This window comes from Pongo pygmaeus, chromosome 20, assembly GCF_028885625.2.
Source record: "Pongo pygmaeus isolate AG05252 chromosome 20, NHGRI_mPonPyg2-v2.0_pri, whole genome shotgun sequence".
Taxonomy (NCBI): Eukaryota; Metazoa; Chordata; class Mammalia; order Primates; family Hominidae; genus Pongo; species Pongo pygmaeus.
In genome coordinates, this window is record NC_072393.2 from 47,796,796 (window position 1) to 48,079,154 (window position 282,359).

Here is a 282,359-nt window from a genome sequence, read left to right on the forward strand (position 1 = left end):
CCAGCTCTTGTCTTCCAAGATCTACAGCAGTTTAGGGTTTGTGCTTTGAGGCCTGCTGGAAGGTGTTCCCAGGAGGTGGGACGAAGATGGCCCTGTCCAAGGGGCTGGTGGTGCAATAGGCAGGGAAGCCCTTTGCAAGGGCCCCACACTGAAGATAGAAGAGTTACACTTTGAAGATCAGATTGGCTAGTTACTGTTTATTTCCTCTTTGTCACCCCCAGGCTTTTAGTGGAATCAGGTTTTCTTTTTTTTTCTTTTTTTTTTTTTTTTGAGATGAAGTTTCACTCTGTTGCTCAGGCTGGAGTACAGTGGCACAATGTCTGCTCACTGCAACCTCTGCCTCCCGGGTTCAAGCAATTCTCCTGCCTCAGCCTCCTGAGTAGCTGGGATTACAGGTGTGCACCACCATGCCCAGCTAATTTTTGTATTTCTAGTAGAGATGGGGTTTCACCATGTTGGTCAGGCTGGTCTCACACTCTGACCTCCTGATCTGCCCACCTCAGCCTCCCAAAGTGCTGGGATTACAGGCGTGACCCATCGCACCTGGCCTGGAATCAGGTTTTCTAAATAGGATTCAAACTTGAAAATCAAAGGAGGACTGCAGGGCTGGGCGTGGTGGCTCACGCCTGTAATCCCAGCACTTATGGGAGGCCCAGGAGGGTGGATCACTTGAGGTCAGGAGTTCAACACCAGCCTGGCCAACATGGCAAAAGCCCATCTCTACTAAAAAAAAATACACATGCCTGTAATCCCAGCTACTCGGGAGGCTGAGGCAGGAGAATCGCTTGAACCCAGGAGGCGGAGGTTGCAGTGAGCCAAGAGCATGCTATCGCACTCCAGCCTGGGTGACAGAACGAGACCCTGTCTCAGAAAAAAACGAAACAAAACAAAAAAAAACACCAAAGGAGGAGTGCAATAGCACAATTAGCCCCGAGCAGGAATAGGGGAGCAGCATCTGAATTCAAAGGGCCCGAGCAGCAGAGGTAGCCCTTGGAAGAACCTCCACCGAAAGACAGAGCTTGGGGAATAGAATTGGGACAGAGCTCCAGCTGCCTCTTCCATGGCGGGCCATAGGAGATTCAGGATGGACTTTTGTTATGAGAGCTGTTGGGTTTCCTTATAGGAACTGAATGAAAGCAGTTTCATTCCAAAACCCACTGGTCTTTGTTCTGAGCAGAGGACATAGAGGCAGAGGCCTGGAGGTGTCCAACAGCGCAGGCCATGGCAAGAGACGGGGAGGGGGACAGTGGAGTCTGAGGGGCAAGGACATTGCAGGAGGGGTCCTAGGAGTGGGAGTGTGGGGGGAACTTTGAATAAGGGAATTTCAGGAGATGGGGCCTGGACACAGGGGTAATGTGAGAGAGGAGGGCCTGAGGCAGAGACATCATGAAATGGTTAGACATGGGGTCCCTGAGAGAACGGGCCTTTGGCAGATGGGCCCTGAATTAGGGGGGTAGGGTGTTGGTGTGCTGGGAGATGAGGGGGCACTTGAGAAGATTGTGAGTCCCAGGCCAGGTGTGGCTCATGCCTGTAATCTCAGCACTTTGGGAGGCTAAGGTGGGCAGATCACTTAAGGCCAGGAGTTCGAGACCAGCCTGCCCAACATGGTGAAACCCCATCTTTACTAAACATACAAAAAAAAAATTAGCTCAGTGTGATGGTGCACGTCTGTAATCCCAGCTACTCGGGAGGCTGAGCAAGAGAATCGCTTGAACTCAGGAGGCAGAGGTTGCAGTGAGCTGAGACTATGCCACTGTACTCCAGCCTGGGCGACAGAACGAGACCCTATCTCAAAAAAAAAAAAAAAAAGATGAGTCCCTCCAGCCTGAGCCCTCCTCCCTCCCTCCTGGGATCTCCAAGGAAGTGGTGCTGGGAAAGCAGGAAGACCTTAGCACATTCAGCCAGAAATGTGGGTCACTGTCCCTGCTGTGTGACCTCAAGGAAGGCCCTGCCGTCTCTGGGCCTCAGTCTCCCCACCTATCTATGGGAGTGTCTCTTCCCCTGCACCAGAAAAATAAAGTAGTATGTGTGGGTTTCCTAGGAGAGGTCTGGGCTCATGTAGCCCCTACCAGGACCAGGCTGTACCCTGGGGTCACCAGGGGTGTCCAGCGCACATGGCCCCTTACCTCCAACTGCCTTTCCCCCTCAGATTCGGGAGTTTCTCCCTCAGCCATTGTCTTGTGCAGTGGGTGTGTACATGCACTTGCACACTCACCCACTCACACTCACTCTCAGCATCCTGGCCACAGACACTGGCATTGGGAGGCAGGCAGGCCCAGGCCTGGCCCCAGCCCCTCCTCTGACTTGCCTCCCTGAGCTGTGTTAGGAAGGCTGCCTCGAGGGAAATGGATTCACTGCCCCACCAAGGTGGCAAAAATGAAAAGGACTGACAACTCCCAGTGGAGGGGGGATGTGGAGCAGCTGCTGCTTCCTTACACTGTTGGATGCAGAATGGCACTCGAACTTTGGAAAGGGTCTGGCAACGTCCATGAAAGCTAAACACAGTCTATCCCATGAACCAGCAATTCCACTCCCAGGCACGCGCGTACCCAACAGAGTGCACATCTGTCATTAAAAGACACAACTAGAGGGCTGGGCGTGGTGGCTCAGGCCTGTAATCCCAGCACTTTGGGAGGCCGAGGCGGGCAGATCACGAGGTCAAGAGTTCGAGACCAGCCTGACCAACATGGTGAAACCCCGTCTCTACTAAAAACACAAAAATTAGCTGGGCGTGGTGGTGCACACCTGTAGTCCCAGCTACTCGGGAGGCTGAGGCAGGGGAATCACTTGAACCCGGGAGGCGGAGATTGCAGTGAGCCAAGATCGTGCCACTGCACTCCAGCCTGGTGACAAAGCGAGACTCCGTCTTAAAAAAAAAAAAAAAAAAAAAAAAAAGGCCGGGCGCGGTGGCTTACGCCTGGAATCCCAGCACTTTGGGAGGCCTAGGCGGGTGGATCACGAGGTCAGGAGATCGAGACCATCCTGGCTAACACGGTGAAACCCCGTCTCTACTAAACATACAAAAAATTAGCCGGGCGTAATGGCAGGCGCCTGTAATCCCAGCTACTCGGGAGGCTGAGGCAGGAGAATGGCGTCAACCCGGGAGGCAGAGCTTGCAGTGAGCCAAGATCGCGCCACTGCACTCTAGCCTGGGTGACAGAGCGAGACTCCGTCTCAAAAAAAGAAAAAAAAAAAAAAGTCATAACTAGAGGGCCGGGCGCAGTGGCTCGTGCCTGTAATCTCAGCACTTTAGGAGGCTGAGGTGGGTGGATCACTTTTTTTTTTTTTTTTTTTTTTTGAGACAGAGTTTCACTCTTGCTGCCCAGGCTGGAGTGCAATGGCGCGATCTCAGCTCACTGGAACCTCCGCCTCCCAGGTTCAAGCAATTCTTCTGCCCCAGCCTCCCAAGTAGCTGGGATTAGAGGAGTGTGCCACCACGCCCGGCTAATTTTGTATTTTTAGTAGAGACGGGGTTTCTCCATGTTGGTCAGGCTGGTCTCGAACTACCGACCTCAGGTGATCTGCCTGCTTCAGCCTCCCAAAGTGCTGGGATTATAGGCGTGAGCCACCGTGCCTGCCTGTTTTTTGTTTTTCTTTTTAGATGGGGTCTCACTCAGTCACCCAGGCTGAATGAAGTGCAGTGGCGTGACCTCGGCTCACTGCAACCTCCACCTCCCAGGTTCCGGTGATTCTCCTGCCTCAGCCCTGTGAGTAGCTGGGACTACAAGCACGTGCCACCACGCCCAGCTAGTTTTTGTATTTTTAGTAGAGACGGTGTTTCACCATGTCGGTGGGCAGATCACTTGAGGTCAGGAGTTCGAGACCAGCCTGGCCAGCATGGCAAAACCCAGTCTTTAATAAAAATACAAAAACTAGCCGGGCGTGGTGGCAGGTGCCTGTAATCCCAGCTACTTAAGAGGCTGAGGCAGGAGAATCGCTTGAACCCGGGAGGTGAAGGTTGCAGTGAGCTAAGATGGTGCCACTGCACTCTAGCCTGGGCGACAAAGCAAGACTCCATTTCAAAAACAAACAAACAAAAGACATGACTAGAATGTTTCTGTCCCTAGCAGCACCAATTGTAATAGCCCCAAACTGGAAACCCCTAAGTCCCCTAACAGGAGAATAGACAAATTGTGTTATAGTCCCACAATGGAATGAAAAGGAAGGGGCCACAGATACAGGTGACAATATGGATGACTCCTATAGACATAATGCTGAGAACAAGGAGCCAGACACGGAGATCACATGCTGTAAGATTTCATTTGTATGAAGCTCAAGAACAGGCACAACTGATGTGTGGTAACAGAAACCAGATCAGCTCTTGCCTCTGGAGGGGAGGTGACTGGAGGGGCTCCAGTGAACTTTCTGGGCAGAGGGAAAGGTTCTATGCCTTGATGTGGGTGGTAGCTTTGCAGATGCAACTTTTTTTTTTTTTTTTTTTTGAGATGGAGTCTCGCTGTCGCCCAGGCTGGAGTGCAGTGGCGTGATCTCGGATCACTGCAACCTTTGCCTCCCGGGTTCAAGCAATTCTCCTGCTTCAGCCTCCCGAGTAGCTGGGATGACAGGCATGCACCATCATGCCCAGCTAATTTTTTTTTGTTTTTGTGTTTTGTTTTTTTTTTTGAGCGGGAGCCACCGCGCTTGGCCTGCAGATGCAATTTTTAAAATCATTGAGCTGTACCCTTAAGATGTGTGCACTTCACTGTATGAAATTTTATCTCAATAAAAAGAGAGAATAGCGTAGTGACCTAGAACTTTGGACAGCCTTAGTTCAAATCCCAGATTTGTCTCTTCTTAGCTGTGTGCAAATCACTTCTCCTCTCTGTGCACATTTAATGCACACCTTGTGCAGAGTGCTTAGAAGTGGGCAGAGCACATAGCGGGCACTCAGTGAATCACTGTCATCACCATCATCGTCATTGTGTCCCCTGGGTCCTACTCCTATAGGAGAGGCTCCCAGTCACCATCCCACGTCTGCTTCCCTCCCTCTCCCCTGTTCTGATTCCACAATGCCATCGCCTGGTGAATTCAAGCCGCTCTGACTATCGTGGAGTTGAAAACTCTGTGATTAGACGGCTCTGAGATTCCGTGACTTCCAAGCCAGTGCCAGGCTAAGTTCCTGTGGTTTTGAGAATCGCCTGGCAGCGCACCCCAGCAGAGGGGACGCTGTCCCAGCTGCAGTCCCCGTCCAGAAAGCAGGCACGACACACACACCGCTTCTCTCTCCTCACTGATATATTTGATAATTGTCCAGAACCAGAGATGGCATCAGCCGGGGGGCTGAAGGGGAGTAAAAAAGAGCCCAGGGAGGTGGCTGGGGCCGGAGAAATGGATAGAGGGGTGAGGAGAGGGAGAGAAACTGACACAGAAAAGAGAGAGGAGAGAGGCTTGGGGCAGGGGAGAGAAGCCGGCCAGAGTGGGGGCGGCAGGAGATAGTGGAGGGGGTGGGGGCCAAGGTGGGGCCACGGGGAGAGAGGGCTCCTCCCCTCAGAATACAAAATTGGGGGGACTGGCAGGGGCGGTCCTGGGTCTAGGGGACGGGGAAGAGATGGGCGATGTGGTGGGGCTGAGGTCAATAGTAGGTTTCCTTCTCCACCCAACCTGGAGAGACAAAGAAGGAAAGAAAGAGACAGAGTAAGAGATGGAGAGAGACAGGCAAAGCGAGGCGCCCAGCAGAGAGAGGGACAGAGAGGGAGAGAGACAAGGAAACCACACAGACAGAGACCTGTGAGAAGACAGAGTGGGGGCCCGGAGAGATGGGAAGAGAGAGAAGAGTGGGAACCAGGTGGCAGAGCCATCCAGCAGGGTGAGGGGAGCCTGGGACCAGCTGCCTGAGACCCTGCTGCCCCCCGCCCCCCTCGGCTGCCTTGCCGAGCCCCCTCACCCCCTGGGTTCCTGCGCAGGATGAGTTTGCGGATTTCGTCGTAGACGAAGATGAGGAAACTGTAGGGGAAGGCACAGAACCACCAGCTGGGCCTGCGGAGGGGAGAGCAGGAGGGCTTGAGCGTGGGGCCCTAACGAGAGGCGGAGCTTCAGGGGACAGGAGGCGACACAGCGGGGCAGTCTCCCAGGATCCTTCGTGCTCACAGGTGGAGGGTGCCCTGGGCAGGGCTGGGGCCTGGGGTCTGCGGAGTAACCTGTGGTGGGAGCAGCCCATGGGGGAGGCTCGGGGGCATCAGAATGGGGACCGCATTGGGGACACCAGGGGAGGTGGGGCCTGAGGTTCAGGCTGAGTCTAAAGGAAGGCTCCGTGGCAGGCACTGGCGTGGGCAGGGCTGGGGGCAGCGGGGCACTCACTTGAGAGGGTACATGCGCAGGGCCACGTCCATGCCGGGGCAGTAGGACAGGAAGGCAGCCAGGGCCGTCTCCTCAAACAGCCCGAAGATCAGGATCTTGTTCCTGGAGGCACAGAAGGGCAGGGCTGGGCCCAGAGAGCACCCACCCTGCACCTGCCACCCCGCAGAGACAGGGGGAGGCACAGTGCAGACACCCAGAGACAGCAGCACAGACACAGAGACAGAGAGGCAGAGACATAGGGAGAGACAGAGATGGGGAGACATGCCCCGACAGAGAGAGACAAAGATAGAGGCAGAGTGATGGTGACACAGAAAGAGACAAAAGACAGGGACAGACACAGAGACAGGGACAGACACAAAGACAGACACAGAGACAGAGACAGACACAGAGAGAGACAGACACAGAGACAGGGACAGACACAGAGACAGACACAGAGAGGGACAGACACAGAGACAGGGACAGAAACAGACACAGAGACAGGGACAGACACAGAGAGGCACTGGTATAAAAAGAAAAGGCCAGGGGCACCTCCACCACACAGCTGAGAGAGAATCTAGGACACACAGGACCCCTTGAGAGAAAATCAGTGCAGTGGCAAAACCCAAAATGGGCTGGGCATGGTGGCTCACACCTGTAATCCTAGCACTGTGGGAGGCTGAGGCAGGAGGACTGCCTGAGCTCAGGAGTTTGAGACCAGCCTGGGCAACATGGCGAAACTCTACTAAAAATACAAAAAATTAGCCGAGCCTGGTGGTGCACACCTGTAATCCCAGCTACTTGGGAGGCTGAGGCACGAGAATCACTTGACCCGGGAGGCGGAGGTTGCAGTGAGCCGAGATTGTGCCACTGCACTCCAGCCTGGGCAACAGAGCAAGACTCTGTCTCTAAATAAATAAATAAAAATTAGCCATATATGATGGTGCACGCCTCTAGTCTCAGCTACTCAGGAGGCTGAGGTGGGAGGGTCACTTGAGCCCAGGAGTTCGAGGCTGCAGTGAGCTATGATTACACCACTGAACTCCAGTCTGGGTGACAGAGTGAGACCCTGCCTCAACAAAACAACAAAAAACCAAAGCAAGGACACAAGAAGAAGCACACAGACAGACAGACACTCGGACAGGACAGATGGCTGTACAGTCACCGTGTGCCCCCAGCCCTCACTTCATGCCCTGCTGGAAGACCGAGTTCCTCCGGGTCTTGCAGATGATCAGATCAGCCCACTGGACGACTACGATGCTCACAAAGAAGGCCGTGTGGCAGGTGAACTCCACCACCTTCCTCTGCTCATATGTCTGCAGGAGCGGTGACCAGGGCACGGGATGTCAGTTGGTGGCACTGCAGCCTAGCCACCACCCCAACATTCCGGTGCTCTTTGCCCCACCCCATCCTGCATGGGATCCCCAGGGCCTCAGGTGTGTCTTCCTTCTGCTGGCTCATAGTCCCGAGGGAGGAGTCAGGAGATGTACAAGGAAGAAGAAAGGTTAATGGTGATCACCGTCCACCAGGGGCCAGGGAGGAGGATAAGGACCCTGTGGGCCTCCCAAGGAGGACAGACAGCAGCTGGGCTTTGAAGGGACAGACAGAGGTGGGGAAGAAGGCCTGGCAGGGCAGAGAGCTCGGGCAGTGGGACACAAGGCTCCAGATGGGCTGGGCCAAGGGCATCCAGGAAGCCCCAGGTGCCCAGCAAAGGCCTTGACGCTGCCACAGGAGACTGAGGGGCCATCGTAGGAAGTGGCCGTGCATGGCTGGAACAGCTCTCCCTGGGGATCTTATGGTGGGCAGGTACACAGCACCCTGCCCCACTCACCCACTGCTGCCCGTAACTGTCCTCCAGGTCATTGACGGTGCGGTCATCCCAGTTCAGCCGGATGCCCACCAGGTTGCCGGGCAAGAAGCCATTTTCTGCCAGGATCACAAAGTAAGAGAAGAAGCCACCGAGAGCCTGGATCATTCCTGGAAGGAGGAGAGAGGAAGCAGAGGAGAGGCTCAGATTGGGGCCAGCAGCCAGCCCAGGGCACCTCAGAGGGCCCGGAGGCCCCCTTGGAGAGGGGAGTATGCCCTCCTGGCCCTGTTATCTGGACACTGGTTCCCAGAGGGTGACCTGAGGTCTCACTTGGTGGTGAGGCCCTGAGATGGGTGGGCCACCTGGGACAGGCGCTTTGGAGAGGGGGCTCTCCCAGAGGGATAACCCGGAGCCCCTCTCCCACCTGACCTAGGCCACCTAAACATCATGAATTCTTGGGGGATCCCCAGCTTGAGCTCCCTATGCAGAAATGACCTCCCTGGGCCTGGGACCACCGCCATGAAGTCTCTGCTTGCTGGGACAGCCTCCAAGGATGGCTGCTCCACTCCTCTGGGGATCTGCACACATCAGCAGCAGAGAGGAGGAGGTCTAGAAGGATGGGGTGCAGACCCCGCCCTCAGATAGCTCACTGGTTGGTCCTGTCCACGTCTGCTCCCCTGAGTCAACACCAGGGTCCCAAGCACCCACGGTGGGCCAGGCACCGCTCTAGGCCCGGCATTGGGCCGTAAGGAGGTGGAGTCCCCGGTGCCTCACCGATCTGCCCATAGGCCATGCTGATGAGTCTCTCATTGACCAACTTGTCCGTCCGCGGGTTCCTGGGCTGTCTCTTCATGATGTCGCTTTCGGCAGCCTCGTACGCCAGTGAGATGGCAGGGACCTGGGCGGAGGAGGCCAGGTGAGCCGAGGAGGGGAGGACTCCACCCTCCTGGGCCCCAAGGGTGGCTGCCAGGGCTCACCATGTCGGTGCCCAGATCGATGCAGAGGATGGTGATGGTGCCCAGGGGCAGCGGGATGTTGGCCATGATGAACAGCAGGAAGGGCGTGATCTCCGGGATGTTGCTGGTCAGGGTGTAGGCGATGGACTTCTTTAGGTTGTCAAAGATCAGGCGGCCTGTGGCACGGGCAGGCTCAGAGCAGGCGCCCATGCCAGGGAGCCCACTCCCTCTGCCCCTCCTCCGCCCCCATCCAACGTCTTTTTTTTTTTTTTTGAGACAGAGTCTGGCTCTGTCTCCCAGGCTGGAGTGCAGTGGTGCGATCTTGGCTCACTGCAAGCTCCGCCTCCCGGGTTCACACCATTCTCCTGCCTCAGCCTCCCAAGTAGCTGGGACTACAGGCGCCCGCCACCACGCCCGGCTAATTTTTTTTGTATTTTTAGTAGAGACGGGGTTTCACTGTGTTAGCCAGCATGGTCTCAATCTCCTGACCTCGTGATCTGCCCTCCTTGGCCTCCCGAAGTGCTGGGATTACAGGCGTGAGCCACTGCGCCCGGCCTGTCCAGCATCCTTTTCTACCCCCAAGCCCACCCACCATTTTTTTTTTCTTTTTGGGACAGGGTCTCACTCTGTTGCCCAGGCTGCAGTGCAGTGGCACGATCACGGCTGACTGCAACCTCGGCTCCCAGGCTCAAGTGATCCTCCTGACTCAGCCTCCCATGTAGCTGAGACTACAGGCATGCGCCACCACATCCAGCTAATTTTTGTATTTTTAGTAGAGACAGAGTCTCACCACTTTTCCTAGGCTTGTCTCTAATTTCTGGGTTGTGATTCCACCTCGGCCTCCCGAAGTGCTGGGATTACAGGCGTGAGTCTCCACACCTGGCCCCTCACCCACCTGCCTTTCCACATAAACATCCAACCACATCGCCTTTGTCGAAACATTCTTGAAATAAACACTTTGGAAGATGGTTTCGGAGTTTCTATCAAACATCCCCCACCCCACCGACCGAGTAATCCGACTCCTACGTTTTATACCCAAAAGAGAGGAGGACTGTTTATGCCCAGCAAAAAGCAAGTACGAGAATGTTCACCGTAGCACCACTCATCAGAGCCAAAAGCCAGAGTCAACCCCATGTCCATCAACAGGTGAGGGATGAATAAACCACGGTACATCCACGCAGTCAAATACTGCACAGCAAGAAGGGGTGAGCTACAGACACAACTCCGCAGCTGGATCTTGGATCCCGTGCTGATTGACACGAGCCAGACACAAAAGCATTCTTAGCATCCGACTCCAGCTGGAGCAGGCTCAGCACCCATCTCTGGGCTAAAAGTCAGGATAATGGTTATGTCTAGGAGGAGGGATATAGACTGGAAGGGGAGCAGACAAAACCTAAATGGTGGGCTGGAATGGTTCTCTATCTTGACTGGGATCTGGTGGTTGCATGGCTGTGTACATGTGTAAAAATTTATACACCCTGTCTGGTTGAATATTTTATTGATATATAATATGCCCAACTCACTGTATGCATGCCATATCTCAATAAATATTCAACCAGTACAGGGTGTCTAAAGTAAACAAAATAAAGATTAACCTAGGCCAGGCGCTGTGGCTCGCGCCTGTAATCCCAACACTTTGGGAGGCCGAAGCGGGAGGATTGCCTGAGATCAAGAGTTCAAGACCAACCTGGCCAACATGGTGAAACCCCGTCTCTACTAAAAATACAAAAATTAGCTGGGCGTGGTGGTGGTCACCTGTAACCCCAGCTACTTGGGAGGCTGAGGCAGGAGAATCATTTGAACCTGGGAGGCGGAGGTTGCAGTGAGCCGAGATTGTGCCATTGCACTCCAGCCTGGGCAACAGAGCAAGACTCCGTCTCAAAAAAATAAAATAAAATAAAATAAAATAAACATTAGCCGGGCACGGTGGCTTGAGCCTGTGGTTGCAGCTACTTGGGAGGCTGAGGTGGGAGGATCACTTGAGGAGGTCGAGGTTGCAGTGACTGATGATTGCAGCACTGAGCTCCAGCCTGGGCAACAGAGTGAGACCTTGTCTCTAAATAAATAAATAAGTAAAAAGATTAGCTCATGAACAATGAGGTCAATCATTAAGAAAGAACAGGCCGGGCACGGTGGCTCAACACCTGTAATCCCAGCACTTTGGGAGGCCAAGGCAGGTGGATCACGAGGTCAGGAGATCGAGACCATCCTGGCCAACATGGTGAAACCCCGTCTCTACTAAAACACAAAAAATTAGCTGGGCGTGGTGGTGCGTGCCTGTAGTTCCAGCTATGTGGGAGGCTGAGGCAGAAGAATCACTTGAAGCTGGGAGGTGGAGGTTGCAGTGAGCCAACATCACGCCACTGCACTCCAGCCTGGCAACAGAGCAAGACTCATCAAAAAAAGGGAAGGGAGGGGAGGGGGAAGGAAGGAAGGGGAAGGAAGGAAGGAAGGGGAAGGAAGGAAGGAAGGGGAAGGAAGGAAGGGAGGGGAAGGAAGGGAGGGAGGAAGGAAGGGAGGGAGGGAGGGAAGGGAAGGAGAAGCAGGCTGCTTGTGGTGTGGCTGCTTTGATTGCTTTGATGTCTTTTGCATAGCAATAAGAGCCTGGGCCGCTCCCACCTGATATTCTCGTTCCCTGCATTGTGCTCTTCTCCATAAACTAGGGGTTTCTCATCCTAAAGTATTTATGGATGAAATGATGACTTAAATATGCATCAGCATAATCCAGTGTGTGTTCCAGGGGGTGGGGAAGAAACAAGATGTGCCGTGCGCTGACTGCTGCTACAGCTGGGATGGAGGCGCAGGGGCTCACTGTGCCTTTGCTCTACTTTTGGGTGTATCTGGAATGCCCCCGATGGAAGTTATTTTGTTTGTTTGTTTGTTTGTTTGAGACAGGGTCTCGGATCTCACTCTGTCTCCCAGGCTGGAGTGCAGTGGCACCATCATGGTTCACAGCAGCCTCGACCACCCAGGCTCAAGTGATCCTCCTGCCTCAGCCCCCCAAGTCGCTGAGACTACGGGTGTGCGCCACCACGCCCTGCTAATTTTTAAAATTTTTTGATCTTTGAGGTCTTAATTTGTTGTACAGGCGGGTCTTGAACTCCTGGGCTCAAGCGATCCTCCCGCCTTGGTCTCCCAAATCGCTGGGATTGCAGGCGTGAGCCCCCGTGCCCAGTCCCTGACGGAAGTTAGATATTTCTTCCCTCACTTCAGAGAGGCCTTCCCTGTCCACCCCATCTGGGCAGGACCCTCACTATTATCTATCACAGCGGCCTGCTTTCCTGCTTTCTTCGGGGCATATATCACAATTTGTGATTACATATCTGTTAACTTGTTTAAGGCTGTCTCTCCAGCCCCGTGAGAACAGGGATGGTGTCTGCTCTGCTCACAGCTGCCTCCCAAGCTTCCAGCATAATGCACAAGATTTGGAAGGAGCAGATGGCTGTATCTGAGACAGTGTGTGTACTGTGTATGCATAGATGTCTTGGGGAGGCCAGGCATGGTGGCTCATGCCTGTAATCCCAGCAAATTGGGAGGCCAAGGTGGGAGGATTGCCTGAGCCCAGGAGTTGAAGACCTGGCTGGGCGGGTGGCTCATCCTTGCAATCCCAGCACTTTGGGAGGCCGAGGTGCGGGGATCACTTCAGGTCAGGAGATCAAGACCAGCCTGGCTAACATGGTGAAACCCCATCTCTACTAAAAATACAAAAATTAGCCTGGTGTGGTGGTATGCACCTGTAATTCTAGCTACTCAGGAGGCTGAAGCAGGAGAATTGCTTGAACCCAGGAGGTGGGGGTTACAGTAAGCCGAGATTGCATGCCTGTACTCCAGCCTGGGTGACAGAGCAAGACTCTGTCTCAAAAAAAAAAAAAAAAAAAAAAAGACTAGCCTGGGCAACATGGTGAAACCCCATCTCTACAAAATCTTAAAAATCAGCCAGGTGTGATGGTGCATACCTGTAGTCTCAGCTACTTAGGGGCCTGAGGCAGGAGGATTGATTAAGTCCCAGAGGTGGAGGCTGCAGTGAGCCATGATTGTGCCACTGCACTCCATCCTGGGTGACAGATTGAGACCCTATCCCCACCCCCAGCCCCCAAAAAAAGATGTATCTTGGGGGGATAAGAAGGTGTTAACCATGGTTTCCTCCGGGATATAGGAGACAAGGGCTGAGGACATTTAATCTGTTACTCTGGGCTCGGCTTTGCTGTTTGAATTCTCTTTTACCATGAACTACTTTTTACACCAGAGACATTTCAAATAGGAGAGAGAAATTGGAAGAAAATCCACGAAGGCATGAACCGTGATTATTTCTGGATGGCAAGGTTATGGGTGATTCCACTTTTTTCCTGAATGCTTTTCTGCATTTGTCTATAATTATCATGAATTAATTTGATGATCAGAATAAATCTGAATGTGAACCAGCCCTTCTGTGGCCTTGAATAAATCTGAATGTGAACCAGCCCTTCTGTGGCCTTGAATAAATCTGAATGTGAACCAGCCCTTCTGTGGCCTCGTCCGGGCCTGTCAGGAGGTGGTGCCTGACGGCTCTGCAGCCCCCACCTCAGCAGCACCAGCCTCAGACCCAGCCCCTCACACCACCTTGCCTGTGTACCGGTTCCTCTGCCTGTGACTCCCTGGCACTAGTCTATGTGGACGTCACAGCATGGCCCCTGACTTGGCTCAGCCATCCCTGTCCACTCTGGGAAGCTCCCTTGACCCCCAGCCCAGGCTGGCAGAGGGGGTCTCCCCCAGGGTCCCTGGCTTCCCCCTGGTTGGGCTTGAGAATTTTTTTTTTTTTTTGAGACGGAGTCTCGCTCTCTCCCCCAGGCTGGAGTGCAGTGGCGCGATCTCAGCTCACTGCAACCTCCACCTCCTGGGTTCAAGCAATTCTCCTGCCTCAGCCTCCCAAGTAGCTGGGACTACAGGCACGTACCACCACGCCTGGCTAATTTTTTGTATTTTTAGTAGAGACGGGGTTTCACCATGTTAGCCAGGATGGTCTCGATCTCCTGACCTCGTGATCCACCCGCCTCGGCCTCCCAAAGTGCTGGGATTACAGGTGTGAGTCACCACACCTGGCTGAGAGTATCTTTAAAAAGCCTCCAAGTCAGCTTCACCCACCAGATGGGGCCTGGGCTGAATGATGCGTGGACCCTGAAGTGTGTCAGCTCAGTCCTGCTCAGGGGAGCTCCCGACCCCATGGGGGAGGAAGACAGAAAAGGACAGGCTCAAGCTCCTCCAGGGCCAGGGGGGCTGTGGTCTCCGCCACACATCCCCCTGCAGCCCTGGCCAGTTCCCCTTGCTGGTCTCAGGCCTCCGGCAGTGACCCTGGTCTCCAGGGCCACCCCTGGCCAACTCACCCTCCTCCACCCCAGTGACAATGGAGGCAAAGTTGTCATCCAGCAGGATCATGTCGGCTGCCTGCTTGGAGACGTCAGAGCCAGCGATGCCCATGGCCACCCCAATGTCGGCCTTCTTCAGAGCGGGGGAGTCGTTCACACCATCCCCAGTCACAGCCACAATTGCACCCTGGAGGGAGAGAGGGTAAGGATGACACGCAGAGGCCAGGCCCCAGAGTCTCCTCCTTCAGATCCAGAAGCCCAAGACCCCAGCCCCCTCCTCCTTCAGACCTAGAAGTTCAGGTCCCCAACCTCCTCTTCCCCTCAGACCTAGGAGTTCAGGCCCCCAGTCCTTCCTCCCTCAGACCCAGGGGTCCAGGCCCCCAGCCTCTTTCTCCCTCAGACCCAGGAGCCCCAGCCCCCAGTCCCTCCTCCCTCAGACCCAGGAGCCCAAGCCCCCAGTCCCTCCTCCCTCAGACCCAGGAGCCCAAGCCCCCAGCCCCTCCTCCCTGAGACCCAAGGGTCCAGGCCCCCAGCCCCTCTTCCCTCAGAGCCAGGAGTCCAGGCCCCCAGCCCCTCCTCCCTCAGACCCAGGAGTCCAGGCCCCCAGCCCCTCCTCTCTCAGACCCATGGGTCCAGGCTCCCAGCCCCTCCTCCCTCAGACACATGGGTCCAGGACCCCAGACCCTCCTCTCTCAGACCCATGGGTCCAGGCCCCCAGCCCCTCCTCTCTCAGACCCAGGGGTCCAGATCCCCAGCACCCCCTCCCTCAGACCCAGGAATCCAAGCCCCGGCCTCAGTGAGGACCCAGGAATCAAGGCCCCGTCCCCTCCTCTGCGGGAGCGCAGCCCACCTGTCTCTGACAGCCCTCCACAATGATGAGCTTCTGCTGGGGGGACGTGCGGGCGAAGACGATCTCAGTGTGATTCTGCAGGATCTCGTCGATTTGCTCGGTGGTGAAGTCCTTGAGGTCGGTGCCGTGGATCACGCAGGCCTTGGCATCCCTGGGAAGAGCAGAGAGGACGATGGCTGAGGTCAGCGTGTGTGATGAGTGGCAAAGTGATCCCTGAAGGACAGAGAAACAGAGGAGCCAGCCCCACAACCAGGAAAGCCAGAGGACCAGGGGCTGGGGGAGGAGGCCTCTGGGGGAAGCAGGGGAGAAGGAGGCTACTGCAGCAGGGCATGCGGGCAGACCTGAGGAAGGACTTCGGAGCAGTGGATTTATTTATTTATTTATTTTTGAGATGGAGTCTTGCTCTGTCCACCCAGGCTGGAGTGCAGTGGCGCGATCTTGGCTTACTGCAACCTCTGTTTCCTGGGTTCAAGCGATTCTCCTGTCTCAGCCTCCCTAGTAGCTAGGATTACAGGTACCCACCACCATGCCTGTGTAATTGTTTTAAATTTTTAGTGGAGATGGGGTTTTGCCATGTTGGCCAGGCTGCTTTCCAACTCCTGACCTCAAGTGACCCACCCGCCTCGGCCTCCCAAAGCGCTGGGATTACAAGCGTGAGCCACTGCGCCCGGCCAAAGGGCAGTGGATTCAGAGGAACGGAGATATATGGACAAGCAGAAGGGAGGCAGAGTCAGAGACAGGCATGAGGATGGGAATGTCAAAGAAGTCAGAAAAACAGAACAGAAAAGAGACAAAGACAGACAGACAGGAAAAAAGAGAGACAGACACAGAAAGAATGGATTCTACTGAATCCTCTGAGATAGGAATTATTAGTAGCCCATTTTAGAGATGGGCGAACTGAAGTTCATGGATGCTAAAGGACTTGCCCAATGTCACACAGCTTGTGAGCAGTAAAAGCTGGGATGCAGGCCGGGCGCGGTGGCTCACGCCTGTAATCCCAGCACTTTGGGAGGCCGAGGCGGGTGGATCACCTGAGGTCAGGAGTTTGAGACCAGCCTGGCCAACATAGTGAAAACCCGTCTCTACTAAAAATACAAAAAAAAAAAAAAAAAAAAAAATTAGCGGGGCATAGTGGAGGGCCCCTGTAATCCCAGCTACTCAGGAGGCTGAGGCAGATAATTGCTTGAACCCGGGAGGCAGAGGCTGCAGTGAGCTGAGATCGCCCCACTGCACTCCAGCCTGGGTAACAAAGCAAGACTCCATCTCAAAAACATAAATAAATAAATAAAATAAAATAAAGGCTGGGATGCAAACCTATGCCTGGCTACCTCTGTGGCTGCAATGTCCCCACATCGGAGGGAGGGCCAGACTCAGGGCCTGGTCCATGGAGGAGTCCCAGAAAGAACGGGACGGGCAGTGCAGAGGGAGGCTGGGGGGAAGCGGTCCCCCTGTGTCAACACCCTAGAGGGATGTCCAGGGCCCTGGCTGGGATGGGTGGCTCACCGGGGGTTAACCTGGCTGACGGGAATGTTGAGCCGGGCGGCGATGTCCTCCACAGTCTCGTTGCCCTCAGAGATGATGCCCACGCCCTTGGCAATGGCCTTGGCCGTGATGGGGTGATCGCCGGTGACCATGATGACCTGCAGGCATTGTTTTTTAGGGGTTGCCTCTCCCGCCCCACACCTGGCCTTGCCTCCCCCAGCCACCCCAAGCCACACCTTGATGCCTGCGCTGCGACACTTGCCCACCGCGTCAGGGACGGCTGCCCGGGGTGGGTCAATCATGGACATGAGGCCCACAAAGCAGAGGTTGTCCGTGGTGAAGTTCACGTCATCACAGTCGAAGGCAAAGCCCTTGGGGAACTGCTCCTCGGGCAGGTAATAATGGCAGAAACCTGGTGGCAGGGAAGGGTTGGGGTGTGAGGGTCCCAGCCTCGGAACCTCTGCCCCATGCCCCTAGATGCCTGCATCGCCTGCATTCCAACTCCCCATCAGCAAGACGGCCGGTCAGCATTCATTTCCTAGGATGCCTTCCCCTCTCATCCATCCATTCATTCATTCATTCATTCATTCATTCATTCATTTACAGTACATTCTGGGAGGCCCTGGGCTGAGCCAGGCTTTGGGCAGCATCACAACCCTCCTTGCCCTCCAGGGACCCCAGAGCCCGCCTGGCAGCCTCGCACCAAGCACGCGCTCGCCCAGGCCGCCGAGCTCGAGGTAGGCATTCTGGAAGGCCTCCTTCATCTCCTCGTCCAGAGGCTGCTCCTTGCCCTGTAGCAGGATGGTGGAGCAGCGGTCCAGGATGCGCTCGGGGGCACCCTTCATCACCAGCAGGTATCGGTTGTCATTGGGGTCCTCGGTCTCATGGATGGAGAGCTGGGGACCGAGCAGAGGGTGGCATGCCTGAGCCACGCAGACACCAGGAAGCTCCCTGCCCCATCCTGTCTCCTGTCCAGAGCCACGGGTGCCAGGATAGACCCACACCAGGGCTCCTCGACACTCTCTTACAGAGACCTCTGCTCATTCCTGTCCACTCTGTCTATCTCATGGATATATATTTCTTTTTCTTTTTTTTTTTTTTTTTTTTTGAGATGGAGTCTCGCTCTGTTGCCCAGGCTGGAGTGCAGTGGCGTGATCTCAGCTCACTGCAACCTCCACCTCCTGGGTTCAAGCAATTCTCCTGCCTCAGCCTCCCGACTAGCTTGGGATTACAGGCACCACCACCACACCCAGCTAACTTTTGTATTTTTAGTAGAGACGGGATTTTGCCATGTTGGCCAGGCTGGTCTTGAACTCCTGGCCTCAAGTGATCTGCCCTCCTCGGCCTCTCAAAGTGCTGGGATAACAGGCATAAGCCACCAAGCCCGCGCTCCCCTCCTCCCACCCTGTTTTTTTTTTTTTTTAAAGACAGGGTCTCACTCTGTCACCCAGGCTGGAGAACAGTGGCGAGATCACAGCTCACTGCAGGCTTGACCTCCCAGGCTCATGCGATCCTCCCACTTCAGTATCCCACGTAGCTGGGACCACAGGTCCATACCACCATGCCTGGCTAATTTTTTATAGAGACGTGCTCTCCCTATGTCGCTCACGCTGGTCTTAATCTCCTGAGTTCAGGCGATCCTCCTGCCTCGGTCTCCCAAAGTGCTGGGATTACAGGCGTGAGCCACCACGCCCAGCTGTATGCTTCCATTTTTATGAAATGTCCAGAATAGGCAAATCCATACGGACGGAAAGTAGGTTAGTGGTTGCTTAGGGCTGGGAGTGTGGGGGAGGAGGGGGCGGGTGACAGCTGAGAGATGTGGGGTTTCTTTTTGGAGGTGATGAAAATGCTCTAAAATTGACTATGTGGATGGCTGCCTATATCTGCGAGTATACTAAAACTATTAAATTATACACTTAGAGGGACGAGCTATGGTATGTTAATTATATCTTAATAAAGTTATTTTAAAAGCTCTGAGTCAAGTCCTGTCTCTCTTTGGCTCAGAGCCCCCTGAAGGCTTGTGTGCTCCTCAGAGTCACAGCCAAATCCTCTCCATGCCCGTGGGGCCTGACAGGATCTGGCCAGCACCCACCACTCCCACCACACTCCCTGGCTCCCAGCCCCTCCGCACTGGCTGGCTGGCTAGTGTTCAGATGCGTCAGCACACTCCCGCCTCTGGGCCTTTGCACAGGCTGCGCCTGCTACCGGAGCACTCTTCCCCCAGACACCTGCAGGGCTCCCTCCCTCAGCACCACAACCACTACGATTACCTCCTCATGCCTTTGTTATTGTCTGTCTTCTAGAACCAGAGCGTAAGTCTCAGAGAGAGGGTACTTCACCATGTCACTCACTACTATGTGTACACCCAGCACCCAAAACAGGGCTTAACTTGTGGTGGCTGCTCAAAAAATGTATACTGAATGGGCCGGGCATGATGGCTTATGCCTGTAATCCCAGCACTTTGGGAGGCCGAGGTGGGTGGATCACTTGAGGTCAGGAATTCAAGATCAGCCCGGCCAACATGATGAAACCCCATCAATACTAAAAATACAAAAACTAGCTGGGCGTGGTGGTGCATGCCTCTAATTCCAGCTACTCGGGAGGCTGAGATATGAGAATCACTTGAACCCAGAGGCAGAGGTTGCAGTGAGCCAAGATCACACCACTGCCTTCCAGCCTGGGTGACACAGCGAGACTCCATCTCAAAAAAAATTTACTGAGGCCGGGCGCAGTGACTCATGCCTGTAATCCCAGCACTTTGGGAGGCTGAGGCAGGCAGATCACGAGGTCAGGAGATCGAGACCATCCTGGCTAACACGGTGAAACCCCGTCTCTACTAAAAATACAAAAAATTAGCTGGGCATGGTGGCAGGCGCCTGTAGTCCCAGCTACTCTGGAGGCTGAGGCAGGAGAATGGTGTGAACCCGGGAGGTGGAGCTTGCAGTGAGCTGAGATCGTGCCACTGCACTCCAGCCTGAGTAACAGAGCGAAACTCTGTCTCAAAAAAAAAAAGTTTGCTGAATAATTTAAAGTTGCTGCTCTGCCCTAAGAGGTCTCCTGCTTGTTCCCACTCTCTGCTGTAGGAAAACTTTCTTTTTTTTTTTTTGAGTCAGGGTCTTGCTCTGTTACCCAGGCTGGAGTGCAGTGCGTGATGTAGGCTCTCTGCAGCCCCAACCTCCCCGGCTCAGGCAATCCTCCTGCCTCAGACTCCCAAATCACTGAGATCACAGGCATATACCACCACACCTGGCTAATTAAAAAAAAAAATTCGTACAGATAGAGTTTTGCCATCTTGCCCAGGCTGGTCTCGAACTCCTGCCTCAAGTGATCCTCCCACCTCAGCCTCCCAAAGTTCTGGTGTTAGAGGCATGAGCCACCGCGCCTGGCCTGCAGGAAGATCTTTACTCCTCAGTGTCTCACTCCAACAGAGATCTGGCTCCCACTCTCAAGCTCTCCCTGTTCCTCTCCCCACCAGGCGGGTATTATCATTCCCATTTTACAAATGGGAAAATCAAGGCTCTATGACACCTCTTTACAGGCATCATAAGGAACCTGAGGTCCAGGCTGGCTCTCCCGGAAAGCCCAGAGTACCTGGTATTTGTTGGTGGAATTGAAGGGAATCTCAGCCACTTTCTTGTTGCGTTCACGCATCAGCTTCACGGAGCCAGAGGACAGCTCGATGCACTTGAGCAGGGCAGACTCAGAGGCATCCCCGGCCACATCCCTCTGCAGGGAGAAAGAGTTGTCAGAGCAGGGGCAGCTGAGGGGAGGACACCGGCAGGGCCGAGGTGAAGCCAGCAGCTGAACCCACCTTGAGCACAGGGATGTTGTCCTGACCGCCCTTGAAGACAGCGCGATTGCAGAGCCCGGCGATGTGAGACAGGGCCACCCAGGTGTGTGAACTCTTGTCAAATGAGGTCCCTGGGGGAGGCACGTGTGAGGACCAGGGACTCCTGGAGCCAGGCCCCCATGGTCCTCACCCGGGGCCTGCACTCACCTGACTGGTCCTCAGTGGTGTCAGCCTCGTGGATCTGGTTGTCAAACCACATGTGGGCGACTGTCATGCGGTTCTGAGTGAGGGTCCCTGTCTTGTCCGAGCAGATGGTGGACGTGGAGCCCAGGGTCTCTACAGCCTCCAGGTTCTTCACCAGGCAGTTCTTCCGGGCCATGCGCTTGGCGGTCAGCGTCAGACACACCTGGAGGACGAGCAAGGGCAGGCAAGTTACAGGGACAAGCCCGGTGGCAGGGTTGGATGAGTGACACAAGGGCCACAGCCCAGCTGCCCAGCCCCCAGAGAATCCTGAGGGCCTGGAAAAGAATGAGGCAGCACCCAGCAATGCCACCCCCAAGTTCAGACCAACAGAAACAGGGCAGAGACACCCGAAGACAGGGACTAGAATGCTCATAGCAGCCACATGTATAATAGCGCAAAACGGCCAGGCATGGCAGCTCACGCCTGTAATCCCAGCACTTTGGGAGGCCGAGGTAGGCACATCACTTGAGATCAGGAGTTCGAGACCAGCCTGGCTAACATGGTGAAACCCCATCCCTACTAAAAATACAAAAATTAGCAGGGCATGGTGGTACATGCCTGTAATCCCAGCTACTTGGGAAGCTGAGGCACGAGAATCCCTTGAACCCAGGAGGAGGAGGTTGCAGTGATCTGAAATCGTGACACTGCACTCCAGCCTGGGCAACAGAGTGAGACTCCGACTCAAAAAAAAAAAAAAAAAATTGTCCAAAACTGCAAACTACTCAGATGTCCACTAACAGCAGAAAAGCTAAATTGTGGACAATGGAATACTAACATTGATAAAAACAAATACATTACTGCTGCCTGCACCTGCATGGGTGAACGTCAAAAACATGTTCAGCCAAAAAGAGCCAGAAATGAGTTCGTACTGAATTATTCCATTAATACGAAGTTTGAACACAGGCAAAGTTAATCTATGCTGTTAGCAGCCAGATCAGGGGTTACCCCTGGGTTGGGTGGCAGGGGCTAAATAAGGTCTTGAGGGGGCTTCAGGGAGACGCAATCTCAATGCAGCTGACGTGATTGTGTTCAGTTTGCCCCAAATCATCAGACTATATGCTCACAATATGCTTAATCCTTTGCGTATAAAAATCCATTTGACATAGGGTAGCATTCAACATTGCTAATACGGAAAGCAGTAAACTTTTTTTTTTTGTTTTTGAGACACTGTCTTGCTCTGTCGTCCAGGCTGGAGTGCAGTGGCTCAATCTCAGCTCACTGCAACCTCCACCTCCCAGGTTCAAGCAATTCTTGTGCCTCAGCCTCCCGAGTAGCTGGGATTACAGGCACCCACCATCACGCCTGGCTAATTTTTGTATTTTTAGTAGAGATGGGGTTTTGCCATGTTGGCCAGGCTGGTCTTGAACTCCTGACCTCAAGTGATCCACCCACCTCGGATTCCCAAAGTGCTGGGATTACAGGCGTGAGCCACCCTACCCAGCCCTAATATGGAAAACTTCGCATAAAACATTAAGTCAAAGAATGAAAGAGGAGAATGGTATTTCTAAGATAGTTTCTGCCATGCACCTTGAAGACAGCATTTAGTCAATATGCTCATAGCTGTCAGGGGGAACCTCACAGAGAATGGACTTCTGGGGTGAAGCTGGCAGCAAAGCAGCCAGAGGAAAACTTAAAAAATAATAATAATAATAATTATTATTATTATTATTATATTCTTGAGATGGAGTCTCCCTCTGTCACACAGGCTAGGGTGCAGTGGTTCAATCACGGCTCACTACAGCCTCAACCTCCCAGGTCAGCCTCCCGAATAGCTGGAACTACAGACATGTACCACCACGCCTGGCTAATTTTTTAATTTTTTTTTTTTTTTTTTTTTTGAGACAGAATCTCACTCTTGTTGCCCAGGCTGGAGTGCAGTGGCACGATCTCAGCTCACTGCAAGCTCTGCCTCCTAGGTTCAAGCTATTCTCCTGTTTTAGCCTCCTGAATAGCTGGGATTACAGGCACCCGCCACCATGCCTGGCTAATTTTTGTACTTTTAGTAGAGACGGGGTTTTGCCATGTTGGCCAGTCTGGTCTCAAACTCCTGACCTCAGGTGATCCACCCACCTCAGCCTCCCAAAGTCTTGGGACTACAGGCGTGAGCCACTGTGCCCGGCCTTTACATTTTTTGGTAGAGATGGGGTCTTACTATGTTGTCCAGGTTTGTCTCAAACTCCTGACCTCAAGCAGTCCTCCTGCCTCAGCCTCCCAAACTGTTGGGATTAAAGGCGTGAGCCACTGCGCCAGGCCTATTATTTTATTTATTTATTATTTATTTATTTATTTATTTTTGAGATGGAGTTTCACTCTTGTCACCCAGGCTGGAGTGCAATGGCGCGATCTTGGCTCACTGCAACCTCCGCCTCCCAGGTTCAAGCGATTCTCCTGCCTCAGCCTCCTGAGTAGCTGGGATTACAGGCATGCGCCACCACGCCCCACTAATTTTGTATTTTCAGTAGAGACAGGGTTTCACCATGTTGGCCAGGCTGGTCTTGAACTCCTGACCTCAGGTGATCTGCCCGCCTTGGCCTTCCAAAGTGCTGGGATTACAGCATGAGCCACTGCGCCCAGCCTCATTATTTTATTTTTTAACTTGATGTACTCTTCGACTTTTCATCATGAGCGTGCACTTCTTAATTTTGTAAGTAAACTTAACAAGCAGTAGGATTGTTGGCTCTTTACAGCTTGCCAGTGTTTCTCAAGATTTTTGTTTGTTTCTTTCTTTGATTGTTTGCTTTGTTAATGAGGCCCTCTGAGTCAGGCCCAAGTTGTCTTTCACAAGAACACTGTGATCCAGGCCCCCAGTCCCTTCTCCGGCCCCAGGGGTCCAGACCCCAGCCCCTCCTCCCCCAGACACACGGGTCCAGGCCTCCAGCCCCTCCTCCCTCAGACTCAGGGGTCCAGGACCCCAGCCCCTCCTCCCTCAGACTCAGGAGCCCAGACCCCCAGGCCCTCCCCGCCCAGACCCAGGAGCCTGGCCTTACAGTGACAGTGGCCAGCAGACCTTCTGGGACATTGGCCACGATGATGCCGATGAGGAAGATGACAGCCTCAAGCCAGGTGTATCCGAGAATGAGGGAGAGGATGAAGAAGGAGACGCCCAGGAAGACAGCCACGCCAGTGATGAGCTGGATGAAGTGCTCAATCTCGATGGCGATGGGCGTCTTGCCCACCTCCAGCCCTGATGCCAGGGTGGCGATGCGGCCCATGACAGTGCGGTCACCCGTGGCCACCACCACGCCCCGAGCCGTGCCTGCAGGCCAGAGGGGTTAGGCTGAGGTGGAGTGGCTCAGGGAGGTTCTGGAGGCCTGACCCCCTGGGACACATCCCTGTGTCTGCCCCAGCTGTGTGTCTTCTCTGCACCCGCCTCACCTTCCACACAGTTGGTGGAAAAGAAGGTGATGTTCCGAGTCTCCAAGGGGTTGTCGTGCGTGCAGTCGGGAGAGCGAGTCTGGGGCTCGGATTCGCCAGTCAGGGAGGAGTTGTCCACCTGGGGGTAGGTGCAGCAGAGAGAGGGTTCAGTCCAGGGCCTGGGACAGGAGGGTATTTGTGCAGAGGGCTTGGGGCTGAAGCCTGTGTGCCTGGAGATCACAGCTAGAAGCCTGGGTGCCCAGTGGGTGAGTGGTGTGTGGGAGCCCAGAGGCTGGGATCTTGAAGGTGGGGAAGGCACAGGGCTGCTGGCCAAGGTCTAGGGTCTCTAAGGATCTCCGAAAGGTGAGGGCTGGGCCTGGACTCCTGACTGTTAGGTGAGGAGGGGGCCCAGGGTCTAAACTCCTGGGTCTGAGGGAGGAGGGCCTGGGGGCCTGGACTCCTGGGTCTGAGGGAGGAGGTGTTGGGGCCCGGACTCTTGGGTCTGAGGGAGGAGGGTCTGGGACCTGGACTCCTGAGTCTGAGGGAGGAGGGGCTGGGCCTGAGCTCCTGGGCAGCCTGAGGGAGGGTAAAGCTGGGCCCCTGGCCCAGGCCCACCTTGCAGCCGTGGGCTGAGATGATCCGCAGGTCAGCTGGCACTCGGTCTCCGCCCTTGATCTCTACCAGGTCCCCGACCACCACCTCCTCAGCGTTCACCTGCATCTTCTCACCTTCCCGGATCACCAGGGCTTGCTGAGGTGGGATGGAGTAATGTCACCTCCCAGACTCCCTCTGCCTGGGGGTCAGTGGGCCCGGCCCCCAGCCCATACACTAACACCCCCGTCTGGCCCCTTGCTGGGCACCCTTCACCTGGGGCACCATGTTCTTGAAGGACTCCATGATCTTGGAGCTCTTGGCCTCCTGGTAGTAGGAGAAGCAGCCAGTGATGATCACCACAGCCGCCAGCACGATGCCCAGGTACAGCTGTGGGGAGATGTGGGGATGGTGATCAGGGGCCGCCCGAGCCACTCTCCACCAGTCCCTGCTCGCCTGGAGTCTGGGAAGGGAGCTTTGTGTCAGTGGGGTCTGTATTTGTGTGTCTGACCCCAGGTTGGTTATGAGGGTTGGTGTGTCTGAGTCTCCCCTGTTTGTGCTTGAGTCCCTCTTTCTGTAATGGTTGTGTTTGAATCTAAGGGTCTGTCGATTTTTTTTTTTTTGAGACAGAGTCTCACTCTGTCGCCCAGGCTGGAGTGCAATGGCATGATCTCGGCTCACTGCAATCTCCGCCTCCTGGTTCAAGCGATCCTCCTGCCTCAGCCTCCTGAGTAGCTGGCACTACAGGCGTGTGCCACCACACCCAACTAATTTTGTGTATTTTTAGTAGAGATGGGGTTTCACCATGTTGGCTAGGATGGTCTTGATCTCCTGACCTTGTGATCCGCCATCTTGGCCTCCCAAAGTGCTGGGATTACAGGCATGAGCCACGGTTCCTAGCCTTTTTTTTTTTTTTTTTTGAGACAGGGTCTCGCTCTGCTGCCTAGGCTGGAGTACAGTGGCACAATCTCAGCTCACTGTAGCCTCAACCTCCCAGATTCAAGCAATCCTCCCACCTCAGCCTCCGGAGTAGCTAGGACTACAGGTGTGTGCCACCAGGCCCGGCTATTTTTTGTATTTTTTTAGAGACTGGATCTGTCTGGGTATGTTACTCAGGCTTCTGGAACTCCTGGTCTCAAGTTACCCTCCTGCCTTGGCCTCCCAAGGTGCTGGGATGACAGGCATTAGCCACCACGCCCGACTTGTCCATCTATTTTGTGTGTGTGTCTGTCCTCCTGCACGTGTTGAGTCTGGGATGCGGCTGTCTGTCCGTGTGTCTGTCTGACTGGCTGCATGCCTGACTTTACATTCGACAAGGCAGCTTCTTTGGTTCTCTGTGTGTGGATCTCTGTCTCTGTGTCTCCAGCTCTGCCTCTGAGGGCTTATGTCTGAGACTGTTTAGATTTGAATATCTGAGGACACTCTCTGTGCCTCTCATGTCTCTCTGTCACCAGGTTATGCCTGCATTGCTGTGTGTGTGCGTGTGTGCGTGTGTGCACGCGTGTCAGTGTGTGTGTGTTTCTCTGTCAGTGTACATCTGAGTCTGTGTCTGTGTTTTTGAATTAGGTGGCCATGTTTGAATCCACATCCTGGTGTGGCTTCTGCGTTGACCCTCCATGCACATGCGTGTGTGTGCACACACGCCTACCCAGGTGAGCATCTCTGTGTGGCCGATGTGTGGGTTTGTGTTACGTGCCTGGGATCTGAGGCTGCATCTCGAATGTGTCCCTGTGTTATGGGGATGGGCCCTGATGTATCAGCAGTGGGATGTGCCTGGGTCTCTATGTGACACTCACTCTGGGTATCTGTCAAGCCATGACCACGTGCTGGTGTCTGTTCTCAAGGCCGCTGAGGTCACACAGCCTTGGGACAGAGCCCTGGCTCACACGTCCTGCTGTGGGGCCTCGGACAAGTTACCTGGCTTTTCTGAGCCTCAGTTTGCCTTGTATCTGATCTGGTTCTCTTGCTGGGTGATTGTGAGTTAGTTGGGAAAAAGGGGGAGAGTGGGCTGTGAAAAGCCTAGAGGGATGGGAAGAAGTTGCGGTGCAGTGTCCGTAAATAAATGTGCAGGGCCTTGCGCAGGGCAGGGTCCAGGCACTCACGTTGTCACCAGAGGGGTCATCCTCGGTGCCCGCCTGGATACCATAGGCCAGGAAGCAGAGGATGGCCCCGATCCACAGCAGGATGGAGAAGCCCCCGAAGAGCTGCCGGCAAAACTTGACCCACTCTGGGGTGGTAGGCGGTGGCGTGAGTGCGTTAGGCCCATCCCGGGCCAGGATCTCCTGGGCTTTGCTGTGGGTCAAACCCTGAGGGACAGAGGACTCACACAGAACCTTCCCTGGGCAACCCTGGCACCCCAGGCCTTCACCAGACCCCCAGAACTTAAGACACCAGCCACAGCCCCTCCTCCCTCAGGCCCAGGAGTCCAGGCCCCCAGCTCCCCCTCCCTCAGACCCAGGGATCCTAGCCCCCAGCTCCTCCTCCCTAATTCCCAGGGTCCCAGCCCACAGCCCGGCCGCACCTGCACACAGTCTGTGTTGTATTTCCGGCAGACCTCTTCCACTGACATCTTGTGCTCTGTCTGAGGAACAGGAGTTTGGGGGAGACGGTGAGTGCCTAGGCCAGCCAGGAACTGGCGAGGTTCTCTGGGAGGGTGTGCGGGCAGAGGGCGGGGCTTACCATAGCCACCTCCTTCTTGAGGTCATCCAGGTCCCGGCGCTCCTTGCCCTTGTTCTTCTTGGGCGAGTCCTTGTCATCTTTCTTGTCCTGCGAGGTGGCGATACGATAGCTGTCAGAGCCACCAGACTGCGGGCGAGAAGGGGTTCCAGGGGGACACCGGCCCTCCGTGCCCCGGCTATCCTCCTGGCTGGTGCCCCTGCATCTCTGGGTGGGGGTCTCTGTCTGCCTCTCGGGGTCTCCCTGTGTCTCCCGGCGCCTCTGGGTGACTTCACCTCCCTTCTGCCTCTGGTGACTCTCAGGCCTCGTGAGTCTCATCTGCTCCAATTGGCTTCCCTGTCTCTGGTTCTGTGTGTCTCTGAGACTCTGTCCCTGAAGGTCCCTGTCTGCCTCCTGCCTGTGTTTCTGTCTCTCTCTGTTTCTGTGGCCATCTTTGTGGGTCTCTCCCCTTCTGTGTTCTGTGTCTATGTGACTTTGTTTTTGTTTTTTGAAACAATGTCTTGCTCTGATGCCCAGGCTGGAGTGCGGCAATCACAGCTCACTGCAGCCTCGACTTCTGAGGCTCAGGTGATCCTCCCACCTCCGCCTCCTGTGTAGCTGGGACTACAGGTGTGTGCCACCACGCCCGGCTAATTTTTAATTTTTTTCTAGAGATGGTGTCTCACTATGCTGCCCAGGCTGGTCTCTAACTCCTGGACTCAAGTGATCCTCCTGCTTTAGCCTCTCAAAGTGTTGGGATTATAGGAATGAGCCACTGTGCCCCACCTCTATGTGACATTTTAACTCTGCTTCTGTCTCTTCTTCCCTCTCCCTGGCCCTGTCCAATCTTCCTACGTATCTGTCTTTTTTTTTTTTTTTTTGAGACAGAGTCTCGCTTAGTTGCCCAGGCTGGAGTGCAGTGGCATCATCTCAGCTCACTGCAAGCTCCGCCTCCTGGGTTCACGCCATTCTCCTGCCTCAGCCTCCCAAGTAGCTGGGACTACAGGCGCCCGCCACCACGCCCGGCTAATTTTTTTGTATTTTTAGTAGAGACAGGGTTTCACTGTGTTAGCCAGGATGGTTGCGATCTCCTGACCTCGTGATCTGACCGTCTCGGCCTCCCAAAGTGCTGGGATTACAGGCGTGAGCCACCACGCCCGGCCTCGTATCTGTCTTTTCTATGTCTCCATCTGTATCTCTTATCTCTTTCTCCTCTGTCTGTCACCCTTGATGTGTATCTCCAGGTCTGTTTGTGGCTCTTGGTCTTATTGCTTTGTTTCATCATCTCTCTGTCTCCTGTCTCTTTATCTCTCCATCTCTGTATCTCTGTGTTTGCAAGGCTGTTTCTCTCTCTTGATAGCTCTCTCTCTCTCTCTATCGCTCTGATCTCTTTATGTTGTCTCTGTCATTCTCTATCCTGATCCCAGTCTCTGGGTCTCTCTGCATGTGTCTTTCTATGATTTTGTCTCTCTCAGATCTCTGGTTCTTTCTGTCTCTCTGTCTTGCATGATGTCTGTCTCCATCTCTTGGCTGTGTCTCCCCAGGTCTGGCTGAGTTTCTCTCTCTGGGTTCTTATTTCCCACTGAGTTGGCGTCTCAAGGATCAGTACTTTCTGTCTCTGTCTTTTTCCATCTTTTGGTCTGTCTCTCTCTGTCGTTGTGTCTCTATCTTCATCTCTCAAGCTGTCTCCTCTGGGATGCTCACATCTCTCCCTGCCTGTCTCTTTTCCTGTTTCAACCTCTCTCTGTCTCTCTAATATCTCTCTCTGGGATCTGCCTATCTCTATCTCTCTCCCACTCTCTCTCTCTGGGATCTCCTATCTCTGAATCTCTCTTTCTCTCTCACTATCACTAAGATCTCCTCTCTCTCTCTTTCTCTCTCTCTCTCTCCCTCTCTCTGTCTCTCTCGAATCTTCCATCCCCCTCCTTCCCCATATATCTCTCATTCTCTTTCTCTCTCTCACTGCCTCATCCTGGAATTTTCCTCTCTATCTCTGTCTCCTTCTCCCACTGTCTGTCTTGGGGCTCTCCTCAATCTCTCTCTCTCTCTCTCTCTCTCTTTCTCTATATATATATATACACACATATATACACATATATATACACACACATATATACACACACATATATATACACACGTATATATACACACACATATATATACACACATATATATACACACATATATATACACACACACACATATATATATGTATCTGTCTCTGGGATCTTCCTCTCTCTCTCTGTCTCTTTCTCTCACTTTCTCTCTGAGATCTTATTCTCTATTTCTGTCTCTCTGAGATCTCCTCTCTCTGTCTCTGGAATCTGCCTCTCTATCTCTGTCTATGTCTCTCTGTCTCTGTCTCTCTCACTGTCTCCCTCTGGTACCTTCCTCTATCTCTGTCTCTGTCTCCCTGTCTCTGTCTCTCTCTGGGATCTTCCATGTGTGGGGCCCATGGCGTGTCCTTAACAGAGGCTGAGCATGGCCAGGTTCCTGGAGGACAGAGCAGGACAGCGAGAGGCAGAAGCCCTAGTCCTGGCTTGAACTGCGCATGGTGTGAGTGCCTGAAGTTCCAGTTTGGGAGCCTGGGCGGATGGGGAGGGCGGTTCCGAGGCTGGTGGGAGGGGTGGGGAGAGGCTGGGTGCTGCAAGGGCCGCTGACAGGTCCTGCAGGCCCAGGGCCAAGCTGGGATCGGAGGCTCAGCGCGGCTCAGCGCTAATCTCCTCGTGACCTTGTAGAGGGCCTGAGCTGCCTGCTGTCTGCCCCCAGACCCAGAGGCTGAGTTGGAGGGTGGGGGTGTGCAGGGAAGGGCAGCAGCCTGGAGATCTGGGAGCCTCAAGAAGGGGTGCAGGGGGTGGGAGGGAGGCTTGGCCCCACGCCAGCCCTGCAGCAGCACTGCGTCTCAGATGCGGAGGAACAGAGGCTTGGGGGACAGGGAGACCATCTTTCATACTCCCCTACAGTGCCAGGGGTGGTCTCAGCTTTGTCCGATGGGGTAGACCCAGGGCGGAGAGACATGGAGAGATGGAGAGATGTGGAGCTACAAAGGCCTGGGGTCAAGTCCTGTGCGGGAAGCCAGGAGAGGGGTAAGATGGGGGTCAGGAGAGAGAGAGGGAGAAAATCAGCTGCCCACCCAGAAACCTTAGTTGAAGGCTGGGAGCTGATGCTCGGGGCCCCATAAAAGCTAAGGGCTGGGCCGGACTTTCAGGTCCTGAGAGAGGCTGGGGTCCTGGACCCCTGGGTCTGAGGGAGGAGGGGCAGGGGTCTGGACCCCTGGGTCTGAGGGAGGAAGGGCTGGGGGCCTGGAATCCTGGGTCTGAGGGAGGAGGGGCCAGGGCCTGGACTCTTGGGTCTGAGGGAGGAGGGGCTGGGCCTGGACCCTTGGGTCTGAGGGAGGAGGGGCTGGGGCCTGGACTCCTGGTCTGAGGGAGGAGGGACCGGGAGCCTGGGACTCCTGGCTCACCCTGGCCCTGGCCCTGGCCTTGGCTCCTGCTTGCCCTTGCCATAACCAGACCCCCTTGGGGAGCGGGCTCCCATCTGTTGGAGTGCAGAGCTGAGGCTTTCCCAGTCAAGGCAGGAGGCCCAGATGGGCGCACTGCGGGGCGGGAGCACCTCCAAGGGTGGGGGCCATGCCTGTCTCGCTGTGGCCGCCTCTGCAGCTCCTTGCCATTTTCCATGCTGTCCGCCTCTCCCTGATCTGGCGCCAGCTCCCGCAGCCTCTGCGCCTGGGCCGGCCTCCCCTCCCCCTTGCAGGGGACCTGGCCCACATCTCTGGCCGTCCCTCCCTTGACCTCCCCCTTTGCCCTCTGCCTCCTCTTCCTGTCCCTCAGGCTGACTGTGGTTGCCGCTAGATAGGAAATATCTGTCCTTGTGTCTCTTCCTCTGAGCCTCAGTTTCTCATTTTCTCTCTCAATGTCTCTCCATGTGTCTCAGCCATGTCTCTCTGCTTGTCTCTGTCTCTTTGTCTCTATGTCCGTGTCTCTTTCTCTGTCTCTTTCAGAGCATCTCTGTCTTTCCAGGTGTCTCTGTCTTTCCTTCCCATGTCTAAGCTGCCTTCATTTCTCCTCTCATCCCCCACTCCTTTTCCTAAGACCACCTCCCTCTAACTTCCTTCTCTAGGGCTTTTAGCATCAGTCTTCTCCCAATCCATCCACAGCTTCCCTCCCTCCATCCTACTTACCTGACAGCCATCACTGACTACCCCTTTCTCCCTTCTGTACCCTAATCCTGCCCCAACCCAATCCTCCTTCCCAGCCCCCCTGGCCCACCCTGCCCCACCCCACAGAGCTGCAGCCCCATCCCCCACCTCCATCCCTGGGCCCATCAGCCTTTATCCGCCATCTTTCTCCCCAGCCCTCCTATTCTCCCTCCACTGGCCTCTCCCGCCCTCTTCAACCCACCTACCCCCACCCACCCCCTCCTCTCCTGATTCCCCCTCCCTTCAGCCCCACCCCAGACACACAGGGAGGAATCCAGGGCTGCAGCAAGGGTCAGGTGGTCAGCCAGGGAGGGAGGCGGCATCTGCTGGAGAGACTCACAGATAGACAAGGACACACGGACACAGAGGCAAGGACACAGCCAGGCATGCACGCTCCCCACTACACAGTTGCACACGCACACCCTCAGCTGTGCACTCAGTCTCCCCACCGTGGCTCTCCTGTTCCTCTCCTCCTCCCAGCCTCCCATGCCTGCTCCCCTACATGAGGGGCTGCACACACACACTGCAGCCCCAGGCTGCGACACTGCAGAGCCTGCACACACACACACACACACACACACACACACACACACACACACTGCGGAGCCCCCCATCCAGGCCTGGAAGGAGAAAGAGAGGTCATCTGGTGTCCATCCCATAGCCTGGACCTATCCGCACCCTGCTAGGGAAGCAGGGGGGCCTCAATAACCCCAGACGCACTAACACGAGCTCTCACAGACACACCCAGACGCGATCGCAGACTTTCAGACACCACGGGGCCCACACACTCGCTGCCAGGGCCTGACAGAGCCAGCAGCTCTCATACGCACATGCAGCCGTGCACATGCAACCGCACAAGGTCAGGCGGAGATGCGGAGGGCTGGCCCACAACCTCGCGGATCCCCGCACACAAAGCCATGCCAACGTGCACCACAGATCCCCCGCCGCCCCCTGCGGCCCCACGACCACATGGATTGGCCGGGTCAGCCGGCTCCCCGGGTCTCGCAGGCTTGGCCCCGGAGCGCAGGGGTCCCGGTGCCCCCGCCCCCCGCGCACACCCAATGTCACCGGCCCCACAATGTCACACGGAAGCGGCGCCCAGCCGGCCCAGCACCTACCCCCATCTTGGCGGCTCCGCGGGGAGAGAGCCGGGCGGGCGGGGCGGGGACCTCGGGGCGGGCTCAGGCGCAGGCTTGGGCTGGGGGCCTCTGCAGCGCCCGCGCCTCGGTCGGTGCTCGTGTCCGTCCGTCCGTCCTTCCTCTGGTCCCACAGCACAGAGGCTGCGGCGGCCGCCGCCTCCGCCTCCTCATATGCCCGCGTCCGCGGGAGGGGGGCGGCGCTGGCCAATCAGGGGCGTCGCCGTGCTGATGGACGGCCCGCGGCCCCGCCCCTGGTACTGCAGCTGTCCTCCCCTTGGGCTCCGCAAAGTGGCTGCGCGGCCGCGAAGGGGGAGCGCTGCGGGGGTGGGGGGATTCCCAGAGACCCCCGCAATAGGGGACTTGGAGACCTCCTCAATATGGAGTAGGGCCTCCAAGAAGGGGCGCTCAGGGAAAGAGAACCCCGGAAATCCTCTTATTGTGGGGGTGTGCCACCACCGAGAAGGGTACGCTGGGGGTTGGGGGGCGAGTAGTGACACGGGGTGGGAGGAAAGCCCGGTGAATCACTGCAGTGTGGCACCAGGGCCCCTGGAGACGGTGAGGGGTAGTGCTGTTAAGGGAGAGGGCCCTGCAAGAGGGGAAGTTGGAGGGGAACACAAGAGAGCAAGCAAGGCCCTGCAATTGAGGAGGGGTGCTGGAGGGAGGAGCCCTGAGATTCCCTCACTGTGGGTGCCCCCCCACTACGCCTGAGCTATCCAATGAGCCACAACCGCACAGGGTACACGGGAGACACAACACGGTGGAGGATGGCCCCAGGAGGCCCAGAAAATGCCCAGCGTCACAGTTACACAGGACCATCACACTGACAGCCCAGATGCTGGGGACACGCACACACCACAGGGTTGCACTCATATCCCACCACATGCCAGCATGTACCCTCACACACATACCACTACCCCATCACACACAGAGTCTCAAACATATAGGAGTGAAACACACATAGGGCACACATTTTACACACCCATCACACCACAAGAGAATCACAATCACAGCCACAAAGTGCTGTGCAGACTAACACGGACACTCAGAAAATCACAGACTCACACATCACACACTCTACCACACCTGACCTCCCACCATCTCATATAGAAACCCACATTGTGCAACCCATAAACCAACACACACCTGCACTCAGCACCATCACACATGCACAGGCCTCACACTGCCTCCAGACACACTACATCAGCCTTTGTGGACATCGTGGCATGATCCCATAATGTCGCACACATCCTCACACACACTGCTCCCCAGTATGTCTGGGCATGAGCAACGGCCCACAGTGCAAAGTTGCCAATGCTAACTGTGAATGACAGACAAAAAGGTGCACACACTTACACATAGCACAATAATTCAAACAGAAGTCACGCGACACCCACACACCTCCCACACATACACACATCACGTTATTGCAGCACTATCGCAGACATCTTTGTTGCACCTCTAAACACACCCCAACGCCGTCACCCACATGACACACGTACCTCGTCACAGTATATGTACACACACAGACACACAGCCGGCACCCACACCCCAGGCCTGCCGCCGACACACAACACTCCATCAGCCACCCCACTAGAGCCAAGAAGTTGAGGCCTCCCCACTCATTCCAACACCACTTTGTTCTATGAAGCACACCCCAGACTCTCCCTGGGGATGGTAGAAGGGGAAGAGAGAGAGACAGACAGAGAGCATTTGACCTTGTAGCTTTCTCAGAATGTGGGTATCCTTTCCACCTATGGGATAGGAGATGTGGGGGACACAGGCAAGGGACAGGGAGTGAGCTTGGTGTATGAGGGTGGGTGGGTGAAGGTCGAGGACCTGGTGCAGGGAAATGTGTGAAAGGCTGAAGGCCAGAGAGAGGCACAGAAACACAGAGATTCAGAGCCACAGCATACGGACAGAGACAGGGCCAGAGAGTGAATGGGGGCTTTCCCCAGTGCCCAGAGTCCCATCCCAATCCTGTCCTCTGACCCATCCCCATCTTTCTCGCTGTCCTTTGTTGCCATGGTAACAGGGAGGCTGCTTCTGCAGCAAAGGAGGTTGGGCCTGCAGACTGGGCTGTTGCCATGGAGACTGGGAAAGGGGGAGGAGCCACATCTTTTAACCCAGATGCCTCGCCCCCAGATGCCCCCTCCCCAACTCTGCCCTCTTCCTGGGGGAGGGAGAGCCTATCAACATATCCACCTTTCCTTCTCTTAACAGCTTGGCCTAGAGGCATGGGCCTGGGCCATCAAGAATGGGATTGGGGAGACAGAGAAGCCTGGGGAGGTGGGGGAGGCCTGGATTCCAGGAGTTTCTAGGCTCTGTCTGCTCTTGCTCTCCAGCTGGGCCGGGGGAGGCCTCGAGGCCTTCCCATCCCACCTCAGACACAAGCTCACGTCCCCCCTCATGCACTCTCTCCTCAGGCACAAGCCTGATGAGACTGATGACTGTGCATCGTGCTCCCGGTGAGGCTCTGCAGAAGTAGGGGGGGCGGTGAGAAGGGAAGACCTGGGAAGGTCACAGGGATAAAGGGGGATAGGGGAGCTAGATGTGAGAGGCGGAAGGAGAGACACAGGGGGAGAAACAGACAGGCAGCCCAGAACCAGAGAGAGGCAGATACTGACAGATTGAAAAAGACAGAGAGAGAGATTGGCAGACGCAGAGATGAGAACACGGAGACAGAGCAACAGAAGAGTTCAGTGAAGGTGACAGAGACAGAGGGACGTAGACAGTCAGGCAGAGACAGGCTTGGTAAACTAGGGAGACTCAGAGATAAAGGCCAGGGGGAGACCCTGAGCAGAAACCTGGTAGAGGACCGGGGACTCAGAAATTGGGGAGACCCCAGAGGGAATTGGCCTAGAGGCACTGGGACAGAGAAGGGGGAGAAACCAGAAATGTCTGTAATCATGTTCTAGTCACCTCGACAGAGAGTCCGGCCCAACGGCAGAGACATTGATTGGAGTGTGTAAGAGACGTGGAGACAGATGCGAGACAACAGAGAGAGGCTGGTGCCCGCCCCCACACCTGTCCGAGGGGCACGCAACTAGGGTCTGAGACGCAGAAGGGGACGGGTGGCGACGGGGGGCGCTGTGTGCGGGGAGGGGTCTCCCAGGGTGTGGCCGGCCTGCCAGGACTGCGCAGGGCAGGCGGGCCCTGGAGGGAAGTCGGGCGCGCTGGGCTCAGGCTGGCCAACTGGGTGCTGAACGGACAGCTCCCAAGCCCCGGGCCGCCGCCCAGGGACGGGCCCAGCCTCGCTCTCTCTGGGACCCTTCCAGTCAGGCTTTCCTCTCCGTTCCAGCCCCCTCCAGGCTCCATTTAGTTTTTTATGGCTTCCTGTCTCTCACCCCAACTCCGGGTGTCTCTTACCCTCCCGCTTCACCTCTAGTCTCAGCCCTCTATTCTTTCTCCAGTCTTCTCTCACCTCACCCAGCCTCTCTCCCTGTCTCGCCGGCTCTGTGTCCTCTAGCTCTCTCTCCCCATCCCCCTCCCGCCCACTCTGCCCCCTTCGTTGTCTCTCCCCATCTCTGTCTCTCGCCATCCCTCCATCTCTCCCTTTCTGCTCGGCCTCGTTTTGGCTCTTGCTGTGTGACCTTCACTCGTCCTTCCTCAGCTGCAGTTTCCACAGAAACCTCCGGCGGGGCGAGGGAGGGCGGGGACAGAAGGCGGACCCACCTTTCTCCTGCGCCATCAGCCCTTCAGCCTCTCCCACCCCTGCCCGCCCGCCCACCCCCCAGTCTACTGGGATTCCTCACTTCCTCTCTTGGGGCTGGGGAGGTACATTTTCAACAGAAACACGGGGTCACAGTCACAGACAGTTGAAGATGGCCTCGCGGATGCGTGCACACACGATCACAACGTCACTGAATCACCCCGGCCCAGGCACACACTCGCCACCCCAGGCAGGGCCACACTCAACAGCTCACTGGCCCTCCCCTCCCCCAGCCCCATCTGCTCTCTTTCTGTGTCTCCGCTTCCGGTGTCTCCGCGTCTCCAGATCCCTGCATCTCTCCATCTGTCTCAGGGTCTCTGTCGCAGCCTCCCTCTGTCCTGAGAGAAGGTCAGTGGAGAGGGGCCAGCTGCTGGGACCCGGGCTGGCCTGCAGCCTGTGGGCACGGCTGAGGGTGGAGAGAGCATGGAAGTAACCATCGAGGCTCACTCTGGTTCTCAGCAGGTGCCCCGGGGACCCAAGCCTCCAAAGCCCTCACACCCCCAGGAAATGAGAGACGGTATCCCCAGTTCTGGGGTTTTGTTCTTTTTTTTATTCCAACAGGGGCTGAGATGTGGCAAGGGGAGGGATGGGGGCCCAATTGACCCCCTCCCTGGGGGAGGTCTCATAGAAATTCCGAGGTTTCTCCCCCCAAAAAAGAGAGGAAGAGAAGAGTGGAGGGGCACCAGGGGACACCCATCTGTCCAGAGGCCCTCCCCACCTCCAGAAGCGTGGGGGGCTGCGTCAAGTCTTGGGGAGCCTGAGCAGTCCCAGAATGGGGTCCTCTCCGCTGACTGCTTTCCGCTTCCCAGAGCGGCCCCCGAAGTCGCCAGCCCCTGGAGTCCTCGGTTCCTGCGCCCTTCTCGCCCGCGGCACCCTCTCGCGAGTCCACTGGGGGGCGCAGGCGGGCTCCAGAGCCGGGCCTGGGACTTCACCGGGAACCAAAGGCAAAATCGCGGCGTCCGGGGCGCCGGCGCACAAGTCCTGTCCCGCGCCCGCTGCGGGAGCGGAGACTGTTGGGGCCTGGGGCGGGCCCCGTCCCTGCTGTCAGTCCGGGCGCCCGCACAGCCCCGCCCGTGGTCACTCGTGCTCCGCCAGCTCCCGGGGGCCGGCGGGGCCAGGCCGCGGCCGGGGCGGGCTGGTGGCTTCGGCGGGGGCGCCCAGGCCACGCGGAGGCGCGCCGGCCCCCGAGGCCCGCAGCGCCTGGATGCGCCGGCACTCCTGGCAGACGCGCACGTGGGTGCAGGGGGTGGGGACGGCGGGTCGGGCTCCGCTGGGGGGCCCCGGGTCGTCCAGGAGGCGCTGCGGGCCCCCGTGCGCGCCGCCCGCATCCCCGCCCGCGCCGGCCGAGTAGAGCTTGCCGTTGCTGAGGCGCATCTCGCGGACCGCGCGCAGTGACAGCAGGGCCCGGCTCGGGCCACCCGGGCGTCGGCGCCGGCGGGAACGCGACGTCTTGCGGCAAGAAACGGCGTGGCGCAGCTCCTGCAGCATCTCCTGGCACACCGACACCTGGGGGCGGCGCGGGCGGTCACCGTCCCGGCGCAGTCCGCCTCCCGCCTCCCCCAACCCCTCTCCACATCCCACTCCTCCTCCTCCTTTCCTCGCCCCGGTCTTTCTTCCTTCTGCCCTCGCTTCCCTTCCCACTTCTCTTCCCTTTATCTCCCCCGTGTTTTCTGCCTCCCCTCTCCACCTGTCCTCACTTATCTTCAATGTCTCCATTCTTCTCTGCGTTTGTTCCTGAATCTGCCCTTCACCTTCCAACTTCCCTCTGGTCTTTTCACTGTCTCTAAATTTTCTCCAGTTCTTCCCTCCTGATTTCCCATCCTCTGCCCCTCATCCATGCGTTCATTATTGCAAGGCATATTTACCTGTGGCCTGCTGTGTGCCCGGCACTGTTCTGGGCACTGGGGATATGGCAGAGAAGGAAACAGACAGAAGTCCCAGCCCTCGTGGAGGTTATGCTCAAGTGTGCAGAGACAGAAGATAACAGACATGTATGTAGTGTGTTAGGCGTGGTGAGTGCTTTGGAAAGAAAGAAAATCGGGAAGAGGCCTAAAGTGTATGGGTAGGGAGTGATGATGAATTCTGAGACAGGACAGTCAAGGAAGACCTCACTGAGAGAAGGATCCTTAAATAAAGACAGGGTTAGCCACGTGGAGACCTGGGAGGCCAGCGTGCTGGACAGATAACCGGGCAGGGCCAAAGCGCCCAGGTGGGAGTGACTTGGCACGTCTGAGGCACTGCAAGCAGGTCAGCGTGGCTGGAGGGGAGCGTGCACAGGGAAGACAGGGAAATGAGGTCAAAGGAGCAGTGGCGGCCAGCTCTGGTAAGGCCCATAAACCACTGGAAGGACTTTTGGCTTTCATTCTCAAAATCAGAATGGAAGAGTCAGACGGGAATCATTGGAGAGCTTTAGGTAGAGGAGTGCTGTGTTTTCATAGGATCACTCTGTGTTGAGAACAGATTGTAGGGACGCCAAGGCAAGAGCAGGAAGCCCATGGAGGAAGCTATGACAATAACCTGGGCAGGAGATAGGGGTGGCTGGACCAGAGCGATCTGAGAAGGGGCTGGATTCTGGACATATTCTGAAGGTGGAGCCAATAGGATCTGCTAAGAGATCAGATACGGGGCATGGAAGAGAGAGAATAGTGAAAGAAAGCTCCAATATTTTGGCCCGAGCAAGTGGAAGGACCAAATTGCCTCACAGGTGGGCAGAAGCCCAATGTTGGACACATCGCGTCACGTGCACACCTATCAGATATCCAAGTGGAGATACCAAGTGTGGAGCTGAAGTTGCAGACCTTGGCTTCAGGGGAGACACATATTTGTGGGTTAAGGCAGGCAGCTTTCAAGATCCCACCTCCCACATCCACGCCCCTGTGTAATCCCCTCTGACACTGTATCAGAGCTGGTCTGTGTGACCAACAGAATAAGGTTCGGCCATTGCACATTCTGCTTCCGCCTTGCTCTCTCTGATCACTCGCCCTGGGGGATCTCAGCTGCCATGGTGTGAGGACACTCAAGCAGTCCTTGGAGAGGTCCTTGTTTGAGGAACTGAGGCCTCCTGCCAACTGCCATGTGAGTGTATTCATCATGTTTTTTATTTTCTGTGTCTCAGGATGTTTTGACACTTTAAACATCTTGCAGGCTGGGGAGAGACTACCCCTCCCAGAACTAGCCAAGCCTTAGAGATAGCAGAGGGCTCAGCTGCCTTTCATGTGCAAACCAACCAATCCCGAGTCTATACCTCCAACCTCCCCCTTTACCTAACTCTCACATACCAAGTCAATATTCTTCCTGACCTAAATCAACCCGGGGCCAGGTACCAGATAAGTAGGGACAGCCCCTGTAGCCCAGAGTCCACTGACATTATCCAAACTGGTCAATCGTAAGCTGTTTCCCCTTCTCCTGGGAAATGTTAAGGAATAAAAATAATTTTTCTTTCTGTTTCTTTTTGAGATAGTCTCACTCTGTCACCCAGGCTGGAGGGCAGTGGTGCAATCTCGGCTCACTGCAACCTCCACCTCCCGGATTCAAGTAATTCTCCTGTCTCAGCCTCCTGAGTAGTTGGGACTACAGGTGTGCACCACCACGCCTGGCTAATTTTTGTGTTTTCAGTAGAGACAGGGTTTCACCATGTTGGCCATGCTGGTCTTGAACTCCTGGCCTCACGTGATCTGCCCTCCTCAGCCTCCCAAAGTGCTTGGATTACAGGCGTGAGCCACCACACCTGGGCAAAAATCATCTTTCAATGAAATTGGTCTCTCCATGTTGTCACTTGGCCACCTCCAGAAACTAAAATCCCATGGGGACATTTGGGACAGTGAGCCATCTTAGAACGGAACCCTCCACCCTTTGTTGAGCCTTCAGACCACAGCAGTCTGGCCCAAAAAACATGACTATGACCTCATCAGAGACCCATGGCAGCCAGAAACATCCAGCTAAGCTGCTCCCAGGCTCTGGACCCACAGAAACTGTGAACCAATGGAAGCTGGCTTTTTAAAAGCTGTTAAGGTCATTTGTTATGATAGCAACAGATAACTAACATAAGAGTCACCAGCACATAGGGGGTCTTAAGAGCCATTTGGCTGGTGGGATCACTGAAGAAGTGGAGAAAGACTGAGAAGAGAAGCAGTCTAAGGACTGAGCCCTGGAGCCCCACAACAAACAGAGCCTGGGGAGAAAGAGGAACTCAACGAGGGATCCTGGGACGGAGTGACCGGAGAGGTGGGAGAAGGGGAAGAAGGGGCTTTGAGGATTGAGAGTGACTGGCTGTGCCGAAGCCCATTGCTACCTCATATACATGAGGCCTGAGACCTGGGATTTCAGACATGGAAGTTGCTGGTGACAAGAGTGGCTTCGGTGGAGTGGCAGGGACAGATGCCAGACTGGAGTGGGGGCAAGAGGAAATGGGAGGAAAGAAGAAACTGGAAGCAGCAGGGAGACCCCCCCACCACTGCCAAGGCTGTAAAGAGAAGGGGAGAAAGTGGGCAGTGGCTGGGAGGGAAAGTGAGGTCAGGAGAGGGTTTCTTTAAGAATGGAGAAATGACAGCATATTTGTATGTTGGTGGCCTGAATCCAATAAAGAGAGAACAACTGATGCTGCAGGAGGAAAGGACAGACTTGCTGGAGGGATGTCCTTGGGAAGGCAACCTGGACACGGGTGGAGGGCACCTTTACTAGCAGCATGGACGGCTCCTTCAGAGCAGTCCTCGGGCCAAGTGCAGAACACTGGCAGGCACCTGGATGCAGAGCCGGGGTCTGGGGAGTAGATGTAAGGTCAGCTGCTGGATGTGAGGAGGGGGAGGAAGGGCTGGAGGCTGACAGAGAGAGGGGAAGCAGGGAACCAGCAGTCCAGGGGTGCAAGAGCACGAATGGGTCTGGAAATGCAGGGGTGTTGCTGGGCGGCCCCCAGGGACACGGAAGCAGCCCTCCTGAACACAGTGTGGGACCAGTCCAGGGCTGTGTCCTCTTCCGGTTCCCTCTGTCACCCAGGCTGGAGTGCAGTGGTGCAATCTCAGCTTACTGCAATCTCCACCTCCCGGGTTCAAGTGATCCTCCCATCTCAGCCTCCCGAGTAGCTGGCATTACAGGTGTGCACCACCACCGGCTAATTTTTGTATTTTTAGTAGAAATGGGGTTTCACCATGTTGGCCAGGCTGATCTTGAACTCCTGACCTCAAGTGATCCGCCCGCCTAGGCCTCCCAAAGTGCTGGGACTACAGGTGTGAGCCACCGCACTTGGCCCTGTTTCTCTTCTTATTTCTTCTTGCTTTTCTGCCTCTGTGGCTCCCCACATCCTGTCCCTCACCTCCTCTCCCTGCATCGTCATCGCTCCCTGTGCCTACTTTCCCTCCTGTTCTTCCTCACGCGCTGATTCTCTGGCCCCATCAGCTCTCTTACTTCCCCACCTCCTGCATTCCTCTGCCCCCTTCTCGCGATCCCCACCACCCTCCAGGTATGGCTCCCAATGCCACACTCTTCACACACCTCAGCCCCCGGGGGTCCCTGTTCCTGCCCACCCCCACCCCCAGCCTCCTCACCTCCTCGGACTCAGCTGACCTCCGTGTGGACCATATGAATTCCATGACTGCCACGAAGACAGCAATGATGAGGCCACAGATGAGCACGACAAAAATGCCGCCAATGTTCTCCATGCCCAAACCTGGGGGGCAAAGGGAGTTGGGGGGGCGAAGGGAGTTGGGGAGCCATGGAGTTGGGGCTGTGTGGGAAGGGGGCTGGGAGGGGGCTGTGGGAAGGGGACACCACACGCGGGAGCTGACCTTTAGCTCGATGGTCCTCCTCCTTGGGGCACCGGCCCCCCTCCCACCACTTGCGCTTCAGGATCTCCAGCCGGTTGTTCTCCTGAAGCTGCAGGATGGCCAGTGTGATCTCATCCCGGAATGGGGAGCCTGGGCGGGCACACAAGGGGCTGGACCAGCCATCGGGGCCCCGCAGCCCTGCCCGCCCCAAACCCCAAACTATGCCCTCACCACGGCCTTCCCCCGCCTCTACCGCATGCCCGGGGTCTTCCCTGCGGCCTCTCCTCACCCCCCGCCCAGTCTCCTCTCAACACAGCAGCCAGAAAGACAGTGTTAGGAAGAGTCAGAAGCCATGCCTTTCCTGTGCTCAGGACTCTCCATGGCTGCCTGTTGCAAGCTCCTCCCCTCGGCCACTCTCAGACACCCTCACCCCCACGGCTCTCAGCTCCAGCCTCATCAGCCTCCTGGCTGCTCCCCGAATCCATCACACACAGTCCTGTCTTAGGACCTTTGCCTCTGCCTGGAATGTCCCTCTCTGCACTTCATCCAGGTCTCTGCCCACATGCTGGCTCCCCAGGGAGTCTATTCTGACGACTTTATTTAAAATGGCACCAAGCCCCCCACTCCATCAGTGTCTTCCCTTTAATTTACTTTGGAGCAGCTGTCACCACCTAACACTGTATTATATGGCTATGTGTTTATCATCTGTCGTCTGCAGCCCCGCCAGGGTATCCTAGCATCCAGTGCAGGACTTGGCATGCAGTAGGACACCAGACGAATCCCCATCCACACCTCTCCCTGGACCACCTCTCCTCCCCACCCTCAGGTCCTGCCCTTAAGCCATCCTTGGGCTTCAACACCCCACACACCCTATTCTATACTTATTTCTTCATTGACCAAGATACTTCCTGACCAACTACCACAGAACCAGAGACATGGGCAGGTGAAAGTGATTAATATCTACCAGGCACCAACTGTGTGCCAGACCCTGGGTTTATTCAGGTATTATGATGATCCTGTGGGGCAGGTATCCCACCTGAGGCAAGTGTTTCTGAATGACGAAAGTGATACACTTGCTTAAGGCTGTGCACTGAGTCAGGGAGGAAACTGAGATTTCTTTCTTTCTTTTTTTTTGACAGAATTTCACTTGGTTACCCAGGCTGGCATACGGTGGCACGATCATTGTTCACTGCCACCTCCACTTCCTGGGCTCAAGCGATCCTCCTACTTCAGCCTGTAGCTGAGACTACAGGTGCATACCATACCTGGCTAATTTTTTAATTTTTTGTAGAGACAGGGCCTTGCTATATTGCCCAAGCTGGTCTCAAACGCTTAGGTTCAAGTGATCCTTCTGACTTGGCCTCCCAAAGCACTGGGATTATAGGCATAAACCACAGTGGCCAGCCGGAACTGGGATTTGAATCCAGGTTGGTGTGACTCCTGAGCCTGTCCTCCAAGCACCAAGCTACACTGCTTCCCTGGCACCGACTCACCTACAAAGCTGCTAAGATCTGGGGCAATTTGCTGTGCAGTAATAGATAACTGATACAGGCATCATCAGTACATAGATGATTTTAAAAGCCAAAATGCCAATATTTGGTGACAATTTGGTCGTGAGTTCCAGCACTGAGTCCTGGAAAAACATGTCCTGGGCCACACGAGGTGGCTCATACCTGTAATCCCTACACTTTGGGAGGCCAAGGCGGGCGACAGAGCAAGACTCTGTCTCAAAAAAAAAAAAAAAAAAAAAAACACCAAACGTGTTCTGAAATATAAATAGGCACATACAAGTCTCCCTACCAGATCCTTCCATCCTTCCCATCCATCTTACAAGCATTTTTCAAGCACCTGCTCTGAGCCAGGCTATAGGTTTTATGCAAGAAATAGGAAACAAATAAGACCAGGTCCTCACCCCCACAGGGCCCTTGGGGGAAGACAGCAAGCCCCATCACCCACATATACTGAATTGTACACACAGTCTCACTGAATTCTCCCAACAGCTCTGGGAGAGCTGGATTGCTGCTAGGCCTGGTTTTGCAGGTTGAGGGCGCAGAGGCTCAGGATGGTGATGTCGCCTGCCCAAGACCATACAGCCAGGAGGCCACATGCAACACACCCAGCCTGCCTCGGGGGTGCCTGACCCGGTCCTGGGCCAGCTCACAGGTGGTTTTGGATGCCCATGGCCCTGCTGTGTTCCACACCGCGCTGTGCCGTACCCAGCGGCATGCCGATGCCGTAGCCCTTGGTGTCAAGGAGTCCCCCGATCTGGGTGAGGTTGCAGTTGAGGCGCCGGTGGTACTCGTTCATGGTGGACTCAAGCAGGAAGGCGTAGCGGGAGTTGAGGACGCGGGCAATGCCCTCTTCTGTGCTCTTGACAAACACGCTGGGCTGCTTCGACTGCATGTAGTTCCACATGCGCTGGTACGTTTGGTACCGTGAATTCTGGGCAGGGGGAGCACAAGGGGAAGATGGGAGGGTCTTTCCAGCCACTTCCTTTCCCCGAGCCCTTCCCATCCTCCAGGAAGTCTCCTTCAACCCAGGAGAATGCAAGGTGATCAAAGGAAGACAGAAAGAGCCAAAGGCAGAGGAGAGAGATGAGACAGACAAACTATCCAGGCCAGGTCCAAGTCATCCCCACAGCCGCTGGGCCCACCACCCACCTGGGGGCCCGGTGAGTGCACCTCCACCTCCTCCCCCTTAACCCTCCAGCCAGTGGCCCCTGCCCAACTCAGGCCTCCTTTAGACCACTAGGACCTCCCTGCCAAGCTTGCTTTCCTTTTCTTTCTTTCCCACCACCCCAAAATACAAAGGATCAAGCACTTTTCACCTTGAAGGGCCTTCCTTTCTCTCTGTCAGCCCATATTCCTGGTCCCGACCCTTCCAGCAGCCTCCTTGATCCCATTTGGCCCATATGACATTGACACTTGATACCACATATGCCTCCCTGCCCCCATTCCCCAGTTCCCTAGCCAGCCAGCTAAGAGCCCCATGACAGCACAAGTGTGTTTTCTGCTCCCCAGCCTCCAGGCTGTCACTGACAATCAGTCCCTCTGACCCAGGAGACCCTACCCAGACCCATCCTGAGCTGCTTTATATGGCAGGGATCCCAACACCACGACTGAGAGGTTCTGGTGGCCCCACCTGGAAGAAGGTCATGGTGGAGCCAGCGTGGATGGTGCCATACTCGATGTTGGTCTGATCTGCCAGGTCATCGGCCGACTCCACAGGCACCTCCATGCGCTGCACGGTGAGGAAGGCGGCCAGGTTGGCCGTGTAGGAGGAGATGATGATCAAGGTGAAGGCCCACCTGAAGGGAAGGAGGGGTTAGCCACAGGCTGGAGTCACCCCTGCCGACCTGTCCCCGTGGCCATGCCCCCCATTGGTGGTGCCCCTCCCAAGTGACCCCAGCATCTGGAAGGCTCAGTGACTGCTGGGTGCAGAAGTGGGGAGTGTGGATTCTGAAGCCAGACTTCCTGGTTGTAAATATTGCATCCGGAGACTTCTACTTCCAGATATAAAAGAGTAATATGGTCTGGAAATACCCTCCCACCATAAACAGCTAAAGAGCTGGATAGAATACAGGAAATTTTTTTCTTTTTTTTTTTTTGTGACAGATCTTGCTCTGTCGGCCAGGATGGAGTGCAGTGGCACGATCTCAGCTCACTGCAACCTCTACCTTTGGGGCTCAAGTGATTCTCCTGCCTCAGCCTCCCAAGTAGCTGAGATGACAGGTGCCCGCCATCACGTCCAGCTAATTTTTGTATTTTTAGCAGAGACGGGGTTTCACCATGTTGGCCAGGCTGGTCTCGAACTCCTGACCTCAGGTGATCCACCTGCCTCAGCCTCCCAAAGTGCTGGGATTACAGGTGTGAGCAACCACACCCGGCCAGGAAACTATTTAAAGACATAGGACAACAGGCATCATAGAACTGTGATCCCTGAGAAGAGAAACAAAATGAGTCTTATCATTGTCTAGGCTGCTTGGCTGGATTTAATTTATAGGAAGGGAAGCCCAAACAGCTCAGCAATCCTGCTGAGTTGCAGAGACGGAGACTGGTGATCAGGCAGGCCAAGATGGCTGGAATTTGGGGGATAGAGTGCCTGAGAGGAGGGAGCTGCAAAGAGAGAGAGGGTTCAGAAACTGGTGGTCCCCTTGAGTCTTTGGCTGAATATCAATCTGTGCATGCATGGGGTGAAACTCTGTGGGGCTGGATAAGAGCAACTTTCAAGGAGAGAACAATTCTTAGAGTTGACACAGGGCTGAGAGTCTTTTGAGCTCCCTGCAGCCAGAATAGAAAGATTTCATTGAATACATGAGACATTCAGTAGAGATCCAAAAGTGTAACATACTAGAAACAGGTTAAATTAGCCCTAGAATAAAGGCAATGCTAAAGCTGCACTAAAAGAGCTTAAAAACAGGCCTAGAAGTATCAAAGTAATTCACAAGTAACTTGATTCCAGAAAAAGTCTCTAATACTCTTTAAAGAAATATATTCAGCAATGTAAACAATGTCTGTTATGTATTTTTTTTTTTTTTAGACAGAGTCTCACTCTGTCACCCAGGCTGGAGTGCAGTGGTGTGATCTTGGCCACTCCCGGGTTCAAGTGATTCTCCCACCTCAGCTTCCTGAGTAGTAGGGATTACAGGCACCTGCCAGCACGCCTGACTAATGTTTGTATTTTTAGTAGAGATGGGGTTTCACCATGTTAGCAGGTTGGCCTTGAACTCCTGACCTCAGGTGATCTGCCCATCTCACCCACCCAAGGTGCTGGGATTACAGGCATGAACCACTGTGCCCAGCCTATTACGTAATTTTTTTTAAAAAAGACCAGCTTGGGCACGGTGGCTCACACCTGTAATCCCAGCATTTTAGGAGGCTGAGGTGGGCAGATTGCTTGAGGCCAGGAGTTCAAGGACAACCTGGCCAACATGGCAATACCCCGTCTCTACTAAAAATACAAAAATTAGCTGGGTGTGATAGCACACGCCTGTGATCCCAGCTACTTGGGAGGCTGAGGCACGAGAATCGCTGGAATCCAGGAGGTGGAGGTCGCAGTGAACCGAGATCACCACTGCACTCTGGCCTGGGCAACAAAGCAAGACTATTGTCTCAAAAAAAAAAAAAGGACCAGGTAAACAAAGGTGCAGGAAAGTGTGACCTATAACTGAGAGAAAAATCACTCAATCGAAACAGACCCAGAATTGACATAGATGATGATGGAATTAACAGATAAGGACATGGAAACAGCTATTATAAATATATTCAGAATGCTCAAGAGTATAAAGAAAAACATGAACGTAACGAAAGGAACAGAAGACATAAAAAAGAAGTGAACAGAACTTTTAGAGAATGATATACACATATCTGAAAGAAAAATTTTACTGAAAGGGATTACACAGATTAGACACTGGCAGCAGAAAAGATGAGGGAATTTGGGCCAGGCACAGTAGCTCATGCCTGTAATCCTAGCACACTGGGAGGCCGACGTGGGAGGATCACTTGAGGCTGGGACTTTGAGATAAGCCTGGTCAACATAGCCAGACCCTGTCTCTACAGAAAAATAAAAAAATTAGACGGGTGTGGTGGTGCCTGCCTATAGTTCCAGCAACTTGAGAGGCTGAGGTGGGAGGATCACTTGAGGCCAGGAGTTTAAGGCTACAGTGAGCCTGGTCGTCACTGCACTCTAGTCTGAACGACTAAGTGAGACCTTATCTTTATTTTTTTATTTTATTTATTTATTTTTTGAGATGGAGTCTCGCTCTGTCCCAAGCTGAAGGTGGAGTGCAATGGTGCGATCTCGGCTCACTGCAACCTCTGCCTCCCGGGTTCAAGTGATTCTCCTGCCTCAGCCTCCTGAATAGCTGGGATTACAGGCACCCGCCACCATGCCCAGCTAATTTTTGTATTTTTCATAGAGACAGGGTTTGCCATGTTGGCCAGGCTGAGACCTTATCTTTAAAAAAAAAAAAAAAAATGCTGGGCGTGGTGGCTCACGCCTGTAATCCCAGCACTTTGGGAGGCCAAGGAGGGAGGATAACCTGAGTTCAGGAGTTTGTGACCAGCCTGACTAACATGGCGAAAACCCGTCTCTACTAGAAATACAAAAATTAGCCAAGTGTGGTGGTGCATGCCTGTAATCCCAGTTACTCAGTAGGCTGAGGCAGGAGAATTGCCTGAACCTGGGAGGCAGAGGTTGCAGTGAGCTCAGATTGTGCCACCGCACTCCAGCCTGGGCAACAGAGTAAGACTTTGTCTCAAAAAAAAAAAAAAAAAGCCAGGCATGGTGGCTCACACCTGTAATTCTAGCACTTTGGGAGGCCGACATGGGCGGACTGCCTGAGCTCAGGGGTTCTACACCAGCCTGATCAACATGGAGAAACCCCGTCTCTACTAAAAACACAAAATTGGCTGAGCGTGGTGGCGCATGCCTGTAATCCCAGCTACTTGGGAGGCTGAGGCAGGAGAACTGCTTGAACCCAGGAGGTGGAGGTTGCTGTGAGCTGAGATCACACCACTGCACTCCAGCCTGGGCAACAAGAGTGGAACTCCATCTCAAAAAAAATAAAAAGATTAGAGAATTTGAAGACTGCAATAGAATCTATCCAAAATAAAGCACAGAAAGGAAAAAGTGATGAAAATGAGCACAGAGCCTCAATGGCTTGAGAAATAAGTGGCTTTACCTATGTGACTGGAGTTCCAGAAAGAGAGGAGAGAAAGGGATAACCAAAAAAAGTCTGATGAAGTAATGGCCTACAACTTTTCAAATTTGATGAAAACCATAAACTTGCAGATGTAAACTCCATAAACCCCAGGTAGGCTAAACACACATATTTATAAAACGCACCAAGACACATTATAATCAATTGCTGAAAACCAGCAATAAAGAGAAACATCTTAAAAGCAGCTAGAAGGGGAGAAATATATTACATTCAGAGAATCAAAGATAACAGTGCCAGTTGACTTCTTGTCAGAGAGTGTGCAAGCCCAAAGACGATGCAACATGCTGAAAGAAAAATCAAAACAAACTGTCAACCTAGAATTCCACAGCAGGCAAAAATATCCCTCAAAGAAGACACACTAACACATTTTTCATACAAAACCAAAGCTGGGAGAATTAATTGCCAGCAGACCCGCACAGCAAGAAACATTAAAGGAAGTTCTGCAGGTAAAAGAAACACAACACCAGATAGAAACGTGGATGTACCAGAAGGGGTGAAGGGCACCCTCTTCAAATGGTAGATTTGTGGCTAAATATAAAAAATATATTCCCACTTTCAAATTTCCTTACGAAGCATTTAGTGGTTTGGTTTTGTTTTTGAGACAGGGTCTTGCTCTGGGGTGGAGAGGCATGAACACAGCTCACTGCAGCCTCAACCTCCCGGACCCAAGCAATTCTCCCACATCAGCCTCCCACGTAGCTGGGACCACAGGCGTGCATCACCATGCCTGGCTAATGTTTCTTAGTTTTTGTAGAGATGAGGTCTCGCTATGTTGCCCAGGCTGGTGTTAGACTCCTGGGTTCAAGGAATCCTCCTACCTCGGCCTCCCAAAGTGTTGGGATTACAGGCGTGAGCCACCACACCCAGCTGCATTTACTAACATACACACACACACACCCCTAATGTATTGTGGGGTTCATAAGATATGCAGAGCTCAAAGGACAGGAGGGTGAGAGGAACATATCATGTTGTCAAGGTCTTATATCTTATGTGCATTGGTATAACGTTACTTGAAAGTATTTTGTGGCTGGGCGCGGTGGCTCACGCCTGTAATCCCAGCACTTTGGGAGGCCGAGGTGGGCGGATCACGAGGTCAGGAGATCGAGACCATCCTGGCTAACATGGTGAAACCCCGTCTCTACTAAAAATACAAAAAAATTAGCCAGGCGTGGTGGCGAGTGCCTGTAGTCCCAGCTATTCCGGAGGCTGAAGCAGAAGAATGGCATGAACCCTGGAGGCGGAGCTTGCAGTGAGCCGAGATCGCGCCACCGCACTCCAGCCTGGGCAACAGAGCCAGACTCCATCTCAAAAAAAAAAAAAGTATTTTGTAATAAATTAAAGATCCATATTGTAAACCCAGAAAACCACTAAGAAAAATAAAACAAAGTAGTATAGTTAACAAGTCAAGAGTAGAGATAAGCAGAATCTTAAAAATCCCAACAGGCCAGGCACAGTGGCTCATGCCGTAATTCCATCACTTTGGGAGGCCAAGGTGGGCAAATTGCTTGAGCTCAGGAGTTTGAGACCAGCCTGGGCAATGAAGTGAGATCCTGTCTCTACAAAAAATTTAAAAAATTAGCTGGGCATGGTAGAGTGCACCTATGGTCCTAGCTACACAGGAGGCTGAGGCAGGAGGATGGCTTGAGCCCAGAAGTCGTGTTCGTGCCACTGCACTCCAGCGTGGGTGAGAGTGAGACCCTGTCTCAAAAAGAAAAGAAAAGGAAAGAAAAGTCCCAGTAAACCCCCTAAATGTAGAAAAAGAGGAAAAGGGGAACAAAGAACAGATGGGACAAACAGCAGGTTGGTAGATTTAAACCTAACCATATCAGTAATTACATTAAGGGTAAGTGGTTTGAACCAGTGGCTGGCTAACTATGGCCCACAGGCCATATCTGGCCTGCTGTCTATTTTTGTACAGCCCCATAAGCTAAGAATGGTTTTTACATATACATATATGTATATATGTATATACACATGTATGTGTGTGTGTATTTATTTATTTATTTATTTATTTATTTATTTATTTATTTGGAGACATCGAGTCTCTCTCTGTTGCCCAGGCTGGAGTGCAGTGGCATGATCTCAGCTCACTGTAACCTCTGCCTCCCAGGTTCAAGCAATTCTCCTGCCTCAGCCTCCCGAGTAGCTGGGACTACAGGTGCACACCGCCACGCCTGGCTAATTTTTTGTATTTTAGTAGAGACGGGGTTTCACCTTGTTGCCCAGGCAGGTCTAGAACCCCTGAGCTCAGGCAATCTGCCCACATCGGCCTCGCAAAGTGCTAGGATTACAGGCGTGAGCCACCAAGCCCGGCCGGTTTTCACATTTTTAAATGGTTAAAATGAAATCAGAAGAACAGGCTGGGCGCAGTGGCTCACTCCTATAATCCGAGCACTTTGGGAAGCCAAGGTGGGTGGATCACTTGGGCCCAGGAATTGAGACCAGCCTGGGCAACATGGCGAAACCCTATCTCTACAAAAAGTTAGCCAGACTTGGTGACAGGTGCCTGTGGTTCCAGCTACTCAAGAGGCTGAGGTGGGAGGATTCCTTAAGCCTGGGAGGTTGAGGCTGCAGTGAGCCAAGATTGTACCACTGTACTCCAGCCTGGGCAAGAGTGAGATATTGCCTCAAAAAAAAAAAAAAAGGAATATTTTATGACACATGATTTATATAAAATTCAAATTTCAGTGTCAGTATCCATAAATAAATTTTATTGGAACACAGCCACACTCATTCATTTAATGTATCATCTACAACAGCTTCTATACTACAATGGAAGATTGAGTAGCTGGAACAAAGACCATGTGACCAACAAAGTCCAAAATATTTACTTAGGGCCAGAGCAGTGGCTCATGCCTGTAATCCCAGCACTTTGGGAGGCTGAGGCAGGAAGATCGCTTGAGGCCAGGAGTTCAAGACCAGCCTGGGCAACAAAGTAAGAACTCTCTACAAAAAAAAAAAAGAAAATAAAAAAAAATTAGCCAGGCATGTAGTCCTAGCTACTCAGTAGGCTGAGGCAGGAAGATCCCTTGAGCCCAGGAGTTTGAGGCTGTAGGGAGCTATAAACACATAGCACTCCAGCCTAGAGACAGAGCAAGACCCTGTCTCTAAAAAAATAAGAATAAAGATAAAGATTTAAAAACATCTTTACTTAGAGAAAATATAAATGTTTGAGGTGATGGATTTCCCAATTACCCTGATCCCAGCATTTCAGGATGCTGAGGTGGGAGGACTGCTTGAGCCCAAAAGTTTGAGACCAGCCTGGGCAACACAGTGAGACTTCGTCTCTACCAAAAATAAAAAAATTTAGCCGGGTGTGGTGGTGCACACCTGTGATCCCAGATACACAGGAGGCTAAAGTGGGAGGATCACTTGAGCCTGGGAGGTTGAGGCTGCAGTGACCCGTGATCACACTACTGCACTCCAGTCTGAGTGACAGAGCAAGACTCCATCTCAAAAAAAAAAAAAAAAAAAATCACCTGTACTCCCAAAAATATGTACAACTATTACATATATATAAAATTTTAAAGAAAATACTGGCCAGACACGGTGGCTCATGCCTGTAATCCCAGCACTTTGGGAGGCTGAGGCGGGTGGATTGCCTGAGCTCCAGAGTTCAAGACCAGCCTGGGCAACACGGTGAAACCCCGTCTCTACTAAAATACAAAAAATTAGCCAGGCGTGCTGGCGTGCGCTTGTAGTCCCAGCTACTTGGGAGGCTGAGGCAGGAGAATTGCTTGAACCCAGGAGGCAGAGGTTGCAGTGAGCCGAGATTGTGCCATTGCACCACTGCACTCCAGCCTAGGCAACAGGTCAAAACTCCATCTCAAAAAAAAAAAAAAAAATTTACTATCTGGCCCAATGCAGAAAAAGTTGGCCAAACCTTGCTCCAAGGCCTAAGTATACACTGTTTATAAGAAACACACTTGGGGCTGGGCATGGCTCATGCCTGTAATCCCAGCACTTTGGAAGGCAGAGGCGGGTGGATCACTTGAGGTCAGGAGTTCGAGACCAGCCTCGCCATCATGGTGAAACCCTGCCTCTACTAAAAATATAAAATTAGCTGGGTGTGGTGGCATGAACCTGTAGTCCCAGCTACTTGGGAGGCTGAGGCAGGAGAACCACCTGAACCCAGGAGGTGGAAGTTGCAGTGAGCTGAGATCACACCATTGCACTCCCCAGTACTCACCACACACTTGGTCAGGTGTGGTGGCTCATAGCTGTAATCCCAGCACTTTGGGAGGCCAAGATGGGAGGATCACTTGAGCCTAGGAGTTCCAGACCTGCCTGGGCAACAAAGTGAGACCCTATCTCTATTTAAAAGAAAAGAAAAGGAATGCTCTTTAAATATAATAATCTAGATGGGTTGAGAGTAAAAGAATGGGGAAAAGATATGCTATGCAAACATTAAGCATCAGAAAGCCAGAGTGCCTATATTAGTATCAAATAAAGTTAACTTCAGAACAAGGAATGTTACCAGGAATAAGGAGAGACATTATATAATGACACGGGTCAATTCACCTAGAGGACATAACAGTCCTCTAAACATTTGTGCGCCTAATTACAAAGCTTCAACATGCATGAGGCAAAAATGGATAGAATTGAAGAGAAAAGGATAAATTTCCTGCAATTACAGGGTGAGGTTTCAAAACTCCTCTCAATAATTGATGGAACAAGTAGAAAATCAGTAAGGATAGAGAAGACTTGAATAACATGATCAACCTACTGGCCCCAATTGACCCTTATAGAACACTGCACCCTGGACCAACAGCAGAAACACATTCAATGCAACTCCACATAGAACATTTACCAGGACAGACCATATGCTGAGCTCTAAAGCAAGTCTCAATAAATTTAAAAGGATTAAAGTCCTCTAGAGAATGTTCTCTGACCACGATGGAGCTAAATTAGAAATCAATCATAGAAAGATCTCTGGAAAATCCCCAAATCCTGTCTTCTCCATCACTGCCTTGCTGGGTGACCTTGGAATTGTGCTGCAGTTTCCTCACCTGTGAAGTTAGTACAATTGTAGGCCCTTCCTCACTGGGTTTTGTGAAGAGTGACTGAGTTCATCTGGCACCCAGCAAGTGCTATGCAAGTGTTTGCTCTCATTGTCTTGGTGACACAGGACCGACCCGGGAGAATAGGCTCCCACCAGCCTGGCTGCAGGACCCCAGAGCAACCGCTTGTCTTACCGTGGCCTCCTCTGTCCTCCCTCCGAGGGCAAGTAAGAATGGCCAGGGTCCCTGTAGACCATACAGATCTGAGGGGCCTGAAGGCAGAGGAGATGCTGAAAAGGGCCTCCCAGACCTCCTACCCTCACATTCCCAGCACGTAATAATGAAAACAGCAGCTGTCCTCTGCAGAACACATGTGCAAAGCTATGCTAGGCACTGGGATGGGGATGGAGTGAGGGCTTGATAGAGAGAGATAAATTAAACAGCCTCCTGCAAAATAAAATCAGACACAAAGACCCAGGGTCTGACTCAACCTCTCCAGAAACTAAGTCTCTCCAAACCCATCTTACAGGTCAATGCTGCCATTCATGCAAACCAAAATTATTTGGCCAGGCACAGTGGCTCACGCCTGTATCCCAGCACTTTGGAAGGCCAAGGTGGGTGGATCATCTGAGGTCAGGAGTTCGAGACCAGCCTGGCCAACATGATGAAACCCTGTCTCTACTAAAAATACAAAAAATTAGCCAGACATGGTGGCTGGCACCTGTAATCCCAGCTACTCAGGAGGCTGAGCCACGAGAATCACTTGAACCCGGAAGGTGGAGGTTGCAGTGAGCCGAGAGCGTGCCACTGCACTCTAGCCTGGGCAACAAGAGCAAAACTCCGTCTCAAAAATAAAAAAATAAAAACAAAACAACAACAACAAAAATTACTCAGTGCCTGGTACACCGGGCACCCTCCAGCCCCTGAGGACACAGTGTGGATGACTGGTGGTGGTGATGGGGCCACTCACTAAGGCAGCGGAGGGAACACAGACTGGGAGTCAGATTTCGGAGTAAAGACATGAGCTCTGTTTTGCACAAGGTCAGTATGGAGATGCCTGTTGGGCTCCCAAGAGGAGCAATCCCAGGGGGCTGGACACATGGAGGGGTCTAGAGATGACTTCAGAAGTGTTAGTATGAGCATAGCATGGGAAGTCCAGCAGCCGGTGAGATGGCCCCTGACAAGGTGTATGGAACAGTGGTCTCTGGTGGGGACGGCACCCTGGGAGGTGTTTGGTAAAGTGTGGGCCACTGGTGGTCAGAGTAGGACAGCCGGATAATTCGAGGCCTGGTCTGAACAACAGGGAATACCTGTTCTGTGATTATCTGAGCCTAACTCCTTGGTACATTAAAAACCCAAGTATTTTTTTTACATGATTATAATATAAACCAAAATTTCCAGAAATGCACCTCTTGTTTTAGTTGAGGGATGACTGGATGTTGTTTTGTTTGGGACTTTGCTGAGAGCTGCTCACCGTTGGGGGAAATCATCTGTCTCTGACAGCAGCTCCACTCGAACTCAAGACCCAAGTCAAGACCCTTGCACCAGCTGCATTAGCAAATCATCATGCTCACAGTGACTTGTATTTGCACAAACATACTCATTTGTCAACTATTTCGATGTGTCAGATATCAAGTGGCAACATAATTCTGTTAAATGATCTTACTTCTCATCATGCCACTTACTCATTCTAAGCAGGCGCCGACTGTCGCATTCTGTCTTCTGGTGTAGCCACACCCAGGCATTTGTGTATTGCCATAATATTATTTTATTAGAAGTCACTTCCCTGCTTTTTCTCCTTCATATTGCAATTAGGGCGTTATATTGATTTTTTACAAATTATGTGTGTAGGAAGATATATTACCCTTGAATTTCAGCTTAGTGTGGAAAAGGACGTATTAAAAAATATTTGTTATAAAAAGAGGGTGTTGGGTCTGCAAGCACTGAAAACTCACTGGTGTGAGCGAGAAGCCCCATTTGAGGGGTGGCAAAGGCAAAAGGAACCCACAGCCAATGAAACAGGACCAGAGAGGTTGGAGGAAACCAGGAGGACACAGAGCCTAGAAGCAAGAAGAGAGTTTCTAGAAGGGTGGCTAACCAGGTGAATGCTGCCTGGAGGTAAGACAAGAGACTGGAGGCATGGATAAGGGGTCGCATGTGCCCCTGGTGCAGCTGGGGTTGGGGGAAGGCAGGCAAAGCCAAGCTACTGGCTAGATCTGAGGTTTTGTGGTTTTCTGGCCAGGAGGGCGTGAGGAAAGGAGGACCTGGGGAAAAGTTGAGGACAATGGCTGCAGAGACAGCCTAGGAGCCACCTGGAGATGGACAAGTGAAAGCAGGAAGGGCTCAGAGAATGGGAAGAAGGAGGTCGGAGGACTCATCGCACCAAGTGACCAAGGGAGAGTCGGGAGGGATGGGGGCCATGGTCAGAGTGAAACCTTAGAAATATTGACTCCCGGCCGGGCGTGGTGGCTCACGCCTGTAATCCCTGCACTTTGGGAGGCCAAGGCGGGTGGATCACGAAGTCAGGAGATCGAGACCACCCTGGCTAACATGGTGAAACCCCATCTCTACTAAAAATACAAAAAAAAAAAAAAAAAGAATTAGCCGGGCATGGTGGTGGGCACCTGTAGTCCTAGCTACTCGGGAGGCTGAGGCAGGAGAATGGCGTGGACCTGGGAGGTGGAGCTTGCAGTGAGCCGAGATCGCACCACCACACTCCACGCTGGGCCGACACAGGGAGACTCTGTCTCAAAAAAAAAAAAAAAAAAGAAAAGAAAAGAAATAAAGAAATGTTGATTCTCAGCCTGTAATCCCAGCACTTTGGGAGGCTGACCCAGGTGAGTGGATCACTTGAGGTCAGGAGTTAGAGATCATCCTGGCCAACATGGCAACACCCCATCTTTACTAAAAATACAAAAATTAGTGAAGCAAGGTGGTGCACGCCTGTAATCCCAGCTACTTGGGAGGCTGTGGCAGGAGAATCACTTGAACCCGGGAGGCGGAGGTTGCAGGGAGCCGAGATCGTGCCACAGCACTCCAGCCTGAGCGACAGAGCAAGACTGTCTCAAAAAAAGGGGGGAAAAAAAAGAAATGTTAATTCCTGAGGCAGAATTGTCCTGAATAGTGACAAGCCCTCAGGTGTGGCTGCAGGAGGCTGTGGGCTGAGGGGGCCCTGGAGAGGAGGGGCCCAGGTAGTGGGCTCTGGCTGCAGGTCAGGTACCAGCCAAGTCCTCGAGGGTGATGGCACCAAATCCCACCCCCTACACTGGACCCTGAGTCCCACGAGGGCGGGGACTGGCCTGCTGAGTCATGGTGCTACGTCACATCTGAAGATTCTCAAACATCTGCTGAATGAGTGAATGTGTGGGAGGACTTTGGGTGCAGAAGAGAGTGGGCCCCAGGGCCAAAGGCTCCGATGAGGGAGGGAACATGAGTGGGGGCTGTCCGGGTGACAGCAATGGGAAGGGGCAGAAAACAGCTGGCTAGAGAGTGTGACCCTCAGGAAGAGGGCCCCTGGCCAGGCGGCAGAAGCAGTGGCCGGCAGAGACGAGGCCACTGGTCTCCCCCAGCCCTCCTGTGAGGACGCCACTAGATTTGTCACGGCAGGTCTCCTGGGTGCCCTCTCAGCACCTCACACACCTAGCCCTCTCCCTCTGTCTAAAATGCTCCTCCCTCTCCTTGGCATGGACGACTCTGTTTCTGCCTTTAGGACTCAGCCCAGTTCACCTCCTCAGGGGACCCTTCTCTGACTGCCCCCATGCTCTACTGTTCTGTTACTGTATCCTGTTTGGTCCCTCAATAGCATATTTTATATGCATCTGCAACATCATTATATGGAAAATATTAGTACATTTCACTTGGACTGTGTGGCCGGCAGAATAGGCCCCGCCCACCAGCACCAAAGAAGTCTCTATCCTAATCCCCAGAACACGTGAAGATGTGACCTTACTCAGCAAAAGGGACTTTGCAGCTGTGATTAAGTTAAGGATCTGGATATGGGGGGATTACTCTGGATTATCACAAGGGTCCTTATGAGTGGAAGAAGGAAGTTAGAGAGAGAGATTTATGGATCCTATGCTGCTGGTTCTGAAGATGGAGGAAGGGGCCACAAACCAAGGAATGCAAGTGGCTTCTAAATGCTGGAAAAGATAAGGAAACAGATTCTCCCCCTGGAGCCTCCAGAAGGAACCAGCCCTGCCAGGAACTTGATTTTACCCCATTGAGATCTATTTCAGACTTCTGACCTCCAGAACTATAGGAGAATAAATGTGTATTGTTTTAAGCCACCAAATTTGTGGTAATTTTTTGCAGTAGCAATAGGAAACAAATAGGGCTTTCATTGGGTTTTTTTGGGTTTTGTTCTTTTTTTTTTTTTTCATTTGAGACGGTCTCGCTCTGTCATCCAGGCTGGAGTGCCATGGCGCGATCACAGCTCACTGTAGCCTCAACATCCCGGGCTCAAGCAATCCTCTACAGGGGTATCATTTGAAATGATGCCCATCCAAAACTGTTTAAAAAAACCATCAAGACTCGCAAGTGTCCAAGCCAGCGAACCAAGTGAATTGCTAATGCCTGCCATACCGCAGTTCATTCCACTTAGTTAGGAGAAGGGAAAAACCTGCCACCTATTAAGGTTAGTCATGAATTGAAAAAGGCACAAATTAAATAATATCTTTGGGACCTATTCTTTGAATAAAATAGGATGTCCAGTGTTGATTTATCTGTTTACTTGTTTATTCTCAGCTCCCTCTGCCTCTCCAGGGCAGGGATGGGGCTGATTCCTCACCTGAGTGCCTGGCACATGGACAGGCTCAACAGGCATCTGTGAAATTGTTAGAGGCGTGTGAACCAGAGCAACTCCATCTTGAACAGGAGCTGGGTAAAATGAGGCTGAAACCTACTGGGCTGCATTCCCAGACAGTTAAGGCATTCTAAGTCACAGGATGAGATAGGAGGTTGGCACAAGATACAGGTCATAAAGACCTTGCTGATAAAAGGGGTTGCAGTAAAGAAGCCAGCTAAAACCCACCAAAACTAAGATGGCCACGAGAGTGACTTCCAGTCATCCTCACTGCTACAATCCCACCAGCGTCATGACAGTTTACAAATGCCATGGCAACATCAGGAAGTTACCCTATACGGTCTAAAAGGGGGAGGCATGAATAATCCACCCCTTGTTTAGCATGTCATCAAGAAATAACCATAAAAATGGGCAACCAGCAGCCCTCAGGGCTGCTCTGTCTATGGAGTAGTCATTTATTTATTTATTTATTTATTTATTTGTTTATTTATTTATTGAGACAGAGTCTTGCTCTGTCGCCCAGGCTGGAGTGCAGTGGGGAGATCTCAGCTCACTACAGCCTCCGCCTCCTGAGTTCAAGCAATTGGAGTAGCCATTCTTTTATTCCTTTACTTTTTTAATAAACATGCTTTCACTTTATGGACTCGCCCTGAATTTTTGCTTGTGGGAGATCCAAGACCCCTCTTCTGGGGTCTGGATTGAGACCCTTTTCCTGTAAAAGAATGACCACGGGTGAGTGAATCCTGTGGTGGGGAGGTGAGGAAGAAGTGTTCCTCAAGAAGGCCAGATACCTGGGGTTGCCCTGGAGAGGCTCCCAAGGGCCTTGAGGGCTAGGCTGAGCTTGGACAGTGCTGAGGGCCCACTGGCATGGGGGAAGAAACCTGGTCCTGGCCCCAGTCCGGCCCTGACTCTGACTACACAGTCTTTAGCAAGCTACTCCTTCTCTCTGGGTCTCAGTCTCCTAATCCATAAACAGGGAGCATATTCCCTGTTGCAAGCATTCTCCTTGGCTCTCCGTGGTTCTCGTGAGGAACAGGAGGTGAGAAGAACTGCAGGAACAGCAACCAAGTCCAGCTGCTATTTAAAGCCCAGGGTAGCAAACGTGGATGCTTAAGGAGGCCAGGCCAGCAGGCAACTGCAGTGGGCAGTGGGAACGGGGGTGGACGGGAGCAGACTGTGACACCAGGCAGGAATGCCAGCCAAGCACTGCCAGATCTCTCAGAGTTTCAAGGAAAGCAAGAAATCTAAATTTGTGAGTGAATTTGCTCCAAGTGTTGGTATCCAATTCCCAGTTTCTTAAACCTGTGGGCCAAGGCTGGGCACGGTAGCTCACATCTGTGATCCCAGCACTTTGGGAGGCCGAGGCAGGTGGATCGCGAGGTCAGGAGTTTGAGACCATCCTGGCCAACATGGTGAAATCCTGTCTCTACTAAAATACAAAAAGCTAGCTGGGTGTGGTAGTGCGTGCCTGTAGTCCCAGCTACTCAGAAGGCTGAGGCAGGGGAATCGCTTGAACCCGGGAGGCAGAGGTTGCAGCGAGCCAAGATCGCGCCACTGCACTCCAACCTGGCAACAGAGAGAGACTCTGTCTCAAAAAAAAAAAAAAAAAAAAAAAAAAAAAAAAAAAAAAAGGCAGGAGAATCGCTTGAGCCTGGGAAGTGGAAGCTGCAATGAGCTGAGATCGTGCCACTGCACTCCAGCCTGGATGACAGAGGGAGACTCTCTCAAAATAACAACAACAGCAACAACAATAACAAACCTGTGGGCCAGACACCACAAGCTGTGGGTGTCTGCCGTCTGACGTAGTTTCTTGGGGCTTGGGACAGGGGCAAAGCAGTTCTGTCTGAGATACTGGGTCCCTGTGGGACTTTGAGAAAACATCTAGGCAGTGAAGGCTGTCCTGGCATGGAGATTCTACGTCCCTGTGATGACCAGGGCAATGTCCAAAACAGCGACACTGATCCTGTTACGATTGTACCCCTCCTGCCCACATAAGGCTGTCAGGCTCACAGAGCGCTCTTCCATAGCAGCCTCACTGAATCCTCACAACCCTGAGACATGGGCATCTTTCTCCTCATCTTTCAGGGAAGGTCACTGAGGCAAAGGGAGGGGTGCGGCCTGGCCAAGCTCACACAGCCAGTGAGCGGCAGAGCTGGAGCTCAGCTCTCCCCACCCCATTCCTCGTCACACAGCTCTGCAAGGGAAAACGGGGAATCAAATCTGCCAGGAGATGCCACAGCCCCAACCCCATCCAGGCCTCAGATGGGTCCCTCCCCCGCCCCAGGCAGAGGCAGATAGAAAGCTTCTCACCAGACTCCGCTGACACAGCGCGTGGACAGCGCCCGGGGCATGATCTCCGAGCCCTGCTGCATGAAGCCCCCCACGGGAAACCACAGGCTGTTGCCCAGCGTATACTGGTTCTCCAGGATGTGGGGGCGTGCCCGCAGGCACGGGTGCGGGTTATACCACTCGTAGGGGCTCAGCCTGTGGAGAGACGTGCAGCGTGTGGATGGGGCCCAGAGCCCAGGTGGGGAGGAAAAGGAAAGAAGCAAAGGAAAAAGGTGAAGTCACGGTGATCAGAAGAAAGGGGGAGAGATGGAAAAAGGAGCAAGATGGACAGAAGCACACAGAGAAAAGGCAGAGATGCACAGAGATGGAGACAGAAGAAGCAGAGAGAGACACAGAGATGCACAGAGAGAAATAGAGAAGGGAGGAGGCAAAAAAGGGAGAGGCGGGAAGGGGAGAGACCCGAACAGAGAACCACAGAGCACAGTCAAAGCCACAAGGGGAAGAAGAGACTCAGACACAGGATACAAAATTGAGAAAGGAGGGCGCAGGGAATCCGAGGCCCCAAAGGGGAGGCCAAGGACAGTTCCGAGAGAGAAGAGGCAGGTCGGTCCCAGAGGCCTCGGCTTGTGCCTCCTCCAGCCCCTTCCTTCCCAGTAGGCAGTGGACTCACCTGGCAGCCAGAAACAGGACGCAGCTGACAGCCAGGTAGGCAAGAAGCATGAAGAGCCACACAGCAGGGGAGAAGGGGTCCAGGAAGGAGAAGTAGCCAGGCTTGCGGCCCTGTGGGGAGAGGGAGTGAGACCCGGAGCCACCCCTGGCCTGAGCCTCACACCCAGCCCCTGCCCTACCAGGGACCTGGGAGCCTGACTGGCCCATCTGAGGTCCTGGGGGATTCTGGCTCCCACTCGCAGCCCCTGAGCCTCCATGCCAGGCAAGCAGCCCATGGTCTCCAGGGGAACCATACCATGTGCACTCGGTAGAGGATGCTGATCCCCAGGGTCATAAAGGGCTTGGAAAAGTCGATGACCTTCTCCCGCTCAGCTGTGATGGTGAAGGCGGCCACAGCCAGGTCTGCCTTCTGCTGGAGGGGAAGCGGGGCGGGGGCAGAGGGGGACAGAGGGGAAGACAGAAGTGGATAGTCAGAGAGAAATGCACGGAGAGTGAGCAACTGAGGGAGGCGAGAGAGAGAGAGAGGTAGGGAGGGGGAGGGGCCAGGAGCATGGACTGACTCCAGGAGCCCACCTTGGGCCTGAAATCGGACCCTCATCGCATGTCCATCCTCATCATCTCACGTCTCCAGGCACACTGACTCCGTCCCCTAGGCCTCAACTGCGCCCCAGCATCAAGGGCTGGGGATGGAGGGGTTCCCCAAACTCCAATTCAAGCAGCAACTTCTCCCTAGGGCCATAAAAGAGCCAAGGTCCTGAAGGGGCTGAGACTGACAGCACTCAAGATAATACAGGCCCGGACAGAACACAGAGCAGGGAGAGAGGATGCAGGGCCCAGAAATGACCCCAGGTGCGGAGGAAGGGTGCAGGTCAGCATGTGCCCACAGCTAGTGGAGACATAACCCAGGCCCCAGCCCAGTGTATAGTCAGGGAGATAGGGCACAAGCCCCAAACAGCATCCTGGTGAGGAGACGACACCGGTACCAAAGCACAACCCTGGATGAAGGAGGGATGGCCCAGGCCCAAAACTTCAGCTGGAGTCAGAAATAGATGGCACAGGACCCAGATACAAACCCAAGGTTGGTTAGAGATGGCACAGGCACGAATGATAACCACGAGGTAGAGAAAGGTGGCACAGGCTGAAAACAAAATCCACGGTCAAAGAGAGAGCAGACAGGCCCACCGTGAAATCCAGGGTCGGGGAGAAAGGACACAGACCCCAAAGATGACCCCAAGCAGAGAGGGAGATGGCACAGGCTAAGCAGCTAAAGCCAGGTACGGGAGAGATGTCACCAGCCTCGATAAAACCGAGGAGCAGAGTGAGACAGCACAGCCCTGAAGCATCATCCAGAGGCGGCAGTGTGGCAGGGGCCCAGAATGTGGATTCGGAGAATCTCTCTGGGAATTCCTGGGTGTTGAGCATAGGGAGCTTCTATCCCCTTTGTTGTACACTTGCCACTTTTATGACTAATACGTGAATTGTCGTGGGAATCATCACAGCTAATACAGGACTCCAATTATTTTAAGCACCCACTGGGGGTCTGTCCTAGCAAGGCCCTGCATGGTGGCCACATCCTCATTTCAGAGAGGAGGAAGCAATGGCCTTTCAGGTGGGCTCCGGTCCTGGGGCCAGGCGCTCAAGACCCCACTTCCTCCTGAAAGCCTAAGGGCCCCCATCCTTAGGCCATCCTTAGGCTTAGTGTTCCCACACTGGCCTTCTCCTCACTCATTCCTGGGGCCATGCCTGGGGCCAGACACCTGCCTCTTGCTGGGCCGGGCAAGGACAGCGGCTCTGCTCCCAAAACACTCCTCAGATCTGTCCATTTCTCTACAACTCCACCACCCGGGCCTGGGCAACTGGTATCTCACTCCTGACTACAGCACTGGCCGCCTCATCGGCGCCCCCTGCCGCCACTCATAACCTCCCAGTCCATTCCTCACATATAAGCCAAGAGGACAGTCTCCTGTTTAAAATCTGCCATGGCTTCCTCCAGCACCTAAGACAAAACCTTCTGATGGCCAAAAGGCCCTGGCGACCTAGGGCTCACCTGCCCTTCCAGCCTCCCTTCATATCTTCTGTCTTGCCAGCTCTGCTCCAGCCATGATGACCTGTTCTTTCCTCAATGCAGCAGGCTCATGCCCACCTCAGGGCCTTTGCACATGCTCTCCCCCAAGCTCTTCTTCCCCATTCCAGGCTCCCATCACACCCACCCCTTCAGCCCTCCCCAAAGCAGCCTCTGGACCCCACCTCACTCCCACCCTAGGGTCCTCTCTCACATTCCCCATGGCCCATTTTTTTTTTTTTTTTCGAGATGGAGTCTCACTCTGTCACCCAGGCTGGAGTGCAATGGTGCAATCTCAGGTCATTGCAACTTCTGCCTCCTGGGTTCAAGCAATTCTCCTGCCTCAGCCTCCCGAGTAGCTGGGATTACAGGGGCGTGCCACCATGCCCGGCTAATTTTTGTATTTTTTGTAGAGACGGGGTTTCACCATATTGGTTAGACTGGTCTCAAACTCCTGACCTCAGGTGACCTGCCCACCTCAGCCTCCCAGAGTGTTGGGATTACAGGCGTGAGCCACTGCGCCTGGCCCCATCACCCTGTTCTTAGTACGACTGGAGATGGCCTTGCTCAGGTGCCTGGTAATAGGCTGTCTTCACTCCATACAGGTTCCTTGCCTGTCTGGCTCAGTGAGGCAGCCCAGAGCCCACAGAGAGCAGGTTCCCAACAGATCCTGCTCGGGTTTGACTGAGTACAGCCTCTCTGACTGGCATTCCAGGCAGTCGACGGCTCCCCCACCACATTCCTGGGCCACTCGCCACCCCTCTCTCTCATGCCAGCTTCTTTCTGGCTACGCCTGAGGCGCCTGTCCACTATGTAGAGCTGGATCCCATCCATCCCTCCAGGGCTCCTCACACCTTCACTCCTCTGGGAAGCCATTCATGGACCCCCACTCCCTGGACACCACTTGATCTCAACAACTCGCTCAATTTGGAAAATATCTATCTCTTCTCTGCCTCTGCTGCTAAACCACAGGCATTTCAGAAGCAAGGCCAGCTGGACATGTCATGTGTTTCTGGCACTGCTCAGGGGCCAGCTTAGAGCAGGATCTGCTATGTCTCATGCCCCATCCTCCTCCGCTGAAACCCAGGAATGTTGCTGCTTCCTCTGGGGCCCTCCCAGATGCAGAGACCTCTTCTTCCCTGGTGCCACAATGAAACCTCATGCAGTCAGATGCTTGCATGCACACAGCACTTACCCCATGCAGCCACTGTCCCAGGGTTTTCCCCAGAGTAGCCTGTTTGGTCCCCAGAGCAACCCAATGCAGAGGGACCTCCATTTCTACCATTCTACGCATGAGGAAACTGAGGCACAGAGACTAAGCCTCTTGCCACAGTTGACCCCTGGATTCGGAACCACTCCCCTCCTAGGGGCTTTATCTGCCTGCTACCCTGGTCCCTCCATGGCTGGGAGTGTCTGAGGTCAGGCCCAGGTGAGTGACTCCTCCCTGGATCCCAGGGAGTTCAAGAAATGAGGGCTGACTGATGGGAGGTGTCAGTGAGTCCTTGAACCTCTGGCCAATATGGCGGCGGCAGCAGCCTCCACCTCTCCCTGACACTGCTCCACATCCAATCTTCCATCCAGCACCATCCCAGGCAGAAGCATGGGGGTTGTCCTGTACACAGCCTCTCCCTCACTCCTCACTGCATCCATCCTCAAGCCCCCTGATTTTGACCCCTAAACACCTCTGGAATGGAGTCACTGCCCTCTGCCTCCACTGCCCACACCCGCCCAGGCCACCATCTCTGACTGAATAGCTGGTCTCTGCCTCCCAGGACACACAGCCTGCAGCCCCAGAGATACCAACATATGACAGTCTGGTCACAGTATTCCCCTGCTTAGATTCTGCAATGGGCTGGGCACAGTGGCTCATGCCTGTTAACCCAGCACTTTGGCAGGCCGTCAGGAGGATTGCTTGAGCCAAGAGTTCAAGATCAGCCAGGGTAATGTAGCAAGACCCCATCTCTACTAAAACTAAAAATAAATAAATTCTGCAATGACTCTGCTTGTTTGTATTTTTATTTTTAGAGACAGTGTCTTGCTTTGTTAACTAGGCTGGAACGTAGTGGTGCAATCATAAGTCACTGCAGCCTTGAACTCCTCAAGTGATCCTCCCACCTCAGCCTCCTGAGTAGCTGGGACCACGGGTGCGAAGCACTATGCCTGACTAATTTTGTTTATTTCTTAGAAAGACCAGGGTCTGGCTATGTTCCCCAGGCTGGTCTCGAACTGCTGGGCTCAAGTGATCCTCCTGCCTCGGCCTCCCAAAGTGCTTGGATTACAGGCATGAGACATGGCGCCTTGTTCTTTTTATTATTATTATTTTTTTTTTTTGAGACCAAGTCTTGCTCTGTAGCCCAACCTCTGCCTCCCGGGTTTCAGCGATTCTCCTGCCTCAGTCTCCCGAGTAGCTGGGACTACAGGCAGATGCCACCACACCCGGCTAATATTTTATTTTTAGTAGAGATGGGGTTTCACCACGTTGGCCAGGTTGGTCTCGAACTCCTGACTTCAGGTAATCCGCCTGCTTCAGCCTCCCAAAGTGCTGGGATTACAGGCATGACCCACTGCACCCGGCCCTATTTATTATTATTATTATTATTATTATTATTATTATTATTGTTATTATCATTATTTTTGGAGACGGAGTCTTACTTGTCACCCAGGCTGGAGTACAGTGGTACAATCATGGCTCAGTGCAACCTCCACCTCCCGGGCTCAAGCAATTATCCTGCCTCAGCCTCCCGAGTAGCTGGGATTACAGATGAATGCCACCATGCCTGGCTAATTTTTGTATTTTAGTAGAAACGGGGTTTCGCCATGTTGCCCAGGCTGGTCTTGAACTCCTGACCTCAAGTGATCCACCTGCCTCAGCCTCCCAAAGTGCTGGGATTACAGGCATGAGCCACTGCACCCGGCCACCTTGTTCTTAAACTGTCATCCAAACGCCTCACCCGGCCCGATGAGGCCCTGACCACACCTATCACCCCAATAAGACTATGTGCCACACCTGTTCCCCTTATGAGACCCTGTCTTACACCTGGCCCCAAAACGTCCCACACCATCCAACCCCCACAGCCTCACCCCCTACCATCTTGCCCTGTGTCCCACATTGCAGCCACACTGCCCTTTCCATTTGTTTATTCTTTTGTTTATTTACCTGCCTGACAAATATTTGCATAGCACCCTCCACTAGCCCAGCACAATTCTAGCTTTGGGGATACGGTGGTGAATAGAAACGTACAATGTCAGGTAGTGACAAGTGCTGTGATGAAAAATCAAGAAGGCAGCAAGAGAGAGATTGGAGGGAGATGCTGTTTTGGATCTGCTCCCTACTGTTGCAAGGGGGGTTTTCTTTGAATAGCAACATGAAGGAAGTACAGAAAAGGCAGGGGAAGACCTGGGGGAAGGTTCCAGGCTGAGGGATCAGCGGGTTCAGTCCCTGAGGTGGGAAGAGACTTGCAGCATCCAGCAAAGCTGGAGCAGAATAGGAGGGGCAGGGAAGGCAGCAGAGTGGGGCCCAGAGCCGGGCAGGGCCTTGCGGGCCACAGTAAGGTAACTGGATTCTGCATCTTGGGCGATGGAGGACATTGCATGAGGATGTCATATAGGAAGGTGTGAACAGAGGGTGACATTATCAGACCACAGGTGCAAGAGTGGATGTGGGAACCAGGGAGCCAACTGCAGATGCCCATCACGGTGCTGGGGGCAGGACTGAGTGGCAGCACTGGTGGTAGAGAGAGACAGTGAGATTTGGGTCTCATCTGAAGGTGGGATGGAAGGATCCTAAATGCTGCAAGTTCCTCCTAGGCTCCTCCCAGAGCCCTTGGAGCCCCTTCCCTCCTCCTACTCACTTTTCATTTCTAGAAGAATGGCTTATTTATTTGTTTTTGTTTTTGAGACAGGGTTTTGCTCTGTCACCCAGGCTGGAGTGCAGTGGTGTGAAAATGGCTCACTGCAGCCTCAAACTCTTGGGCTCAAGCGATTCTCCTATACCTCAACCTCCTGAGTAGCTGGGACTACAGGTGTGTGCCACCTCGCCTGGCTAATTTTTTCATTTTTTGTAGAGATGGGTGTCTCACTATGTTGCCCAGGCTGGTCTTGAACTCCTTGGCTCAAGCAATCCTCCCACCTCAGCTTCCCAAAGTGCTAGGATTACAGGCGTGAGCCACCATGTATGGTAAAAGACCTATTTCTTAGAGATGACTTCCCCACCCTGACATATACCCTCTAGCCCCTACCCTGATGGGCCCCCTCACAGTTATTTAATATCTGAAATGAAATCAGGAAGAATTTGAATGACAAGTCACCTGTAATGATGGGGGGGAGTGTCATCTAAATGCCCAAAGCCAATCAAAGCACTTGTGATAGTCCCTCAGCTCCCAACCCATCCTGTATACCCTGTTCTGTGCAAACCATATTCCTGCTTTGTCTGCTGCGCCCTGCCAGGCTCTGCCAATAGGGGGTGCTAGAGGGAGGCTGCCAGACTGAGGAGGGAGGAGGGATTGCTCCTTCCTGTCTCCTCTCCCAGCCCAGCCACATTCCGCACCCGCTGGCAGCATCGTTTCTTCTCCTGGCAGTAGATGAATCCGGTGTGCAGCTTCCCAACATCTACAAACCCATCTCATCCAACCTCTCTCCAGAACCCAGCGCCAGCTGCAAGCACCTCTCCCCAGGGTCTGACTTTCAGCTCCACAGAGCCCTTCCTCTAAGTTTCCAAGAGTTTCAGCTCTTCCCTTTCTTCCTTCAGAACTAGGGATGTGGCCACTTCCTGCCATGATACCTCCATGACACCTGAGAGTGAGAGGTGGGAAAGCTATGGCCCTTGGGCCAAGTCCAGCCCATCTGCCTGCCTTTGTACACAAAGTTTTATTGGAACACAGCCACGCCCACTGTATTGTCCATGACTACTTTCCATACAACAGAAGACCTAAGGAGTTGTGACAGTAAGGCCTTAAAGCTGAAAATACTTACACTCTGGCCAGAAAAAGCTGGCTAGGTCAGTGCAGTGGCCCATGCCTATAATCTCAGCACTTTGAGAAGCCAAAGAAGGAGGATTGCTTAAGCCCAGGAATTCGAGACTAGCCTGGGCAACACAGTGAGACCCCAACTCTACAAAAAAAAAATTTTTTTTTTTTTTGAGACAGAGTCTTGCTCTGTAGCCGGGCTAGAGTGCAGTGGCGCAATCTCAGCTCACTGCAACCTCCGCCTCCTGGGTTCAAGCAATTCTGCCTCAGCCTTCCAAGTAGCTGGGACTACAGGCGTGTGCCACCATGCCCAGCTAATTTTTGTATTTTTAGTAGAGACGGCGTTTCACCATGTTGGCCAGGATGGTCTCGATCTCCTGACCTTGTGATCCGCCCTTCTCAGCCTCCCACGGTGCTGGGATTACAGGCGTGAGCCACCGAGCCTGGCTGCTACAAAAACTTTTAAGAATTAACTGAGCATAGGTGTTTGAGACCAGCCTAGCCAACATGGTGAAACCCAGTCTCTACTAAAAATACACAAATTCGCCAGGCCTGGTGGCAGGCACCTGTGTAATCCCAGCTACTTGGGAGGCTGAGGTTGCAGTGAGCCGAGATCGCGCTACTGCACTCCAGCCTGGGGGACAAGAGTGAGACTTCGTCTCAAAACAAACAAAAAAAACCCTAGAGGTCTACACCATGAGCTAGCCACTGGTGCTTGCTCAAGGCTCCACACAGCATTCCTATTTGCCATCAATACTTTGCGAATGAATCTCCCGATCTGCTGGTTACATCTGGCCCAGGTGGCAGATCAGCTCGCACGGAGCCTGGACTGGCTGCAGAGTCTTTGATGCTCTGGACCTCACTCCAAATGAAAAGCCTTACAGGCTGTATCGAAAGTAAATGGATTGAAGTAGCACATCCCAATGTGGTATGAGTTGCCACCAAAATCCAAAAAGTCCACCAAATGTCACAGCATCAACCAAACAGCACCCCCTCCTCAGCAGTCTAAGTCTCAGCTCTGTGGGGCCCCTCCTCTAAGCTTCTAAGTTTTCATCTTTCAAACTCTTCTCCTTGTTCCTTAAGGACTAAGGGTGGTAGCTGCTTTCTGCCGTTGCTACTGCCATGACCTCTTAGTTTTCTTTTTACCCCTTAAGTTAGCTGGTTAACAACTTTACATTTAGTCAACAATTCTTTATACTAAATACTCTGTTCAAATAACTGATATGATTCTATTCAAGTAAATGGAGCTGGGTTTTGTTTTGTTTTTGTTTTTGTTTTTGTTTTTGTTTGAGACAGAGTCTCACTGTCGCCCAGGCTGGAGTGCAGTGGCACGATCTTGGCTCACTGCAACCTCTGCCTCCTGGGTTCAAGCGATTCTTGTGCCTCAGCTTCCTGAGTAGCTGGGATTACAGGTGCGTGCCGCTGCGTCTGGCTAATTTTTGTATTTTTAGTAGAGACGGGGTTTCACTGTGTTGGCCAGGTGGTCCACCCACCTCAGCCTCCCAAAGTGCTGGTATTACAGGCGCAAGCCACCGCGCCCAGCCCGGGTTTTGTTTTTGTTTTTGAGACAGGGTCTTGCCCTGTCGCCCAGGCTGGAGTCCAGCAGCGTGATCATAGCTCACTGTAGTCTCGAACTCCCAGGCTCAAGTGATCCTCCCACCTCGCCCTTCCGAGTAACTGTGACTATAGGCATGCGCCATGCCCAGCTAAATTTTTTTTTTTTTTTAATGTTTAGTAGAGACGAGGTCCTGTTATGTTGCCGAGGCTGGTCTTGAACTCCTGAGCTCAAGCAATCCTCCTGCCTCAGCCTTCCAAAGTGCTGGGATTACAGGCATGAGCCACCGCGTCTGGCAACCAGTGCTGTTTTGTATCCAGACTGGACCTTGCCAGACTGGACCCTGCCAGACTGCCCTCCGCCAGGTTTAATGCCAACCGCACTTACTCAACTACTTCCTGCTCATCAGATCTGATCAGCATAATGTTGTCAATGTAGGGGACCAGTGTGAGGCTATGTGGACTATAGAGTTCAAGTTCTTTGCAGCCTAAATCAGGACAGAAAGTGGGAAAGTTGATGTCACACTGAGAAAGACTGTGAAGATGTGAACCTTGCCTTCTGGTAGCCCTTGGAAATTGGTATGGAGAAAAAAGCATCTGCCAGGTTAGTAGCTCACACCAGCTGCCAAGGGCTGTGCTGACTTGCTCCAATAGAGAAACTTCATTTGGGACAGCAACTGCAATTGGAGTCACCCCTGATCACGTTGACAATAATCCAAAGTCATTCTTCCAAAATCCATCTGCCTTCTGTATAGGCCAAACAGGCCAGCTGAATGTAGATGGGATCACTACCCCTGCTTCTTCCAAGCTGTTAATGGTGACACTAATCTCCACAATTTCCACAGAGGATAGAGAATTGCTTTTGAATTACTATTCTGGGAAAGACAGGGAGTTCTAGGAGCTTCCATGTGGCTCTTTCTACCATAATGGCCCTGACTCCATGGGTCAATGCGCCAATGTGGGATTCTGCCAGCTACCATGTGTGTCTATTCCAGTTATACAACCAGGAACCGGGAAAACACAGGGTGGGACCATGGCCCCATCAGGCCCCTTCTGAGTTAACCTGGGCTCAGATTCCATCAATCACTTGACCACATAAGTCCCACTGTGTGGTCTACCAGTCAAAGCAGGAAAAATCAAAATGATGTTCCATCCATGAAAATGACAGGGAGTTGTCTAAATAGCTAAAAGCTGATAAAAACACTCAATGCTGAGAAGGAGCCTATATAGAAACTGTTGTAGTCTTTCTGGAAAATAATTCAACAAAATATCACAAAAGCCACAAAAAGGGTCTTCTTCTTCCACCCAGTTATTCTGTTCAGAGAACCAATCCTAAGAAAATAGGCTGCAATGCAGGCAAAGCTTTTGTGCATAAAGATGCTTGTTGGCCGGGTGCAACGACCCATGCCTGTAATCCTAACACTTTGGGAGGCCAAAATGGGTGAACCACTTGAGCCCAGGAACTCAAGATCAGCCTGGGCAACAAAATACAAAACAATTAGCCAGGCATGGTGGTGCACACCTGTAGTCCCAGCTACTCAGGAGGCTGAGGTGGAAGGAGCACCTGAGCCTGGGGAGGTTGAGGCTGCAGTGAGCTGTGATGGCATCACAGCATTCCAGCCTGGGCAACTGAGTGAGATGCCAATCTCAAAAATAAAAAAAAGATGTTTGTTAATGGTTATTTATAAGAGCACAAACAATAATAAAAACACTTGGAAACAACTAGTTATGAAAAATGGCTAAATGAATTATGGTACATCCACATGGAATTACCAGTATGCGGCCAAGTAACATTCTGTTTAGGTTGAAACAATGATATTATATTTGGCCTTTGAGATGGGCAAAGATTTTATTTTAAAGACTGGTAACAGTGACTGTTGGCAAGAGTATGGGAAATTTCACATTCTCATGCACTTTTGGTAGGAATATAAATTGGCGAAGCCTTTTTGAACAGCCATTTGGCAGTATACACTTAGAAAAAATTCATACCCTTTGACCCAGCACTTTCACTTCTTGGAATGTATCCCTCAGGAACACTCCCACAAATCCACAGGCCAAGTTTATCGTGACACTGGCTATGCTAGCAAAGCTGGAAGCCATCCAAATAGCCATCAATAGGGGATATGGTAAATAATTCATGCTGAGCCACACAATGGAATCCTTATATCCTCACTTGAATTTTAAGCAGGCATCTCAAATGATCTGTGCCCAGAGAAAACTCTTGTTTCCCAGCCCCAGCAAACTGCTCCTCCCACATCCTCCTTATAGTGGAAACCGGCCTCACCATTCGCCAGCTGCCCTGGCCAAACCCCATAGTCACCCTGATTCCTCTCTTCCTCTTATGCACATCCAAGCTGGCTGCACACCTGACACAGCTGCCACTCAAACCAAGGCAACACTTCTCTCATCCACATCCTCCAACAGCCTCCTAAATGGACCATTCAGTTTCTACTCTTGTCCCACTAAGGTGTTCCTCAAGACAGCAGCCAGTGCAATCATTTTTAAATGATTTAAAAATTAGATCCTGCTGGTCTATGCATACAATGGAATATTATTCAGCCATAAAAAGGAATGCAGGCCAGGCGCAGTGGCTTACGCCTGTAATCCCAGCACTCTGGGAGACTGAGGTGGGTGGATCACACGGTCAGGAGATTGAGACCATCCTGGCCAACATGGTGAAAGCCTGTCTCTACTAAAAACACAAAAATTAGCCGGGTATGGTGGCGTGTGACCGTAGTCCCAGTTACTCAGAAGGCTGAGGCAGGAGAACTGCTTGAACTCAGGAGGTGGAGGCTGCAGTGAACCGAGATCATGCCACTGTACTCCAGCCTGGGCAAGAAAGCGAGACTCCGTCTCAAAAAAAAAAAAAAAAAAGGGAATGCAGTACTGATATATGCCATGATGTGGATGAACTTTGAAAAGCTGGAAACATCATGCCAAGTGAAAGAAGCCATACACAAAGACCACATATTGGATGATTCCATTTATGTGAAATATTTGCAATAGGTAAACCCATGGAGACAGAAAGATGGGTGGTTGCCAGGGGTTGGGGTAGCGGGGAGAGAATGGGGAGCAACTGCTTAATGGGTATGAGTTTTCTGGGAGGTTATGAAAATGTTTTGGAGCTAGATAGCAGTAGTGATTATCAACACTGTGAATGTACTAAATGCCACTGAATTGCACTCCTTAAAGTGGTTATTTTTATGTGACATAAATTTCACCTCGAGAAAAAGGAGAAAAAAAATTGATCAGGCTGGGCACAGTGGCTAATGCTTGTAATCCCAGCACTTTGGGGGGGGGCCAAGGGAGATGGATCATTTGAGGCAAGGAGTTCAAGACCAGTATGGAAACAAGGCAAAATGCCGTCTCTATTAAAAATATAAAAATTAGCCAGGCATGGTGGTGTGCGCCTGCAATCCCAGCTACTTGGGTGGCTGAGGCACAGGAATTGTTTGAACCCAGGAGGTGGAGGTTGCAGTGAGCCATGGTCATGCCACTGCACTCCAGTCTGGGCTACACAGTGAGACTCTGTCTCAAAATAAAACAAAATATCATGGTACATTCCTTGCTTAAAACTTTCCAGTGGCTCTGCTGCACAATAAAAATAACAGCCAAGGCCAGGCATGGTGGCTTACACCTATAATCTCAGCACTTTGGGAGGTCGAGGAAGGTAGATTGCTTGAGCCGAGGAGTTCAAGACCAGCCTGGCCAACATGGCAAAACCCTGCCTCTACAAAAACACAAAAATTAGCCAGGTGTGGTGGAGCGTGCCTGTAATCCCAGCTACTGGGAAAGCTGAGGTGGGAGGATTGCTTGAGCCTGGGAGGTTGAGGTTGCAGTGAGCCAAGATGGCACCACTGCATTGCACCACTGCACTCCAGCCTGGGTGACAGAGCAAGACCGTGTTTCAAAAACTAAAAAAAAAAAAAAAAAAAAAAAAAAAACAGTCACACTCCTTAGCAGTGACTGTGAGGCCCTGTGATGTGGGACCTGCTCTCAGATCTCTCTGCCCCTCACTTTTCCCCTCAACCACACTTTTCCCCTCAAGTCTTTATACATATGGGCTCTCTACTTGGAAAACACTCTTCCCCAGATCCATCCTTTCACTCGGCAATTATTTACTGCGCACCAGCTGGGTATCAGATGGTTCTAGGCGCTGGGGATGCAGAAGTGAGGAAAATAGTCAAACTTCTGCCCTCATGAAACCCTCCCTGGTGGCTCCTCTCAGGACTGTATTCCCCATCCCTTTTAGGTCTCTTCTCAAACGTTATCCAACCAGCTTGTCTAAAACAGCATCCACGCACCAGACACTTTTATCTCCTTACCTTGCTTCACCCAACACGATATTAATATATCATACGCTGTCAGTTTCCCCCACTAGAACATCAGCAGTGGGGACGGGAGGCGGGAAGGAGGGGGACAAGGAGCACATCTGCTCATTACATTGCTGCCCCCTAGTGGCCAGGATGGAGTGGGCGCAGAATAGTTGCTCAGTAGTTATTCAGTAAGTGAATGACTAAATGTAGCTGGTTTGTTTTTGTTTTTGTTTCGCTCTTGTTGCCCAGGCTGGAGTGCAATGGCACCATCTCGGCTCACCGCAACCTCTGCCTCCCAGGTTCAAGCAATTCTCCTGCCTCAGCCACCTGAGTACCTGGGATTACAGGCATGTGCCACCACATCCAGCTAATTTTTTTGTATTTTCAGTAGAGATGGAGTTTCTCCATGCTGGTCAGGCTGGTCTCAAATTCCCAACCTCAGGTGATCTGCCCGCCTCGGCCTCCCAAAGTGCTGGGATTATAGGCGTGAGTCACTGCGCCTGGCCTAAACGTAGCTGTTTTTAAAGATGAGGCAGATCTATGTGTACTAACATGGGAAGATGGCCAAGTTATAAGTAAAAAAAGCAAACTACACAGCAGTAAGTATAGTAGGATATCATTTTTGCAAAAATAAAAATTTAAGAAATTTAGGCCGGGCATGGTGGCTCACACCTTTAATCCCAGCACCTTGGGAGGCCAAGGCAAGCAGATCACCTGAGGTCAGGAGTCAAGACCAGCCTGGTCAACATGGTGAAATCCCCGTCTCTACTAAACAATACAAAAAAATTAGCCGGGCATGGTGGTGGGCACCTGTAATCCCAGCTACTTGGGAGGCTGAGGCAGAAGAATTGCTTGAACTTGGGAGGTGGAGGTTGCAGTGAGCCAAGATCGTGCCACTGCACTCCAGCCTGGGCAACAGAGCCAGACTCTGTCTCAAAAAAATTAAGAAATTTAAAGATGTATCTGTATTAATGAATTTGTAGAAAATGAGTTGGAGGAATATGGTCTCTGAGGTGTGAGATCATCATGTATATCCAGTGTTTCTGCTATTTGTACCATTTGATATTTTATCATTTAGTATTACATATATAAACAGAAAATAAAGGAGTTCCTTCTCAAATAATTGCTTATGAAAATTTCTGATGGTATGCAAAAATGCTTTTTTAATGCATATATACTTGCTATTGTTGTGCAAAATAGGATTATACTTAATACAAATATGTTTTATAACCGGAAACACAGTATAATGTAAAATTTTTTTAATGAAATGGACTTTATTTATTTATTTATTTTTATTTTTGAGACAGAGTCTCACTCTTGTCACCCAGGCTGGAATGCAGTGGCGCAATCTCGGCTCACTGTAATCTCCGCCTCCCAGGTTCAAGCGATTCTCCTGCCTCAGCTCCTGAGTAGCTGGGATTACAGGTGCACACCACTACACCTGGCTAATTTTTTTGTACTTTTAGTAGAGATGGGGTTTCACCATGTTAGCCAGGCTGGTCTTGAACTCCTGACCTCAGGTGATCTGCTCGCCTTGGCCTCCCAAAGTGCTGGGATTACAGATGTGAACCACCGTGCTCAGCCTATTTTTTAAAAACAGGGTCTCACTCTGTCACCCAGGCTGCGGTGCAGTGATGCAATCATGGCTCACTGCAGCCTCAACCTCCTAGACTCAGGTGATCCTCCCACCTCCCAGCCTCCTGAGTAGCTGGGACTACAGGCACATGCCACCACACTTGGCTAATTTTTTTCAATTTTTGTAGAGATACGGTTTCATCATGTTGCCAAGGTTGGTCTTTAACTCCTGGGCTCAAGCGATCCTTCCACTTTGGCCTCCCAAAGTGCTGGGATTACAGGCATGAGCCACTGCATCTGACCTGTTTATAATTTTTTGATGCACATATACCCACTATTTTTGTGCAAAATGGGATTATACTTAGTATAAATAGTGTTTTATAACCTGAAACACAACATATATAAAATTTCCAAATAACAAATAAGCATAAAAACAGGTATTCTGCAGTATCTTCCTTCTCTGTACCAACCTATGTTTTGTTTTGTTCCGTGTTGTTTTGTTTTGTTTTAGAAATGGGGTCTCACTCTGTTACCCAGGTTGGAATGCAGTGGCACAATCATAGCTCACTGCAACCTTGAACTCCTGGGCTCAAGCAATCCTCTCATCTCAAGCCTCCTCCCAAGTAGCTGGGAATACAGGTGTGTGCCACTATGCTAATTTTTAAAATTTTCTGTAGAGACAGGGTTTCACCATGTTGCCCAGGCTGGTCTCAAATTCCTGGCCTCAAGTGACCCTCCTGCCTCAGCTTCCCAAAGCACCAGAACTACAGGTGTGAGCCACCATGCCTGGATGTGTGTTTTTCACAATGAGTAAACATTTTAGAATTCGAAGACAAATACTACATGTCACTTTAAAATGCAATCTAAAAGACTTGATGCAAACCCCCAGGAGACAGGGTTGGGTTAGAAATGTAAGCAGGAAAGTTGAAATCCACCACTATGTGCTCAGCTGAAGAAAAACTGCTGGGTGTATGTGTGTGTGTGTGTGTGTGCTGGGTGTGTGTGTGTGTGTGCGCGCGCGCATCTTCTAATCTTCTTTCTTTAATTCTTTTTTCTTTTTTTTCTTTTTTTGAGACTGAGTCTTGCTCTGTCGCCCAGGCTGAAGTGCAGTAGCATGATCTCGGCTCACTGCAACCTCCGCCTCCCGGGTTCAAGCAATTCTCCTGCCTCAGCCTCCTGAGTAGCTGGGATTACAGGCACGTGCCACCACGCCTGGCTGATTTTGGTATTTTTAGTAGAGATGGGGTGTCACCATGTTGGCCAGGCTGGCCTCGAACTCCTGACCTCAAGTGATCCGCCCACCTCAGTCTCCCAAAGTACTGGGATTACAGGCATGAGCCACCATGCCCAGCGTGTGTGCATCTTCTATCAGATGAAGAGAACTGGGGACAACATTTCTAAAGACTCCTTGATAGAATCAGTCAATTGCCCATTCAACATTAATTTACTGGAAACCTGCCGTGTGTCAGGCCCTGAGCTGGGGACATAACTAAGCAGACAAGGCTCCCATCCCCAGGGTGTGGAGGCCACAGGTGAGGTGGGTGGGTATCGTCTTGGTCATGACAGCATCTATGACCTGTGCTGATCTCATCCGTCCCCCGTGATACCCCTCCAAGTTAGGGGGTCACCACTCCCCATTTGAGGGAACACTGAGGCTTAGAGGGGGCAGCCACCTGCCTGCAGGTCACAAAGCCAGTAAGGAGTAAGTCCAGATTTGAACCCAGGGTTAGCCGACTCCAAAGCCCATGCTTCTAACCACACTCACATACAGACTGCCTCAAGAAAGGTATCTAGCAGTAGTGACCACATGTGAGCCAGGCATGTGCCAGGCTCTGTGCAAATGCGCTCTCATTTAATTGCCTCAGAACTCACTGGCTAGGTGCAGTGGCTCATGCCTGTAATCCTAGCACTTTAGGAGGCCAAGACGGACAGATCACTTGAGGTCAGGAGTTCGAGACCAGCCTGGCCAACAGGGCAAAACCCCGTCTCCACTAAAAATACAAAAACAGCTGGGCATTGGGGTGCATGCCTATAATTCCAGCTACTTAGGAGGCTGAGGTGGGAAAATCACTTGAACCCTGGAGGCAGAGGTTGCAGTGAGCCGAGATCATGCCACTGCACTCCAGCCTGGGCGACAGAGTGAGACTCTGCCTCAAAAAGAAAAAGAAAAACAAAAACAAACCCTCTGTGAGGGAGGTAACACTAACCCCTTTTCAAGAGGAGTGACTAACCCTCAGAGATAAGTGGCTTTCCAGGGATCATGTGGGAGCACTGGGGACCTGAAGCTGGCTCCTTCTGGCTCCTAACCAGTGCACTGCTATAGTGGACTCCATGGCGGCTATCCAGACTCTTTTTCAGGAGTGGGGCACTCATTGCCTTAGCTGCCAGGGTGTAGGTGGCTGATGGCTCTCAGCTCTGTCAGTGGAAGAGCGTCTCCTCGCCCAAAGTCCTGACTCTCCCCAAGAGCAGCCCACATCCAGTGACATATCAGTGGGTGCTTAAAGGCCTGGCACCCTTACCACAGGGGGAGGTCCTTGACGGCCAACTCAGCTCCAGAGCTGCCTGTGGGAGGGCTAAGGCCCAGTTGTGACTGCAGCGCAGCTCAACTCCTCTGCCCAAGCCTGCTTCCTTCCCTCCCGCACAGGGCAGGTTTCCAGGGGCATGCCATCACACCTCCTGCCTCTACATCTCCATCTCAGAGTCAGCTTCCTGGGACCCTGACCTAAGATCTTCTTTGCCTTGAAGGCTAAGCTTTATCCTGAGGGCCTCAGGGGCTTCAGTTAAAGCATACAAGTGACAGATCAGACTCACACTGTAGAAAGGTTCTACTGGAGGACAAGCTGGGGAGTGGAGAGACTCGAAGCCAGGAGGCCAGTAAGGAGGCTGATGAGAGGGGTGGGACCTGAATTCACACCATGGCAGTGATGGCACGGAGAAGGCCAATGTCAGCCATGGCCACTGGGTGGAAAAAATGGGTCCTAATTCAAGACTGGCCAAGGAGCCCTGTGCCTGGCCCAGGGGTGACTGGCAGGATGCTGGTGCCCCAGGCTGTCTTCCATCTGGAAGTCACTCACCAGCTCTGGGCCACCCTGATGGGGTGCCCACCTTGGCTCTCCCAGTCACTAGCCATGTGGCCTGGACATGAAACCTTGGTGCCTCACTGTACATTTGAGAAAACGGGGCTAATACCAGTCCCTCCCTTATTAGGTGGCCGTGAGGAGTCAAGGATGGAGACAAGTCAGAAAGCTCAGACAAGGGCCTGGCACAGTGTGCCACTCCATCAGTGTACTCCGAGCTTCCCAAGTTCCCGGCTGGAGGGCTGGAAAGGGCACGGGCCTTAAGTCAGACACACCTGGCTGCAGCCCTGTGCATTGGGGACTCCAGATCTCACACTGGGCAGTGATCCTCAGGCCATGAAGGACTGCTATGAGAATTATGTTAAGTAACACTTGAAAAGTTCCTCGCACATGGTGTGAAATCAACAAATGACAGCTGCTGCTGTTGTGATGATGGTGGTGACTATTCCTGTGCAGCTCGGCACACTCAGCTATCCCACAGCAGGGCAAGGCCAAACCCCGCCTATCCTTCATGCTCCAGCTCCTCCTCCAGTGTTCTCCCTGTAAATGTCATTGCCATCACCCAGATGCCCAAGCCAGACACAGGAGGAACGCTCTCCCTCCTGTCCTCTCCTGCATCCCCCACCCTAGGCAGTCACCAAGCCCTGGTGCTCTTTAGCCCTTCCCCTAGTCTCTAGCTCTGATGTTCTCCCGCCTGAGGCCCACCAGCTCATTCTTTATCTCCTCACTGGTCTTCCTGTTACCACTGTTTCCCCCAACCCCGGGGCCAATTCACTTGAGCCAGATTAAAACCCTTCAAGGGTGGCCCAGCATGGTGGCTCACGCCTGTAATCCCAGCACTCTGGGAGGCTGAGGCAGGTGGATCACCTGAGTTCAGGAGTTTGAGACCAGCCTGGCCAACATGGCGAAACCCATCTCAACTAAAAATACAAAAATTAGCCAGGTGTGGTGGCATGTGCCTGTAGTCCCAGCTACTCAGGAGGCTGAGGCAGGAGAATCATTTGAACCCAGGAGGCAGAAGTTGCAGTAAGCCAAGATCACCCCATGGCACTCCAGCCTGCCTGGGCAGCAGAGCGAGAGTCCATCTCAAAACAAAAACAAAACAAATAAAACTCTTCAAGGGCATCCCATGTGCTTTCTGCTGAGGCCCAAACCCTTTACCCCACTCAGTAAGAGCACATCGGGCTTGTTCACCATGGTATCCCCAGGGTATAGCACAGGGCTTGGTATATAGTAGGCACTCAACAAATACTGGCTGAATGGAAAATGGATGAACACACAAATCTATGTATGTGTTGGCCATGCTGGTACGAATAATAACAATAATAAAAATAGTATAATCCCACCACTTTGGAAGGCTGAGGTGGGAGGATTGCTTAAGCCCAGGAGTTCAAGACCAGCCTAGGCAACAGGGCCAGACCCCATCTCTACAAAAAACACAAAAATTACCTAGGCATTGTGGCATATGCCTATAGCCCCAGCAACTTGGGAGGCTGAAGTGGGAGGATCGCTGGAGCCCAGGAGGTTGAGGCTGCAGTGAGCTGTGATTGCACTACTGCGCTCCAGCCTGGGCGACAGAGACCCAGTCTCAAAGGAAAAAAAAAAGGACACACGCATACAGCACCCACTATGCACCAGGCCCTGTTCTAAGTTCTTCATTGCATGTTGTTCTTCAAAACAACCCTATGTGCTAAAGGGCTGTTATTCCTCAATTTTACAGTTGAACAAACTACAACCTAAAGAAATGTTAAGCACTTGCCCAAAGCCACACAACCAGTGCACAGCAGAGCTAAGCTTCAAACAGCCAACCACAGACACTCTCAGCTGCCACACTTTGCTGGCCCCAGGCCCCAAATCCTCTCACCCCACCCTACTGAGTAGGCCCTGAGACACAAAGGTCAGACAGCTGTAAATAAGGACTGTTCCAGACTTCTCTGTTGGTGAAAAAAGGGCATCCAGTTTAGAGTGACTTCAGGTGCAGGGCTACTCCCTTGGAGCCTGCTTATTTCTGGGATACCAGATGAAAGAATATTTCTGAGCCTACGTGACTAAAGACCAGGCTGTGGAAACAGGTCACGAGGAAGCCTGCGCCCTCAGGTGGGCATAGAGCTGTCAGCTCTGGGGCTTCTCATCTCCTGTCTCACCCGGGGTCTCTTTGGGCTTCAGGCTTTAAAATTCACCCTGGGCTGGGTGCGGTGTCTCATACTTGTAATCCTAGCACTTTGGGAGGTGAGGTGGGTGGATCACTTGAGGCCAGGAGTTCAAGACCAGCCTGGCCAACATGACAAAACCCTGTTGCTCTAAAAAATACAAAAATCAGCCAGGCATGGTGGCGCACCTGTAATCCCAGCTACTCAGGAGGCCGAAGCAGGAGAATCGCTTGAACTCGGGAGGTGGAGGTTGCAGGGAGGCAGACGTTGCTGTGAGCAGAGATCGTGCCATTGCACTCCAGCCTGGGCAACAGAGGAGACTCTGTCTCCAAAATAAATAAATAAATAAATAAATAAATAAATAAAATAATAATAATAATAAAATTCACCCTGACCTTAAAACTCACCCTGGGGCAGAAGTTTTCAAACCAGCTGGCAGCTTTATGGGGCAGCGCCTCGGGGCCTGCCTGTGGGGTGGGGTGGGAGGCCCCCCCATCTCTGCCTTCACCAGAGCAGCTCTGCTCTTGCCCAGGGTTCTGAGGGAGTTTGCAATTGGAAAAAAAGTTCTGCTGTCAAAATAACTTTTGAAAGTCAGTGCCCTAAGGGATAAACATCCTTGTCAAGCAAAGTGGCCCTCTCATGTCTTCCCTGGTGATGTTCAGGGGGTTGGATGCTGTAAATTCTGGCATGAGAGAGAGGAGGGTGAGAATCTCTGATGAGCTCTGTCAAGTCTAACATCAAGGCCGCCCTGACCATCTCTGGCCACAGCCCCTTGGTCTGCACACCAGCTCTGGGAGTGTCCTAACCAGGGGCCTACTTATCTCCCAGGGCACAGTCCTACCTCTGGGCAGTTGCACCCATAGTTTCTCCCACCTGGAATAAAAAGAGGAACTACATTTCAGTCCCCCAGTATCTGCCAAGCGATGTGTGAGGTACTTGTCCCCATGTCCCGTAACCCTCACTATAGACCTACAAGGTATTATTATCCCCATCTTAGGGAGGGGAAAACTGAGGTTCAGAGGAGAGAAATGACACTTAAGGATTCAAATCTAGGATTGTCTGACACCCAAAGATCCTTTCCACTGCACCCTTGTCTGCCACCTCCCATGGCCCTGCCTTCCATCCCTCCTCAGCTGCAACCAAATTCTGCCCACGCTCAGGCCCCGCTGGTTCCTCCAGTGCACCCCACTCCCTAGTATCACCCCATCTTTGTAGATACTATTTCCCCTGCTCCAAATATGCTCCCTTTCTCCCACACCCCCTTCACCTTGCTAACTCCTTCACGACCTTTGGGAATCAGTTTGGGTATCGTCTCTTCCGGGAAGCCCTCCTGGGATGCCTGACTGGGTCAGGAACCTCCTCTGGGCCCCTCCTCTGAGCTCCCCCATCACAGCCCAGATGGCTCTGTGCTGTGGTCATTCACTGTCTTGCACCCCAAAGAGACTCTAAGCTCTTGGGGGCAGGGTCCAGATCCACTGTGCTCACAGTGGGATCCCATGCCCAGCAAGAGGCAAGGCACATAGTAGGTGCTCAATAAACAGCCACTGAATGGGTGAATGTATGAGTTCTACATGCAGCCCTCCAGGTCCATGATGTGCCAGGCCCTCCCTAGCAGGTGCTGGGCATAGCACACAGGTGAGGTGTCCTCCCTGCTCTCAGCCCTGCCTCCTGCAGGAAGCCTTTGACCTCCTCAAACCTTTTCCTGCTCCCCACTCCATGTCTCTTTCATTCACTTAACAAATCTTTGCACACCGACTAATCCAAGGTGGCATGAAAGGGGCATTTGGCAAAGCAGGACACAGGTGGTGATGCATGTACCACCTCTCCTCCTCTGTCCCATCTCACGGCACCCGCCAGGCACAGGCATACAGCGCAACATCAGTGAGGTGGTGTGAGGCGCCCTTCATGGCTCCTTCCTCTTCTGCCACCGGCCAGGCTGCTTCTAAGATTCGACTGGCTGCCCAGCTGCCTGCCCTCCCACACTCGCCGGGTCCATGCCTCTTCCCCAGCCCCAGCCCAGCCGTACCCGGTTGATGAGCTCGCCAACCATGCCCGTCCAGGAGCCGTTGGGCTCGGGCGCCCCGTACAGCCCATCCTCCACCAACCGCAGGCGGTAGCGGAAGCGCAGCAGCTCGGCCAGCTCCCGCAGCATGTCCACGCAGAAGCCCTCGAAGCGTTCATTCCCCGACAGGGCCTGGAAGTTGGGCCGGCGCATGACGTATGGGTTCTCCTGGGTGGGCAGAAGAAAGCAGGGGTCAGAGGCTGGGTGTCTAGTGGCTGGGTTGCGGATCCTGTAGCCCGGACCAGGCAGGTAGAGCAAGAACCTGCTTGCTGAGCAGGGATGATTTATTCATAGTACACATTTCTCACTTACAAATGCTCAGAGTGGGGAATAGACCTGAAAGCCAGGGAAAAACACATGGGTACTGCCAGTCCCTAGCAGATTGCAGGGAGCCATTTTAATCTCCAGCAGCCAACCTGACGCTCATTGGTCCCAAGCTCAAATGCGTACGAGGGAGGAGGTAACTTTAGAGTGAGTCAGACTGGATAGAGCTCGTGCCAAAGTGGATCAGGGGCTTTCAGACTTCTTATTACAATTCACAGTAAAAGATACATTTTACCCTGCAACCCAAGTCACCCACACATCAACACATGTAACTAGACTTAATTCCACAGAACAGTCCTTGCCCTAGTAACTATGGGCAATACACTGATATTTTCTATTCTGCTATACTTCATCTTTCCACATGGCCGGTAATGACTCACCAAACCAACTTCATGAGCCACTAATGGGTTAAAGAGGGTATTCTCTCACCAGGGTTTAGCTCCAGTCCAATTCCCCATGAGGGAGGCAGGCTGAAGATGACAGATGGTGCAATTTTTTTTTTTTTTTTTTTTTGAGACAGAGTCTCACTCTGTCACCCAGGCTGGAGTGCAGTGGCGCAATCTCAACTCACTGCAACCTCCACCTCCTGGGTTTAAGCGATTCTCCTGCCTCACCCTTGCCAAGTAGCTTGGATTACAGGTGCCTGCCACCACGCCCACCCAATTTTGTTTTTGTATTTTTAGTAGAGACGGGGTTTCACCATGTTGACCAGTCTGGTCTTAAACTCCTGACCTCAAGTGATCCGCCCACCTCGGCCTCCCGAAGTGCTGGGATTACAGGTATGAGCCACCACACCTAGCCCAGATGGTGCAATTTTAAGAGAATTTGGAAACCTAAGATTGTTTTGTAAAATCTCCTGGTTATAAATGTTAGCAACTCTCATGCCTGAAATCCCACTGCTTTGGAAGGCTGAGGTGGGAGGATTGCTTGAGCCCGAGTTTGAGGCTGCAGTGAGCTATGACTGTACCACTGCACTTCAGCCTGGGCAACTGAGCAACTCTGTCTCTAAAATAAAATAAAATGTTAGCAACTGATATGGTTAGGCTTTGTGTCCGCACCAAAATCTCACCTTGAATTGTAATCCCCATAATCCCTATGTGTCAAGGGAGAGACCAGGTGAAGGTAACTGAATCAGGGGGGCGGTTTCCCTCATGCTCTTCTAGTGATAGTGAGTTCTCATGAGATCTGATGGTTTTATAACAGGCTCTTCCCCCTTCACTTGGCACATCTCTCTTCTGCTGCCTTGTGAAGAAGGTGCCTTGCTTCCCCTTCGCCTTCCACTATGATTGTAAATTTCCCAAGGCCTCCCCAGCCATGCTGAACCTGTGAGTCAATTAAACCTCTTTCCGTCATAAATTACCGAGTCTCAGGCAGTTCTTTACAGCAGTATGAAAATGAACTAATACAGCAACCAATTCAAATTCTAATACCAATTATTATTAAATGTTCTGCAGGCCAAAACAAACAGTTTCTAGTTTGCAATCTCTGACCTACAGTCAGTTTGCCACATTGACACTTATTTCTGAGGGGTTTGAGCAAACTTTACTGACCCCATTGTGCCAAAGAAACACAAAAGCAGAAAGAATGGTCCAAGTGCTAGGAAAACAAGGCATGTGATGATGGTAACAAATGGGAAACTTATCTGGACACAGTTATTGTCTAAATGGCTGTTTGTACAATGTTACTTTGGAATAATGAACAAAAGGACTTAGGACTTAGGGAAGAGCCAGGAAAGAGCTTTGGTTAAAATATACACAATGAGCCAGGTGTAGTACCTCAAGCCTGTAATTCTAACACTTTGGGAGGCCAAGGCAGGTGGATGGCTTGAGCCCAGGAGCTCAAGACCAGCCTAGGCAACATGGCAAAACCCCGTCTCTATAAAAAACACAAAAATTAGCCGGGCGTGCTGGTGTGCACCTGTAGTCTCCGCTACTTGGGAGGCTGAGGTAGAGTCCAGAGGCTTAGGTTGCGGTGAGCCGAGATTGCGCCACTGCAGGCCAGCCTGGGAGATGGAGCGAGACTCTCTCAAAAATAAAATAAAATAAAATATCCACAATGGTTATTGTGTATTGAGAACCTGTGCTGTGCATTCTCTCGATGACATCATTTTAATTCCTTATGGTGACCTTACATTGAAATGGGCATAAGTAGATTCCTTTTACACATGTGGACACGGAGGCTCAAAGTGGTCAAGTGACCTCTGTCACCTCTCATTCATTCAACACACAATTACTGAGCTCCATGATAGATGTGGCCACAATATTGTGCTGCTTCTTCCAGCAACAGATGGGGTCCATTTCTCCCTGGGTTCAGACTTCTTGGTCTGAGCTGGACTTATGACTTGTTTTGGCCAACTGGATGTGGCAGAAGTGATGCTGTGTGAATTCCAGGGTCTCAGCCTTCAGAGCAGCCCCCATTTAAGGAAGCCCAGGCTGGCCTGCTGGAGTGTGAGTGAACCAAGGCATGCCAGCCAACAGCCAGCATCCACAGCCATTCTGCACTTTCCAGTCCAGTCTGGACACCAGCTGAATGCTGCCACAGTGTGCCCAAGTGAGACCAGCCAAAGAACCACTAAGTTGACCCACGGAATCATGCAAAATAATCAACTGCTATTGTTTCAGTTTCTGGGTTCTGGGTGGTTTGTCACACAGTAATAGAATCTCCTACTATGTGGCCAGGTCATAAGCTCTGGACTCCAGGACCTCACAGAGCCCTACAACTACAGGGTGATGGAATGGAGGGCAGTCAGTGATTCTCTATTAAGCTGCCTTTCCAGAACCAAAATTGTGGAACGGGGAACAAGAATGTGAGAAAATACTAATAATAGCGGCAGCAGCCAGCATTTCTTGTGGGCTTGCTGTGTGACAGCAACTCTGTCAGCTTGGGATGGTGGTATTATTACGTCTCTTTTAGAGATGAGGACGCTGAGGTCCAGAGAAGTGAAGTAGTAAGTGGCTGAGAAGGACAAGTTGGTCTGATTCCAAAGCTCCGCTCTTAAGCCCTGTGCTAGACTGAGCTCAAGTGGACAGAATCAGACAGTGGATATGGGAGAAGCCAGAGAGAGACGAGGGACCCAGGTTGGGTATCAAAGCTGGAGAATCAGAAATTGAGAATCCTAGAGACAAGGGCCTGGCTCCCATACAGCCCCCTTGACATATAGAGGATAGAACCAAGGCTCAGAGAGGTAAAGCATCTAGCCCAAGGCCACCCAGCTGAAGCAGGGCAGTGGGAAGGGAGACGGGGCAGAGCTGGGCTTCACAACCCAGTCACTGTGCACTCTGAACTCTGTTCCTTCCACTATGCCAAGCTGATGTCTAAATTCAAGACTGAGGAACTTAGGTTCAGGGTCTCAGGATTGGGGTCTGAGCTTAGAGAGACAAAAAGAGACTGGGACCTGTGAATAGAACTCAAAATTAGACAACCGTAATCTAGGACTCAACTTAGAGCCACAGACTATCAGAACAGAAGGGTCCTCAAGGAGCCTCAAATCCAGGGTCTTCAGACTTCAAAAAGAAGCTTATGCAGAAGCCCAGCATTGCAGCCAGACAATGAGATACTGCTAAGTCCAGTTCTAAGAATTTACCCTACAAATGGCTGTGCATCAAAAACGCAGGTCCAAGAAAGTCAGTGCAGCATTGCTTGTAGTGAGAACAAAGACTGAAACAACCTAATTTGGGCCAAGTTAAAAAGATTATCGATGTCATAAAAGAATCCCAGGCAACCACTAAAATAGCAAGGTCTACAAGATATATTAGGAGGAAAAAAACAAGCTACAGAACAACGTGTACAATATGCTACTCTTTGTTAAAGAAAGAGCAAGGATGTGCTTGTATATGCACAGACATTTCTGGGAGGATGGTGGCCTCTGAAGAAAGAAAATGAGAGACCCAGGGAAGGAAGGAAACTGATTTTTCACTCCTCACCTGCCTTGTACTCTTTGAATTCTATTTTACGTAGGTTTGTATTAACTTCTGTGCCTTCTCCACTTTTATTTATTTATTTTTGAGACAGAGTCTTGCTCTGTCACCCAGGCTGGAGTGTAGTGGTGCGATCTCGGCTCACTAGAACCTCCGCCTCCTGGGCTCAAGTGATTCTCCTACCTCAGCCTCCGGAGTAGCTGGGACCACAGGTGCAAGCCACTAAGCCTGGCTAATTTTTGTATTTTTTGTAGAGACAGGGTTTCATCATGTTGCCCAGGCTGGTCTCGAACTCCTGAGCTCAAGTGATCTGCCCACCCTGGCCTCCCAAAGTGCTGGGATTACAGGCATGAGCCACCATGCTCAGCCCCCTTCCCCAGTGTAACAATTTTTTTTAAATTGAAGTATGATATTTAAGTGTGTATGAACATGCATGGTTGGCTGGGCTTGGTGGTTCACGCCTGTAGTCCCAGCACTTTGAGAGGCCAAGGAGGGAGGATTACTTAAGCCCAGGAGTTCAAGACCAGCCTGGGCAACATAGGAAGGCCCCATCTCAATAAAAATAACTTATAAAAAATAAAAAGAAATGCAAAGAGTCAAGAAGAACCAAAGTAATCCTAAAGAAGAAAAGCAAAACTGGGGGTTTACCCTGTCAAATATTAACACTTAATTTAAAGCTACGGTATTTAAGACACTGCAGTACTAGAACAAAGATAGACAAATAGACAATAGAATGGAGTGTTTGGAAACCCACATATAAATGGATATTGATTTGTGACAAAGGTGAAACTGTCCTGAAGGGGGAAGAATTATTGTTATAATAAATGGTGCGCTGAATTAAATATCCATATGGAAAAAAATGTATTCTGGCCAAGTGCGGTGGCTCATGCCTGTAATCCTAGCACTTTGGGAGGCTGAGGCAGGTGGATTACTTGAGGTCAGGAGTTCAAGACCAGCCTGGCCAATATGGTGAAACCCCTATCTCTACTAAAAATACAAAAATCAGCCAGGCGTGGTGGTGGGCGCCTGTAATCCCAGCTACTTGGGAGGCTGAAACAGGAGAATCACTTGAACCCAGGAGGCGGAGGTTGCAGTTAGCCAAGATCGCATGCTACTACATTCCAGCCTGGGCAACACAGTGAGACTCTGTCTCAAAAAAAAAAAAAAAAAGAAAGAAATGTATTTTGACTCCCCTACCTCATATGCTACATAAAAATCAATTTCAGGATGATGGCAGACCCAAATGTAAAAGGCAAAATTATTAAGTTTTTAGAACACAAATAGTAGAATATCTTCATGATATAGGGGTATACACGGAATTCTTAAATTCTAAAATCATTAACCATAAAGGAAAAAAGCTGATGAAGAGAACTTTGGTAAAATTAAAAATCAAATCCTTTTATCCAGAATATACTACTGAGAATGAAAAGGTAAGCCACAAAGGGGGACAAGACATTTGCAATACATACATCAGACAAATGACTTGTACCCAAGAATGTATAAATAACTCACAATCAGGCCGGGCGCAGTGGCTCACGCCTGTAATCCCAGCACTTTGGGAGGCCGAGGTAGGCAGATCACGAGGTCAGGAGATCGAGACCTTCCTGGCTAATCGATGAAACCCCGTCTCTACTAAAAATACAAAAAATTAGCCGGGCGTGGTGGCGGGCGCCTGTAGTCCCAGCTACTCGGGAGGCTGAGGCAGGAGAATGAATGGCATGAACCAGGGAGGCAGAGCTTGCAGTGAGCCAAGATTGTGCCACTGCATTCCAGCCTAGGTGACAGAGCGAGACTCTGTCTCAAAATAAAAAAATAAAAAAATAAAAAATAACTCACAAATCAATAAAAAGTCATATATCTCAATTTTTTTAAAATAGAAAAATACATGAATAGGAACCTCGCAAATGAGGATTTCCAAATAGCCAATAAAGGGCCAAGTGGTGGCTCATGCCTGTAATCCCAGCACTTTAGGAGGCCAAGGTGGGTGGATCCCTTGAGCCCAGGAGTCCAAGACCAGGCTGGGCAACATGGTAAAACCCTGTCAATTAAAAAAAATTGTTTTTAATTAGCTGGGTGTGGTGGTGCACGACTGTGGTCCCAGCTACTCAGGAGGCTGAGATAGGAGAAGCGCTTGAGCCTGGAGGTTGAAGCTGCAGTGAGCTACGATTGGGCCACTGCACTCCAGCCTGGGTAACAGAGCAAGACCCTCTCTCAAAAAACAAAAACAAAGAAAAATCAAATAGCCAATAAACACAAAAGGTGTTCTCCCTCCCTGATCATCAGGGAAATGCAAATGAAAACCACCATATATGGTTGGTACCTTTATACACTCACCACTGACAAAATGAGGAGCAAGTGGAATTTTCATTCATTTGCTGCCACTGGGAATGAAAGTGAAAGTGGTTCAACCACTTTGGAAGACACTTTTACAATACCTGCTAAAGCTAGGACAAACACCCTGCGACCTAGCAACTGGAACACACCCAGCAGAAACACCAGTACATGTTCACCAAAAGATATGGAAGAGAACCTTCCTAGTAGTACTATTCCTAACAGCAAAAAGCCAGGAACAAACATCCATCTAGATTTGATGAATCAGGAAATTGCAGTACATTCAGCATACAACAATGAGACTACACTACTTGCAATGACACAGATGAAATTCATAATGTTGCCAGAAGAAGCCAGTCTCAAGAAAGAACACACAGTACGATGCCATTTATATGAGGTTCAAGGGCGGGCAAAGCTGATCTGTGGTGACGGAAGCTGAGATGGGGGTTAGCCTTGGAGGGTTAGTGATTGGAAGGGCATGGGGAGGCTTTGGGTTGGGGACAGCTGGTTGGTTACACAGGTGTGTTCAGTTTTTGAAACTTCAGTGAGAAGTAACACGATTTATGAACGTTTCTGTATGTGTGTTACGCTTCAGTGAAAATCTCTGGAAAGTAAAAACAAAAAATTAAAGTAGGGGAGGTTCTAGAACATTCCTTACAAGCTGATTGCTTGGACCCTTTCATGAACCTGGGATCCAAATCCTCCTCCAGGATTTCCTGGAGTGTAGTTTAAACAACACTGATCTAGTCCAACCTCCTCACTCTGCTATGAATATTTTATTTATGTATTTATTTATTATTATTATTTTTAGACAGGGCCTCACTCTGTTGCCCTGGCAGTGGTATGATCTGGGCTCACCGCAGCCTCAACCTCCGAGTTCTGGGATTAAAGGTGCACACCACCACGCCCCACTAATTTCTGTATTTTTAGTAGAGATGGGGTTTCGCCATGTTGCTCAGGCTGGTCTCGAACTCATGGGCCCAAGTGATCCTCCCGCCTCGGTCTCCCAAAGTGCTGGGGTTACAGGTGTGAACCACCATGCCCAGACTGCTAGGAATACTTTAATCCCCTCACTTTAAAGGAGGAAACTGAGGCTAGAGAGACCTGCTAGGGGCACACAGTGTGTGGATGGTAGTGCCAGGCTCAGGACACAGCCCTGAGGGCTCAGAAAGAAGTAGAAATAATAGAGGCAATATGGCCGGGCATGGTGGCTCACGCCTGTAATCCCAGCACTTTGGGAGGCCGAGACGGGCGGATCACGAGGTCAGCAGATCAAGACCATCCTGGCTAACATGGTGAAACCCCATCTCTACTAAAAATACAAAAAAATAGCCGGGCGTGGTGACGGGCGCCTGTAGTCCCAGCTACTCGGGACGCTGAGGCAGGAGAATGGTGTGAACCCAGGAGGCGGAGCTTGCAGTGAGCCAAGATCGCGCCACTGCACTCCAGCCTGGGTGACAGAGCAAGACTCTGTCTCAAAAAAAAATAATAATTATTAAAAAATAATAGAGGCAACGTGGTGCAAAAGACAGGCATGTGGGCTCTGCTGCCTTCTAGCTGGGCGACCTCGAGCACGTCATTTAACCCTCCTATGCCTGAGTTTCTTCATCTGAAAATCAGGGCTTCTGTGAAGATTGAGTCACATGAGCACAGGGCTTGGCACAACGCTCAAAGCCATGAACCACAAGCTCAGGAGAGGGAGGGAGGGAGGGAGGTGCTCTCACACGTACCTTGGGCACTGCAAGGGCCTTCTTAGCTCATGTGATCCTCCCACTGCCCCTCAAGGCGAGACGCAGACCCGTTTTATAGATAAAGCAATGGACACTGGAGTTAAGTGACTTGAACTAATAAGAGCGGAGGAATGGGACTGAGGTCCCTCTGTCCGCGGCAGAGAGACGACTCTTAACTGCCACACTAGTCACCAAAGGGCAGAGTAAGGCATCTCAGCTCAATGAAGGGAATCCTCAGGACCACCTGGGTGCCCTGACAAATTCTCCAAGACTGGGGCGAGACCAGCGGCTGAGGAGGGTGGGCCTATGCACAGCCTCAACTCTGTGGGACTTCTGCACCCCCAGCTTCCCCATGGGGCCTCTCTCTATCTCAGCGCCAGCCAATCCTGTCTCAGCACGAGACCCCTGAGCCTGCCCTAGGGGCAGCGCCAGCCTGCACCCCATCACCAGAGGCCCTCGCTCCCACACCTGGACCACCTCTAATCCCTAGCAGCATCCCTCATGGGCCAACAAGGAGCCTTCCTGACTCCAGATCTGGCCCCGCCCCTTCCTGCTCAACACTCTCTCTTCAAGGTAAAGCACAGGACAACTGAGTCCTTCAGAGCCCCTTCCCCACCTGCTGCCCCGCAGCCCCTAGGCTGCCTCTGTCCCATCACTCACCACAACCCTCTGTACTTGCTAGGTATCAGTCACAGCTCTAGGCCCTGGGATAGAGCAGCGAATGAGACAAGTTCTAACCCACATCTTGCCCTAGGCACCCAGTTTGAGTCACATCTGAATCTCCAAGTGCCTGACACAGGTCTTGCCCAGAAACCCTTGTCAGGCAATACCAGCGAATGAACGGGGCTTGTCTGGCTGTGTACACAGAGGCTGTTGCCTCCCTGTTCAATCTGACAAACACCTCCCAAAACCCCAGCTCCTGCCCCTCCTGCCGCTCCTGCTGCCTGGGATATTTTCTGGGCACCCAACTCCTGTGCAACCCCATCTAATGCCACCTCTGCCAGAAAGCCTTCCTCCAGCCTCCTAAAGCTGACTCAGTCCCCCCTTTCTTTGGGAGTCCCTCATTGTGGGAATGACTGTGTCCAGGTCTATCTCCTCCATCAGACTGGGACTGCCTCCCAGTGCCACCCAAGAGCACCTGACTCATATCTGTGCTTCTAGAATGTAAGGGCCAGCACCATACAGCTTTGGTAAATATTTATGGAATGAATAAGTGAATCAACCCATCAAGATATGGGTGAACATCAGGAAGGGAAGAAAAATACAGGCTCCCAGGCCTTGAGGAGAAGCAGGGAGGAGAGTGAAGACACTTGAAGTTCCCAGGGTCACGGCTCAGCTCTCCTGACCTCCCCTCCCTGACCTCTGCACCCTGTTCCCCATCAAGGCCCCCAACTCTTCTGCCTCCAAGAGGCTTCAGGGATTGACCGCACACCACAGCAAAGAGGGTCTGACTGCTCCTAGCCAAGCCTCCAGGGCCCCCTGGGGAGGCTGTTAAGAGGTGTCTGGTTTCCCGTCTGCAGGCCATCTGTCCCTCCACAACAGGATCACTGGCCCTGCTCCAGAGGGACTCGAGGTCCATTTTAGATCAGGAGTTCCCTAGGGACCGAGGGAACCGCTCTGCGACTCACTGCTTTAGGTGGCCCTCTAACATCCTGCAAAACCCTCTTGTAACCCTCTCTGAATGTCAGCATCCACAGCTAATAGCTGCCACAGCTCAGAGTTACTGAGCGGCTCCTTCAGTAACAACGAGTGCTGACAGGCCACAGACTTGGCCACTGTGAAGAGCATGGCTGCCTGGCATGTCCAGCCTCCAGGCCAGCTGCTTGGGGAAGCCTCCTGCTCGCCAGGCCCTGTGCTTCACCCCCTCCCTGACCTCCTAAGGCACTGGAAGCCCATTGTGCCTGGCAGGAGGCAGCATGGTGCAGCAGAGAGGGCACCAGCTCTGAGCCTGACACTCAGCTCTGCCGGGGACTCACTGTGTGACCTGCTTCCTTACCCTCAAAAGGGGGAAATAAGACGAAGCTCACAAGGGTAGCCGTGAGGTCTAAAGAATGACGCTTGGAAAGGGCCTAGCACGGTGCCCGGTGCAGAACAGGTGCTCAATAAATACTTGACATACAAAGGCCCCTCTGCCTCTGATTTGGTGAAATGCAGGAGTGGCACCCCCAGGGCTACAGGACAACGCCCCTGTCTGGTGCTTGGGTACTGAGAGGTCTGGAGCTTCAGAACACAGAGGTCCAGACTCAGGCTCTGAAGGATTAGAGACATAGCTTCCAGTCCTGGCTGTGCCGGGTACTTGCTGTGTGACCCTGGGCAAGTCGCCTCTCCTCTCTGAGCCTCAGTTTCCACAACTTCAAGATGGACACTGAGTTGGCATTGTTGATATATGTTGTTGGCAAGGGTGGCAAAACAACTGTTCTGGCAATCATGATTCATCAGGATTGACCAGGGCCAGATACTGTGCAAAGAGCTGGGTTAAATCTGGCCCTGAGGGCAGTCTGCTCCCTCCCTGCTCTGGCAGCGTTTAGGATGGTAGCGCCTTGTTCACAACCTGGAGTTGCTGCGTGCAGGAATCCCAGCCCCCACTGGCCTATGTGCTGTGCCAGCCAATGCATCCCTCCACCTCACGGTGGGAGCTAGGACTGGGCTCAGGGTAGCGCCAGGGAAGGCCCAGCGTTCAGGCCCCTTCACTTACCACTCCCAGGCCCCCGTCTAGGGCCACTCACCAGGATGGTTGTGACCACCAGTGTCTTGTTGGCCAGTGTCTGCGACAGGTTGATGTCCAGGGTGGTGGCATTCATGGCCAGGGTGCGGTTAGAGTACCACACCCCAATCTAGGGGGCAGAGAGGGTGCTGTCAGCTGAGGCCCTGCCTGAGGTCATGGCAGCCTCTTGGCCCGCCCCCACCCTCACCCCAGCAGGGCTCTGGCGTCACCCTGGGTCTGCTCACCTCACGGTGGCCCTGCCGGGACTTTTCTAGGATGCGCAGGGTGTAGTTGGTTCTCTGCCCTTTGCTGTTGAACTCGACCCGCCCGGTCAGCCCATCATACTCTACCTGGCAGGGTGGGGAGGTGGGGCAGAGGGAGAGTGCAGGGGCCCAGAGATGGGCAGGGAAGGCCCAGCGTGGTGAGACATCCACAGAGAAAGGCACAGACAGACCGGGGTGGAGGGGACAAGAGAGAGAAGAGGAAGATCACAGTCAAAAGAGCAAGATAACATGCAAGGAAGCAAGGGGAGATGGGACAAAAGGCATGAAGAGGGCAAGACTCAGAAAGAGAGAGGGAGAGTAACCCAGATAGGCAGCAACAGCCGGGAATGGACAGGGGAGGCAGTGGGTATGGTGGGAAGAGCGGGGAGGGCAGAGGGCCACAGGGTGGACACAGCAAGCGCTCCCACCTGAGGTGGCCGTGCCCTGCCTCCTCCACCCACCCCCGCTCGGACTCACCATGCGCAGGTAGTTCATGAGGCTGGTCCCGTGGGGCCAAATGTTGGCCGATGTACAGGCCAGCGGCTTCACACCGATCTCCTGGCTGCGGTTCAGCTCTCGGACAGCGCTCACCACCACGTGCACGGCGTCAAACATCAGGGCAGCTGACAGCTGCGGTGGGACAGAGGCGAGGGTGGGATGGATAAGAGGCTGCTTAGCCAGGGGAGCCCCAAAGGCCCCTGAGCTGCCACCCTCAAGCCCTCAAATAACTTCCCTCTCCCCAGGAATGGGAAACTGGGTGGGTCAGGAGTGAGGAAGTGGCTCTGGTGTCTTTTTTGGGAAGTGGAATTGACAGCGGGGAAGGTGTGTGTGCTTCCCATGTCTTGGTGGGAGTAGGTCTCCCAGACTGTATGTGGCCATGTGTCTCTCAGAGGGTGCCTGGATAGCTAGCTGTGTCACCTGCATGGGCAGGTATGTCTGGGAATCTGGGTGATGCAGGCCAGGGAAGATGGCCATAGTCCCTGTCTGAGTGTGTCTGGGGCATGTTTACATGAGTGGGGCTGGATGACCATGCCCATTCATCTATACGCAGCGTGGGTGTGGTGCCAGAGAGGCAGGAGCATATAATGGTTGGTCGCGGGCCTGGGAAGCAGGTGGCTCAGAGCTAGAGGCCTGGCTCTGCTATTTTCTCATTCTGTGACAGGACTAAGTCCTCATTCCTCCCTGAACCTCAGTTTCCTTCTCTGTAAAATGAGGATAATAGCAATCTCTATCTTCATGTGCTGTTATGGGGATCTGGTGACATAACGCCTGTAAAGCACTCAGAACAGTGCCTGGCACACAGTTAGCATCCCATACACTCTGGCCCCCAATCTGTGACACAACCACGGTGTCTGTGTGTGCTTGTTAGGGTGTGCCCCAGCTGTGTTAGTGTGAAGGTCTGAGTATCTGTGTTGTGTAGATGTGCACAGGAGTACACACAAATGTGCCTCTGTGTTGGGGTGTGTGATGTCCCTGTGTGGACACATCTGACTGGACAGGTTGGTGTCCATGTGCGCTCTGCGCGTAGAAGTGTCTTGGTGTCTTGGTATCTGAGTAGATGTCTGTGAACAAATACAGATAAATATGCATCTTTTGTATTCTGGTATTTATTCAACATCTATTATCAGACACCTGTTATGAGCTACGCTGTTTTAAGTGCTGGCGATACAATGGTGAACAAAATAAACAGAACCCCCTGCCCTCATGGAACTTACAGTCCTCAAATCCATATCTCTATGTAAGTCTAATATACAGTAAGCCACATCGTGATGAAATAAGCAAATATAAGTGCTATGGAAAAAGACAAGGCAGGGAGGGGTGAAAAAGTAGGTAGTTTACCTTTTTTTTTTTCTTTTGGGACAGAGTCTTGCTCTGTCACCCAGGCTGGAGTGCAGTGGCACAATCTTGGCTCACTGCAACCTCTTCTACCTCCCAGGTTCAAGCGACTTTTGTGCCTCAGCCACCCAAGTAGCTGGGATTACAGGCACACGCCACCACACCCAGCTAATGTTTGTATTTTTAGTAGAGACAGGATTTCGCCATGTTGGCCAGGCTGATCTCGAACTCCTGGACTAAAGTGATCCTCCTACCTCAGCCTCCCAAAGTGCTGGGATTACAAGTATAAGCCACCATGCCTGGCCAATTTACCTTTTTTTTTTTTTTTTGAGACGGAGTCTCGCCCTCTCGCCTAGGCTGGAGTGCAATGGCACGATCTCAGCTCACTGCAAACTCCGCCTCCCAGGTTCGAGTGATTCTTCCACCTCAGCCTCCCAAGTAGCTGGATTACAGGCACCCGCCATCATGCCCAGCTAATTTTTGTACTTTTGTAGAGATGGGGTTTCACCATGTTGGCCAGGCTGGTCTTGAACTGCTGACCTCAGGTGATTCACCTGCCTCGGCCTCCCAAAGTGCTGGGATTACAGGTATGAGCCACCACACCGGGCCAAGTTTACCATTTTTTAAACAGGAGGAGGAAGGAAAAATCTTATACCTGAGGGGACACTGGAGCAATGTCCTAGTGATGGGCAGCAAGCCACTGCTTCTCTTGGAAAGTGCACAGGAAGCAGGGGGAAGAGGGTGTGCAGAGGCCCTGAGGTGCACCCGCTTGGGGCATCAGAGGCACCTTGAGGAGCTGGCATGGCCAGAGTGGTGTGGGAGGTAGAGAGAGAGGAGGACATGGGTCCAATGCATCACAAGGCCACACCACGAGGCCTCAGGGAGGGTGAGAGGGTTCTGAGCATGATCTGAGCAAGGTCTGAAAGGGGGCCCCAGAAGTATCTGTGCACAGAGTGTTTCTGGGTGTGACTGGGTATCTGTGTGCTCACCGCAGGGCCCGGGTAGGTGCTGGCTTCACAGTTCTCCCTCCAGGACATGTTGAGGCTGCGGACAAACTCAGGGTAGAAGGGGTGGGACGTGTTGAACATGGAGAAGCCCAGGATGTTGGAGGAGTCCTCCACAATACCGTCCAGATGCAGGATGGGGAAGTCCTGGGACCAGGAAGAGGTGGTGAGGCCTGGGGCCAAGCCCTAAGTGGGATAGCTGTGATGGGAAGGAAGTGGGAGATGGGCCAGAGGGCATACGCACCATGGTGGTGAGGATGTACTTGTAAAACGCTGAGGTCATTCCCAGTTCCGAGGCCTGGAAAACACAGGAGGCAAAGAGGCAGAGTGAGAGACAGAGACCCACAGGCAGAGACAGGGAGGACTCAAGAGAAGAAGTGAGATTTAGAGACAGGCCTGGTGAGAAGACACCCCATGGGAAACACAGTAAAGTAAGAAATGCTCAGAGATAGACAGAGAGGAGGAGACAAGTGGGGGCAGAGGGAGGCCTTAGTCCCTGGTGTCCCGCCATGCTGACTGCTGTCCCAGGTGGGACAGAGATTTTGCTAGAGGAGAGAATAGGACTCCCAAATGCCCCCTGCCTCTCATGAAGGCACTTAGAAGATTTCCTTCTGGAGACAGGCAAGAAGAAGCTCAGAAATAGGAAAGGAAGGGGAATTATCTTTTTTTTTTTTTTTTTTAAGACAGGATCTTGCTCTGTCACTCAGGCTGGAGTGCAGTGGTGGGATCATAGCTCACTGAAGCCTTGACCTCTCAGGCTCAAGTGAGCCTCCCACCTCAGCTCCTGAGTACCTGGAATCATAGGCATGCACCACAATGCCCAGCTAATTTTTTAAAAATTGTTTTTTTGTAGAGATGGGGTCTTGCTATGGTCCCAAGCTCCTGGCCTCAAGCAATCCTCCTGCCTTGGCCTCCCATGGTGCTGGGATTATAGGTGTGAGCCACCAGGCCCAGCAGAGAGGAGAGCCTTAATTTTAAGCCCTACACTCTCCAAAAGCCAAGGTTGGGCTGCAAATGTGTAGGACTCAGCCTAGGCATAAGGTCAGAAAATCGATTCCCTGCAATCTTTAAAAGTGCTTTGCAATAATAGCAGCCAGTTTGAATGTCAAGATTCATTCTTGAGACCCTTTTCTCATAGTCCTCGAGGAAAACAAAGGTGGAAAAATTCTTCCTGCCAGAAGCACCCAAGTCTGTCCCCCCATGAGAATTATAACATTAAAGGGCACCAGCTTGCATTTCCTGGGTGGCAGGAGTTGGGCTCTCAACACGTGGGTGTCGGGGAAGGGCAGGCTTGGAGAGGGAAGAGACAACTGTTCACATGGCTGGCATGGGAGGGGCCGGGATCCCAGCCCAGGCCTGCCTGGCTCCCAAACCTGAAACCTCCTCCTTAAGCCATCCTGTCTCAAGAACCCAGTGTATTCTGTTCACACTTCCTGTGGGCTACAGTCAGCAGTGATATATGGGTTTGTTTGTTTGTTTTTTGTTTTTTGAGATGGAGTCTTGCTCTGTCACTCAGGCTGGAGTCCAGTGGTGCAATCTCAGCTCACTGCAAGCTCCACCTCCTGGGCTCAAGTGATTCTCCTGCCTCAGACTCCCGAGTAGCTGGGACTACAGGCGCCCACCACCACGCCTGGCTAATTCTTTTGTATTTTTAGTACAGATAGGGTTTCACCGTGTTACCCAGGATGGTCTTGATCTGACCTCGTGATCCGCCCGCCTCGGCCTCCCAAAGTGCTGGGATTACAGGCATGAGCCACTGCACCTGGCTGACATATGGTTTTAATTAAAAAAAAAAAAAGTAGAGAAAAATAAATAATACAAATTTGGTTATTGGCCGGGCGCGGTGGCTCACGCCTGTAATTCCAGCACTTTGGGAGGCTGAGGCAGGCAGATCACGAGGATAGGAGTTCAAGACCATCCTGGCCAATATGGTGAAACCCCGTCTCTACTAAAAATACAAAAAATAGCCGAGTGTGGTGGCAGGTACCTATAGTCCCAGCTACTTGGGAGGCTGACACAGGAGAATCGCTGGAACCCAGGAGACTGAGGTTGCAGTGAGCTGAGATTGCACCACTGCTCTCCAGCCTGGGCAACAGAGCAAGACTCCGTCTCAAAAAAAAAAAAAAGAAAAAAGAAAAAAATACATGCAAAAACACCTTAACACAGAGCTCAATAAAAAATGTTTAAAAATCCTTCAGAGCTACGATGTAGCCACATCTGACTCTGGGCCAGGCACTGCCCTGCGTACTTTACCTGCCCCTGCCCACAGCCCCTCCTCTCCCCATCACTCACTGTCTGGGCTTGAGCCACACCGCCTCCTTGCTGTTCTGTACACACCACAGTCTTGCTCCTGTCCTGCAGCCTTAACGCTGGCTGTTCCCTTGGCCTCACTCATTAAACCTCACAACCCACCGAGCAGGGACTATTCACAGGGAGATGGGGTGACTGCCCAGGACCACACAACCAGGAAGCAGGCAGGCTGAGAGACAAACTTTACAATTATCATCTTCATGGAAGAAGAAGGTCTTGAAGCCCCCTTTTGTCTCCTGAGGCCCATGGGCATTGGGTGACTTGCTCAGTCACCCCAAGTTTCTGGCCCCAGTCCTTTGGGAAATCAGAGGTAGGGGCCTCACCTTATGGAGGATGAGGTGGGAGATGGAGGCGTTGGCGTCGATGATGATGGTGGACACCTTGTCATCACGGATCTCCTTGAGCAGTGGCGTGGGGTCCCGGCTGTCGTCCAACATCCTCACTGACAGCGTCTCCTTGGAGATGAGGAAGCCACGCACCAGTTCCTCCAATCGCAGCAGGCCTGAGGGAGGGGTGGGGCCTTGGGTTGGAGTCCTTCCGGGTACCCAGGCATGGCGTAGACACTCCCTCCTCCTCAACATGGGGCAGCTGGGCAGAGGACTGGAGGGTGTGCAAGGACATGGGGCAGCTGGGTCCCATGGGGTAATGGGCTTGGGGACCCGAAGCCTGGGCCCTCCCCAATTAAAATCCCAACCTAGACCTCTTCCTAGAACTCCAGATTCCTGTCTCTGCCACCTTCCTGACCCCTCATTGGGTGTCTGACAGGTATCTCTGCTTAATCTCCTTGCTCAACCACCACGGCTTCCCCATGTTGGTGAACAGCATCTCTAGTGTGCTAGTTGCTCAGGCCAAAACTCTGGCTTCCTCTCTTTCACACCCAACCCATCAAGGCCCTCCCTTCCAAACACATCAGATCCCCTCACTCCATGCCACTGTCACCACCCTGTCCTGAGCCACCACCAACTCCTGCCTGCTGCAATCCCCAAGCCTGCCCCTGAGTCTGTTCCCTACACAGCAGCCAGAATGATGCAGGTCAGATGTGCTCCTCCTCTGCCCCAAACTCACAAATGGCTTCCCAGTTCAGTCTGAGTCCTAGAGGCCAAAGTCCTCACAGCCTCCAAAGCCACACAATCTGCCCACCTCACCCCCTTGTTACTGCCCAGACTGCGGGAGTTCAAGACCAGCCTGGCCAATATAGTGAGAAACCATCTCTTAAAAAAAAAAAGGTACTTGTTGAGCATGTGCTCTGTGCCAGGCTCTGCTCTTGGTATTGGGGGTCAGCCGTGAGTGAAGTAGACCAGGTACAGGATGAGGAGATGAGTTGGGCAACAAACACCGCAAATAAGTGCATTACATGGTTAGAAGTAATGAGTTCCATGTTAAAGCAGAAATGAGTTATGAAGACTGGGAGTCTAGTGTGGGTGTGGGGTGCAACTTTAAATGAAATAGTGGGCGGGGGCCTCATTGAGACACTAGAGTAGAGACTGATCCCTAATAGCCTAATATCAAGAGCCGGGCCTGGCACATAGCAGCTGCTCAATAAATACCTTTTTTTTTTTTTAACCACCCAGCCCACAGCTCCTCCTCTCCCCATCACTCACTCTCTGGGCTTGAGCCACACCACCTCGTTGCTGTTCTGCACACACCATAGTCTTGTTCCTGTTCTGCGGCCTTCATGCTGGCTGTTCCCTTGGCCTGGAACCGTCTTCTCTCACATCCTTACACAGCTCCCTCCTTCCCCTCCTCCAGGTCTGTATTCCAACGTCACCTTCTCAATGAGGCCCTCGCCCACCATTTCATTTAAAGTTGCACCCCACGCCCACACCATTCTTCATAAGTCATTTCTACTTTTCCATAGAACTCACTACTTCTAACCACGTAATGCACTTATTTGTGGTGTTTTTTGCCCAAGTCCTCTCATCAGAATGTACTTGGACTACTTCACCCACGGCTGACCCCTAATACCAAGAGCAGAGCCTGGCACAGAGCAGGTGCTTAATAAATACCTTTATTTATTTATTTTTTTTTTTTGAGACGGAGTCTCACTCTGTCGCCCAGGCTGGAGTGCAGTGGCGTGATCTCGGCTCACTGCAAGCTCCGCCTCCCGGGTTCATGCCATTCTCCTGCCTCAGCCTCCTGAGTAGCTGGGACTACAGGTGCCCGCCACCACACCCGGCTGATTTTTTGTATTTTTAGTAGAGACGGGGTTTCACCATTCACAGGATGGTCTCGATCTCCTGACCTCGTGATTCGCCTGCCTCTGCCTCCCAAAGTGCTGGGATTACAGGCGTGAGCCATCACGCCTGGCCATGAATACCTTTTTTTTTAAGAGATGGGGTCTTGCCATGTTGCCCAGGCTGGTCTTGAACTCCTGGCCTCAAGCCATCCTCCCACCTTGGCCTCCCAAACTGCTGGGATTACATGCATGAGCCACCACACCTGGCCCAATAAATACTTCTTGAAGGAGGAATTCCTTCTAGAGGATATGGAGCACAGTCCCTCCTTGCCTCAAGCTCCATACCCACAAATCCACCAGCCTACCAGACATCTCACATGAAAGTCTCAAAGACACACCACACCCGACGTGTACCCCTGATGAATCGTGTTCCTCCTTGGCAGAGGCCTCGCACCATCCCTAGCCCCACCCTCTTCTTTCCCTCACGCCTCTCACATCACCCTGGCCCCCTCATTCCAGCTGCCACCACCTGGGCCCAGACCAGTATCACCTCTCCCCTGCCTTTCGCTTGTCTCCTTGCCACCCCTCTTGTCACTCTCCAGCCTGTTCTCTACACTGCAGCCAAAGGGCTCTTCCTAGAACACGAATCTGACCCTTTCCCCTCGCCCTGCCCGGCGTGGGGACTTCCCATGGCTCCCATCATGCTTCGTTGTTCCCACATTTCAGCCACTGGGAGTATCCGCAAGCCTCTTGAAGGGCTGTGCTCCCTGGGCCCTCTACCTCTGCCCCTGCCACACTCTCTACTTGGAACCTGTTCCCTCTTTCTTCCCACACCCGTCAGGTTCAGCTTGGATGTCTCTTTCTCATAGACACAGGCTCTGAACCTCCCAGATGGATTAGGATCCCTCCTATGGGATACCAGAGTCTCCACGTGCCTCCTGGCAGCACACATACCACTCTGTATCACAACAGCTCAATGACCAACAACCTCCACTAGAACCGGAGTTCCAAGCACCCAGGGACCACGCCCAGGGCCTAGCAGAGGGCCTTGACATGGCAGGTGCTTAGTCACCATCTGGGGACTAAATGGATCTCTTTGGGGAGAGAAGGGGTCTGTGGAACCAGAGGCCTCGGTTTCTGAAGATGGGAGAAGAGCCTGGTGCCTGGGTGCCCCAGGGTTCTAACCAGGGAGCAGTGAACCACTGTGTGGGACACCAGATCTCTTGGGAAGGGGTGTCTGGGGGAACAGAAAACAAAACATTCAGTTCTCCCTCACACTCAGCCTTGGCGCAGATGAGACTGGCCGAGGGGTAGTTGAAGGACTTGAGGATTCGGGAGACTGCCAAGCTGACGTCCTCGTTACTGGGGTACAGGCTGACAGACGCGAAGCGAAGGTACTGAAGGCGGGGTGTCTCCTCGGGACCCACCTTGATGTGGGGGATCTGGACAAAGAGGAAACTTTGGCCTCCATCCTGCTTCTCCGCCCAGCCCTCGCCTCCCAGGGACCCGCTCCCCACAAAGCCCCGGCCCACGCTCCCCACCTCACCTCCTTCTCTCCACAGATATGGCTCACGGTGGAGGCAGATGCTGGGCTGGAGGAGGGCCCAAGGACAGACACAACCCCTTTGGGTAAGATCTGACACACTGCGTGGGAAGGGGAAGAGACCACAGAGTCAGGGACCCCCTGCCTCCTCTCCTTCCCCATCCCTCAGGGAGCCGCCATGGCCCAGGAGATGATCAGACACTGGCAACTGCCTGATCCTCTTCTGCCATCCGGGACCCAGAAGGCCAGTCTCTGACCCCACCCAACAAGTGAACATGAGGGGGCATGAGACGGAGAGAGATGAGGACACAGCAACAGAGGGACAGGTCAGGCCAAGGGAGATCAAAGGAAGGGATGAAGAGAAAGAGACACCAGGGGCCTCCTCTGCCTACAAAGCCTGTGCCTAGTCCCTCAGCCGCTGTTGTTCTCAACCTTTTCAGCCATGCCACAACCCACGGTGCACTCACCATCTCCTCCCCTGACCCCACAGCCCAGGTCCCCTGGAGCCTTCCCATACTCCAAACACCACTCTCCCGCTGCACTTACTTCCTCCTCTTTCTTCTGCTCTCTTCCTCCTTATACATATGTGTGTCTCAAGACCGGGAGGTGGAAAGCTGTTGTTTTTGCTTGTCCAGTGCCTGTTCTCATGGCAGAACCCTAACTTCTCCTGGGGGAACTATCCCCACCCTTCAGTCCAGGGTTCCCAGGATTGACTGGCACCTGATGCAGGCCTTGGGGAGTCACAGAACTCCATTTTTCTAGCCATGGCAACTGGTTCAGAAATACATATGGGTGCAAATCAGACCATGGGGCACCTTCCCCAGGTCTTTTGCTACAATTATCACTCGGTTTGCTAAACTGGTGAGATGTAAGCTTGGTGCTGCTGGGGCCATCTCACCACCAGTTGAGAGAGCATTTCTGAAAATGAAGCCATCTCAGAGGAAAGCAGGCCTCAGAGGTAAAGACACAGAGAGATTCCCAGGATGTCATCTGAATGCCTGAATCCAGCCATGCCTGAAACAATCCTAGGCCATCTTTTGAACACCTGGATTCAGCCATGCCTGAAATTTGTCCTTAGGTCTTTTAGTGACATGAGCTAATAAGTTCTCTTTTTTCCTTAAACCAGGCTGAGTTTGGTTTCTGCCACCTCTAACTAAAGGCATCATAACTGAACACCTCATTTCCTCCAAACTGGCTCCTTCTGGACCTTCCACACTGGTGAGGGCCCCACCATTCACACAGACCAGATGCCTGGAAATGGTCCTTGCCTTCACTCTCTCTCCTGACAGTCAGTTAGTCACCATGTTCTGTCTCTTCTTTGTCCTCAAATTTCTCACATCTATCCCCTTCTCTTCAACCCCTTGGCCCCTGCCCTAGTTTAGGACTCTCAACTCAGACATATATCAGAGTACACACTCATCACCCAAATCCAGTTTCCAGATTCTCTTTCTAGAAGCCTCACTCCCTGGTATAGACCTATCAATGGCTTCCCAGTGCCTGTCGGTGAAGGTGGCATCTTTCACCCTGGCACTGTAGCCTCCTTGAGCTGGCCTGACAATCTGCACAGCCTTGCTTCCTACTGCCCTGTCACACTTAGCTCTGAAGTCTCTCACAATCTCTCCAAATATGTCCTGAATCCAGATGGATTCAGGATGGGCTCAACCCCACACCCCCCCCATTTCTTGGCTCCAAATACTTCCCTCTGCCCCCACCCCGATCCCCACCCCATCTCCAGACTCTAGGCACATGCCTGGAAAGCCGTCTGCCTCCTCACCCTCCATCCCAGCTTCTCCCAAGTTGTACTCTGTGCCACATCAGCCAAAAAAGCCTGTGAAACGCCATACCCCATTCTTCCTCTTAGTGATCTGAAACATACACAAACACCATAAAGCCTCTGATAAGGCCTGCAGGAAAGAAACCTGTCTAAAACATGTTTTAAGGCAGCATCTCCCAAAGGTCTAACTCCAGCACATCTGTTCAAGTGACACCTTCGAACATTCAGCCCATCAGTATTCCATAGACACTTCCACACCCCTGTGATGTGGCCGGCCGTGCTTGGAGCCACGCCACTCTTTCTACATCCTGTTCACCTTTCAGAGCCCAGCTTCAGACTAGTCTTCTCCAGAATGCCTTTGCTGACCCTCGCCCAAGCCTCCTGCCCTCCATGCCTGGGGCTTGTTATTAAGCTCTGGGGGCTTTATTAAGCTCTGGGGGCTAACAAGCATCCCCAGTCAGCTGGGATGATAGGGCTTATCTTTTCAACGCCGCCCCGCGCTCCTCCAGAGCAGAACTGGGGCTTATGCTCTCCCTCCTCTCCAACCCCCAGGCCCAGTAGCAGCCATGTCTGGGAAGAAGGCAGAGACAAACACAAAAGAAGGGGGAGGATGGAGCTAGAAGAGGACAAGGCCAGGCCAGAGGCCAGGGGCAGACGGATGGACTGAGGACCACCAACCTGCCCTGCCTCACCCCACGCCCCCATGGCCCCGCTCACTGGTGTCCGTGGTCTCGTATTGGCTATCCCGCTGCAGCTCAAAGATGTCTACTTCCACTCGGGCCTTGGCTGGGACCTCGATGATCCCGTTGATCTGCTCCCGGGCCAGGGCCAAGGCCAGACGCTCACCGCGGCCACACACTGTCTGATCATCCAGGATTGCAGCTGAGGGGACACAGGGGTTGGGGACCAGACTCCTGAGTCCTGAGGAAGGAGGGGGCTGTGGTCTTGGACTCCAGGGCTCTAGGGTGAGGTGGGTATAGGGACCAGGGATCTAGACACCTGGATCTGAGGTTGGTGGGAGCTAGGGGTCTGGACTCCTGGGGGAAGGAGGAACTGGAGGCTGGGACTCCTTGCTGCTGAAGAGAGCTGAGACCTGGGTCCTGAGGGACTGGCATGCCTGGGTCCCCAGAGGAGCCCCAGGGCCTGAGGATGCAGGGGCAGGGTGCGGGAGGGCCTCACCCATGCGCAGTGATGAGAGCACCTGGCAGCTGGGGCTGGCGAAGGCAACAATCAGCAGCAGCAGCAGCTCAGCCGGCATCTTCCTCCCCTCCTCATGGGGACGCAGCTGCCGCGGCCCCCACTCGCCACCTGCAGGGAGACCCCCCCCAGCCCAAGGGGAGATTACTATGTGGTGGGATGGAACCCCTTGGAGGCCTGCTGGATGGGGTGGTCACAGAAGCCTTGGGGACATTGTTGGCAAGCAGTTCACAGCTCTGCAGAGCCCTGCTCCGTTTAGAAGCTGGCAATACTGAGGGCATTGCGAGAAGGGAAGCTCAGCTCAGAGGGGCACTACCAGAGCGGAGGTCACAGTGCTCAGGCGCTGAGTAGGACAGGCTGCAAGAGAGAGGATGGGCACAGCTACCAAAACAGGACGGAGGCGTGCGAGGTTCTCAGGTAGGAGTGAATTCCTGGGACCAGCCCCACCCTAATAGGAAACCAGGAAGTGCCACCCCCCCACCCAGTCCCGCCCCTGTCTCTGGGCAGGCAGCCGTTACCAGGCAACAGAAACCGGCTGGAGAGGATGCGGTGGTTGCTAGGCAACCCCATCCCAGGCCTCACTTGCCACTTTCCTAACGTCCCCGGTTCCCACAATCCCATGGGGAGAGAGGCCTGGACATCCGAGGTCTGGAGGGGAGAGTATCTGGGAGTTAGGAAACTTCGGGAGAGATGGAGAGATGGAGAAAAAGAGAGACAGGCACACACAGAACCCCACAGATGAATGGACCCAGAGCAGCAAAAGAGAAAAAAAAAAAAAAAAGCAAAGAGAGAGAAGGGAGGAAACAGAGAAAGTGAAAGAGAGGCTTAGAGAAGAGAAAGACAGAGAGACTCAGAAAGGAAGAAAGGACAAAATAGATAGAAATACAAGGGAAGAGAAAGACAAGACAATAGGAAAATGGGGGTAGAAACGGAGAGAAAAGAGGAGAGTTACAGGGAGGCAGGGAGAGGACTAGGAGGGAGAAAGAGGGAAGAGACAGGAGGATGAGGAGGCAAGATAAAGAAAGGACAGAGCAGGGAGCGGAGGAAAGAGGGGCAAGCTGGAGTGGGGGAAACCAAGGCACAGGCGAGACACAGGAAGAGGGAGACAGAGGATGGAGAAAAGATAGGAACCGACTCGGATACAAGCAGGAAGAGCTGGAAGGGAGGAGTTAGTAAGGCAGGGAGTGAGCTGCCTGCCAGAAGTGGGTGCCATACCGCTGCCCCCCACCCTACTGGGGAGCAGAAGTAAAGGAGGAGATGGTGCATCTTTGCTCTTCACTACTCTCCACCCCTAAGGAGTCAGGGATTCCTCTAGGCACCCCGGCTTTCTGCAGGGCAACCACTGGGCAAGGAGTTTGGCCAGATGCACAGCTCCGCTCCCCCGGGCTGAGGGCTGTGCCCCAAGGGAAGGGATGCTTGGGTTTCCATGGAATAGGGTTACTGTGGGGGGCCCAGAATGCTGTGAAGCGGGCCTGGACACCGGACCCCACTCAGTCCCCATGGAAGGACAGCTTGAGCTGGTGAAACTGTGGAATGAGAACTTCGAGGGAAGGATAGAGGCACAAGTCCTTCTCACCATCTCAAGTGGCCTGGAAAACCTAGGCTGGGGATCAGTCCCAGCTCTGCCCCCGACTCACTGCGTGATCTTGAGCAAGTCACTGCCCTCTAGGCCTCTGACAAGAAGAGAGTGCTGGGTGGGAGAGTATACTGGACAGGCTGGGGACTGCAAACTATAATGTGGATTAAGGTGAAGGCTTGTCAAGGATGGAGGTGCAAGGGATGCTGGGAGACCCAGAAGGAGCGCTCACAGTGGGAGGAGTGTGAAGGGCGGAGCTAGGAGAGAGGCAGGAGTGGAGTGGGTCATCCTGAGACACCAGGGACTCCTGGGGCAAATCAGGGAGCAGAGGACAAAGGACAGAAAGACGGAGGGAGAGATGGGGCAGAAGGACACGGACCCACAGGTGGCAGCCAAAGGTGGGAGCAGACAGAGAAAGACAGGGTTGAGGGGCAGCAGGTGGACACAGAGATACACACAGAAAGACAGCCCAAGAGGTAGAAACTGAGGCTAAGTGAGAAAGCAAGAGACAAACACAGCCTAGAGGCGAGACACCAAAGGAGATAGAGACAGGGCAGGTAGGGTGTCAGGCAGGTCCAGGACTCAGCCCCAGAGACTGGGCAAAGCCAGATAAAAGTCAAAACCCAGCAGAAAGCTGAGCAACAGCGGGCACAGGAGAGACATCAGCAAAGATGAGAGTCAAGGAGGGCCAGCGAAGGCACACAGGGTGAGGCAGAAGGCAAAGGGAGATAAAGAAACAGCAGCAGGTACAAGACTTGGGAGAAGGAAAGAAATGGCCAAACTCTATAAAGAGAGAGGGCCAGTCGGAAAGAGAGACAGTATGTCGGAGCTGCACGACAGGCCCATAGAAGAGGAAGGGGCAAGGGGGAAAAGCACCTGAGAGAGAGAAAGGGGGAGTCAGGGAGGGAAACTGAGGTGGGGAGATGGAGTGAGTGCACTAGAGGGGCACAGGCAGGAACAGGGCAAGCTCCCGCAGGAGAGGCCAGACCCACACAGAGGCATAGCCACCCCAAGACACTCAGGAATGCCGTGCGGGAGAGCAGGAGATCCCGGGGCCTGAAAGCCCCCAGACATGGAGAGGAATGGGAGCAGAAAGGCCACACAAGGTAACACAGAAGTGGGGAGAGAGAATGAGAGTGGAAAGAGCCAGAACAGCCAGGAAAAGTCAGCATGGACCATGAAGCGGTGCGGCAGCAGCTGAGGAGGGAGGGACGGAGGAGCCGGGCACCCAGAGTGGATCTGGGGGAAAGAGGTGGAAAAGTGACAGAGGGAAGACAGCCTCCAAGCTCAGAGGCAGAGAGAGGGAGGAGGACAGGTGAGCGGAGGCACAGAATGGAAAGAGAAGTGGAAAGAGACCTGCCGGGGGAGACTTGGAAAGAGGGAAGCCAGGGTGGAGGAGTTCTGACAGAGAGAGGGATCTAAACAGAGACATGCCGAGAGTAACCTGGGCTAACAGCAAGGAGAGAAGTTGGGCAGAGTCAGAGACGGGCCCAAGAGACACAGGAAATGGGGGCTCAAAAGCGGAAAGACATATCCAGGAGATAGAGACTGGATGGGGTGGGGACAGGGCCAAGGCCCACCGCAGGCAGAGGATGAGGCTCAGAGGAACAGAAAGAGCCAGTCTGGGACCAGGACGGAGGCTTGGAGACAGCAGGGGCACGGACATGCCAGGTGCCCGGGGTAAGTAAAGCCCAAGTAAGAGCAGTCAGCCCCGTAGGACCCCAGAAAGCTGGAGGGCCGGGGGTGGCAGTGAGCTATGTGCCCAGAAGAAGGGGTGAGAAGAGGTCGAGGTGAATGGACGCTGAGGAGATGGAGGGCGCAGAGCAGGCCCCTAGTGGGGGAGGGTATTTGCCAGTCCGGAGAACGGGGAGAATGTGGTGCCCCCCTGCCAGGTGGCACCAAGCCCAGCCTTCCAGGACCCAGAACCCAGCCCAATCCCCGCCCTGCAGACACTCACGGATCCTGGTGGGACGGAGGGCTGGGCTCCCTCGAGGCCCGAGGACCGACAGCGGGAGGTGCTCTGGCGCTGGGTGGCGGTGGGGCTGGGCGGGGGGAGAGGGCAGTCCACAGGGCCCCCTCCCCCGCCGCCAGCGGTGGCCCCCAACTAATCCAAAACGGTGGCTCCACAGGAGCAGGGAGGAAGGACAGGTGGAAGAGGAGAGGGCGGGCCGGGGAGGGGAGGAAGGGGAAAGGAGAAAATGGAGGAGAGAAGGGGATAGAGGAGAGGGGGAAGGAGCAAATGGAGGGGAAGGAGGGAGGAAAGGAGGAGAGGAAGGTGAAAGCGGAAGGGGGGGCACAGGCAAAGCCGGGGGAGGGGGAAGCTGGCCCAGGAAAGGGCCCCCGCCCCCTCCCCTAGCCGGGCCGGCCTGGGGGGGCCACAGGGGGCGAGGACTGGGTGGAGAAAAGGAAGCCGGCCATCAGGAGAAGTGGGGGAGGGGAGGGCCTGCTGGGGGAGGGGGCCGCCCCCTTTCCCCCTCCCCCCTGGAGCCTGGGCCCTGCCCTGGTTGAGGCAAGGGCCCGGAGTCCTCAAGCCCTCAGCCCCCACGGGAAAAGCATGCTGGGGGCGGGGAGAGCCCGGGAGTGGAGGGCTGGGGAGGATGGAGAGCTGGGAGACCCGGAGAGGCCAAGAAGGGGGCAAATGAGGTGGAGAGATAGGGAGGAGGGAGAGGAGAATGGAGAGAAGCAGGTGGGAGAGAAAGGCGGAGGAGGGTGGGGTGTCCCAGGGGCTCCCGGTGCTGGGCCTCAGTGGGAGGGCTTGGCCACAGACTCCTGGTCCCCTGTGAGGAGAAGCTGCTGCCGGCTCCAGTCCCCGGCTGGGCCTGCCTCCCCGCCGCTGGCTGCCGCCACCGCTGCCGCCACCGCTCAGTCTCCCCTCCGAGGCCGCCGCCTGCCGCCTGCGCTGGGTCCTGGAGCGCGGGGGGGGGGTGGTTGGTGGGAGAGAGATGAGGGAGGGAGGGAGGGAGGCAGGGAGGAGGGCGGGCAGGAGGAAGGGAGGGAGGCAGGCAGAGAGCGAGTAGGGAGGGGAGTCAGGGGAGGGGGAGCCTGTATTGGTTGGGGCTGGGGGCCCCCCGCGAGGAGAATGCTGATGAGAAGAAGGAGCTGCATTGGATGGAGGGCCCACCCCCGAGCCACCCCCTCTACCACACCATGCCACCGCCCTGCCCAGGCAGCCCTGGGCACAGGAGCCCACAGAGAGGAGAGGCAAGGAGACCCAGGGAGAAGGCCACTGAGATGAGGGGAGAGGGCTACAGAGATGAAGAGAAATGAAGAGAAGAGAGACAGCTGTCAAGACTGTCCAGAGAAGTGGGCCGAGACCCACAAACCCCACAAGGACAAGGACAGGAAAAGCCCAGGGATAAGAAAGAAAGGCCCATGGAGGCAAGGGAGCAGCCTACAGAGACAAGCAAAAGGACCTCGGAGACAAGGGGCGGTAATGTGGACATAGAGACCTCCCGCGAAGGAAAACAGGAGAGAAGCCAAAGACACAAGAGAGAGGCCCCTGGAAACAGAAAGCACTCCTCAGATATGGGGAGCGGTCCACAGTGCAGGGAGAGAGCCAAGGAGAGCTGAAGAAGGTCACAGAAACAAGGGAGGCCTACAGACACCAGGGGACCAAAAAGACAAGGATGTGGCTCATAGACACAAGCGAGCCACTAAGGCAGGAGCTGCCCGCCTGGAGATGCAGGGCAAGCCTCCCCCAATATAAATAGCTCCTATAGAAGTGAGGGGATGGGTGGTGAGTATGAGAATTCCCTGTAGTGCACAGAGAAATCCTTGGGACCCACAGAGATGAGTGGGTGGAGAGAAGGGGCCCTCATTCTCTAGTCGCAGGAGCAGAGAGGCAGTGGGAAAGGTGGATGGGACAAGGAGAGGGAGCTGGAGGGCAGAGCCAGAAGTGGGAGACTCCTTCCCAGGGAACACTCTGCAGCCTCTCAGAAGAAGCTGAGCAGGGCAGGGGGATGGAAAAGAGAAGCGACACAGATCTTGGAGTGGGGGTGGGTGGTGCATGGCTGGGTGGGGGGTGAAATTTGGGGGGAAGAAACATGACAGTTCGCACCGAAGGCTGAGCCCGTGACTCACCACCACCCCCGATGCTCGTGATGGGGAGGAGACACTGACACACTCACGTGCGGCCCACAGCACATGTGACCACATGCCTCGAACACACAGCTGGCACATGGCAACTCCTGGACCACATGCCAGCCTAGCACAGGAAGCCCTCTGTAAGCTGGCATGTGGGGCATCCTGGACACACATCTGACACATATATCTGACGCTGAAGGACCACCAACTTTGCACACACCTCCTTACCCCACTTGGTCAACATCTACACCCGCCCCTCAAACACCCACACTCAACTCCAGCCAGGCCTAAAAGCCCAGATTCACACCTGCCTCTGGGACTTTGCTTATGAAGGACCTCAACACAGAACACCATCCTTTCGACCAGGGCAGTGGCTCATTCCTGTAATCCCAGCACTTTGGAAGGCCGGGGCAGGTGGACCACCTGAGGTTGGGAATTCAAGACCAGCCTGGCCAACATGGCAAAACCCCGTCACTACTAAAAATACAAAAATTAGCCAGGCCCGGTGGCACACTCCTTTAGTCCCAGCTACTTGGGAGGCTGAGGCACAAGAATTGCTTGAACCTAGGAGGCAGAGGTTGCTGTGAGCCATGATCATGCCACTGCACTCCAGCATGGGAGACAGAGCAAGACTCCATCTCCAAAAAAAAAAAAAAAAAAACAACAAAAAACAAACCACCATCCCCTCTAAATTCAACCTGTCCCGGAAATCCTAGCCAGTCCTGCGCTACCACCTTCAGAAAGACCGGTCCAGGCCTCAGCTTATTCCTATATGATCTGGAGAAAAGAGACCTGCACAACCCAAATCAAGTTGAGAAGTCCAAGCAAAAGGCCTGAGAAGTTACCCAGATCCTCAGATTTTCTTTTTTTTTTTTTTTTTTTTTTGAGATGGAGTCTCGCTCTGTTGTCCAGACTGGAGTGCAGTGGCATGATCTCAGCTCACTTCAAGTTCCGCCTCCCGGGTTCACGCCATTCTCCTGCCTCAGTCTCCTGAGTAGCTGGTACTACAGGCGCCCGCCACCATACCAGGCTAAATTTTTTTGTATTTTTAGTAGAGACAGGGTTTCACCATGTTAGCCAGGATGGTCTCGATCTCCTGACTTCGTGATCTGCCTGCCTCGGCCTCCCAAAGGGCTGGGATTACAGGCGTGAGCCACCGTGCCCGGCCAGATTTTATTTTCTTTTCTTTTTTCTTTCTTTCTTTTTTTTTTTTCTTGAGATGGAGTTTCGCTCTTGTTGCCCAGGTTGGAGTGCAATGGCGTGATCTTGGCTCACTGCAACCTCCGCCTCCGGGGTTCAAGTGATTCTCCTGCCTCAGCCTCCTGAGTAGCTGGGATTACAGGCATGCACCACCATGCCCGACTAATTTTGTATTTTTAGTAGAGACGGCGTTTTTCAAGTGGGGAAAAGGAGGTTTCAGCAGAAGCAAGAATCTGCCCAAGGTCACACAGCCTGTCAAAAACTGAGCATGGCTTCCACTTCTCTGGCACCTACCCCAGGTGATTTTGCCCTAAGGGCAAACCCAGACTGCTTCAGAGCAGGCCAAGCCTAGCTTTAGCTCACCAATTTCCACCAACTCTCTCCTCCACTTCTTGCATTCATCCCTTCAACATGCAACCACTTGAACTTCCCGCCTGCCAGGCAGGTGAGCCTGGGGGCCAAGAATATAGACTTTAAGGTCAACTCCTGGGTTGGAATCCTGACTCTTCCTAACTATGGGAACTACGACTAGTTACTTCTCTGGGCCTCGATGTTTTGTAGAGTCAGCATGACAGTTTCTCTCTCATAGGGTTGTTGAGAGGATTAAACCGAGTAATGCATGTAAGCATTGAGCATAATACTTAGCACATCATAATACACTCAAGAGATATTAGTTATTATTATTAGGCTCCCGGAGATACTAATAAAAATAACAACTGGCCAGACACAGTGGCTCACACATGTAATCCCACCATTTTGGGAGGCCAAGGCAGGAGGATAGCTTGAGCCCAGGAGTTCTGAGACCAGCCTGGGCAACATAGTGAGACCCTATCTCTATAAAAAAAAAAAAAAAAAAAAAAAACCCGGGCATGGTGGCTCATGCCTGTAATCCCAGCACTTTGGGAGGTTGAGGTAGATGGATCAACTTGAGGCCAGGAGCTCGAGACCAGCCCGGCGAATGTGGCAAAAACCCATCTCTACCAAAAACTATGAAAAATTAGCAGGGCATGGCGGTGTATGCCTGTAATCCCAGCTACTCAGGAGGCTGAAAATTGCTTGAGCCTGGGAGGCAGAGGTTGCAGTTAGCTGAGATCACACCACTGCACTCCAGCCTGGGTGACAGAGCTAGACTGTCTCAATAAAAAAAAAAAAAAAAAAAAAAAAAATTAGCGGCTGGGCACAGTGGCTCACGCCTGTAATCCCAACACTTTGAGAGGCTGATGGGGGAGGGGGCGGGGTGGATCACCTGAGGTCAGGAGTTCGAGACCAGCCTGGCCAACATGGCAAAACCCCGTCTCTACTAAAAATACAAAAATTAGCCGAGCGTGGTGGTGTCTGCCTGTAGTCCCAGCTACTCAGGAGGCTTAGGCAGGAGAATCACTTGAACCCAGGAGGCGGAGGTTGCAGTGAGCTGAGATCGTGCCACTGTACTCCAGCCCAGGCGGTGGGCGAAAGTGAGACTCCCTCTCAAAAAAAAAAAAAATTTAATTTAATTTAAAAAATAGGCCAGGTGCAGTGGCTCACGCCTATAATTTCAGCACTTTGGGAAGCCAAGGCGGGTGGATCACGAGGTCAGGAGATTGAGACCATCCTGGCCAACACGGTGAAACCCCGTCTCTACTAAAAATACAAAAATTAAGCCGGGCGCGGTGGCTCAAGCCTGTAACCCCAGCACTTTGGGAGGCCAAGGCAGGCGGATCACGAGGTCAAGAGATTGAGACCATCCCGACTAACACGGTGAAACCCTGCCTCTACTAAAAATACAAAAAAATTAGCCGGGCCTGGCGGCGAACGCCTGTAGTCCCAGCTACTCAGGAGGCTGAGGCAGAATAGCGTGAACCCGGGAGGCGGAGCTTGCAGTGAGCCGAGATCGCGCCACTGCACTCCAGCCTGGGTGACAGAGCAAGACTCCGTCTCAAACAAACAACAACAAAAAATTAGCCAGGCGTGGTGGCGAGCACCTGTAGTCACAGGTACTCAGGAGGCTGAAGCAGGAGAATCGCTTGAACCTGGGAGGCGGAGGTTGCAGTGAGCCGAGATCGCGCCACTGCACTCCAGCCTGGGCGGCAGAGCAAGACTCTGTCTCATAAATAAATAAATAAATAAATAAATAAAATTAAATAAAATGAGTAACTCCTAGATGTCTTTTACTCTGTGCCTCACATGAGATGGGCTATTAGCCCCATTTCACAGATTAGAAACTTAGGCTCAGGACAGTTGACTTGCCCTAGAACCAGGATTCCAATCCGGGAATCTGTTTTAACTATACATGCCTGGTGTTACGGAATTTAATCCATGAGAAGGTTAGGACATCTAGTGACCAAATGGCCATAGAATTGGCCCCGGGTCTCACTGTGAGACGCATCCCATAGTGGCTTCAGGCAAGTAAATAAATAACACAATTCTGAGAGTCAGTTCCCTCATCCGAGAAGTTGAAATTCCTCTGTGTTTGGGTTCAAGGAGTAGGTCTGGAAACGTTTCTTTTTTTCTTTTAGATGGAGTCTCGCTCTGTCGCCCAGGCTGGAGTGCAGTGGCGTGATCTCGGCTCACTGCGACCTCGGCCTCCTGGGTGCAATCAAATCTCGTGCCTCAGCCTCCCGAGTTGCTGGGGTTACAGGTACGAGCTACCACGCCCAGCTAATTTTCTGTATTTTTAGTAAAGATGGTAGTTTCACCAGGTTGGCCAGGTGGGTCTCGAATGCCTGTCTTCAAGTGATGAACCCGCCTCAGCGTCCCAAAATGTTGGGATTACAGGCGTGAGCCACCACGTCCAGCCTGGAAACGTTTCTAACAGTACTGGGGCAACTCCCTCCCAAGGCCCTGAGGGGCGCAGGAACGAGGTGAGTAGGAATGGCCAGAGCCCCTTGGACACATGGGACCCCACTCTCGAGGTGTAAGGGTTAGAGTCACCCCGGAAGGAGGTGGAGTGGTGTCCGCCCGCTACCGGCTCACTTCCTTCAGGCTCTCACCCCGATTGTCCTTCAGGTCCTCTACCCACCACATTCCCTGTTTCTTCCAATGAAATTGTCCCTGCTTCTTCTTTTTCTCCATATCCTCGCTCTCCTTGCTTCCCCTCTGACATTTCTCCTCTCTCCACCTCCCAAAAGTCCCCTCGGTCTTTTCTCTGTTTCTTTCTGTTGCCTTCATTCCCCTCCTTTTAATAAAATGAGTCTGGAACCTTGGTTTCCCTTTTCTCTCTCCATGTGACTGGTACTGCATGCAGTTTGCCCTCTCCCCATCGCGCTAAGTGGTTTCACTTTTTCCCTCTGACCCTCGGGGAAACCACAAAGGTTCCCGTGCCTCCAATCCCCCGCTCCAGCCCTCAAGGTGCCGCGTGCCTCAATTTCCCAGGCTCTTTCCTCCCTCTCCCTGTCCCCAACTCTGACTCCCTCACGGCGTCCCCAAGATGGCGCCCGCGGCCGCGCTCCGCCGCCTGACGTCATCGCGCCGCCCTCCGCTCAGAGTTCCCCTCGGGAGCCGTCGGAGGCGGAGTCGAGAAGGAGGAGGAGCATCCTCTAGGGAGGATTAAAGGGGCGGGCACTATCCACCCGAGGGCTGACCGGTGAGGGAACGTCGCTAAAAGATTGGTTGGGCGCTGCGGGGAATCTCGACGCTCCTCACTATTGGCCCAAGCCTCAGAGACATGAACGTCGATTGGCCGAACGGCAGGGCCCGAGCGGGCGATGATTGGTTGCGTCCGGCCGTCCGTGCGGCGGCCGAGGAGGAAGGTGGGAGGGGCATTGCTGAGGGTAGCTGGGGGCGAGAGCGAGGCTACGGAGCAGGCGAGAGGCGACGGGGAGAGCTAGAGCGGGCGCAGCGTTAGGGTGGCCGTGCAAGAGGAGCCGTGGCCCGGGCCCGGGCCCGGGGCGTGCGAGACGGCGGAAGCAGGTGAGCGCGAGCGGGCGCGCGGAGGCCGGCCGGACTGCCCTCCCTGCCGCGGCGGCCTCTTCTCGCCAGGTCGCCTGCGCACTGAGGGCCTGAGGGGGTGCGCGCCGGGCAGTTAGGGCGGAGCGGCACCAACGGCCGACCGGGCGCGCGGGCAGCCAGGCGGGGGCCGGGCAGGAGCGGCGGGTGGGGAAGGGGCCTGGAGTCGCGTGCGGGGCTGAGTGAGGAGGGGCGGGGCTCGGGCTGGGGCTTTGGCGGGGCACCTGGGCGGGAATGGGAGGCCTCAGAGCTGTCCCAGCAGGGCTCCGCGCCTCCCCAGGGTTTGGGGTAAAGGACTTGGTGGTGTGGCAAGTCCAGGACGAAGGGGCTGGGCCGGTTAGACGGCACGTGGGTGCCCAGTTAGGGGCTTAGGGCGTGAGAAAGATAATTAACTTAATGGAGGGGGAAAATATCTAGTTCTTCCTGGAAAAAATTGGGGCGGTGAGAGGGGTTTTGGTGTGAAAAGATATTAGGAAATCGATATCCCCAAGGGAGCAGTTTAGAGCTAAGGAGGGGTCCAGTTGTAATGGATGGGGTTAAATTAATGTGAAGAGGCCTTAAACCAATGTGTCAGGAAATTGGGTACCCTTGGAATGCGTGGAGAGGGGTCTTTGTACAAAGAAGGATTAGGTGTATTTTAAAAGGGTGTCTGGGTGTCCCTAGAATGAGCTGGGGAAGGTAGTCTTTTTTAAGTACAGGTAATTAGGCCAAGGTGAAGATGGGATTTGGTTATTGGAAGGGGGAGGAAGTAAGGTGGGAGAGATCTGTGTGCTAAAGTGAGGGGTGCCTGGGAATTCCTGGAATGAGACTGAGAGGTTGCTAAGACGTTGAGGGGTCTGAGTACCCCCAAAGTAGGAGGCCGGTGAGAGGGGCTTGAGTGTGAGGAAGAGGGATCTGTGCTGGATTAAGGTGGTGATGGGGGTTCTGTATGAGAATAGGAGGTCCGGGTATCCCTAAAGGGGGTTTGGGCAGCAGGAGGGGTGTGTGTAAAAGTAGCTTAAGCCATTGTGAAAGATGGTCTGGATATCCCTGGAATGGGTTAGAGTGTGTGTGGATCTTTACACAAAGAAGAGGAGTTATGTTGCTACGAAGAGGAGGGTCTGAGCATCCCTAGAATGGGTTAGGGTGGGTTGGGTGTTTCATCAAATTAAAAAAGATTAGGTTAATAATCTGGAGGAGGATCTGGATATTCCTGAGATGGATTTGAGGGGGGGGTCTGTTTGCAAGAGAGGCATAGGTTGATATGAAATGAGGGTATGGGCATCCCTGAATGAGTGGCTGTGTATGAACAGGAAGGGTTTAAATCAATGGGAAGAGGGGATCTGGGTATCTCAGAGGGGATTAGAATTGTCGATTTGGTCTTGGTACAAAGAAGAGGTGATGAATGTAAAGAGTGGATAGATACCCTGGAGACAGGAGTTAGGGTGGTGGAAGGGCCTAGGTCTGAAGCGGGGAGGAGTAGGCTTTTGTGAAAATGGGTCTGGGTATTCTGGATAGGGGGTTAGGGTTGTAGGAGAGGGCCTTGATTTGTAGAGGAGGTTAAGTAATTATCATGAAGTGGTTAAGGTGGGCAACGTGTGGGTGTGGAGATGGGTTAGGCCAGTGTGAGCAAATTTGACTGGGGGGAAGGGATATAGTTTGACGTGAGGAATCTGGGCGCCCGAGGAAGAGTTGGTGGGTAGCAGGGGTTGCGTGTAAAGGGGAGGGGTGGCACCGTGTACAGTGCTGAAAGTGGAGTGGTGGAGCATTGGGCAGTTTGAGTGGTCTGGGTGTAAAAAGAAGTCTGAGAACCTGGGAGAAGGAGCAGAGGCCATGGGAGGGGTGTGGCTGGGAGAAACAGGTGGGGAAGGCCTATATGGGGTTTCAGTTGGGTACCTTGGAGAGGAATGGGGTGAGGTGAGTTGGTAAGAAAAGGAGTCAGTGGAAGGAGGTCTGAGTGGAGGTTCCCATGTGCTGGACGGAACTGTGGGGCCTGCTGTGAGGTGTGGGAGATGAGGGGACTGGACAGGTTACAAGGATCTGGTGGGTGGAGTTTGATGCAAGTTGATACAGAGGTGAGACTGGGGAAATTCCTGGGGAAGGGACTGCCTGGGAGATTTGTGTTTGGTGTTTGTTATGCTGAGGGGAGGAAGGATTATTGGGAAGGAGGCAGAATTTTAAAAATCGAAGGAAGAACCTAAGGGGGTGTAGATCTAAGGTATTAGGAGTGGAGAGTGATTAAAGGGAAGAGCTGAGGAATCGGTGACCTAACTGGTTTGTCCCCACTGTCTTCTCTTCCAGCCCAGGGCCTTGCTGCCGCCATGACTGAGGAATCGGAGGAGACAGTCCTGTACATTGAGCACCGCTATGTCTGCTCTGAGTGCAACCAGCTGTATGGATCCCTGGAAGAGGTGCTCATGCACCAAAACTCCCACGTGCCCCAGCAACACTTTGAGCTGGTGGGCGTGGCTGACCCCGGAGTCACTGTGGCCACAGACACAGCTTCAGGCACGGGCCTCTATCAGACCCTTGTGCAGGAGAGCCAGTACCAGTGCCTGGAGTGCGGTCAACTGCTGATGTCACCCAGCCAGCTCCTGGAGCACCAGGAGCTGCACCTGAAGATGATGGCACCCCAGGAGGCAGTGCCAGCTGAGCCACCACCTAAGGCACCACCCCTGAGCTCCAGCACCATCCACTACGAGTGTGTGGATTGCAAGGCTCTCTTTGCCAGCCAGGAGCTCTGGCTGAACCACCGGCAGACGCACCTCCGGGCCACACCCACCAAGGCTCCTGCTCCTGTTGTCCTGGGGTCCCCAGTTGTTCTAGGGCCTCCCGTGGGCCAGGCCCGAGTGGCTGTGGAGCACTCATACCGAAAGGCAGAAGAGGGTGGGGAAGGGGCGACTGTCCCATCTGCCGCTGCCACCACCACTGAGGTAGTGACTGAGGTGGAGCTGCTCCTCTACAAGTGCTCTGAGTGCTCCCAGCTCTTCCAGCTGCCGGCGGATTTCCTGGAGCATCAGGCTACTCACTTCCCTGCTCCTGTCCCCGAGTCTCAGGAGCCTGCCTTACAGCAGGAGGTGCAGGCCTCGTCACCTGCAGAGGTGCCTGTGTCTCAGCCTGACCCCTTGCCAGCTTCTGACCACAGTTATGAGCTGCGCAATGGTGAAGCCATTGGGCGGGATCGCCGGGGGCGCAGGGCCCGGAGGAACAACAGTGGAGAAGCAGGCGGGGCAGCCACACAGGAGCTCTTCTGCTCAGCCTGTGACCAGCTCTTTCTCTCACCCCACCAGCTACAGCAGCACCTACGGAGTCACCGGGAGGGCGTCTTTAAGTGCCCCCTGTGCAGTCGTGTCTTCCCCAGCCCTTCCAGTCTGGACCAGCACCTTGGAGACCACAGCAGCGAGTCACATTTCCTGTGTGTAGACTGTGGCCTGGCCTTCGGCACAGAGGCCCTCCTCCTGGCCCACCGGCGAGCCCACACCCCGAATCCTCTGCATTCATGTCCATGTGGAAAGACCTTTGTCAACCTTACCAAGTTCCTTTATCACCGGCGTACTCATGGGGTAGGGGGTGTCCCTCTGCCCACAACACCAGTCCCACCAGAGGAACCTGTCATTGGTTTCCCTGAGCCAGCCCCAGCAGAGACTGGAGAGCCAGAGGCCCCTGAGCCCCCTGTGTCTGAGGAGACTTCAGCAGGGCCCGCTGCCCCAGGCACCTACCGCTGCCTCCTATGCAGCCGTGAATTTGGAAAGGCCTTGCAGCTGACCCGGCACCAACGTTTTGTGCACCGGCTGGAGCGGCGCCATAAATGCAGCATTTGTGGCAAGATGTTCAAGAAGAAGTCCCACGTGCGTAACCACCTGCGCACGCACACAGGGGAGCGGCCCTTCCCCTGCCCTGACTGCTCCAAGCCCTTCAACTCACCTGCCAACCTGGCCCGCCACCGGCTCACACACACAGGAGAGCGGCCCTACCGGTGTGGGGACTGTGGCAAAGCTTTCACGCAAAGCTCCACGCTGAGGCAGCACCGGTTGGTGCATGCCCAGCACTTCCCCTACCGCTGCCAGGAATGTGGGGTGCGTTTTCACCGTCCTTACCGCCTGCTAATGCACCGCTACCATCACACAGGTGAATACCCCTACAAGTGTCGCGAGTGCCCCCGCTCCTTCTTGCTGCGCCGGCTGCTGGAGGTGCACCAGCTCGTGGTCCATGCCGGGCGCCAGCCCCACCGCTGCCCATCCTGTGGGGCTGCCTTCCCCTCCTCACTGCGGCTCCGGGAGCACCGCTGTGCAGCCGCTGCTGCCCAGGCCCCACGGCGCTTTGAGTGTGGCACCTGTGGCAAGAAAGTGGGCTCAGCTGCTCGACTGCAGGCACACGAGGCGGCCCATGCAGCTGCTGGGCCTGGAGAGGTCCTGGCTAAGGAGCCCCCTGCCCCTCGAGCCCCACGGGCCACTCGTGCACCAGTTGCCTCTCCAGCAGCCCTTGGAGGCACTGCTACAGCATCCCCTGCCCCTGCCCGCCGCCGGGGTCTAGAGTGCAGCGAGTGCAAGAAGCTGTTCAGCACAGAGACGTCACTGCAGGTGCACCGGCGCATCCACACAGGTGAGCGGCCGTACCCATGTCCAGACTGTGGCAAAGCTTTCCGTCAGAGTACCCACCTGAAAGACCACCGGCGCCTGCACACAGGTGAGCGGCCCTTTGCCTGTGAAGTGTGTGGCAAGGCCTTTGCCATCTCCATGCGCCTGGCAGAACATCGCCGCATCCACACAGGCGAACGACCCTACTCCTGCCCTGACTGTGGCAAGAGCTACCGCTCCTTCTCCAATCTCTGGAAGCACCGCAAGACCCATCAGCAGCAGCATCAGGCAGCTGTGCGGCAGCAGCTGGCAGAGGCGGAGGCTGCCGTTGGCCTGGCCGTGATGGAGACTGCTGTGGAGGCACTACCCCTGGTGGAAGCTATTGAGATCTACCCTCTGGCCGAGGCTGAGGGGGTCCAGATCAGTGGCTGACTCTGTCTGACTCTTCGGCACCTCCATGCCCTGTTGCTGAAGGCCCTCCAGCATCCCCTTAAGCATCTGTACATACTGTGTCCCTTCCTCTTCCCATCCCCACCACCTTGTAAGTTCTAAATTGGATTTATTCTTTCGTGAGGGGGGTGCTCTGGGGTCCTTGACACACATAAAGGTGCCCCCCAACCTTCCACCTCTTAGCACTGGTGACCCCAAAAATGAAACCATCAATAAAGACTGAGTTGCCAGCAGTGTGTAGAGTGGAATTTGGGAGTCATGGGTCTTACCTCTCATGGCTGCGTCACCAACACCCAGAAGTGGGCCTGGCAGGTAGTAGGGGTAGCAGGAGCTCAGTAAACATTTGCTGGGCTGAAGAGAATGTCCTGGTGTTCATGGGCATGGCTTTCGGAGCAGGGCCTTCACTTTACTGCTAGATGGAGGTAGCTTGGCTCTCTTGCCACTAGAGGTCCCATGGCTCTGTGGAATAGCTCAAGAGTGTTTGTACTGGTGGCAGGAACTTTCAAAGAAATCAGATTCTTACACCCCTGTCCCTGACTCCTGGCCTGATGTGGACCTTGTCTCCCAAGGCCATCTGATTTTCTCATTGATCCCCAAGAGCAAATGCAGGTAGGCATGATCTCTAGAGCTGTGGAATTAAAGGAGATTCTGAATAATATGTCTGGATGTAGGAAGATTCATGAGAGGTGGTGACTTGAATTCCCCTGGAGTTGGACTTTGGCTCAGCCAACAGATTTTTATTGTGAGAGATGGGTTGTTGGGATGGCTGGCCAATGTTTGAACATCTAGTTAGTCTCAAGTACTATATAACTGAATAATATTCACACTGATTACGTGAGAACATTTTGCAGGGAAGGAATCTCCAGTCAAAAGCATTGAGATGACTTGCCCAAGGTCAGATTCAGTCCAGGCAGGGCAGAGCTTGAATTTAAGCCTGATTTCATTTCATTTGGTTTAATCACCCATATGCTTTTCTCTCCACTCTGTTGCCTTCTGCATACTTTGGGGAGGGTGGTGGAGACAAGATGGGAGTATGTGACTGGTGGGATGCTAGGCTGCTGTGCTAGCCTTGTTTCTGAGACCCCCATCTCCCCAAAGATTATTCCAGATCTTTCTGTTGAACTCTTTTTCTTTTTCTTTTTGAGACGGAGTCTTTGCCGCCCAGGCTGGAGTGCAGTGGTGTGATCTCGGCTCACTGCAACCTCCACCTCCCAGGTTCAAGCGTTTCTCCTGCCTCAGCCTCCCGAGTAGCTGGGATTACAGGCACGTGCCACCACCCCCGGCTAAATTTTTGTGTTTTCAGTAGAGACGGGGTTTTACCATGTTGGCCAGGCTGGTCTCAAACTCCTGACCTCAGGTGATCCACCCACCTCAGCCTCCCAAAGTGCTGGGATTACAGGCATGAGCCACTGTGCCCGGCCTGAAAGAACCCTTTTTTTAAGACAGGGTCTCACTCTATCGCCCAGGCTGGAGTGCAATGGCATGATCTTGGCTCACTGCAACCTCCGCCTCCTGGGTTCAAGCAATTCTGCCTCACCCTCCCAGGTAGCTGGGATTAGAGGTGCGCACCACCATGCCAGGCTAGTTTTTTGTATTTTTAGTAGAGACGGGGTTTCACCATGTTGGTCGGGCTGGTCTTGAACTCCTGACCTCAGGTGATCCACCCGCCTCAGCCTCCCAAAAGTGCTGGGATTACAGGCATGAGCCACCGTGTCTGGCCTAAAACAAATTCTAATAATAATTATTGTAATAATTGTAAAAATTCTAATAATAATTGTTGTTGTAAAATAAATGACATAACATTTGAAAAGTTAATGTATTAAGGTTCTGTTTATACAAAAAAATACGTAATCAGGTTATGTGCATGTGTGTGTGTATGTGTGTATCCTACCTGTTATATGTATATAAATTACACAATAGATACAGTAAATAATATACATATATGTATATATAAACTTTTTTTATAGTTTTACTCTATAGCCATATAAACATACATTTTAATGTTTATATACATATATATAGTTCCAAATCCTAGGATTTGGAGTATTCTTTTTTTTTTTTAAATGAAGTTCTGGGGTACATGTGCAGAACATGCAGGTTTGTTACATAGGTATACACATGCCATGGTAGTTTGCTGTACCCATCAACCTGTCATCTGCATTAGGTATTTCTCCTAATGCTATCCCTCCCTAGCCCCCCACCCTCTGACAGGCCCTGGTGTGTGATGCTCCCCTCCCTGTGTCCACATGTTCTCATTGTTCAGCTTCCACTTAAGAGTGAGAACATGTGGTGTTTGGTTTTCTGTTCCTGTGTTAGGTTTTATTTTATCTTTTTATTAAAAATGGGGTCTTGCTGTGTTGGCCAGGCTGGTCTCAAACTCCTGGCCTCTAGGGATCATCCCATTTTGGCCTCCCAAAGTGCTGGGATTAGAGGCATGAGGCACCACACCTGGCCTGTTTTTTTCTATTTTTCAGAGTCTCGCTCTGTCACCCAGGCTGGAATGCAGTTGCACAGTCACCGCTCACTGCAGCCCCAACCTCCTAGGCTCAAGTGATCCTCCTGCCTCAGCCTCCCAAGTAGCTGGAACGACAGGCGAGCACCACCACATCTGGCTAATTTATTTTGTAGAGATGGGGTCTTGGGTTCTGTTTGGTTCTGACTGTGCCACCTTGAAGATGGGCCTGAACCAAATGATCTTCCTCCATGTACTATTTTTATGCCCCATCCCTGCTGACTTGTTTTGACAGTTGAGGAGCTTTGCTTTCTTTGTCTTGCCAAAACACTGCAGTGCTGACACTTTTTGTCTTACTAAATATGAAACCTATCTTTCACTCTATTCCTTTTTCCTGTGCCTGGATTCCCACAACCCTCATTATCGACTTTGCAGGATCCCAGCACCTGTGTGCCAAGCATACATTAGAGGATGGAACAGTGCTGAGGAAATGCAACAGCTTTTTTTTTTCCCTGAGATGGAGTCTTGCTCTGTCACCCAGGCTGGAGTGCAGTGGCATGATCTCAGCTCACTGCAACCTCTACCTCCCAGCTTCAAGTGATTCTTGTGCCTCAGCTGCCCGAGTAGCTGGGATTACAGGTGTGCACTACCATGCCCGGCTAATTTTTGTATTTTTAGTAGAATGGGGCTTCACCATGTTGGCCAGGCTAGTCTTGAACTCCTGGCCTCAAGTGATTCGCCGGCCTGGGCCTCCCAAAGTGCTGGGATTATAGGCATGAGCCACCACGCCCAGCCTTCCAGTGCATTTTCATTAATACCACTTCTGCTTTTCAGTGGTAAAGTCTTAGGGATCAGTCCATGGCCTGACGGCCTGCGGAAGCTGTTGCTACTGCCGAATAACAGATGGGCACAATAATTTGAGTAAGAGTTAATGTTGCTCTAAAAAGGAAGGAGGTTGGTGTGTACATTGTACCACCAGAAAACTTCAAAATCAACTCTGGTTGGTTGGTTTGAGACAGGGTCTCGCTCTGTCACCACCCAGGCTGGAGTGCAGTGGTGCTATCATAGCTCACTGCAGCCTTGGCCTCCTGGGCTCAAGAGATCCACCTCAGCCTCCTGAGTAGCTGGGACCACAGATGCACACCATCATGCCTAGTTAATTGTGTTCTTTTTTTTTTTTTTTTTTTTGAGACGGAGTCTTGCTCTGTCACCCAGGCTGGAGTGCAGTGGCACAATCTTGGCTCACAGCAACCTCCACCTCCCAGGTTCAAGTGATTCTTCTGCCTCAGCCTCCCAAGTAGCTGGGACTACAGGCGCACACCACCACGCCCGGCTAATTTTTGTATTTTTAGTACAGACGGGGTTTCACCATACTGGCCAGGCTGGTCTCGAAGTCCTGACCTAATGATCCGCCCGCCTCGGCCTCCCAAAGTGCTGGGATTCCAGGCGTGAGCCACCACACTCAGCCCAATTTTGTTCAATTTTTGTAGAGATGGGGTCTCACTGTGTTGCCCAGGCTGGTGTCGAACTCCTGGGCTTAAGGGTTCTTCCTGCCTTGGCCTCCTAAATTCTAGGGTTACAGGCATGAGCCACCACACATAGCCTAGTTTTTTTTTGTTTATTTTTGAGACGGAGTCTCGCTCTGTTGCCCAGGCTGGAGTGTGGTGGCGCAATCTCAGCTCACTGCAAGCTCTGACTCCAGGTTCACGCCATCCTCCTGCCTCAGCCTCCGGAGTAGCTGGGACCACAGGCGCCTGCCACCACGCCCGGCTAATTTTTTGTATTTTTAGTAGAGATGGAGTTTCACTGTGTTAGCCAGGATGGGCTCAATCTCCTGACCCCGTGATCCACCCGCCTCGGCCTCCCAAAGTGCTGGGATTACAGGTGTGAGCCACTGCACCCGGCCTTTTTTTTTTTTTTTTTGAGATGGAGTCTCGCTCTGTCGCCTGGTCTGGAGTGCAGTGACGCGACCTCGGCTCACTGCAACTTCCACCTCCTGGATTCAAGCTATTCTCCAGCCTCAGCCTCCCGAATAGCTGGGATTACAGGCGTGCGCCACCGCGTCTGGCTAATTTTTGTATTTTTAGTAGAGACGGGGTTTCACCATGTTGGCCAGGTTGATCTTGAACTCCTGACCTCAGGTGATCCGCCCGCCTCGGCCTCCCAAAGTGTTGGGATTACAGGCATGAGCCACCACGCCCGGCGTTTTTTTTTTTGTTTTTGGTGGGGTTTTTTTGCGTTTTTTTGGTGATGTGAAAAAATGACATATAACTCTTCTGTTAATTTATTTGACTATTTGTGAGGTTGAAACTTTTTAATGTGTTAATTGAAACTCTGGTTTTAAAGAGTCTCTTTAGTCCTCTGGGGAAGCATCCAGGGATGGAAATGAAGAGGTATTTGCTGGTTTCCTGGCTTTCTCATAGTTCTCATTTATTGAAGACAGTGTGCTGGAGCTCAGTCCTAAGCACTTTACTTAGACCATCATCCTACAACCTCGTGAGGTAGGTATTGTCCCTTATTTACAGATGAGGACACAGAAGCTCACATATTGAAGGTCATATATTTATAAAATGGCAGAACTGAGATTTGAATTCAGAAATATGAATTCATCCTAAATTCAAAGACTTGGTTCTTTGGCAAGAACATTTGTGCAGGTTTTACTTCCAAACATTCACTATTTTTTAAAATTTAATTTTTTTGTTTTTGTTTTTTAGACAAGGTCTCTCTCTGTTACCCAGACTGGAGTGCAGTGGCACGATCATGGTTCATTGCGGCCTCGACATCCCGGGCTCAAGCAATCCTCCCACCTCAGTCTCCCAAGTAGCTAGGACTAGACAGCAGGCACATGCCACCATGCCCAGTTGAGTTTTTGGGGCTTTTTTAGAGAAGAGTTCTATGTTGCCGAAACTGTGAACATTCACTATTGGAACAGAAGTAAAACCCTCCCTTCCCCAGCATACAGATCTCCAACCCCACACCCTGATTTCTTTACGACTGTTCCCAGGACACAGAGGAGACCAAGGGAGAGCAGGCATCATTTCTCTCTGTACAGTTTTTAATTTTTTATTTTTTGATGTTTGTTGTTCAGATGAATGACACACTCAAGTTACAAAAATGGGGCTTTAAAAGAAGCACATTGTACAATGAACAAGCAGATTGGAGTTAAGAACACTGAAACGCTAACCCGCTACCACGAGAAGAGACAGGGAGGGGGTACAGGAAGGGAAGGAAGGGGCTAACAACACAGGGGTCAGACGGAACTGAAAGGGAGGCTAACTTGGTGAGGATGGAGGAAAGGCAGGTCTACTCCAGGGCTGATTTCTGGATGCTGGTTCTTGGGCACCCTTGCCTTGTACTTGCCACCCCCTCCAACTTCACCCACACCCATTCCAACCTGGTCATTCTGGGTGGTGAAAGACACCCACACCAGAACGGGCTGCGCCAATCAGGTCTTTACGAAGTAGGGTGGTCACCTTGCCCTAGTGGAGCCCTGGATTTGGAAGGTGATGGTGGCAGCAGTGGGACAAGAGGCCAGAAAGGGGTTGAAAGTTCAGGCCCCTGCTCTTCCTAAAGATTCCTCGCCCTTTCCCCACCCTGCCATTATCCAAAGGCCCTCTACGAGTTGCCGAGAGAGGCCCCCAGTCACCCTGCAATTATATAAATAAATAAATACTGAGCCCCTGGGTTTGGGGGACATATTGGGGGAGGGGCAGCAAGGATAGAGGACAGGAAAGAGAGGAAGGGGAGGGAGGCAGAAGGGAGGGGTCACAGACATAGTAAATAGTTGTCTCCGTCTCAGCAACACTTCTCTCTGGATTTTTCTCTCCTTTTGTTTGTTTAACAAGGAGCTAACAATTCAAGGACAAATACTTAAAAATATACATTATTTTTTCTTTGTTTCCGCCTTTGTCATCGTCGTCTTGCTTTGGAGACTGCTGAGGTCAAAGTTTAAACCGCATGAAGGACCTGCGGCTTGGAGTTTTTGTGTATTTTTTTTTTTAATTTTTATTTTTAAATTTTTTTCACTTTTTTTTCCAACATATAAAAAGGTAGCGGAGTTGTCTGTGGGTTTTTTTTTTTTTTTAATGGTTAAATCTTTGGTTTGTTTCTTTTTTCTCTTGGAGGCCTTTATCTCTCGCACTTGCCTTTCCCACTCAGAGACCAGTGGGGGCCCGCGTGTCTCAATCTTGCTGTCTGTCTCACTCTCTCTCTCACTCAGGTCCCCCTACCCTGGGCTAGAGGAAGAGAGAGGCACCCTGGTATTCGGGTGGGTTAGAAAAACTAGTCAGGTCAAGAGGTCACCCTGACTTGGCTAGTCCCTCGCCAGATCTCCCCAGGGCTTGGAGAGCCCCTTGTGGCCTTCTCCAGGGAGATGGATGGAAAACTCATATCCTTCCCCTCCTCCTGATCTCAGCCCCAACTCCTACTGGGGCTTGGGTTCCCCATCCCTACCCACCCCCACACACACACCCACCCCACCCCCCAGAAGAGAACAGAGAGAGGTGGTTTAGTTACTGGCATCAATTTTTTTTTTTTTTTGGCACAATGAAAAGGCCCACCATTAGGGTAGACCCAGTCTCTGTCCCTCCCTTAAGTAGGAGGTCAGGGTTGGGGAGAAGAGAAATTCAGAGGGCTCCCCACTGCTCCAATCCACTCATCTCTCCTCTCTTTCTAGCCCAGGCCCTTGGCCCCCAACCTCGGACATCTAACCTAGCCCATAACCTAGCCTGGGGTTTCCCTCCCCATCCCCCACATAAAGCTCCCCAGCCCTCCAACTCTCTCGCTCACACACAGACACACGGACACAGGCTCTGTACAGACCACAAAATAAAAACGATGAGATAGTTTTGTTTCCCGGAGTCGAGACGGGGGACCAGAGTGTAAGGGGCAGATGGGGGTGGGGGGCATGAATTCCCCCATCACCTTCCCAACCCTGGCTCCCTCCAGCCCCCCAGCCCCTTGCCCTGGCTGGCCCCCAGCCAACGATATTTGGTTTCCTTTTTTTAACATTAAAGTTCTATGAGGTATTTGGTGCCTTATCTCGAGTCCTCGGGGGAGGGGGGCCCAGGGGGGAGACCTGGGGCTCACCTGCCCCTCCCTCCCTCCTACCCCCTTCCCAATATTTGGTTTCACAGCTGTAGTTAAAGCTTGGGATTTGGTTATTTTTCCCCCTCCCAGGAATTTTCTTTTTTCTTGTTTTTCTTTTCCTAGGTGTGAGGGTTGGATGGGGAGGGTCCCCAGCACCCCCAGCTGCACAGGGGTCCCTCCACCAACATCAGGGCATCTGCCCCATCCCTGCCCCCTGCTCCTCCTCTCCTCTTTACCCCACTCCCACATACTGGGGTGGGGAGAGGTCCCAGGTGGTGGGACTTGATGGGGAGGAAGCAGGATGAAGTGGGTGGTGGTGAGTCCTGGATTTTCTTTCCTTTTTTTTTTTTCTCCTTTTTGGTCTAGAATCAGTTTTTGTTTGAGTCATCTCCACCATGCCTTCCATGCTGCCTGTCTTCTTGGAGGGGGTTTTTGGTTGTAATTCCTTTCATTTTGCTCTGCTCAAATGTCCTTCCTATTTGGTCAGGAGCCCTTGGCCCCCTCTCCACCCTTGGGCTGGGGCCCAAGCCCTCTTGCCAGTCCCTTCTCTCTTCAGGAAATAAACATGGACAAACTCAGAGGTAGGGTAAGGGCAGGGAGTCGTTCAGCGGAGATGCTTACATTCCGGCGAGGATGGGTAGACGAGGTGCCAGGCCCCATCGTGCCAGGGGTGGGAGGGGCGGCTACTTCACCACTGCCCAGACAAGGCACCCAGAGGCCCCTGCAATGGCCGAGTCTCTGCTGCCTCCGTTGCCCAGCCCAACAGTTTCATTTCCCGGGTGGGAGAAGGGAGACAAGGAAAAAAGAGAACGCTGAGGCCTGGAGCTCCATCTGCCTCTCCTCAGAGTGTCCGGCAGAAAGTGGAAGCTGCCCAGGCCAAAGCCCTGCGGTCTCAGGGCTCTCCCATCTCTCTGCTCCTGCCCAACGAGGGGCGGGGGCCACACTACGGCTGTCAGGCCCCACCCTGATTTCAATGGCTCGTGTCCTTCACTGCAACACTTTGGTTTGAGGAGAGACACAGAAAGAACAAGATTGAGAGAGGAGAGAGGAGAGCAAAGGGAGAGAGAGGAGATAGGAAGGAGGAGAGAAGAGAGGAAGGAGGGGAGGAGAGAGGTCAGACAAAAGAGAACCGAAAAAGAAATCAAAGGAGGAATCAAACCACCCGAAAGTTGTTAAGTTTTCCTTCATCTGTTCTTTTTGCTTTCTTACTCCTTTTTTTCCTGTCTTTTTTTAAAGCTTTTTCAGTTGATTTGGGAGGGGAGTTTGGGGCTCTTCACCCCTGTCCCTGACACCCTCTCTCAGCCCCGCCCACCCGCTTCCATCTGCCCTGGCCGAGAGACAGGCCCTGCCTCAGCCGCCCCCTCCAGCTTTCCCAAAGACGACGTCCATGAGGTATTTGTGAAGAGAAAGAAGCATCCGTCCTTCCGTCCGCCTTGGGGAACAAGGGCCTGGACCACCGGTGCAGGGGCTTGGCTCCGCCTCGCGGTTCCGTCTTATTCTTGAAGAGTCCTCATCTTCTTTCCCTTATATATATATATATATATATATATATATATATATATATATATATATACACACACACACATATATATGTATGTGTATATATATATATATATAAATTCTTTTTTTCTAGTTTAAATTTATTGTTTGTTTCTGTTTTTTTGGTTTTTGGTTCAAAACTTTGTTGGCCTCCACAATAGCAGGAGGGCAGGGTAGCTCCCAGTGGCGTCTCTCCTCTGTCCGTCGTCAGTGGAGACGTGTCCGGGGCTGGTCAAACACAGGGTCCAGCCAAGACTTGTGGAGGTCTCGTGGGAGTGGTAGCCACCACCGCGCCCTCTCAGATGGGGACCACAGGCTGTGGCACTGTCCCCACCCCATGGACCCTGATGGGGATGCCATCTCGAGGAACCCCACCACTGGGGTGTGTGTGTGTGTGCATGTGGGGGGAGGGAGAGGCATTCGCCAGTACCAGAGGGGCACAGGGTGGGAAAAGCGAGGTGAGTTCTCTTTTTGGTTTCTGGTTAATGTCAAAGAACGTGAAGGATCCCACGGATAGGCACTGGAATATGAATTTTTTTTTTTTTTTCAGGGAAACAGACAGGATGGAAAAAGACAACTGAATGCCCTCAACTGAATGTCTTCATCCCCTCTTGCCTGAAACTTCCACCTTCCCATAGGCTGGGGAGGGAGTCGATTCCAGAGCAGAGGAGGGTGACAGGGTTGAGGAGGGACTTGTGAGAGCTAGAACTTGGCAAAATGGCCTAGCCCACCCTTCAAAGGGGAAAAGAGGGAGGAACAGGGGATGAAAAGTTGTCCACAGGCCTTCCCTTGAACTCTCCCCTGGCTGGGGGGAGGGAGGAGGTTAAAGCAAGACCCCCTGCCCAGGTGGGGAGAGCTGGGGGCCAGGGGAGAAGGGGACACATGGTAGGGACACATTCTGTTGAGCACAATGCTAAAAATTCTGTACATCCTTTGGATGAAGCTACTGAATATTTGGTGTAAGGTTGTTCAGGCCCTTTCTCTTTCACTTTCTGGAAAAGAACATTTGGTGGGTGGTGCTAAGCCCCAGCCCATCTGCCCAGGCTGTGCCCTGTCTTCGCTGGCCCAGGGCTGGGGGCCGGGACTAGGAAGCTGGCATCTTCTCTTTTTCCTTCTGTAGCCCCCACGGGGGAGGCAGGGTCGGGGGTTGGTCCCACAGCCAGGGCTCGGTGGCATGAGGTCTGACCTGCTGGAGGCTTCTCCGCCCCTGGCCGGGGTTTTTATTTGGCGTCGTAGCAGTGAGGGTGAGCACGCTGAGGTCTGGCTCGCGACTGGTTTTTTGGTTTGTTTGATTTTGTGGGGGTTTTTTTTTTGGTTTGTTTTTGGTTTTTTTGTTTGTTTTTCACCTCTGGTTCCTTTGGGGCAGCTGGTTTCTGTTGTGATTATTTTTGGTTTTCTCTTTTGTTGGTTAGTTTCTTTCCTTTTTTTTTTTTTTTTTTTTTTGGTTGGTTGGTTTTTTTGGTCTTTCCTCCCTTGTCACTCCTGCTCCGAGGACCCTCTGTGTCCCCACCACTGGCCTCCTCGCCCTCTTCCCAGGCAAGGGACCAAGGCAGGGATCAGAGGAATGTGAGGGGAGGCATGGTTGGCCCTCACTCAGGTTTGGACCCTGCCTCAGGCCCCCCTGGACCTCCAGGGGTCTGTGCTGCCGTCTCGCTGCAAGTGGAGGAGGAGGAGGAGGAGGATGAAGAGGATGAGGAGAGGCCAGGAGACTTGCTGGAGATGGAGGCTGCCACGGCCGCAGCCGCTGCTGAGACCAGGCCCACACCAGGTGGGGTGCTGAGCAGGGGCAGCCCAGCATGGTTCAAGAAGAGCGGCGAGGTCACCAGGCCGGGGCTCCCCGGGGCTGCGCCGGCTGCCCCCAGCACCAGATTCCCGCTGCCATCAAGGCTGGTAAGGGGCAGGGTTCCACCAGAGGCCAGGGCTGGCGGGGAGAGAGAGAGGCTGGGCTGGGGGCACGCCGGGCCAGGGGAGACCTTTGCCTTCCAGCATCCTGCCCAGAGTGCCCCCCATCTCCCCATCAATCCCACTGACCCCCATCAGCACCCCTCACACCTTCCCCAAAGGTGAGATGGGTATGAAGAGGCGAGCAATGCAGTGAGCAGGGGCGGGATGGCATGGCTGGAGCAGCAATGGCAGGGCTCGAGGCCCCAGAGGATAGGGCTAGTGACGATGGGTGTGACATGAGGCAGCACGCACCTTGGATAGTGGCCAAAGGGTTGTTGCTCATGAGGGCTGGACTCAGCCCGGAGCTCAACCCCACCATTGTGCTTCTGCAAGAGGCAAAGCAGAGGCATTAGCAGGGGCAGGGACCTGCCAACATAACTGGGGTGCAGCTCCCCACCCTAGAAGCAGCAGCAACCCTGCTTCTCCCCACAGGTTCCCACCTGCACCCACTTACCCCGTGCTGGGGTTCAGGCCTGACAAGCCGATAGCCGAGTGGCTGCCTTGAGGGCTGGGGTTTGTGCTGTTGGTGGTGGCCGGGGGTGGGGGAGTGACAGAGGGGATGGAATTGAGGGGGGGCGCAGCCCCGCCCCCGCCCCCACCCCCTCCAGCTGTCCGGCTGGGGTGGAGCGTCCCCACAGCTGAGGATAAGGTAGTAACTGCCAGAGAGAGACAGAAAGATGGGGTCTTCAGCTTCCACTCGTCCCCCACTGAGGAACCTGGAGTCAACTCCTACTTGTCCTCCCGCCCAGCTCACGCAGCATCTCCTCAGTCAGAACAGCCTTAGACCTCCCTGCCCAGAGTCATTTCCCTGTGCCTCTGCCATGGAGACCCCTGTCATAACAATGGAAGTCAGAGCAGCTGCTTCCTGCTGAGCCCTGGCACTCTACACTCCCTGCCCTGAACCACTTTTTTACCAACTAGAAATGGGGGCGCCCAGGAGACAAAGCCCTATGGCTCCCTCTAGGGGCTGGGGAGGGGCAAAGGGTGCCAGGCACACTGCCACAGCTGAGGGATGGGCAACCTGGCAGGGGCTGAGGGCCCAGACTCAGCCAGACTGCTGGGGTAGAAACTCCTGGCTCTGTTTCATCCCAGCGGTGCCCTTGGGTGAGTGCCTTAACCTCTCTGACCTTCAGATCCCTTGTCTGGAAAATGGGGATAATAATAGAACCTATCTCATAAAATGAGTTTGAGAATTAAGTCAGTCAGTGCAGTTTAGAAAGAGCTTAGTACAGTGCCAAGCAAGCACTTACTACTTTATAAATCTCCACTTACTATTTTCTAGCCTGGGAAGGGGCAATATGTTGTTTTATGTGTATATATATTATGTGTATATATATTATGTGTGTGTGTATATATATATAAATATATATATATATATTTTTTTTTTTTGAGATGGAATCTCACTCTGTCACCAGGCTAGAGTGCAGTGGTGTGATCTCAGTTCACTGCAACCTCCTCCTCCTGGATTCAAGTGATTCTCCTGCCTCAGCCTCCCGAGTAGCTGGGATTACAGACACATACCACCACGCCCAGCTAATTTTTGTATTTTTAGTAGAGACAGGGCTTCCCATGTTGGCCAGGCTAGTCTTGAACTCCTGACCTCAGGTGATCCGCCTGCCTTGGCCTCCCAAAGAGCTGGGATTATAGGCATGAGCTACCACACCCAGCCAATTTTATATTATTATTATATATACAGTGTATAACTATACATATAAACCTGCCGTGTCCCAGGAAGAGGGAGGGGAACTCTGGGTACAAGACTATGTATGTATGCATGTATGTGTGTATATGTACATACACATACACTCTTACATACGTGTATTTATATCTTTTTATGTATTACACATTCATAATAATTTTATAAAAACTAAGGCTTAGAAGGATAAAGTAAGCGCTTGAATTCACACAGCTTAAAAATGACAGAGGCCAGGCACAAAACTCAAGTGCCTCACCTTTTACCAGGCCCATGCTTTTCTCATATGAAATCGTGAAGCAGATTAAAGCTGAGTTGCTCCTGCAGAGGAGGGGTGAGTCCTGTCCTCTTCCCACTGTCTCTCCCATTCCCCCACCCACACTCCCTGGGTCCAGTCTTGAGGCCCATGGACACCCAGAGCCACTTGGGAACCTCAGGCTCCAGCCTGTGCCACATCCTCCCAGTCCCCCCTCACCATTTTCTGCCCTCCCTGACCTGTTGTGCTCAGACTGCTGGAAGCTTGGGACAACGGTAAGGTCCCCGCGCCCCCTTGGGGTGTGACCTGAGGAGAGAAGAAAGGAGGTATGGTTAGCCACTGTCTGCCAGCAGCTCCCGTGATGCTCCCTGCAGGACCCCACTCCTCTGTCCCAGGATGGGGGCAGGGGGCTTTGGCACAATGATGCATTTGTATTATTCCACATGCTTTCTTCACACTTGCCCTAGCTGATCCTGAGCCACAAGCAGAAAGGGCTAATTCTCCACTGAGAACACTCCCCACCTCTCTTCTGACACCGCCCCATCTGGCTAGTCTCTGCAGGGTTGCGTCCTGTCTGAAGTGACTGCACCGGAAGAGTGGCTGCTCTACATGCTCCTGCTATTGTTGGTTCTGCAAAACTAAAACTTTTTCCCTGGACAAGCAAACACCACCCTTTTACCAGTGGGGTTGGCAAGCAATGAATGAGAGACTGTTCAAAGTGACCCAGGCAGGGAAAGAGCAGATCTAAAGTGCGAGGCTAAATGGATGCATATCTTTGCATTAGGGTGTTGAGATGTCATATTACTTGATTTTCTGGGACCATCTACCAGCTTCCTTCTTGGCCACCCCACCTCCAGTCTCACCTTTGCATCAGCCCCAGAAACCTCACTAAATGTAACTCTCTCCTTCCCCAGCTCAAAACCACGCCTTACCTCCTCACTGCCCATGGTTCAAGTTCCAGCTCTTCACTGTAAAACTTGGGGTACATGCCCCCACTCCTTCCCCAACCTCATTCATATAAACTGCAGCACCAACCACACTAAATTGCACTGGAGTTTCTCAAATTGGGCTGGGCACACCCTGGCTTCTAGGCCTTAGTACACACTGGTCCAGGAAGGCTCTTTGCCTTCTTGTGGCTGGCTAACTCTCCCTTGTCCTTTAGAACTCAGTTCAGACAGTGCCTCCTTCACACTGATGGGGGCGGGGGCTCCTCTCTGGAGCATCACAGCTCTTTCCAGAAATGGAAATAAAGGGATGGGATAAAGGATGTACCAGCTGTGTCTGATATCAAGTGGGCCTGTGTATAGCTATGGACCTGAGAGTACACCCATGGGTGTGACAATTTCCCTGAACGGCAAATAAGTGCCTTTCCCTGCCTCCGTGTGGTTGTGAGCCTGTGTGTTCTAACCTGGACCATGTCCCTGGACATATATCCCTTCCTGTGTGGCTATGGCACTGTGATAACTCTGTGTCTGGCTATGTCGGTGTGTATCTAGGGGTGCTTGTATCCCCCACGTAAGACCACAGCTCCCTGGAAACTGTCCTGGTGTGACTGTGCCCATCTACGTGATGGCCTGTCTCCAAGAGTGACTCTTCTTGCCTCTGTTCTAGGCTCTGTGGACAACCAGGTAGGGTGGGCTTCACACAGGTGCCTGCGGAGCTCTGTGGTCTCCCACCCCCCAGGCGGGCTCTTGGTACCATATGCGGGCTGTAGCTGGCCGGCTTCCCCGGGCTGGGCAGCATGGGGGCCGCACTGCAGGGGTTGATGCGTTTCTCCTTCTGGCGCCGGTTGCAGAACCAGACGCGGATCACTTCCTTCTCCATGTGCAGCTGCTCGGCGATCAGCAGGATCTCCTCTGAGGTAGGCTTCTGGTTCTGCAGGCAGAGGGCTCGTTAGCCCGGGGCCCACCGCCCGCCACCCCTCAGGTGCGGGCCACCCAGGAGAGGGGGGCCTCACCGCTAGAAAACTCTTTTCTAAGGCGAAGCGGACGTTTGTCTCGATGCTGGTCCTCTTCTTGCGTCTCCGGCCGGGCAGCCCGTCGAAACCCAGGCTGGGGCTGCTCAGCTGGTTGGGGCTGGGCAGGCTTGAGTCCACAGACATAGTCTCTGTGCGCCGGGGGAGACGTGAGCATGAGAAGGCGCCTCCCGCGGCCACCGGCCACTGCCCGCCCCCTAAGCGGGAACCCCAGCCTAGTCCCACCTGCGTCGTTGAGCCACTTCTCCAGGAGGGGCTTGAGTTTGCACATGTTCTTGAAGCTCAGGTTGAGGGCCTCGAAGCGGGAAATGGTCGTCTGGCTGAAGTCGTTGCCGTAGAGCTTGCCCATGGCCAGGCCCACATCACCCTGGGCCAGTGGGGCCGGGAAGGGGCGGAGGTCAGGATGCGGCCTTCAGGCACTGGGCCCGCTCCGCACACCCACTGGCCACGCCCCTCGCGGCATCTATCAACTGGCCACGCCCCCACGCCCACCGCCCAGCCTGCAAGGTGCCTCCAGACCTGCGTGAAGCCCAGCTTGATGCGGCGTTGCTTGAAGGTGCGAGCGAATTGCTCCAGCTCCTCCAGATCACTGGGCTCCTCGGGGTGGGATGGTGGCTCCAAGCATTTAGGGGGCTGCGGGTGCGAGAGGTGCGGGTCGGGCAGCGTAGGGCGGGTCACGGCCTGGTGGGGTGGGCAGGTGGGTGGGATGCAGGGCGGAGGACCAGGATGGGGCTCAGCGATGGGTGCACAGTCCCCCTCCCGCCCTCTTCGCCCCTGCGCTCCATCCGCCGCCTGCACTCATCCCGCCTTCCTCCACAAGCACTGTCAATCCCTTTAAAGGTCCCTCCACATGCACTGTTAATCCCTTTAAAGGTCCCACTCTGCTGCCCTACATGGGTTTCCTCGTTGCCTGGGACTCTCTGCACTGTCCCTTCACGCCTGCAAACTCCCAGAAGGAGCAGCCAGCTTTTTGTGCCAGGGCTCTTTCCCTGGAGCCTGAGGCAGTGGTTCATCCTCATCTCAACCTGGGAATCAAGGACTGGCCCTGCCACCAAATCACTGCTTAGCCCAGGCCTCACTTTCCCACTCTGCAGGATGGGAACAATCACTGCTGTTCTGTCTACCCAATGGGGCTGTTGAGAGAATCGGGTTAAAAATGAGTAGGTCGTGCAGACCCATGGACTGTACAAGGCCAAGAGTGAACCCTAATGTCAACTATGAACTTTAGGTAATAGTGATGTGTCAGTGTAGGTTCATCACCTGTTACACTTGTACCACTCTGGTTGGGGATGTAGATATTGCGGGAAGCTGTGCATGCATGCGTAGGGGCAGAGATAGATGGGATATCTCTATATCTTCCACTCAGTTTTGCTGTGAATCTAAAACAGCTCTTAAGAAATTAAGTCCTAAGCAATGAGTAGATTGCAAATAAAGTAAAATTAAAAAAAAAAAAGGAATGGGAGGGCAATTAGGGAGATTTACAAAAAAGCAACAGCTCTATCTGGGATTCTTCATTGCCCTAAAAATAAAGGATATGAAGCAGGTGGTGGGTACAGGGATGTTTGTCACTCAGGTCCTTTATCCATTATTCTCCAAAGTGCTGGGGCAGATGTTTAGGAATTTTTCAGTTTTTTTTTTTTGAAATGGAGTTTCACCCTTGTTGCCTACGCTGGAATGCAATGATGTGATCTTGGCTCGCCATAACCTCTGCCTCCTGGGTTCAAGTGATTCTCCTGCCTCAGCCTCCCAAGTAGCTGGGATTATAGGCATACGCCACCACACCCGGCTAATTTTGTATTTTTAGTAGAGATGGGGTTTCTTCATGTTGGTCAGGCTGGTCTTGAACTCCCGACCTCAGGTGATCCACCCGCTTTGGCCTCCCAAAGTGCTGGGATTACAGGAGTGACCACTGCGCCCTGCCTTTTTTTTTTTTATAAATTTAAGGACAGCCGGGTGCAATGGCTCACACCTGTAATCCCAATACTTTAGGAAGCCAAAGTGGGAGGATCGTTTGAGCACAGGAATTTGAGACTAGCCTGGGCAACATGGTGAAACCCTATCTCTACAAAAATTTTAAAAATTAACCAAGCATGTGGGGCGTGACTGTAGTACCAGCAACTCAGGAGGGCTGGGGACTGCTTCACTTGAGCCCAGGAGGCTGAGGCTGCAGTAAGCTGTGATCACACCATTGCACTCCAGCCTGGGTGACAGAGTAAGACCCTGTCTCAAACAAAAAACAAAATGTTAAGGGGTACAAGTGTAATTTTGTTACACAAATGTATTGTGTAGTGATGAAGCGTAGGCTTTTAGTGTATCCATCACCCAAACAGTGTACATTGTACCCATTAAGTAATTTCTCATCATCCACCCACTCTCACCCCTCTCAGGTTTTGTTGTTGTTGTTGTTTTAGAGACCAGTCTCGCTATGTTGCCCAGGCTGGCCTCAAACTCCTGGGCTCAAGTGATCCTCTTGCCTCAGGCTCACAAGTAGCTGAGACTATAGGCATGCACCACTGTGCCTGTTTCAGTTTTCAGAAAACCTACATAGGCAGCCAGGCACAGTGGCTCATGCCTGTAATCCCAGCACTTTAGGAGGCCGAGGTAGGTGGATCACCTGAAGTCAGGAGTTCGAGACCAGCCTGGCCAACATGGTGAAACCCCATCTCTACTAAAAATACAAAAATTAGCTGGGTGTGGTGGCACATGCCTGTAATCCCAGCCACTTGGGAGGCTGAGGCAGGAGAATCGCTTGAACCCGGGAGGCAGAGGGTGCAGTGAACTGATATTGAGCCACTGCACTCCAGCCTGGGCAACAGAGCGAGACTCCATCTCAAAAAAAAAAAAAAAAAAACCAAAAAGAAAGAAAGCAAGCCTACATAGGATGTATATCATAGATAATGTGGCCGCCACCCCCACCAGGGTCAAGGATATTACTCCATAATCAGATACAGTAACAGTTTTGCAGCAGCAAAAATGCCATACCAAGAGGGACAAAGAAAAGTCATATACTGGCTTATATCATGGCAGGGCAGGTTTTGCAGTCAAATGAGTTCTCATGCCAATGGTGCAAGAACAACTTGACTTTCTGAGCATTTGGGATTTCAGAACTGCAGTTAAGACCTGTATTAGTCTCTATTCTCTTCAGTCAGTCCTTCTGAAATAGTTCACATATTTTTTTAAAGGGCTATAAAAAATGGGTCAAAAAAACTTTGAAATTCATAAAAGGTAGTGAAAATTATCATTAAAGTCTAGCACTCAGGCAGCAAATTGAAAGAAAGGCCTTGGGGTCCAGGTGCCAAGGTGGCCTGGAGAGCTGGCACCCTCTCTAAGGGGCCTCTGTTCCTGCCAGTGGCCAGGCCAACAGCTCACTGCGCCAAGCTACCACACAGACACAGGTACAGCCCTGCCAGATTTTCTGGCTTATCAAGAGGAGCTGGAAATGTGGTGCTTTCTGGGAATTTAGTTGACAACCACCAAATAAAAGACACCTGTGGGCCTTGTTTTCAGTCTCCAGTCTGGGAAGTGGATGTGAAATAATCACCTAACGAATGCCTTGTTCAGAGAATCCTCCATTGCAGTGCTGGAAGAGGCCCGAGGCATTTGTAGCCTAAAGGCTCGCAGCCCCCTGCAATTTTGTGTGTTTTTACACGTGAGCATTTTGGGGGAATGGGGATCAGATCTAAATCTTTCATCATATTCTCAAAGGAGCCCAAGTGCTTGAAAGGGTTAAGAACCACTTGTCTGGGCCAGCTCCCCTCATTCTATAGAGGAAGAGGCTGACCCAGACAGGGAGATGGGCTTGCCTGAGGTCTCACAGCGAATCACTGGCAGAGTGTGGCTGGGTCAAATGGAAAGGAGACTCCCACTCGCCCCCGACCCCTGTTTACCCAGCTTTCAGCAGGCCTTGCTGCTGGCCTGGCCTGGTGCACTCAATGGACAGTCTCACCTGTGTGGGAAGCCCGGCCCGGGTCTGGGAGGTCAGAAGAGCTCCCTGGGTTTGCTGAGGTAGCTGGAATAGATTTGGTGTCGGTAGCAGGCCTGGAGAGACAAGGGGAAATACACAGGGTGAGGGGGAGGGGAAGGTGAGGAAGTTCTGTGGAGGCGTCAAGGAGGCCATCTGGGGTGGGGGCCTTACCTGGCTGGCTCTGCTGGGCCTGCGGTAGCAGGAACTGAGCAGGTGGCTGGAGGTGGTGGCCTGGCACAAGCACCAGCTGCTGGAGCTGGAGGAGCTGCTGTATGTCCTGGCAGGGAGCGGGGTGGACAGAAAGACAGCCTGAGTCCTGGCTGGGTTTCATCCTCTCTGCATCATCTGAACCCTGAGGGGCTGAAACCAGGAAGCTGCTCCACGTGGCGATCTGGCACTGGGCAGTGAGGGATCGTCCACTCGGTCTCTGAATGGCATCCCTGAGCTAAGGGCACCCAGAGGCTTCTCTCTACCATGGGGTACCAGAGAGTCCCAACTGGGCAGTCCTGGGAGGGCTCACTCTTTATTTACCCTTTCTTTCTTTTTTTTTTTTTTTTTTGAGACAGAGTCTCGCTCTGTCTCCCAGGCTGGAGTGCGGTGGCGTGATCTCGGCTCACTGCAAGCTCCGCCTCCTGGGTTCATGCCATTCTCCTGCCTCAGCCTCCCAAGTAGCTGGGACTACAGAGTGCCCGCCACCACTCCCAGCTAATTTTTTGTATTTTTAGTAGAGACAGTTTCACCATGATAGCCAGGATGGTCTCAATCTCCTGACCTCGTGATCTGCCTGCCTCAGCCTCCCAAAGTGCTGGGATTATAGGCGTGAGCCACCGCACCTGGCTACCCTTTCTTTCTTGATGAAATATTTGCCTTGTTTGAACATTTCCGCAGAACAAATAGAATCATTTAAAAATGTAAGCCAGGCCGGGTGTGGTGACTCATGCCTATAATCTCAGCAATTTGGGAGGCTGAGGCAGGCGGACACACCTGAGGCCAGGCATTTAACACCAGCCTGGCCAACATGGCAAAATCTTGTCTCTACTAAAAATACAAAATTAGCCAGGTGTGGTGGTACACGCCTGTAGTCCCAGCTACTCCGGAGGCTGATGCAGGAGAATTGCTTGAACCCAGGAGGCATAGGTTGCAGCAAGCCGAGATCACGCCCCTTCACTCCAACCTGGGTGACAGAGCAAGACTCTGTCTCAAAAATAAATAAATAAATAAATAAATAAATAAATAAATAAATAATAAAATTGTAAACCAGACCAGGTCTTTCCTCCTTTAAAAACACTCCTGGCCGGGCACGGTGGCTCACACCTGTAATCCCAGCAATTTGGAAGGCCGAGCCGGGCGGATCACGAGGTCAGGAGATCGAGACCATCCTGGCTAACACAGTGAAACCCTGTCTCTACTAAAAATACAAACAATTAGCCAGGCATGGTGGCACACACTTGTAGTCCCAGCTACTCAGGAGGCTGAGGCAGGAGAATCGCTTGAACCCGGAGGCAGAGATTGCAATGAGCCGAGATCATGCCACTGTGTCTTTGCACTCCAGCCTGGGTGACAGAGCAAGACTCTGTCTCAAAAAACAAAACAAAACAAACAAACAAAAAACACTCCCAAGGCAAATGATTTCATGTCTGGAATTAGCTTTAAAATACTCCAGCAAATAGTGTAAATTAGTACAACCACTTTGGGAAGCTCTTTAGCACTGTTATAGGTTGCAGTGTCTCCCCCCACTCCCTGCCACCCCCCAAAAAGATATGTTGGAGTCCTAACCCCCAGAACCTCAAAGATTAACCTTATTTGGAGATAGGGTCTTTGGCAGATGATCAAGTTAAAATGAGGTCATTAGGGTGGGCTCTAATCCTATATGACTTGTGTCCTTATAAAAAGGGCAAATTTGGACATAGACATGGATAACGGGAAGATGATGTGAAGAGACACAGGGAAAAGACAGCCACCTGCAAGCCAAGGAGAGAGGCCTGGAACAGATCTCTCCCTCACAGCCCTCAGAAAGGACAGATCCTTCCCTCACAACCCTGCTGACAGCTTGACTTCTGACTTCTAGCCTCCAGAACTGTGAGGCAATATATTTATCTCAAGTCACCCAGTTTGTGGTTCTTTGTTTTGGCAGCCCTAGCAAACAAATATAGGCGCTATCTGAGAAAGCTGGCTGGGCTTGGTGGCTCATGCCTGTAATCCCAGCACTTTGGGAGGCCGAGGCGGGAGGATCACGAGGTCAGGAGTTTGAGACCAGCCTGGCCAACATAGTGGAACCCCGTCTCTACTAAAAATACAAAAAATTAGCTGGGCATGGTGGCGGGTGCCTGTAATCCTAGCTGCTTGGGAGGCTGAGGCAGGAGAATCGCTTGAAGCCGGGAGGCAGAGGTTGCAGTGAGTTCACATTGTGCCACTGCACTCCAGCTCGGGCAACAGTGCGAGACTCCATCTCAAAAAAAAAAAAAAAAAAAGAAAGCTGAACATACACCACCCTTATGACCCAGCAACTCGATTCCTGCATGTAACCCACCACACATGTGTCTGTGTTTACCACAAGACGTGTACTACAATGTTCACATGGACCACTTGAAATAGGCAGGACTTGAAGATAGCCCAAGTGCACACAGCAGTAGAATGGGTAAAGAAACTGTTTCAGTGGAAGCTACAGCAACGAGAATGAGCAGTCCACAAGTCATGGTTACATACCACAACATAGACTTCCCAAACATAATCAGTGAGAGAGCTAGTCATGACAGAGAACATCCTGTACGATTCTAATGGTTGAAGTTTGGGGAGTAAAGACTGAAAAGGGACACCAGGGGGCTTCTGGGAGCTGGCCACATTATCTCTAGATCTGGGTACCAGTTCCATGGGAGTGCTTATAGCTGTATACCTATGATTTGTGCACCTTTATATATGCATTATATTTTAATAAAAGTATTTTTTAAGACAGGGCCAGGCACAGTGGTATGTGCCTGTAATCCCAGCACCTTGGGTGGTTGAGGCAGGAGGACTGCTTGAGGCCAGGAGTTCAATACCAGCCTGGGCAACATAGTGAGACCCCCATCTCAAAAAAAAAATAAATCTTGTTTGTATAGTGGTGAGTAAAAAATAAAGTAAAATAAAGGGAAAAAAGGGGGGATGAGGTAGGGAAAGAGGGAGAGGAAAAAAAATCCAATCCTCCACCCACCAAAAAAAGTGAGGAGTTTAGATGAAATCCTATTTGCCAATAGGACTGGCAAAATGTTGATATCTATTGAGCTTGGTGAAGAGTACATGGGGTTCATGACATAATTCTCTCTACTTTTATGTTTAAACATTTCTGAAAGAAAAAGCAAAACCGCCTTACACACACAATCCAATGGCTTCTCATAGCCCTCAACAATGCAAACAAAACCGCTCACCTGCCCACAAGTCCCTTCATACTGAGGCCTATGCTCGTCTCCCTGCTCATCTCCCACCGCCCTCTCCCTCCTTGGCTGTGCTCCAGCCATTTAGCTCTTTTCTGTTTTTTTTTTTCAAATGCACCAAGCTTATTCCTGCCTCAGGGCCTTTACACATGCTGTTCCCTCTACTGGGCAGTTCTACTTCTGATACTAGTGCCTGGGTTCTAACACAAAGTCACCCTCTCAGAGGTGCCCTCTTTGACCACCCAGTCTATACCAGCCCCCGGCCCAGCCTCCCCTTATCACCCCATTTCATCTCCCTCACAAGGCTTATCACCATCTCCAGGCATCGCTCCTCCTGTTTACTCATTCATGACATGCCCCTCTCACTGGAACGTCAGCTCCATGAGAGCATGATCTTGACTGTTTCAGTCACCGCTGTATCCTCAGTGCCTAGAACAGCACCTGGCACCCAGTAGGTGTTCCACATAGATATGTTAATGAACCAAGACTGATGCTTCATCATTTACTTGGCAAATTTTATGTAGAGTTGAAAGCTATAACATGTTACTTACAATTTTTTCCTTCTGGGAAATTGTGGGGTTTGGCACATGCCCCTCAATTCTTCCCAATGCTATTATTCTAAAGACCAATTTGATGTGCCAGGAAGTGAACAAACTGGGAAAATATATAAGCAATTCAACAGAAGGGGCTCATTTCTTTTTTTTTTTCTTTTTTTTTGAGATGGAGTCTCGCTCTGTTGCCCAGGCTGGAGTGCAGTGGCACCATCTCGGCTCACTGCAAGCTCTGCCTACTGGATTCACACCATTCTCCTGCCTCAGCCTCCCAAGTAGCTGGGAATACAGGCACCTGCCACCACGCCCGGCTAATTTTTTTGTGTTTTTATTAGAGACGGGGTTTCACCGTGTTAGCCAGGATGGTCTCGATCTCCTGACCTCGTGATCCTCCTGCCTCGGCCTCCCAAAGAGCTGGGATTACAGGTGTGAGCCACCCCGCCCAGCCCAGAAGGGGCTCATTTCTTTAATATACAAAGAGCGATTTTGCAAATAACTCTATATAATTAAAAAAGAAGAAGAAGAAAATAGTGATTACAAATCCATAAGTAAAAAACTGACAACCCAGTAGTAATGTGGCTGACAGACAGGTCTGGAGAGTGCCCAGTGAAATTAATGCGAACAGCTCTGGATGGAAATACACTCAGATTCACTCGCAATAAGATAAACACGACTGCAATTGCACTGAGATATCATTTTTACCTCTCAGATCACCAAATATAAAAATAGTGTGTAATACCACATTGGGGAGTGTGGGGAAACACACATTCTTGTACGTGCTGGTGAGAGGGTGATTTGGCAATGTGTATCAAAATTACAACTGCACACAGCCTTCAACTCAGCCATTCCACTGCTAAAAATTTATCTATTCTCACTCTAGAAGGCTGGGAATAGCCTTCTAGAGAGGTGCAAAATGACCTCTCTAGAAGGTTATTCCCAGCAGCAAGTGGCATTCTGGCAAAAGAGTAGAAGGTAGCTGAGCATGCAGCAAGACAGGACAGGTTGGATGAATGAGGGTAGAGCTCTACAGTGGAATACTATGCAGTCATCAGCAAGAATGAGGAGTCTCTTTGTGTCCTGATATGGAACAATTTGCAGGATGTCCTGTTGAGTGGAAAGCTCAAGAGGCAGAACAGAGGGTATGAGGTGGTATTGTTTGTGTCACACACACAAAAAGAGTAGATCTGGATATTTGCTCGGGTATGCATAGTTGATGTCTGGAAAACCATACCAGAAGGCCACGCTGTAAATCCATTCATATCTCTGGGATTTGAAACACGTACCTGGTCTGAGTAAATAAATATCCCAGTGTCTCACCCCCACCCACCCAAACAGTCACTGCTGATCAACATCCCTGCTTTTCGACAGCTGAATGCTATTCCCTGACCCCCTGGGGGTGCCTCTGCTTATTCTGTGTATGGCAGTGGACTGGGTAGTCCTGTGCTCCTGACCTCTCTCACTCTTGCTGCTAATCATCTCAGAATCCAGCTTAAGGGTTCTGAAGTCCTAGCACTATCCTGTGAAACAATGTCCACCCTGCCTTCCCTTTCCCAGCTACCCCAGCCCAGTAACACCTCCATGGTCACCTCCCTCCAGATGTGGATCAACTGTGAAGCAGGCAACACTTATGCTTCAGGGCCCCCCATTTACAGTGAACCCTTTCAAGGACCCATACCTAATTTTTGTTTCATTGTCTTTTTCTTTCAAAGGGACTCCAAGTTGCATAATCTTTTGGCCCCACAAAACGAGACCCACCTGCCCTGTGCTACACGTCTCCCAAGTCAATGCATTTGCTTATGTGTACTTTTCCTCTGCCAGACTGAAACTCTAGCAGACCAGAGGCATATCTTATTCTTCGTGTATCCCTAACTCATATCGGAACCTGGTAAGCCCCCATTAAATGCCCACTGAATTGAATCTAATGAATAAGACCAGAAATCAAGTCTTACTACCAGCATTTTTCTGATTTCCTATAACCCTCAGCTTGTTGATTAAAGTATTTATTAACTCCTGTTCCTCCCTAGCATGACTCTCAGTGAAAATTCCCCTTTCCTCCAGAAGCCTAGAGAGGTGTCTGTGGGTTTCGTTCTGAATCACCAGAGAGAGGAAAGAATGGGGAAAGTGCATCCCAGTTTGCAGAAGGTCTCATGGTGAGAAGTTCAGATGGGAAACATTTAATCATATCGCTGTCTAGTTTCTCAGACCAGAGACTTAGCGGTCAGCCTTAATCCCAACCTTCCCTTCCTCTCCCCATCCATCCAATCCATCTGCAAGTCTTCCCAGTTCCCTCTACATCTCTTCCTGTCCACAGTGACTGTCCTGGTCCAAACCACCATCCTTCTACCCCGGACCATCCGTTCGCCCCCAGGCAGGCAGAAAGGGGTCTAAAACAATAGAATTCTAAATGTTTTTGTGCCCTGAATTCTTCAGCATCTGAAAAAAAAAAAAAAAACCCTATTGCCCTCTTCTCAGAATTAAAAACACATAACATATGATATATAGGATCCTTCCTTCCTTCTTTCTTTCTTCCTTCCTTCCTTCCTTTCCTTTCTTTCCCTTCTCTCTCTCTTTGTTTCTTTCTTTTTTTGAGATAAGATGGAGTCTCCCTCTGTCACCCTGGCTGGAGTACAGTGGCTCAATCTTGGCTCACTGCAACCTCTGCCTCCTGGGTTCAAGCAATTATCCTGCCTCAGACTTCCAAGTAGCTAAGGCTACAGGTGCACCCACCATGCCCACGCCCAGCTAATTTTTGTATTTTTAGTAGAGAAGGGGTTTCACCATGTTGGCTAGGCTGGTCTCAAACTCCCGACCTCAGATGATCCACCCACCTTGTCCTCTCAAAGTGCTGGGGTCACAGGTGTGAGCCACCATGCCCAGCCAGATATATAGAATTTCAAATGAAATCAATCACATAGAATTATAGTCATCATCACTAGGGACTCCAAAGGGAGGGAGAAGGGCAAGGGCTGAAAAACTTCCCACTGGGTACTATGTTCACTATCTGGGTGATAGGAACAATTATACCCCAAACCTCAGCATCCATGCAATATAACCCTTGTAACATACCTACACATGTATCCCTGAATCTAAAATAAAAACTGGCTGGGCACAGTGGCTCATGCCTATAATCCCAGCACTTTGGGAGGCTAGATGTGAGAATCTTTTGAGCCCAGGGGTTTGAGACCAGCCTGGGCAAGATGGCAAGACCCTGTCTCTACAAAAAGAAAAAAAGAAGAAGGAGGAAGAGGAGAAAGAGGAGGAAGAGGAGGAGGAGGAGGAGGAGGAGGAGCAGGAAGAGAAGGAGGAGAAGGAAAATTAGCCAGCCATGGTGGTGCATGCCTGTGGTCCCAGCTACTCGGGATGCTGAGGTGGGAGGATCCCTTGAACCCAGGGGTTTGAGGTGGCAGTAAGCTATGATCACACCATGGCACTGCAGCCTAGGCAACAAAGGGAGACACCCATCTCCAAAAAACAAAATAAAATAAAATAAAATAAATTAATCAAAATTTGGCTGGGTGTGGTGGCTCATGCCTGTAATCCCAGCATTTTGGGAGGCCAAGGCGGGCGAATCACTTGAGGTCAGGAGTTCGAGACCAGCCTGGCCAACGTGGTGAAACCCCAACTCTAACAAAAAATACAGAAAAAATTAGCCAGGTGTGGTGGCGGGTGCCTGTAGTTGCAGCTACACGGGAGGCTGGGGAAGGAGAATCACTTGAACCCAGGAGGCAGAGGTTGCAGTGAGCTGAGATCGTGCCACTGCACTCCAGCTCGAGCAACAGAGTGAGACTCCATCTCAAAAAAAAATTAATTCATTAAAATTTTAAAAAATATAGGCATCAAACATATTTTGAGTGGTCATGTAATCATTTATGGGTTTCTTTATTAGCACATTAAGTAACAAGATCCAGCAATAGATTTGATGACTACTGTAATTTCAAAGCAATCATGAGTGAAAACAGTGTTTTGAGAGATCTGCAACAACTACAAGAGAATTTGAAAATCTGCGTGCATTCTCTTGGTGACAAAGTCTCAGTACCACTAATACTACTGTTGTCTGTTGTCTATATTCATGATAGAGGGACATGCTATGGTTTGGTCAGAAGATAGTAGAAATTGAGATGTAATTTTTCTCCCATCCAAGTTCATGGACTCTGAATTCTATGCACAGACTCTTCTAGCGTTGGTCTATGGAGTCCAAGTCCCTGTTCTAAAATATAAATTAAGCCATAAGGCCTCTACTGATTTTCATCACATTTGTGGTATAATCCAGATCCAGGCCTGCCCACCACCCCTGCATGGCCTGCCCACCACCCCCGCTTGCCTCTCCTTCCTTGCCTCACACGACTCTAACTCCCTAACTCTGATCCAGCCCCACTGGTCTCCTTCCTGTTACTGAACCCACAAATAAGTCCCCACCTCAGTACCTTTGCTATACTAGAGGTGGTCCCTCCTCATCATTTAAGTCCCCATCAAACGCCCCCTCCTCAGAGAGGCCTTCTCTGGCCACACACGCTTATGAAGTCTTCCTTTTCCTCCAACACTCTCTATTACACTCTTTTCTTTCCTTCATAGCAATTATCTGCTTCCTGCCTATCTCCCCAACTACAGCGGGTGTCAGCTCCAAGAGGGCACAGACTTATCTACCTCATTCCCCGCTATATCCTCACCCAGAAAGGCACTTGGGCATGGTGATATTCACTAAATATCGGCCAACTAAAGGAATGAAAGAAGGGGAGAAAGATGGTGGGGCATGGTGGCTCACACCTATAGTTCCAGCACTTTGGGAGGCTGAGACAGGTGGATTGCTTGAGCCCAGGAGTTCCAGACCAGCCTGGGCAACATGACGGGGTCTCTACAAAAAATCCGGGCATGGTGGCACGTGCCTGTAGTCCCAGCTACTCAGGAGGCTGAGATGGGAGGATGGCCTGACCCTGGGAGGTCAAGGCTGCAGTAAGCCATGGTCACGCCACTGCACTCCAGCCTGGGTGACACAGCAAGACCCTGTCTCAAAATAAAACAAAGAAAAAAAAAAGAAAGAAAGAAAGGAGAGAAGATAAGATTCTGGGTGAACAGGAACAGTAAGTTAGCTCAGGACTAGGGTAAGCCGGTAGGAGGTGCCATTTCTCCACAATCCAGCGGCAGCATGGCCATCTGAAGCCACTTGAGGGCGTGTTACGTCCGAGTCAGAGCACACGAGTCAGAGAGTGGAGAAGTTATAGTAAGTGGAGACAGGCCAGAGAAAAGACCCTGGCTGGCATATTTTGTGGATCAGCTGCTCTGTCGTAAGCTTTAAGGAAACCTAGCACAAGAGCTAGCATGCCTGTGAAAGCTGAGAAGGGACGGTACCGATTCTTGCTCATTGCTGTATTTTGATCACCCTCCCAGTGCAGGAGCCTCATAGGTGATCAATACATGTTCAACGAATGAATGAGGTGAAACCTCAGGACAGACTGGCAGTACTTTGCCATAGCTGGGACTTTGGCTATGACTGGGGGCAGAAAGATTGATATGTAGATTGCAGGATACATGGGTGAATTGCCCACTTTCCCACCAGGGCTCAGTTCCACCTGGCGGGGAAGAGAAAGCCATGACAGTGAACTTGAGGAGGCTGGGCCCCAGAGCCGGCCGGCTGCAACGGCCCAGGTGCTGCACCTCACTCCAGTGCACAGGCCAGATGGCCCATCCCCCATGGCCTCTCACACCCCCATTAGAGGCCTCCACACAAGCTCTGGCAGCCACCATGACTGGAATGGTGTTGGCGCATGAGTTGACATTCCTTTGCCATCTCTGATATGGCAAATTGTGACCAGCTCTGGATCTTTCCTCTCTAAGACAAGTTAAGTCCAGAGTAGGGGAGAACAGGAAGGAGTGGGGTCTGGGAACTATGTAAACTATATCGTGATAGATTGTGTTCAAAATGAGGAGGGGAGGATGGATGGGCAAAGGGAAGGCGGACAACGGACACAGAGTTTCAGTGAGATAACAGGAATACATTCTGGTGTTCTATTGCACAGTGACTACTGCTAATAATGTACTGCATATTTCAAAATATCAAAGACAGAGTTTTAGTTTTAGTTTTTGTTTTTTAAGAGACAGGGTCTTGCTCTGTTACCCAAGCTGGAGTACAGTGCGTGATTATAGCTCACTGCAGCCTTGAACTCCTGGGCTCAGGCCATCCTCCCGCTTCAGACTCCCAAGTAGCTGGGATTACACTGCGCCACTGTGTCTGGCAAGAAGAGTACTTTAAATGTTTTCACCACGAAGAAATGATAAATATTTGAGGTGATAAGTATGCTAATTAGCCTGATTTGATCATTCCACAATGTATACCTGTATCAAAACATCATATTTTACCCCATAAATATATACAATGATTATTTGCTACTTAAAAATAAAATAAAACTCAGCTGGATGCAGTGACTCACGCTTATAATCCCTGCACTTTGGGAGGCTGAGGTGGGAGGATCACTTGAGGCCAGAAGTTCAAGACCAGCTGGGCAACATAGTGAAACTCCATCTCCACAAATTTTTTTTTTTTTTTTTTTTTACTTATCCAGATATGATGGTACATGCCTGTAGTCTCAGCTACTCGGGAGGCTGAGGTGGGAGGATTGCTTCAGCCAGCAGGTCGAGGTTGCAGTGAGTTATGATGGTGCCACTGCACCTCACTGCAGTGAGTTATGATGGTGATAGAGCAAGACCTCGTCTCTAAAAAAATGAATAAGTACATAAATAAAATAAAATAAAATTTAAAATTAAAATGAGGTCAGGCTTTCTGACACTCTGAGTAATCTCGGTCTGTCTGGTGGTGGGACGCACTGCCTGGGAAGAGAGTGGGTGCCTGCCATGGAAGCCACCTGGGTGAAAATCCCCACCTGGCAACAACACCGACAAGGAAACGCCCAACCTAGGGGAAGGTTAGACTAGTGGGGTGCAAGGGTCCCTTCCAGCTTGGAAGCTCGGGGGTTTGAGCCTTAGCCCTCTCACCTGCTTCTTGCTGTGTGCCTGGGGGAAGCCACTTTCCCTCTGGGCCTCAGCCTCCTTAACTGTACAGGATCACGATGCAAGTTGTTATGGAGAGACCTGGGCCTTGGAGCCCAGAATCCTGACTGCCCCTCACACACCTCAGGCCGTTCCTTACCCTCTTTAAGCCTCAGTTTCCTCAGGTGACACCACAATAAGTCTTACTTCATGGAGCTGTTAAAGGAATTAAATGAGACAATATGTGTAGAATGTTTAGCCTGATTCCTCTTCACTTAATTGGTCCTTCATAAATGGCAGTCATTATGACTGAGTCATTTCTCTCTCAGGGCCTCAGTTTTCTTATCTGTAAAATGGGGATAATAATGTCTAATTCTTCACTGGGTTGTTGTGAGGCCTGAGCAATATTATCTAGAAAGCATTTTGGAAATTACAACATATCCCTCAAAATGAGCATTTGCTACCATTGCCCACCTCATGTCACCACACTTGAATGTGAGCTCTTGAGGGTGGGAACCCAATCCGGCTGAGTCCTTCCTTCCTTCCATCTGTCCATCTATCCTTCCTTCCTTTTCTTTCTTTCTCTCTTTCTTTGGAGACAGGGTCTTACTCTATCTTCCAGGCTGGAGTGTCATGGTACAATCATAGCTCACTGCCATCTTGACCTCCCATGCTCAAGCGATCCTCCTGCCTCAGCCTCTCAAGTAGCTTGGAGGCTATGGGCATGCATCACCACACCTGGTTAATTTTTTTTTTTTAAGATACAGGGTCTCTCTATGTTGCCCAGGCTAGTCTCGAACTCGCCTCAAGCCATCCTCCTGCTTTGGACTCCTAAAGTGTTGGGATTATAGGCATAAGCCACTGTGCCTGGCCAAATTCATTCTCTTCCTGACAACTAACAACTTCCAGCTCCTGCCCAGATACTCTGCTGAGCTTCAGCCTCAAATATGCATCTGCTTAGGTGGTGTTCCCATGTGGATGATTAATAGACTCTTCAAACCCTAACATGTCCAAAATGAAACTGCTGGCTCTCTACCCCAGCCTTCCAAAACATCCCATTCCTCCCATCTTCCCCAACTCAGGAAACCACATCATTACCACCCAGCTGCTGAAGCCAAAATCCTAGGAGTCATCCTTGACCTATCCAATCAATACAAAATAGCAACCAGGATCCCCATCCTCACCCTCCTGGCTCAAGCCACCCTCATGTCCCATCTGTATGCCTTCAAGGACTTCCTACTGGGCTCTCATTTCTACTCCTATCCCCTGCAGTCCATTCTCCTATCCCCTGCAGTCGATTAGTACAGTCACTCCACTAGGGCAAGCTCTAAAGATGGGAGTAGGGGCAGAGGAGTGGCCGTTCTCCAGTGTGGGTTCTTCTGTGGACCCCCAGCAGTTGGCCCTGTGACATGGAACCCAGGAAGTTGTGGAGATCAGGGCAGAACACCACAAACGGAGAACGATTCAACAGGGAGAAAAAAATACCTACATATGGACTGCATATTACATCACATACTACCTTATGCTGAAATTCCAGGACAGACAGGCAACAGCAGATCCCAACCCAGGAACCAGTGGAAGCAACTGGCATGCCTGGGCAGGCTCCTGGACTCCAAGGCCCTGTGGATGAACTGACCACACACCTCCAGGTGGGCAGTTTTGATTGGCCTGGTACCCACTGCCCTTCTTCAACTTATTCAAGCAACAGAACCCATCTCTTTCAGGGGTTACACTTTCCCATCCTCAAGTCACGAGGTCCAGGTAGGGCTGACCTTGCCTTCTCTGGGGTCGAGGGCAAGGACTCAAATCTAGCCAGGGGACGTGCTTTTGTTTGTTTGTTTTATTGAGACAGACTCTTACTCTGTTGCCCAGGCTGGAGTGCAGTGGCACGATCTTGGTCCACTGCAGCCTCCACCTCCTGGGTTCAAGCAATTCTCTTGCCTCAGCCACCCGAGTAGCTAGGATTACAGGCACATGCCACTATGGCCGGCTAATTTTTGTACTTTTAGTAGAGACGGGGTTTTACCATGTTGGCCAGACTGGTCTTGAACTCCTGACCTCAAGTGATCCGCCCACCTCGGCCTCCCAGAGTGCTGGAATTACAGGCCTGAGCCACCCCGCCCAGCCCAGGGGACATATTTTATCTCCCTGGGCAGGATAGCTGCAAGTCTGGAAATGCTGACACCCATTTTACGTGCCCTACAATGAAACAGGGAGACAGACCCCTGGAGCTGGGCCTGATATTCCAGACCAGGCCTTTTCGGTGATCTGAGCCAAATATTCCTGAGTCTTCTTCAGCCACCTGGACTTGGGCTTTGGCTCCTCCCTACCAGCTCATCCATCCCTATTTGTGCGGCTACAGCCTGCCCTGTTTTCTCACTTTGCACTTGCCATTCCCACAGCCTGGAAGCCCCTTCCCAGCAAACTCCTTCCCATTCCCCTGAGTTCAGATCCCACCTCCTCCTGAAAGCCTGGACAGATGTGGGTCCTGATTCCCTCAGACACACATCACATTTCTCTTCCCACATTCCCATCACACTCAGTTGGTTTCTTTGGGAAACTTTCACTCGCTAGGTCCTAGCAGCCTAAAAGATTTTGTCAAGCTTTATTTGCCATGGTCCTATTAGGAAAATAGGAATTCCCCCTCCCCCCTCCGACTCTCCAATACAAAATGATGTTTTAACTGTTAACGTAAGTTTTCAATCAACGCCTGCCCCAGACGTTCTGAAATACTTCCCTGGAGAGATATCTTTCCTACCCTTGATTGAAAATCTGCCGCAAAACATCCCTCATTGATTCGGTAAATATCCACACAGCCCCCTCAGTAGAAGGCAGCACACTGAGCAATGGACAGACAAATTATAGAACTGTATTGTAATTGCCCCTTCATCTGTACAAGCTAGGAGATTGCAGGGAAGGATCCTGCCAAACTGTTTAACCAGCATTACTTTGGAAGCTGACATTAGAGGGCTGGAAGGGGGGCTTTTCCTTGGTACTTCATATAATTTCAAAAGGATAGCATTTATGAGTGTTTTTTACTCTCTTTCCTGGGCTTCTTAGTATCTTTCAAGTGAAACATTTCTTAGTGGCTCCCTGATGTGCTTGCTCCACTGCAGGACAGGGAGCCCCTCAGGGGCAAGGATGGCTGTGACTCACTCCTAAGTCTTCAGCTTCCTGCCATGGCCTGACACACAGGAGGCCAGAAAATGTTTGTGGAATGACTGCAGGATCAGAGCTTAGCAGGCATGAGAAGTGGACTGGGGGGTGGAGGGCATGAGATGCGGCCCGGGAGAGCCAGCCGAGCCTAGGAGCCGGGGAAGGCTGGAGCAGTGGGTAGGTAAGTCAGGAAGAGCTGGTCCCTCTGCAGCCTGGGCCCAGCATGGTGCCCATAGGAGGTGCTGTTGTAGAAATGACGTCAAAGGGCAACTCAGTTTGTGAGAAAGAATTCCCAGAAAACAAACTTGGCCCAGCTTTGCACTTGTTGAGGACAGAAAGGGAAAGATCAGAGCTGAGGGAAGCTGGAGAAGGAGGAGTGAGAGGAAAGGAGGAGGGGTTTAAGGAGACCTTGACAATCAGGGCCTGGGCTGTACGGCAGGTGGTGGAGACTCAGCTTGCTGCTGCTGGGTCCCTGGGGAGCTGGGGGAGGTGGCTCTAGGAGTGCATAGGCAAGAATGTCTGCTGCTCACAGAGATGGTGGCCTGGCTGGGTCTGCGCTAGGCTGCCCTGTTCCACCTTCTATCCTCTAGTCTTTGTTCCTTCAACTGATATTTCCTCAGGCAGATTCAGGCACGGCTGGGGGAGGGAAGTCATCATGACTTCCTAGAGGTGTGGACTCCTGGGCTGGGGCTCAGATGAAGAGGAACTGTCCAGGTAAAGGAAGGGAGCAGACTTCCTGGGAAAAGAGAGAACAAGAGCAGGGCCACTGAGATGCAAAAGAGCCCAGCCCCAGTGAAGAGCCCCAAGCCCTTGGCGTTGCTCAGTAAAGGGCTGTCTATGCTACAAGGCAAATGGAACACCTGCTGCTGGAGTCTCTGGTGGCCGGAGTGGGAGGGGCTAGAAACCATGTTCCGTGAAGGACAGCTAAAAGCAGTAGCCGCGGATCATGTGGTTAGAGCCCTGGACTTCCAGGCTGGCTCTAACACTCTTGCTTACAGAATAATCTGGGGCAGGTCACTTTACCCCTTGGAGACTCAGCTGTGGGGAGGATTCATGGGAGCAAAGAGGCCATCACTGGCATGGTGCCTGGAACAAAGGTGGCACCCAACAGACTAAGTTACTGTTACTTCAAGAGCCAGGTATTGAAAGGCTACATCTGGGCCGAGCACCGCGGCTCATGCCTATAATCCCGCACTTTGAGAAGCCAAGGTGGGCAGATCGCTTGAGCTCAGGAGTTCAAGACCAGCCTGGGCAACATGGCAAAAACCTGTCTCTACAAAAAATATGTATATATAAAAAAATTAGCTGGGTGTGGTGGCATGCACTTGTAGTCCCAACTACTCAGGAGGCTGAGGTGGGAGGATTACTTGAGCCCAAAGAGGTTGAGGCTGCAGTGAGCCATAATCCGCCACTGCACTCCAGCCTGGGCAGCAAAGCAAGACCTTATTTCAAAAAAAAAAATAAACAAGGCTACATCTACAAGAGCCATCACGGAGCCATGGGCCCAGTTTACAGTGTCTCCACAGAACCAGGCCCAGTGGAAGGAAGTTCTAAGGAGGCAGGTTATCAGCTCAGTGTTAAGGAAAGTCCCAAATGGGAGCATTGGCCAATAATGGAACGGGCCATTATTGGGGTGAACTGTATCAAGGGAACAGCCTCACCAGGGCTGGACAGCTCCCTGCGTGGACAGCATCTGTATCTAGGGTTCTGTGGAAGTGGTTGGACGGAGTGAGAGAAAAGCCTTTTGTGGAGCAGTCACTGAGGGAAATGCTAGGCTGAGGGAAGTTAAACAGGTGGCTTTGCTGTAGGGCTTCCCACAACCTTCACTGCCCTGAAACTTGGCCACAGCTCTAAGGCTTATGAAAACCAGACAGACAACATGAATGGGTGACATGGGAAGGTGTTGACAGGAGTGGGCTGGAGACAGCTGCCCTTCGGAAGAGGAAGACTAGTCAGCTCCCACTCTGCTCCCCTGGCTGTCCTTATGGGAACTCTATTGGCCACTGTTAGGGGTTAAATTGTGTCCCCAAAAAGATATGTGGAAGCCCTCACTCCTGGTACCTGTAAATGTGACCTTATTTGGAAATAGGGTTGCAGATGTAATCAAGTTAAAATGAGGTCATTGGGGTGGGCCCTAAACTAATGACTAGTGTCCCTACAAGAAAGAAAAATTTGAATACAGAGACAGGTGCACAGAGAGAAGATGGCCATGTGATGACAGAGGAGGCAGAGATCGGAGTGAGCCATCTACTAAGCTATGGAACACCAAGGATTGACAGCACCATCGGAAGCCAGAAGAGGCAAGGGCAGATTCTCCCTGGGAGCCTTCAGAGAGAGCACGGCCCTGCCGACACCTTGAGTTTGGACTTGTGGTTGGAGACAATATGTTTCTGTTGCCTTAAGCCACCCAGTTTATGGTATTACGTTATGGCAGCCCTAGGAAACTGAGACAGCCACTAATTCATGATTAACTATGGACCAGCAAAAGCTCCAGAGTCGGGGAGGTGATGGAGAACCTCCTAATTCATAGATCACGGGCCCCTTTTTTGAAAGAGCATCTTGTTGGATGAGCCAGGGGACACGATGAGGGTAGGGCACTCATTCTTATTCTCAACCTTTTGTTTTGTACCCACATGGTACCATTCACGGGAGTGACTCCTGGTTTCCTTACCTGTAAGTTGAGGACAACAATCAACCTCCCAGGAGGCTGTGAACTCCCAGCGAGATGCATAGGAAGCACTGCCCCTGACACACCACCAGAGGGAGGATTATGATGTGGGATATTCCTCCCTGTGAGCCTCACTATACCCCTTTGTAAGATGGGACAGCAACATCTTCCAAAGCTTCCTAGGGTTGCTAGGAACTGCCTGGCATGTGGCCGGTGGTCAGAACAGTCCATGTGGACCAATCAGCCCCTTCCCACACACTCACTGTTTCTGCATGTCCTTCACTGCAGGGAGCCTGGTCCCCAGTGGCTGCCCTTACCTGTGCTGTGAGCTGGATGGGTTGGGACAAGGTGAGCTGTGGGGTCCCAGGGGGCTGGCTGGCAGGCTGTGGTGGTGGCAGGTCACCCCCCCCAGAGGAGGCTGGGGGCTGTGAGGTCGAGGAGGAGGCAGAGGAGGAGGAGGAGGAGGAAGTAGAGGAGGAGGCGGAGGCGGCGGCGGCGGCAGCGGCGTTAGCGGCAGCGGCGGCACTGGACTGCTGCACGGCGGCGGCCAGGAGCTGGGCCTGGGCTTGCTGCAGGAGGAGCTGCTGCTGAGCTGGCATCAGTGCCGTGAGCTGCGGGGTGTCAGGGACAGCAGGAATCGGAGCAGGGGGTTGAAGAGGAGCAGAGAAGGCAGAGAGGGGTTAGTGCCTAAGCCAAGCAAGTAAGGGGACAAGACCTCCTGGAGGACAGAAGAGGGCAAGAGGCAGGCGTGAGAGAGTGGCCATGGCCTTGGTGGAACAGTTCATCCACTAGCCCTGTAACAGATGAGGGGTGGCTGGATTGTCCCCTTGTCCCCATCCTTCCCCGAGTACTTACCCCAGCTAGCTGGCTGCCCGTCAACATGAGTTGGGCCTGGGGCAGATGAGGCTGGGCCGGCTGAGGGGGCAGGGGTGCTGCTGGGGCTGAATCACCACTGGGGTCTTCAGCCTTGATCTGAGGGGGAGAGAGGCAGGGTCCGGGACCCCAGAATGTTAAGTGGAGGCCAGAGAGAATGCCCACCTGTGAACCAAAGAGAGGGCACATGTGTGGCAATGGCAATCAGGCTGGCACAGGAGGAGCAGACTGGGGTGTGGACATGAGGGTGCAGCCTGTGGTCCTGCACTGACCGCTGGGAGCTTCAAACCACTCCTCTGGCCTCAGTTTCCTCATCAATCAGATAGGGCTAACACAACACCTGCACCCAAACTCCCTACAGGAGAAGTCCCCTTTGCAGAGCGTTTTTCCCCTCCTGAGAGTCAGTTTCCCTGTCTGTAAAATGGAAAATAGTGGCTGGGCACGGTGGCTCATACCTGTAACCCTAGCACTTTGGGAGGTCGAGGCAGGCGGATCACTTGAGGTCAGGAGTTCGAAACCAGCCTGGCCAACATGGTGAAACCCCATTTCTAAAAAAAAAAAAAGGAAAATACTCCCACTGGGCACCTGGGAGGTCAAATAAGCAGCTTCTGGGTCCCACACCCTTCATCTGTATCACACAGAGGTGCATCTCTCTTGCTTTTTTTTTCTTTTTGTTTTTGAGATAAGGTCTCACTCTGTTGCCCAAGTTGAAGTGCAGTGGCATGAGCACAGCTTACTGCAGCTTCTACATCCCAGGCTCGAGCAATCCTCCCACCTCAGCTTCCCGAGCAGCTGAGACTACAGGTGCCCACCACCACACCTGGCTAATTTTTAAATTTTTCTGTAGAGACAGGGTATCACTATGTTGCCCAGGCTGGTCTTGAACTCCTAGGTTCAAGCGATCCTCCTGCCTTGGCCTCCCAAAATGCTGGAATTACAGGCATAAGCCACTGCACCTAGCCAGGTACATCCCTTATTTGTCCAATGAAGTAAGACTTTGTTGGAAGAAAAGGTTTTCAGGTACTAAGAAAAACCACCACCTTGGAACCTGGGCTACAAAGTCAGATGCTCACAGAAATGGGCACAAATGAATGACAGGAGTAGGGGTGGATGGAGGTGGGCTGGAGAGAGCGCCTGCCTAAGTGGAAATCTTATCTGGCTCCTACTCGGTTCCTGCTGGCCACTCTTTTCAAAATCTGGAACAAAAATACTGGCATAATAAGCAAAGCACAGCATTTGTCCTACACTGTGGACAAGCCAGATGTGGCCCAGGAAATGCCAGGCTTCAGCCTCCGCTGAGGTCTGCCAAGCCTCTCCATGTCTTTCTGAATATGATATGGACACATCTTGCACCATACACACAGAACAGACCAGCATAGAGCCACTCTGGCCTCCTCCGCTCCTAGGTAAAAAGCCAGACAACAGCAGTTGTTGGCTGAAAGGCCTGTTGGCTGAAGCACACACAGTGGTGGGAGAAGGCATGGCCTGATGGATCACACACCCTCACGCCTAAAGTGGACAGTGGGATCATCCTTCAGCCTGATAGCCCAACACCATTTTGTAAAAGGAAGTCCAGAGAGGGAAAGCAACTTGGGCAAAATGACACAGTGTGTTGGCAGGGGGGTGATATTTGGAATGTGGACAGAGACAAACAGAGGCCAAGGAAAGGCCAAATAATAGACAGTGAATGGCATGTCCCAAATTATGGAATATAAGTATTAGAAAGTTTAAGAGCTACAGAGGCCAAGTGTGGTGGCTTATGCCTGTAATCCCAGCATTTTGGGAGGCTGAGGCAGGAGGATTGCTTGAGGCCAGGAGTTTGAGACTAGCCTGGGCAACAGAGCGAGACACCGTCTCTTAAAAAAAAAAAAAAAAAAAGAGAGGTTAAAAAAAAAAAAGTGCTGCAGAGATGCAGCATGAAATGACACTGAGTATGAGAAGTCAGGGTAGCGGCTATCCCTGGCAGGGGCATTAAGGGCCTCTGGAAGGCTGGTCATGCTCTGCTTCTTGATCTGGTGCTAGTGACATGGGTGTGCTGTTTCTGAAAGTTCACAGTCATACATTGAAGATCTATGTGTGTCTTTAATGTGTATCATATTTTAATACAAAGTTTTTTTAAAAATAGGCTGAGCGCGGTGGCTCGCCCCTTAATCCTAGCACTTTGGGAGCCAAGGTGGGTGGATCACTTGAGGTCAGGAGTTCGAGACCAGCCTGGCCAACATGGTGAAACCCCATCTCTACTAAAAATACAAAAATTAGCCAGGCATGGTGGCACACACCTGTAATCCCAGCTAATCGGGAGACTAAGGCAAGAGAATCACTTGAACCCGGGAGGCGGAGGTGCAGTGAGCCGAGATGGTGCCACCGCACTCCAGCCTGGGCGACAGAGCGAGACTCCGCCTCAAAAATCGCTTGAAGCCGGGAGGTGGAGGTTGCAGTGAGCCGAGATCATGCCATTGCACTCCAGCCCGGGTGACAGTGCGAGACTCCGTCTCAAAAAAAAAAAAAAAGTTTAAAAAAAAAAATGTTGAATGCCATGGTGAGCACACTATTCCCTTTTCAGTGCTTTTTCATTGTTTCTGGTTATCTTAAAGGCTCTGATTGGTGCTTGAATGTCTTTTACCATCTCTCCAATACCAGCTAATCTCCACTTTTATTTTAATTTAATTTTATTTTTTTGAGACAGGGTCTTGCTCTGTCACCCAGGCTGGAGTGCAGTGGCACCATCAGGACTCACTGCAGCCTCAACTTCCCAGACTCAAGCGATCCTCCTGCCTCTGTCTCAAGTAGCTGAGACTACAGGCGTGCACACCCAGCTAATTTTTGTATTTTCTGTAGAGACAGGGTCTCACTATGTTGCCCAGGCTGGTTTTGAACTCCCGGGCTCAAGCAATCTACCCACCTTGGCCTCCCAAAGTGTTAGGACTACAGGCTTGAGCCACTGCATCTGGCCTAATCTCCTTTTTTTTTTTTTTTTTTTTCTTTTGAGCTGGAGTCTCGCTCTGTTGCCCAGGCTGGAGTGCAGTGGTGCAATCTCGGCTCACTGCAACCTCTACCTCCTGGGCACAAGCAATTCTCCACAATGCCTCAGCCTCCCAAGTAGCTGGGATTACAGGCACTCACCACCATGCCTGGCTAATTTTTGTATTTTTAGTAGAGTCAAAGTTTCACTGTGTTTTCCAGGCTGGTCTCAAGCTCCTGACCTCAGGTGATCTGCCCGCTTTGTCTCCCAAACTGTTGGGAATACAGGCATAAGCCACCCCGCCCAGCCCTAATCTCCTTTTTTAATAAGCAGAGAACAGGCCTCTGAGGTTTAGACCCTTCGGCACACAAGAGACTCTGGGTAAATTTTAATAATCATCGTATTTATTTCCGTAGCAAGTGATTCTGGTTTTCCATTTGTGAAATTTCCATTTAAAAAACATTTATTTAAAAAGCTGTCGAAAAGCAAGCCAGTTCATGAGTTGGTAATTGCTGAAGCTGATTGATGGGTATCTAGGGGGTTTATTTTCATTATACCCTTCTCTCTATCTCTGTATCCACTTCACATTTTCCATAATAAGGTGCTTTTTTAAAAAATTGAGCCAATTAACAAAATTATTATGTAAATAGTTGCACACAGTGGTCTTATGCCTGAGACCGTGACAGGAGCACATGAATCACTTCAGTTGGGGAAAGACTGACACAGAAGAGATAGAGAGAAGTTGAGAGGCAAAGGCCAGAGAAACAGGGCGTACAGGGCGAGTTGTGGACAGAGCCCGAGGCCAGGAAGGGGAGGGAGAAACCTTCATTCCCTTGGTCCCACTGGCATCCCCAAAAGAAGGAAGCGTGCTGCCAGTTTGAGAACAGACTGCAAAGATCTGATTCAACTGAGGACAGGGTGGGGGCAATGGATACACGCTGTGCTCTGAGGGCTAAGGCAATAGCCAAACCTGCCATCAGAGGGTCAAGGAGGTCAAGATCGAGAGCCTGTCTCCCCTAGACCCCGTTCAAAGCACTCAGCACAGAAGCAGGACACCTGCTCACAAAGCACTTTTGTCCTCTCCTCTCATGGTGGCATGGGGGTACACCAGACATGGAGGCAACCACAGAGGCCATCCCATCCGACTGCCCCCTCCCCCCTGACCAATGATACTGAAGAGGAAACTGAAAGGCCCAGAGAGGGGAAGTGACTTTCCCATGGTCACAGAGCAAAGCTGTTGCAGGGTGGGGAGCAGTTCCCAGCCTCCCACCCCATCCCTCAGCCACCGCTGGTCAGGGTCTGGAGTCCTGCTCATACCTTCTCTGCCCCCACCTCCAGTGCTACCTTCAAGCCTCTGGAACTGCCTGCTACCCCTGCACCAGGCTGGAGGGTGGAGACTGGAGCCCAAGCAACCCCAAGAAGCCCAGAATGCCAGGCACAGGGCCCCATCTGGATGTGGAATTTGTACTGCCTGGCTGCTTCCGGCCTCCCTGTCATTCTCTCCTGCATTCCTACAGCTATCCTCAACTGGTACCAGCCCCCCACCCCCACCTCAGCTGGCCGCCAAATGTGTATATTGGGGGACAGGCGGTGGTGCAGGCCCCTGTTGGGTCAGGGAAGTTGGGATGGGGGCGGGCCTTTGGCTTCCTGTTGTTCATCGCCCTGGGGCTCTGGGGGGGATTTCCCTGGCCACCCCCACCCCCTAGGGAAGGGGAAGGAGCCTGCGTGAGTCACAGGCCTGGGGTGGGAGCCCAAGAGTGAGAAGGGGCGGGAGGAACCTCGTTACCAAGGTACCAAGGCTCAGTGCTCTCTCAGCCCTTGGACTGAGGCAGGCCTCCTGAGGACCCTCTTCCAAGCGCTGCCCGCTTCCCTGGCTGTTCCAACAGGTGCTTACCTTTGTACTGGGGCCAGTTGGGGACACGGAGAATGGGGAGGTCTTATTTTGGGGGTTCTGCAAAGAGAAAGTAGGAGCAAGGGGATGGGAATAGTGCAGTGAAGCAGCTTCTGACCACCCCCGCTCCCTGCCCTCCTACCACAGGCGGCACAGAGCCCCCTCTGAACCCCTCTCCCCATTCCTTCCCACCCCCTCCCGCTTATCCACTCCCTCCTAACCTGATGATTAGTGTCTGGTCCATTTCTTTCGGTGTCTGCAAAGAGAGGGAAAGGATGTGTTGTCATCAGCCACCCCCACCACACCTGTCCCCTCCCAGCTCTCTTCCCATCTGCCCCACTTCCCCTGCCCAAGGTGACCCCTGCCCCCTTGCTCCCTGCCCACCCACCTGTGTGCTCTGATGGGGAGTCCAGACCTTGCTTCTCGGCCTCCAGAGGCTTAGACATTCTTATTTCTGGGGACAGAGGAGGAATGGAAGTGGGGTGAAGGAGGGGAAGCCAGGAGGGCTCTCGGGCCCCCATTCCACCACACTCCCCAAGCCTTTCCCCCAAATTCCCCCCTTACCCCCAGCCACCTTGGAAGTGTCTCTTCCCAAGAGACATGTCCTCCGTTCTGGGCTTCTGCTCTCCTCTGGCAAGATGAGACACAGCCCTCAGGCCTTGGGGGATCTTGCCTTATCCTTTTACCTCTCCAGAAAGTGACACAGGGGTGTTACCCACAGTGCAGCAAAGGGCAGGGCAGGAGGTGGAAGGTGGTCGTGAGAAGGTATCAGCTGCCCAGGAGGAGGCTGGTGACGTCCCAAAGGAGGGAGAGCAGCCTTGGGCCTCCTCCTGGGGCGGGCCGCCCAGGTTCCCGTCCTGCCCTACCAGGTTTCGGGTGAGACATGTTTTCCACTCTGAGTGGGGCCTCAGAGATGTGATGGGGCTGCAGCGTCCCCAAAGGAGGCAGTTGTCAGATCTCTGAGCGTGTGTGATTCAGCCACCCTCTGGCCCTCTTCCCACCCTACCACTTTCCCCATCCACATCTCACTCCCACCTGGACTTTCTTCCTATGTTTAGCACACCGGCCTAGCAGACCCAACCTGATCCTCTGTAACCCCAGCTCCATCTGGCTCTACCCCTGAGCTTGTCCTCCAATCTAAACCTGATCTGGGACTTCACGCTTGAACCCCAGCTGCAGTCTCAAGTCCACCCCTGTAATACAACCCCATTCTATAGCTCCCTAGGCCCAGGAAATGAAAGGAGGCGGCCAAGGGAGGGTGGCAGGCAGCAAGCACATAAACCCACGGAGACAAATGCCTGTCCTCAAAGCGCTCTGATACTTTTCACAGAAAGGCGAGTGCTCACCAGTGCCAAGCACAGAGCTAGATATGACTCACAGCTCACATTAGCGGTTAGTGCTAATATTACCCCATTTTACAGAGGAGGAAACTGAGGCTCCAAGAAGGGATGTCACCTCCCCAAAAGCACAGCAAGACAGTAGATGTGCCCTGATCGGACCCCTGGTCTTCATGACTCCAGGGCTCCTACTTCTAATCGGATCCACTCTAGTCTAATGTCCCCCAGTCCTGACTTCCAGCTGTCTCATCTCCAACAGTCCCCTCGCCCAAGCTCATCCTGAAACTGAATCCAACCCTTCCTGGTCCTAGACCCCAGGACAAATCTGGGTTTCAGCCTGACCCATCCTTAGTCCACTTACTCACCTTGAATCCCAAGTTGTGCCCAGATGGTTCAAGTCCTTCATCTGACCTTGACTCCCAACTGTCCTGAGACCCTGTCCCTGATCCAAACTCTTCCCACAACTCACTCCAAAATCCCTACCTAAACCATGACCCTACTCCTACTAAAGGAGCTGTCCAACTCTAGTGTGCTCTGCACCAAGATACTTAAAGAAGACAGCTAAGCCAGGCACAGTGGTTCACGCCTGCAATCCCAGCACTTTGGGAGACTCAGGCAGCCAGATCTCTTGAACCCAGGAGTTCAAGACCAGCCTAGGTAACATGGAGAAACCCCATCTCTACTAAAGACACAAAAATTAGCTGGGCACGATGGCACGCACCTGTAGTCCCAGCTATTGGGGAGGCTGAGGCAGGAGAATTGCTTGAATCCAGGAGGTCAAGGCTACAGTAAGCTGTGACTGCACCACTGCACTCCAGCCTGGGTGACAGAGTGAGACCCTGTCTCAAAAAAAAAAAGAAAAAGAAAAAAAAAAAAGAATGGAGATAAAGTAAGGGATAGGAAATAGGAAGAACTCACTAACTGTAAAAAAAAAAAAAAAGTCTAGAAATCTTGCAATTGAGGATTATTCAATGTGAAATGCTGCTTGAGTTTTAAATTCCTAATTAAAAAGATAGGTCATGCATTGCTGGTGGGAGTGTAAATTTATACAAGCACCACTCAGAAAAGCTGAAAAGATGCCCTCTCCCTAAGATGCAGCACGTCCACTCCTGGGCATCTGCCCAAAAGAAACACGTGTCCTGCCCATCAAAGGACATGGGCAGAATTCCTCTGCAGTCTTTTCATAATGGCCCCAAACTGGAAACAGCCTAAGGGGCCATCAACAGGTGAATGGATAAATAAAATGTGGTATGTCCATACAATGAAATATGCCACAGTAATGAAAAAGAACAAACTCCTGCTTCATATACATGGCCGAAGCTTGGAGACATGAGGCTGAATGACAGATGCCAAACACAAAGGCAGACATAATTTATGATTCCAATTACAGGAAATTCAAAAACAGGCAAGCTGATAGCAGATGATCACAGTCAGATGAGTGAGCACCTTGGGGGTACTGACTGGGAAAGGGCATGAGGAAGCCTGCACCAGGTGAGAAAGGATCTTGTTTGGTGGTTACAGGGTCCTTACATATGCAAAAATTCATCAAGCTATACACTTAAAATTTGAGCACTTTACTCTATATACATTATGTTTTAACAAGCAAGAAAACATTTAAAAGCTAAAAAGCAAAAAGCCAGCACACAGTCCCATTAAGATGCACACTGCACCGAGGCAGGTAGATCATTTAAGGCCAGGAGTTTGAGACCAGCCTGGGCAAGATAGTGAAATCCCCATCTCTCCAAAAAATAAAAAAGTTAGCCGGGCATGATGGTGGTGGGCACCTACAGTCCCAGCTACTCAGTAGGCTGAGATGGGAAGGTCGCTTGAGCCCAGGAGGTTGAGGCTACAGTGAGCCGTGACTGCACCACTGCACTCCAGCTTGGACAACAGAGCAAGACTCTGTCTCAAAAAAAAAAAAGATGTAGACTGTTGAGGGTGGAGGTGGGGAGTGGGTGCCCAGGACGCTACCAGATTTCAGGTCCTGTTTCCTGGCCCTGGGGACAGGGCATTAAATGGCTACTGATACAAGATATAAGAAGGACAAGAAGGGAGCTCGGCGGCAAGTGTGTCCTGGCTTTGGATCAGGCGGGAATCCTGCCTGATTCTAGGTCTAATTCACCCAGACCTTAGCCCTACTTCAGGCAGCCACTAACTCTAACCTGGTCCTAAATCCCACCCCTCCTAGCATCCCTAAAACTGCAGCCCCAGCCTCCTCTGGCCCCCTTCCCTCCAGCGGAGCTCCACATTGCCTCAGGGCAATCCTTTCCTGGCTCCTCCCTATCTCCTGGAGAAATAAACAACCAGGCCGACGGGCCTGGCCTCCAGGGGCTGGCCCACCACCCTGTACTGCTCTTCTCTTGCAGCTCATGCACAGTGCTCTTCAACCACGTCGAGCATCTCCCCCTGCTTGGGGGTCTGCTTGACAGCAGGCTGTGCAGGTTCTACACTCCCACCTAGCTGGGCATCCCTCTCTCGCCTACAGAACAGGGCAGCCTCGGACCCCATTGCCAGCCCAGAAAGTCCACACTCATCCTTAGCCTCTGCTATGGGCTAAGTTGCATCTCCCAAAATTCATACACTGAAGTCCTAATTCCTGGTACCTCAAAATGTAATTATATTTGGAGATAGGGTCTTTAAAGACGTAATTAAGGTAAAATAAGGTCATTAGGGTGGACCTTACTACAATCTGACTGGCATCCTTATAAGAAGAGGGGGCCGGGCGCGGTGGCTCATGTCTGTAATCCCAGCACTTTGGGAGGCCGAGGTGGGCAGATCACCAGTTCAGGAGTTCGAGACCAGCCTAACCAACAATGTGAAATCCTACCTCTACTAAAAATAGAAAAATTAGCCGGGCGTGGTAGTGTGTGCCTGTAATCCCAGCTACTCAGGAGGCTGAAGTAGGAGAATCGCTTGAACCCGGGAGGCAGAGGTTGCAGGCAGCCGAGATCGCGCCACTGCACTACAGCCTGAGTGACAGAGCAAGACTCCGTCTCAAAAAAAAAAAAAAAAAAAAAAAAGAAGAAAAAGAGGGAATTAGGTCACAGATGAGAACAGAGGGAAGACCATATGAAGACCCAGGAGAAGACCAGCCGACCACAAGCCAAGGAGAGAGGCCTTGGAAGAGACCAACCCTGCTGACATCCTCGTCTCTAACTTACAGCCTCCATAATTGTGAGAATGAATTTTTCTCATTTCAGCCACCTAGTCTGTGGTACTTTGCTGTGGAAGCCCTAGCAAACTAAGACAGCCTCTCACAGCCCCTGCCCTCCTGCTGTCCCATCCCTGAGCCCCCAGTTGTGGCTGTCTGTGTCCAGGTTCCTTCCCCACAAGACCAATGCGACAGGCCTGGTCTGACTCATCACTGGGTCCCCAGCATCACAAGCCCATAACGGGTTGTAACTGCTGAATGTCCCTTTCTGCAGCAGTCTCTGTTTCCTACTACTTCCCACTCCTGTCCTACTGTCTCCCTGCTATTTATTTTATTTTATTTATTTTTTGAGACAAGAGTCTTGCTCTGTCGGCCAGGCTGGAATGCAGTGGCATAATCACGGCTCACTGCAGCCTTGACCTCCTGGGGTCAAGCTATCCCCCCGTCCCAGCCTCCTGAGTAGCTGGGACTACAGGTGTGCACCACCACATCCAGCTAATTAAAAAAAAAATTTTTTTTTTTGTAGAGACGGGTCTCCTTATGTTGTCCAGGCTGGTCTCAGACTCGTGGGCTCAAATGATCCTCACGCCTTGGCCTCCCAAAGTTCTGGGATTACAGGCGTGAGCCACCACACCTGCACTCTGCCATTTAAAACATTTCCTGAGGCCTTGGCATGGGCTATTCCCTCTGCCTGGAACACTGTTCCCCAATCTGTCCACCTGGCGACCCCCGACTCATCCTTCGGAACCCAGCATAAGCTCTGTTTTCTTTTCTTTTCTTTTTTTTTTTTTTGAGATGGAGTCTCGCTGTGTTGCCCAGGCTGGAGTGCAGTGGTGGGATCTCGGCTCACTGCAAGCTCCAGAGGTCTCCTGGGTTCAAGCAATTCCCTGCCTCAGGCTCCCAAATAGCTGGGATTACATGTGCATGCCACCACAACCGGCTAATTTTTGTATATTTAGTAGAGAAGGGGTTTCACTGTGTTAGCCAGGATGTTCTCAATCTCCTGACCTCATGATTTGCCCACCTCAGCCTCCCAAAGTGCTGGGATTACAGGTGTGAGCCACCACGCCCGGCCATAAGCTCTGTTTTCTATGAAACTACCACCTTGATGCCCCCAGCTCCCAGCCAGGACTCTCTCCAGCTCCCCATACCCTAGCACCTTCCCTTGTCACTGTCTTAGAGGCTGACTGTAGCTAGCCGGGCCCCAGTAAAGTCTCCCCTATAAGACCAGGAATTTTTCAAGGGCAGGTCTGATCTCAGGTTCCTAAACACTGCCCAGCAGAAGACATGTGGATCAGTGGCCCCAAGGTCCTGATCTCCCTCCCCCAGGCCTTTGCCTTTGCTCGTCTCCCGGTTGGGTGACCCTTTCCTTCTCTACTGGCAAACTCTTGCTCCTCTTTAAGGTCCAGCTAAAACGTCACCTCCTCTGTGAAGTACTCCCTAATTCCCCAGATGGTCAGTATCTCTCTCCTCTGGGCTTCACTGCCCCTGTACTGTTCTCCATCACATCCTGATCATCCTGGGCAGAGACCTCCACCCCAACTGTGGGCTCCTCAGGAGCCCAGGCTGGAGTCATTGCTGCACAGGCCTAGGAGTATGTCTTTGGAATGAATGAATGCATTAAAGAATCCCCTAACTGACCAGGGCCCAATCCTGTCTAAAACAAACCCCTATCTCTACTGTCACCCAACATCCCCAAGAAACCCTAACTTAAATCTTTAAGGTAAGATTTCCTCTGCAGGGACTGTGGCTGGAAAGACAAGAGTGGTTTGAGGGAAATTTTTCACCATTCTGTTACTCTTATTCTCCCTAAATTATCCCAACCACTCCTACATATCCCTGCATACTCCCTGCCCCACACTTGGCTGGGTCACAACAAAATGGCCAACTGCTGCCCTTTGTGTTTTCTCTTTCCACCTTCCCTGTCAGAGCTCAATCTGAGAGAAGGGTCAGATCATTTCCACCAGGAATGAACAGGGAGCTCCATTTCCATCGTGGACTAAAAGCCAAATGACGCCTTAACAGGGACTCCAGGGCACCAGCAATCATGGACTTGGAGGGTCCATCAAATGGCTCAGCCTCAGCCTCAGCGTCAGCCCAAGCAGAGATGCCCATCACCTGTCACTCAACTCTACAGAAATATTGATGCCTGTTCCCACCCTAGACTCTCTGATTTCAGTGGTACAGGGTGTGACTTCGGCATCCAGATATTTAAAAGCCTCTCCAGGTGATTCTTTTTTTTTTTTTTTTTTAGACAGAGTCTCACTCTGTCACCCAGGCTGGAGTGCAATGGTATGATCTCGGCTCACTGCAACCTTTGCCTCCTGGGTTCAAGCAATTCTCCTGCCTCAGCCTCTCGAGTAGCTGCAATTACAGGCATGCATCACCATGCCCGGCTAATTTTTGTATTTTTAGTAAAGACGGGGTTTCGCCATGTTGGGCAGGCTGGTCTCGAACTCCTGACCTCAAGTGATCCGCCCACCTTGGCCTCCCAAAGTGCTGGGATTACAGGCATGAGCCACCACACCCAGCCCCCTCCTGGTGATTCTAATGTGCTCCATCCCCTGGCACCTTCAGAAGCCCCTCTCAAAGCCTCATTCACACACACAAAATTGGTTATGTATGGCTATTCCCACCCCTCATCATAGGTAATGTGTAATATTTTAGGGGAACTGAAAGAGAAAAAGCAATGCATAGCCCTACCAGGCCCCTTGGAGCCATGTTGCCCCTTGAATCCCACCTTCCTCAGGTCAGAACCCCCTCAACCAGGGCTGCCCAGCCCTGAGCTCACACTCGCTTGCCCGACTGCCCCAGGCCTGGGACTCTTGGTCCTCTCTGCCCTCCCACTCCTCCCTCCCCGGACTTTCACTTCTCCTCTGCATTTCCCCCCGCCAGTTTTAGCAGACTTAGGCCAGCTTCTCGTTAGCACTTACCGAAAACGGGGCTAAATATAGAGGGCCTAAGGACTGCCCCTCACCCCTCCTGGCCCCACTTGTCCTGTCCCCTGGGTCCTCTGCCTCCGCAGCCTGCTTCAATTAGGGGTATGGCCTGGGAGCCCCTGTGGGCAGGTTGGTGCTGCCGGGAACCTCTGTGGGCCCAGCTGGCCGAGCCCCCGTCCTCCCCAGAAGCGGCACCTCACCCCTCCCCACCCCACAGCTGTCCCTGGGTGGCCTCAAGGGAGTGAACATTTCTGAGCTGTCAGGAGGGAGGGATGGAGATACGGGTAGCAGACACAACAAGAGAGGTGGCCCCACAGCTGCGCTGACAGCAGGCAAGAGCTGCCAACAGTACACACCCCACGGCCACAGCCAGGCAAGGCCCCGGCCAACACAATACAAGAAACAGATGTGCACAGATTCCAGACAGGAATGTGAACAGGTTTGCAGATACGACACATGCCTAGACATGATGCCACAGGCATATATGCAAAACACACACCCAGACGTGTGTACACACATGCACTTACACACACTCTCACACTGAGTGACACACAGCCAGCCAGACACACACAAGAAGTACACAAACTCACACACCCGGAGTGGAACACAGATAGACACACACCCTCCCCCTACATACTACACCCAGTCACTCACAGACTCAGACATGTGTACGCACACATGTACTTACATACATTCTCACACCAAGTCACTTCAGTCCAGCCAGAGGTACACACCCAGACATGCACATGCTCACACAGAGTCACACACACACACACACAAGTGCACACACATACACCCAGAGTCACCTCATCCTGGAAGATGGCCAGGGCTGACCTCTGAACCCAGTTCACAGGTGTGGAGTCTGAGATCAGGCAGGGTGAGTGATCTGCCCACAGCCACACAGTGTATTAATTCATGTCCAGGCAGGGAAAATTCACCCCAGTCTTCCCAGACTGGGCTGTTCTGTGAGAAATCCCAAGTAAAGGGTTTAGCCTACTGCCCAGCACCTCTGAGGTCTCAATTTAACCCCAGACAGGAACGAGTCAGTGGGAGCAGACACCCTGGATCTCTGTGTCTACACTGTATGGACACACATACATATACACAGTTGCATACACAGTCACCTCAACAAATAAACACGTCACCCTGCAAATAGTCTTCCTTTCATCCCACCCCTCTCCTCACCGCCTTTGCTTGCTCATACCCACTCATTCTTTGTATCCCTGCTCAGACACCCCCTTCCTCCAGGAAGCCCTCCTTGACACTCTACCAACTAAATCACATGTTTTCAGGGCTCCTACGATCCCCTAATACCTCCCCGTCCTGGCCCAACCCCTCTACCTACGTCCCCCTATCCCAGCCCTGACCCCTCTGCCTGGGCCTCCCCCATCCCAGCCCCAACCCCTCACCTATGTCCCCCCATCCCAGCCCTGACCCCTCTGCCTGAGCCTCCCCAACCCCAGCCCTGACCCCTCTGCCTGGGCCCCCCTCATCCCAGCCCTGACCCCTCTGACTGGGCCTCCCTCATCCCAGCCCTGACCCCTCTGCCTGGGCCTCCCTCATCCCAGCACTGACCCCTCTGCCTGGGCCTCCCTCATCCCAGCCCTGACCCTTCTGCCTGTGCCCCCCATACCGGCCCTGACCCCTCTGCCTGGGCCTCCCTCATCCCAGCCCCAACCCCTCTACCTTTGTCCCCCCATCCCACCCCAACCCCTCTGCCTGTGCCCCCCACCCCAGCCCTGACCTCTCTGCCTGGGCCTCCCCCATCCCAGCCCTGACCCCTCTGCCTGGGCCTCCCCCACCCCAGCCCTGACCCCTCTGCCTGGGCCTCCCCCATCCCAGCCCTGATCCCTCTGCCTGGACCTCCCCCATGCCAGCCCTGACCTGTCTGTGCTGTCATTGGTGACAGGTCTGTCTTCTCCAATAAACTGGGAGCTCCAGGAGGACAGACCTGAGCTACCCTTTCCACTGTACTTCCAACACCCGACACAGAACTACTCAATAGATACATGTTGGTGGAGGACACAGGGGTGCCCGCACACAGTGGCACATATAGGACAGCACACAACACCAAACCAAGACTCATGCCCATGGTCATGCCTACACAGCCACAAATGAAACAGGCATGAAGGGCTGAGCGCTTGCCATGTTCCAGGCACTGTGCTAAGCATGCTACATGTATTACCTCATTTAAGACTCCCATCAACACTGCTGAGTGATAGCCATCACCATACAGACATGTACACATTCTACTAAATGAGCCAACAGCTATAAATCACCTTGTACAGTGCCTGGTGCACAATGTTCACTCAGCCAACTGACATTTGGTGGAGAAGGCATTTAATAAGCACACAAACACATAATGAAATTCCCAGCAGTGATAAGTGCCGTGAAGAAAAGATAAAGCAGGGTGAGGGGACTGAGAGTGACAGGATCAGTGCCAGTTCAGATGGGGAGGTCAGGGAAGGCTGCCCGGAGGAGGTGACATCTGAGGTGAATGAAGTGAAGAAGTGAGCCAGGCAATTATCACCCCACAATGCCACACACAACAGCCCCCTACATTCACAAGCACACAGCAGTCCCACTCAGAGCACTCAGAACTACTGCACACACACATGCACACGCACACCTGTACCAGATGTGCACACACACACTCAAAAGGGAATGACATCCCTCAAGTCCAGCAACTTGGCATTCCAACCCCTTTGCAGCCCTTATCCAAAGATCGCCCATGTCACCCACCCCACTGGTTCTCCACATGAGGGCCCACTACCAACACCCAGCTCCCTCCCTCCTGTCCCCAGGCCCTTCGGAACAGGGCAACAGAGAAGAGAAGAGGTTGGAAGTTCCGGTGTCTGATGTGGAAAGGGAGGGCAAAGAGGAGCTGTGGGGGTTGGGGGGGACCTGGCATGGGAGAGAGGGAGTTGCTAGAGTACAGAGGAGAAGGACAATGGAGACAGCTGAGGAGGAGGAGCAGGGAGGGCCCGCAGAGCAAACCTAAATGTGCTGCCTGTCCTCTGAGCAGTGGCGCAGGCACCAGCCCCCTTACCTGGAGCCCCCATGCTGGAGTGAACCATGCTGCCCGCCCCGCCAGGGCTGGGGGAACAACTGTGTCATCTCCCCACCCTCTCTGGGGGCCGAGCCCTCCCTGCCGGAAGTCACTCAGGGAGGAAACCACAGGGCTGGTCCGCCCCCTTCAGAAGGGAAAATACCCTGGCCCACAGACCCGCCCCGGCAGCCCGGCCCACCCCAAATCATGTGTGTGTGTTGGGGGGTGGGGGCTAGTGGGGCAGAGGATAAGCAGGCTAGAAGAGCCGACTCCTACAGCTGCGATCCAAGAGGTGCCTGCAACAGTTGCCCCCCGACTTCTATCGCCCCCATGGAGGCAAACAAGTGTGGGACAGGGAATGGGGGTCTGGGAGAGAAGGTGGGTCCACAACAGTAACAACAATAAAACAGTAGCCAGCAGCTTATTGGAGAGAGGGCTTTGCCGATGCCTGACCCTGTGCCTCACTCTTGACAGGTGCCATCTCCAATGTGGTGGTCACTCTTATTTGCCCCATTTTACAGATGAAAAGACTGAGGATCAGAGAGGTGAGCAGTAGTTTTCCCAAGGTCCCAGAGCCAAGAAACGTTGAAGCTTAAAAGCACGCCACGGCAGGGAAGATCAAGCAAGCCCTGCACCTATCTGCAGGTGAGCTGTTGGGTGCCACCATTGGGAGGAAGTGGTGCCCGTGGGCAGTGGTAGTGGGGACGGTGGGTCAGGGACTTGGCCTGGGGCTACAATAAGTCGCCGGCCAAATGCGGGCGCCCGAGGCAGCTCCAGTGGAGGGGAGCACCAGGTCCCCGGGCTGCCTGCCGCCTGGCTCTTCGCGCCGCGGCGCTCCCAGTTCAGCGCTTCCCTCCGCGCCCGCCAGAGGGCGGCAGCGCCCAGCCAATGGGCCGGAGGGCGGGGCCGGCTGCGGAGAAGGGAGCCCCTCCCTCCGCTCCCCTCCCCAACACCCTCCCAACACCCCCGCACGCACACCTGCGAGGGTCACACAAAGGCGCAGGACTCCCGTCACACCGCAGCTCAGACAAAGGCGCGCCCGAGTCCGCTGCCCTCTTCCTCTTGGTGCCCGAGGACTGAGGCTGTGGGGCTGCCTGGCGTCTCCAGACACCCCACATGCCCGCCTGGGCCCCGCAGGACATCCTGCGTCCCATGGCTGGGGGGCCCCCTAAACCACAGGTGCATGCACAGACGCCTGGACTCACCCTCACACACACAAGTATTTCTACAGATGGACCCCAGCACTTCACACACACACACGTGTGCACACACAGACGTGCATGAACACATCTATGTGCACAGGCCCCAACACCAGCCCTCCCTGCTGACGATGATCACTCCCATATACTGATACCTCCTCTACTCTCTCACATGGACCCATGGGCACAAGGGCACTTCTACACATATGTGCCCAAGCATACTTCCTGGCCACTCGCACCCACTCACACACAGGCACACTCAGAAAGAGCATACTACAGGAAGAACTACAGGAGTGCCCTCCCCTGACTGCACATGTGCCCTGTGCACCCAGACACGCCCAGGCAGGCAGGTGGGCACAACAGGAAGGACTGGCAGTTCTCATATATGTACACGAGAGGGGACTGTTTCCCGGCATCTACACTCCACAACATCCCGTATTGTAAAGGCCATTTCACAGAGGAGATCCACAGACCACACAGCAACTGGCCACAGGATTTCTATACATGAGGGTCTTCCCGACAGCAGCCTGATGGCGGTGGATACTGGAGCCTTGTCTCAAAGCGACATTTACACAGTAAGCTTTGTTTTCAGTTAGGATTTGTTTTGCGGGGCTTGGAAATGGGGCTACAGGACATTGGGGGGCGGCAAAACCTCACCAGCCACCCTTATGCTCCACCCTGGACAGATTCAACATCATCCATGTCAGGAGCACACTTTTGGACATGACCCCATTCCAGCCCCCTAGAGCCAGCAGAAAAGGACCACCCACTTCCTGTGCGGCCAAGTCTGCAGTTCAGTCCTGGAGCCGGGGAAGGCTGTATACGCTCCCTGAAAGATGAAATGACCTCACACCTCTCGCCTCCAATGCTGGCTCCATTCTCAGTGCCTCAGACCAGAGCTGGGCCTGGTGAGGGGATCTTGAAGGAGGATGGGCCTGCCTGAGAGAGGATAGAGGGGCAGAGTTTGGAACACACTGGCAGCTGGAACGGGGAGGCTCAGGCAGGGGGGGATGGTGGCCTCGTTGCCACAGAAGAGGCCTTGAGCCATGCTGAGTGAGGCAGGTAGGGCATGGGAGCTGGGGAGCAGTGGGGGCCACTTGAGGTGCAGGGAGCTGGGAGGGAGGCGGCACAGCGGAGGCCAGGCTGGGCTCAGGGCTGAGCGGTAATTAAAGGAGACGTAGGGGGCTCCCCAGGGCCAGCGGGGCTGGTAACTGACACGCGGGCCCCATTGCTCCGCTCATATTTCTCGCCGGATCGATACGTTTGACTCCCGACAAGACAATAATCGCTTGTACGCGGCCAGCGAGTCGATCAAATACATTATTAGAGCGAGGTCCCCCGGGGGCCCGGTGGGGAGTGGTGGGGGGGAGCAGCCAGCCCACTGGGGACAGCAGAGCAAGATTCTTCACCCCTCAGGGCCCCCCAGCCATGGCCTCTTCCTCTTGGCCACCCCTGGGGACCCTCCTGTGGCTCAGTTCCCCAGCCTCTCTCTGAATGCCTGCTGCTTTGGCGATCTCTCTACTCAGCCCCCAGCATCATCCTTGTTCTGTGAGGGAACCCAAGGGTTCTTTCCCCATAGGCACTGCCCTCATCTGTAGGGCTGTAGCATGTGGGAGCTCAGAGAGGCCCCTCAGACCCCTAGCTTGGCAGGAGACAGGGAGACCAAGCCTCAGGCCATACTCTGAGTCCATGGCTGGGCCAGGAGATGAACTTGGGCCCAAGAGTCAATGATACCCACCTCCCTCTGCCCAGTCTCTTTGCTGCATCTAAGCACACGGGGCTTCAGCAGCGCCCAGGCCAGAGGCAGCCTCTGGGGGATTAGGGAAAGCTAACCTAGGGACCCAAACAAGCAGAAAAACAGGATGATAGGGGTGGCAGACAAACACATACACAAAGAGATGTGTGTCTGCTTCTGCTGCAGGGCCATGTGGTCCCTCAGTGGGCCTCAGAGACCCTCAAACCATGCCCAGCCTCAGCTCTGGCCCACCCTAGACACTGCTTGCCACTCTTGCCCACTTTCCTGGCTTCTAGGCTCAAGCCTATTTCCCCTTTTTAAAAAAAATTAAATTAAGCTTTAGCTTTATTTTTAAAGTCCAGGCTCTTTTTTTTTTTTTTCTTTGAGGCAGAGTCTCACTCTGTCGCTCAGGCTGGAGTGCAATGGCACAATCCCGGCTCACTGCACCCTCCGCCTCCTGGGTTCAAGCGTGTCTCATGCCTCCTCAGCCTCCCGAGTAGCCGGGATTACAGGTGCACACCACCAGGCCAGGCTAATTTTTGTATTTTTAGGAGAGACGGGGTTTCACCACGTTGGCCAAACTGGTCTCGAACTCCTGAGATCATGTGATCCACCCACCTCAGCCTCCCAAAGTGCTGGGATTACAGACATGACCTCAAGCCTATTTCCTGTTTACACACCTGCTTTGCCCTCTAGACCCGAAGTGCCCCTTTGCTTCTCCAGCAGCCCTAAGTCAAAGTCAAGTTCTGTTCAGGAGTATCCAGCATTCAGGGACTTAAAATATATCTTCCTCTTTGTCTTCATTATCAGAAGCAGCCACCACAGCATTGCTGTCTATACTTTCCTTTTTTTTTTTTTTTTTGAGACTGTCTGGCTCTGTCACTCAGGCTGGAGTGCAGTGGCACGATCTTGGCTCACTGCAAACTCTGCCTCCCAGGCTCATGCCATCCTCCCACCTCAGCCTCCCAGATAGCTGGGACTACAGGCGTGCACCACCACACCCAGCTAGTTTTGTATTTTTAGTAGAGACATGGTTTTTGCCATGTTGCCCAGGCTGGTCTCAGAACTCCTGGGCTCAAAGCCATCCACCCGCCTCAGCCTCCCAGAGTGCTGAGATTACAGTCGTGAGCCACTGCGCCTGACCTACTCTGTGCTATTTAAACAAATACATTATTTCTAAGTCCTCATGACAGTCTGAGGAGGTAAAGGTCTGCTATCATCCTCATTTTACTAACAAATTGAGCCTCAGAAAGGTGAAGTCTCCTGCCCCAAGTCACACAGCATGAGTGGTGGAGTCAGGATTTAAGCCCAGGTCTGTCCCCCTGACAGCTTGATCTCTCTGTACTGAGCTATGGAGCTCCTTCTTGGAGGCGTGAAATGCTCCCCATCCTTCAGGAGACAACAGCAACAGCCAGCCACTCCTTGTCCAGTCAGCAACACTGGAATACCTCTGCAGCTCACAGCCCAACGCCCACAGCCTTCGAGTCAGTTTCTTGATATTCGGCAATGCACTGGACTCCTGATCCCATCAGCTCCTGGCTGAAGGTGGGCCAACCCCTCCCCATTTCCTTCAATTCAAACATTTCCTCATGTCCCTCAGTGCCAAGCCCTGTGCCGGGAGCTGAGGACCCAGAGGTGAGCTAGATCTAAAATCTGACCTCAAGGAGCTAACAGTCTGAGAGGAAGACTGGAGTGGATAAAAATACCTTGGTAATTTATCATTCAATAAATATCCAATAAATGCTATTATGTGCCAAGCCATTGCTAAGCTCAGAGAATACAGTGGTTAAAAGCAACCCATAGAGCTTACTCTTTGGGGGAGAAATAATTTTTTAAAGTTATCAACTAGCAGGGTGTGGTGGCATACCCCTGTAGTCCCAGCTCCCCTGGAGGGTAAAGCAGGAGGATCACTTGAGCCCAGGAGTTCAAGGCTGCAATGAGCTATGACGGCGCCACTGCACTCCAGCCTGAGTGACAGAGCAAGACTCAATCTCTAAAATAAATAAATAAAATAAAAAATAAAAAGCCATCAAATAAATATGTAATTCTAAGTTAGGAAAAGTGATTTCAAGAATAGGTAGAGGAGGGGCTGGGCATGGTGGCTCACACCTGTAATCCTGGCGCTTTTAGAGGCTGAGGTGGGAGAATCGCTTGACACCAGGAGTTTGAGACCAGTCTGGACAATATATTGAGACCCCATCTCTACAAAAAAAAATTGTTTTAACTTAGCTGGGTGTGGTGGTGTGCGTCTGTAGTCCCAGCTACTCAAGAGGCTGAGGCGGGAAGATTGCGTGAGGTCGAGGCTGCAGTGAGCTACGATCACACCACTGCACTCCAGCCTGGGTGACAGAGAGAGACCCTGACTCTTAAAAAAAAGTAGAAGGAGGATACCTGATGTAAACAAAGGATGGCATGTTGCAGAAAACTGTCCCAAGGAAGTGACATTTACGTAGCAATTAGATACAGTATTCTCAAGGCAAAGAGTGTGAAGGAAGACACTCCAGGCAATGGGAACAGAGGAGGTGATGGCCCCATGGCAGCAAACAGTGTGGCAATTCCAGGATCAGAAAGGAGGCCTATAGAGCTGGAGCAGAGTGAACAAAGAAGAGAAGATAGGGCCGGGCACAGTGGCTCACGCCTGTAATCCTGGCACTTTGGGAGGCCGAGGCGGGTGGATCATGAGGTCAGGAGATCAAGACCATCCTGACTAACACAGTGAAACCCCGTCTCTACTAAAAAAAATACAAAAAATTAGCTGGGCGATGTGGCGGGCGCCTGTAGTCCCAGCTACTCCGGACGTGAGGCAGGAGAATGGCGTGAACCCGGGAGGCAGAGCTTGCAGTGAGCCGAGATCGCGCCACTGCACTCCAGCCTGGGCGAAAGAGCAAGACTCCATCTCAAAAAAAAAAAAAAAAAAAAAAAGAAGAAAAGATAGGAGACGAGGTGTGAGGTGGAGAGGCGGCCAGGGCCAGACTGCACAGGGCCTTGCAGGCCAAAGTAAGAATTTGGGACTTCAAGAACAGTGAGACACCTGAGAAGGTTTCAAGTAGGGGAGTGGCATGGTTCTATGAACACTTTTGTGACAATCCTGGCTGCTTTGGAAGCCGCAGTGAAGAACCAGAGGATGGGGTGTGGCGGTCAGCGTGAGGAAGCTGATGAGTTCCACATCACCATCAGGTGATGATGACAGGAAGCAATAATTGGTGATTGGCTGAATGTGGGGCACGGGAGTCACGGAGAAGTCAAGAATGAGGTCGAGGTATGTTAAAGTATCTTTCCTGCCACAGAAGATTGGGGCAGGTGGAAGAGCTTAAGCTCAGGTAAGAAAGATCAAGGTAGGACCTGAGGTCCTGAAGGATGAGAGGAAGGGCAGGAGGTAGGAAACAGCATTCAAGGGGGTTGCCAAGGTTGAAGACCCCAAGGTGGGGACAAACTTGGCTTTCCCAAGTTTGTCCTCAAGTTCCTTTGAGGTTGGATTTGAAGTTGCAGGTGGAAGGCTTATGCACAGAAGCATTCTGCGTAAGGAAGTTCTACTGGGGACAAATGCGGGGACAGGCTGGTAGCATGGAATCTGGAGACAGGATGACCAGTGGGGAGGCTGGGACAGTGGTCCAAGGCAGCAGGGGAGAAGGAGCCATGAGGATTAGGATGAGGATACATATTCAAGCTGGAGTCTACAGGAACAGGATATGAGAAGTGGGTGCTGGGCTGGGGTGGCTGGGTGGATGCGAGGCCATCACTGAAAGACAGTGAGAAGAGAAGCAGGGGGAAGACACTTGGGTCAGTTCTGGGGGGAAAGTCAGGAAGCAGCATCTTCCAAGAAGCAAGGTCTGTGGACCAGGAAGTCAGCAGATGTTTAACAAATTCACATGGACACAAACATTCCTCATCATATCTCCCCACCACAGCCAATTTTCCACATCCACCAGAATTCCCAGTTCGCCTCATCTAAGAAAAGAAGCACTGTGATGTGGCTTAAAGAAGATAAAAGAAGACTAACTGGCCGGGTGTGGTGGCTCACACCTGTAATCCCAGCAATTTGCAAGGTCGACGAGGGCGGATCACCTGAGGTCAGGAGTTCAAGACCAGCCTGGCCAACATATAGTGAAACCCCATCTCTACTAAAAAATACAAAAATTAGCTGAGCATGGTGGTGCATGCCTGTAGTCCCAGCTACTTGAGAAACTGAGGCAGGAGAATCACTTGAACCCAGGAGGTGGAGGTTGCAGTGAGCTGAGATCATGCCACTCTACTTCAGACTGGGTGACAGAGCGAGACTCTGTCTCTGAAAAACAAACAAACAAATAAAAGAAGACCAACCAGTCCCTGTTCTGAAATTCGCCCTCTAGTGACCTAGGGCCAGCCCCCTGAACTCCCTGGACCTCAGTTTCCCCAGATATATGTCTGAGATGGGCTGGAGAAGCACTCTAAGACTTCTTCCAGCTTGAACATTGTTTTCTTTTCTTTTCTTTTATTTATTTATTTATTATTATTATTATTTTTTTTTTTGGCTCACTGCAACCTCTGCCTCCTGGGTTCAAGTGATTCTCTTGCCTCAGCTTCCTGAGTAGCTGGGACTACAACCATGCGCCACCATGCCCAGCTAATTTTTGTATTTTTAGTAGAGATAGGGTTTTACCATGTTGGCCAGGCTGATCTCAAACTCCTGACCTCAAGTGATCCACCCACCTCAGCCTCCCAAAGTGCTGGAATTACAGGCATGACCCACCGTGGCCCGGCTCCAGCTCTAACATTCTATAGCTTGAAAGAAACAAGAACGGGTGAGATGGACTGATGGCTCAACTGGCCACTGACAAATAGGGAGGTAAAGCATGGCCAACCTACTCTAAGGAGGCCCTGGCTGGGTATACTCAGCAACGCACTTACTCCTCACTGTCATCTTATGAGGGAGAGACCATTATCATCCTCACTTTTAAGATGAGGATGCTGAGGCCCACAGTCACACAATGAGGCTGGGGTGAACCCAGAGGCTTGTTGACCCCAAAGCTTGTGCTTCAGCTGTTTTGTTGAGCTCACTGCTCCTCAACCTGGCTTGTGTGAGTCTCACTCAGACTGCAGATCCCCCAGGAACAAGGTCCCTTGGCATCCACTGCCATGTGCTCACCAGGGTCTCTGAATGACCCGTGGGAGCAGGCGCCTGGCCCTGGGTCTTCCTCGGTGAGGCTCCGCCCTTGGCCCAGGAGCCCCTAGCCCCCTTGCTGCTGCCCCCAGGCTTTCCACAGCCCACGTGCGCATTTCCTGTTCTCTAGCTCCCACTGGCGCAGCACCAACTCTGCAGGCTCAGAGGCCTCCGCTGTCATCCCAGCGCAGGGAGCTGTCCAAAGGCTGAAAAGCAAGAGCCCATGGCCTTGGTCCAGAGCCCTCCAATCCTGCTGCCCCCAGGACAAACCCACTCCCCTTACTGTGGCCACCAGGGCCCTGCAGGACCTCCCCGCTGGCCACGGGAGTACCACACCCCAGCCACACTGGAGGAAGCTAATTTTGTCCCCAACATGGGGCCTTCAACCCTTGAATGCTATTCCCCACCTCCTCCCCTTTTCATCCTTCAAGACTCCGCTCAAAGGCCACTCCTCAGAGAAACCCTCCCTAGTCATGCTCTGCTCCATTCCCGGTTTTATTTCCTTCAGAGCACTCTGAAATTCAATTGCCGCCTATTTGCTTTACTGTCTCTTTCACTCTCTAAAATGTAAGCTTTCTGAAGACAGGTGTCCTTTTCTGTCTTGTTCACTGTGGTATTCTTGGTGCTTTAACAGTGCCTGGCATATAGTTGATGCTTGAACCTTACTTGTTGAATGAATAAATCCTTCCAGGCACCCATGGTCCACAGAATAAAATCCAAGGCTGGCTCTCCAAACCCAAGTAGATATGGTGCCTCTCAACCTCCTCAGCTATCTCACCCTCAGAGCTCACCTTTCTCCTCTGTTCAATAACTTGGGCTCCCCTATGTGTCCCATCCCTCATGCCTGCTTTGTCTGCCACAAATTCTGTACACACCAGCCTCTGCTCAAATCTCCTCTCTCTGGAAGCCTTCCCTGACCTCAGTCTTACCACAGCTCCAGGCAGTATCCCCCGGCTTTAGCACTAATTGTACTGCACTGAATCACTTCCCAATGAGGCTGTACCTACAGACTGTGAGCTCCTTGAGAAGAGGGCTCAGTTTGACATGTTCTTGTAGACTCAGCGCCCAGCACTGGGCCTGCATTTAGCCAAGGCTCCAGGAATGTTTGTTGGGTAAGGACAACTGCCCTGCAGATGGTTAACCATCTATACAGGTGAACATGACTAGTTTGGGAGTCAGTCAGATGAGGGTTTGGAATCTGGTTCCTCCATTCATTTGCTGTGTGACCCTGGGCAGTTGACTTCCCTCTCTAAGCCTCAAGCCCCTCATCTGTGAAATGGGGGCAGTAACATTGGCTGACAGGAACTTAATTAATCTTTTTTTTTTTTTTTTTGAGATGGAGTCTTGCTCTTGTTGCCCAGGCTGGAGTGCAATGGCACAATCTTGGCTCACTACAACCTCTGCCTCCTGTGTTCAAGCGATTCTCCTACCTCAGCCTCCCGAGTAGCTGGGATTACAGGCATGCGCCACCACGCCCGGCTAATTTTGTATTTTTAGTAGAGACGGGGTTTCTCCATGTTGGTCAGGCTGGTCTTGAACTCCCAACCTCAAGTTATCCACCTGCCTTGGCCTCCCAAAGTGCTGGGATTACAGGCAAGAGCCACCGCGCCTGGCCAGGAACTTAATTAATCTTAAATATAATACTTGCCACCATGCCCTAAGAACAAACATGTTCACTAACTACATCAAGATTTGAGGTTGAGAAAAATAAGAAACAGTCTAGATGCCACTGATAGGACAGTGGCTAAGTAAATTATAATACATTCATACTCAGGAATACTATGCGGTTATGAAAGAGAATGAGACTGATCTATGGACACAGACATGAAAAGTTCTCCAAGACACCGTTGAGTGAAAAAGCAAGTTGCAGAACAATTTATACAATTTGATATCACTGATGTAAAACACATACATCTATTTTTAAAAACTGTATCTTTTCTATGGGTGCACAAGTATTAAGCAAATGCAGAAAAAATGGTCTGGAAGGTAATTAATTATAAGCTCTTTTGTAGTAACTTCAGTTTTGGTTTGTTTGTTTGTTTGTTTCGAGACAGAGTCCCACTCTGTCACCCAGGCTGGAGTGCAGTGATGTGATCTTGGCTCACTGCAACCTCTGCCTCCTGGGTTCAAGGGATTCTCCTGCCTCAGCCTCCCAAGTAGCTGGGATTACAGGCACGTGCCACCACACAAGGCTAATTTTTTGTATTTTCAGTAGAGATGGGGTTTCACCGTGTTAGCCAAGATAGTCTCAATCTCCTGACCTCATGATCCTCCTGCCTTGGCCTCCCAAAGTGCTGGGATTACAGGCGTGAGCCACCGTGCCCGGCCATCACTTTAGTTTTAGTAATGAGATTGTACTTGTTTTTTGGTGGGGGTTTGGGGTTTGGGGGGTTTTTTGTTTTTGTTTTTGTTTTTGAGACAGGGTGGTCTCACTCTGTCAACCAGGCTGGAGTGCAGTGGTGCAATCTCAGCTCACTGCAACTGCCACCCCCCAGCAAGCAATCCTCCTACCTCAGCCTCCTGAGTAGCTGGGACCAAAGGCACATGCTACCACACCTGGCTAATTTTTGTACTTTTTGGTAGAGACAGGATTTCAATATGTTGCATGGGCTGGTCTTGAGCTTCTGGGCTCAAGCGATCCTCCCTCCTCAGTCTCCCTACGTGCTGGGGTCATAGGCATGAGCCAGTGTTCCTGGCCTGTACTCATTTTTTTTAATTAAAATTAGAACATATTAAATGATACACATGCAGAAAATCAAATAAATGATTATCCCAAAAGTGAGAATTGTAGTTACCTCCAGCAGAGAGGAAGGAGTATGTTTGGAAAGGGACACACAGGGTGGGGCTTCTGGGTGCCTTTGACATCTCCACCCAAGTGGTGAATGCACAGATGTTCCCTCGATCAAGATTCATTAAACTGGCCAGGGGTGGTGGTTCACGCCTGTAATCTCAGCACTTTGGGACACTGAGGCTGGGTCACTTGAGGCCAGGAGTTTGAGACCAGCCTGGCCAACATGGTGAAATCCTGTCTCTGCTAAAAATACAAAAAATTAGCTGGGTGTGGTAGTGCATGCTTGTAATCCCAGCTACTCGGGAGGCTAAGGCTTGAACCTGGAGGCCGAGGTTGCAGTGAGCCGAGATCACGCTGCTGCACTCCACCCTGGGCAAAAGAGCAAGACTCTGCCTCAAAAAAAAGAAAAAATTCATTAAACTGTACATTAACGTCTTGTCCAATGACTGTGCGCTTCCTGTGGGCAGGGGCCAATCATTGCGATATCATCTGTTTCCCTATCCCCATTTCACTGCCCAGAAACAGACTTAATATAAGTTGTGTGTTCAGTAGGGAGCACCCATCACGGCAAGCGCTCAGGAGGGCCAAGGCCGCTGTCCAGGGTACTAACAACCCAAGCCTGGGAGGCTACAGAGAAAGCCAGCGAAGCGAGCCAGCTTCAAGATGCCTCATTCTGAAGGGCCCCTGCCTGCCTCAACTCCTCTCTCCCCACCTCCTTCACTCACTTCCTCCAAGCTGTCTGCCTTTCTGTTCCTGCAATCCACGCCCGCGTTTCTTCTTGCCTCAGGACTTTTGCTCTTGCCCTTCCTCCTGCCCAGTGCAGTCCTTCCCCCGGTGTTCCTAAGGCTCGTCCCCTTACTTACTCCAGAATTACACTTAAACACCCCCTCCACAGAGAGGCCTTTTGACATCCTGTCACATGGCACTTCTCATCACTATGTCCTCTACCAGGTTGCACTTTCTTCTAGCACTTTTTGCTGTCTCACCTTCAAGCCTCGTGTCACGTGCTTGTTTATTACCTCTTTTCCCCCAACCTGAACGTTTATGCCAGCACAGGGAGCATGTGTGTCTCGTTACGTCTCATCCTGTCTTTTAGAAGGATCCCAGGTGCACAAAATTGGATTAATCATAATCCTTGGTTCACGGCGTACTCCCATCACTGGGCTGGATGGAGCCCTCTTTCTCTATCCATTCATTTATTGTTTTACTTATTTTTAATAACGAGTTAATGTGAACCCACATTCACCATTCAGATTAGAACCATGATAATAATCATACTAGCCTGTGTCTGTCCTCTTCACTGCTGTGTCTCCAGCACCTGCAACCCAGGAGGTGCTTGGTATTGATTTATTGAAGAAGAAGCTGACAAAGGGGCAATGACCTCCACACCCTGCAAAAGGGAGCTAATGGGAGTGCCCACCTGGCCTCACAAGGCGGGAGAAGAAGGCAAAGGCCAGGCCCTCCACTCAGCTCCCCTGTCCTCCCCTGGTGCTCCACTCCTGCTCAGCCTGGGCAACAGCCTCTTCCACACGATTCAGTTCCACATCTTCAGGGAGGGCCCACTGTGCCAGACCTTGTGCCAGGAGCTGGGGACACAGGGTGGTTCAGCTTGGCCATGCTCCTGAGGAGCTCTCAAGCCTCGATGTCCCAGGCCCCTAGACCATCCCACTATTCTACTAAGTAACAAGAGCAGCTACATGGCACCTGCTCTGTGCAGGCATGTGTTACGTGCATTCTTTGCATCATCTTTTGGCATCTTCCCAACAATCCACTAAAGCAGGGGCTGTTATTATCCACCCCCTTTTCAGAGGAGCACCCCAAGGCGGGTCAGAGAGGGCAAGGACTTGCCCAGAGTCAGTCATGGGCAGGCCAATTCCAGAGCCCAGCTTCTCTTGCCCCAGGCCTTGCTGTTACATTGAGCACATGCACGTTTCTCTTCCTCCAAAGTCCGTGAGGTCCTGGGCCTCTTGCATCTCTGCAAAAGCAACTGAGGATGGCTGAGTCACATAAATAGGTAGTTAGGTCCCAGCTGCGGGGCTAGGTGTGGCCTATGTGTCACTTGGCCGGTGTGTCACATTCCTGAGGGGATGAAATTAAAACAAGATGTGTATTTTCTACTTTACAGTTGAATGACACTGCCAGACCACACCACCTGTAAGATACTATGAATTTTGTTTTAATAAATCCTGAAATGACCTTATAAATGTCAGTTAATGTGGTATTTTATTGTTGTCATTGCTAAAAGCACAGGTCTGTAAATCCATTTCAGTATTCCTTCGTTCTTAGTACACTAGGAGGCTCAAGAATTAGAAGTGGCCTTGGCCTCTTTCAGCCTCTGCAAAGACTGCTGAGTCCTAGCTGTGCAAATTTGAGCAAGCCACTCAACCTCTCTGTGCCTCTCTCAGAACTGTGCGGACCCTGAGCAGCATCCACAGAGGGCCCTGCCTACAGAAGGTGCTCTACATTGATTCAGAGGAGTTTAACTTAATGGAACTGTATTGGCCCAGATCACATGAGACACAGTGCCTGTCATCGTTGAAGCAAACTCTGAGCTCTGGACATTTGAAGGAAAGTGAGGGATCAAGGAAGAAGTCTAGGTTGTTGTCGTGACAACCATTTACTGAGATGGACACAAGCTCCTGGAAAAACTTGGGAAAGGGAATCAAGAGTTCTGCTTTAGGCCAGGCGCAGTGGCTCATGCCTGTAATCCCAGCACTCTGGGAGGCCAATGCCGGTGGATTGCTTGAGGTCAGGAGTTCAAGACCAGCCTGACCAACATAGTGAAACTTGTCTCTACTAAAAATACCAAAATTAGCTGGGCATGGTGGCACACACCTGTAATCCCAGCTACTCGGGAGGCTGAGGCAGAAGAATCACTTAAACCCGGGAGGCGGAGGTTGCAGTGAGCTGAGATTGTGCCACTGCACTCCAGCCTGGGTGACAAAGCGAGACTCTGTCTCAAAAAAAAGAGTTCTGCTTCCCAGGAGGTGGAGCTTGCAATGAGCTGAGATTGAGCCACTGCACTCCAGCCTGGGTGACAGAGCAAGATTCCGTCTCCAAAAGAAAAAAAAAAAGAGTTCTGCTTTAGACAAGTTAAAGAGAAGCCCTCCACCTACTATTAATATTTAGAAGCATTTTCTCACTGAATCTTCTCAATACTCTACAAAAAAGCATTGTTAACATCCCCATTTTACAGAGGAAAACACTGATGCCCAGCAAAGTTAAATCCTTTGGCTGGAGACACAGATGGAACCAGGATTGGCACCCAGGCAGCTGGACTCCAAAGTCCACATTGCCATCCATTGTTCTCTTCCTCTCCCTCAAACCCTTGCCCACCTTGTCCCATTGGCTCAGCAGAAACACTGGCCTTGGACCTGGGCTTCGCTGTCTGAGACATCCATGTATCTCCCATCCCTGTCCCCAGTTATGGCCTTCTGCCAATATGAACCATTCACTGAGTGCCTTCACATCACCTGCCCACCTTGAGTCACAACAACTCTGGGATGCAGATTGCACAATGCTCCCCAGCTCCACTTTGTGGGGCCCTAGCAGATTCTCCAAGCTCATACAGAAAGACCAGCTGTGAGGGGAGCCAACACCTTCAAATCTACTCGCTCCCTACACCACCTTACTCAGAGCTCACCTCCTCTGTGGAGTCTCCTAAGGGAAGGCCCCTCATTCACATCTGTGCAAGATCCCGGTCTGGCAACAAACTTCTCAGTGCCAACCAGGCACTTTAGGGTTCACATGGAGAACATTAAATAGAAGCAACCCATGCACCTGCCTCATGGAGGCTTCCTGCAGCCTCCTAGGGAAAAAGTAGCACCTGACCTGGTAAGAGGAAAAGCTCAGGTTTGGAAGGATCAGACTCTCACTCTCTGCTCTCCACTTCTTTGAGTCTTGATATTGTCACCAATTCCAAAAGCGCTCTCTGGTTCCTCCACTCCTCCCACTGCAGTCCAGGCCACCACCACCTCTGGCCTGAGTGACTTCAGTGGTCTCCTCCCCGAAGGTGTCCCTTCTTCCATGCCTGTCTCAGATAGTCTCGTCTCTCCTTGGCCCCCAGAGAGGGTCTTTCTAAAACATAACCAGGTGGTGTCACTCCCTTGCTTAAGATTCTCCAGGGGCTTCCCATGCATTTGGGAATAAAACTCAATCACCTTAACCCAACCTATAAAGTCCTATGTCATCTCACCCCTGCTGACACCTCTCATCTCTTCCCCCATCACTCTCCTCTTTGCCTACCCTGCTTCAAGCCATGCTGTCTCCTCTCTGTTCTTTAAACCATGCTCTTTGCAACCCCAGGCCCTTCGCATGTGCCATTCCCTCTGCCTGGAACACTGTTCCTGTGCTCTTTGCCCCATTAAATCCTACTCATCTTTTAAGGTTTGGCTTAAATACCTTGCCCTCTCTCCTGGCTCCCTATTCTAGTCTATTCTTTGGGATAGACTTGTCAGTTTCTGATTTTGTATTTGATTGATGTTTACACTTAAAGATTTGCATCTTCTCTAGTTGTCAACTCCATGAAAGTACGCTGTGCTGGTTCTGCTGCCTGCTACATCTTTAGTGTCCAACAAATGCCGGGCACATAGTGGGTGCTCAACAGACAGGTGGAATGAATGACTTAAATGGATCCTGCATGGGGACAAGCACCTGAGGCAGAGTACTTAAGTCTTCAAAGCCTCAGTTTCCACTTCTGTAAAATCAAGATAATAATTCCTCCTTTACAAGGTAGTGGTGAGGATCCAAATAGTCAATGAATATTGACAGTGCGTTGGGAAAAAATCCTCTGCAAATACAAAAGCTTAAAAGACCTGGAACCTAGAGGATGGGAAGGAGTCAGAGAGAAGAGCAACAGGAAAGGCATGGCCATTTGTCAGGTGACACTGCGTTTTGTATTTCCCCTTTCCCTGACTCCTATGAGGTAGTAGTTATGACCCAGAGGAGGAAATAAGGCTCAGACAGGAGGAGCCCCCTTCCCAGGGTGTCATGGTGAGTCCATGGAAGAGCCGGGATTTGTACCCCTCACACTGAGGCAGGCAAGTTTCCTGAGCATCTCCAACAGAGCTTGACCCCTAGCAGTGGGCTCTTGACAAACATGAATGGAACCAATTCAGAGGGCCAGCCAGAATCACAGTCCTGTCTCTAACTCTCACTGGCTAGAGACCTTGGGCAAGTCACTTCCCTTCTCTGAGCCTCAATGTCCCCATCTGCTAAGTTGGGAATAATGAAAATGCCTACAGCCTAGGGTGGTCGGAGGTCAGCAGGAACACAGGTTGAGGGCCTGACACACAGAAGGCAGTCCATAAGCAGCTGCCAGAATGGTTCCGCTTCCAGTGAGGGAACAGCATGAGCAAAGGATGATAAGAGGCTAGCGGTCAGTCAGAGAGGACTCACAGAAGGGGCAGCCGGAGCCAGATGGAAAGGGACTCCCAAATCTGTGCCCAATTGCCTTCTCAAGGCAGGCAGTGGGAAACCTGGACATGTTCTGAACTCCAAAGAGCAGCCCCTGTCCAGGGGCCCTTCCTCAGGCAGCCAGGGAGGTGGCGAAATGGTCATTGTAGGAGAAGCATCCCCTGATCTCTTGCCTGCCTCTTCATCTTTCACCCCCAAAGCCCTCACCTCTTTCCAGGTTTCCTGGCCTTGGCCTAAATCTCATACTCCTCAGCTGATCCTGCCAACCTCATCTCCATCCCAAGACCCACCCAGCCCTGCCTCAGCTGACGCCTGGTTCTTGTGCTCACACCCTGGCCTTTCCCACATGGCCCAGAGGGACCTTTCTGTCTTCTATTAGGAAGGCCTTGTACTAATTGGAAAACTTTTGTTTGACGGTAATGCCAAAAAAATTCATAACTGGTGAAAAGTAAGCACTGTTTCAGGCGTAAGCAAGCATATAGCATGTGGGTAAACACGTGGGTCTGTACACGCCTTTGAAACACAAATGCCGTCTTCCCGCATCACAGGGATCTCTCTAACACAGAGATCCTTACTCCCCTCCGCAAACCAGGTAGCTGTAAGGCCAGAGGTGGGGAACTGTGAAAGCTGCACTAATGTAGAGCTTGTTGGTGTCGGGTGGAGGTGACTGGTCCTAGGTGAAGGAGTGAGGCTTGGAAAGGACACCCAGGGTCATCCTGAGATCCTCCTCCTCCTCCAAATGCCCCCATCTGTCAACTTCCCCTCAATTCAACCCAAAGATGTCTGAATCCCTCTGCTCCTCCGGCTGTGCCTCCCACTCAGGACTTGCTCCTCCCCACCCCACCCCGCCCCAGCCTCTACTGTTGCACGGGTTCTTCCTCACTTGCTCCACAAATGTCCCTTGAATCCCGTCTGTGTGGCAAGCAATGAACCAGACACCAGTGATGTCACGGCCCCTGGTCTGGGGAGCTGACAATGGACATGGACCCAGGCGTCCTGAATCCACCCCCCATATTCCTTAAAGCATGACCCTGGTTGGGCCTCGCTCCCGCCCAGACCGAGAGGAAAAATCTTGGCACCCTAGACCTGCCCACGTCTGCAGCTTCACCTTCCCAAGCCACCATGAGAAGGAGAGAGGAGGGGTGACCATGTTCCCCAGCCTGAAGATCCTGCCCTCAACTCCCTTCCTAGGAGACAGAGGACCGTGGGCTTTCAAGGCAACATAATCCGCAGGGGAGGCCGTAAACACCCTTGGAGCAGCTCGCTTTTCAGGGGAAACCAAGGCTCTGGGCCAGCATGACTTGAGCAAAGCCGCACAGTGCGTCTGTGGCAGACAGACGGGCCCCACCCCTCAGTTCCCAGCTCTATCTCTGCGAGTGTAGACTTGTTTGAACTCCCCTAGACACTGACACTGCCAAGAGAAAGAAGAGGGGCTTAAGACCCTTTTTCTGCGTGTTCTGCTGATGTTCCAAGGACCCGAGCCTCCGCTTCTTTCTATGGCTGTGGGAGGGGAGATGAACCAAGAGAGATGGGGCTAGACAAGGGATGTGGGGTGCAGGCAGGGTAGAAAAAGACAGAATGAAAAGCATGCAGCAGGGCAGAGAAAAGAGTGGTGTAGGGAAAGAGTAACTGGGGACTATCAAGGTAGAACAGAGAAGTGTATGGAGGTTTTTAAATCCCTGGAGGGAGAGGCAGCAATAAAGGAAAGAGAGTCAGAGTCAAACAGAGAGACAGAGACAGGAAGATGCAGATAAAGAGGCAGAGACAGAGAACAGCAGAAAGAGAGACAAAGAAAACAGGAGAGAAAAGAAAGAGGGAGGGAGGGGGAAGAGCAAGCAGAGGTGGGGCCACAAGGGCCTTCTGTAAATTGCTTCCCAACACCCTCTCCTCTGCCCCTCACACCAGCAGTCCGGCAGGGTGTGTGGTGTCGTCCCCATCCCTGACGGGGCTGCTCCGGGCAGAGCTGAGACTGACGCATGGGAAGGTGTCCAGCTCCCGGCCCTCTCTTCCTGCACCCAGCTGCCTCCCAAAGAAAAGGGCCAAGTTCAGTGTGGAAGGGGCAGAGACAGGCCCTGGGGGACCGAGAGCTGAAGTGCTGTAACCAGGGGCAGAGGGGCTGCAGTCTGTCTCCCCTCTCCAGTGCCTGGTCCCCACAGACAACCTACCTGTTCTTGTCCCCTGCTGGCTGCTGAGGGACAGGCTTTGGCTATCCTGACTTTGGCCAATGCCTCCCTCAACCTGTGGCCATCGTCTCCCTGCCTGGTGACCCCAACACCCTCCTGTACCTCCTCCTACCCATCCCTGTGCCCCTCAAGACCACCCATCCCATGGCCACCTTTCTGCTCCTCTGCAGGTTTGGGGTTAGGGAAGGGAGCACAGAGGCCTAGATTGGGGGTGGAGGGCTTGGTGGATTATTGAAGATGTGCGGGCACTGCAGCTGACATGGATGAGGAGGAAGAGGAGGGGGTCTTGGTGATGGACGATGCTGATCCTGCGGTGGGGGGAATGGCAGGGGAGGGGGTGGAGAGGGCTGGGGGAGGGGTGGTGAGGAAGCAGGTTGAGGGGGGAGCAGGACCAGCCTCACATTTGGCATTCAGGGCAGCTGACAATAAAAATGCTTTATTGCCAAGAAACTGGATCGATCGGGGCTGGAGGGGGCCGGCAGGGGGGACGCGGAGGGCTCAGCGCAGAGGCCGGCGGCCGGCCTTCGCAGCGACCAGGGCCTGAGCCGCCCTCCCCCCTGCACCCCCCTCCCTGCCTCCTGCCCTTTCTTTCTCCTGCAGCCACCGCTTAGTTCTTATTATATTTTTTCTTATATATTTTTTCCCCCAGCTTCTCCTGCTCCTGTTTTTTTTTTTTTCTTTTAATTTTTTTTAAAACTCGCTGCACTCCCAAAGCCGCAGGCCGGGTGGGGGTGGAGTGGGGGCATCTGCCTGGGCCAGGCCCCTATCCACAGGGTGCCCAGAACTGCTGGCTCTGGGATGAACCCCACTTTGCTTCTGTAGCCCCTAATCCAACCAGGCTCCTCCTAGAGCCTGTCCTCTGTGGGTGCCCATCTCCCCCTGCCACCCCTCCAAGGGGCCTCCTTCCAACCTCAGAGTACCCACACACACATATCCACGGTGGGCTGAGGGCCCTGGCCAGGCCTTCCTCCCCTCCCCCCTACCTGGCCCCCTGCTCACTCCCGGAGCCATTTGGCTGATGGTCAGAACTGTCCGTCAAGGGGGCTCTGAGGCCCTGGGGACCCAGATGGGAGGAGGGAGGGGGAGAGGTCGGGGGTCAGGCCACGTCCCCTCAGCTTGTCTCTTTCCCCTCCCCCTTCCTAACAAAGGGAACATCGGCCTGACGCTGGCGGGATGGTCTGGTACTCAGGGAAGCGGGGAGGAGAGGGGCTGTGGGGATGGCCATGGGCAGAAGGCGGGGGTGGGGGCCGCCTGCCCCTCCTCTGCCCTCCCCCTCGGGTCAAGGCTAAGGTGATTCCTCAACCTCTCGGAGGCTGGGCTGGGAGGAGAGGAGGATCTGGACAGACAAAGAACTGGAGCCCTGGGGAGCTGGGTGCTGGGGGGACGCACCTGGGACCCGGGCAGTCCTGGCTGAGGGAGGGGCAACAGGCACCCCTCTGGCCCTGCTCTCACCCTCTGGATGGCCCTGCCTCCCATCTGTACCAATCCCTACGGATCCCAGAGCCATACAAACCTTCCAGCTTGGGCAGGGTCGGATGGGGATGGGGGGAAACTGAGGCCCAGAGAGGGGAGACAGTCCGAGTCCAGGGTTCTCAGCGCTGTCCCAGAGTCTCTCCCCTCACTTCTTTTCCTACTAAGGGAAGACATCTTCCTTCCTGCCCTTCCCCACCCAGGTCAGGGGAGGTTTGGTGGGGGCAGATGGTAGAAGGTTCTATGGAGAGGGAAGAGGAGGCTAAGGAAAAAGTGAGGCTAAGCGTTCTCCTCTCTTAAGCCAGTGGGCAGGGGAGGAAGCCAGAAGAGAAAAAGTCTAAATGTGACCTCGAGCACTGGCCTGGCACAGCTGTGGGAAGAAACTTAACGTCCGTCAGAAAGGGCAGGAAACCAACATAGACAGGGTGCTCCTGAGTACCTGGCTAGCAGTGGCTGGGGAAGAGGCCTTCAGACAGTTTTCCCCTTTTGCCCATGGCCACAGTGAAGGAGGAGGATTCACACTCTGGTTGGTCACAATCCACCCATGACACTGCGTCAGGGCCTCCCATCCACCCAGCCCGACTGTGGGGCGCAAAGGGTAGCTGAGGCAATGAACAGCTGTGAGCCCCCATGCCCACAGGGATAAGGAGCCTCCAAAGAGACAGAAGGAAACAGGCAGATCTTCTGTGCTTAAATTCTCCTATGAGGGCTGAGGTGGCTCTCGGGGAGAGGGCCGCAGCCAAGAGGAAGAGGGGGAGAATAAGGCGGGCCTCTTTTGGAGGGGGTGGGATGGGCTCACACATGCCCCCACAGCCTGCCAAGAAGACCCTAGATGGGCCGAGGACTATAGGGGTCCCGGCTGCCCTCCCCCAAACCTCCCCTCCCTTCTCTCCCTCTCTCTTTCTCGGCTGGCTATCGACCGGGGCTGTGACATGGTGGATCAATACGGCAGGGATATAAAGCCGGCTGGCTGGCTGTCTGCCTCTGCCTCTCTCTCTCTCCCTTGCTTGCCTTGCTTCCTTTTCCCGGAGCCGCACCCAGGTCCCCCACCATCATGTACCCCTTACCCAGGCCTCTGAGGGGCCGGGCACCCCCCACCACTCCCCTACAGCAGGAGAGCTTAGGGAGGCTGAGAGCTTGGACAGCCGGGAGAGGGGGTGAGTATGGGAGTGGGCAAGGAAGCAGATGGGGATGGGGGCCACAGTTTCAGGTAAGGGGGCTGGGATAAATTGAGGGACAAGCCCCCTGGGAGAAAGCAGGCATCCCCTCAATTGGGAGCAGCTCAGGAAGATGGGGCCCTTTGAAGGTGTGTGATGGACAGAGCTCTGGGAGGTGGGCAGGGGGCACCTGTGGGTCCAGAGAGACACTGTCCTGAGCCCATGAGGCAGGGGAAGGTCTGGGAGGGTGCTGGAGTAGGCTACGGTGAATGGACACAAAGAACAGTGGGGCGAACCCTCAGGCCAGCCTGCGCCCACCCCCAGAGCTGCCGGCTGCCCCGCCTTTGGGTCCCTGCGGGTAGAAGTTGCCTTGGCCTCACCCCAGGGTCTGGCCTGCACATGTGTGGTGGGGCTGGGAGGCTTGTGCGGCTTTGGACAGGAGGTTCCAGCGAGAGGTCTGTGGTGTGTGAGCTGCCATGGACAGAGGGTGTGCATGTGTCCTCAGGCTCTGATGGGGGATTCTGGGACTGCATATACCCGAGCATCTTGGCCCCTGAGTCATGCCTGTGTGTGAACACGAGTTCATGGATGTGTCCCAGGAGCACTGGGTGGCTGTGTATGCACTTCCATGAGTATTTCCCTCACCCTGGGTATCCCTAAGTCTCTGTCTGTCCCTTGGGGATGTATCCCAGGAGCACCTCAGGGATCTCCTCTGTCCCCAGTTAATGGGGTAGCTATGTGTTCCCATGTGCTCTGGGATGCCCGTGCATGTTGGCGTGCGCGTGCCCCTGCCAGAGTGTGTCTGAGCACGGATGCTGCTGTGCGTGAGCCTCCATGGGTCCCGTGTGGATCCATGCCTGTGCCTGTGGGCAGCTGCGTGGCTTCGGGGATCTGCGCGGTGGTCTCTATGTGTACTGGAAGCAGGTTCTCCTCATGAGTGTCGGAGAGTCCATGCGGTTTCTCTGTGTGTCTATGTAATGCTGTGTGTTCCTGTGTGCCGATGGTCGAGTGTGTTTCCACAAGTGGGCTGGAGACTCTGGGTGTGTCCCTGTGTGTGTCATGGTGACTTGGTGTACACGGCACAGTGTGTGTGTGTAGAGGCTACAACCCTGAGTCTCTGAGTGGGGGAGGGTGGCGAGGCAGCAGGGGCTGCCACGGAGACACTGGCTAGCCGGTTTTATCACTACATCATCTCCAAATCCCAATGTCAGGGCCTGCCTGCCTTCTTTCCCTTCCCTGCCAGAGACCCCAGACTCCTGCCAGGATGGGCCCAGGCCCCCGCCCCCCCAGCACCTTGGGCAAGCTGCACCTCTGCTCCTCAACACCCCTGCTTTGGTGGATGCCACCTCAACTCCACCAAGCGACCTCCGTCCCTCCCAACCCCCCCAGCGCCACCCGCTCCCCCCGCCCTCCCCCCACCACAAGTCCAGTCCAACCCAGACAAAAGCAATTACTCCAGAGGTAGGATGTGAGTGTGGGTGTTAGAAACAGGAAAAAAAAGGGGGGTCAGGGAGGGGGAGCGAGAGAGACACACACAGAGGCAGGGATGGACAGCCAGAGACCCCGAGAGACGACAAGAGAAAGAGAACGGCAGAGTGAGAGACAGAGGGACACGCAGAGAGATACACAGAGAAGCAGAGACAGAAGATGAAAGAGACTAGAAGGGACACAGACACCAAAACCAGGAGGCAAAGGCAGAGAAAAAGAGCAGAGGAATGGCAAATGCAGAGAGCACGACAGAGAGAGACACAGAGACAGAGACTGGAGAGATGGAGAGAGAAACAGAGAAAGAGCACACAACAGAGCAGAAAACCCAGTGATGGAGCCACACAGAGAGAAGACGCAGATAAAGAGAGAACGGGGGCCAGAGGCAGGGAGAACTAGAAAGGGGGCAATGCACAGAGAGGAACAGAAAGGCTGAGTGAGAGTGAGAGACAGAAAGGAGACCAGAGAGATAAAAGGCAGACGGCAGATAGTGGTGGAGGGGAGTTGGTAACGCACTAGACTCTGAGATGGCAAAGCTAGAAAGAAACTGAAAGGGGATCACGTCCAAAGTGATCTCTCTCTCTCTCTCTCTCACACACACACACACACACACACACAAACACACACATACACACCTTTCTCCCCATTCCCCAGGCCAGAAGTCAGGGATGCTCAAGCCTTTTCCATGTTCCTCTGGGCCCCTGTGAGACAGGGTGGGGAGGGGACAGGATGAATGGACAGGGATGATCTCAGGTAGCTTCAGGGACCAGCCAGAGCCGACTAGGACCTGATCACAGGGGCAGGGAGAGCAGTACATCCCTCCTTACCACACACCGCCACCTCACCCTCCACACACAGTCCACACACACCAGGGCCTTGGCCAATTTCCTCGTACTCTGCCAGGCATGGCCAGCCTTGGGGGGTGGGGGGCCAGGTGTGAGGTCCTTCCTTCCTGTCCCACAGTCCTGCCCACCTGCCTCAGCTGCAGCTGCCCGCACTGTTTTTTCTTTCTCATTGTCCCCTGCCTTCAGCCCGGCTGCCTTCATCTTTCTCTGATGCACTCTCACGCGCTCAGCTCGCATGCACGCGCCCTCTCTTTCTCTCTGTTCCTTTCTGTGTCCCTCACTCTGCTTTCCTGCCTCTGACTTTTCTGCTGTTTCCTCTTCCTCTTTGCTCCTCTCTGTTGCTCCGTTCCCCTCTCTGTGTTTCTCTGTCATGAGGTGCTTGCTCTCTGGGTCTCACTCTCCCTCCACTCCCATCTGGTGTATTCTGGATTCCCCTTTCTTAGACAATCCCTCTGGCCCTCCTATCCACCTCGTCCCCAAGAAAAGCAAGGTTGGGCACAGTGGTCCTAGCCTGTAGTCCCAGCTACATAGGAGGCTGAGGCAGGAGGATTGCTTGAAAGTTTGAGAAAAGCAAGGGTGGATCACTGTGTAAAGGACTTCAGAAGCTGTCCTGGAGTGCTAGGAGCGGATGAATACTTCCTTTCTTGTTTTTCCCTCAATCACCTTTTATCCTCCTCTCTTTCCTCCCCCGCCTCGCACCCACACCAGACCGGATCTCTGGATCTCCCCAGTCTCCAGATCTCAGTGTGGCTCTCCCTGGAGACAAAAGCTAAGACTCAACCCACAGACAACACTCAACACAGAGATCCAGCTCAGAAAAAACAGAGGTGACCAGGGAGGAACGGAGAGGCCAAGACACATAATGAAGACCAAGAAAAGGAAGAAAGATGATGCTGGGGCTGGAGCCAAAGGGAGAGGAAGAGGAAAGGAAGGAAAGCCAGGAGCAGGACCCAGCAGGGCAGCGTGAGCCCAACAACCGCGGGGTGGGGGTGGGGAGCACATCAAGATTTCTAACAAGCGCAGCTGAAAACACCCAGGGTCATTCTCTGAGGCCTTCTCTCTGCCTACCAGCCCTCACCAGTGCTTCGAAGAGCCCTGAGGAATGTCTCTCTATTTGAAGTCAGAGCCAAGTGCCTGCTCTTGGCACCTGGGGCTCCATGCTTACTAGGATGGTGGGTACTTGACCTTCATTTGCTGTGGGACTGTCAGGGATTCCAGGGACCCCACTGGTCCCCGAACTAGCTCAGAGACGCAAGCCATTTTTACCTCCTACACATCTATAATCCCCACCCCATGGTTGACAAATATTCCCAGTCCACAGCTGTCTCCACCCACCCAGTGACAGAGCACAGGCAGCCAAAAGGATCAAGCAATCTCTTGCCACCTCCCAGCACCCCAGAATGGTAAACAGACCCTCACATCTGGACTCCACATCCAGCGAGGAGTGCCCCTGCCCACCACCCAGATCACACAGCTGCCATTTACAGACCACCCTATAGGTCCTACCCCACAGCCATAGCCCACCAGCATCCCAGAGCTGCCTCTACACTAAAGCTCTGTCCCAGCCCAGCCATCCTTCAAGCTGCATCTGGAATAGCACACACCCTATTCCCCTAGCCAAAGCCCCCAGGGGTGCAATTCAGAAGGAGGCAGACTGGGCCTGGGGCGTGTGGACAAGTCCCTGACGCCACGCCCTGGCTTCTCCGGCTTGTCTGAAGAATCTGAACTGCCCTTAAGGCCTGCGTCTCCCATCCCAGGGCAGCCCCCCACCACACCTACACTCTTGGCCAAGGGAGAATGTCCTCATGTGCGGCTAAACATCCTCCTCATGCAGCCTTGAATTCTGTTCCTTCCACGTCACCTCACCAGACCCAGGATGAACGCCGCTCACCTAGAGCAAAACTTCTGCTTCCGAGGCATTCAGGACTCTCCTCAGGGTGTGCGAGCACCCTGGGGCACATCCCTGCTGCTTATGTCTGGGTTACCTCTGTGACCCTGGGACCGCTCCACATTGAAGGCCGTTGTGTCTTTTTGTGGAAGGATGGAAGGACAGAAGGGAAGGAGAGACAAAGTGGTACCACAGCCCTGTTCCTGCCCTGGCACTTGGAGGGCACCAGATACCCAGGGAACTGTAGCTGGCTGTGAGGACTCTGAGGCCAGGCCAGCATCCACAGTCCCCAATAGTGAGTAGGAGCCCAGTCAGTCCACACCCCTTCCCATCCACTCGAAACGTAACTTAGCCCTTGGCTTCTCCTTACCTTTCAAGAGTTCTCTCCTTACCCCCAAAGACTTCCTGAGGCCCCCTTAGGCCAGCCGGTCTATCCCTCTCTCCCCTAACCCAGCATCCTGCAGTCCCCTGGTTCAGGTTGGTGGTGTCTGTGCCTGAGCCCCCACCAGCCTGAAAGCCCCTCAAAGGCCACATGGGTCTCCCGCCTCTCTGCATCTCCAGATGGTGGCACGAGGCCTAGCACACAAGGAATCCCAGAAAATGTTGGCTGAAGGAATAAATGGATGGATCTGGGTTTATGTGTCTGTTTGCTCACTTATTTATTCATTCAGCTCATGCTTGCTGAGCACTTACACTGTGCCAGGGACTGAGTGTAGACAGATGTGTTAGACAAACAGAGAGGTCCCCTCACCCAGAGGCTTCTGAGGGCAGACATTAACCATATAGAATATAATCAGATACGGTGATAGTGCTCAGGAGGGAAAAGGAGGCATCATCCAGCCCAGGGGTCAAGAAAGGCCCTCAGAGTTGAGGAGCCTTAGATGGTGAACTGAGGAGGTAGAGAAGTAAAGCCAACCCAGAGTGGAGAGAAGGCCCTGGCATGAGTGGGAGGAGATTTGGAGGAAGGGCCAGAAGGGAGAGGAAGAGGGGGAGTCACATGGGAGCGTAGGCAGCAGAGGCGACCACGACCCCAGGGCTGGGAGGGGGTCTCTCGCTCATCCTGGGGCTCCAGCTCCCACGCAGAGCATTGAGGAGGCCTCCAGACATGTTTGGGGCATCACTCACCTTCCAAGTGTGGCTATAAAGGAAAGACAGAGCAGGTGAGGGCGATGTTTATTGTAGTTGTTGTTTCGTAACAAAACTACATCTAAAAGAGTATGGCTTCCTTTAAAGATGTCTCCTCAGGAGGCTGAACTTTTTCTTGAGCCATCTGATATTTTGGCAACAGCCTTCAAGGCCAGTTTACAAACTCCATCAGCAAAGCATCTCTCTAGTGTATAATCGTCTCTAGTTTCTATTGAAAAACCAACAAGTGGCCCCAGTATTATCATTGCTAAATTCATCAGAGCTGCTGCTAAATCAGACTTCAGGTGGTCTCCGAAATCAAATTCACTCCCAAAGTGCAAAAATTTGCCACACTGTGGAGATACCAAAAACAATGCTGGGTTTTGGTGAGGTAGAAGAATGAGAGCTTTAAGGTCAGACAAACCCAGGTTCAAATTTTAACTCTACTGCTTACATGTTGGGTGGCCTTAGGCAAGTTGCCTTCATGCTCTGTGCCTCAGTTTCTTTCTCTTATAACAGGTGCCAACACCCACTTCACAGGGTTGCAGTGAGGATTAAAAGCAAAGTGCCCAGAACAGGCCCTCGCACAAAGGTGGCCCCTAATAAATATCAGTTTCCTCACTGGAATGTACCAGCCCTGTTACATGTTACCAAGTCAGTCACCCATATGTCCATGAAATCATGGATATTTAATGAACATCTATTTGAAGACAAATAATTGAAATCATAGACCTAACTGTGACCTCTACCAACTGGAAACATAATTAAACCCCTCTGTTACTTCAACCCAACTTTCAGACATTCCTCAAAGCCAGTCTCTAGCTCCCAAACTAATTCTGCAACCTGGAAACTCTTTGACTCCCTTTTCGAGGATGTGAGGATTCCTGGAAAAACTGCAACTTCGGTTCCCTGGAGAAAGCACTCTAGAGAAATGACACATCCTGGAATGAATACTCTCAGTGATAACAGGGGTCCATGAATGAGCTTCAGGGGGTCTGTGATCATCCCAAAGTGTAGCACAACTGGGTAAATGTAGGTATGTGTTTTCCTGGGAGAAGCTCTATACTGTTGTGAAACCAGGTATCTATGGGCCAAAGGTTGCCTGAAATATGTGGTTTGGACCACGAGGAGATTTTGGAAGTTTTGCATTAGTTGCCAACATTTAAAGATTGCAAGACTTCACACACAAGTCTGGGTTTCTGGCTTCTCTTAAAAAATCAGAAACCCTGGCAAGTCAGGGTTGCATCTGTGCATGAGAACAGTCAGTGGAGCTAAAAAGCAGTCCCCCACCCCATGCATTTTTCAGTCCACCATAGTCCCTACAATGCTGGGTTGCAAACCCTGGGCTACAGCTTCCATCTGCTTCTTAAAATGAGTCTGTGATTCCTGGTACAGCAAAGGACTCCTACCCAGGAGTCCTACAAGCGCACCCAGAGGCCTCCCCGGGGTCCTGAGACCTGTGGGTTAAGCTTCTCTGGTGGGAATAGGGGTGGCAGTAGAGGGCTGTCCCACCCCAGAAGCCCTGTCCACCCTCCTCCCTAGATGCTCATTGCCAGGGCCTCACCAAACAAGCTGGAGCAAACACCAGGGCAAATGGCCAGAGCCCCCGCTTCCCACAGAGGTGAGCAGCAGGAGAACTACGGCTTCTACCTGGGAGTCTCAGTGGGCTTCAGGGAGGGGCTTCATAAAACCTTCTTTGTTCAGGGGAACGCTTCCAGCCATATTTTGAGCTCCCACCTCCTGCAGCTACACGATTTCAAGGAATAAGTACTTTCATCTTCACGCCACCTCCGTGTGGTAAATGCTATTAATTACCCTCCTTTGACAGATGGGGAAACTGAGCCATGCCCAGGATCACTCAGCCACCTGGCTCTTCTTCCTCTATCTCCTTTTGCTCTCAGGATGGCACTTAAGGTGGGTTCTATTAGTATTCCCATTTACAGACAAAGAAATGGAAACTCCAACTTTCCCAAGTCCCTCGAAGTCAGGGAAAGAGATTCGAACATAGGTGTGCTTGAACCCAAAGCTGTGATCTGAGCCACCGAGTTACCCCCATCTCTCTCCTACTGAGCCCTAACACTCATCAGCAGAAACACCCACAGTCACCAACAGCAAGAGCCACTGGTTTGGCCTGAAAGCTGCAGGATGCATGAAGGGTGAAAACAAAGCAGTCAGATTCTAACCTCTGGGTGGGCAGAGTGGAGAAGGGCAGCAACACACCCAGGGTGAGGCCAGAGACGAGGATGGGAAAGCAGAGACTTCTGTGAGAAACCAGAAGGTGCATCAATAAGCAAAACTCTAAGGCCGTGGTCCTTACCTCTTGGGCAGACGTAGCGAAGCTAATACATTCAGGCCACCAACCCGGTCCAGTTGAGAACCTGGAGAGAGAGGAGAATGCAGTGAACATCCTGGAGAATTCGTCCCATCCTCATGCAGGAAGATGCACTCCTCCAGTGGAGGAACCCTCCTCCTGTCACATCATCAGGAGCTGCAGTTGGCGAACTGTGGAGTCAGGTGCCTGAGACTCAGGTCCAGTCAGCCACTTGTTGCCTTCAGTGGTCACTTCTGGCCTCTGAGCCTCAGTGTCCCCATCTCATAAATGGGCATACTGGTGCCTGCCACTGTGGAACATCCATTTTTCCCATCAGACTGGAAGCTTCTTAAAGTGCAGGGACTGTAACTTGTCTTGCAGCTTTTGTGTTTGGCAGAGGGCCTGGCAAATTTGAGATGCTCAATTAGTGCATAATGGATGACGGAGTGAATGGATGGGTGGATGGAGGAATTAACTGATTAAATGGTGTATCTCAAAGGACTGCTAGGAGGATCAAATGAGAAAGAAATTTGAAAAGGTTACTCATTATTAAGTTCCTATGTGCTGTGGGGAGATTAAAAATAAAACTCATAATGATATTTCTGACTTGTACATTTGTCCATTCATTTGTGCATTTAGTTCATCAACAAATATTGAGATTTCTCTGGCTCTAAATCAAGTGTGGCAGGGGACAGAGATGAATTAGACAAGGTCTCTGTTCTATTACGGGGCTCACAGGCAAGTTGAGGAGACAGAAGGAAGAGCCAATGCCAACATGCTGGGGTAAGCAGAGGGTGCTGCGGGCATCCTGGGTGAGATGACAGAAGACTTAGGGAGGAAACAACACCCAAGCCAAACCTGGAAGACAAATTTTAGTCAGAGAAAGAACCAGGTACAAGGAACGAGAATGCCAGGACTTTGCCTGTCCAGGGTTCAGTAAGAGAAATGGGGAAAGACGAGGCTTCCAGATTGCAGGGGCTGCTCCCTGCAGGGCATCAAGTGCCTGGTCCAAGCAGCAGCCAGGGCTTCATCAGAGAGGGAGAGGGATACAATCCAGTTTGCCTTTGGAAAGGTCCTTCTACCTCCTGTGTACAAGATGGAGAGAACAGAGAAGTAGGCAAGAGGTCAGGAGGCCCATCCCCAAGGGGGGTTTGCTGAGCCTCTCCACAGCCCTGCAGGAAGGAGGAGTGAGGAATTAAGGGAGGCACCAGAGTTCAAGAGGAAGAGGAGGAGAAAGAAAAAGATGGACTGAGAAGGAGGGGGAAAGAGAAAGAGAAGAGATGGGGAGACATAGACAGAGAGGAATGAAGGGAGCGGGGAGCAAAGAGACCAGGGAAAAGCCCAAACAAGAAGCAAAAGGGGGGTAAAAAGGGCCAAGGGTCTCCCCACTTCCTCCTCCATCTGTCCTGAGGAGACCAGAACCCCTGGTCCCCGAGGGGAGGGAGGAGCTGGGGTTGCTCCTGGCTCAGGGGCTGCTTCCCCCCAGCCCCCGCCCTGGAGCTAATCAGCGGCTGTCATCTCCACAGTGAGGTCTTGGTTAAGGAGATTTAGGGCCGGGATCAATAGGAAATTTAAAAATCGATGCAGCGCGCAGGGCAAAATCGATGGCGTTTAATCGCCTTGCCGATTCCCAGTCAAAACAATTAGCCGCGCTGAGTGTTGAACACGGTGGCGACACGGCATTAACCGTCAATATTGGTGTAAGTGATGGTGGGGCGGGCGAGGGAATCCCCAGGCCTCAGGGGGGCCAGAGTCAGACAGCGCCTTAGGGCTGGGGTCTTCCCCCAGGCAGTGCCCCCACCTTGGGCTTCCCTCCAGCAGGGCCCACACTTCAGTCTCCCTGCCCTCTGCTACCTGGGGCTGTGGTGCCCATAGGCAGCACCATCCCTGGCATATCTGCTTCCAACTCTCATCCCATCTCCCGGGTTCCCAAACCCCAATATGCCCTTCGACAGAGGGGAGAGGATCCCTCTCCCAAGCAGACAACACCTCCAAGTAGAGAGACAGTCCATGGGATCTGGGAGCTGTATTCCCAGCAGTGCCTTAAGACTGGGAGCTATTTAGAAGATGTCTTCCCCCATTGTACAGATGGGGACTCTGAGGAACAGAGAGGGGCAGCAGCTGGCCCACAGTTACCAGGCACAGGAAGAGCGGGAGCCAGAATTTGAACCTGATGTGTCTGACTCCAAAGCCTACATTTCCTGCAGTTGTGCACATAAAGAGTAGATTTCAGTGTTCACAGAGGGAAAGCAAGCTCAGGGTTTGGTCCTGTCCCCTCAAGTCTCCTCACAGCCAGTGTATATAATGGTTTGCTGTGTCCTGGGGTCAGTTTGCCATGTACATGACAGACCGTGAGCTCCCTGAGGGCAGGGCAGGGCCTGGCTCCTTTGGGGGTCCGAAGCATTGCCCAGCACAGGGAATGATCCCAAGCCAGGCATTGGGACAGGCCTAAGAATGATGATGCCACTTGCCCCACAGACACAGAGTGCTCACATACAACCCCATCGATGGACAGATGGAAACACTGGCACTCACAGACACATCAGTACTGGCATTTCCTGAGTGCTGGTCATGCACCAGGGGTGGGTCATTGCTCTGCAGGTGTGATCTCTCAGCATCTCACATTTGTTCGGCGAGTGTCATTCCATGACACTGCTGTGGAAAATGGAGGCTCAGAGAGGTAAAGTCACTTGCTCAAGGTCACACAGCCAAGTGGGGGCAGCTCTATCTGATTGGACTCCAAGGGGCATGGGACATACAGCAAACAAGATCTAATGACTATGAGCAAGAGAGGTGGATGCAAGGAGAGGGTACAGGAACTGGGCACCTAAACAGAGGACCAGGAATGGCCCACAAAGGGCAATGGGGCTCCCGGTTCTGGGGTGCTGTGTTGGGAGAGCAGAAGCTTCTGTGGCCACCTGCTCCCTGGAGCAAAAGAACAGGAGGGAGTGTGCGGGCAGGGGAGGAGGCCCACAAGATGAGCCAGGGATTGATCTGACAAGGTCCTAATCAAATGGTCAATATCGCTGACCTGACCACTTAACCTATTGATAAGCTGGCAAGGATGGAGCAGGCGGTGAGTGGGCTCAGGGAGGGGGGCAGAGGAAGGGATGAGGGAAGCCTGAGTGGGCAGGACTTAAGCCGGCATCACGCCTGGCTCTGGGGCCTGGAAGAGGGTAGTCTCCTCCTCACGGACTCCTGCTGACACAGCACATGTCTTATGTCTTGGGGGCTTCCTCTACCCAGGCTTCTCTCTCCTGTCAGTGTCCCTCAGTCCCCCAGGGACTGTTGCTGGCACCGAAGTGGTCCCCCGCTCCCCTCTGACTGTGACTTAGCTTTTTCACACATGTGAGAGGCTTCACATCTGAGCCTCAATGTCTTCATTTGTTAACTGGGGATAATTATAATAGGGGAAATCAAAAACCAACCTAGATATCCTATGAGTGGGGACTGGTACAATAAATGATAGTATAGTGGCCATACAAAGAAGGACTGTAGAGTTGTTGAAAACATGCTTGAAATAAATTTTTTTTTACACTTCTCTCAGCTTATACCATGAAATAAAATCATTGACAAGGAAATCGTGTTCATAATCTGTTGTTAGGAAGAAGAAAAGGCAAGTTATAAACAAGTATGTAGCATATCATCCCCTTTTTACAAAATACACATCGAGATGGTTCCCCCCCACCAAAAATAAATAAATGTGGAACAGAAATCGGAATTCTGAGTTTGGACCAGTCTGGCCAACATGGTGAAACTCCATCTCTACTAAAAATACAAAAATTAACCGGGTGTGGTGGCTGGTGCCTGTAATCCCAACTACTCAGGAGGCTGAGGCAGGAGAATCTCTTGAACCCAGGAGGCGGAGGTTGTGGTGATCTGAGATTGCGCCACTGCACTCCAGCCTGGGCGACAGAGTGACATTCCGTCTCAAAAAAAAAAAAAGCCGGGCACAGTGGCTCATGCCTGTAATCCCAACACTTTGGGAGGCCAAGGCAGGCGGATCACCTGAGGTCAGGAGTTTGAAACCCCGTCTCTACTAAAAATACAAAAAATTAGCTAGGCGTGGCGGCGGACACCTGTAATCCCAGCTACTCAGGAGGCTGAGGCAGGAGAATCGCTTGAACCTGGGAGGCAGAGGTTGCAGTGAGCTGAAATCATGCCATCGCACTTCAGCTCAGGTGACAGTGTGAGACTCTGTCTCAAAAAAAAAAAAAAAAAAATCTGAGTTTGGGTCCCAGGTATCTAAATTTTAATAAATTCTTTGGGTAAACTCATAGGCATTTTTTTTCTCCTTTGGAGAAAAAAAAAAGCTATCTAAGACAGACGGTCAGGGTGCAATGGCTCACATCTGGGCTCACATCAGGGTGCAATGGCTCACATCTGTAATCCCGGCACTTTGGGAGGCAGAGGTGGGTGGATCCCTTGAGCCCAGGAGTTCAAGACCAGCCTGGGCAACTTAGCAAGACTCTGTCTCTACAAAAAATACAAAAATTAGCTGGGTGTGGTGGCGCATACCTATAGTCTCAGCTACTCAGGAGGCTGAGAAGGGAGGATCACTTAAGCCTCAGAAGTAGAGGTTGCAGTGAGCCGAGATCTCTCCACTGCACCCCAGCCTGGGTGACAGGCTATCTCAAAAAAAAAAAAAAAAAAAAAAGACAGACAGCAAAAGGTAATGCCCTTTTTGTTGTTCGTTTAACTAGATTATCATGGTATCATGGTCATTTTCTTCTCATCTCATTGAATATCTGTGTTTTCTGTTATTTCTACAATGAATATGTGTCACACCATTTGTCTGTAATTGACAGATTGTGGCTAGGTGCTCAGTGGAGGCACCACGAGTGCTATTTCTCTGCTCCCCTCTCCCTTTCCCAGCCAGGCTTGTCTTATGTCCACCCTTATGTCCAAACCCAGCAGAGTTCAGTGCCCTCAAGAATGTGAATGAATTTGAAGTCTGCTGAATGGAGAAGAGCTCGCTCCTCTGGCTTCTGCTCTCAATAGAGTGGGTGGGGCAGTACCAAGCCAAATACAGTCCCCTGTCCCCTCTTCAGGAAACTGGCTGAGGGCTTACAGACAGGAGGAACTGCTGGAGGGAAAATGAAGACCCAGAGGGAGGGAAGGGATTTTCCCAGAGCTACTCAACTGGTCATGACACAGCTGGGACCAGAAGCTGGGGCTCTGGGCTCCTGGATCTGGGTAGTGCCATCCAACTACTGGGAGGGGGACAACTGCAAGAACAAGTGTGCATGCAGACTCCTGAGATAATGTGAGCTTTTGTGGGGCAGAAGAGCACAGTGGGTAAACATGGGGTCGGCCACTTCCTCACTTTGTGGCCCTGGGCAAGTCACTTCACCTCTCTGAGCCTCAGTTTGCTCAAACATAGCATGAAGATAATAATAACAGCTGCCTCATTTTGCTGGTGTGAGAAGCCAACAAGACCGTACTTATACGGAACTTAGCAAAACGCCTGACACACAAAAAAGGGGCAATGAGTGGGAGAAATTAATACTATTACCATCAGCAGCCACAAATGCTGTGAGTAGTAAGTGAAGGTGGTGGGTAGGGAAGGGAGAAGGTATGTCTTGGTAACCTGAGCAAATGAACAAATGCAATGAAGACACTCAGCTAAATATATTTCTTTGTTCATTCATTCATTCATTCAGTAAGCATTTCCTGAGGCCAGTTCTAGGCCAGATCCCAGGCTGGGCCCTGCAATCCAGATATGAACAATGAGAGCTCCCATTAGGTTGGTAAAGAGGAATTAAGGATGGCTGGGGATGGCCCCTTATCTCTGAGAGTTGCTGCTGCAATGGCCCCCAAACTATCTCTTGGGCCTTCTGCAGAAAAGCATCGAGTACAGGAGCACAAGCTCCGCATCACCTGACTGGTGTGACACTTTGGGTATGTGTGTGCACACACTGCAATAGTAAGCTCTGTGCAGATGGACTATGTTCACTTTTGTCATTCACAGCACTGGGCACCAGGTCTCATGCTCTGGGGACACTCTATGCTCAGAGTTTTTTTTTTTCCTCCATTTTTTAAAATGAACAACAAAAAAAAAGTTCAAAGCACCTCGCACAATGCCTAACACCTGGCAGGTACTCAATAAATAGCAGCTATTATTAGCGTCATCATCACACGTGCTACTGCTCTTCATCCCGACAAAAACCTTATTTTGCCGACAAGGAAACTCGAGGCTTAAAAGGAGTGATGTGACTCAAAGCCGGGTGTGTCTGACTCCACAGTCTGTGGTCTCCCCTCCTTTGTGTCTGGGGGCGGGGGCCATCAGAGTGTATGCTGGAGGTGAAGGAGGGGAAGGGCAGCAGTGTGTGTCGGGGGGTGAGCAGATCTGACAATGGGAGTAAGGAGGAGTTGGTTGGAGTGAGGGGAGGGTCGTGAGGGAGATGAGGGTGCAGGATGGGAGCATACAGGCCCAGGATGATGATGGTTTTGGAGTCTGGCTGCTCTGAGGCTCAGGTACGAGGTGGACTCACTTGCCAGTGTACCCCTCCAGCACTGGTAAGTGCAGCCCCCTGAAGGGGAGCTCTGCCACCCTTGTCTGACACAGCAGACGTCTACCTGCACCATTGTATTGGGCAAGCAGGTGATATATTGGGCAAGTAGGTGACAGGGGATCCAGCTTCAGTTCGTTTGACAAAACATTCAATGAGCACTTATCGTGTTCTGGGCACTGTGCTACACACTAGGGATACAACTATGAACAACACAAAGTCCCTGCCATCGTGGAATCCACCTTCTAGTGGAGGAAGAGATATGATATACAAGAAAATATATTTAAGACCTAAGAAGGAAAATAAAGCAGGGAGAAAGTGGCTTACAAGATGCTGCTATTGGCCAGGCGCAGTGGCTCATGCCTGTAATCCCAGCACTTTGGGAGGCCGTGGCGGGCAGATCACCTGAAGTCAGGAGTTTGAGACCAACCTGGCCAACATTATGAAACCTTGTCTCTACAAAAATACAAAAATTAGGTGGGCGTGGTGGTGAGCGCCTGTAGTCCCAGCTACTCAAGAGGCTGAGGCACGAGAATCGCTTGAACCTGGGAGGCAGAGGTTGTAGTGGGCTGAGATCGCACCACTGCACTCCAGCCTGGGCAACAGAGCAAGACTCTGTCCCCCGAACTCCAAAAAAAAAAAAAGCTGCTATTTTAAACATAAAGGAAAAGCCTATTAGAGAAGGTAGATTTTAAGAGCTTTCCTGGCAAAGGAAACAGCAAGTGCAAAGGCCCTGGGTCAGGAACAAGGTTTAAGGAACAGAAAGAAGGCCAGAATGCTTGAGCTTCCAGAGCCAGGAGGGGAGGGAGTAAAAGCTGAATAGACAGACAGGCGCTAGCTCATGCAGGGTTTGCAAGCCAAGAAAGATGTTCTAAGTGTGATGGGAGAAATGACAGGCTCTCTCTGTGGCAGGTGAGGGTTGGTGTCACCCTCACAAAACCAGGCTCCCACCCTCACAAAACCAGGCTCCATCCTCACCCATTGCCCATATTGCCTATGGGGCCTTCTGACCCATTCATTCTCCAAGAACAAGCCCAAGAAGCCCTCAGTAAGCCCTCGGAGTCCCTTGACAGGGCTTTGTCAGGGTCAACCTCCCCAGACTGAGGACTACTCTAGAACATGGAAAGATCTGCCTCATCTGGGTGACTGGGCATGCAGCACAGGCCTGGCCACAGGAGGCTCAGAAATCAATAGAACATCAGTAGAAAGTAAGGGGGATTATAGCTCCTGACCCCCATTCCCTAGCAAATCTCCATTTGGGGGCAAGTCATACCAGTGGCCAAGATATGGGGCTGGGAGCAAGGGGAAGGTAGTTCTGTACCACCTCCCTCACCAGGCCTTGACCAGGGTTCCCAGATTGGACAGGTAGAGCAGAAGTCCTTGTGACTGGTGGCCTGCTCACTGGATCCCTTCCTCCCGGGGCTACCCATCCTGTCCCACCCCCACACGAGGCTCAGTGAGATCAGACTTTGTACCTGGCTCACATGCCCTGTCTAGTCCCTTCTCAAAACTGTTTTGTGGTTATGTGGTGCGCCCTGAATAAATCCCAAGCCTCACGGTGCTTCCCAGTCACGTAAAGTCTCCTCTCAGTCCTCCTGAAGGTCCCGTGACCCTGGGCCTCACATGATTGCTGGGAACAGTCTAGGCTTGTTCACATGTCCATGCCCTTGCCCAGGCAAGCACCTCCATTTAGACAGTCTTCTGCCTTCCTTCTTCTCTGCACCTTATCACCCTCTCCACGTCTCCTCCTTGGTGAATCCTCCTGGGCTCCCCACTCAGCACTGCCCCAGAATGCTTTGTGCACCTCATCCAGAGCCCAGAATCTGGGCCCCAGGTGAAAGGATCCCATTTCCCACCTAGGGACATGCCAGAGGAGTTTTCTAGAAGAAAAAGTGCGGCATAGTGGGGTAAGGGTAGGGGCATCTGAGTGCTGCATTATTTATGCCTGTGTGGCCTCTGTGAGTTTCAGGAGGGATATGTGTACACATTTAGAATCTGTGTGTTGTGCCTGATGTCAAGCTTAAATGTCACTTCCTCAGAGATGTTACACCTAGCCCATCAATCTAAACCAGGTTCTTCCGTGATGCTCTCCTATAGACCCTTTTTCCTCTCCTTACCAGATGTATTTATAACTAACTATACATTGAGGTCTGATCAGTGCCAGTCCTGTTGGCTTCGAGCTCTTAGAGAGCAAGGCCCAGGTCTGTCTTGTAAACCATTGTTTCCTCAGCTTCTAAGAGAGGGTCTGACTCCTATAGAGGCACAATACCTATGTGATGAGTTAATTAATTCCATTCATATTTTCACACTTGAATATCTACCTATTTTTTTCGCTTTAAGGGGATAAGGCTAGCCTGGGGGGTGTTTTTGTGCTATAACTCAGGGCATGGCCCTTTCGGTCACTACATGTGGCCTCCCTGTGGGATTTCTGAACGTGGCCTGTGTGCACCCACAGGCATATAGGCTGGGATGCTGCCATGTTTTAGTATTTCTATTCGTACATTTTCTATTGAAAAACAAATTTCCACACAAGGAGCACCCTGGTGTTTTGGTGTCTGTCTTGCCCTGAGAGGTCTCAGCACCTACGTGCCTGCACAGACATCTGGGTTTTCATACCTGTGTCTGAGTATGTGTTTATCCCTGTTTCCAAACCTGGTGTGTCCATTTTGGCATCTCTGTGGATAAATATACAAATGTCTATGTGCATCTGCAGGGTTTAGCATCTACGAATTTTCTTAGGGAATCTCTGACCAAAAGTATGGGTACCTGGCTCCCAGGACCCAAGGGTGCACATGGCTACCATGTGTTTCAGAATCTGTGTATGTCTCTTGCAGGATCATTGCATGTGTCTGCATGCTTATGTATTTCAGTATTTGCCTTGTGCATCTGTTCAAGACTTATGTGGCCTCTCTAGTTTGGTGAGTGAGTGCGTGTGTATGTGTGTGTGTGTGTCAGGGGTGATACAAACACATGTGCGTGTGTACCTGTGTGTCTTTCTTCCCCTAGCTGCTGCTGCCTTCCCAGTCTGGATGAGTACCTTTTCTCTATCTCTCTCTCTCTCACACACACACCCTTGCTCATATGTGCCTTGCAGATGGGGAGGGGGCCGGGGTGTCAGCGAGCTCCTGTGTCACAAGGTTAATTTCTCCACAGCCAGGCAGGCTGGGCCCTGAGGGGAGTGGTGGGGGAGGGGCTGGTCCCCACAGCCCCTCTGATAAATATGTATTTGGGGCTGCTGTGCTCAAAGGTCATGGGGGGAAAAGGAGGAGGAGGGGTGGTCTGCACTGTGCCGTGCTGCTGGGTCCCAGCCAGGCTCAGCATGGGTTGTGTGACCCCCTCCAGAGGTCTGATGATATTCAGGGAGATGCCCCCCCTCATCCTGCTCTGGCCCACTCCACCCACATCCATGCTCAGAGGGAGATGCTGCTGTGGACACACAGATATTCAAACTCTGAAACAGGCAAGCGCACAAGCCCACACCCGCCGACACCTAGACAGAGGCTCAAACAGATGCACAAAGACGGCCTCATGGGCCACTAGATGCATGGAAGGCTCAGAGTGCAGAGCCAGACCCATTGCTTCTTCCCCACCCCAACCTTCAACCCAACGCCAAAAAAAAATGCTCAAGAGCACATAGCGTCTCACAGTAAGAAAGGTTTCTACACATTCAATAGACGCAAACACACACACGGACCCAAAAATGCACAGAGTCCAACAAGAAAGGTCCCTGAACACTTTGTGGGTGGGCATGTACACATAGACGCACAAGCAAACACACACACAAAGGCACATACATAGATGCACACCAAGAGTCCCAAAGACACAAAGTTCTACGAAGGTAGGCACATGCTGACAACTGCAGATAAATGTATGAACTCACATGCACACAAACATGCACACATACAAAGACCCCAAGACACACACGGCAGGCAGGATGCACGGTGGAGCCAGGCTGGGAAACCCACCCTGCTGCAACAGAGCCCGATCTGGCCCTTTCCCCGCTGAGGCGAGAATGGCTGCCTGGTCTCTGGTCATGGGCCCCCCAGCCAGCTTCAGCCAAATGCGCCATCATTTGTCCAGCTCTGAGTCACATCAATTGTCGAGCCTCCCCTCCTCGCTGACCAGCCATCTCGGCCATCAGCGGCCTCAGCCATTAGTCGGCTCCTGCCTCTGGCCTGCATTTGCTGAATCTCCCTTACCTGGCAGAACCGTCCGGACCAATGGAACACTTTTGGGGTCGGCCTGACCTTTTCCTCAAGGGATTCCGAAGTACCCTGTTGTATGACCCTCGGCCCATGCCTCAGGGCGACCCTCCCCTCAGCACACTGCTCAGGCTGTCATTCTTCAGTGACCGCTGGCCACAGTGGTTCTGGTGGATGGTGAGGCTGTGTGTTTGAGTATGTGTGGAAGTCCGCTTGTAGGTATATGTGTATGGGTGGTGGGATGGCTATAGCTGTGCTTTAAGTCAAAACGAGTGTGTGTGTATGCGTGTGTGTCTGTGTCTGTGTGTGAATAAGGGGATAGGAAGTCAGCAGCTGTGCTTAAAGTCAGAGTGCCTGAGTATATGATTGTACATATGGGGAGATGGAAGGTCAGGGGCTGCGCTTCGTGTGTGTGCACTTTAATGCAGGAGTGACTTGGTGTATTGGCCCGGGCTTGGCGTGGGAGGCCATGAGGGGCCGTGTCTGTTTTGGGCATGGGGGGCAGTGCAGTACACACGTCTGTTTCTCAAGCAGTTGTGAGCAAGTGGAATGTGCCTCTCTCAGACTCTGTTGCTTGTGTTTGTGAAAGTGACAGATGCTGCCTCCCTGGCCTCACTGCGGCGGATTAAGTCTGTGAATGCCACATGAGTCTGCACCCCGGGTGGGGGAGGGTCCCCAGTCTGCTCTTATACTTGCGTGTGTGGGCCACAGCCCTGTACATTATAGGATCCTGAGAGTGTGGACTAAAGTAGCTCCCCAACCTTGTTGGTTTCTGTGAGGGAGACCCTGAATCGATGCCAGAATAAAGGTCCTTGCGTGTGTGTGCACAAGCACACTCATGCTCATAGACAAGTCCGTATTGTCCAAAGTACGTTGTCACGAGATGCACATGTATATGTGTATGTGTGTGTGATTGCAGGCATGATAGCTCCCCGCTGCCAGCCAGATCAAGTTCCAACTTCTCAGAGCAGCAGCTGAGCCTCCACCGACAGGGCCTTGCAACATTGTGCCAACCTCTACTCTTAGACTACACCTCCAACCTGGGCTGCTTTCTCCTCACTTCCCTCTGCCATCTTTATGCCCTCCCACCAGCCTGCTTTTCTCAGTGTCTGGGCATCCTCAAAGACTCACCTCCCTGTCTAAACCCACACCATCCTCATTCCCCAGATTCCTAATGACCTGGAAACTCCCTTTGTGCTCACAGTCCAGGCGCCCAGAATCCTGTCTAAGGCTGGGATTGGTTCTGCTTCAGAGTCTAGGCCTGTGTTGGCCCATGGTCAGTGCCTAGCGATCATTTTCAGATTAAGGAGTGATCATACCACCGTTGCCCGATTACCTCAGGGAACTCACTGGACTTTATTTGTTCAGTGATTCACACCACTCAATAAATACCTATTGAATGCAGGGACCTTGTATGTGGAGCCACCACCTTCAGCCTCCTTCCAAATGCGTCAGAGCTGGGAAAGCTGCCTGTCCCGAGGATCTAATGAAGTTGGGGTGGTGATTGAGTGAGGGAAAATGCACCTGCCTCCCAAGGCCACCATGTGGATTTGAAAAGGTGACACAGGGCTCACCAAAAGGGGTAGGGGGGACCATAAGCTTATGCAAACCCCTGTCTTTGAACAGGCCCAGCCCCAAACCATCACTGACGGAACGAGCTCAGCCATGCTCATTTGCTGGCTCTCCCTTCAGGATATAAAGCGAGACCCAGGTCCTTAGAGCCCTCACTGAACCACATAAGGCATCCATCCACCCAACACGTCCTGGGAGACAGGTCTGTGGATGGACATCTCAGGGGGCAGGCAGGAAGTGGGGGAAGAGACAGAGCCAGTGAAAGGAAATGGCGCTGGGACAGCTAATGGGATAGGGCAGACCTATAAGGACAGACAAGGCTCGGTATGAGGAGGACCTTGGTTCTAGTGCCAGCATGGTTGCTGACAGGCTGAGCAAATGATGTGGGCCTCAGAATTCTCATCTGTGAGGGGGACACTATTGGGGCTACTGCGAGAGTGAGGTGGGTGTAAGGGACATCATTGTCATTATTATTATTAGATCAAAAGGTGTTGAGCCCAAGGGAAAAATGATGAGTGACATATATTTAGAAGGAGGAATAGACATCAGTCTGAGGAGGCCTTACACCCACTCTGTCTTCTAACAACTCTTCATACTTGGGTTTCTCAACCACCTCCATCCTGAAATATCTTGGAAATTAACCAGCACATGCCAGAGATGGAAACTTCTCCCTTGCCGTCTTCGATGTCCAAGTAGCCCCTGGTGTGGCCATCTGTCCCTGCTTCCCTCGTTGCAAGTCATGCCTCTACACATTATGATTATGCACCAGGGCTATGAAAAGCTCTACCCAGTGGGGTGCTAAGGTTGGGGACCTTGCTTGGCTGTCACATTGGTAGATGAAGAAGTTCTGGCCTATGGGCCCTGCATACAAGAAGGGAGTGTATAAGAACCAGAATGGAGGTGGCCTGGAGTGGCCACTGACAGACTTGCTGGAAAAAAAAAACAAAACCTGGCCAGCATGCTGTCTATGATGCACAGGCTAACAACCTCTACACACACAGCATGGGTACAGGTGTGTGCGTACACACACACTGTGGCTGAGTTCTTTCCCTACTACAGCCCTGACACAGACACCTTCCATTTTCCCTGCAAAGACTAGCAGAGGGAAGTGAGCGCAACCAAGACCCCCAAAGATGACATTGCAACCTGCCACAGAGTTCACCAGCACAGCCTCAGGGAAATGGGGTCTGGACCTCTCCAACGGCAAGGATGGGCCTCTGTCCAGCACTACCCATAAATCAGGAAGTAGATGTGGAATCGCATTATCAGCAACTGGAGAGGCTGCCTATGGCCCTGATCGGCTTTACTCCTGGCCTGCCTGTCACCCCCTGACATGGGACGCTTTGTTACTACAGAAGGTCCAGGGAAGGTTTTCATGGGCTGATAAACTGCGGGGAGAGGGGATCTTTTCTTGTTTTGTTTTCTTGAACCCAGCTTCAAGGTTGCTGTGCAAGCATGCCGTCAAACTCAGCCATACGCCCGCGACCTCTGTGCACTCACACATCTCTCATCACTCTACCCAGACCCTGCTTCACAAACCCACCCTCCCTCTTACCCGGGACACACAGAGACCCCGAGCAATAATAATAATATCTCCATGCAGAAACGGTACTTTCACATATGTGACTTTTTTTGATGTGCACCCTTGTGTGCACACACTATGTTCAGACCTAGTACCCATACACAGAGCCTCCACTCCAAACACGCTGCACATACAAAGTGTCACGTGTCCACCGCTGAAGCCAGACTCGGCACACGGGCCTGCACACGCGTGGACGGCTTCCACGCACAGAGCCAAAGAGGGCCTCCTGAATGCACACATAGCGAGTGGTACATAAACATCAAGACGAGGGAGAGATCAGTACAAATACGCACTGACTCCCTTCTGCACATATGTCACCCATGATGGGGACCCCCAGTACCCGACCCCCCACTGAAAACGCATGTCACGATTCTACACCTTTGGCTCCTCATACTGCCAAGGCTTCCAGGCCCAGCACACATAGTTAGTCCTTCCTGACCACATCTCGCCACGCATGCAGGCCTTATACACACGCATGCTGCCATCATGGTCTGACTCTGTACATACCAGCTCCCCACTGCGCACTGACTCTGTACCTTCCCCTTATATCCTGGGGGGTGGAAGGACAAATCCACCTGACAAGATGGCAAGAGACTAAAAGCTACTGAGCAAAGCGGCTGATTGGGTCTTTCTCTAAATCCAGGACCTACTCCCCAACTCCACAGGCCCCAGGAAGGAGGCAGAAAGTGGGGAGTGGTCATCAGGCCAAAGGCTTTCCCTCAGGATCTTTTACCTGGACTCGAAAGCTGTAAGGACTCTCTCAGATGGACCTCCGCCCCAATTTCCTCCCGTTTTCACTTCCCGCTAGGCATCCATGTCATTTTCTTCTCTGTCCACACCCTTCTCAGTGGGGCTGAGTCCACAGCCATGAGCCCTCACTTAAGATCTTCCCCTCCCCCTCCCAGAGCCCCAGTGAGCATCCAGCAGGACTTCTCCAGGAGGCCACAAGGAAGTAGGGGGTGGCGCTAGAACCCAGGGGACAGACCCAAACCCGCACTCAGGGTAAAAAAGAGGGTAGAAATACATGAGGTTTCAGAACAGGGGTTAGGCTCTGGTAGGAAGTTGGGGATTCCTGCCTTTGCATGGAGCCCCTTTCCCTGGCACCCTGTTGAAGGCCAGAGCAGCAAGAGTGATGAATAAACGAAACTGAGGGAGGGGGTAGAAAGAGCTGGCAACAGGGGAAATGAGTGGCAGGAAGGGAAGAATAAAAGAAAGGGGGGATAGGGGGAAGGGAAAAAACGGAGAAAAAAGAAGGGAAGGAGGTGGAGATAAGGGAGGTAGAAAAAGAAAAACTAAGGGGTGGGGAGGAGGAGAAAGAGCTTTTATTGAGAGGAGGAAGAGACAGAGAAACTGGAAAACAGTGAGAAAGAAAAAATAGTAAAGGAGATGGAAATAAAGGAGCCGAGAAAGGACATGAAAAGGGAAAGAAAAGAGAGCAAAGAGGCAGCAGGCAGTCGAAGGGGTTCCCCAAGTTACAGACTTTGTCCAGAGAGCTGAGGGGTGCACCGCGGCTCCCCAACCTCACTCTGGGGCCCCGGAGCTCCGTTTTCCACCTCTCCTCCTGCCTGAGATGCCACCGCCTCTGAGTGCCCCATCCCGGCTGCTTTTTCCTATTTCTCACCGTTTCTGCTGTCCAAGGCACGCCGTTCCTTTCTCTCACCCCTCATTCCCACCCCCCAGCCCTTTCTCGTTCCCTATGCCCTCTTACCTCTCCCCCCCATGCACCCTGCTTGCTTCGGAGCTTCAGACAGCATCACCGACCAATATCCTCACCATCATCATACTAAACCGGCCCCCACACCCCCAGGAAAGGAGAGAGAGAGAAAAAAAAAAAAAAACAGGCGGAACCGCCACCAGCCCTGACCCCCTCTCGCCTCATTTTCTCCACAGTCGCCCCTTCCTCAAATGCAGGGTCAAAATGGGGGTCCCGCCCAGCCCGGGGAGCCTCTCCGAAGCGCCGCAGCCAGCCGGGAGCAGATGCCACCTCGCCTGTCTTCTCTGTCCTCGCTCCTTTTTGTGTTCAGTGGCCCTGGTTGCGATGTGTTTTATTTTCATCGTCTTTTTATTGGTATTGTTTTTTTTTTCTCTTTCTTTTCTTTATTTTTTGGCCCAGGGGCAGCAGCGGCGAAGCGCCCACTGCCTGCCTCTTTCCTCAGCTCTGCGGCCGTCAGGCTCTTTCTCTAGTCTGCGCTCTTGACTCCTTCCTTTCTCCTCTGCCTCGGCTCTCGCTCCTCCGCTCCTCCGTCCTTTCAGCTCCGTCCTCAGCCGACTGCCCTCTCCTCTCTCGACTGCTTCCCTCTCCACGCCTCTCCTTTCCTCATCCTTCTTGCCCCTTCTCCCTTTTTCCTCTCCCTCTTCACCTCCTCTCCGTCCCCATTTCTTCCCATCCCTTCCCCCCGTCCCCACGTACACCTCTCCTTTGGTTCCCTCACTGCCATCGAGAGCAAGCTGACCCCCCCCCATCCCCAAATAATAAAAATACCCAGCCAGGGGGCAAAGCCCCGGCGCCGGGCGCCGAGAGGGAGGCGAGAGGGCCGGGGCCGCGGCGGCGGCTGGCAGCCAGAGCGCGGTGCGGAGTGAGCGGCGCCCGCCCGGCTCCCGCCCGGAGAGCTCTCTGCAATAGGCCGAGCCGGCTGCATTAAGCTTCTTGCAATCAATAAAGCGCGGGTCAGATTATGCAAAGCGCAGATATTAATATGCAAAGTTTTAAAGATTTTTAAATGGAAGGGCAAGCGCGGCGCGGGCGGGCGGGCGGGCAGGGGCTGCGAGGGGAGAGGGAGGAAGGGAGGGCAGGCGGGCGGGCGCGCAGGCGAGCTGGGGAGAGGAGGAGGCTGCCCGCCGCCCGCCCGCCCGGCTGCGCCGCGCCGCCTTGCCTTACCGCTGCTCCCATCGGTAGGCGCCGCTGTCTTCGCCATGCGCGTCAGCTGCACGGCTCCGAGGGGATGGCCGAGGAGGAGCCGCCGCCGCCAACGCTACCCCCGCTCCCGCTCCCGCTCCCGCGCCCGCTCGCTGCCTGCTGCTGGCGCTGCTCTGGCCGCTGCTCCTCGCCTGAGCTGCCGGCGCGAGCCCAGGCGCGCGCCATCCCCGGCTCCCACCTTGTCCCCATGGCAACCCCGGGCCCAAGGATGCTCAGAGAGAGAGCGCGAGCGAGAGAGCGAGGGGGGAGAGAGGGAGAGGGAGAGGGCGGGGAGCGCAGGGGACACGGAGGTAGGGAGAGGCCCGAGACCCACAGAGACACAGAGAGACACAGAGACGGAGAGATGCAGACATATGCAGAAACAGAGACACAGAGATAGAGGAGAGGGGTAGGAATAGAAGGGGACACCGAGACAAGGAGAATCCTTGAGACCGACAGAGACCCACAGAGATACTGAGAGACACAGAGACACACGGACACACAGTAAGAGACAGAGGGGTAAGGGCGAGGGGCAGGGAGCTGAGAGGGATTCAAAGGTATGGAGAGACGCTGAGGTCCAGAGACTAACAGAGATACTCAGAGACACAGAGCCACCCAGAGATAGAGACAGAAAAAAGAGAGAAGGGACAGGACAGGGAGCACAGAAGATGCAGAGGCAGAGAAAGACTCCTAGAGGCAGAGAGATGCTCAGAGACACGGAGAGACACAGAGACACACAGAAACAAATAGACACAGGGACACATAGAGAGAAAAGAGACAGAGAAGGGTGGGGAGCACAAGGGACTCAAAGGCAGGGAGAGGCCCTAAAAGCCAGAGACTCAAAGAGACACCCAGAGACAAAGAGGAAAAGGAGAAGAGAGAGGGCAGGAAGTATAGGGGACATGGAGGCAGAGAGATGTCCAGAGACACACAGAAATATAGAGACACAGGGACAGAGTGGGGGGAGAGGAGGGAGGAGGGAGCAGATGGGGACACAAAGGGGCACCAAGAACCACAGAGACACCCAGAGACAAAGAGATAAGAAGAGGTCCATGCAGAGAGAGAGATGCAGAGTCAGAAAGATAGCCACAGAGAATTAGACACACAGAGACAGGGAGATAGTGAAAAAATATATATGGGGAGAGAAAGAGACTAATTCACAAAGAGAGAGACACAGAAATAAGAGAGATAGATATGCACAAATCAGAGATAGGAGAAAGCTACATGCAAAGAGAGACAAATGAAGATGTAAGGCAGTGTTGCAGAGATACAGAGATAGGAAGACATAGAGACAGAGGCAGACACACACAGAGGTAAGAGAGATAGACCTGTGGAAACAGACAGAGATTAAGAAAGAGCCGTTGAAAGAGACAGAGAAACAGATGGAGAGATGCAAAGCCAGAAAGACAGACACTGACAGAGACCAAAAGATACAGAGACTGAGACCGAGACAGAGAAAAAGGCACACAGAGAGAGTCAAACAAGGAGACAGAGTCAAACAAGAAAGTGTAGACAGAAACACAGAAATATACATAGGGATTCTGAGAGAGAACCTAAGAAACAGAGACAGAAAGAAATGTGCAAAGAGAGAAACAGAGATCAAGACATAAAAAGAGATGAAAAGAAATACAGAGATGGTGAGAGAAAGAAAGCAAAGACAGAGACCCAGAGAGTCAAAGTGAGGCAGAGAAATGCAGAGACATGGACAGAGACTGCAAGAAAGTGACAGGAACAGAGAAACCTCAGGAGACACACAGAGAGACACACTGAGATGGAGAAAGGCACTGGAAGAGGCTTTCAGTTGGACAGAGATCCACAGAGAGATGCGAGACAGAGACAAGAAGAGACAAATGGAGAGTCAGAAACAGAGAATGAGATCTGGTAGACGAGGCTGAGGATGGGGGGCAGAGACAAAGCCCAGGTAAAGGAGGAAGGGACAGGCTGGGGTGAGAGCAGAAAGTAGGAAGGTGACAAGAGGGTCCAGGGAAGCACCAAGGGGGAAAGGGCAGACAGGAGGGGAGGGAAGAACAGCAGAAAGGAGAGGAGTGGGGAAGGGAGAGGAGGCGAAGAGAGAGAGGAGGGCAGTGCCCAGTCACCAAGCACCTCCCCTGTGCCAGGCACATTATGGCTTGGAGACAGGGAGGAAGGAAAGGAAGGCCAAGGGTGAAGGGGCTCTGACCAGGCGAAGGTGGGCACAGGGTCTTGGGAGGGTGCATGGCTCCCGCCCCCTGCAGGCGGGGGCGCAGTGGTGCAAAGAGGAGGATAGGGTTGCAAGTGGTACCCAGACCTGGGAGGGGGCATAAGAGGGAGGGAACAGGAGGGGGAAGGCAGGGAGGGAAAGGGAGGAGGAGGAGGAGGAGGACGCAGGCACGCGCTGCGCGGTCTTGGCTTAGCAGCTGCAGCCGCCCTTTGCTTTGTTACCAGCAAGGCTACCCCGTGCGTACTGAGTGGACACACGGGACCCTCGTGTGTGTGTGAGAAACACGAGAATCACCAACTGCCCACGTGTACAGAGAACGCTCCCGAGACCTACCCTGGAAGTGCGTAACATAAATAAATATAGGAAACACCCACCCCGTGGGCGTACAAAGTAAGTACCCAGGACCTGTGCAGCGTGTGCATAATAGACACAGAACTACCTACAACTCCCTGTACGGAGCAGCCTCCTGGGACCCGCACTGTGTGCGCAACACAAATAAATGCAAGGAATACTACCCTCTGTCCATACAAAGTAGGTATATGAGTCTTATGCAGCAGATGCATAATGGACATGGGACCACTTAATACCCCCATACAGAGCAGACTCCTGGGATCCAGACAGGGTGTTCACAACACAAATAAATACAGGAAACGCCCACTCCAACTGCACACAAACTAGGCACATGGGCCTACAGGGCATGAACATAGTGGACACAGAACCACCCCATAGCCACCTACCAACCAGCCTCCCTGGGATCCATACTGTGTGGGCACAACATAAATGAATGCAGGAAGTACCCTATCCCCTGTGCCTACAAAGCTGGCACACCAACCTAATAGACTTAGCTAGTGTGAACATAAGAGACACCCATGAGCAGGTTCTGGTGACCCACAAAGGCACATAACAAAACTGAACATAAGAAACACCCACTCCGCTTGCATACAAAGGCACATGGGGTCCCAATAGTGAGGAGAGAACTCAAAAAAGGGTGTATATAATGACAACCCACACACTATCCATTCTGGAAGGAGCAACAAGAAATACTGGACCCTGCAATGAATCCACCCAGCAGACTCCCAGGTCCCTCCATCTGTACGTGTACAATAGACCTAAGAGGAGCTATGGACAGCCTGAGTACCTATTAGAAGGGAAGCAGGGACAGGGCAGAGACCAAGGATGTCCTGTTCCCTGCCTTGGCCCTGGCACCTACAAGGACCAGTACCTGGGTGGGGTGGGGGGGATCATCCTTCCTAAGAATGACCAAGTACGTAATAATTGTGTATACAGTGAGTATACGCTAAGCACACAGCACCAATGTTTGTTTGTTTGTTTGTTTGTTTTGAGACAGGGTCTCCCTCTGTCACCCAGGCTGGAGTGCAGCAGCGTGATCATGGCTCACGGCAGCCTCAAACTCCTGGGCTCAAGCAATCCCCTCCTGCCTCAGCCTCCCAAGTAGCTGGGACTACAGGCATGCACCACCACACCCATCTATTATTTTTTTTAAGCAGAGATGAGGTCTCCATATGTTCCCCAGGCTAAAGCACCAATTTTAAGGATCCAAAAAACTTGCTTTGATATGTGCTAAGTCCATATCATATGCTTACTTGCCAGTATGTTAAGAGTCTGTGGTCCACAACCTATGCATGATTGGTATCTTAATTATCCAGAACATCCATATTAAACAGAAGCTGACATCCCTCACGGACTTACAAAAGTCAGATCCAATAGGAGACTCAAGCAATCCACACATGCAGGTTGTCCTAACTGATTTCTAGGGCTCCGCCCAGCCCCGAGTCATGATTCCACGAAGGCTGATGCAGCACATGTATACACACCAGGCACATGCAAAGATGTACACCATACACTGCACACAACACAGCAAAAACATGTGTGCTCTCTCTGCTTCTGAAACAGCATAATTCCAGAAGTACCAGATTCCTCTGAGGAATGTGTGTGTGTGCAAGTCTGAGTGAGGGCCATCTCTGGGTACAGGTGTGCATGTACATGGCTCTTCCTGTACGAATGAGCTCAGCTCTTATTCCCTCCTCATTCTGCCTGTTCATCTTTCAGAAACATGCATACAAATAATAGTACCTGATGTATACTAAGTACAAAACATTGCAAGCTATGGATGCCCTTAATTGCGTGTGTGCATCTGAACATACATTTATTTATTTATTTATTTATTTATTTATTTAGAGACAGAGCCTTGCTTTGTCACTCAGGCTGGACTGCAGTGGCACAATCTCGGCTCTCTGCAACCTCTGCCTCCCGGGTTCAAGCTATTCTCCTGCCTCAGCCTCCCGAGTAGCTGGGATTACAGGCGCACGCCACCATGCCCAGCTAATTTTTGTATTTTTTAGTAGAGACGGGGTTTCACCATGTTTGTCAAGCTGGACTCAAACTCCTGACCCGGTGGTCCACCCACCTCGGCCTCCCAAAGTGCTGGGATTACAGGCGTGAGCCAACACTCCCGGCCTTGAACATACCTTTAGATAGATGCATTTGCTCATTAATGAAACATTTGTTCACGCATCTGTGGCCATGTGTGTGTGTGTGTACATCTTGGTGTCTTGGTTACAAGTCTTGGGGCTCCCTTACAATCTCTGAGGATAAAGGGTGTAAGATAAGGGAAACGAAGGCACACAAAGCAGGAAGGGAAGAAACTGGGGAGAAGGAAAAAAGTGGTTCAAGGACAAGGAGCAAAAAGAAGAGACCTGTTATTCAGGAGGCTGAGGCACAAGAATCACTTGAACCCGGGAGGCAGAGGTTGCAGTAAGCCAAGATTGTGCCACTGCACTGCCCTGAGCGATAGAGCAAGACTCTGTCTCAAAAAAAGAGAGAGAGAGAGAGAGACCTGGAACTGGATGTATGGAAGGAAGGGAGGAGGCCCTGAGGACACAGGCAGAGGGAGATGTGGTGCGGGAGGAAGGAAGAGAACGAGGACAGGAGGAGAATGGGGGTGAGAGAAAAGAGGAAGCTAGGAGAAGGAGGAAGGGAGGTGAATGGTGAGCAGAGCAGCGTGAGGGTATCAGGAAGAGTGAAGGGGACTGGGGAGAGGAGAAAGGAGATGGGAGAAGGAGATAAAGACCCAAGGGAAAGAAATAAGAAACAGACAGAGGCTTTTCTGGTCTGAATGAAATTTAGAGGTTGCCCCAGTGGCCTCCTATGGGAAGGTGTTCGAGTCGGAGGATGAAGGTGAAGCAAAAGAGAGAAAGGAAGAGGAATCACAACCTAGCTCCCTAGGATGGGGCAGCCAGCTGTCTCCATCATCCTAGAAGGGGCCCAGAGAGAGGGACCTGGAGGCACAGACAGAGAGGTATGCAGAGCTGGACTGAGATGTGGAGTCATCTGAAGTGGGTAGGGTCCTGGGACAGGCAGGAGGAGGAGTGGAGAGACTCGCAGGCTCAGGGAGGCCAGGGCTTAGTGGTGTGGAGACTTCCAAAGACCAGGAGGAGGCTGGAGCAGGCAATGGAGCAGGGCCCTGAGACCACAAGCGGGGAATCGAAGACCAGGTGAAGGGAAGTAGGTTAGAGAAGGGCAGAGAAGTGAGGGCCTGCTGAGCAGAACCAGCTAAAGTAAATGAAGGAGCAGCTGGAGTGGGATGAAAAGCCCATGAGGCATCTTGCAGATGGGTCCTGCCTTATGCACACCCGGGTTCAGAAGCTCTCCTAGTCTGACTCTCCCCAAGCATTCAGTTTGGTTCCATTTAAGACATGCATACTGAATACTATCACGAACTAGCACTATGCTGTAAGCTGAAGAAACAAATGCAAATGAGACACAACTCTGCCCTCATAGAGACCCTCATCTGAAGTTGTTGTGGCGGGGGAGGGAATGAACAATAAATACACAGTTACTGATACACACAGCAACACAGAAGTACCTCAAAACCAAAGTGAGAGATGCATAAGACCACACACTGTAGGATTCCATTTACATGAAATTCTAGACAGCAAAACTACTGTGACAGAAAAGCAAATGAGTGGTTGAAAAGGGCAGGAGTGGAAGGAGGGGAGTGACAGCAAAGGCACCGGAGGGAACTTTTTGGGGTAATGGAATGTTTTGTAACATGATTGTGGTGGTGGTTACACAACTGTGTGTGTGTGTAAACTCATTAAACTGTACATTTACAACTGGTGAATTTTATTGCATGCAAATTATATCACAATAAAGCTGATTGCAAATAAATAAATAAATTATTACCAGCCAGAATATTCAAGACTCAAGATAGGGCTCTATGGGAGCCAAGAGGAGGTGGATGGGGCAGTGAGGGAAGGCTTCTGAGAAGAGGTGATGCCTGAGATAAGACCTGAAGGATAAAAAGGAGGCAGGATGGAGAAAGCGTTCCCATGGAAGAAGAGCTTTCACATGGAAGCAGGTGAGAACTGAAAAAAGTTCACTATGTTTTGAACACAGAATGCAGAGTAAGACTATCAAGAAGTGAGAGCAAAGAAAATCAGGGTTCAAAATACAAACCCATGGCTATTCGAAGTACCGTGTTGAATAAAACCCACCTGCACCTGAAAAGGCCCAGAGAGAAGGAAACTACGAGACATGACTGGGGATTTTCTTTTCTTTTCTTTTCTTTTTTTTTTTTTTTTTTTTTTTTTTTTGAGATAGGGTCTCCTCCCTCTGTCATCCAGGCCGGAGTGCAGTGGCACAATCACAACTCACTGCCACCTCGACCTTCTCCTGCCTCAACCTCCTGAGTAGCTGGGACGACAGGCGTGCACCACCACACCATGTTAATTTTTGTATTTTGTGGTAGAGACAGGTTTTTGCCATGTTGCACAGCCTGGTCTTGAACTCCTCGGCTTAAGCGATCTACTGGCCTTGATCTCCCAAAGAGCCAAGATTACAGGCATGCGCCACCGCTCTGGGCCAAGACTGGGGATTTCTAATTGGCCTCCTGTCTGCCCCACAGAAAGATCTCCTTCCCGCCGCCCTTCCCAGAACTTCCTCCCTGCTCTTTTCACATGGGGATGTCTCTCCGTTAGGAAACAGCCTCTGCTCTGGACCTGTCCCCCAACCCTGCCCACATCTCCGAGAGTTTGTGGGCCCCAGTGAATCCCTCCAACCTGGATTCCATGTGGCCACTGCCCCCTGGTGGCTGAAGTGATGCATTACTAAGGATGAAGGGACACCTCCAAGTCCAGGCCCAGCCTGCCCTTCCAGAGGCCAGTCCAAGCCACTCCCACTACTGCCCCCCAAAACACACCCCTGTCCCTGACAGTCTCCTCCTTGCTAAATCTAAAGAGCACTTTCCAGTCCTATCTGACTCTCCTCTGCAGCATGCAGCCACAAATATCTTTTCAAAATCCTCTTGGCATCTAAGAAACCTCACTTTTTTGGTTCTCCAGCTCTGTCTGGGCTGCTCTCTCTGGGTGAATCATCCCCTCCCACAACTGCTTTCTCTATGCTGGTAATCCCTAAATTTGTCTCCAGTTTAGCCCTCTCTCCTAAGCTTCACATCAGGATACCCAGCCACCTCCTAGAGGTTCCAAAAATACCTCACAATCAACATGTCTAATCTAATCACGTCATCTTCTCTACCGTGCCCCTAGACCTTGGTTCCCACTCCCCATGGTGATACACCATCCAATCTAGCATTCAAGTCAGAAAAATTGTCCCTGTCCTTGACACCTTCCTCTTCCTCATATTCACATCCAATCAGGCTTGAAATCCCACCCAGTTCATTTACTTCATTAATATTAAAATTTTTAACCATATGAAATTGACAATATCACCCAGCTTTTTCTTACAAAATGGGAATTTCATAGAGTTCAACCGAGTATTTCTCAAATCCATCTCCTCCTCTCTTCCCTGCTCCCAGTATCCTAGTTCAGGCCTCCACATCTCCTGCTTGGCCCATGAATCTCCTTACTACCTGGCCTCCCAGTCTCCCCTCTTGCCCTCTTTCTAGTCTATCCTCCACACTGGCTACTGGGGTAATGTTTCTACAATATGGCTCTGATCAAATCACTCCCCTGCTTCAAACTCTTACTTCCTGTTGCACACAGGACAAAAGCCAAACTCCTTAGTCAGCTTTTCAGACCCTTCACAGTAACTGGCTCCCCTCCCTCTCCAGGGAGCACCACTATGCATCCTATACTGCAACCACACCAAACCACCACCACTTCCTTGAATCTGCCTCCCTTAACCTCCTGGCCTTTGTACTTGCAGTTCCCTATAACTGGAATGCCTTTCTCACTCTTGTCCCCCTGGCTAACTTCTATTTGACTCCAAGAACCAACTTATAAATCATATGTTAATGTAAACCTCCAGTTCATCCATTCATCCATCCAATACACATAGCTTGAGTACCTATACTTGTATGATCTCCATAGAAGGTACTGGGGACGCAAAGGGGAATAGGACACAATTCCTGCCATCAAGAAAGCTCACGGTCCAGTAAGAGACACAAATGCATATATAAATCACAACCCTATAGTGTGCTAGGACACAAAACTAGACTGGGAAAATTGAATTCTACTTATTTTTGAGATGATGTTTCACTCTGTTGCCTAGGTTGGAGTGCAGTGGCACTATTATGGCTCACTGCACACTTGAACTCCTGGGCTCATGTTATCCTCCTGCCTCGGCCGCCCCAGTAGCTGGGACTGTAGGTGCGCACAACTACACCTGGCATTTTCTTGAATTTTAAAGGGGACTGGGAGGCCGAGGCAGGTGGATCATGAGGTCAGGAGATTGAGACCATCCCGGCTAACATGGTGAAACCCCGTCTCTACTAAAAATACAAAAAAAAAAAAAATTAGCCGGGCATGGTGGCGGGCGTCTGTAGTCCCAGCTACTTGGGAGGCTGAAGCAGGAGAATGGTGTGAACCCGGGAGGCAGAGCTTGCAGTGAGCTGAGATCTCGCCACTGCACTCCAGCCAGGCTACCCTGGCTGGACAGAGCGAGACTCCATCTCAAACAAAAACAAAAACAAAAACAAATTTTAAAGGGGAAATAGTCCTTCTGAAGGAGTCATTAAAATTGGAGGGAAGCATGAACAAGGGCACACAGGTGAGGAAGAATAGGTTGTGTGCAGGGAGGCAGTTGGGATTGCTAAAGCATAAACCGTAAGAGAAAAATGCTGCTGGAGAGGCTAGATGGGGCCCAATCATTAAGCATCTTTTGATCTAGGAGGCCATGGGGAGCCGCTGATGGGTTTTCATCAAGAGCAGCTTTGCATTTTTGAGAATATGAATCTGAACGGACAAGAATGAAAGCAGGACAAACCAGGAAGCTATTGCAATAGCCTAGGCAAGAGATGCTAATGGCCAGTATTGACATTGGTATCAGGGACATGAAGGAGGCAACAGGTTTAAAAAACCCGGAGGTAACTCAAGTCAGCAGGGCTTTATGTTTGGATATGAGGGTCAGGGAGAGGGTGGTGCCAAGGATGATGCCCACGTTTCTCACTTGGATGCCTGGATGGATGGAGGTGCCATTCATTGAGACAGGAGAAAATAAGAGGAGGCACAGAACTTATTCGACAAAGTTCTTTCTTGAACCTCTTATATCTGAGATGCCTATGGGACATGTCCTGGATCCAGCAAAGAGTTATAGTAGTTCTTCAGTCTATATTGGGATACAGTTGTGTGCAGTGTCATGGAGAGAGGTCTCTGGGCTGAAGATCCGGACATCATTAGCATAGAGTTGATAGCTGAAATTACGAGTCGATGATGTCCCTCAGGAAGAATACGCCGAATGTGAAGAGCTCTAAGCCCAGAAAAGAGCCCAGTAGAAGTGCCACATTTCAAAGGTGAGCAGAGGTCAGGTGCAGTGGTTCACGCCTGTAATCTCAGCATTTTGGGAGGCCGAGGCGGGCGGATCACCTGAGTTCAGGAGTTCAAGACCAGCCTGGCCAACATGGCGAAACCCTGTCTCTACTAAAAATACAAAAATTAGTCGGGCATGGTGGAGGGTGCCTGTAATCCCACTTACTCGGGAGGCTGAAGCCGAAACAGGAGAATCACTTGAACCCAGGAGGTGGAGGCTATAGTGAGCTGAGACTGTGCCATTGCACTCCATCCTAGGTGAGACTCTGTCTCAAAAAAAAAAAAAAAAAAAAAAAAAAAAAACAGGCCAGGTGAGGTGGCTCAAGCTTGTGATCCTAGCACTTTGGGAGGCCAAGGCGGGCAGATCACCTGAGATCAGGAGTTTGAGATCAGCCTGGCAAACATGGTGAAACCCCATCTCTACTAAAACTATAAAAATTAGCTGGGCATGGTGGCGGGCGCCTGTAATCCAAGCCACTTGGGAGGCTGAGGTAGGGAGAATAACTTGAATCCAGAGGTGAAGGTTGCAGTGAGCCGAGATCATGCCACTGCATTCCAGTCTGGATGACAGAGCGAGACTCCATCACAAAAAAAAACAAAACAAACAAACAAACAGGTGGGCACAGAACTGGAGTCCCTAAATGGACCACAGAAGAAGCTGTCAGGGAGAAGAGAAGAGAACCATGAGCCTGCTTCATTATGGAGGTTGTGGTAGGCCGCCCCTAAGAGGTCCCAGTGACCTCTGCCTCCTGATACTCATGCCCTTGTGTGGTGCCCTCTGCTTGAATGTGGGCTGAACCTTTTGACTCACTTATTTTTTTAAATCATTCTATATTTCATTTCGAAAGTGACTCACTTCTCATGAATAGAATGTGGCAAAAGTGATGGGATATTACTTCTGAGATTAGGTTATAAAAGACTACGGCCTGGCACAGTGGCTCATGCCTATAATCCCGGCACTTTCGGAGACCAAGGCAGGCAGATCGCTTGAGCTCAGCCTGGGAAACATGGTGAAACCCCGTCTCTACCAAAATTACAAAAAATTAGCCAGGCGTGGTGGTGCGTGCCTGTGGTCCCAGCTACTCAGGAGGCTGAGGTGGGAGGATCACCTAAGTCTGGGAGGCAGAGGTTGCAGTGAGCTGAAATGGTGCCACTGCACTCCAACCTGGGTGACAGAGTGAGAGACCCTGTCTCAAAAAAAAAAAAAAAAAAAAAAAAAAAAGGCCGGGTGCGGTGGCTCACGCCTGTAATCCCAACACCTTGGGAGGCTGAGGCGGGTGGATCACCTGAGGTCAGGAGTTTGAGACCAATCTGGCCAACATGGTGAAATCCCATCTCTACTAAAAATACAAAAATTAGCCGGGCGTGGTGGCAGGTGCCTGTAATCCCAGCTACTCAGGAGGCTGAGGCAGGAGAATTGCTTGAACCCGGGAGGCAGAGGTTGCAGTGAGCTGAGATCGCGCCATTGCACTCCAGCCTAGGGGACAAGAGAGAGAGTTTGTCTCAAAAAAAAAAAAAAAAAAGAAAGACAGAGAGAGGGAGGGAGGGAAGAAGGAAGGAAGAGAGGGAGGGAGGAAGGAAGGAAGGGAGGGAGGGAAAGGGAGAGGGAAAGAAAGAGAAAGAAAGAAAGAAAAAGAGAGAGAGGAAGAAAAAAAGAAAGGGAGAGAGACAAAGAAAGAAAGAAAAAGAAAGAAAGATAGAAAGAAAGAGGGAGAGAGGAAGGAAGGGAGGAAGAGAAGAGAGAGGAAGGAAGGAAGGAAGGAAGGAGGGAAGGAAGGAAGGAATGGAGGGAGTTTTGGGTTGATTTAATATGCAGAAGCCAAGGAAGGAAAGATTTCTAAAAGAGAGGTACTGGTCAATGGAGTTAAAGCTTTAGATAAAGATGAAAAATGTACTTGGATTTGGCAAGAGAAAGTCCTTAACAAGCTCAATGTGAGTGGTTTCAGTGAGTTGTGACTCAAATGCGAGGTGAAGGCCGGGGCTGGTAAGCAGGAATGGATACCAATGTTTCTGCCCAACCAGCATCCATTTCGCCATCCTCTGTAATGGCTTCCTGACTTTTCACTGAGTAACCATTACCCACGTCCTACTGGATATGCTTCCATGAGACTGTCAGGGCACTCAGCTGTCCACAGGCCAAGAGGAGTCATGGGAGGCCACATGACTCAAGCTGCACCCGTCAGAAGCTCTCCCTGGAATTTGAATCATGAGCTTATGTGACAGGAGGCCCAAATCTGATTGCAGCTGATTTATGCTGTACCCAGGGCCCTGAGGAAGCTGCCATTCCTTCCTGTTACTTCAATCCCTGCTACTGCCCTGGTTCTAGTCTTTTCTGAAGGATGCTTCTTCAGTCTCTCCCTCTGTTGTGAGTGCCATCTTAATCTCCTTCTAATAAATATCTTTCTTGCTTAAGTTAGCAAGAGTCGGTCTCTGTTGTTGCAGCCAAAGAACCCTAACTCATACTTGTCCTTTCAAGAATTTGGGATGAGATGAGGAGGACAATGAAGGACAAGCACGAGGGGAGCATAGCCTGGAGGAAGGTAGAGGTTTTTTTGAGTGGGGCGGGGGGAGTTTGTTTTTTTCTCCGTTTTTGAGATAGGGTCTCACTCTGTCACCTGGCTGGAGTGCAGTGGTGGGATCATAGCTCACTGTAGCCTCAATCTCAGGCTCTAGCAATCCTCCTCCCTCAGCCTCCTGAGTAGCTGGGACCACAACAGGTGCACACCACCACACTTGGCTAATTTTTTTTTTATTTTTAGCAGAGACAGGGTCTCACTATGTTGCCCATTCTGGTCTCTAACTCTTGGTTCAAGCAATCCTCCCGCCTCGGCCTCCCAAAGTGCTGGGATTATGGGCATGAGCCACTGCACCTGGTGAGTTTTTTTCTTTTAGTTAGTTTCTAAGGTGGTAGAAATGTGGATGTATCTATAGGTTAAGAAGGAGGACAGAGAAGAGGGAAGGTGTGGAAACAGGGAAGGGAAGAAAGATGGAGTAAGAGTCTGGAAGTCATGCTGGGATGAGCAATACACAGGTGGAGAGGGGGACCAGAACAGAGCCTGGAGAAGTGAAATAAATATGGGTGTGGCTACATGAAAGGTTGTTTCATTTTTTAAAAAAATCTTTATATATATGTGTATATATATGTATAAAAACCTGTATATATATATATATATATATGTTTGATAACAAGCTGAAGGAAATCATGGTCCATTTGCCTCAATTTTATTTGTTGAGACTGAAAGGGTAGGGTTGTAGGGATGCTCAAGGGAGAAGGGTAAGTGAGAGAGGGGGCTGGCTAAGAAGTTTGAGTGACACCTATGTGTGCTACTCTGCCACCATTTTTCCCTGAGCCAAGTTCTACCACCTGGACCACAGTTAGGGATATGCTGGCAGATGAGGCAAAAGGCTGGGGGTATAAGGGGCTGGGCACGATGGCTCACACCTGTAATCCCAGCACTTTGTGAGGCCAAGGCAGGCTGATCACTTGAGGTCAGGAATTCGAGACCAGCCTGGCCAAGATGGTGAAACCCCGTCTCTATTAAAAATACAAAAATTATAAAGATTATTAGTATGAACGCTGTTAGTGAGATAAATGAGCCTACGGATGAGATAATATTTCATGCAGAATATGCATCAGGACAGTCGGAGTAACGTCGAGGCATACCAAGTAGGCCAAGGAAGTTCTGTGGGAAAAAGGTTAAATTAACACCTATAGATATAACGGTGAAGTGGATTTTAGCATAGGTCTGGTTAAGTGTGTAACCCGAAAAAATGGGGAATCAGTGGACACCTGTGATCCCACCTACTTGGGAGGCTGAGGCACAAGAATCACGTGAACCCAAGAGGTGGAGGTTGCGGTGAGCTGAGATCGCACCACTGCACTCCACACTCCAACCTGGGTGACACAGCGAGACTCAGTTTCAAAAAAAAAAAAAAGGCTAGGGTTGTAGGATTGTAAGGGAATTGAGAGCACGTGCTGGTCATTTTCCATTTGCCCTCCAGGTCCACCCTCCATCCTTCACTACCCATATGGGTAGCATCATTGGACCCCCCTTGCTCTCTGACTTCTAATTAGGTTCCTCCCTAAGAGAAGCACCACCAGGGCATCAGAGAACAGAAAAAGAAAGCATTCTGGATACTTCTCCAACTCCCAGCTCTGTGTCAGCACCTTGGTTCTGGCAGTGGCTGTACCCCTCCACAACTCCAGCTCCTCTCAGCCATGTTCCACGACTCTCACGGCACTCCAGTAATACCATTCCTTTCCTCACTCCTTCAGACCTAAGGGTGGTCACAGCTTCCTGCTGCCTTCACCTCCCTTGTTGGTTACCTCAACCCTGCCCACACCTCTGCAAAGAGTCCCTTCATTAAATTATCTTCAAAATCCCAGCTGTGGAGCCTTCTGTTTCCTGCTGGGACCTTGACTATTAGAGAGGTAGTGAAAGCGCTCAGATGGTCCAATATGAGACTCTGGCTGGGCAAGGAAGGGAGAGAAGCCAGGAGGGGTCTGGCAGACTGGCAGAAAACACAGGGATCAAGGGAGTAGAGCTCTCTTTGAGTTGACGCCACAGGTGTGATGGCAGTGAGGGACTGTCAGACCTGAAAGGCAGGTGCTGGGATCAGAGAGCAGGATGCTGGATTTTGAACTGGGTTGTGGTTAAAATCAGGGATTTTTTATTTGGAACTCAGAAAGTCATGTGTTAGAATCCCGACTCTGCCATTTTACTAAATGTGTCACCCAGGCAAGTGACTTCACCTTCCTGAGTGTATATCCTCATCTGTAAAATGAGGATACTAACACCAGCCTTCCAGGTTTGTGTCAGGGGTAAACACATGTAAAGCATTTGACAAAGTGCCTGGCATGTGGTATAAGTGCTCTGTAAATGTTCACTATGTATGTTACACTTCCTGGTAATGAATGACTAAATCCAAGGTGTGGTCATGGGAGTGGATGACTACAGTGGGATGAAGGTCACCAGAGATGAAGTGGAAAGAGACTGTGAGGCTAGATCATTACGAGGATGGATTATCAGGGACAGTTAAATATCCCAGCAGGAGAGCATGGGTTGGGGTGGAGAGGAAGTCTATGAGCAGGTGCTAGTCTTCAAGAACGAGGTGAAGCGACCAGGGAGTCAACGGATGTCAATAGGGAAGTGGGATACAGGGTGGTGGAACCTGAGGACATAAGCCTCAAGGAAATGTGGGTCCTCAGTCCCTCTTACATCCCTTTGAGATGTCCCCAGTGATCATGTTCCCTACTAAGCCAGAGTTTATCAAGGGTGGGGTTGGATCTAACTCATCTTGTAGTACCTAAGACAGGTGTTTAAGCTGGTAAATGCTTGTTGAATTTGAGGTGTTTGAGGGAAACAGAAAAGTCTACCTCTGCATCGTATTTACCCTTGGTAATAATAATTCTCTTTATTTTAAGTAACCTAACACTTCTTTTAAACCTCTTATTCAATTTAAACAAATATTTCCTGAGACCTTTATACATGCTATTCCATCTACCTGGAATACCCTCACCCACTGTATACACTCAAAGACCTCGTACTCCTCATTCAAGAAAGAGCAGAATTTAATTATTAGGAAGAAGAAAAGTAAACCACAATGATAAACTGCTACACATCCATCAGATCAGCAAAATTAAAGCATCTGACAACACATAGTATTGGTGACAATGTGAAGCAAAGAGAGCTCTCATTCAATGCTGGTGGGAGAGTAAACTGGTACTGACACTTCAGAAAAATAGTTGGAGAGTGTAGTGTGCAGAAAAATTTCCTGCAAAAGCCAGGCGCGGTGGCTCACGCCTGTAATCCCATAATCCCAGCACTTTGGGAGGCCGAGGCGGGCGGATCACGAGGTCAGGAGATCAAGACTATCCTGGCTAACACGGTGAAATCCCATCTCTACTAAAAATACAAAAAAAATAGCCGGGTGTGGTGGTGGGCGACTGTAGTCCCAGCTACTCGGGAGGCTGAGGCAGGAGAATGGCGGGAGGCGGAGCTTGCAGTGAGCCAAGATTGCGCCACTGCACTCCAACCTGGGCGACAGAGCGAGACTCCGTCTCAAAAAAAAAAAAAAAAAGAAAAGAAAAAAGAAAAATTTCCTGCAAAAGATGTCCAGACTGAAGCTCTGGAACCTGTGAATGTTACCTTAAATGGCAAAAAGGACTTTGCAGATGTAATTAAAGATTGTGAAATGAAGAGATTATCCTGGATTATTTGGGTGGGCCCTTAAAGCAATCATATATACCCTTCTAAGAGGGAGGCAGAGGAAGATTTGACACAGACAGAAGAGGAGAGGGCACCACAGAAGCAGAGATTGGAGTGATGCTGCCACAAGCCAAGGGATGGTGGTGGCTACCAGAAGCTGGGATAGGCAAGGAACACATTCTCCCCTAAGCCTCAGGAGGGAGTGCAGTCCTGCTGGCACCTTGATTTCAGTCTAGTGGAACTGGTTTTAGATTTCTGGCTTCCTGAACTGTGAGAAAATACATTTATATTGTGTTAAGCCAGGATGTTTATAGTAATTTGTTGTAGCAGTTACAAGAAACAGTATAGACAGCCAAACCCATGCATACCCATACCTATGTCCAGCAATTCTATTTCCAGGTATATCCCTATGAACACATAAGCATTTGTTCACCAAAAACCATGCACAAGAATGTTCATAGCAGCATTATTCATAATAGCCTCCAACTGGAAACAACCCAAATGTCCATCAACAGTTCAGTGCATGAACTCATTGTGTATATTCATACAATGGAGTACCATGATACACCAATAAAAATGAGTCAACTACAGATAAGCAGAACATAGAAGAATCTCACAAACACAACGCTGGGTAAAGGAAACCAGACACAACAGCAAACATATGGTATGATTCCATTTATATTATGTTCAAGAAGAGATAAAATTAACTCTATCACTGAGTGATGAAAAACTAGAAAATTGAAGAAAAGCAAAGTGGTGGCTCATGCCTGTAATCCCAGCACTTTAGGAGGCTGAGGCGGATCGCTTGAGCCCAGGAGTTCAAGACCAGCCTGGGCAACATAGTGAGACCCCTGTCTCTACAAAAAAAATAATAATAATAAGCCAGGTGTGGTGGTACATGCCTGTAGTCCCAGCTACTCAAGAGGCTGAGGTGGACTGCTTGAGCCCAGGAGTTTGAGGTTACAATGAGTTGTGATCGTGCCACTGCACTCCATTCTGGGTGACAGAGCAGACCCTGTTGAAAGAAGCGAAAGAGGAAGAAAGAAATGAAGGAAGAAAGTGAGGGAGAGAGGAAGGAAGGAAGGAAGAAAAGAAGGAAGGAAGAAAGGGAGGAAGAAAGAAAGGAAGAGGTCGGGTGCCGTGGCTCATGCCTGTAATCCCAGCACTTTGGGAGGCCGAGGCTGGTGGATCACCTGAGGTCCTGAGTTCGAGACCAGCCTGGCCAACATGGTGAAACCCCGTCTCTACTAAAAATATAAAAATTAGCCAGGCATTGTGGCACACGCCTGTAATCCCAACTACCAGGGAGTCTGAAGCAGAAGGATCTCTTGAACCTGGGAGGCGGAGGTTGCAGTGAGCCGAAATCACGCCACTGAAATCCAGCCTGGGCAACAGAGTGAGATTCTGTCTCAAAAAAAAAAAAAAAAAAAAAAAGACAGGAAGGGGAGGGAGGAAGAAAGGCAGAAAGGGAGAAAGGAAGGGAGGGAGGGAGGGAAAGTGGAAAGAAGGAAAAAAGGAAGGAAGGAAGAAAGGGAGGGAGGGAGGGAAGGAGGAAGGAAGGGAAGGAGGGAAGAAAGGGAGGAAAGGAAAGGAAGGATATGAAGGAGGGAGGGAGGGAGGGAGGGAGGAAGGGAGGGAGGGAGGGACGAAGGGAGGGAGGGAGGGAAAGAAGGGAGGGAGGATGGAGGAAGGGAGAGAGGAGAGCGTGACAGAAAGGTGGGCAGGTGGCTCCCTGATGTCCCCCAGCATCCCTGCTGTTAATGTATTTCTTGGCATGGGTAACACAGGAAAGGAGGGAGGTTCCCTCCTTCATTTCCTTCCCTTCCTTCCCTCCCTCCTTCCCTTTCTTTTTTTTTTTTTTTTTTTTTTTGAGACGGAGTCTCATTCTGTCGCTCAGGCTGGAGTGCAGTGGCGCAATCTTGGCTCACTGCAAGCTCTGCCTCCCGGGTTCACGCCATTCTCCTGCCTCAGCCTCCCCAGTACCTAACACTACAAGCGCCCACCACCACGCCAGGTTAATTTTTGGTATTTTTAGTAGAGAAGCGGTTTCCCAGTATTACCTAGGATGGTCTTGATCTCCTGACTTCATGATCCACCTGCCTCAGCCTCCCAAAGTGCTGGTATTACAGGCGTAAGCCACCGCGCCTGGCCCCCTCCCTCCCTTTCTTCCCTCCCTCCCTTCCTTCCTCTTTCCCTCCCTTTCTTCCTTCCTTCATTCCTTTTTTCCTTCCTTCCACCACCTTCCCTCCCTCCCTCCCTTCCTCCCTTTCTCCCTTTCTGCCTTTCTTCCTCCCTCCCTCCCCTTCCTGTCTTTTTTCTGAGACAGGGTCTCACTCTGTTGCCCAGGCTGGACTTCAGTGGCATGATCTCGGCTCACTGCAACCTCCGCCTCCCAGGTTCAAGAGATCCTTCTGCTTCAGCCTCCCTGGCAGTTGGGATTACAGGCATGTGCCACCACACTCGGCTAATTTTTATATTTTTAGTAGAGACGGGGTTTCACCATGTTGGCCAGGCTGGTCTCGAACTCCTGACCTCAGGTAATATGAACTGTTCGTTTCTGTCCCACGCTTTTCAGAATGTTATTTCACAACTAAACGTATCTGGGCGCTGGCAGTGGTGATTCGTAGCAGAAAGCACAGGGACCTTCCCGGTGCCTCCAGCGTCCCCTGGGCTCCGACTTGCTGTGTCGGCATCATCGCAGGCGCCCTCCAGAGCCAGCACCCAGGCCACAGTCCCCTCAAGGACCTGTGGGCCATTTGCTGGGCCTGTCTCACATGACCTCCTTGTGTGTAACTGTCAGGTTCCGGGCCTGTGTCCCCACCTGTGCCTGCTCCCCACGCGGAAAAACGTGGGGACAATGCTGCTGACCCTCGAATGGGTGGTGGCGGCACGTTCCCACTTACCTTTGACTCTGTCCATCTGACTACATCCCATTCAGGCACGTCCCGAGGCCTTCGCAAGAGCCGAAAAATTCCAGCAAAGGCTGTCCCCTGCCCAGAATACCCCATCACTCTGTTGAACTCCTCCTCAGCCCGCATGGGCCAACCCAAGGTTCCGCTCCTCCGTGGGGCCACGCCGGCCTCCCAAATCTCCCATGGGCTCCGATCTCCTGTGGCCCCACGCCCTGTCCCCACACGATCCTGTTTCTCTACCCCCGATGCTCCCAGGGTTGTCCTCTGGGCTCGGATCTGACCCACCTCTGGGCCCCAAGGGTCTGTCCCTCACCCCCTGCGCCTCGCCCGCACTCTTGACTAGCTCAGGGGAGCTCCATGGCGCATGCGCTCAGGGAGGCTCTGGAGGCGCGAGCCTCTGCCTCACGGTTCCCGCCAAGTGCACTGCGCCAGCGCAGATCCCTTCAGCCTCAAGGTTGGCCCTCCTGACTTCTGGCAGGCACGTGCTGGCCAGAGGCGCGTCTGGGGCTGAACAGGGTTAGCAGGGAGGTGACCCAGAGAATGGGGCAGGGCCAATGACATGGAACGGAAGCAGGGGCAGAGCCTGAAATGTGTCCAGCCTTGAGGTGGGACCCGTATTCAAATGAGGCCAGGAGACAAGCCAGGGGCTAGGGGCTCAAGGGAATGGCAGGTCCTAGAATTTAGCCCAGTAATTGGGAGCCCAAACACAGGTAACCCCACCTAGAGGAGAGCCTCAGCCTTAGGTCATGAAAATGGAAGGGTCAGGGCAAGGGAGTGGAATTCCCCACCTCATTCCCCGCCTCATTCCCCACCTAACTGCTGTCACTAAGGTACTCTCCATCTCAATGCTCCCACCCCTCAGGTAAATCACCTGCCCCTTCTCAGACCATTTCACATCAAACATGGGTTTAAAATCCCACAGGATGGCTGGGTGCTAAATAGATCTGGAGGAGGTGTCCAGTGGAACTCAGCTTCCTCCCAGAGAGGGTCAAGGCAGAACCTGGGATCACACAGCAGCTGGCTCGACCAGGCCTTGGCTCCTGGATAGGACTCACGACTAGACTTTGCCACTCCCCTCCTGTACATTAAGACGGGTCGAAATTCCAGGACAGGCTCCAAGGTGTGGGGGCTGGGGCGCCCCTCCCTGCAAGAAAGGCAGCCTTGGAAATCCCTGCCACCCTACCCCCCACTCCCCACCCCTGAGGAAGGAAAACCCTGAGTATTGAGTAAGAGAAACGAGTTCCTGAGCCCTTACATGAGGGGTGGGGGAAGGGCAGGAGGCCACAGCCTCAGCTGGAGCCACAGAACAGCAGGAGGAAGTGTTTGGCCTCAGAAAGAAGAACAGAGACCCAGGTGAAGAGAAGGTGAATGTCCAGAAGGTGTGACCAGTGGGGAGCCACGTGGAGACAAATTCCAGGCAGAGAACCTCTGGCTGCCTATCTTTTCAATTTCCAAAGCTTAGCCGCTCCATCAGCCTTGGGTGTAGCTGGCCCACCTCACTGAACAAATTAAAAATCCTGGGAGTGGCCGGGTGCAGCTGCTCACGCCTGTAATCCCAGCACTTTGGGAGGCTGAGGCGGGCAGATCACGAGGTCAGGAGATCGAGACCATCCTGGCTAACACGGTGAAACCCTGTCTCTATTACAAATACAAAAAATTAGCCGGGCGTGGTGGCGGGCGCCTGTAGTCCCAGCTACTTGGGAGGCTGAGGCAGGAGAATGGCGTGAACCCAGGAGGCGGAGCTTGCAGTGAGCTGAGATCACGCCACTGCACTCCAGCCTGGGCAACAGAGCGAGACTCCATCTCAAAAAAAAAAAAAAAAAATTCCTGGGAGCCCCCAAGGACATACAGGAGCAAAGCATGTTTGAACGTGGTTAAAAGGATTTCTGACTCCAAGGCAGTATTCTATTTCTTCCTTTGACAGAGGACAAGACTGACGCCCGGAGGGGAGGACAAGCGTGTGGTTATCAGCTGGCATATGGTCCAGCATCCTGCCCACGTTCCAGTCCCTAACGCTGGGCCAGGAACACTCCTTCTCCCAGCCCACTGAGGTCCAAAAGCTGGGCATGGTGACAGGCACCTGTAGTCCCAGCTACTGGGGAGGCTGAGGCAGGAGGATCGCTTGAGCCCAGGAATTTGAGGCTGGCCTGGGCAACATAACAAGACCCTCAACTCTAAAAAAAAAATTTAAATTAAATAATAAATAAAGAGTCCTAGAGAGGCCGATGCCCACCTATGCCCTTTCCAGGGCAGTTTAATTGGTATCACTTGTAAAAGGTCTTTTCCATCACCCCCAAGGTCTTTTCCATCACCCCCAAAGCCTTTACATTCCAAGAAGGTGGCTGTTTACTGGTTTTGGCCCCATGTGCAACAGTAGGCCTTGGTGTGATGCTGCCACAACATTCCTGTGTGACACTCCAGGTGACAGTCCAAGTGCAAGTCTATGTTCAGCTCTGGGCAGCAGGGGGAAGGTGAGGAGAGTCAGGTCTGTAATTTGAAGCTGGGCAGGGCCCTGGCTGGCTGGAGATGTGTGGGCAAGGTGAGCAGGCCCCATGTGCACCCCAGCTCCAGTGCCCACTGGTGTGGCTGAAGCCCAGGTTGGGTGTGGTCAAATTAGAGGTCCTGAGAGAGAAGCCCTTAGGCCAAAGAAGTGTGTGCTGGGAAGCAGGCCAGGGCAGAGGCCCAGGGAAGATCTCAGCAGGGGCAGTGTGAGCATGAGCGAGTAGTGTGTGCACCTGTGAGAGTGCAGACAGCCCAAGATCAGAGATATAATGTGCAGGGGGGCCTTTGGTGAGTGTGTAGCTGTGCCCCTCCCTTCTGAGATAAAGGCCCAGCCCCCGCCTCCAGAGGCTAAGGGAGCACACCTGGGGGTAGGAGGAGTTTGGGAAGGAAACTCAGCTGGAAATGGTTTAGGCCTCAGAGCCCACATCCTGTGGGAGGGGCTGTCAAGGGGCCTGCTGTCCTGGTCCTGTCGCAGTCCTCAAAGATGCTAGAGTGACAGTCCTCTAGGGGTAGAGATGGTCGTCCTCCCAAGAGAAGTTGGCCCAGAGACTCGGAGGTGGGATCAATCCTGCCAGTCCTGGATCAGGAGGCCTCTGTCGGGCGCCGCCCCCCTTCCTCCTCCATCAGCAACAGGCGGCGCCGGCCAGCCTCATAGTCAGCCTCATCCACACTGACCAGCAGGCGAACAGCCTCCCGGCCCACAGCCTCTCGCAGGGCCTCAGTCAGGAACACGCCCCGCAGGGCCTGCAGCAGGGCGCCACTCAGGTAGTCGCCCCAGAAGGCGTCCAGATAGGAGAGCTCTGAGAACTTGATGTCACAAACCACGGAGCCCAGGTCCCTTGAGCGCAGCACTGCGGTGGCCTGCCCAAACACGTCCAGCTGCCGCGCCAGCGCCTGGGGCCGCCGGGATGCCACGCCCTGCTCCAAGGCTGGCCCATGCTCGCAGTACTCTGCTCGAACCCGGAGCCGGATGTCTGCAGGTGAAGGAGGGATTTGTCAGGGAGGGGGCCAACACTAGACACACTTATGGGGAACGCCACCCTTCCTCCCTCCAGCCTTCTCCCTCCACCCCCTTCCGGTAGCCACACCCTAGTCCTGACACAGCCTCCCCAGCTCTGTGGGGTTCCCTGACCAAGTACATCCTCCTCTTCTCCAGCCCCACCACCTCCTCACTGCTCCAACAAGCCTCTCCCCCGCCAGGGGTGCTCTTTCCCTGGATCTGCATAACACTTGCTCCCTCGCTTCCTGCAGGTCTTTGCTCAAAAGCCACCTTGCCAACAAGACCCACCTAGGCCAACCTATTTACAGCTGTAACCACCCACCCAGCCCTCTCCGCAGCATGCCAGGTCCCACACCCTGCTCCACTTTTGTCCAAGGCACTTATCACCTTCTAACCTCCTCTGTCAGTTACTATCTGCTCATCATCTGTCTCTACACTCAGCGTGGAGAGACAGATGACAGGAAGGAAGGGGTTTTTGTCTGTTTTGTTCACTTGTGTAACTGCGGCACATAGTAGGTGCTCAATATGTATTTGTGAAGAACTAATGCATGAACTAATGGACTTGCCTTTAGGCAACCAGCCTCACACCCTGCCCCCAAACAATGAGATTCACATGGTACCAACCACATCCCCATCCCTCCCATCCACCTGAGCCAGCACTGCGGAGGCGCAGGGTCCTGACCAGGCCCAGGAGGCTTGTGGCTGGACCTGCGCTGGCTCTACTGGGAGTCAGGTACTCTCTTGCCACAGAGCTGCTAAGATGATAGGTTGGAAACCCAGAGCTGCTGGGGGCCACTGTGCCAAGAGGAGAGAAGGAAGCCTACACAGGGCCAGCCCCGGAGAGAAAAAGATTCCTGAGGTCATCACATGAGCCCACGATCATAGCTGGATTTTCAGCTACACTCAACTCCCCTTTTTGCTGAAGCCAGTTTGAGTTGGTTTCTGTCACAACTCTCCCCACATCTGCGCAAATGAGGTGGCAGCTGTGTACAGGGGACAGGACACTGGACTTCTAAGGCTATCCTGTAATCATGAACTTCACATACCACCTCTCTTCCGGGATTTCTGAATTCCCACCCATCACTTGGGCTAGTGACAGTACCCCCTCTCTCTACAGACCCAATGAGGCTGTCCTGAGGATCAGCTGTGAGCCAGAAACAGCAGCAGCCAACACTTACAGAGTGCCGACTATCTGCTAGGCGCCAAGTGCTTGAATCACAGAAACTCATTTAACCTATAAATGACCCTGTGGGGACAGGTCCTATCATCACCCCCAACTTACAGATGAAAAAATGGAGGCCAAGAGAAGTGAAGTGACTCGCCCAAGGTCACACAGCCAGATAATGACAGTGCCTGACAAAGGTCATTTAACCTCCTATGTCCCTGAGAGTAGGCTCCTCAATCAATGAAGTGGATTCCCACACAGGAGCCTTCAGCAGTGTGACCTGTGACAAGTCACAACCTCTCTGAGCATGGGTTCCTGCCTAAACAAGGGGACAATTCCTACTGTGAGGAGCTGTTAAGAGGATTAAAAAGAGAGTAATGGATAGAAAGGAACAAGCTAGCACTGCACACAGTGTCCAAGGGGTGCTCCCGGAATGGCAGCCACCAACCCCTCTGACAGGCCAATTGCCTGACCCTTGGGGATGCAGTAGAATCAGCCCTGTGGGGCAGGGGCCACCTTCAGCCCACTTGACAGATGAGGAAACAAGGCTCTGGGAGGGAATGTCTCATGCTGTGGCTCCCTTCAACTTTCACAGACCATGTCAGCCACAGAGCAGAAAGGAGAATGAAGGGCCCTTGCTCCCCAAGACAACTTCGCAGCCCTGCCCACTTCCTCCTCCCACCCCAAACCCTTCCTCTTTCTGGCTCTAGGGGAACCCCATCCTCTCCACTCAACGCCCAGGGAAGCCTGCCCAGCCTCAGCTCCCAGGCCCTCCCATGGCATTCAGGCCCAGCTGTCTCTATCTAGAGGACCAGATCCTTGACTGCATCCTTGACTCCAGTAAGCAACTGGCTGTGACCTCAATCAATGTGGGTGGGAGAGCAGGGGGCTGGGAGGAGCAGCACCTGTTCCAGGCCACCCAGGATGGTTGGCCACAGAGGCAGGGCCAGGTGGTGGAGTCCAACAGACCTTGAGGTGAGTCCCAGCTCTGCCACTCTCTAAGCTGTGGGGCCTTGGGCATGTGACCTTACCTCTCTGAGCCTGTTTCCCCATCTGAAACACAAACAAACAAGAGGTCCCTGCTGCACATTGAAGTCACAAGGATTAAATGAGGCAACTCATAAAATGCTTGCTCACAGCCCTATGACAAAGAAGGCTCCCAGAAACAGGAACTGTAATTTCGACACCCAACTCCCTACCCCCATGGCCCTCACCCAGGCCTTCATCTCTCTCTCACGGGTCCCTAAGCCAACCTCCTCCTTGGACTCCTCCAATTCCTGCCATGTCCCCCCATACCCTGCACTCCAGTCAGAAGAAAATGTTCCCAACATGAGCCTTACTTACAAAATGACCTGTCCACCTACTCCATCCAGAACATTTGCCAAAGCTCAGCTCATGGGACCCCCACATCCCACCCAGTTGAATCCTCTCTCAGCTCGTCCTTCTCCCCAGCATGGACCTCTGGTGTAAATTCTCAATCCACCCAGAGCTCCCACCATGTCAGAGTGGACAGGGACAGGGACAAGACCAGAGCAGATCTCCATGCCCCCATTCAATCTCTTATTCAACAGATATTTTATGAATGCCAGGCATGCTAGGGTGACACGAGGGCCTTGCCACAAGTGGGACGGGGAAGACATGTAACCCACAGTTAGGAAGCACTCCCCGCAAGCCAGGCTCTACTCAAGGGCTTTCCTCTCTCAGCCCACCTAATCCTCAGAGTACTTTCACTAGCCCCCCTTACAGATGAGCAAATCTTTCAGCAGACCACACTCCCACCTCTGAGCTGGAAAACATGATCATGGTGCACAGGGAAAAGAAAGAGAGGTGCCACCAGGCAACAGGAGAAGGCGAGGCTTCTCTGAGCCTCTGCTCCACCCTTAGCACCCAATCATGTGCTTTACCCCTACCCAAAATAATCACAAGAGGTGACACCTGCATATAGCTTTTACTACAGGCTGGTACAGTACTACATACTTCACATCTGCTGACCCCTTTGATTGTCCCCACAACCTTATGAAGTGATGCTGTTATTATCCCTTTTCTGCAGATGGAGAAATTGAGGCACACAGGTTGAGTCACCTGCCTAAGGCCACCAGATAGGAAATGGCAGAGCTGGAATTTTACCTCAAGTGTATGGCTCCAGTGCTTGAGCTCTTAACTACCCCTATCCTGTTTACTACCTCACACAGAACCATACACATCAAATACACAACTAAAAGACATCCTGAGAGCCAGCAGAGAAAATTAGACAGGGCGAGTTATAGTTTAGATTGAAAGGATCAGAGAGGATCTCTCTAGGAAATGACATCTGAAGTAAAATGTGAAGGAGGACAAGTAGGTTTAGAAAGAAAAACAGGAGAGAAAAAAAGAATGGCATTCTCAGGAGAGATGAGCATTCATGGAAGTCCAGAGAGAAAATGAACTTCAGGCCTGCACAGGCTGAGGGGCCAGTGTGGCAGGAACGTGGAGGGGAGAAGGGCACTAAGGGAGAACGGGCAGCCAGGTCAGGGAGGCTGATCTCAATCCCAATCGCCAGCAGACTCAAGATTCTAGGGCCTCTGGAAGTGACCACATCTCTCTGCACCTTGGTGGCCTCCTGTGTAAAAACAAGGCTCCCCCTAACACCTGCCCATGTGGGGCTACTGTGAGAATTCAAGGCTCAATGCAAGGAAAGAGGAGAGGCCAGAAAGGCCAGGCATGCAGAGAGGACAGGAGACAGGACCTGCCGACTTAGGGGCGACTCCAGCTGTGCTGTGAAGTTGCAGGTGGGTAGAAACAGGGCCAGGGCAGCAGGCGGGGAAGGGTCACAAGTGGCTGTCCAGGATGGGAGCAGTAGACATGGAGAGAAGTGGAGGAACTGTCCAGTGTGGCCCTAAGCGGGGAGGCAGGAAGAGCACCCAGCACCATGTGTGCTTGACCGGGAGCTGGCTGCATCTTTTCCATTTTGGCAGCCGTGGGGAAAAGTTCCCTGTCCCTGGGAGGGTGGGGGGCAGGTGCCATGCCTTCCTAGAGAGGAGAGCTGCTCCTGCTTCCTGCACTCAGGTGGGCCCAGCACCCTCTTGTCCCCCACCCCCACCTCACCAGTCTCTTTTCTGGGGAAATGGGACATCAAGTGAAATGGGCTTCTCAGTGGGGGACCAGGGTGAAGTTTGAAGGAGCAGGCCCTGGGCTGGGTGTGTCTGGGAGCCCAGAGATGAATCTCACTCAAGTCTTCCCTCTAAGAGTTCCTAGTTGGGTGGTGATAAGGTTTGGATGTGTGTTCTCTCCAAATCTCATGTGGAAATGTGACTCCAACATTGTAGGTGGGACCTCATGGAAGGTGTTAGATCATGGGGCTGGGTCCCTCATGAATCCCGTGGTGATGAGTGAGTTCTTGCTCTGGTATTTCCTGTAAGAGCTGGTTAAGAGTGTGGCAGCTCCCCCACCCCCCACCTCTCATCATGTGACAAGCCTGCTCCCCTTAGCCTTCCACCACGAATGGAAGCTTCCGGAGGTCCTCAACAGAAGCAGAAGCTGGCACCATACTTCTTGTACAGCCTGCAGAACCGTGAGCCAAGTAAATCTCTTTTCTTTACAAATTACACAGTCTCAGGTATTTCCTTATAGCAACACAAAAATGAACAAACAAACATGGGCTGGGGAAGAAGAGGACCTGTGCTCCCACAACACTGGGAGATGCTTCCAGCCTTTCTGGAGAGAGGCAGCCAGTGTGCTTCAGTGGAGAGACCCCACCCCCACCCCGCCACCACACCAGGACCAGCACTAGCCCCCTCTGGACAATGGTGGGAACCCTCCCAGCATCTTGGCTTGCCTCCCTTGTCTCTTCTCTACAACAAAGCCAGCATCATCATGTCAAATGGAAAGTTTTTCAACTCCTACTGAATTGAGGCAATGAGGAGAAGCTGCCTCCAACTCGAGAGAGGGATAAGCAGCCATCACCTGCTTCCTGATGGAGGGGCACAACACACCCTCAGAAGTGGGATTGAGGAAAACAAAACATCAAACCAGAATCTGATCAAGCCTCTCCAGACCCCACTACCCATCTTCAGGAAATACAAAAGACAGGGTAGAACACACTGAATCAACCCTACTGCAGGATACAGTCAGCAAAATCCAGTCTTCGGGAAATGCTACAGGACAACTGCTTTAGAAAAATACAACACAAGGCGGAGAAAGAGAGGTGGTAAGGGAAAGGAGAGACTTCAGAGAACCTACATTTATGAGACAACTGAAAATATGAGCACTGATCAGATATTTGATAGTAAGGAGTTACTAATCTTTTTTGGTGTGAAACCCTATTTTTATCTTTGGCCAGCCACAGTGGCTCACACCTGTAATCCCAACACTTTGGGAGGCCCAGGCGGGTGGATCACTTGAGGTCGGGAGTTCCAGACCAGCCTGACCAACATGGAGAAACCCTGTCTATTAAAAATACAAAATTAGCCGGGTGTGGTAGCACATGCCTGCAATTCTAGCTACTCAGGAGGCTGAGGCAGGAGAATCGCTTCAACCTGGGAGGCAGAGGTTGCGGTAAGCTGAGATCATGTCATTGCACTCCAGCCTGGGCAACAACAGCAAAACTCCATCTCAAAAAAAAAAAATCTCTTTTCAAGATACACGGTGAAACATCTACAGATGAGATCATAGGGCAACCAGAATTGACTCCAAAATCCTAATTATCCTAAGATGAGATCAGCCATGAGTTGACAATAGCTGAAGCTAGTCTATCCACTTTGGTATATTTTTCCACAGAAAAAATTGCAGGGGCCAGGCGGTGGCTCATGCCTGTAATCCCAGCACTTCGGGAGGCCAAGGCAGGTGAATCGCTTTGAGCTCAGGAGTTCGAGACCAGCCTGGGCAACAGGGCAAGACCCTGCCTCTAAAAAAACACACAGAAATTAGCCAGGCACCCTGGATCACGCTTGTAGTTCCAGCTACTCAGGAGGCTGAGGCTGGAGAATCACTTGACCTGGGAAGTGGAGGCTGCAGTGAGCTGAGACTGCATCACTGTGCTCCAGCCTGGGCGACGGAGACTCTGTCTCATAATTTAAAAAAAAAAAAAAAAAAAATTGCAGGGGAGAAGCAAAGCTGACCCTGCCATTCAAATCCTCCAACTGCTTTCCATAATTTAAAAAAAAATGCAAAGCCCAGGCCCTGCAGGATCTGCCCAGGTTCCCTCTCCCGCCCTCACCTCCTAGGGGTCTCCACCCTACTCCTCCATTCCTGCCAGTTTCCTTGCCATCCTCCACGCTGCCCTTGAGCACTGGCACATCCCACTTGGGCCTGTGCTCCCGCTGTCCTCTCCATCGGGAACACCCTTCCCCTGACATCTGAAATCTCTCTCTTGGCTTTCTCCCGCCACAGCACAAGCTCAATGAGGGCAGGGTCTCCCACCCTGGCTGACCTAGCATATAGTAAATACCCTATAAATACATATGGAATAAACAAATAAACCCAAGTTTCAGCTGAGCTCTGCCCCCTGCCACTCAGACTAGTGACCGCCTTTCCCTGAGCATGCCTCTTCCTTTGCAAGATGTCATCCCACCTCAATGGCTGTCTTGAGAATTCAGGGCCAAGTGAGTAGTGCCCACCACAGATCCTGAGAGGCACATGGTCACTCAGATGTCCTGTGTCCAAGCCTAGGACCACCAAGTTGCCCTTCCTCACTGTCTCAGGCAGTCGAGAGTTTGTCTAGTTCTATCCCTCAATGGAGGGCAGCCGGCTGGGGGTCACAGGTATCACAGGTGAGGAGGGGTCAAGAATAGCAGGCCTCTTCTTCAATCAGGCCTCCTTCCACCTCTGGCATTCGGCTTCTCTAAAAGTAAGCCATCCCATTTTTCAGAGGGAAAAACAGGAGCCCAGATGGGAAAAGCCTCACTCCAGCCCCACCCTGCCTGGTGAGTCAGCAGTCAGACCTGCTCACCCATCTCCCATCAAGACCTAGCCAAGCCCTGGTTAACAACCTCCTCGCCTCGGGAAAGAGACCTGAAGCCTCCCTTGGCCTGTCTTCCTTGAGGCAATGACTCCCTCACCTGCCCAGCCAGCCTGGTGGCTCTGGGAATTACTGGCTGATTCGAGGGGGAGTCACCACCAGACAACCACCCCCTCAAACCCTGCCCCGCAAGCCCACATAGCTGCCTGAGGACCCAGGGCTGGCTCTCCAGGTCTGTTCCTTCTGACAGCACCCAGCACAGGTATCTGCTGCCTCATCTACAAAGCAGGCATGATGCCCACTCCCTGGAGGGCCATTATGGGCACTAGGAGGGGGCAGGTGTGCGTGCTTTGTGGGCTGGAGAAAGCTCTACAGATGGCAGAAGGAAGCACCCCCAGGCCAAGGTCTCCTGGGACGGGACATGCCAGCATCTCACCAGCTCCAACTTGGTTTTCTGACCTCCAGCTTCCACACTGGCCTCCTCCACTGAACCCTTCCACTCCCCCCAGGTGCCTCCTCCCCTCCCTCAGCAGCCTCAGCCCTTTGCAGGGGCTCGGCACCACCCCTGGCCTCATGTTTCATTAGGGCACTTGTCACTAGCTGATGCCATCTGCTACGCTGGCTTACTTTCGAGTTATCTGTCTTGCCCACTATAACATAAACTCCTGGAGGCGGAGGACTTTCTTCACTTGGTCCAATTCTGTGCCCTCCGTGCCTGGAACAGTGCTTGGCATAGAGATGATCCTCACTAATAAAAACTGGATGAAGGAATTAACAAACCCTTCCATGGCTCCCCCACCCACCACCCCCTGGAATAAAATCCAAACCTTCAAGGCCCCCCGCCTGCCTCATCTCCCCTGGCTCCCACCCACAAAGCCTCTGCTCCAGACAGACTCAGCCCTGACCACATCCAGCTGGGGACACTGCACACGAGTCACTCTGCCAGGATCACCCTTCCCAGCTCCTCTTCCAGCTTCCTTGAGCTTGTTCTAGACATGGCACCTCCACAAGGAAACTGGGGCTGGCCAGGAGACTCCCTGCACACCCCAGAGCCCCTGCACTCACAATACCCGTGCCACCTGTCACACCAGCCTGGCTGCCACTTCCCTCATCTGTCTTCCCTGCAGCCTGAGAGCTCGAAGACCATATCTGATCCCTTCTGTGTTTCCCAAGCTTGCCCACCTAGAGAAAGGAGTACTACAGTTGAGGGGGTGCTCATTGCTGTGTCCTCCCCACATGACCAAGTGGAATTTCTCAAGAGCAAGGTCAAAGTAGTCTCACAGCAGAGTCCCCAACCCACCCAACCCACCATGTCCACAGTCAGCCCTATGACCAGTGTCCTTCCTTATTTCCTAGGTCACTTCTCCTCACCCTCTCCAACATGACCCCCAGGCCAGACCTCTGCCTAGTCCTTCTCCATAGACCTCACAGCCTCTTCAAGCGATTAATTTAATCTACTTAACACACGCCTAGCAGAGCACCTACTAGAAGCCCAGTGCATCCTAAACGCTTTGAAAACCCTAACTTGCTTATTAACTGATTTTCCAGATGGAGTTAGAGTTCCCTGAAGAGGTATCACATCACGTCACCCTCCTGCTCAAAACCCATTGACAGTGCCTGGCGCATGGAATAAAATCCAAACTGTCATCCCTGCCGTGGCCCGCGAGGCCCAGCTGCTCTGGCCCCAGCCTGGCTCCTCCACCTGCTCCCACCCTCTCTTGGTGGCACTTATCATTGTCTAAAATGATCTTCAGTTTCACTGGTCACCTGACTAGGTCAGCTCCACAAGAGCAGGGAACCTCGCTGCAGCACTCCTGCCCCAGGCACACTGCACAGCAACAGTGAGAACAACAAACCCTCGTACAGCATGTGCCGGGTTGGGCACTGCTCCAGGCATACTGTGGGTAAATTGGTTTTCTCACAACATCCAAACAGGGAGGTGATTATCAGCCTCACTTTACAGATGTGGAAACTGAGGTGGATGGCTGGGTGCGGTGGCTCACGCCTGTAATCCCAGAACTTTGGAAGGCTGAGGTGGGTGGATCACTTGAGGTCAGGAGTTCAAGACCAGCCTGGCCAACATGGTGAAACCCATCTCTACTAACTAAAAATACAAAAATTAGCTGGGCGTGGCAGTGGGTGCCAGTAATCCCAGCTACTTGGGAGGCTGAGGCAGGAGAACTGCTTGAACCCGGGAGGCGGAGGTTGCAGTAAGCCGAGATCACACCGCTGCACTCCAGCCTGGAAGACAGAGGGAGATAGCGTCTCAAAAAAAAAAAAAAAAAGAAAGAAAAGGAAAAAAACAAAACTGAGGCAGAGAGGTTCAATTACTGGCCTGAGGTCGGACAACTTATTTAAGTGCCAAGACCAGGATGTAAATCAGGCAGCCTGATCCAGGATCGTTGTTTTTTTACCCCGTGATATGCTGCCACTGCACAAGAAATGTCTGAAAAAATAAACCCCGGCAGATGTTTGCTGAATACACAAATGAAACTAGGGCAGGGGGTTGTCAGGAAAGGCTTCCTGAAGGAGGTGGCACAAGATCTGATCCTTCAACGATGGACAAGATGTAGACAGGCAAGATAGTGAGATAAAGGACAAGAATTCCACTGTGGTGAATGAGAGCTGACACCCATCTGACAAGTGTGTCACATCCCCCAGAAAAATGCTCATTTCTCCCACCCTCTGAACCCGCCCGGGGCACTCTACATGCATTGCCAAGGCCTAGACACCTACCACAGGTCACTTTGCCTTCAGAGGAAGGTCTGGCGGGCTCTGGCTGCTGCTGGGGTGCGGCTGGGGCCCCTCTCCGCCGCCGTCTCGCACCACCACTGGGCCGGCCCCGACTCCGTCGCTGCCGCTTGGTTGGGGCGGAGCCTGAGGAGAAAAAAATGGGGCAAGTTGAGGACCAGGATGACAGCTAGAGTGCCCAGGTGTATGCCTGGAAAAGAACTCAAGGTGTTCTTGGTGCTGAGACCCTGAGTGAGCCACTCTGCCTCCCTTCTTCAGTGGCCCTGTCTAAAAGATGAAGAGTACCATCTAGCATCATCTAGAAGGGCAGATGAGTACACCCCACCACGTTGTAGCAGGCCCACTCCAGGTGTGATGTGACCCTAGAGAAATCCCTGCACACTTACACCAGGAGACAAATATGACAACCGCCACCAGGGCATTGTTTATCATGATGAAAACCTGAGAACAACATATCTGGCAAGAAGAAACAGGAATATAGGGAGATCTCCAGGATAGACTGTTTAAGGAAATAAAGCAAAATAACAAAGTAAGTGTCTACAGTGTACTGTACTTTGCATAAGGAGGGAAATTAAGATTATATATATTTGCAAAATGAAACACTAGAAGCACAGACTAGAAATGAATGAATTGGGGGTGAGGGGCGCCCAACAGTAGAGATGACATGTCTAAAAACACTTTTCATACTTTTTTTTTTTTTTTGAGACCGAGTTTCGCTCTTGTTGCCCAGGCTGGAGTGCAATGACACAATCTTGGCTCACTGCAATCTCCGTCTCCCGGGTTCAAGCAATTCTCCTGCCTCAGGTTCCCAAGTAACTGGGATTACAGGTGTCTGCCGCGACAACCGGCTGATTTTTTGTATTTTAAATAGAGATGGGTTTCACCATGTTGGCCAGGCTGGTCTCGAACTCCTGACCTCAAGTGATCCACCCACCTCGGCGTCCCAAATTACTGGGATTATGGGCATTGAGTCACCAAGCCCGGTCCCACACTTTAGTTTTGACTTTTGACTCATGTAACTGATTTACACACTTAAAAAGTTGAAAAGAAATAAACCATAAAATTAACACAAATAGGCCACACACGGTGTGGCTCCCACCTACAATCCCAGCACTTTTGGAAGGCCGAGGTGGGTGGATCACTTGAGATCAGGAGTTCGAGACCAGTTTGACCAACATGGTGAAACCCTGTCTCTACTAAAAATACAAAAATCAGCTGGGCGCGGTGGCTCCTACCTGTAATCCCAGCTACTGGGGAAGCTGAGGCAGGAGAATCGCTTGAACCCAGGAGCTGGAGGCTGCAGTGAGCCAAGATTGTGCCACTGCACTCCAGCCCAGGTGACAGTGTGAGACCCTGTCTCAAAAAAATAAAATAAATAAAATAAACACAAACAGAAGAAAATGAACCTGGTCAGATGTTGTGGTTCATGTCTGTAATCCAAGCCTACAGCCTAGGAGTTCAAGACCAACCTGGAACCTGGGCAACATGGAAAAACCTGTCTCTATTAAAAAAAAAAAAAAAAAATTAGCCGGATGTGGCGGCACGTGCCTGTAGTCCCAGCTACTTGGGAGGCTGAGGTGGGAGGACTGCTTGAGCCCAGGAGATCTAGGCTGCAGTAAGCAGTGTTTGCGCCACTGGACTCCAGCCTGGGAAACAGAGCTAGACCCTCGAAGGGAGAAGGGAGAAGAGAAGGAAGGAAGGGAGGGAGGGAGGGAGGGAGGGGATTGTATTTATAATTGGTAACAGGAATACTCAGATGAAAGAATTATTCAAGTAACTTGAAGAACGTTCTGACTGTAAAATCTCAATGGGATATGCTCAGAGAACAAGAAACACAAATAAAATCTATGTTTCATTCACTAGATACAGTCAGCAGTTGTACTGACTTTGTTATTTTGATGCTATTTAATTACTGTTGTAAAATAAATCAAATAAATCCACATCTCAATGTTATTAAGAGGAAAGACTTTTAGTATAAAAAAGTCTGGCTGGGGCCGGGTGCAGTGGCTCACACCTGTAATCCCACCACTTTGGGAGGCCGAGGCGGGTGGATCACCTGAAGTCGGGAGTTCGAAACTAGCCTGACCAACATGGAGAAACCCTGTCGCCACTAAAAATACAAAATTAGTCGGGCGTGGTGGCACATGCCTGTAATCCCAGCTACTCAGGAGGCTGAAGCAAGAGAATCGCTTGAACCCGGGAGGCGGAGGTTGCAGTGAGCCGAGATTGTGCCATTGCACTCCAGCCTGGGCAACAAGAGTGAAACTCTTTCTCAAAAAAAAAAATAATAATAATAAATAAATAAATTTAAAAGTCTGGCTGGGAGCAGTGGCTCACACCTATAATCCCAGCACTTTGGGAGGCCGAGGCAGGCAGGTCACCTGAGGTCAGGAGTTCGAGACTAGCCTGGCCAACATGGTGAAACTGCGTCCCTACTAAAAATACAAAAATTAGCTGGGTATGGTGGTGTGTACCTGTAGTCCCCGCTACTCAGGAGGCTGAGGCAGGAGGATCGCTTGAACCTGGGAGGCAGAGGTTGCAGTGAGCTGAGATGGCGCCACTGTACTCCAGCCTGGATGACAGAGTGAGACTCCATCTCAAAAAAAAGTATTTGTAATGTTTTTGTTTCTTTCTTTAGGGTGGAGGTCTCGTTCTGTTGCCCAGGCTGGAGTCCAGTGGCATGCCACCACACCCGGCTTGTTTTTTTTTTCTCTGAGACAGGGTCTTGTTCTGTCACCCAAACTGGAGTGCAGTGGCGTGATCTCAGCTCACTGCAACCTCCACCTTCCCAACTCAAGCAATCCTCCTACCTCAGCCTCCTGAATAGCTGGGACTACACGCGCACATCACCATGCCAGGCTAATTTTTGTATTTTTTATAGAGACAGGGTTTTGCCATGTTGCCCAGGCTGGTCTCAAACGCCTGGGCTGAAGCAGTCCACCCGCCTTAGCCTCCCAAACTGCTGGGGCTACAGGTGTGAGCCACTGTACCCGGCTAGGTTTTTTATCTTTTTAGACACAGGGTCTTACTATATTGCCCAGGCTGATCTCGAACTCCTGGCCTCAGGCAATCCTCCTGCCTCAGCCACACAAAGCACTAAGATTACAGGCATGAGCCACCAAACATGGCTATAATGTTAATCTTAAATTTAAAATACTAACAGAAACTTTTTGAAAAGTCAAGTCTCTAGCACTGTTCACTGAAAGAACCTAGAAACAATATACACACTCAGCACCCAGGTTTTGGTCTCTAAATACCACAGCTTCCTTGAAAAACAGCTGATTCTAGGGTGTGGAAGGGAAAGTTCAAAGTCAGCCCAGGACATCTTGCAGTGCCACAAAGCAGGAAGCACACAAAGAATGATACAAACACATGAAGAAGACACAAGAGGCTAGCCAGTTGGAACTGCAGGAAGACTGACTGACTGTAACAAGTCAGTAAATAGTGTATGGGTCTATAGTGACACTCAAAGTCAAAGGGGCACTGGGGGAATACCTCTTGAAAGAGAAAGAAAAAAGAAAAAGAATTAGAAAAATCACCATTTTGCAAACACCAATGTGATAACTGGTTCAGGCAAAGCTCATAAATGTGAAACCCACTGAGTAAATGGCTATTAGGGAACAGGACATGCCAAGTATCACCCCACAGACTGTTTACTAACCATGAGAACTAAATGTCCCTTCACAATGGACAAGTATGGCAGATATCCCCTTAACCAAGTGACCAAACTTTCCCACATTGGAAAAGCCAGGCCGTACATGCCTGGGGATGTACTCCAATATGAACTAGATGGCAGCAACCAAGGATTATTCCTGCTAAAGACGTATAAACTGAATCTAACCAAGCCTCAGACACAATTCCCATTTAACAAGAAATGTAAGGGAAAGAGGGAAGAGTTAAATAACTCCATCAGGAAAAAAACAGACAGATAAAGAAACAATCAGGATATTCTACAAAACAACTGGCCTGCTAGGGTGAATAAATCAATGTTACAGGAAAAAGAAAAAGGTATGGGGTGTAGGGGCAGTTTCTGTGCTATGGCAGGAGACATAACAACTGAATGCATACCAACTCAACTATGAATAGATTCTGAACGGTCCCACAGTCTGGGGATTTTTGAAAATGGACCATTAGAATATCAGAGAATTCGTGTTTATTTTCTTAGGTATAATAGTCTTAAAGTGGTACAGGTGAATATCTTCATTCTCCATGGATGCCTAATTTAGGGGTAAAGCATCCTGATGTCTGTAATTTACTTTCAAAGGGTTCAACAAAAAATCCAGAATTACGTATACACATAAAGCAAAAGTAGCAAAATCTTAACAATTATTGAACCTAAGTGGAAGATATTAACTGTACTAATCTTTCAATTTCTATGTTTGAAATTTCACATAATTAAAAAAAAGAGGGGTGGCCAGGGCGCGGTGGCTCAAGCCTGTAATCTCAACACTTTCGGAGGCCCAGGTGGGCAGATCTCGAGGCCAGGAGTTCGAGACCAGCTTGGGCAACATGGTGAAACCTCATCTCTACTAAAAATACAAAAAAATTAGCCAGGCATAGTGTCATCCGCCTGTAGTTCCAGCTACTTGGGAGGCTGAGGCAGGAGAATTGCTTAAATCTGGGTGGCAGAGGTTGCAGTGAGCCAAGATCGCACCACTGCACCCCAGCCTGAGTGACAGAGTGAGATTCTGCCTCAAAACAACTACTAGAGGTGGCTGGGCATGATGGCTTATGCCTGTAATCCAGCACTTTGGGAGGCTGAGGTGGGAGGACTGCTTGAGGCTAGGAGTTCAAGACCAGCCTGAACCACAAGGGGGAGACCACACCTCTATAAAGGATGAAAAAATTAGCCAGGCATGGTGGCATGCCCCTGTAGTTCTAGCTACTTGAGAGGCTGAGGTGGAAGAACAGCTTGAGCGCAGGAGTTCAAGGCCGCAAAGAGTTATGATTTTGCCACTGCACTCCAGCCTGGGTGACAGACCAAGCCCCTATCTTGAAAAAACCAAACAGAAAAAAACAAAAACTGGGGGTGGTGAAAATAAGTAAGTTAATTGGGGCATGGCAATTAAAATAATACAATTAGAGATACTCAGCATGAATCAATCTCAGACACATCTAACAAAGACAGCCAGGTGCAGAGTAATACCCACAATGTAATACCATTTAAACGAAACAAGAAACTATGTGCAACGATTCTGTATGTTGCTTCAGAACAGAGTATCTGTAGCAATAAACACACACACACACACACAGTGAAAATGAGACAGAATAACCCCTCAGGCCCCTTCTTTGATGAGCACAGTTCATAAGGAAAAGAGGGATGCTGCCATTACACCCATCCAGCTGGGCTCACCTGTCTCCCACTGACCCTGCTGAGAATTTGCAGAACTGCTTGACTGCCGACGGCGACGGCAGCTACCCTCTGTCCTCTTTGAAGAGCTGGAGGTGCCATAGCTATAGCGTTCTGGAGACACTGGAGGAAGAGAAGAACAGAAAGAAGCATTCAGCCTCCTGGCCGTAATTCCCACCCCTGAAAGAATGCCTGCACCACGAGGTGCCTAAGTTCCCCAGAAGTCAGAGCCCAAATACCCACTCATTCTCAAACACCTCCTGCAGAGGTTGCTCAGATGCCTCCTAAGAGAACTCATCACGACTTGGGGCAATCTAACCCACGTCTATGGCAGCTCAAACTGTCAAGGTTATTCTGTTGATAGTCATGGTAAGGGTCCCTGTAATGGCCCTTTGCCCTGGCATCAACTGCCCCCAGCTCTCCCCAAGGAGTAAGCAGGCCTCTGTGCAGTCTCCCCAAATCTTCTCTTCTAGAGCGTGATCTTCAGACACAGATATCCAAAAATGCTGTCAGCTCTTCCCTAGAGCTGTCCTTCTCCTGCTTATCTAAATTTTGTGGGCTTACTCTGGGCCAGGGAAGGCCATAATCCCCCCTCCCCAAACTAGCCACTGCCCCTTTCGTAACCCAGACAAAAGCTTGATCTATGCATGCACAGGGCTACTGGCAGCCTGAACCCCTCCCAGCTTCTCACCTCAAGACTGCTATCCTCCAGGGGCACTTCCTTCACAAGGATTAAGGGCATCAACTCTGGGGACAAGTTGGCTGGGTTTGAATCCTGGCTCCCACACTTCCCAGCTACGTTCTCTGCAAGCCCCTTAATGACATAACTTCTTACCTCCCTCTCTTCCCTAGCTTGGGTCCCCTCTGCTCCTGCCACACTGGCCTCTGATGATGCCAAACTCATTCCCACCTCAGGCCTTGGATGCTCCCTGGGATTTTCTCCCCTGGGGTCTATGCATGGCTGGCAGTGCAGCCTCAGGGCAAAACCTCCCTTCACCTTGCTGCTCTCCTGACTCTCTCTATTCCATTACTTTTAGTCTTCCTACAACAGCGTCTAAAAATAAGTTCTCTTATTATCTGATTGCCCCACTAAACTTAAACTTCATGAAACAAACACCTTGTCAGCTCCATCATCCTGTATCCCCTAGGCCCAACAAACAGGATTGTTATTATACGTGCAAACTGCTTAACTTCTCTGAACTGATTTTCCTGGTTACAGTGAAGACAGTAACAGGACTTCCTTGTGGGATTACTGGGAGACTATAAGGCACTAGTTCATATGAAGGGCTGACAGCTGTGCCTGGCATGAAACAAGCCCTCCGTAAACAGTGGCCAAAATCATCATCACTGATGTGGCCAAATTCCCAAAGCCATGCTTTCTTCCTCTTATGTTGCTCATTGATACTGTGGAAAAAGAGAGTAGTAGAATGGGACATAAGCTGCCTGATATGGCACTGTCCGTATCAGGGCACCAGGGAGGCCCAGCGGGAGCCAGGCCCTTTCCTCCCAGGAAGTGTGACACCCTCCCATTCAACCGTACCTGGCCGGCGCCGCTTGCGCGCCAGGTGCGGCAGCAGGTCGTGGCGGGCCAGCACGCGCAGGAGTTGCCCCAGCAGCCGCAGGTTGCTCTCGTCGCACTGCCCGCGGCGCTCCAGCTCCAGCAGGAGCTCTAGGCCGCTGCGGGCCCGGGCTAAGCCTCCGGCGGCGCCAGGAGCCTCATCCAGCAGAAAGGCCAGGAGCTCCAGCTCGCATTCGGTCAGTTGCCCGCCCACCACCTCGAACATACGGTGAAGCGACAGCATCCCGTAGTAGTCCAGGCACTCATCCTCCTCCCAGCACGGGGCCGGGGTCGACCCGGATAGCGCCATTCCCGGGGGAGGGAGGCGGAACAAGCTCAGAACCCGGCCTAGAACCCACACAGCGGGGAGGGGGCAGTGGTCAGCGACGCGGAGGCCCGAAACCCACACCGCCAGCGCGTCTCCCCCGCCCAGTCGCGCCGGGCAGGGCCGCTCCCGCACCCCCAACCGCCTCGGCCTCCCCCTCTCCCGGGAGGGAATGGTCCCGCCCGAGGTCCCCTAAGAACAGGTCGGGACGCCAGAGCCCGCTCGGCTTCTGCCCCCCCGGCTTCTGCCCCCCCCGCCCCCCCGGTGCTACGTTCGGAGCTCGCCTCCGGACCTGACCAAACGTTGCGGCCCAAACAAGCCTCGGGGCCCACCCCGGGGCTCCCTGCTGACTGCCCCTGACTCCGGGTAGGACTGCCCAGACGAGCCCCTTTGCTCCGTCCAGTGGTACCGTCTGATGAGTCCCCTGGCTCTACGCAAGTGGCACCGCCCAAAAGTGACCCTCTGCCCCCTCCACAGAGGAGCGACCCAGGCAGCCCCTTTGCTCCACACAGGTGGTACCGTCCGAACCCGACCCCCTCGCCCTGCAAGGGCGGCCCCGCTCGCTCCCCAGAGCCCAGGTGGTCCTGTCTACCCGCCACCAGTCACCATTAGGCCTCTCTGGATCCTCACCAGATTCTGGCGTCCGGTGACTCCCGGGCGACGGCCGCAGCCACTTGTTTTGGATCTTTCTGGCACCTTCTCTATTATTACGCCTGCGTCACCTCGCCCCTCCTCCTTCCCCCAACTCGCGCAGGTGCGACCGCCACGCCCCTTCGGCGCATGCGCAGAAAGAGGCCTCCAAGCCCCGCCCTTCCTGGGCCGCTAAGACTTGCCCCCAACCGAAGCGTCTTGGTTCGCGAGTGCTGCGCTTGCGCAGCGCGAGAGCACGCCGCCTCTGGGGCTGTATCTGGTACCCGGTTCCAGGTCCCTACTTCCCGCCCGTGACTCAAGCCTCCGGGGCCATGTAGCGCCACGTCACGAGTAGTTGTAACTACTCATCTCATAAACTACAGCCCCCTCCTGATCACGAGCTAGACGCCCACATCACCACTGCCCCTAGTTGCCCGTGGCAAAGTAACACAATCACTACTTTCCCGTCTCCCAGTAACTCCCAGGCCTTATATGATCTGGTTCTGGGCACTCCTCCATTAGATTGTCCCTCGCTTCTAGTGACAACCAGGGATCTACATCTCAACTGTGCTGTCTCATGATCCCAAATGGAAATCCTGCCCCCCCACCACCACCCCCGCAGTCTGTAAGTTCCTTCCCCTGATCAAAACCAGAACTCCCTCGTCTCATGTTCAGGACGGATACCTCCTTCCAAGCGGCAGCAGAACCCTCCATTCCGACTGTGTACATCTCGATGGCGTCCATCACGACCCCCATCACAGTCAGACGTCTCCACCCAGAGCCAAAACGGCCCCTCCGTAACCCCTTCCAATCTCTGCCCTCCAGGGTCGCCCAGATGCCCGCTCCCTAACTTGTAACTAGAGAGGGTCTGTCAGGGAGTCTAGGCTGTGGTGTATGCGTGTCCCCTTACCGCGGGGCCTCGGGTGTGACGGTCGCCACGCCCCCCACTTTGGTGACTCAAGGTCAGGACCTGCATGTACTTGAGACAAGTCCCCTCCCTGGATCTGTGCCCACCCCCGCAATTAACTCCTCTTGGGAGTCCTCTTGGAGATCTGGGTCCTTCCTAGCACTGGCCCAGTACTGGCTCTGCCTGAGCTGTAGCAGTGAATTCAAAAGAATCGGCTGGGCGCGGTAGCTCACGTCTGTAATCCCAGCACTTTGAGAGGCCGAGGTGGGCGGATCACACGAGGCCAGGAGTTCGAGACCAGCTTGGCCAACATGGTGAAACCCTGCCTGTTCTTAGCCGGACGTGGTGGCACGCGCCTGAAATCCCAACTACTTGGGAGGCTGAGACAAGAGAATCTCTTGGACCAGGGAGCAGTGAGCAGAGATAGTGCCACTGCATTCCAGCCTGGGCCACAGGGCGAGACTTTGTCTCAAGAAATAAACAAACACCGGGTGCGGTGGCTCACGCCTGTAATCCCACCACTTTGGGAGGCCGAGGTGGGCGGATCACCTGAGGTCGGGAGTTCGAGACCAGTCTGACCAACATGGAGAAACCCCATCTCTACTAAAAATACAAAATTAGCCAGGCGTGGTGACGCATGCCTGTAATCCCAGCTACTCGGGAGGCTGACGCAGGAGAATCGCTTGAACCCTGGAGGCGGAGGTTGCCGTGAGCCGAGATCGCGCCATTGCACTCCAGTCTGGGCAACAACAGCAAAACTCTGTCTCAAACAAACAAACAAACAAACAAGACCGGACGCGGTGGTTCACGCCTGTAATCCCAGCACTTTGGGAGGCCGAGACGGGTTGATCACCTGAGATCAGGAGTTCGAGAGCAGCCTGACCAATATGGCAAAAACTCGTCTCTACTAAAAATACAAACATTAGCCAGGGGTGGTGGTGGGCACCTGTAATCCCAACTACTCGGGAGGCTGAGGCAGGAGAATCGGTTGAACCCGGGAGTCGGAGGTTGCAGTGAGCCAAGATCGTGCCACTGCACTCCAGTCTGGGCGACAGAGCGAGACTCCGTCTCAAACAAACAAACCAACCCCCCAAGAAATCCCTTCCCCTCTCCGGGCCTCAGTTTCCCTACTTGTGAAACAAATGGATGGCAATGGTAAGCTACGGAAGCATAGTCCTGGGCTAAACTCACAAGGGCGCCTGGTAAGTGACTATCATTAAATCAAACGAAGAGTAGGAAGAATAGGAAAGCAATTTAACAAACTGTGAAGGATTCTGTCTTGCTAAGTGGGTTGTAGTGGGCGCCTACAGTGTATGAGCGCTGTGCATGTGTGATATCATCCAATCCCCTAAACAACCTTTGAGGTGGCTGTGACTCAAGCTCACTTCACACCAGTAAAACAGAGGCCCGGAGAGGAGAATAACTCCAAGTGTGTCGGGCTCTAAAGCTGTACTCTCAGAAATGCTCCGTCTCTTCAGCTTTGAAATGACATCTCTGTCAAGGTCTCCCGCCGCCCAGTTCACTCCATGGGCCCAACGCTCACCAAAGGTTGCCCGAGTTTCCCTACAGAACTTGCCGACGCTTAGCCTGGGAGCGAACCAGAGAACTGCGCAGGCGCGTCTCCTCGCCCTGAGCCCCGCCCACAGGGCGCAGATGTGTGCGTGGATGACTCCCGGAGCCCCGCCTGAGTGGCAACACGCAGGCGCAAGGTCGCGTGCCCTACGCTACGGGCTCTGATTGGTCGCCACGGGTAAGGGCACCGCCCAATGGGAGGTGTGGATAGTGAGGGGTCCCACTCGCCTGGAGGCGAGGGTCTGTGTCAAGAGCGGCAGGGGCTGCAGGAGATAAGAGAAACGGGTGAGGGCGCCGCGCGGGGTTGGACTGGGAAGAGAGCGCTGGGCGGACGGAGAGGGCGGAAGGAAAACTAAGGGGCCTGCAGGGATCGAAGAGCCTTGGGGCCTGCGCTAGGGCGGGAGCGGCGCGGGCTGGAAGAAGAGCGCTCCTTCCTGTGTGCCCTGGGGCTCCTTTGGTGTGCGGGAGCCTACGCTGGAACTCGCCCACCACCCACTGCTGCGAGCTCTCACCCTGCCGAGGAGCTGATTCTGGTAGGAGAAAAGCGTTGTAAAGCGGGAAAGTTGAATTTCCAGGGCCCTAGTGGGTTCCTTCCTGGAAAGACTTACTGATATACTGTGTGAAAAACCCCCATTCCTTCCCTAAGTAGTTCACAATTCAAGAGCGGGAGAAAGAATCGTAGACGATGAAAGGGCAAATTTCAAGTCTCCCGGGCCACCTCGTAGACATTTATCGGGTACCTGCTTTGTGCAAGCTTTGCAGCAGGCACTGGGCCTCGCCCTAGGGGAGTTCTCTGTTGGAAATGGGGCCGTAATCAAGGAAAAATGGAACTCTCGGGCCCCTGGTTGCCTACTTCCAGGAAGGTCCTTTATGGAATGGCTGTTGTATGCAGGGGCCTGGCAACTCAAAAATTAGGAAGGGGATTGGAATAGTAGATAAGGAAAGTTTAGTTCCAGGTCCTTTAGTGAATAATTTACTCAAGGAGTATTTATTGGGCATTAACTGAAAGCAGGACCCTGTACTGGGCTATGTATTTTGGGAATTCACAGTCTAATGGGGAAGTTGGTCTGGTAGAAATGGACTGTGCACAGGGACAGTTAAACTCAGGGTCGGCCAGGCAGTGGCTCACACCTGTAATTCCAGCGCTTTGGGAGGCCTAGGTGGGAGGATTGCTTGAGCTCAGTAGTTTGAGATCAGCCTGGGCAACATAGGGAGACCTTCTCTCTACAAATAATTTAAAAATTAGCCAGGGGCCAGGTGCGGTGGCTCACGCCTGTAATCCCAGCACTTTGGGAGACCGTGGTAGGCGGATCTCTTGAGGTCAGGAGTTGAAGACCAGCCTGGGCAACGTGATGAAACCCCATCTCTACTAAAAATACAAAAATTATCCAGGTGTGGTGGTGAATGCCTGTAGTTCCAGCTACTCGGGAGACTGAGGCTGGAGAATCTCTTGGACCCAAGAGGCGGAGGTTGCAGTGAGCCGAGATCGTGCCACTGCACTCCAGCCTGGGCAAAAAGAGAGAAACTCTGTCTCAAAAAAAGTAAAATAAAATAAATAAAAATTTGCCAGGCATGGTGGCAGATACCTGTGGTCCCAGCTACTCAAGAGGCTGAGGCAGGAGGATCACCTGAGTCCAGGAGGTGGAGGCCTCAGTGAGCCAAGATCGCACCACTGCACTGCAGCCTAGGCAACAGAGTGAGACCCTGTCTCAAAAAGGGGGGAAAAAAAAAAACCTCCCAAGGTCTCACTTCCCAAGGGAGGCTCACTGCAGCCTCGACCTCCTGGGCTCAAGTGATCAAACCACCTCAGCCTGCCAAAGTGCTAGGATTGCAGATGTGAGCCGCCACACCTGGCCTGGGAGCGTTTCTCAGTCACTAAATATGTACTGTGTGCTAGACATTGTTCTTGGCACTGGACATGCTTCAGTGATGTACAGGCTAAACTGCTACATCACTGAAAAAAAAAAGCAACTTTTTTTTTTTTTTTTTTCTCCTTGAGACAGAGTCTCACTCTGTCTCCAGGTTGGAGTGCAGTGGCGCAATCTCAGCTCACTGCAACCTCCGCCTCCCAGGTTCAAGCCATTCTCCTGCCTCAGCCTCCCAAGTAGCTGGGATTACAGGCGTGCACCACGCCTAGCTAATTTTTGTATTTTTTTTTTAGTAGAGACGGGGTTTCACCATGTTGGCCAGCATGGTCTCGATCTCTTGACGTTGTGATCGCCTGCCTTGGCCTCCCAAAGTGCTGGGATTACAGGCGTGAGCCACCGCGCCCGGCAATATGAGCAACTTCTATATGCAAGGCTGTAAACTAGACTCCACCTGCCCTCTGGCACTAATAGATTAGGTGAAAAAGAGGTAAAGAAGGTGGGTTTGAATTCATAAGATTAGCTGCTAGACCTGAGAGGGAGGCAGTCATTTGCTGAGCGTACTCTGAGTCCCTGCTGTGTGAAGGGGCCTGGGTGGGGTTGAGCCCACATACGTAGAAGGGAAGATGGGGCTTATAGAGGGGAGTTTGAAAGTTAAAATTCCTGTCCCTGCTCAGAGGTTTTGTTGCTGACTGCAGCCTCCACAATGAATCAGACCCACAAACTCTCAGTCCAGTGAGGAACAGTGAGATGCCACCCCAAACTCATGATATTTGCCGTGATAGAGGTGGCACAGGATATCATAAGAACCCTGAGGACGTAGAGATGTCAGAGAAGGCTTCACAAAAGGTGCTGGGTAGGAGTTTGTCAGACAAAAAGAGGAGAGAAGTTTCTTGGCAGAGGGAATAGCAACATCAAAGACTTAGGGTCTGAAAACAATCTTTCTGGAGAACTACACAGGGTTACAGCTGACCTTTACAAGTACCAGGGACTTTGTGTCAGTACTACTTTTAGCCCCATTTTACAGGTAAGAAGACAATCTCAGAGGAAGTAAGTGGTAGAGCTCAGATTCAAGCCAAGGGCAGTCTGGTTCCAGGGCCTGTGTTTTTAAACACTTGGGTGTATCTGTGTGTGTATATGTAAGAGGCAGAGGAAAAGTGTTGCACAAAGAGGAAGCTGCACGCAGGCAAAGGCTATGGTATTCTCAGAAAAGGTGTGCCTGGCCCTCTCGGTAAAGAGGCCAGGCTGGCTGGGCCGGGTGCGGTGGCTCACGCCTGTAATCCCAGCACTTTGGGAGGCCGAGGCAGGTGGATCACGAGGTCAAGAGATCGAGACCATCCTGACCAACATGGTGAAACCCCGTCTCTACTAAAAATACAAAAATTGGCCAGGCGCGGTGGCTCACGCCTGTAATCCCAGCACTTTGGGACGCCCAGGCGGGCGGATCACGAGGTCAGGAGATCGAGATTGTCCTGGCTAACATGGTGAAACCCCGTCTCTACTAAAAATACAAAAAATTAGCCGGGCGTGGTTGCAGGCGCCTGTAGTCCCAGCTACTCAGGAGGCTGAGCCAGGAGAATGGTCTGAACCCGGGAGGCGGAGCTTGCAGGGAGCGGAGACTGCGCCACTGCACTCCAGCCTGGGCGACAGAGCGAGCCTCCATCTCAACAACAACAAAAAATACAAAAATTAGCTGGGCATAGTGGCGCACACCTGTAGTCCCAGCTACTCGGGAGGCTGAGACTGGAGAATCACTTGAACCCGGGAGGTGGAGGTTGTAGTGAGCCGAGATTGCACCACTGTACTCTAGCCTGGCAACAGAGCAAGACTCCATCTCAAAAAAAAAAAAAAAAGAGGCCAGGCTGTTGGCCAGGGTGGTGGCTCACACCTGTAATCCCAGCGCTTTGGGAGGCCAAGGTGGGTGGATCACCTGAGGTCAGGAGTTCAAGACCAGCCTGGCCAACATGGTGAAACCTTGTCTCTACTAAAAAAAAAAAAAAAAAAAGTAGAAAAATTAGCCAGGCATGGTGGCACACCCCTGTAGTCCCAGCCACTCAGGAGGCTGCGGCACGAGAATAGTTTGAACCCAGGAGCGAGAGGTTGCAGTGAGCCAAGATTGTGCCACTGCACTCCAGCTTGGGTGACAGACCAAGTCTCTGTCTCAGAAAAAAAAAAAAAGAGGCTGGGCTGAGTGTTCTTTCTCTCCTGCAGGCTGCCATGGAGGGTGTGTAGGCTTTAGAGACATGGGATCACGGAAGACTGAGGCAGAAACAGTGGATTAAGACTTCCTGAGCGATAGAGGCTGGTGAGTAGTGGGATGGGCAAGAGAATTCCACCTCCGCTTGGTTTCCTGCTGTCTCACTGGCTCCTGCCCCTCTTTCTCCAGGCACTGCCTTCCCCACAATGGCAGAGGTGGTGGCTGAGGTGGCCGAGATGCCAACACCGATGTCACCAGGGGCAGTGGAGATGTCAACACCTATGTCGGGAGAGATGATGGAGATGTCAACAGAAGTGACTGAGATGACACCTGGGGAGGCCCTTGCCTCATCCCTCTTCTTCCAGCATCACCAGTTCATGTGCTCTGAGTGTGGCAGCCTCTATAACACACTGGAGGAAGTCCTCTCACACCAGGAGCAGCACATGCTTGCTGTCTCAGAGGAGGAGGCACTGACCACACAGAATGTTGGCCTGGAGCCAGAGCTGGTGCCGGGTGCTGAGGGGCCCTTCCAGTGTGGTGAATGCAGCCAGCTCATCCTTTCCCCTGGTGAGCTCCTGGCCCACCAGGATGCCCACCTCCGGGAGTCTGCAAACCAGATCCAATACCAGTGCTGGGACTGCCAGGAGCTGTTCCCCTCGCCCGAGCTGTGGGTGGCTCATCGAAAGGCCCAGCACCTTTCTGCTACGGTAGCTGAGCCACCAGTGCCACCTCCTTTGCCTCCCCCAACACCACTGCCTCCACCTTCTCTCCCATCCGAAGTCAAGATGGAGCCCTATGAGTGTCCTGAGTGCTCTACCCTCTGCGCCACCCCTGAGGAGTTCTTGGAGCATCAGGGCACCCACTTTGACTCCCTAGAGAAAGAGGAGCGCAACGGGTTGGAGGAGGAGGAAGAGGACGATGAGGAGGATGAAGAAGATGATGAAGAGACGGAGGATGAGGAGGCCATGGCAGAGGTCAGTGATGATGCTGTGGGAGGTGACGAGTCCACAGCTGGCTGGGCTCGGGGCTGCGGGGACTGTCCCCAGCACCAGCCCTCAGCAGGGGCTCGCCGGCAACACCGGCGGACGGCTCACAGCCTGGCATCTGCTGCCCACCCCTTCCACTGCAGCCAGTGTCAGCGCAGTTTCAGCTCCGCCAACCGGCTGCAGGCTCATGGGCGGGCCCATGTTGGTGGCACACACGAGTGTACGACCTGCTCCAAGGTCTTCAAGAAAGCAGCGTCGCTTGAGCAGCACTTGCGGCTGCATCGCGGGGAAGCCCGCTACCTCTGTGTAGACTGTGGCCGCGGCTTTGGCACAGAACTCACATTGGTGGCCCACCGGCGGGCCCACACTGCCAACCCATTGCATCGCTGTCGTTGCGGCAAGACGTTCAGCAACATGACCAAGTTCCTCTACCACCGGCGCACTCACGCCGGCAAAAGCGGGGCACCTCCCACAGGAGCAACAGCTCCCCCAGTTCCAGTGGAGCCCACCCCTCCACCACCACCCCCTGCCCCACCTGCCCAGCTGCCCTGCCCACAGTGCTCCAAGTCCTTTGCGTCAGCTTCCCGGCTGTCCCGGCACCGGCGTGCAGTACACGGGCCCCCTGAACGGCGTCACCGCTGTGGGGTTTGTGGCAAGGGCTTCAAGAAGCTGATCCACGTGCGCAACCACCTGCGGACACACACGGGTGAGAGGCCCTTCCAGTGCCACTCATGTGGCAAGACCTTTGCTTCTTTGGCCAACCTCAGCCGCCACCAGCTGACCCACACGGGCGCACGTCCCTACCAATGCCTGGACTGTGGCAAGCGCTTCACACAGAGCTCCAACCTGCAGCAGCACCGGCGGTTGCACTTGCGGCCAGTCGCCTTTGCCCGCGCCCCCCGCCTCCCCATCACTGGTCTCTACAACAAGAGTCCCTACTACTGCGGGACTTGTGGCCGCTGGTTCCGCGCCATGGCGGGCTTGCGACTGCATCAGCGGGTCCATGCCCGAGCTCGGACTTTGACGCTACAGCCTCCCAGATCACCACCTCCTGCCCCACCCCCACCCCCTGAGCCTCAACAGACTATCATGTGCACAGAGCTGGGGGAAACCATCGCCATCATTGAGACGTCCCAGCCACTGGCACTTGAGGACACCCTGCAGCTGTGCCAGGCTGCACTGGGAGCCAGTGAAGCAGGCGGGCTCTTGCAGTTGGACACGGCCTTCGTGTGACACAGCTGAAATGCAACAACAAAAGGGTTTGGTTGCAACAGCCAGTGTGGGTACCTCTGAGGAGAGAGGACCTCCTCTGGCAAACTTGTCTGGTACCCACCATGTGCCAGGATCCACCCTGGCTCTTTTACCCACTGACTCCCCAGAACAACCCTTCCAGGCTTCTCTTGTCATCTTTGTCTGCCTGAGGGGAAACTGAAGCTCTGAGATGCGATGTGATCTGTACCAGGTCACCCAGCTACGCTGCAAAGCGGGTTGGCCAAGGCCCTTTGCACTGCATCACCCTGGTGCCCAGCAACATCAGGTAACCTTCACTGAGCACCAAGCTTGTGCCAGGTCCCTGCTGGCCACTCTCATATACCTCTTCAGATCCTCTGCTTGTACCCCCAGCCCTTGCCTTCCCTGGATTTTGGGCACCCAGGACTTTGCTCTGCCTGGTGGAGGAGGGTACTTGATTTCTCTGGGCTTCCTTCATCTCAGTTCTGACAGTGTGGAAGGAAATCTGTAGGTACCCAGGTCCTCAGCTCCAGACTTGGTGATGCTGGAGACCCAAGTGCAAGTCAGTACAGGCTCTGCCCACAGGTGGCATGCACAATCTGGTAGGAGAAACACACAAGTACAGATAGCTTGCTCTCTGAGTGTGTCTCATTGATTCATTCAGCCTGTGTGTCCTAAAGCCTCCCTCCTCCCATACTGGGTGATGCTGGGGGCAGAGATGAGTCAGGCCTAAGGCTTCTCAGGGCTGTGATGGGGATGTGCAGGGACAGTGGAATCCCAGGAAACAGACCTCCATGGTGGGAAATCAGGAGTTAAGGACTTCCTAGAGAAGGTAGTCCCTGAAGGAAAAATAGGAATCTGGTAGTGAAAGAGGAAAAGAACATTCCAGGCAGACAGCACTGCAAGAGGGTGAGCTCTTGGTGTATTTGGAGACCATCCAGTTATTCATCTGACTGCCTACCTGAGGCAAGCACCACACTTACCACTGTATGTGTACTATGATCCCAACAGGCTTGTGACATAGATTTCATATTATCCCTGTTGTATAGATTTTTAAAAACTGGTGGCTGGGTGCGGTGGCTCACGCCTGTAATCCCAGCACTTTGGGAGGCTGAGGCGGGCAGATCACGAGGTCAGGAGATCAAGACCATCCTGGCTAACACGGTGAAACCCCGTCTCTACTAAAAATACAAAAATTAGCCAGGAGTGGTGGCGGGGGCCTGTGGTGGCCAGCTACTCGGGAGGCTGAGGCAGGAGAATGGCGTGAACCCGGGAGGCGGAGCTTGCAGTGAGCCGAGATCGTGCCACTGCACTCCAGCCTGGGCGACAGAGTGAGACTCTGTCTCAAAAGAAAATAAAAATAAACTGGCCAGGTGCGGTGGCTCACGCTTGCAATTCCAGTGCTTTGGGAGACTGAGGCAGGAGGATCGCTTAAGGCCAGGAGTTCGAGACCAGCCTGGGCAACAGCAAGACCTCATCTCTACAAAAATTAAAAGTTAGCCAGGCCTGGTGGCACATGCCTGTAATCCGAGTGCTTTGGGAGGCTGAGGCAGGAGGATCACTCGAGCTCAAGAATTCAAGACCTGGGCAAGAGAGAGAGACTTTGTCTCTATTAAAAATAAAAATGATTGGCCGAACATGGTGGTGCACACCAGTATTCCCAGCTACTCTTGGAGGCTGAGGCAGAGGCAGGATTGCTTGATATGGGGGAGATTGAGGCTGCAGTGAGCTGTGTTCACACCACTGCACTCCAATCTGGGCAACAGTGCAAGACCTTGTCACTTAAAAAAAAAAAAAAGGAAAAAAAAACTGAGGACAGAGATTTGCCCAAGGTTTCACAGCTAGGCAGAGACATTGTGAGATTTGAGTACGGGAGGCCCTTTCGGCCCACATTTGTAACCCATACTATTCTGAGTGATTAAGACCTGAAACTTGTGCAGGGGTAGGGGATCAGAGGAAGATTCATTCTAACTAGAGGAAAAGTAAACCAGTGTCAGAGCTGTTGGGATTTGAGGGGGCCTCGAAACATAAAAGGTCTTGGGAGCAGGAAGATTCCCACCTTGTTCAGAGGTTACCTAGGATAATAGTCTTTCCCTCCATTGATTGATTGAGATGGAGTGTTGCTCTGTTGCCCAGGCTGGAGCACAGTGGTGCAGTGTCAGCTCACTGCAACCTCCACCTTCCAGGCTCAAGCGATTCTCCTGCCTCAGTCTCCCTAATAGCTGGGATTACAGGCGCCCACCACTGCACCCAGCTAATTTTTGTATTTTAGTAGAGACAGGGTTTCGCCATGTTGTCCAGGCTGGTCTCGATCTCCTGACCTCACGTGATCTGCCCGCCTTGGCCTCCCTAAGTGCTAGGATTACAGGTGTGTGCCACTGAGCCCGTCCATAATAGTCTTTCTCTCCCTAAGCAGATGCAGGTGATTCCTGATAGGCTCCTCCCAGGCCCCTGCAGCCAAGGGTGCTCAGGCAGGGGAGGCAGAATGCAGTTGAGGATGGAATTGTCCAGGAGGGAGGCCTAGACTTTGGAAGGCCTTGAAAGGTGGGCTGAGTAGTTCCAGGTTGGGGGAGGGTCGTAACTGGTGTTAGATCTGGGCTCAAAGTGGGGTGAGTGGGAAGCTAAAGATGGTCCAGCAGAAGACAGGGCTGGACCTGGGAAGGGGTCATGGGGTGGTAGAAGGGTGAGGGACACCTCAGTGACTTCACGGCTGACCACGTGTGAGTAGCAGGGAGGAAGGCGTCCCCAGGATCCCAAGGTCTGCCCCTCACCCAGAACAGCCATCCTCCCCCTTATCAATCGGCTTGCTCTGTATATTCATTCATTCATACTACAAACCAGGCGAAATCCGGGTGGTGTTGAGCAAGGAAGGGGCAGGGTCTGTCCTATCCCAGGCAGCGTAAAGATGCCCCTGGAGTGGGGTGAGCAAACTGGAGAGCCCAGACCCCACAGGAACAATCCCTTCACTCCATCTGGGACATTTGAAACTCCTCCCTTTTTGTTCACCAGTGGAATCCAGTAGGGGGCATACCCATTGCTCCTCCCCAGGCCCCCTTCCACCTCTGGGGTGTCCTGGCCACACTCACGCTTGGTGCCATGTGGAGGAGATAACATTTCCTCCGCCCATGCCCCACTATCTGGCCCCAGCATGTTTTAAGTGAGGATAAAAGTCAAGTTCTCTGCCCCCACCTTCACAGGGTTGTCACTTCCCAACATCCCTAAGAGGTGGACCAGGTAGGTGTCCTGTTTAAGACTTGGAAATGAAGGCTTGGAATCTTCTAGGGTTCTGCCTCCAGCCATGGCCACCCAACAAAGAGTCTACAAGCAGGCTAAGTTTTGGCCTGAGTGACTCATCATCATCTCATGTCCCCCCAGACCCTAGAGCAGCAGGCAGCTTGGGCTAAGACAGACAGCCCATTGTTCAAGTCCTGACTCTGTCACTTAAGCTCCATGGCCTTCCCCTCTCTGATCCCCAATTGGCTCACCAGTTACTGGGAGGTTAATCCCTCCCTCCCTAAGCAGAAGCAGATGATTTATGCTGGGTCATGGAGCAGGCTCCTCCTAGGCCTCTACAGCAGATAACCCAGATGGAGCTCATCACCACACGTGCAGAGAAAGCCACGGTGCGAGAAGGTTGGGCACCTGAGCCAGGGCCTTCGGACAGCCCTCTGCCTGAGATGCAGCTCACTCCTGTCCCAGAACAGTCCCCCCCCGGGAGCCCCCACCACCTCCGTGGAAACAGGCAGCCAGACAGAAAGCAGGTTTTCATGCCAATAATTTATTGAACGGAGGTCTGTACACAGGCAAACCTTACTGTGGAAACTAAGACATCAGGAGCTCTCTCCACTCCCCTGGCCCTCCAGGGTGGGGTGAGGAGGGAGTAGACCTTGGGGGCAGAGGACAGGAGGGGAGTTACAGCTGTAGGAGGGGCGGGGCCAGGTTGGACGGTGCGAATCGACGTTTTCTTTAAGAAAAAAATTATAACAATCTATTTACACCCGGGGACCAGGGAAGGGAAGAGGAGATGGGCTGGGCTGGTTCTATTTACAAGGGACACAGGAGGGGAGGGGGTCTGGAGGAGGTGGAGGTCTGGGGGAGGGGAGGGGGCCAAGGGGGTAGGAGGTCCTCATCCCCCCAACACCCTGTCCTTCTCTTCCCTCCCCACAACCAGTTAAAATCCTCTTAAAAAGCCCACCACAGGGGTGAGGCTGGTGAGGGAGGGACTGGAGGTGGAGACAGGGACTCATTTACCTCTGCCCTCTAGTCTAGGGGCCCAGCCAGGGCAGGAGCTTGATGGGCTATGGCCCCCCTTCCCAGCCCCTCTTGGGGCTCCCAGATGGAAGTGGAAGGGTGCTTGGTGGGGCCCTCAGGAGGAGTTAGTGAGGGTAGGTGTGGCATCGGTCGACTGCCAGTCTGAGCTGGTCGGAGTCTCAGTTAAAGCTGGAGGGAGGGAGGGAAGGAGCAGAGTTAGCCTTTGTCTTTCGCCCAACCCAAAAGTAGGAATTCTCTTGTCATAGATGCTACATTAAAAGTTACAAGCTGTTACTTTAGGTGAAGGGTTGCAAACTCAAGTGCTAAAGGGCCAGGATAGTAACTGAGTGACACACCAGAGTGCCAGGCTCCATATAAGGGGGTGGCTGGGCTGGGCACAGTGGCTCACGCCTGTAATCCCAGCACTTTGGGAGGCCAAGGTGGGCAGATCACAAGGTCAGCAGTTCAAGACCAGCCTGGCCAACATGGTGAAACCCCATCTCTACTCAAAATACAAAAATAAGCCAGGCATGGTGGTATGCGCATGTAATCCCAGGTACTTGGGAGGCTGAGGCAGGAGAATCACTTGAACCCAGGAGGCAGAAGTTGCAGTGAGCCGGGATTGTGCCACTGCACTCCAGCCTGGGCAACAGAGCAAGACTCCGTCTAAAAAAGGGCGCCCACTGTCTACTGTCAGTAGGATGGGCGGGCCCATTGCTGCCCAATCTGATTTTTCTTCCCCAAGAGAAACAGGAAATATGAATTTTTACATAAAATAGCCCCATTTTTAAATGTGGGCACCATGGCCAGGCGCAGTGGCTCACACCTGTAATCCCAGTACTTTAGGAGGCCAAGCAGGAAAATCACCTGAAGTTCAAGACCAGTCTGGCCAACATGGTGAAACCTCATGTCTAGTAAAAATACAAAAATTAGCCAGGCGTAGTGGTGTGCGTCTGTAATCCCAGCTACTCAGAGGCTGAGGCAGGAGAATTGCCTGAGCCCAGGAGGCGGAGACTGCAGTGAGCCGAGATTGAGCCACTGCACTGCAGCCTGGGTGGCGAGTGAAACTCTATCACCAAAAAAAAAAAAAAAAAAAAAAAAAAACAAAAAAACTTGGGCAACGAATTCAACTTTTTGTTTGTGTTCAGGCCAAACGTTATTTCTCTGGCTTTCCCATTGGCATTAAACACATTTAAACATTTGTATGCAAGAATGCCCTCTAAAGGTGGTCATTCACATGTTGTAAGATGTGCTTCCTATGCCATCAAAATGTCAATGATTTAAAAATACATTCAGGAAACCCAGCCACTGAGCGAACAGCCCCACCCTCCCCAGGCTGGGAGATACTTTAACCCCCAGCAGATGGTCCCCACTTACCTTGTGAGGACTGGGTGAGGGTGGTAGTGCCCGCTGGGGACCTCAAGTGAGGAGGGATGAGAATGGCGTTGAGAGACGGTTGGATGGAGAGTTCTAGAAACAGGAATTGACATGCCAGTCAGGGTAGACTACAGCAGGGTTATGATGGGCACTAAATGGGAACCCAGCTATTGGGAAGGCCAGTTGTTTGTGGACACCTTCAGCCACAGACCTCTCAATGAAAAACCAGAAAAAGCTTAGCACGAGGCAAATCACAGTAAAGCACAACTGAAGCAGATTCGATTCCCCCTGAATCTGGGAGTCATCTTTCCTGAGCCCTAGGTCTGCTTTGTACCCTGCCCTTAGCTCCCCACTCCTGCTTCAACACCAACCTCTTCACAATCTTTGGCTGCCCCCCACCCCGCCCCACTCCCCAGATCCCAGGCTATGCCCTCACCACCAGCACTGAAGTTGAAGAGAGGGGGAAGTGGGCGGTTGTTAGGCAGCTGGGTTCCCAGACATCGCAGTTCATCAAAGAAGCTGTGCGCACAGGCCTCTAGCGGGGAGAGCCTTGAGGACGGGGTGTACTCCAGCAGGCTAGAGCAGAGCGCGATGGCCTCTGGCGGCGTTCGAGATTTGAACACCTGAGGGATGGGTGCAGGGGTCATGAGGGTGAGATGCCCTGGACACTAGCGTACTCCTGTTAGCTCACTGCCACAGTGCCTGCGGCAAGTTATGACTGGCTACTTCCCACACTCCCACCTTCCAAATGAAGAAACTAAGGCCCAACCACTAAGGAGAGGTCAGTTTGTATTGGGTAAGCAGGCAGCCCAGGTCTGGGACTATATGAGCCCTGCTGACCCTCCATAAAAATTGGAATCTTGAATTTACTTGTGGGTTCTCAACTTTTAAAATGCCATAAACTTTGAAAGCGGATGGAAGTTATTGATCCCTGGATAATTCTTCAAATCCTCCCAAGCCATGATTCTGAGGCTAGGTCCACAGAACAGTTGACCTCCAAGGGGGACCAGCTCTCAGCCATACTGCCCTGAGCCCCTAGCCCTGCCCCACCTTTGTCCAGGGGTGAGCTTTAATCTGAGGGAACTTGAACTCCGTGTAGTTGGGGTTCATCTCTCGGATTTGTTCCCGGGTTGGTGTTCCCAGCACCTGTAAAGAGAGGGAGGGGTCTGAGACAAGGGCCCCATCCCTCAGCCCCACCCCCTGCCCACCCCAGCCCCGCCCCTCACCTTGATGATCTCCACCAGCTGGTCCACCCCACTGTCCCCAGGGAAGATGGGCTGGCCCAGGAGGAGCTCCGCCAGTACACAGCCAGCTGACCAAACATCTGAGGGGAAATGGAGGGAGCGTCAGGGCTAGGCGAGTTGGGCCACCAACCTCCCAGTGCTTTTATTCCTCGTGGCCATCCTAAGAGTGTCAGGAGCCCCGTTTTCTCAAAGACAAAGCACCTGGCCCAAGGTCACATGCAGCTTAGAAACATGGGCCCGACCTTGACCCTGCCTTTGCTGCACTCTAGTCTAGGTGTGTTTCCAGCCCTCAGTTCCTGTCTCTGCTAAGGACCCCAATGAGCTCCTTCTCTCCCACTAGCCTTGGACGACAGACCAAATTAGGCCCAAACCTGCCAACAGGCACCCATGTTCTTTGGGCCACAGGAAGGTACAGCCTTAAATCCTGGACTGCCTTCCTCTTGTTCCAACCTCTATCCTGCCCATGAGAAGAGCTGCAGCCTGGCAGTCTCACCCCTCCCTGCTTTGTACCTTGAACCCCACAGCACGAGTTCATACCTAAGGACTCCACAGTTCGTCATGCTGCTGTGGAAGGTGCCCTTTCAAACTCTCATGCCCATTCCCTCAATTCAGACTTCCCCTCATGCCTGGAAAATGGCAGTTGTCCCCACAAACAGGGAAGGACACAGAGGCCCTGGGAGCAAGTTGCACCTTCATGGTGGCAAAGCCTTGCTTCCCGGTTCCCCCAAGGTCTCCGGCAGCCCTTCCCCCTAGCTGAGAACAGAGGGCTGACAGGGAGGTTCCAGAGCTGGTATGGACTCTGGAGTCAGGTCAGCTTTCAAATCCCAGTCCTGCCCAGTCCCAGTGGTGCCAGTGCAGGCAGGCGGCCTCACAGCTCTAAGCTCATCTGTAAAATTAGCATTCAACAGCATCAGCCTCCTAAGTTTGTGAGGACTGGATACAAGAACAGAAGTTAAGCTTTCATCACCAAGCTTGGCATACAGCACACAGAAAACTCCAAAACTTCCCAGATTGCCACTCCCCCCGCCACCCTCCCATAACTCTGACCGATGGATGAGGTGTAATCAGTGGCTCCAAAGATGAGCTCAGGGGCCCGGTAGTAGCGAGAACAGATGTAGGAGACATTGGGCTCCCCTCGGACCAACTGCTTTGCACTGTGGGAAGAGATGGGCAGGGGTACACATGAGGCAAGGGTTGGGGTCCCCCCCACCTCTTCAGCCACCCAACATGCCCCAGGCCCACCTGCCAAAATCGCAGAGCTTGAGGACAGCAGTGTCAGGGTCCACCAGCAGGTTCTGGGGCTTGATGTCGCGGTGACACACGCCCTGGGAGTGGATGTAGGCCAAGCTGCGGAAGAGCTGGTACATGTACACCTGGGGCAGGCACAGGATAGCAGAACTTTAGCCCAGCTTTCCCCATACAGCACCACTACCCCACCAGCTTGGCCTGAAGAGCCCTTCCAGGCCCACTCTCCCTGCTGCCCCCACAGCTTTGGGGAAACCCGTTTGAAACCCTTGGTTCTCTTAATGTGCACCACAATCACTTGAAGGACTTGTTAAAACAGGGACTACTGGCTGGGCGTGGTGGGTCACGCCTGTAATCCCAGTATTTTGGGAGGCCAAGACCAGCCTCGCCAACATGTTGAGATCCCGTCTCTACTAAAAATACAAAAATTAGCCAGGCGTGGTGGTGCGCACCTGTAATCCCAGCTACTCAGGAGGCTGAGGCAGAAGAATCACTTGAACTCAGGAGGCAGAGGTTGCAGTGAGCCGAGATCGCACCACTGCACTCCAGCCTGGGTGACAGAGTGAGACCCTGTCTCAAAACAAAAAAACAGGGACTGCTGGGCCCCACTCTCAGAGTTTCTGATCAGTGAGCTCTGAATGAGGCATTTGCAACAAGCTCTCCAGCACTGATGCTGGTCCCCGGACCACACTCTGAGAACCACTGCTTTAATCACAACCCTTGGCAGAAGCCTGATGAGTAAGGTACGTCGAAAGGTTGTCATAAAACAGGCTAGGGAGCCAGGCACTCAGCTTCCCCCTCACCAAAACCACTGGCTCCTTAATCCGACAATCACAACCACCCCTGAGCCTGCCCCTCTCCAGCTCCATTTTCCTGCCACTCTCCCTCCCACTGACTAGAGCAGAAGTACCATGAGAGCAGGACTTTGAGTTTCAGTCACTGCTGCATCCCCCAGGGCCTAGACAGACCAGGTCCTGACACGGCTGCTTCCTAGGCCCCCTTCCTTTTATTCTAGTTCCCCTCGGCCAAAGATGCCACTTCCTTGCCCTGTGCTTGGTCTCCTCCAGGAAGCCTTCCTTGATCCTTCTCACCCACAAACCAGGCTGGGTGCTTCCTCCATTTCCAGAATTCCCTGTGCTCCTTCTGGTACAGCAGCAGCTAGTTCATTTAATAGTTTTCTGTGATGATGCGTTTCTACCCTACCAAACTGAGAGCTCTTCAAGGGCAAGGCCTGGGTCGCAGTCAGTGGTGCCTCTGGAATTCCTCAGCCCTGGGCCTCGTATGCAGGCAGCCACAGGACAGATTCGCCAAACCAGAGAGCTCCCCTCCTGGGAAGTGAGGTCCAACAGCCACAACCACTGGTAGAGGCCACATCAGCTCACCCGCGCTTGGGTACGTAAAGCCAGCAGGAGCAGCAGCTGAGCCCCAAGTGACCTCCAGCAAACAAACCCACCCACCTCCTTCCAATGCAGTAGGCTGCTCCAGCCTGTTCGCCACATCATCCCTGGGCTGCAATCATTCATTCATTCATTCAAACACCTCCTGAAGGTCTGTAACACCCAGGGCACGATGCCAGACACTGGGGAATGAGCCTGCACAGACGATGGATGGAGATGCATTCCTGGCTCTGTGGATGCTAACCTTCCTCCAACCCTAACTCCTTCCCACCTACCCCCAGCCAAGGCTCTAAAAGCCCGAACTCTGGCCTCAGCAGCTGTCTCTGTGCAGTCCTGGTCCCCACCACCCCCTTATCCTGAGCTAACTCCAACATCTCTGGTGCCACTGGACTCCCTGTATGGACCTGAGCAAGTACCTGGCAGCCTCTGCAGCCCCAGGTCAGGCTGCCTTCCTGATTCAGTCAGGCCTTGCCTGCCTTGGCCTCCCCTGTGTTAGGCGAGCTCCAACTCTGGGGGTTATAGGAACAACAGCAGGGGACATGGGTCCTCCAAAAACCAACATAAACTTGGCGGATGAGGGATCCCATAAAAGGCAGGAGGCTCCAGAGCCCCTGGCTTTGTAGGCCTGGGTCCCAGCAGCCCATCTTCCGGCCTACCTTGACATAGAGGATAGGGATGGTCAACTTGGCCTTGGTGAAGTGGCGGGCCACCCGGTACACTGTCTCGGGCACATATTCCAGCACCAGATTTAGGTAAAGCTCGTCTTTCTGCAGGGAGCAAAGGAGAGGTGTGAGGCACTGTGAGAAGAGTGAGGAGGGGGAAGGAAGGTGTGCAGGGAGCAGTGGGGGAAAGGCAGGCAGGCAGGAAAATGGCTGGAGCAACCCACCACCACCACCTCGAGGTCTCACCTTCTCGCCACTGGAGTAGAAAAAGTATCTCAGCCTCACAATATTGCAGTGGTCCAGCTTACGCATGATCTGCAGCTCTCGGTTCTTGAGGGCAAAGGGAGGGTCTCAGAATATGGCCAACTCTCTCGGCTGCTCCTCCCTACTCACACTCACTCCCAACAATAGCCAGGCAGCTACTCCCTGTGTCCCAGCTCCAGGGTCCCCTGGAGTATCCCCCAATTCCTTGTCTCCAGACTATTCCCCTCCCACATGAGCTGGAAGCCCACAGGTTAAACCCAGGCCACAGATGTGTTTTCTTCACTCCATTTTTTTTTTTTTTTTTTTTTTGAGACAGAGTCTTGCTCTGTTGCCAGGCTGGCATGCAGTGGCTCGATATCGGCTCACTGCAACCTCTGCCTCCCTGGTTCAAGCGATTCTCCTGCCTCAGCCTTCCAAGTAGCTGGGATTACAGGCATGCACCACAACGCCCAGCTAATTTTTGTATTTTTAGTAGAGATGGGGTTTCACCACGTTAGCCAGGATGGTCTCGATCTCCTGACCTCGTGATCCACCTGCCTCGGCCTCCCTGACCTCGTGATCCACAGGCCTCAGCCTCCCAAAGTGCTGGGATTACAGGCATGAGGCACTGCGCCCAGCCACCCCACTTTAAAAAAAAAAAAAAAAAAATTTCAACTTATTGCTGACATATAAAAACCAAATGGCACCTTCTGATTTTTTTCTCCAAAATAAAGTTTTAAAAAGGATAGGCCAGGGCCAGGCGTGGTGGCTGACGCCTGTAATCCCAGCACTTTGGGAGGCTGAGGTGGGTGGATCACGAGGTGAGGAGATTGAGACCATCCTGGTTAACACGGTGAAACCCTGTCTCTACTAAAAATACAAAAAAAATTAGCCGAGCATGGTGGCAGGCGCCTGTAGTCCCAGCTACTCAGGAGGCTGAGGCAGGAGAATGGCGTGAACCCAGGAGGCAGAGCTTGCAGTGAGCTGAGATCGTGCCACTGTACTCCAGCCTGGGCGACAGACTCCGTCTCAAAAAATAATAATAATAAATAAAATAAATAAAAGATAATATAAAATTTATTTATTATTATCATTTTTTTAAAAAGAACCTGGCTATGTTGGCCAGGTTGGTTTTGAATTCCTAGTCTCAAACAATCCTCCTGCCTCAGGCCCTCCAAGTTCAAGGATTACAGGCGTGAGCTGCCATACCCAGCCTTAAAATAAAAATAAAATAAAATAAAATAAAAAACAGCTGGGCATGGTGGCTCACACCTGTAATCCCAGCACTTTGAGAGGCCAAGGCAGGGAAATCACTTGAGGCCAGGAGTTCGAGACCAGCCTGGCCAACATGGCAAAACCCCATCTCTACTAAAAATACAAAAAAAATTAGCTGGGCATGGTGGCGCACGCCTGTGATTCCAACTACTCAGGTGGATGAGGTACAAGAATTGCTTGAACCCAGGAGGCAGAGATTGCAGCGCTTGAACCCAGGAGGCAGAGGTTGCAGTGAGCCGACATCACACCACTGCACTCCAGCTTTGGTGACAGAAGAAGATTCTGTCTTAAAAAAAAAAAAAAAATAGAGACCATCCTGGCTAACATGGTGAAACCCCATCCCCACTAGAAATACAAAAAATTAGCCGAGAGTGGTGGCACACGCCTGTAGTCCCAGCTACTAGGGAGGCTGAGGCAGAAGAATCGCTTGAACCCGGGAGACAGAGGTTGCAGTGACCCGAGATCACGCCATCACACTCCAGCCTGGGTGACAGCATTAGACTCCGTCTCAAAAAAAAAAAAAGATTTCACATCTAAATCCAGTTTTCAGTTTGCTTGAAAAATCAGGGCTAGGTATGCTGGCTCATGCCTGTAATACCAGCACTTTGGGAGGTCGAGGCGGGGGCGGATTACTTGAGGTCAGGAGTTCGAGACCAGCCTGGCCAACATGGCAAAACCCTGTCTCTACTAAAAATACAAAAAAAAAAAATTAGCCGGGCGTAGTGGCCCACACCTGCAATCCCAGCTACTCAGGTGGTTGAGGCACGAGAATCACTTGAACCCGGGAGGCAGAGGTTGCAGCGGGCCAAGATCGTGCCACTGCACTCCAGCCTGGGTGACAGAGTAAGACTCCATCTCAAAAAAAAAGAAAAAAAAAAATCAGGTGTGGGCACATGAGGCTTGCCCCCCTACATGGCACAAGCAACAACAGACAGGTAGTGGCCATCCAGCTCACTCTGGTCCCGTGGAAGCATCTGGGTCCTTGAACTCTATCTAGGATCCTGAGTCCCAGACTCCAGGCATCGGACTTTTCCCAGAATGCGGTCTTAGCATTCTTCCCCATTCTCTATTCCTCAGTGAGGCCTAGGAACTCCCTGCCCCTACATCCCTCTTACTTCTGGAACTCAACTCCAATCAAATTCTGACACCCTGGAGCTCCTCCTGCCCAAGGGCCCTCCCTGCCAAGACCGAGGCCTTGGTCTGGTTCCTTTCCAGTCTAGACTCAGTTCTCCTACATCCAGACTAGCCTAAGCTCCAAATGCCAGGCCCTTAAACACCAATTATTCCTCAACTTCCATTTCCTCCATCTCCTTCTAGTTCCCTGAGCCTCTCCTAGCTCACAGGGCACCTCCATTCCATCCTGCACTGGCCAAACACCTGGGAAGAGCGCGACCTTCAGAACCACCCATGCTAGCCCTGCCAGGTCCCTTTCTCTCCTGGGAAGAAGTGTAACCAAATGGTTAAGGTAGAGGGTTTGGGAATCAGATTCCAGCCTTGACTGGGGCACTTGCTCTATGACCTCAGGCAATCCTCTTATCTGAGTTTGTTTCCCTGCTTTTAAACTTAGCTTACACTTAGAATGGGTATAACCACAGTACCTACCCTCAGAGAATCTTTATGTAAATTAAACAAGAATTTGCTTATTAAGCACTTACATTGAGCAAATGCCCAGTAAAAGCTCTGGGCTCTCCTGGGATCCACATTTCCCATCTTCCACAGGTCTCATTTCCTCTTTTCCCCTCTTTCTCTTCTGGCCCATGGCTCTGAAACCCAAGCCTCCAGCTCTCTGGCTGGGGTTCTCCCACCAGTCACACCCAGTCCCCAAACCTCCCTGTCCCCATCCTGCCCAAGCTACCTTGAACCTCTTGTCCTGGAGAACCTTCTTGATGGCGACCAGTTCCCTGGTCTCTG

General features: G+C 52.3%; 7 protein-coding genes and 1 long non-coding RNA gene across 19 annotated transcripts in view; 3 read left to right on the forward strand and 5 right to left on the reverse strand.

Annotated features, from left to right (window-relative positions):
• Positions 1–5,217: 5,217 nt before the first annotated feature.
• Positions 5,218–32,861, reverse strand: ATP1A3 (ATPase Na+/K+ transporting subunit alpha 3). 2 transcript variants are annotated; one of them, XM_054463321.2, is made up of 23 exons: positions 32,660–32,861; positions 27,368–27,454; positions 27,210–27,269; positions 26,791–26,994; positions 24,965–25,078; positions 24,713–24,847; positions 24,119–24,236; positions 23,731–23,999; positions 20,708–20,906; positions 20,522–20,631; positions 20,302–20,436; positions 17,414–17,606; positions 16,947–17,122; positions 16,732–16,868; positions 15,229–15,379; positions 14,397–14,565; positions 9,058–9,212; positions 8,855–8,978; positions 8,105–8,250; positions 7,459–7,589; positions 6,298–6,399; positions 5,885–5,976; positions 5,218–5,601 (listed from the first exon to the last, which is right to left on the reverse strand). In XM_054463321.2, exons 1-23 carry the CDS (start codon positions 32,663–32,665, stop codon positions 5,573–5,575), a joined length of 3,042 nt encoding a protein of 1,013 aa, XP_054319296.1. In that variant the 5' UTR covers positions 32,666–32,861; the 3' UTR covers positions 5,218–5,572. The 2 variants fall into 2 exon arrangements, with proteins under 2 accessions (XP_054319296.1, XP_054319297.1); XM_054463322.2 differs by lacking the exon at positions 32,660–32,861 and adding an exon at positions 31,806–31,824.
• Positions 32,862–36,916: 4,055 nt separating this feature from the next.
• Positions 36,917–110,149, reverse strand: GRIK5 (glutamate ionotropic receptor kainate type subunit 5). The gene is made up of 20 exons (XM_054463332.2): positions 110,031–110,149; positions 106,480–106,608; positions 106,018–106,182; positions 103,530–103,627; positions 103,260–103,425; positions 100,131–100,309; positions 97,742–97,795; positions 97,483–97,644; positions 95,135–95,287; positions 94,640–94,744; positions 94,417–94,524; positions 83,353–83,556; positions 61,924–62,037; positions 61,630–61,739; positions 60,981–61,154; positions 45,290–45,455; positions 44,365–44,590; positions 42,170–42,298; positions 41,930–42,051; positions 36,917–37,895 (listed from the first exon to the last, which is right to left on the reverse strand). Exons 2-20 carry the CDS (start codon positions 106,556–106,558, stop codon positions 37,467–37,469), a joined length of 2,943 nt encoding a protein of 980 aa, XP_054319307.1. The 5' UTR covers positions 106,559–106,608; positions 110,031–110,149; the 3' UTR covers positions 36,917–37,466.
• Positions 110,150–117,059: 6,910 nt separating this feature from the next.
• ZNF574 (zinc finger protein 574) lies at positions 117,060–122,519 on the forward strand. 4 transcript variants are annotated; one of them, XM_054463324.2, is made up of 2 exons: positions 117,060–117,244; positions 119,561–122,519. In XM_054463324.2, the coding sequence occupies exon 2, from the start codon at positions 119,581–119,583 to the stop codon at positions 122,266–122,268; it is 2,688 nt and encodes an 895-aa protein (XP_054319299.1). In that variant the 5' UTR covers positions 117,060–117,244; positions 119,561–119,580; the 3' UTR covers positions 122,269–122,519. The 4 variants fall into 4 exon arrangements, with proteins under 4 accessions (XP_054319299.1, XP_054319301.1, XP_054319303.1 ...); XM_054463326.2 differs by lacking the exon at positions 117,060–117,244 and adding an exon at positions 117,393–117,462; XM_054463328.2 differs by lacking the exon at positions 117,060–117,244 and adding an exon at positions 117,493–117,568.
• An 8,831-nt stretch (positions 122,520–131,350) lies between these two features.
• POU2F2 (POU class 2 homeobox 2) lies at positions 131,351–174,266 on the reverse strand. 7 transcript variants are annotated; one of them, XM_063658475.1, is made up of 16 exons: positions 174,166–174,251; positions 164,078–164,143; positions 163,911–163,945; positions 163,693–163,749; positions 158,819–158,935; positions 158,281–158,574; positions 141,369–141,474; positions 141,180–141,271; positions 137,753–137,914; positions 137,459–137,600; positions 137,216–137,364; positions 136,957–137,133; positions 135,498–135,564; positions 133,764–133,965; positions 133,562–133,635; positions 131,351–133,286 (listed from the first exon to the last, which is right to left on the reverse strand). In XM_063658475.1, exons 1-16 carry the CDS (start codon positions 174,191–174,193, stop codon positions 132,955–132,957), a joined length of 2,100 nt encoding a protein of 699 aa, XP_063514545.1. In that variant the 5' UTR covers positions 174,194–174,251; the 3' UTR covers positions 131,351–132,954. The 7 variants fall into 7 exon arrangements, with proteins under 7 accessions (XP_063514545.1, XP_054319314.1, XP_054319313.1 ...); XM_054463339.2 differs by lacking the exon at positions 158,281–158,574 and having other exon boundaries at positions 137,753–137,866; XM_054463338.2 differs by lacking the exon at positions 158,281–158,574.
• Positions 174,267–174,460: 194 nt separating this feature from the next.
• On the forward strand, positions 174,461–176,242 carry LOC129019895 (uncharacterized). Its single transcript, XR_008495735.2, has 3 exons — positions 174,461–174,543; positions 174,687–174,810; positions 176,051–176,242. It is a non-coding gene; the product is annotated as an uncharacterized LOC129019895 (long non-coding RNA).
• A 64,767-nt stretch (positions 176,243–241,009) lies between these two features.
• Positions 241,010–260,145, reverse strand: DEDD2 (death effector domain containing 2). The gene is made up of 5 exons (XM_054463380.2): positions 259,998–260,145; positions 259,025–259,390; positions 257,488–257,607; positions 252,120–252,260; positions 241,010–242,257 (listed from the first exon to the last, which is right to left on the reverse strand). Exons 2-5 carry the CDS (start codon positions 259,350–259,352, stop codon positions 241,866–241,868), a joined length of 981 nt encoding a protein of 326 aa, XP_054319355.1. The 5' UTR covers positions 259,353–259,390; positions 259,998–260,145; the 3' UTR covers positions 241,010–241,865.
• Positions 260,146–262,647: 2,502 nt separating this feature from the next.
• Positions 262,648–269,395, forward strand: ZNF526 (zinc finger protein 526). Of its 2 annotated transcripts, none has more exons than XM_054463337.2 (3): positions 262,648–263,009; positions 266,553–266,646; positions 266,728–269,395. In XM_054463337.2, the coding sequence occupies exon 3, from the start codon at positions 266,745–266,747 to the stop codon at positions 268,755–268,757; it is 2,013 nt and encodes a 670-aa protein (XP_054319312.2). In that variant the 5' UTR covers positions 262,648–263,009; positions 266,553–266,646; positions 266,728–266,744; the 3' UTR covers positions 268,758–269,395. The 2 variants fall into 2 exon arrangements, with proteins under 2 accessions (XP_054319312.2, XP_054319311.2); XM_054463336.2 differs by having other exon boundaries at positions 262,651–262,761.
• A 3,117-nt stretch (positions 269,396–272,512) lies between these two features.
• The window catches only part of GSK3A (glycogen synthase kinase 3 alpha), a 12,342-nt gene continuing 2,495 nt past the window's right edge, over positions 272,513–282,359 (reverse strand). Inside the window, exons 2-11 of the mRNA XM_054463357.2 lie at positions 282,304–282,359; positions 279,177–279,260; positions 278,925–279,035; positions 276,869–276,999; positions 276,674–276,780; positions 275,609–275,706; positions 275,433–275,528; positions 274,819–275,005; positions 274,383–274,475; positions 272,513–273,194 (exon numbers count right to left, since the gene is read on the reverse strand). The exon at positions 282,304–282,359 is cut by the window's right edge and continues 132 nt beyond it. Coding sequence (XP_054319332.1) covers positions 273,121–273,194; positions 274,383–274,475; positions 274,819–275,005; positions 275,433–275,528; positions 275,609–275,706; positions 276,674–276,780; positions 276,869–276,999; positions 278,925–279,035; positions 279,177–279,260; positions 282,304–282,359 — 1,037 coding nt within the window. The 3' untranslated portion in view covers positions 272,513–273,120. The remainder of the gene's footprint in view (positions 273,195–274,382; positions 274,476–274,818; positions 275,006–275,432; positions 275,529–275,608; positions 275,707–276,673; positions 276,781–276,868; positions 277,000–278,924; positions 279,036–279,176; positions 279,261–282,303) is intronic.

Excerpts from the sequence above, each read along its gene's own strand:
- ATP1A3 (XM_054463321.2), bottom strand. Across the intron at positions 27,270-27,367 it reads TCAAGAAGGAGGTGGCTATG|ACAGAGCACAAGATGTCAGT; the intron begins GTAAGCCCCGCC and ends CCTGTTCCTCAG. Across the intron at positions 17,123-17,413 it reads CCTGGGCGAGCGCGTGCTTG|GTTTCTGCCATTATTACCTG; the intron begins GTGCGAGGCTGC and ends CCCTGCCACCAG.
- GRIK5 (XM_054463332.2), bottom strand. The coding sequence starts at position 106,558 with ATGCCGGCTGAGCTGCTGCTGCTGCTGATTGTTGCCTTCGCCAGCCCC. Across the intron at positions 83,557-94,416 it reads TGGTGGTCACAACCATCCTG|GAGAACCCATACGTCATGCG; the intron begins GTGAGTGGCCCT and ends CTGCCCACCCAG. Across the intron at positions 61,155-61,629 it reads GTCCTGTTTCTGGCTGCCAG|GCTGAGCCCCTACGAGTGGT; the intron begins GTGAGTCCACTG and ends GTCTCTCCACAG.
- ZNF574 (XM_054463324.2), top strand. The coding sequence starts at position 119,581 with ATGACTGAGGAATCGGAGGAGACAGTCCTGTACATTGAGCACCGCTAT.
- POU2F2 (XM_063658475.1), bottom strand. The coding sequence starts at position 174,193 with ATGGTTCACTCCAGCATGGGGGCTCCAG. Across the intron at positions 163,750-163,910 it reads GACCAGACACTAATCATCAG|AACCCCCAAAATAAGACCTC; the intron begins GTTAGGAGGGAG and ends TTCTCTTTGCAG. Across the intron at positions 133,966-135,497 it reads CAGCAGTCTGAGCACAACAG|TTACTACCTTATCCTCAGCT; the intron begins GTCAGGGAGGGC and ends TCTCTCTGGCAG.
- DEDD2 (XM_054463380.2), bottom strand. The coding sequence starts at position 259,352 with ATGGCGCTATCCGGGTCGACCCCGGCCCCGTGCTGGGAGGAGGATGAG. Across the intron at positions 252,261-257,487 it reads GCAGGGTCAGTGGGAGACAG|GCTCCGCCCCAACCAAGCGG; the intron begins GTGAGCCCAGCT and ends TTTTCTCCTCAG. Across the intron at positions 242,258-252,119 it reads TGAAGGCAAAGTGACCTGTG|ACATCCGGCTCCGGGTTCGA; the intron begins GTAGGTGTCTAG and ends CTTCACCTGCAG.
- ZNF526 (XM_054463337.2), top strand. The coding sequence starts at position 266,745 with ATGGCAGAGGTGGTGGCTGAGGTGGCCGAGATGCCAACACCGATGTCA.